The 288358-nt window shown below is 33.9% G+C and overlaps 1 protein-coding gene and 1 non-coding gene across 2 annotated transcripts; one reads left to right on the forward strand and one right to left on the reverse strand.

Moving 5' to 3' along the window:
* Positions 1-18550: 18550 nt before the first annotated feature.
* Positions 18551-181394, reverse strand: CDH9 (cadherin 9). Its single transcript, XM_024247337.3, has 12 exons — positions 181111-181394; positions 130329-130605; positions 53113-53407; positions 44658-44777; positions 43906-44073; positions 41526-41713; positions 40370-40623; positions 28354-28490; positions 27758-27879; positions 23901-24018; positions 23549-23800; positions 18551-19577 (listed from the first exon to the last, which is right to left on the reverse strand). Exons 2-12 carry the CDS (start codon positions 130554-130556, stop codon positions 19090-19092), a joined length of 2370 nt encoding a protein of 789 aa, XP_024103105.2. The 5' UTR covers positions 130557-130605; positions 181111-181394; the 3' UTR covers positions 18551-19089.
* Positions 181395-252988: 71594 nt separating this feature from the next.
* LOC112133526 (U6 spliceosomal RNA) lies at positions 252989-253092 on the forward strand. The gene has a single exon (XR_002915174.1). It is a non-coding gene; the product is annotated as a U6 spliceosomal RNA (small nuclear RNA).
* Positions 253093-288358: the final 35266 nt, after the last annotated feature.

Raw genomic sequence — 288358 nt, forward strand, 5'->3', positions numbered from 1 at the left:
TTACAAGAGAAAATAAGAATGTCCTATGAAGAATTCAATAGAGAAACTGGTCTATATTCTGATATTGGAATAAATAAACAGGATGGGAGATAGCAGATTGAGTAGGAGATTAGGTGTCTTGGCTAGATTTCTGTATAGAATTTGCTAAGTATGAGGCATTTCACTTAATGACATGAGGATCCTAAGGACTAAATTTGGTAGATGTTCCCAAATCTAAAATTGCTTCTATTCTATATTTGGAGGATGGCTAATGGATAACCTAGATTCAATATTTTTCTTCCAAAACAGTATTTTGAGTATTTGGAGGATTGCTAATGGATAAGCTAAATTCCATTTTTTTTCTTCCAAAACAGTATCTTTGATACTGTTAGTTATATCTTTTTCTAATTAGAAGACTTGATCTCAATTATTTCATAATAATTTTGGGAGGGTTTATGATAAAATTAGTCTCTAACAGAAAGATCCAAAAATAACTTAGTTACTTAAAAATGATATAAATTTCTTTTTCTTTTATGTATTAACTAAATGTCCATCTCAGTTTTTTCCAATGACTGACAGCTGAAAACTCTGTTCTGTATGGTTTTCAGCTTCACTATTCTCCTTGATATTTGAGGCCTGTTTATTTTCCCATTATATACTGATATATTTAACTCCCTCAGGCACTATTTTCGTCTTTAGACTCCATGATTTAATGAATCCTTAAGCAAGCAAATTTTGGGATTGAATAAAATCTGCAGTTTGGAAGTTAGACTGGTCTTCTGATAAAATATTCCTGAATTATAATATGGTGATTATATCTGCAGAACTTGGAGGCAGATTGTCTAGGGAAAATAACCAGCTTTGTTATTTATTAACTGTGAGAAGTTATTTAGTCGCTCTGTGCCTGTTTGCTCATCTCAAAAACTGTCTCTAATAATAACACCAACCTCACTGGTAGATTAAATCAATTAATAAATTTAAGGAACATAGAATAGTGGCAAAGCCATTGTAAATGCTCAGTAAGTAGTATTGAACATTATCCACTATAATAATAAGTACCTTTAGGGAAGGTAAAGAATGAGGTCGATTGTTATTGTCTTTCTGCCTCTTTTTATTGTTTTATTTGCACTCCCCAAAGTACCTGGCATATATTAGACACTGAAATATTTGTTGAGTTAATCAATTTCAAGTATTCCAAAATATTCTTTCATTATGTAACTATTCACTAATACAAAGAATTCAGAACTCAAAGCTCATTTAATGTAATTGATATAGCTTAACATTTGTGGGCTAAAATATCGGTATCATGATGAGATTTTCTGAATTTGAATCCTTGACCTGCCCCTCTCTAAGTTTTATTTAACCTCTGAGCCTCATTTATCTTATCAATAATGTAGGTTTAAAAATAGTACACCCCTCAAATGTATGACCAAGTAAGATTACATACCTAAAGTGCTTAGCTTCATGCTTGGAAAAATAATAAATGCGTTATAGGTACTTTTATTAGTATATTATTTTTATTTAGCACTTAAATACTCATTAAAAGTGTATCGGTACTCTATGCTGTCATTACATTAATATTCAATAGGCCTACTTTATTCCCTTGTTGTTTTGTCTTTCACTAACTTTTAAAATGCTTGTTTCCTCAGTAGATATGTTTCATACCATTTTATATTCCATCTGTTCTCACTGGTATATGACTGCAATGAATGCCAACTGGTGATTCATTCTAGTGATTTAGAGAAACAGTGTTCTTTAGATATAAAATCAAGTAAACCATTTTCTCCATGATCAATTACTCATGTCTTTTTTCCTAAAAAGAGATATTATTTAACAGGGCAGCCATTCAGGAACCTATCAGAGACATGATCTTCTCCCAATATCTTCTTCATTTAAATGAAATATTTTTGCCATTGTGTCCCAGAATAGCAAACCTTCTCTCAGGCATTGGTTCACTGACGCTATAAGCATAGTTGCTAAGAGAGGTCTTCATAGATTTTTTTTTTCCATTTATTGCCCTTTTGTTAATTCTCTCACTGATAAAGGACAAGAAGGTGAGCTTTGACTTTATCATTATTATTATTATTATTCATGATTCTTTGTACTGGAGACAATTCCTTTGGAAAGACTGCTATCCCTCATTTAATTTTCTCTCTTCAGCATCACTTGGAACAATCTCTAACTTTTATTTGGTAAAATATTTCTAATATCCTCCACTCTTAAAACAACGGTTATTTACCCTAAATATCTATTATTCAGATTATATATATATATATCTCAGTTTATATATATATCTCAGTTTCTGTATTTGCATATACAGGTGTATATATATGATATATATATCATATATATGATATTATATATGATAATATATATATGATATATATATCATATATATGATATTATATATGATAATATATATATGATATTAACTGACTCTGGAGCGTAGGCATGTGCTATGACCTAAAGATAAATAAACAAGTAGGATTTGATTTCTACTCTCCCAGACCTAACACACCAGTGAGAGAGATGCTGAATTTAAATAAAATGAAGTTACACAGCTGGTGCATTTAAAGCAAATATTGAATGGATCTAATGCATTAAATTCTGAAAAATGAAAGGAAATGTACACATCTTAGGATGTTAATTGAGCTGACTTTTGAAATTCTTGAATTTTCCTTACGTTATTGTCGGTCACTATATTTTAAAAGACAACCTATTACCAAGAAGTAGGAATCATTTATTTTAGACATATAGGCTTTTTCTTTCTCATATTTTCTACAGGAAGAGTGCCAGGATGAATAAAGTACAAAACTCAACTAAACCATTAAAAAATCACATTTCATGAGGATTTATTAAGTCAAATTTTAGGAAGCCAATTACCTTCACTTTTTTTATGCTTATTAATAGGAAAAAGTGATTGCCATATGTGCTAAGATATAATACTTCCAAAATGACCCTTTTTGTCTTAAGTACAGCACTTTTTGAACTATGGAATAATTGCATAATTATAAAAGTTTGACCTACAAAATGTTTCATAACAATAGATGTCTGTACATGTAGAAAAATTGTTTTTCTACATATGTTTGACTAATCAGAATGGTGTTACTATTAATAGAGAAATTTGTGATTCTATCCCAGACATTTAAAATTGAGAATAAATTAAATAAGAATTGAGAATAAATTAAATTTCCAAATTTCTTATGAAAATTGAAATCATATGGATTTATACAAACTGAGTATTTTGGTAATATTATCCTGCAAAAATAATTTGAAGTTGTTTTCACTTTAGATTATCCTTTGATTTATAACTTACATGACAACTTTATTTAAAATCTTTAGAGCAAATCACAGTCCTATAATATCATATCCATGTTGTTTTATTGTCTACCTTGCATTAGAAGAATGGTTTCCAGAATTCAATCCTTTGGAAAGAGTTGACAAAAAATTTTTCAGCTTGTTCAGAATCCACTTAGGAGACTGAACTCATGTATTTAGGTCAATTGAATGATCAGCTAGCTGAACAGCTATTAGGTATGCATTAAACAAGTTTTAGGACAAAGCACTACGTTAGAGTTTGCTTCTGGGTTTTAGGGAAGAACTGTTACAGAATCTTCAGGGCACAAAGAGCATGGGGGTCTCTTCCTCTCTGAAAAAGCATGTGCCCATGGGGCACTGCTGGCTGAGCCTGCTCAGTGTTTGTGGATAATAATAGGGAAATAGTGCACATATCTCTCTCGGGTTCTTTTTGACAATCTACTTTAATATAAGCCCTTGAACTTCAGTGGTGCTTCTTAGTGCTATGTATTTTAGGTTCGTTAGACTTATTTCAACAGCAATGATTCCACACAATCCTTTGAACACAGTGCAAAGGATCAACCAAATCATACATTCTGGCGCCACAGTGTCTTTCTTTTAAATCCTCAATCTTCTTGCTTTTAGCTTTGTGGCCAAATATGTCTCTGTGTTTCTGTTTCCTCAACTGTGAAATAGAGATAGAAATGACAGCAACCTCAAAGTATTTTCAAACGAATAAATGTATATATAAACAAAAATACCCAACACAATGTCCAGTACCTAAGATCACACAGTAAACATTTTTATATGTATAGAGTGTGATGAAGTTGGATAGGACTTTCACCATGGTCTCCTAAGAGAGCCCTACTGGCTCTTTTTTTTTTTTTTTTTTTTTGTCCTTTCTAGATCTATTTTCCATGTTTCTTTAATCTGCCCTGTTGATAAGCTACATGCTGCTGTCTCCTAAAATCTATAGACTGCATCGCTAGACTTTCTTGTCTTTAAGTTTCCCATAGGGTTTCACCAATGGGAAACGCCAGTAGGTAAGAGAGCAAATGGGGAGAAAGGGCAATATATTGTTGTCTCTGCTTCTGCGAGTAAAGTATTAGGCTGATTCCTCTGCCACAGATCTGATTAAGGACCGTACTGCAGTGTTGTTCTTGAAACACTGCTTCTCGCCTTATTTTTCGGGAATCTGGGGAAAGTCTTTTGTCACTGGTCCCTGGGTGCTTCACTGTTCTTTGTTGGTTCTCTTAATTCTGTAAACTCTTTCATATAGAATCTCTTTCTTCAGTTAAACACATTGAACATGTTGAATATGACATCTTTTTGTTTTGATGAATTAAATATGAGGGCAAAAATGTGTCATTAAAAACTTTTTTGAGACTCACTAAAATATCCCTAAAATGACTCTGCTTTCCAATCCCGAGGCATCTTCCTTCATCTATTTATACGTGCTTAATATTATAAAGAAGCAAGGGGTTAACCATGAAATGTCAGAGGTTACAAAAATATCTTGTTCATGGAAAATGGGTATTTTGATCCTCTTCATCAATGTGCAGGATAGGAAATCATTCTTCTGCTATCTGTTGCTATATAAAAAGTCCCTCCAAAATGTAGTGGCGCAAAACCAAGCATTTCATTTGGATCACATTCCATGGTTCGGCAATTTGTCCCAGGCTTTCATGGGTGGCCCTTCTGATATTGACTTAGATATTATTTTCTGGGCTTAATGATAGTTCTAGAGCATTAACTGGAATAGCTAAGAGTCTCTCTTTATGTAAGTATGAATTCTTATCCTCCAGGAGGCTAGTCAGGCTTGTTCCCATGGTGGAGGAATGTTTCTTGGGCCAAGGGCAGAAGCTAAATTTCCTCTTGAGGTTCAGAACTGGCACAGATTACTTCTTTCCTAGTCTATAGGGTTAATGCAAATTAGCTCAGATTCCCTCAAGGGATGAGGGAATAGACAACAATTTTGGGTGGGAGAGGTTGTAGAGAATCTGTGTCCATTTTTTCAATCTACCCCAATCGTAAATCCCAATATCAGGTGAAGGATTGCTCCAAAAAAAGCAAACATTATTCATAAAACTAATGTGGGATATCTTTTAGAAAATGCAATTCAGCTTATTTTCTCCCCTTAACTAGATGTTGCTAAGCTCTTTAATAAGCGATTTGCACTATCGTTATAATCAGAGCAGAACAGAGTGTAGTGAGAATATTTTGGGGGGAAATCTGACATGTTTCCTATGGACATGATTCTGGAGGCAGTTTTCACTAATGTTTAGGTATTGAAAGCTTTGATACTTATTGAAACCGCTCATGATGGTAAGAACAATGTGGAGTAACACTGCCCTTTTTTGTATTATTAGTATACTTTAAGTTTTAGGGTATATGTGCACAACGTGCAGGTTTGTTACACATGTATATATTGCCATGTTGGTGTGCTGCACCCATTAATTTGTCATTTACATTAGGTATATCTCCTAATGCTATCCCTCCCCACTCCCCACACCCCACAGCAGGCCCCGTGTGTGATGTTCCCCTTCCTGTGTCCAAGTGTTCTCATTGTTCAATTCCCACCTGTGAGTGAGAACATGCAGTGTTTGGTTTTTTGTCCTTGCGATAGTTTGCTGCACTTTTAAAGACAGAGGCTCTCTCCTGACTCCTTAATGCTACCCCTCGCCACATTCTCCATGACTCTTAGAGGCCAAAGAAGAGTATCTTGGAACTTCTGTAGTTTCAGTAGTCCCCTGAGAAGGCTCTCAGAAACAGAGAGTTTACCTGAAGTAAAGGCACAAATGATCTCTAGAAAATGGGAGAACATTGATTTGTGAATATGAAGAAAATTGGTCAAGTTAGTAAATGGTACTATACAAAACTGATTAAGTGCTTACTGAAGGAGATGATGTTTTCATAGACATTACTAGAATTTGATAGTATTTTTTAAAATGTTATCTTTGTAAGTGTTGTCTTGAGTCTTTAAGTTTCTTCAGGAGTCCTATCAAAAATTTAATATTTAAAATAATGCTATTAACCCAAACATTTGACCGTCCTATGGGAATGGGTATATACATTTTGTCAGCATTGAACTTTAAAGGAGGCTGATTGCCACTTTTGTTTACCTAGTCTCCAACATACTGCTTGGCTCACACTGGAGTCTCAAACACCTTTAGAAGACAAACCCATTAAAATATTGTATTCACATGAAAGGTCACAGTTTATTATAGAACAGATTTTAGCACAATGGTTTTCACAATAATTTTTGTAATGCTTACAATGGTAAATAAGTGTTTATTTTTCCCTGAAACTACCTGTTAGAAACTAATCAGAAAGCAATCAAGTTATATGATCTTGACATATTAACCTTAACTTAAAAACATAATTATATACAGACACTCCTTAATTACAAAGAGGTTAACCTATGTGAGCTGACGCTATTGCAAGAAACAACACATTGAACATCATAGCTTAGCTTAGCCTACCTTACATGTGCTCAGAACACTTATATTAGCCTAGACTTGGGCAAAGTTACCTGGCAACAGCGGTATGCTGTAGTATATCCGTTGTTTACCCTCATGATCATGTGGCTGAGTGATAGCTACGGCTCACTGCTGCTGCCCAGAACAGTGAGAGGATCCCACTGCTTGCTACTAAATGCGTATGGCTTCTGCAACCATGGGAAAGTCAAAAAATTGTAAGTTGAACCACTGTAAGAGGACTCTCTGTATATGTATGTGGAAATTATATATATATATAATATATATATATATTTCATTTCCAACAGAAATGTTATACCTGTTCCAGGGAAGTAAGTGTCGATGAAGCTTCATCAGGATTTTGAGTACAGAATTCTTTTGGCCCCATGCAGTTGACAATCGCATTACGCATATTTATATGTGCCTATTCATCTTATTGTAAAAACAGTTTCAGAAGGAAAGATTCCTCTATTGGATAAGTATAGTACTAAGGAAACTAATCACTTAGAAGATCGGCACTTCAACAGCTCCAAAAGTGCAAATGGAAGAAAAAAAAACAAAAACATAGTTTAAATAAGATAAGCAAGACAAACAAGGGAAGGTAAAGCATTTTGTTCTTACTACTTAATGTCCCCCAGTTACCTATTTTTAACTCCTGTCAATATGGATTGTTAGCCTTTGTATTCATAAAGTACATTTGGCTAGAAAGATGATAAATGCTGTAAGAGCACATGAGAACTTTCATAAGAGAAAATTATTTTTTACATCATTGTCATCTTGGTTCTCAGTGGGTTAGAATTCAACTCATTTCTATGGTTGTTTTTTCTCTATCTGGGATTTAATTTTAAATTAAATTTTAGTGAAGTACTTTCCTTCTCCTCATAAATTGAAGAAAAATGAGAATGAACGTTCTTCTTTCCTCAGAATAGACTTCTGCTTCTACAGTACTTGAAAATACAACTACCCTAGAGATTTGTCGCATATATTTTAGCTTGGGGCTTTCCTTTATGATCACTTACATTTACTACTTTTCCTCTTGGACTCTTCAGAGAAATCTGTAAAACTAGCTTTTTCATCAAAGATGAGCAGAATTTCCACTTAATCTTAAATTAATATTTTAATCCCAATTCACAAATGTTGTTTTTGCTGCATATGCAGAAATTTATCAAAAATAGATGCCTAAAATTTTTAGGTACACATTTGTTTTTCTTCTGAAATATTATTTTGTTTGTAGGCTTCTGTTGTCTGGTGGCATTCATATTTATCCTTAAATAGAAGAAGAATATAGTATTTTGAGGATAATAGAACACATTTTTAACCTACTGAAAAAAAAGCATATCATGCTAATTAATTAATTTGTTATACGTAAGCCAATAGCAAGCAGTTCAGTTCTATTAGTTTCAATTGAATTAGAGCAGATTTTAACATAAAAATTTTTAGAAATTCCAATCCCTCTTATAGTTACCGTAGATTTGTATTTAAATGTCTTTTAGCATTTGTCCTAAATTACTTGTTATTCAGTGAGCAAAGCTAATGGTTATTGCATTGGAGATTTAATAAATAAAAGTTGAGAATATTTAATAAAATTTCATGATAATAAGTATGAGAGTACATTAATAATGAAAAAATGCAGAATGAGATTTTTCATCATAGCTGGAAGGTTAAGGAATTAATTTTACAGACCATGAAATGGAAATAGCTTCCCCACCATATTATTAACCAATGCTTAGATCAGTATAATCAACTCCTTTATTCAGAGCATGTCTATTCTCATATTTAATGGCACTAAATAGGCATTTCCATCAGTTCAATAGGTTAATATAATTCAATAAATAATATCCAAGTAAGAAGGAGATCACATCATGTGATGAGTCCTTGATAAGATGCCTTATTTTATTAAGCAAATACATCAACAATTCTGAAGCTAATGTAGGTATAATTTTGTTAGCTACATTTTTACAAGTTACACAGTATATTAGCATGCTGCCACCAATACAGAATGTGACCACTGTAACGAATGGAAAATAAGTGGGATATTTAGAAAACAATATTTCTCAGATAGATCTTTCCCAACAAATGATGAATTATGATTCAAAGTGTGGATTATGTTTCTATAAAAATTAAAATATCAGTTTTTAAACATATTCAGAAAACATATAAGAACAATCCTCCACACTGTCAAAATATATTGTTATATAGACGTCAGCATATGACAGGGAACCAATACGTTAACTTCTGTTTAACAAAATGTTATACTAGTTTTTGCCCTTGGCAGTGTATGGAGCTTTCTGTCATTACAAAGTTGTCTCAGTGCTGTAGAAAATATTTGCACTTTGACACATTTAAAGTCATGCTGGAGAAATGGGTGGATATGTGTGGAGCAGAGCAAAGGACTGCTAAAATACCTCCTTGGTTCACCTCTGAGATTTTATTTAATTGAATACCATTGACAAAAAACAAAACAAATAAACAAAACAGAACAAAAACACAGCATCTTATTCAGAGGCCAGAGAAAAATAAATACTGAAATTAGTGTCACCTTTGTTCATTTATCTAGTTTCTCATTCCCCCAGAAAGATGTTCTTAAATTCCAGGCTGTTCTCTTTATGATGGATGTAGCTAATAACAGGTGTGATGTTCAATATTATTTCTCGGAATTAGACTTAACTGCTGCTAGTCCCCATCTTCAGTTGCTCCACAGATTAATTCAAAAACGATCTTTCACAGTTTTAAAGCATCGTAGGGAAATGTCAGACATATGATCTCACTCCTTATCTCAAATCTCTGTCACGGCACTTCCTATCTGTCTTCAAGGTGTGAATACAAATTTATCTATTAGTGTTTGTTTTTGCAGAAGTCTCAGACATTTCAGCTTTCAATGAAAAGTGGACTTATATCTAACCCTACAAACACACCACATGATTTATCCACAGTAAAATAATATTATACAAAATTCTGTGAGAATTTCTCCAATCAAAGATTATTTTTTCCCTTTGAGTGGGATAACTGACAGAAACTTTCCAGCGTGCTGCATTTTAGCTTTATTGTTATGATTTTTTGGACATTGATTTTATAGTTACTAAAATTATTTGTTAACAATTTGGATGTTTTCTATAAGCCAGATATTATTATATTGTTCTTTAATACTATGCATTTCAATGACATTTCTCGTTTTTCCACCTAGCCTATCCTTACTTTCAGCCATTCAAGAATGGTAATGGAGTACTCAATTCCTAGCCTAATATAAGTACACAGTAAATCTTCATTGTAGGTACTATACTAAACTGCTTGCTTTATACTACAGCAGGGGACATTGCTTTAATATACTGCAGTTTTAAGTTAGCTTTGGCTATTTATTATTAGACTTTTAATGGCATCAGTTTCAGATATTATCCTTATCAAGAACTTGTTTGTATAATTTCAGATTCTTTCTTTACAAGAAAAATGTCATATTTTTTGTTTTTTCAGAACTCCAAACTCTTATTAGACCATTCATTATTTTTTCTTCTCTCTCAGCAAATTGAATATAATATTATATTATCTGAGAAAAATCACTTGATTAGACAGTTCCCAGCTCAATGCCACCATCTTCCGAGTTTTATACAATGATGCTGATCTGGAATAATATACTGATTAAAAGGAAAGTCTACTGAGTCAGATTGTCTGAATTTAAAACTTTCCTCTACACTTTACCAACTTGTGATATTATGTAGGTTTCAGTTTCCTATTATATAGAGTGGAGATAAGAATTATAACCAAGTGAAAGACTTTTAAGAATTCAGTGAGTAATCCCTGTCAAATGATTAGTACAATGCCTGGCATTTATCAAGTATTCAATTCATGTTCATTGGGCTTCACGTATATTAATGCATGTTGTTATTCTATGCCTCTATTTACGAAACTCTTTAGTCTTTCAATAATCAAACATAAATCACCCTATAGTTAAAATCACAAATACATTCTATACTAATATATTGTATTTAAGAAATAAATACAATAAAAATTTGAGCCATTTCTTTATAAGAAAATCTTTAGGAGATATTATCTTTAAAGTATTATGAAGATGGGGATACAAAGGCAATGCAAAATATTTAGCTTTAAATGTTTATCAGAGTTCCGTGCATATTAAGTTGCAGTTAGCCTAATCAAATGACCATTTTAGACATCAGTAACTTTGCAAAGGCTGATGGACCTTCACTTACAGTTTGGTATGGACATTGACACTAATGATGCCCCCCACACATCAAGAGGTTATGGAAAGGTTGATCATTTATGTAATTGAGGTCTATGGGGAGAGCAGGAAGGCCTCTCAGGAAGATCCTAAATGGCTAGAGAGAGGAAGGAAAGAGACTTGCCTAGGTTTTTACTGTACAGGCTAGTGAGAGTTTGCTCATGTAGGGAGGATATATGAGATTTGAATTTCTTGCCTGCACCAAAGGAGGGAACACCAGCGCTTTCTTGCCGGCTTGTCCAGAAGCGGGGATCAAGGGGAAAGGGGAAAAATGATGCTTAAAAGCTATCAGCAGTCAAATATCAAAAAGTTGAGTCAGACTCCTTGTTAACAAACTACGACATTAAATTTTAGTAGAAAAATTGACTGAGTTTAATCAACCAGACAGTGTCTTACATATGTTATTCAAAAGTACCTTTGACTGATTTTTACTGGATATAGTAATCTTCATTCAACAATTTTTAAACAATATAATGTGACTTGAAAACTCCTAGAAATGTGAAGCCAAAAACACATTTTGTTAATTTCTGTTATTTCTAAGCCCTTATCACATACCACTTTATATTTTAGTTAATTGTGTTTATTGAATTGAATTCCAAAATCTTAAGAAAATAAGGCGTGCTCATTGTACTATTTTAAATTTCTGGCATGGCTTTGCATAATGCTAGTATTTAAAAATAATTTATAAAATTAATAAATCAATTAATTATTCACTTACATAAGGCTCTGTCCATGGAGTTTTTTTGACATAGCATCCTGAAGAAAACAAATTAAAATTTGAAACATCAAGAATACTTTTGATTAAAATCATTACTTTTATAAGTATAATAATCCTATAATTAATAAAAAAGGCTCTAATGTATTTTCTATGAAAAAAAATTTTTGAAACTACCATGTCATAAAACTGAAGCATTCTTAAGAAGTTAAATTATAAAGTGGTTATAGATGTGACATGCTCTGATAATTAGAACTCTTAATTCAAGTAAATATATAGGAATTGTATACTTGACTTGGTTTCATTTGCTGCCATATAAATGCTGTTCTGGATCATGTTATAATTGGCTATTAAATGAATGTGTGCATAATAAATTTTTGATATATGAAAGGCATTAAATGAATCTAGAATACAATGCACTGAAAAGTAGTATTGAATGAATGTGAAGACAAATAAAAAAATCTGAATACTTACATTCATCTCAAGAACATACTCACCTGAAAAGATATTTTTCTTGTAATTTTCTACATATGAATTTCTTATTTGCTAATATGAATAAAGATTACGTACTAGACTTAAAATCATCAAAAATCAAAAATAAGGTATTTATTAACAGCATTTATAACATTTAAAAAATTGTAGCTAATGTTACATAATAGGAGTTACCAACTTAAATGCTCTATACCTGCAAGGAGCAGCAGATAATATAATTTAATGAAACAGTGTGTAAATATCCATAAGAGAGATTTCTGATGACCAAGGAGTTAAAATACATCCTTCCTTCTAGCACAACTCCAAAGTACCCAATACAGCCAGAGCGAAAAGCACAATTGATTACCAAGGAATATTTTTAAAGTGTAACGAAGCTATAATATTAGACAAAACTAAACAATAACATCATTTGGGAGATGTGTAGTCCAAATTATCTTATATTTGGGAGGAGGCAGAGCAAGGAAAACAAACAGAATGTGGTTGCTATGGGATATGGGGCTCGGGACTCTAGCTCTTCAGGGGAGATCAAGGCCATCCCCAGTTGCTGGTAGAAAGAAACATCAGAATGAGGGCTCAGCACAGGTAGAGTGAGGAACTGGTCTGTCCAGACTGGAGCAGTTCAGCAAACTGCAGCAGAGATTTCCTCAAGAATCTAAAATCGATTCCCTACTTGTTTGTGTCTGAAGCTGAAATTTAGACAACTGCCATAGAGTTTGGGGCCGAATTAGTAATAAGGAAACATAGAAAACCAAGCCAAAAATGTCATGGAATAGCATACACCATAACATATATATTTTTGATTACACTAAAATTACATATAATAAAGAGATAAGCCTCTTATTTGTGAAATATAGTTATAATATATATCGTTGAAAAATCATTACTCTCAAGAGTTTTGTGCTTATCTATTCATAAATAATAAGAGTGTTAAAACATCTAAAAGAAAACTGTCATAGACATGAAGTGGCAAGTTATAAAATTACCTTAGTGGAACATAAATATAATGAATAAATGCTTAAATTAACTGTTATATTATTTAAGAAAATCTAGAGAGAATAATTTATAGGTAAAATATCTTGATTTTTAAATGCAGTCAATAGTGTGGTAACTTGTTACAGTTTTAAACACAATATGAGCTAGCAATATATTTTCCAAAACAAACAAAACAAAACAAAACAAAAAACTGACTACAGGTCAGATGAAGTTCAATGTCTCTGGGTTGTTATTTTCAGTGTTTTTTTTTTTTTTTTTTTTTTGAGATGGAGTTTTGCCCTTAGTGCCCAAGCTGGAGTGCAATGACACGATCTTGGCTCACTGCAACCCCCGCCTCTGGGGTTCAAGCGATTCTCCTGCCTTAACCTCCCAAGGAGCTGGGATTACAGGTGCATGACACCAAGCCCGGCTCTTTTTTTTGTATTTTTAGTAGAAATGGGGTTTTACCATGTTAGCCAGGCTGATCTTGAACTCCTGGCCTCAGGTGATCTGCCTGCCTCTGCCTCCCAAAGTTCTGGAATTACAGGCATGAGCCACTGCGCCTGCCTGCTATTTTCACCATAAAGATTGAAGTAGCTGATATTTCTACTGCATTATAAACAATTATATAAGTGCATTTATTCTAAAAAAAAAGATTGCCAATATTTTTATTGAAATTTGGAAAAGAATTAAGCATATTTAAGACAACATTTTCTTAGAGCTTAACTGTTCAGTTTGCCAGAAACTATATTCCATGACCCGAGTACAAGATAATAGTGGGCTAAAAGCTGCCCAGTAACTAGGCCGTCATAAAGTTAATTACAATTGCAGAAGAGAAGTGTACATATTTTTATTCCTTCTCTGTGTGAGCTTGTGTTTTGATTCTGACATTTAGAATTGCTGGTCTGAAATGTAGTAAAGTTCCTTTACCGTTATCTGTTAGAAACCAAGATTATTAAATACAATTTTAGTTGTGTCAGGTTTTTATTTTTTAACTTGAAAAATTATTCAAGCTTTTCAGAAATTTTGAAAAGATTCTTTCAAATAGTGATTTAATTGTGACCAACCAGAATTTAGCAAACTACCTTTCAATTTAACAGTCTAGAGTATATTCAATATTGTGTTGAAGGCAGGTACATTGTTGCAAATTTGAGTATAATTTTCCCTTTTTTTCACGTTTATTTATTTATTTATGTTTGAGACAGGGTCTTGCTCTGTTGCCTAGGCTGGAGTGCAGTGGTGTGATTATAGCTTGCTGCAGCCTTGAACTACTGGGCTCAAGCCATCCTCCTGACTCAGCCTTCCAATTAACTAGGACTACAGGCACACACAACTCCACCTAGCTAATTTAAAAAAAAAAAACAACTCTGTAAAATGAGTTTTCCCCTGTGATGCCCAGGCTGGTCTCGATCTCCTGACCTCAGCAATCCTGCCACCTCAGTCTCCCAAAGTGCTGGGATTACAGGCATGAGCCACCATGACAAGCCACATTTTATTTTTCATTTCCCATGTATTTATAATATTCTATAAAATTTTAAAAATGCTCTCAGATATAAATATTGACCATTTTATTCAACATTGGGCAAGTATTTGCAGCATGCCAACAAGGTATGAGACGACGATCTGGGCACGTGTGATACTTTAATGAATAAAATATATAAAAATTGTTGTCCAGAGAGATCAAGCATTCTAGTAGAAGCAGACAGACAAAAAGTTAAAGGATAAACAAATTCTACATCAGGTTGACTGGTGATATGTGCTGTGGCAAACATTTATTTTTAAAAATAGAGAAAGGAGAAATGGGTGTGGAGGATGGGTGATTTTAAATAGACTGTTCAATGTAGTTCTCACTAAGAAAGTCACATTTAAAAGTGGTCTTGAAGGTAGTTATGAAGTTAACTTTGTGGCTATCTGGGGAAAGATTATTCCAAAGAAAGTAATCAGCCAGTCAAATGGAAAAAAAATGCTTGCCAGTTTTGCGGAAAAACAAGGAGCCCAGAATAATCTAATTGAAATGGGTGAAAGAAATGAGAATAATTTATTAGAGAAATACTGGGAATCTGATCTGACATGTCCGTAGAGGCCACTGTGAGGACTGCGTCTCAACGCAAATGAACAATTGGTAAATTCTGAAAAGAGAACTGAGATGTCCAAACTTAGCTAGTTAAAAAAAAAAAGCATACCTCTTCTGTATTTGGTTGAAAATAGATGGCAGGAGCAGAAGCTAGTGAGAAGACACACTTAGAAGAACACTGCAATAATCCAAGTATGGGTATTAGACCAGCATTTTAGCAGGAGATATGATGAAAAGACATTGTATACCAGTTACATTTTGAAGGTATCATTAGTAGGATTTTGTATAGTATTAGATGTGGAAGATAACAGAATGAGATAAATGAAGATTGACTGCTTGGTTCATGGCCTGGACAATTAGAAGGATAGATCTGACATTAACTGAGATGGGGCAAGTTGTGAAAAGATAGGAGTGAAAATTAGTAGTTAAAATTTGGACATGTTACTTTTGACATGTTTATTCAAGTAGAAATTTAGAATAGTTGGATATATGTTTGGATTATTAGAGGTGAAAATGGGAGGCATAAAATCAGAAAATTTCAATCTATATCTTAGATACAGATATAAATATAGACATGTATAGTAACATGGAAAATTGTTAAGAATACCAAGGACCTGAATTTAACTAGAAAAGAAAAAAGCCTGGACAACTCTAAAATAGAGAGCTAGAAAAGAAGAGAAAGAACTAGTAAAGAAGACTGGGTAAAGTGAAAGAAAAAACAACCAACAGAATAAAGAATCCTGGAGGCTAATTATGATACTTGTGCCAAACTGAAAGGGATGATCAGTATCCACCACTGACTAAGGTGAGATATTGTTACTTTTTTTCTTGTTTGTTTGCTTGCTTTTATTGTTAATTCTATTTTGTTTTCTTTACTAAGTTTGGTATTTAAGTCATTGAAATCGATTCAATGTGCCTGAGAGCAAAATTGAATGGAATAATATCTCTGCTGTGTATTAAAATGCAAATAGTGTAGACAGGTTATTCATACTGAAAGAAATTCAGATATAAATATAGACATATTCTAAAAATTATTGAACTTTCTAAATAAAACAATGAAATTAAGTTTAATTATATTTGGGATAATGGTTACTCAGTTGATTTTAATTTAATTCTATTTTAGTTTGAAATAATCAGAGCTAATTTATTTAGTTTGGTAAGTACATATTAAGAATAAATTATCTTCAAATTTTAACAACCCCATAGTTCATGAGAATAAAGTAATAGAAACAAATCTTACTGAGAATATTGTGTGCATCTAGTAAAATAAATTCCAAATTTAATAGGATGAATATTATGATGTCTGTTTTTCTGAAGAATTTCAATGACACATTTAGTTTGCTAGTAAAGAAATAATAAAATCTGGTCCATCCGGCTCCTGAATGCATTTTTCCTATTATGGACATTTCATAGATTATTGGAAAATATAGAAAGTATTAGTGTTACACAGATCTGTTAATTTCCTTCATTCAATCAGATCCTCTGATTCATAGCATTTAAGTCAGGTATATAAAAACAATCACATACCAGTTAACATTAATTCTTCTAGCTCTGTCCTTCTTACAAAGACTGCCATAGGTCAGTCATTTCACAGATCAAGGAAAGTGAGAACTCTGAAACTAACTTCATTATTTCTCAAAAAAAGACAGCCAAATAATATTTCTCAAGTTAAAATATTTAATGTTTCATTCTATCTAATGACAATATGACTCTCTCATATCAATCACAGATCTACAGCTTGTAGGTAGCTTGGTTTGTTGCAGTGTTCTTAGTATTTCAAGCATGGTAAGCCCAGGCAAGCTATGTAACTACCAATTTCCTCATCTCTCCTGCCACATATGTCTTCTTTTTTTAAACAGCCATTACATGTACAGTCAGTATAGGTCTTCTTAGAGCTGATTTACTTATTGTTATTTAACCTTGTAGTGACTGTAGAATAAAGTGATCATAAGAGGCCTTGTTCGATGCCTAACTTTTTTTAATTACCTCAAGCCACTCTACATATCCTATGCGAGTATTTGTCTGATCTATGATGGATGAGCTTTGGCAATGGGGGAACTAATTCCTTTCTAAGATAAAACTAAAATTATCTAAATTAAAACTAAAACTAAAAATCTTTCTGTTTCCTGGGTGATTGTGTCCTGAGAAACATTTCAAATAATTCTTAATAGTCCAGTATGTTTTTTTCTTAGCATTAAATTCAATCTTTAATGTGTGTTAGCTACTGAAGATAAAGTTCTTGAGTTAGTTTTGGTCTACAAAAACTTTGCAACATAGTGATATAACAACAAATAAGTACATGTTTATAATTTTGTATTTGCTCAGTAAAATCTCTTGGTAACAGACTAGACAAAATTAAATTTCTCCTATATGAATTCCACCTAGGAATCACCACAAGCGTGGCATTTTCTGCCTAAAGGATGAATAATTAAAGAGGAATAAAAGGTTAATTCTTGTCACAGAAAACAGATAACATGCAATCTGTCTGTGAAGTTCCCGTATCTTGGTTTAAATTTTATACTGTAGGCCATATCAGGGCCAGATTATACATGGCAGTCTTTCAAATATTTGCAGATGATGATTGTTTACGATTCCCATCTCTTCTTCTCTCCCATGCTTTGAGGTGCCTATATTCTATTTTCTGGACAATCGAAATCATTAATTAACCATTACATTCTTTTGGGTTTCTTTTCTCTATTTTTCCTTAGCTCTTTCAAAATTTTCTCAAATATAATGACTTGGAATTTCCTCAATAAAATAATAAATTTAAAAACAAGCTCTCTAGTCTTCAATACACATTTTAAACATGTAACCCACACCTGAGCATATATTCCATTAATTGTCTCATCATGAAGAAAAAGAAAATTAGAACTATGATTTCTCATTTTAGAGAAGATTGGTTTAGATTTTTTCTGTATCTACATAACATTACTGATACACACTTCATTTACTCTCAAATATAATCCACTGGTTGATCCCATAGTAAAGATTTGCAATAAAAACTTAAAGTTTATTATCCACAACTATATATATGTATATATATAATATTTTATATTCCAAATGTGTCTCATACTCTATTGATGGTTAGACATCAGTGGTTCTATAAACATTAGTCAATATTTAAGTGATGAAACGGAAAAATAACAATTTGTACCAAAGCTCTTTTATAGTTTCACTACATTGTAGGTCCAAATCCATGCAGTGGTTTCCGAACTGCTTATTCCCTGAGTGAATCATGTTTTACATTTAAAGGTGTAAAACATTTTTGTTATAAATGAGAGCAGATCTGCCTCTAGGAATTAAATAAAATGAAATGTATTTTATAAATACTAGTTTATTTCATAAAAATACAAAAATATAAATATACATTTATAAAAATATGAATGAATTAACACAAAGACATTCTTCAACTAAATAAATATGGCAGTAATAGTCATTCCTATTTCATTAGGGATATATCTGTTTCATATTAATTTACAAAGCAGTTGCACAATATTTAGTTTAATTGTAAAGGTGACTGAAAGTCAGTTAAGAAAACATTTATAAATTATTATACCTAAGAAAAGGCACAAAAAGCCTTTTACGTATTTTTATTGATTATTGATGTGATATATTTTCCTTCCGAGATTGTTAGGCAAAGAGGGTGAACTGGTTATTACTTTTTTAAAAATCTGTATCATTCGTATTCATTCACAAAGACTTACTGATTAAGCAAATCCCTACTTGACAACACCTACGTATTGTTTGTAATTTCAATTTTTGAAAGATTTCCTCCCAGGAAGAGAATGCAGGCCACTCAATCTAATAACATAGACAGTACTTCCACTAATATTGATCAAGTCAAACAATCCTCTTAGTCTCGGTCACTATCATCACCCCCATACATATCGGCAAGTTTTTTGAAACGAGGCCCCCAGTCACTGAGGTAATCATAATCTTGGTTACAATCAGCTGTGAGAGATTCTAAAGAACTGAGCGAATCTGCTATGGAATCATTCCCTTCATAGGCATACGTTGCCAATGAATCATATGGAGGTGCACTTGGGTCTGCGTCGTTTTCTTTTAATCTTCGATGGATAAAATCTTGTACATCAATATTTTCCCACAGAGGCACAGTCCTCCTTATCTGAAAAATAGTTTCAGGCATTACATCTCGTCTAAGTTTACTGTCTTCTCTTGCCTCTGGATTCCTTAATGTGCCAATGTCAAAAGCTTGGGTATCTTCTTCCCCGCCGCCTTCATCGTTGTAGGTCACGATGTTGTCCCGGACATCGTCTTTTGAAATTATCAGAGGTTCCTTTTTTCTTTGCCTCTTCAATGCAGCAAACAACACGACTAAAACTATTAATAAGAAATGGGAAAATAGTGAGATTTCATGAGTCAGGATAAAACAGAGTACACTTGTGAGTGTGAAATTTGTTTGGTGCAGGAGATATTAAGATTGATCGAATAAAAAGAATTAACTACCCTGTACAAATACAGAGTTCCTCTAGGCAATGACTGGATGCACTGTATTGATAAAGGAGCAGATACTAGCATGCCATAAATTTACTGTCAAGACATACTCTCCTATGAACGTCTGGCTTTATTCAAGTACAACTATTGTATTTATCCAACTGCAGTTGCCTGACACCTCAGCAGTCTTTCCAAATGTGCACTTGTTTCAAATACAAAAACGCTAAAGCTCTACTCATGATGATATTGATCATTCCTTTAACTTTGGCACAAGTATCATTTCTTAATGATTCAAGGGAATATATGCAAAACATTACTTATATATAGATACATATATACTTGTATATGCATTATATTTATATATTATGCATGTACATACACACATACCTGAATATGTATGAGTCACTGATTTTACCATTTCCCATATCTCATAGGTTTAACTAAATTCCTTTACTGGTCTAATTTTATAGGAGGCTTAGAAAGCTGAAATATAACTCTTAAAGTTACAATATAAAACTCACACTCAAACTCATCTTTAACTGATTTTACAAAACACCTCAGACTGTATCTTGTTAATGAGGACGTCCTTGACATACAAGGTCTGATTTAAGCTTTTGGAGTGAAACGTTAATTGTATTCCCTCTACTTGCTGTATTATTTTTATTGTTTACGTGCCTATGTTACAAAGCTAACTGTGAACTTCCCCTCATATAATATATTTTGTTATTTCTCATTATAACACTGGGATTCAAATTATGTGTACTGGAAGATGAACCTTTTTCTAATAAATGCATATTGCAATTAATAAGATTCATTTAAAAAGAAGCAAGCGCGATTTTAAAAATATAAATTTTCCATTAAAGATTGGACAAGCCTATAACTTTACATATAAGAAAGGTGAGAATAAAATCAAGAAAATATCTTCAAAACACACTTCGGCATTACCAGGGAAAAGTACAAACTAGATTTCCTTTACTTTAGGGTTCTTAACTGTTTGTCAGTATTATTTATGCTTCACAGAAAATAAGAAAATGTTGGCTGAAGAAGCTATTATTCTTTTTCTCAATTTTTACATTGAGATTAAACAAAGCATACTCATTGTCATTGAGACTGCACTTCAACATGGCCCGTGAGGCCCCTATAACTACACTAAAGCCCTGTCCAATGTCATTTTCACATTGGCCAGCACACTTTTCTCAGCTCTTCCTAACTGAAAGTAAGATTTTACGAAAGATAATTAGAAGTATCTGTAGTTAGCCTTCACAGAATGGGCTTTGGGAGCTGAGCTATATTCAGGATCATCTTAGTGATACCTAAAAAAAAAAAAATTGCAGTAAAAATGAGACCTCTATACTCTTCTTTTGAAAGATGGACATAAGATTAATTAAGTCCAACATGGATCTGACATCTATCAAATTTGAGCCATGCACTAGAAAAAGATATTTCTTTCTAAATTTAATATTAAATAAATTTGTAAGCTCTCTACTTTTTAATCAGTAAAATAACAATTGTGTAGTCAAATTGTATTAAGGGTTTCTCAGCTAATAAAAACTTACTAATTCCCACAAATGGTCCTTAGAATCTGTTCTGAGCTTTTCCTTTTCTACCATATTAAAATTATCCAGTCATTTCTTAGATTGAGGTTATTAATCTGGGGCATGTGAGCAGAATTCAGAAAGAATAGGATAAGAAATGAAAAAAAGTACATCATTATTTCCATCCATCTGTAACTCAAATTTAGCATTTCATTTCAATAGGATTATTGGCATAAACTATGATGATAGTGGCAGTGTGTGTGACAGATATTTTATATTGCATTACAGTTTGACAGATAAATCAAACCATAGTTAGACTTGCTCCAGAACACGGCATGCATGATTTGATGAGCAAGCATGGTTTTCTTTGTGTTTTTTGTTTCATTTGTGTAAGCATATTTCCTTTTTGTCTTACATGTTTTACTCTATTAAATTTAAATCGTCATTCTGGCTAGGTCCATTCGCTTCATCAGGCTGCCAAAAGTGTCCCTACAACCAAAAAGTTTAAAAAGCCCTGCCCTAGATTTTAATCTTCCATCTTGCCTTATAAAATAGATATAAACTAAGAGTTACATTTCTTCAAAATGTATGAAAGTACGAAAGTACATTTAAAATATTATTGTCAGTGCTATGTCACTGTCTTATGAAAAGCGATACCTCTTAACTATAAGAAATGCATTAACTATGTCCAGCCATTACCATAAAGACTCAAAATAACAATAAAGTGCTTTAATAACTTTGAAAATATAAATTTCTAAATTAGAAGCAATTTTAACTACAATAATAAAAAATTACTCCACATTTAGGCAATGAGCTGGGAAAGTGAAAAATAAGAAATTAGTGCTTTCCACATTGCTCAAGGAACAAAGGTGGCTGACTGCAGAATAGAAGAAGAAACCTTCTAGGATTTCTGCATAGAAAAAAATAGTATCAAATTAATTTGACAATGTTAAAATATCTAAACTTATTTGGGGGGATGCTTTCGGTTCCCTATGTGTGCATGACTGTCTTTGTGTGTGTGTATGTGCATTACGTTAATATAGAAATTTTTAAAATGATCTAACAATAAACATATTTTCATGTTGTTCTAAATTAGGAAAGTGGAACTTCCTAAGCGAATAAAACAACGTGAAATCAGTAGCACTTAGCTAAAAGGCTAAGCCAAATTTTTATCTCCATAGGGATACAAAAATATTTTACAGAGGAGTTGAACTCTCTAGCAGTAGGTGGGGATTGAAACTGCTGATGGTGATGGTAGCAGTGTGTTTTTTCTAAACCACACTGAGAAAATGTTTTTCTAAATAGTTGGATGATCTTAACTGAGACAAATGTTTTTCCCTCACTTTCATCAATCCCCTACTGAAGTCCTGCAAGGATATCTGGCCAAAGGGATTTCATCCAGATAGTTTGAAAGGATTTGCAGAGAAAAGGAGCCAGCACATATGAGCATTAGAACATAAATTTGGCTAGCTCTCCTGCCCTAAGCATAAGCATTTGGGCTGAATATTTGATAGAAACAATTTTTTTGGAATGTTTTCCAGTGGAACAACTGTTTAATTGAATTAAATCGTTGTCCTGTTAGTGCATGCTCAAATAAAACATTCCCTGTTGGAACATGACTTTATTTAGAAAATACTGCAGGGCTAGGTATGACCACAGCGACATAGTGATATTTTTTAAAACAGAATTTTAACTTTTTAATTTGGTATGTCACTCCAACGTACAACAAGTTATATAGGGGAAAATGTCTAACTTACTGTGACAACTTTAATGCATTTGCATGTTAGACATCTGATATAGATAATTCAGAATATGTTAGTAACTGTTAACAGTTAGTAACGGTAAGGGCAAAGTAGTCTGGTTTGGGAATAATAGAAAGGAGAACTCTATGGTACAGTAATCTGTGTTTGAATGCTAGCTAAAGCTTTTTCTAAATGAGTGACTGAGTAAATTATGTAGCCTTTCTCTAGAAGAAAAGTATTTACCTTATACAGTTGATGCAAAGATGAAATCAATGAAATCAAATGTCCTTAGAACAGTAAACATAATCAAAAATATAATAGTTAATGCTATAAAATATACTTTTTTAAATACTCATGTGTATAGCATTTGTTAGATGTTTCTTTTTGGGCTCTGGAAAGCTGGGCCTATCCCCACACACAAAAACTCTTATTTTTTTCCTAATTGAAAGAAGAATTTTAATAAAAAGTGAAAATGTTCTATCTTTGTCTATAGAGAAAAGTGTTATTCAGTGCACCATGCTGGGACAGTGAGGGAGAGATTTTTGTGAGTTACAAGATCATTCAGAGGGGCAGAGCTTACTAAGCAGTATGAGGACACAGAGTAGAATCGCAACGAGAGCTCCCGTGCTCAGGCCGGCTGAAAGGATCAGGGCTTCTGCGGTGCAGGATTGCATGTTTCCTTGATTATCGCAGGCACACACACGAATAGTGAGTGTACCAGTGCTGCTTTGAATTGGATAATCGTTGTCAAAGATTAAAATCGGCAATAAGTAGGTGCTCATTTTGTTGCGACTGTAGCCATCTTTCCGAGTCATGATTCCTGCTGTATTATCTGGGGGAGAAAACACGTAAAAAAACAAAAACTTTCATATGTGTTTTTAACTATGCATCTTAAAGTTGCATAATTTTTAGTTTTAGAAATTTTCTTATACCTTTATTATCTACAATGGTGAAATTCGGATTGAGAGTAAATTCTGGCACTGGTTCAAAAAAGAATTTGTGGCCTCGGGGAGGGTCATCCTTATCCATGACACTGACAGTCTGAATCAACTGAAACCAAAATTAATTAATTAATTAAGCCTAAGGCAATTTTCTTGTTATTACAAGATGTCTTAAATCCATGTATTTGTGCTTTAAATACATCATAAAAACAAAGGAAGAAAACAAAATAAATGCCATTTTCAGAAAATTATGCCAATGTCTTATTTTTTATAGTTTTGTCTTAGATAACTTATTTAGTTAAGAGTGGAAGACATCCATTAAGCAACGGTTTGCAAGGTATCTTAATGCATTATTGTCTTATACCTGGCCAGCTTAAAGAAAAATTCAATCCCTCCAATACCTATCTTCTTTTGATATTGTTGAAAGGCACAGTCCATTGTATTATTAATTGATGAGCAATCTGTTACTTCCACTAGAAAATAATTCTTCAAAGGATGAGAACACAGAAGATGCATTTTTAAAAACACCAGTGCTTCTTAGCACAATCACTCCTATATATTAACAATATTATTAATATATTTTTAAAATAAATAAATTTGTCATGTACTTTCAGAAAGAAAATGATTTTGAAGCTATGGGCACCATTACTATAATTAAACTATTTTATTTAAATTGCTTGCTTTTCCTTTAATAGTATTTGCAAAGACAGATATACAAAGACATGCTTTTAAGATTTTGTAAAATCAATGTTGAAGTTTCAAAATTAGAGCAGCTCTTGGCTGCGCTAGTGTAAGTAAATAAGAAGTGTGTCCTAATGGAATATGGAACATCCAACTATGGTTTGGGCAGAAAAATTTCACTGAGCATTTTATAGAGGAAAAAGCACTGAGCTACACATTGGGATGCCTCCCATCTGTGTGATTTGAAATCACAGCCATTTAATTATTCTGACTTTTAACGTTCTCTTCTACAAAAATAAACAGGTCTCATAGTCTAACATTATGTGGTGAAAAGTTATTGAAATTCACAATAGTTTAAGCTTTCCATTGTTGTACTCTATACCTTTTATAACTATACTAACCTACATACTCACTAGTCAGTGCTATTTTTACTTTAATTTTATATTAATGATAATTACATCATTTGGACAGCGTGATATGTAACTGTATTTTTAATAAAGTGCTTTCGAAAGTGCACAATTTTTAATAAACTTTTCTCCCTAGAAAATTGGAACATAAGAAAATCATTATATAAGATCTAATATTTTTGCTCAACCTTCTGTTCCTATATAGCAATAACAAATCTAACTTTTAGTAATAATTTAAATCATAAAAAGTTGGCCTTTTAGTTATATATGACATTTGAAGTCTTGAAATTATTACATGGGCTTTGTATAAGTATATTTTATGAGGATATACATATACTTGAAATCTATTTTATTTTTAACTTTGTTAAATTCAATTAGAGTAATATATATTAAATAATTATAATTAGTTAATATCAATTATACTTAATTTTTATAAAATATTAGCATATAATATATCAATAATATACATGAATCAGTAAAGGACAAGCATACTAATAGATAAGTGAGTAAAGAATATTTATATGTGATTGTAGGTTGACTTGTGTTCCCCCAAAATATCTGTTCAAGTCCTAAATCCCAGTACCTGTGAATGTGGCTTATTTGGAAATAGGCTCTTTGCAGATAAAATCAAGTTAAAATAAGATCATTCTAAATTAGGGAGTACTCTAATTCGACGACTGGAGTCCTCATAAGAAGAAGCAAATTTGGACACAGAAACAGATTCAGGAAGAATGCCATGAAATGATGGAGACAGAGATTGGAGTAATTGGCGTCCACAAGCCAAAGGATGTCAAGGATGGCTGGCAAGCACATGAGGCTAGAAAGTGCCAAGGGAGGATAGTCTCCTAGAACCTTTAGAGAGAGCATAGCCCTGTTGCATGTTAATTTTATACTTCCAGCCTCCAAAACTATGAGAAATAAAATTCTGTGTTTTAAGTCACTCTGTTTGTGGTAATTTGTCATGGCAGCCCTCGGAAACTAATACAGCTGTAAATTATTTTTAAGTCCATGTTTTTATGAAAAAAAAAAATTCGGCCTTAATGAGTTTAAAAGAATTCACACTAAAAGTGTTATGAGAAATTTACATATTGGCAGACATTTAAAATCTAGAGTTGCCAAGTGTATAGGCAATCATACGTATTTGGTGGGAATATCACCTAGTTTATGATAGATTTGGAGAAGTATTTGGGAACATTTATTAATATTTATAGATACAATTTAATTTTTCCTACTTTGAGAATTATATCAAAAGAAAGTAGTACCAGGTGGTAAACAAACAAAATGTACTACAATGCTCATTATAGCACGACTGGGGTACTGCTAGGGTAACATTTTGTGGATAAACCAAATTTCCATTAAGAAGGTAATAATTGAATAAGTAATATGTAACTATGCTATGAAAATTAAGCATCAGATTCAAAAAAATCATTTACTAAACTGAGATGCCCATTATATGTTGCAAAATGAAAAAGAAAAGCAAATTTTTATCCAAATAGCTACGTGAAAATTCCATGTTATTACAAATAAAAATCTCACTTGTATTTTTGTATATTTAGGTGGAATGTGCTGTGTATCTCTGTCTTAGTCAGCTGGGATGCCATAACAATCCCACAAACTTAATGGCTTAAACAACAGAAATGCATTTTCTCATAGTTCTGGAGAATGTGAGGTTGAGATCTAGAGGCTAGCATGGTTGGCTTCTGGTGAGGGCTTGCAAATATTAATAGCTACCTTCTCCCTGAGTGCTCTCATATGGCTTTTCCTTGTTCTATGAATTCAGGGACAGGGAGAAAGAGAGAGCATTAGCTCTCTGTTATCTTTTCTTTGTATGCTAATTCCATCAGATCAGGCTCTATCCCCTTATAACCTCACTTCATCTTAATTACTTCTTTGAGACATCATCTCCAAATACAATGACACTAGGGTTACGTTTTCAAGATTTGAATTTGGAGGAGGGCTACAAACATTCAGTTCATAATATTCTCTATTGGAATAGAAGAAAAACTGTATTTTAGTTTATTTTCTACCTTAAAGAGACATGATGGAATTATAGATGATTCTTAACATCTACCTATTTTATCTTTAAAGTAGTTAATTACATGGTTAAATTACTTTTGGTAAAATTTATGCAGTTACTGTTATTGAAAAATACTACATTTTTGGTCAAAAATGAGCATATTCTGCATTTATTTGGAATTACTTTATATACATTTGAAAGAATTACTTTGTAAGAAGACTTCATAATTCTTTTACAAACAAATCTACTTCATTTCAATGATGTGAAACTTTAAAACTTACAAAATATCACTCATATCAAAATCTAAAACTATTAAAAGTGGCAAAATGTAATCAAGAAAACAATGATTATGATTACCTTTATAGTAACATGAAACAATTTGATTTTCATACTTCAGGTTTTATTTAATGATATATTTTCATTCTATTAGTGAAGATAACTCAGCATAAGCATAATTATGAATGCAAGTAACAGCTTCTACATATGTGATATTCACTGTAAACCTAGTTCATAAATTAAAACATGTTATAATATCTCCTACTATATTATTGATTCCATTATAAAAACATTTTTAAATCACCTTTTTTAAAAATCACTGTGAGTTCTTTGTTAAGGATAAATGGTGGACAAGAAGTATTGACAATAGCTTGCACAAAAGAAATCCTGCAAATAAAGTGATGTAATGTCATTTGACTTTGTAAGCAGAAAATATATTCTTTTAAGTTTTTAATGATTTTATTTACCTGCCCAGGTTTTGCATTTTCACAAACAAATGTTTCATAATACATGGCAAATTCCGGAGCATGGTCATTTATATCTAGAATTCTGATGAAGACAGGGATGTGGCTACTTTGTTTTGGGTTATCTGCAACGAGAACACGTGTAAGATTTCAGTCTCATTTACACAGAAGCAGTGAAACCACTCACCCATTTGTAGCTTAGCAACAGATCCTTTTTGTGGTGTTCACTTTCTCAATTGGGCTGCTGATGAATATCTCAGCTCTCTTACATGGTCCAAAAGAAAAGCACAATAAAATTGAGGAAAACATAATTGAGAATGAAGTATTATTTGTAATAGATAATTTTCTTAGATTATTTTTATGAGGTTAAATTATATTTCTCTCCTATATAAGGTGTAAAAGGAAATCAAATTTGAAATGAATGAATTATTTGATAATCCTTAAAAATAATTTAAAAATGTGTTGACATTCTAAGCCATTTCTCTAAGATCTTGCTAAGGATACAATCATACCACTCAAGAAAATGAGTCTAGCTGGTGCTATTATTTTACCACTTTGATGAAAGACAGTGTGTTCAGGTAGATGTAGCTCCGACTTACTTATTTCTGCGGCTGTAACAGTGATGTTATGCCAAGGAGATGATTCCCGGTCAAGGGCTTTCAAAGTGAAAATAGAGCCATTTTCTGAGTGGATGCCGAAAATACGGTCCATATCAGTATGCCGATCAACAGAGTACCTGGCAGAAGACAGACTCATAAATCCAGGCATTCTTCTAAGGTTATTAATAATACTCTTTCTTAAAGTTATAGGTAATTTCCACAATGATCTGACAAAGACATGAAATGCAAAATGCTAACAACTTTCTTGAATTTTTATTTTATAGAATTGTTATTTGAGCAATTTCATATATTTGACTCTTTCCACTTACTATATTATGTTATATGTACTTTAGAACTGTTATTTATACACATGAATCTGGACGGCAGCTGTTAAAGTGAGTTCTTAAGTATCACTTGGTTCACTTATCCTATCATAGGCCTACTGCAGTGCTTGAGACACTTTAAACAGTAATGTTAAACTTGACTGAGTCAATAGTAATGAATAAATCGAAAGTATGTTAAAAAATACATAACAGTGTCCAGAGTCCTCTATAAGCGAATATTGAGAAGGCTATTATAAAATACATCGCTCTTGAATGGTTTTTTATTCAAGGAATATCCAGCTGAATCAAGGTCTTTCTCTACTCTATCCCTCCAACTTATTTCAAATCAAAATGAAATGTTATATCACCACAGAGTTCTGTGACTTTCTCATCAGGGCTGTATGTGGAAGACGTCATTGTAAGCTTTGTATCACTCTGCAGTTGGCAAAATAATACCTCCTCTCCCTAAGATGTATATACCCTAATCCCCAGAACCTGTGAAGATGTTGTTTTACACAGCAAAAGTAATTTTGCAGATGTGATTAAGGTTAAAAACACTGAAACAGGGAATTATCCCTGATTATTAAGGTGTGCCTAGTTTAATCCCTGAGCCCTTAAAAGTGGAATGCGAAGACCAGGTGCGGTGGCTCACACCTGTAATCCCAAAACTTTGGGAGGCCGAGGTGAGTGGATAATCTGAAGTCAGGAGTTCGAGACCAGCCTGAAAAACATGGTGAAACCCCGTCTCTACTAAAAATACAAAAATTAACCAGGCACGGTGACGGACACCTGTAATCCTAGCTACTCGGGAGGCTGAGGCAGGAGAATCACTTGAACCCGGGAGGCAGAGGTTGCAGTGAACCGAGATGGCACCACTGCACTCCAGACTGGGTGATAGAGAGAGACTCCGTCTCAAAAACAAACAAACAAACAAAGTGAAATGGGAAGGCAGAAAACTGGTTTAAAGAGATGAAACAGAAGAAAAAAAGAGAAGAGATTTGAAGACTAAGAAGTACTTGACCCATTGTTGCTGGCTTTAAAGCTGAAGGAATGGAGCCACAAACCAATAAAAAATGAACATAGGCAGCCTCTAAAAACTAGGAATGGTCCTTAAGCTGACATCCAGCAAGGAAACAGGGGCCTTCCCCACACAACTGCAAGGACTTGAAATCTGTTCACAACCTGAATGATCAAGGAAGCAATTCCCTGCCTAGAATACACAGAAAGAAATATGGCCCTGTTCACACCGCCCACCTTTACTCTAGCCCAGTGAGACACATACTGAACTTCTGACCTACAGAAGTTCAGACCTATCTATAAGATAATAATACATTTATAGTATTTTTGTGGCAGCAATAGAAATCTAATATATTCTTAAAAGATAAATTTTTGAAAAGATTAATTTATATGAAAGTCCTTCAGTTACATCAGACCATGTTATGCCGTACTAGTTAATTTTTTACATCTTTTTGAGATTTCTGTTGCAGTCTTTAATTGAGCCATATCAGAAAGTGAGTGCTTCTCAAACATTAACATTTGGGTGAATCACACACGAATCCTGTTAAAAACAGAGTTTGATTCAGTAGGTCTGGGGTGGGAGCTGAGATTGTGCACTTTTAACAAACTCTTAGATGAATCCTATGCTGTAGCTCCACAGGCTAGGTTTTATATAGCAGTTTTAGGCTATGGGATGAAGTGATTAGAATAAGAACAGAAACAGGAAAAGCAATGAAAGACAATTAACAGGCTAATTAGCCTCTGGTGTAGTCCTCATTTTTCTAGGTATCTTATTAAAGGCATCTTATCTTATTATGAACCCTCTTTTGATCAAGTGAATTGGGAAATTACAGCTCCCACTGTAAATCTTAAATATATTCACAGTTTGGCACTGGCTTTGGCAAACATAAGTAATAGATATTTAGGTTTTGAAACATTATGAAGTACTGGCATTTTGTTGTTGTTGTTGTTGTTGTTGTTGTTTTTCTTTTCTTTATTTGAGACTGAGTCTCACTCTGTCGCCCAGGCTGCAGTGCAGTGGCGCGATCTCGGCTCACTGCAAGCTCCGCCTTCCAGGTTTCCGCCATTCTCCTGCCTCAGCCTCCCGAGTTCCTGGAACCACAGGTGCTCGCCACCACGCCCCGCTAATTTTTTTTTTGTATTTTTAGTAGAGACAGGGTTTCACCGTGTTAGCCAGGATGGTCTCGATCTCATGACCTTGTGATCCGCCCACCTCGGCCTCCCAAAGTGCTAGGACTACAGGCGTGAGCCACCACACCCTTCCAGTATTGGCAATTTTTAAATTATTGGGTGAACATACATTAACCTAAATTGTATGATTCTTTTGTTTGAATTGTTTATTAAAGGACCTACTATTTAATCTGTTGTTTAAGAATTATGCTGAACTTAAGGGATCTATTAAGTAAATGGGTCTGATCATAATTTTAACAACTTAATATAGTACATGAAGATGCTTGCTTAATTTATTTTCTGCTAAATTTTATAAAACAATTATTGCTGAGTCATAGATACTGCTTCAAAGAGAGTATTTGGGCCTTTGGAAAAAAGTTATTGGGTGTCATCTCAGTGGTGGAATGGCTAAAAACTTATATACTTGGTCTCAGGTTTTACCTCACTCCCAGTACATGGAACCAGTTCAGTCGTCTGTGTTTGGTCATTCAATAGGATTTTACAATGCACAACAGAAGTACATGCAAATGATAGTATTCCCTCAGTTTTTCAATAACCATTATTGTAATCTTTTCACATGAAAAGAATTTAGGCACTTAAAATACACTCGTTTGACATATATATGATTGCTGCCCAAGAGTAGCCTATATTTCTTGGGTGGGAAGTCCTAAGGCGATAAAGGAGAAATAGAAACCTAGATATAAAAATGCATAACAGCATATATATATTTTTTATTTTATTTTATTTTATTTTTTTCTGGAAGCAAATGTCATGCTGGCTTTTAGCCAACAATTATTTGTCAGAGTATTATCAGAGATAGATGCGATTTGTAAAATAACAATGTAGTAAAATTGAGCATGCAAGTCATACTGAAATTTTTCTTTTAAACCTCTATTTCCAGTTGTGCTAACATGAAACAAAATATTATGTTTCCTATCTATAGGTTTCAACCCTCTCACAATTCCTGATGTGGGCTTTATTGATGTTGGGACCAAATCACTATTATAAGGTTTTTGAAAGAAAAGCAAATAAAGTCATTGAAACAACAAAAATATTTTATTTTCCTTAGCTACACAAATACTGCTTATGAATAAAAACAAACCTAAAATGTACACAAAGAAAGTGGAAGCAAAAGAACATAACTACATCTGTGCATTGAATGGAGCTCAATTCATAATATTCACCTGTAAATATTTCTCTCTATTGTTGAAAAGGTCAATAGTTAACCATTACCTGCTTATGTCTGAATAGATCTTGGATTTCTTCCTACTGTTTGCATTGAAGGTCGAGGAAAATAAAATTTCCTTTTGTGCTCATTGCTAGTTGCCCTAGAGTTTAGCCTAGAGATTTTGATGATATTTCTATGACTAAGGAATAGCTAACAATTGCAACATGATAACAATCAAGCTTTGATACACTTGTATCTTTTTTCAGGATCAAAATAGATTTGGGTTTCTGGCCACCTTACTCTTAGGTACAACCTTGAAAGACACTGTTTTTCACGTTAAGAATTCATGAAGGAACTCACAGACCATACACAAATAGCTCACTTTTAACTTTGACAGCGCCAACTTCCAGGTCTATATTCAAATTTTTGTTTCCAGTGCAAATGAAGTCTCACAATTTGTCAAAGTTCAGAGATAATTTTCTTTTATTTAGCAGCCAAACTTCTATTTTCACCCAGAATAGGACATTCGGATTTACTTATAAATAATAAATACATTGGATTACCACAAATGACCAGAAACAGCCTGATAAACCCTTAACACAGAACAAAGCTATCTCTGTGTTCCAGCAGATGGCCTACTATAACAACAATATTTTATTGATCCCTCTGCATTGAATTTTGAACAATCAGTTTAAAAAGGCCATTGTCATAATTTTTTGTATGAATACTTTCTGCAGAGATGGGATCCAATTATATAAGCATCAAATAACATGTGAAAGAGAGCACAAGGGCTCTCTTCCCACAGAAGCTGAACTCTGCTTTTCATTTTTCTTATTTGCTTTATATTTTTATGTTCTACCATTAAAAGTCAAGCATATATCAGATATCTATATTTTTACCTAGCACAAATAATCTAAACTCAATTATAGACACCAGAACAAATGAGTAATATGCAGAAATATGTCAAGAATGCATTCCTTTTTCTCTGCTAGATTCCATGTATTTCTTCCACTGACTAAGTCAATTTACCTAGGACATCATTTGCTTTTTACTTTTCAGCTACTGCTTTCCAGAAACATGTTTTTCATAGCTGTGACCTAGCCAATCCTCATTATCCCTCAAAAATGAATATAGAGTATTAGCTATACAATGACATTATTTATAATTTCATTTGAAAAAATAGTTCAAATCTTTTTCGCAGAGATTAGTGATATTATTGTTAGATTATTATTATTTTACCTTTTGCAATAAAATCAAGCAAATATGAGAGAAGCACCACTGTACAGGAATGCACTTACACATTTATTCCAGTTTATTTTGAAGTCATGGACATTTTATTGAGGCATAATTAAATCCCTCACCAGAAAGTTTGTTTTGTTACTTTTCAATTCCACAGCAGTAGAAAGGATCTTTTAAAAATCATTTAACTTTAAATACGTTAAGCATAAAATAGGTGTAAAATGAGGCAACATGTTATTTCAGATCTTGTAAAGCTATAATCAACCCTATAACTTTGGAGATCCATGATTACTAATGAGGTGAAGCAGAGCTGACAACAGCTGCTAATTGTAACCATAATCTCATGTTGCAAGTGGCAGATGTATTTCAGAAAATATATTTGATGAACAGATTTAATCGTGGATGAGAATTAGTTCCCAATCTTTCCCTGGAAAAATGTTTCTCTGTGATGCTTATCATAGCCTATTTCTGCTCTGAGATCAGTCATCCTTCTAAATTTGATCGTAGCAAACAAAACAGTCCCATGTTACAATGTTGCATTCTTGTTGAATTATTGCTGATTTTTCTTCACACTATAATTGGATATCTAAAGCTTTTTTGCATACATTTTAAATGCTAACAGGAACCATCTTCTGTGCTATGCTTTCCGGTATGGCCTTATAAATTGGCAGAATTGGTAGTACCATCTGAAGAATGCAATTTGAGATTAATTTCTCTCAATATTTTTCCTCTCCTTATAATAATTCTTGAGATGCTACAGGTGAAATTATAATTTATTATTTCTAGGACTTGAGTACTCTAAACAAAACAAAGATTTCTGGATGACCTTTAAACTGAAATTTTTTAAAGCCATTTTTTAAACACTGGGAAGCAAGTTTCCAAATTTTACTATCAGTTTTTGAATGAGAAATTTTACTTTTGAAATTATATCCTCGGGAAATTACCAGATATAGGAGAGGTTTTATATATACACATGGAAATTATCAGATATGGGGAGATTTTATATGCACATACACACCAAGTATATGTGTGAATGTAAAGATTGTATATATCTCTAATCTAAACATTTATTTATGATGTATAATATACATGATAGTATATCATTTATACAATAGAATGAAATGAAATGAATTTCATTTCATTATACAATAGAATGAAATGAATTTCATTTCATTATACAATAGAATGAAATGAATTTCATTTCATTATACAATAGAATGAAATGAATTTCATTTCATTATACAATAGAATGAAATGAAAGCAGAAATAAATAAGTTATTTGAAACCTATAAGAACAAAGACACATATAACAGAATTTCTGGGACACAGCTAAAGCAGTGTTTAGAGGGAAATTTATAGCACTAAATGACCACAGGAGAAAGTGGGAAAGAGCTAAACTTGACACCCAAACATCACGATTAAAAGAACTAGAGAAGCAAGAGCAAGTAAATTCAAAAGCTAGCAGAAGACAAGAAATAACTAAGATCAGAGCAGAGCTGAAGGAGATAGAGACACAAAAAAACCCTCAAAAAATCAATGAATTGAGGAGTAGTTTTTTCCGAAAAGATTGAAAAATAGGTGGACCACTTGCCAGACTAATAAAGAAAAGAGAGAAGAATCAAATAGACACAATAAAAAATGATAAAGGGAATATCACCAGTGATCCCACAGAAATACAAACTACCATTAGAGAATACTATAAAAACCTCTATGCATATAAACTAAAAAAATCTAGAAGAAATTCATAAATTACTGGACACATACACCCTCCAAAGGCTAAACCGGGAAGAAGTTGAATCCCTGAATAGACCAATAACAAATTCTGAAATTCAGGCAGTAATTAATAACCTACCAACAAAAAAAAAGCCCAAGAACAGACGGATTCACAGCCAAATTTTACCAGAGATACATAGAGGAGCTGGTACCTTTTCTTCTGAAACTACTCCAAACAATAGAAAAAGAGGGACTCTCCCCAGCTCATTTTATGAGGCCAGCATCTTTCTGATAACAAAACATGGCAGAGACACAACAAAAAAAGAAAATTTCAGGCCAATAACCCTGATAAACATTGATGTGAAAATCCTCAATAATATACTGGCAAACTCAATCCAGCAGCACATCAAAAAGTTTATCAACCACAATCAAGTTGGCTTCATCCCTAGGATGCAAGACTGGTTCAATATGCATAAATCAATAAAGTAAGCCATCACATAAACAGAGCCAATGACAAAAACCACATGATTATCTCAATAGATGCAGGAAAGGCCTTCAATAAAATTCAACACCCCTTCGTGCTATAAACTTTCAATAAACTAGGTATGGATGGAATGTATCTCAAAATAATAAGAGTTATTTATGACAAACCCACAGCCAATATCATACTGAATGGGCACAGGCTGGAAACATCCCCTTTGAAAATTGGCACAAGACAAGGATGTCCTCTTTCACCACTCCTATTCATTCAACATAGTATTGGAAGTTCAAGCCAGGGCAATTAGGCAAGAGAAAGAAATAAAGGGTATTCAAATAGGAAGAGAGGAAGTCAAATTGTGTCTGTTTGCAGATGACATGATTGTATATTTAGAAAACCCCATCATCTCAGCCCCAAATCTCCTTAACCTGATAAGCAATTTCAGCAAAGTCTCAGGATATAAAATCAATGTGTAAAAATCACAAGCATTCCTATACACCAATAACATAAAAACAGAGAGCCAAATCATGAGCGAACTCCCATTCACAATTGCTACAAAGAGAATAAAATACCTAGGAATACAGCTTATAAGGGATGTGAAGTACCTCTTCAAGGAGAACTACAAATCACTGCTCAAAGAAATAAGGGAGGACACAAACAAAGGAAAAAACGTTCCATGCTCATGGATAGGAAGAATCAGTATCGTGAAAATGGCCATACTGCTCAAAGTAATTTGTAGATTCAATGCTATCCCCATCAAGCTACCATTGACTTTCTTCACAGAATTAGAAAAACTAGTTTAAATTTCATATGGAACCAAAAAAGAGCCCTTATGGCAAAGACAATCCTAAGCAAAAAGAACAAAGCTGGAGGCATCACGCTACCTGACTTCAAACTATATTACAAGTCTTCAGTAACCAAAACAGCATGTTACTGGCCCCAAAACAGATATACAGACCAATGGAACAGAACAGAGCCAGCAATAATGCCACATATCTACAGCCATCTGATCTTTGACAAACCTGACGAAAGCAATAAATGGGGAAAGGATTCCCTATTTAATAAATGGTGTTGGGAAAACTCGCTAGCCATGTGCAGAAAACTGAATCTAGATCCTTTCCTTATACATTATACAAAAATTCACTCAAGATGGATTGAAGACATAAACGTAAGACCTAAAACGATAAAAACCCTAGAAGAAAACCTAGGCAATACCATTCAGGACATAGGCATAGGCAAAGACTTCATGACTAAAACACCAAAAGCAATGACAACAAAAGCCAAAATTGATAAATGAGATCTAATTAAACTAAAGGGCTTCTGCATGGCAAAAGAAACTAGCATCAGAGTGATCAGGCAAACTATAGAATGGGAGAAAATTTTTTGCAAGCTATCCATCTGACAAAGGGCTGATATCCAGAATCTACAAAGAACTTAAACAAATTTACAAGAAAAAATGAACAATCCTATCAAAAGGTGAGCGAAGGATATGAACAGACACTTCTCAAAAGAAGACATTTATGCGGCCAACAAACATATGAAAAAAAGCTCATCATCACTGGTGATTAGAGAAATGCAAATCAAAACCACAATGAGATACCATCTCACATCACTTAGAATGGCAATCATTAAAAAGTGAGGAAGCAACAGATGCTGGAGAGTATGTGGAGAAATAGGAACACTTTTACACTGTTGCTGGGAATGTAAATTAGTTCAACCATTGTAGAAGACAGTGTGCTGATTCCTCAACGATCTAGAACCAGAAATACCATTTGACCCAGCCATCCCACTACTGGGTATATACCCAAAGAATTATAAATCATTCTACTATAAAGACACTGCATGTGTTTATATAAACAAAAGACACTTATGTTTATTGCACCACTATTCACAATAGCAAAGACTTGGAACCAACCCAAATGTCCATCAAAGATAGACTGTATATACACCATGGAATACTATGCAGCCATAAAAACAATGAGTTCGTGTCCTTTGCAGGGACGTGGATGAAGCTGGAAATCATCATTCTCAACAAATTAACACAGGAACAGAAAACCAAACACCACATGTTCTCACTCATAAATGGAAGTTGAACAAGGAGAATACATGGACACAGGGAGGAGAACATCACACACTGGGGCCTGTAGAGGGTAAATGGAGTTGAACAATGAGAACCCATGGACACAGGGAGGGCAACATCACACACCGGGGCCTGTCGGGGGTTGGGGGAGCTAGCGGAGGGATAGCATTAGGAAAAATACCTAATGTAGATGACGGTTTGATGGGTGCAGCAAACCACCGTAGCACGTGTATATCTATGTAACAAACCTGCCGGTTAAACACATGTATCACAGAACTTAAAGTATAATTAAAAAAAAAAAAAAGAAAAAAAGAAGCCAAAAATATATAAAACCAGAAGTTAGATTTTTTTTGAGAAAATAAATAAATTTCATAAAAGTTTTGTCACACTGATCAGGATAAATTAGATAAAAGTTAACAATATTAAAGATAGTTTTCACCACTACAGATATCAAAAGGATAATGTGAAAGTATTTTGAACAACTTTATGTTAATACATTTGACAACTTAGATGAGATTTACAAATTCCCTGAGAGATAAAAAATTAAAAACAAAACTTAGCTCATTAAATAATTAGATAACCAGAATAATTCTGTAATTACTAGATAAATAAAATATGTAGATACAACTCATATAAAAAACAAAATTAAAGCCCCAAATATTGTCATTTTTAAATCCTACCAAACATTAAGAAAACATTCTAATTCTATGCAAACTCTTTCAGAAAATTAAAGAGCATATTTTATATCCTACTGTATTCTATGAAGCAGTACTTCTATTTTACCAAGTTTAGACAAAAATATTACAGAAAAACAAAACTATAGAAGGTATCTCTTATAAGCATCATGCAAAAGTGACTAAGTGGCGAATTTATTTTATAAAATAAATAGCCTTGGTGACCTAGAAGGGGCATCATGCCTCTTGCAAGGTGCCCAGCATTTACTGAATTCCTAATAAGCAAATATGCTAGATGAATGAAGAAAAGATAACATGGATTATTAAAAAGATTTGGTCTCATTCAGACTCAAAAATGTTCAATTGTCCAGCAATAACATGGTTCATCATCTAAGTTGATATAATGTCATTGTTTATGATTTTCCGATAATGTGTGATTGCACTGAAAAAAGTTACAATCAATTACTTCTAAAATGAATGTGGGATTTCTAGCATAAAAATATGTGCAGCAGACACTAAGGAGAAATAAAGACACAACCAATATTGATGATTTTTTTGAAACATGACAAAAGCTATAAAAAACAGACATTTGTTGAGCATTTGTAGCTACTGGTATGACCAACCCCTTGTCTTTTAAAAAATAGATGAATACTTATTTCCATTTCAGTACTGCAGAAAACATAAAAATAATTTACACTCTTTTCTAATAAACCCTCATACAAAAGACACCAAGCACTCATATACCATTTCAATAAAACACAAATCTACATTGCTTTGGATATGAACACGCTAGTGCATATACATTGATCATTGGACAGCTAGATTAATTTTTCATTTTATTTCAAGAGTTTTACTTTAAGCAATATGAACATTTTAATTAAGCATTTTATGTATTATGGTAAAAATCCTGCCAGAGTAAAATAATCTCCAATAATAACAAGAAGGTGTGTTTCAAAATGATGTTAAACAATATAATAAGTACATAATTTGATACTGATAATTTATTTTTTTAAAACAGATGTTTAGTGAATTATACTGTAATAAACCTAAAACTAACCCTAATTTTCAATCTAATATAAGCTCTAGGCATTAACTACACATTGGATTTTATGGACTGTTTCTTAATTACAGAGGTTAACATGTTCTTAATCTCACCAACAAATTAAATCATCATTAAAATATATTTAGTGCAACAAATTGCCTTGTGAATTAACATATTTGGATAGTCCTAAAATGAAAATTAAATTGTTATATATTTAGTACTGTGATTATTAATTTGCTATGTGTAAAAGACAAGATGAAAAGAATTTAACCATTTTCCCCAACAAATTAAATTTTAAGCAAAGTAGAATTTTAGATAATTTATTAGCCATATATTTAACAGATTAACGTATTGTCTATCTCTTCAGCTGTCTATATGTTCCTCCACACATCCACCTATCATTATTCATCCCATGCATTAATCTATATATGCCCCAACTACATTTAAATTCCCCTTTGAACAATATATGAGATTCATTCATATTTCTGACATATTTAAAACTTTAAAATGGTGAAAACTATTCAAAATTTGGACAGATATGCTATACAAATTAATACTTTTACCTTTCTTATTCACTTAAATGTCATTATCTCTTTAGTAACACTCTGTTATGAGAATATAATTGACATAATATTCTTCAAAAATTTTGATATGTGTTAGGTCTTAGTAAGAATTTTCAAAAGAAAATATTTCATAATTTCTAGGAAAACATTTTTTTTGAATTTATTTATTTAGTTCATTATTAATTTGAACTTTCATTTAACCAAGAGGGACAATGAGACAAGGACTACAGCAACAATAAAGGTATTAAAATCATTGACTCTGGCATTAAACTGCCTGGTTTTTAAAATCAGCTTTGCTAATAAACAATGGGCAAATTACTTAAGTACTCTGTGCCTCAGTTTTATGGTCTCCAAAAACAGATTATAATACTCTTTACCTTGTACTCAGAGCATTTCAAAGACAGCCAAGCTAAGAATTAGTGCTCTGGAAGTGTTCGGTATTATTACTGTGCTTGATTATACATTGTGCAACCATTTTTTCCACATAGTTTGTAAACAGTGAGATTATTATATTTCTAAAAACGTAATAAATGTTTTCAAAGTACTTACTTTATTAAATTGTTCCTGGCATCTGGGTCGTATGCTGTAACCTGTCCAATGATACTTCCCTCCTTTACGTCTTCATCTACTTCTATCAAGTAAGAGACTTTAGTGAACACAGGAGGCTCATCTATATCTTCCACAGATATTTTGACCACAGCTGTATCTTTGAAAGGTCCCAGGTGTAAGAATCGTGGATCAGGGTGAGTGTTACTTGCATCCACTCTTAAAGTGTAGAGCATTTGATTTTCAAAATCTAAATTCTGAAGTTAAATAACATAAAAGAAATTAGCATAATTCAGAAGATATGACAATGGAAGACAATTTCAAAGTTTAATAGCCAGCAATCATGATTATACCAACAATTCTATTTAAATGAAAATGATTGCTTTGTAGGTATATGAAATAAATTTATAAATACATGTTTTGCCATACACTTATTCACAGAGGGTTAACTTAATATAATGGCATACACATTGAGATTGATTCTCACTTAGTAATATGCTTCATTTTTTTGGTGACAAGTAAATGAAGTATTATCTAATGGATTTATACATTATTATCATTATTAAAGTTATGCAGTTATAATCAGAAGAAAAATATAAAATAGAAGTTTAGAATAAAAATTATTTCTACTTCAATTATTTGAGCACTTGTGGAAAGTAAGATATGAATAAAAAGTGAAATAAGGACAATATGAAATGATAATATTGAGCTGTACTATTAGATGTAAAGATTAAGAATGTTCTCCCACATTGCATTGAAAATCGAGGCAACCAATGGAAAACACAAAGCATCTTCAGGTTTCATTTATTTAAATAGATCATCACACTTACAATGAAAATATTTTGAAAAATGCATGAAATAATGATGGCTGCATGTTTATTTTTTCCCCTATGGAGAAATACAAAACAAGTACCTTGAAGTTTATCTAATTTTAATTTGACTGTTTCTAGTTTTAGCATGAGCAACTGAGGTTTTAAGTGTCAATTATGAAAACATTTAACTTGTTTGAAGCGATATCACAACTATTCCCATTTATCTGAAGGATAGACAGCATGTAAAAGATGGGAGAAAATAAATCCCAGGCTTTTTTTCCCTTTACTGAAAAGCAAAAGTAAATTATAAAGCACTCAATGAAAAAATGAAGACAGTGAAAAGAAACCTGTTTGACAGTTATAATCCCTTCCTGTGTATCCTTGTCAGTGATGACATCGAACATGTCTGCACCATCTCCTTCAGCAATGCTATACTCCATTTCTGCATTTTCCCCCACGTCAGGGTCATTGGCTTTTATCCTTCCAAGATGAGTTCCAAGAGGTACAGACTCAGGAGAATTAAATTGATACGTACCTATAAATTAAGTAAGAGCTGTTTTGACATTTCATCTTTAGATAACAACATTTTTTATTTCCTCTGCATTTTTAACTTAAATACATTAATTTTAAATAGGGAGAGTATTTGTCATATTGAATTGTAAGCTGTCAAAATTGTATATTTATTAATTTAGAATAATAATTTATAAAACAGAACACTCTCATTTAGTAAATGAGAAGTGTAAGTCCCAGAAAAAAAAAAAAAACTAGAGAATATCCCAAGGTTATTTAGACTATAGATGGTAGGCCTGATATAAGAATCCAGAACTTTTGACTTAAAAGAACGTGAAAAACAATTATTTACTGCTCATCTGGGGCTTTAAAAATGGTCATCACAAGTTTTTTTTTTTTTACATGTATTCAGTTATTTTTTAAAAATGCATTTATTATTTTATTCTAAATCAGGAATAAAAAATAATGCCATACAGACCAATGTTTCTTTTTTTTTTGCCTGTTTGTTTTAGTTTTAATATCTTTTAGTGGGGCATGGATGTTTGTATTTTTTGTAGGTTCAGGCAAGTGTTATATTGTATTCTGGTATCCCTAAAAGCATTTTAGTTTGTGGCTACCTATTCAAGAGACAATAGAAAAAAGAAAACTTTAATGTTAATGAAGGTCAGAAATATTTTTAAACATTTACAATGTGCTGAAGTCTATACAAGGTCAAAAGGCTTGTATGCTAATTTATTTAATCCTCACACTAGTCCTCAAAGGATCAATTTAGCTATATTATCTTCAGGGGCAGGCCTTAAGGAAATTATCCTGCAGACTTGGGAAAGGGAGAATGCAAAAACTAATTCTTTCTGACTTCAAAGTCTATATTCTTTCCAATTTATTTGGTGGTGAAGAATATGAGTAAATAAGTCCAACTGCCTGGGTTTGAATTCTGACCACCTGGCCAGTTAGTTAAATTCTCTAAACTTGGATGTCCGCATCTAAGAAATAAGGATGATAATGATAGTAATTCACTCATGGGTTTGTTTTATGGATTACAAAAATTTAGTTCTGGGTCTAGTCCTTAATATTTTATTATTACTATTATAGTTCCAAAGTTTTGTTAACATTATTATAGATAACAGAATTACAGAATGTCAAGGGATTAAAAATGCATCAAGTAATACTCTTTATAAAGGAATATGAATGCAAAGATTAGGTTTATGTTATTTAGGCTTATTATTTATGTTCTCGGCAAACTTTATTGTTTTACATATAGCATATGAATATGTCCACCAATCAAAGCTCAATACAACATTTTAAATATAATTGGCCTGGAAAAATGTTTTACTGTATTGAGTTTAGTGATATGAATTTAAGTTTCAGCTTTTAATTGAATATTTTGAAACAGGGGTCCTTAGATATTTGTTCACTGCAAAATAACAAATTTCAGCAGAGAATGGAAATCTTTTTCTGCAGGACATCATGAAATGCAAAGCATCCATGGTTTAATGTCCATCCTAAAATGGTGACAACTGCAAGAGTGTTAACTGATGTAATCTTCATAACTTAGTAACAGAGATACTACCAAACTTGAATACGTCTAAAATGCCCTCACAAACATAGTAAACCATAACTCTATGGTTTACTAGGAAATATAAAATGTTTATAAATATACTAGGCCACTAGGAAAATATAAAAATGATGCTAAATAAGCCGATCTGCATTGATATTTTTAAAATATCAAGAAGTCTGTGTTTCAGAATCAATTAGATAAGAGATTATAAGTTTGCATGTAAAACAATGTAGCTGAGGTAAGACAAGTGAGAGACACAGGATTTGAATCCAGATAGCCAGACATGAGAGCCCACCCTCCTAACCAAGAAGTGGATCCAAAGGAAAATGTTAAGACAATCTTAGTGAATGTTGAGAAAGGAAGTCTGGAGAACTTTATAATCCTTCAAAATTAGAAAAGTTAATTTAAAAGTTGCCAGAGAAGCTTAATACTTTTGTTTTCTTCCACTACATACTCCAAAAAATGATGAAAATAATCACCATCACTCTCTATTTGTGGGAAATCGTGATTTTTTTTTTTTTTTGTAGAGGAATGGATTGTGGTTTTGCCTTTATGCATAAACCAATAGCAAAACTACTAGTATGAAATGTGAATATTAAACTCGGCTACTAGTGTATTTGAGAAGTCTTTGGACATGAGATCACTGAAACATTCCTTACTCTGGGGAAATCGAGGAGGGTTGTTGTTGACATCTGTCAGCGTGATGTTCACTGTGGTGGTTCCAGAAAGGCCTCCCATCTGGCCACCCATGTCTTTGGCCTGTATAACAACCTGGTACTGCTCTCTATTTTCTCTGCTCATGTCTGGTAATGCAGTTTTTATTATGCCTTTTGGAAAAAGCAGACAAAAGTTTTGCAATTAAATCGCTGAGTTTTAAAATTAAGCTAGACAAGACTCATTTTACAGAATAACAAACATAAAATGTCAGTGTATTTAAATATGTCTTTCAATCCATAACCACTTTAACATAATTCACAGAACAGGAAGGATTTTGCCATGGGCTATTATTCATGAAATGGGTTTTGCTAAATCAATGTATTTAAGTTTTTTGATTACAAAAATTAACTTCAGTCAAATATCTTTAGACAAATACAGTTGTTTAATTATGATAATTGTCACATTCAAGTTTTGAGTATTCTCTATGCCACATAATGTGCTGAATCTCTGTGAAATTTTGTATTTAGTGTTTCAAATTTAAACCCAATGAATAATAGTTTAAAGAGCTAAGCGTTCAAAAAAGTTATTAAAATAATAGAAAGTTTGCACTTGTTTACATTCAATAATGACAGGAAACAAATAGAAACATGAAGCTGAATGAATAATGGTTTTAAAATATTTTAAAAATCTCTAAATTAATTATGCATCTTAATGTATTATACAATAAAAAGTCAGCCAAGTTTAAATGTTGTACCTGATTCTGGGTCCACTGAAAAATATGGCTGTCCTTGCAATATACTATAGACCACTTTGGCACTATTTCCATAGTTGGCGTCATCTGCATCTGTTGCAGTTACTTGTATAACAGATGTACCTACATGAAATCCCCATCCCCAAACAGAGACATTTATATACTTCCAAATTTGAAACAATCTTTCTTAAAAATATGTTGCTGTCAGTGTTTTGTATTAGACAATGTTGTATGTTTGAAGAAATTTATTTAAATACTTCCTCAAAAAAGTTAATTTTCTTTCTCATTTTCTATAAACTGAAGTATTTCTTAATTTTTTTGTTTAGCTAAGAAAAAGTATCAAAATATATTTATCAGTAAGGTGAATATAATGAGACTAATTAATGCATCGTATTTTTAATTGATTGGAAATATTTTAGGGCAAACATTCTTAAAATGAATATAACACACATGAAATTTGTAATTAATACATTTACCACTAATGGGCAACATGTATTTAAAAGATAAATCTAACATTTTTTAACCTGCTGCTGCTTTTTACTCTGGTATATTTGACTGTGAATGGTAAATAAAATAAAAAAATGAAGAGACAATTTCTATGAAGAAATAAACCAAAATGCTGTAAAATTGACCTGCAAGATATTTTTTGTTCCCAAGATATATCTAATTATGAAGGGCCTATGCGTCTCTTTTAAATATAGATAATATGGTTCTTATGATTACCCCTATTGATATTCGGCATAATACTGGTTATTTGCTGCACATTTGTAAATCATTATTCTTCAAAAGAAGATGTAAAGTGTGTAATTCTGTGTCACACGCAATACTGCAATTGAACCTTACTATGTAATTTTATATCATTAAATTTAAATTATGCTAAATTTTGTTTCAAATCTTTCAAAACATAAAAGTGCTTTAAAAGCAGGGATCAGCATAATAAAATATATTGATGAATTTTTAAAATTATTTTTTCCTGAATTTCTATAAAGATTCAAAGCATGGTTCTAACATCACCCTTAACTGAAGCCTACTAGGCATGCCCTTGGACAAAGCTAGATTGTAGGACATTTTTCAGTGTATTTTACATAATTTCTAAAAGTTTGAGTCTGACTCTTACATACATTTTAAAGATTTTGAAAACAGGAAGAATTCCATATTGGCCCTACCTTCTAATTTAATAGCCCACATACATTACACACTCAATAACTTGTCTAATTGAATTATGGTGGATGTTTCTCAAATGTTGTTGTATATGTGTATGCCAATTCCAAAAATTAATATATAGTAAATAAGATCAATATTAACAGCTCATTTCCTGTCAATATATTTGAATGTTAACACATGAATTGAGCAAGGCTTTTTAATGTTTTCTCAAAATTAATTAGCATAACAATGACAACTTGAGCTCATTCTCTTGAGGCCTCTGTTTTCTCAACTGTAATGGAATTGATGTGTCCTGTGAGTGAATGGAAACATTGCATATTTACTTAATCCATCCCAGCTGTAAGCTTTTATCATTAAAAAATTATCCACTGTGTGTTCATTAGATGAAAGCAAAAATGATAAAGTGATTTACATTCCCCCCACACAAATCACTTTATGATGTGCAGAAGTTCAACAAAGTGTTTTTTTAATTTACATGTAATGTCCTTTTTATATAACCCTATGTGATATATATTAGAATAAGTGTGGTTTTCACAATTGGAGGTTATTGAAATATGAATTATTAAGCATTACCAATATGCTGAAAATAGAACTAGTTCGTTCATCAATTTTAGGACATTTCTTGAGTTACCCATTTTATTTTTCTTTTAACATGAGCATTATTGTAAGCTTTCATAATGGGTACAGGTAAAAACAATCTTCTATATTTATTTGACTCTTTGAAATAATATTTTTGTGGAATTTAATTTCGATTATTAGCTCTATTAGTGGGTAGATGATCTTTGAAGTTATGCAAAGATGCTTAACAAAGAGAAAGAAGTTAATATAAACAACAGAAATAAACCCTATGATGTGGCCAAAAAGCTAAAAGCACACATAAAATACTTGTTCTACCTCTCAGAGCTCTGGTAATAATTCAGAATGCTTTTAAACACTGGTAGTCACTGACAAAATATCATTGATATGCTATTTTTTAGCAAACTGAGAGACAGTGTGTTGTATTACAGGGAATAAAGAGTTGTAGTTTTTTTCAGAGGTGTAATGACTTCTTACACAGTTAAAAGTATTTAGTAATAAAATTAAATAGAAAATGGTTTATATTTTTATACCAACTTTATAAATGTTTCTTTATAAAGACAAAACAAAAGAGAATACACATGGATATTTACATCCCACTAAATTTTCCAAAATATGTATAATTTTAATTTGTTCTTTAGTTATTTAAAATAAATATTTTATTTTCATATTAATGATAAAAATATAGTAAGTAAAATGTAGTGAAAGTTGAATGACAAATTTATACATTGCATCTCATATCAAAGAGGTGAACATGATTTTGAGACCATTATTTTTACAATTCACATTTTTATAAGAGTTTTGCATATAATATCTTACTTTAAATAGAAAATATGTTGAGGAATTAAAGAAGTTTACTGTAATTCTTAGCTCATTATTTACTCAGCTATATAACTAATAATCTTTAGGAAAAATTTCAAAGACTCAAAGGCTAATTCTATAATAGTAAATCATGAAGAAATGTTAAAAGCTGATAAATAAATAACTCGGTGGCTAAAGATTTCAGGGAACCAAAAGCATTCCTCTGGATATGGGAGAAAAATTCATCAATATAATTATTATTATAATTTAAAGATAAGAAAAGTTTAGATTACACAATGTAACCAAGCTATGCCGGTTGGTGTTACATATATATTTACACATAATATTAGAGGAAGTTAAATCAATTCATTTTATTACACTATACAAAATAAACTTCATATATAAAAGAAAAAACATCCCTCTATATATTTGTTTCTTATATGCAAATATGAAAATGTTTTGAATCTAGTGTTTGAAATATTTAAAATCACAAATGTAAATGACCCCAAAACCTAGGCCTCGTATCTATCATCTATCTATTCATCTATCTATCTATCTATCTATCTATCTATCTATCTATCTGTTTGGCATTCATTATCTCTCTATATAAACTTACAATAAAATATTTGTATACAAAGATTACTTAGTCCGTATAAATGTTACTAATTTAAACGGTTTTCTAGACACAGATAGTATTGAGAAGGGGAAATACTGCCTTTATTCTTCTTTAACAAACAGCAACTTTGTGGCATGGTAATGTCAGAAAATATGTATCACAGCCTATTATGTTGTATAACACGTAAAAGCTTTCTCTCTCCCACACACATTCTCTTTATCTGTATCTATGTATATCTATCTATCATCTGTCTTTCTGTATGTCTGGAGTGGTTGATAGAATGGTAAAACCAACTAAAGCTTAAAGAAACAGAATCACTCTATGAACTAGAGGAAACAAAGAAAAGAGGTGAATAGTATGGGCTTTTTCCTGCCCTGTAGCCTAAGGCCTGTCTTTTGAGCACTGTAGAAAAGAGACTGGAATATTTTGACTTGGTTCAATGTGAGAATAAGATAATGAAAGTTACAGAAAGTGAAAAAGGAGTTTATTCTTCACACCTCTATATGAATCTGGTTTTGACAGAGTCAACTGTTTTCTTCTGCCATAGGGCGATGACAGCCACTAACTTGAGGAGCAGGGGTGAACAGTGCCCTTGACATAAATGTTTGTGCTGTGGGGGCCACTAATAAGAGAAGTAGGGGTAATGTTTTCAGACAGTGTCGTGGAATTATAAGGGGTCCATTAATTCGATGTCCAGGAATTTAAATCACGCTTTGTTAGATATAAGTTTATTTTACTGTGAAATGCAAACTCTTTAAGGGCAGAGTCCATATCTAGTTTGTTCAACACTTTATACTTAAAACCCAGCAGAGAATCTAGTGCAAAATCCTAAGAACTAACTTTCACAGAATGCTTAACGTAGACTAGACGTAGTTCTCAGTAGCTGATTGGTTTTTATTACTTTATCCTCATGATACATGTGGGGTGTGGGCCTTGGGGTACATAGAAGTTGCTGATGACCACAAACCTGGTATTTGATAGAGCTGGACTAGGTCTAAATCCATTCTAAATATATTTGGTCAAGAGTTTTCTTTATAAATACTTTACTGAATGGCCTCTTTCTCTGGTGTTAGAAATACAATTGGATACATTATTGAATCCACACGTAGTGAACCTCTGGGACATGAATAATTCATTGACTGAGTTATTTTTGTTGTCTGTAAAAAATTACAAAGGGATTCCTTGTTGGGGGTCAAACTGTTAGGAGGAGGACTGGATAGGTTTTTGGGAGTGGAGGTAGGGGAAATTTCCAGTCACTGAGAAAGGAGGCATCCCCAGTCACCAAATTTAAAAACAAAAATTTGCCTACATGAAGACAAAAGCGTGCACATGAAGCAAGTTGATAGAAAATATTTAATCAATAGTGTAATGATCACAAGAAATAAAAAAATAAAAAGTAGAAATAGAAATGGAAAATACAAAACGTTGTAATAGAAGTGTATCCCATTATCTTTAAATATGTATCTTTATATATCTTCCAGATTATATGTTCTGATTAGAACATGCTAATGTATTTCAGATTTCATGAGTTTATTGGAGTCACTTTATTTTAACCAAAAATGGGTTGGGCATTTGGCACTAAAAATCCAGTGTGAAATATGGCATATGATTGTGACAGACAGAAACTGAAATAGAGGGAAACAACAAGGGAAGGAGTCGGTGAGAGAGAAGAGGAAGAAACAAATACTTTAAGAAATGAAAATGAATGGAAATAAGGGGCAGATACATGTAAATCATCAGAAAATAACATCGTAAAGAAGGGTAGGGCAATAATAAAGAAATCTTATCTTATTCCATAAGACCCTATTTCTTCACAAAGCTAATACTTGTAGTTTTTAACTCTTTGATTTAAATGAAAATATCTTGTACTATCTGAAAATAATTTTAGAATTAAATCATTGTGTATTATTTTATTTATAGATGTATTCTTAATTCTTGATTATGCATCAGATTTAACTGTTAATATATGGGATACACAAGGCATGACAGAGTTCCTAAATATTACTTGTTAGTTTTCCTATATAAATTGGTTTATTTGGATACATAGGAGTAAAGAAAATCACACTTGCAATAATTATAATGAGTTAATCTTTTATTTTCCTTTAAATAAGGTAGGAGAGTTACAATAAAAGATCAATACAAGTTTAGGAGGTAAAATATATCTACTTTTTATTTAGACATATTTATATGGTTATATATAGTGATATACATGGTTATATATATTTTTATATATATACAGATATATATAGATATGTATGTATTAAAATGCAGGGGCTTTATACCCTTATATTCTTATTTAGATTTAATTTGAATGAGAAGGGCATTTGATTTAAAGTAACAAATAAGAAAGATACTAATTTAGAGGAGTTACTCATGATTCAATAAATTAAAAGATTTCCAGACTAGATTTTGAATAATAAACATAACTATTTAACAGAGAAAAATAGTAAGGCATTAAAATTGTCCGGCTATCTCTGTGATACGGTTTGGCTATGTTCCCACCCAAATCTTATCTTGAATTGTAACTCCCACAATCCCCATGTGTCATGGGAGGAACCTGATGGGGAGGCGATTGAATTATGGAGGCGGGTCCTTTCTGCATCTTTCTCCTGATAGTGAATGTGTCTCAAGACATCTGATGGTTTTAAAAACAGGAGTTTCCCTGCACAAGCTCTCTTTCTTTGCCTGCTGCCATCCATGTAAGACATGACTTGCTCTTCCTTGCCTTCTGTCATGATTGTGAGGCCTCCCCAGCCATGTGGAACTGTAATTCCATTAAATCTCCTTTTCTTCCCAGTCTCGGATATGACTTTATCAGCAGCACGAAAACGGACTAATACATTCTGCATCTATTAACTTTTGTTTTTCTTTTTAAAATTAGGCTAGTAGTAACTTGGCCAAGTCAGTTTAATTCTTCTGGGCTTATGTTTTTGTATTTATTAAAATAGGCAATTAAACCAAGTATAGTATCTTCTGCATATGCATACTGTATATAATATATTATACATTTATGTTTAAGTAATGGAAGCACATACAAAGTTATAGGTGAACCAAAGTGGAAGCAAGTAATATAATGTTAGTATTAGTAATGAAGAATAACAATTGTCCTCTACAAATAGGATTAAAATTTATCTGTATTCTTAAATCTTTATTTTTTAGTTCCTAAAGCTGCAGCCAGAGCCATACATCTGCCTGCTACCATTGTGGGAATTCTAGCCAGTTAGTGAATGCAACTGACAATGGCTCAAATCCTTGTATTTGCAACCTACACTGATCAGAAGTTGTACTGCTTATGCCTTAAAAGCTTATGTAAATGAAATATAGATTGCCTTACAGAGATTTTGTACAATATAAACTACAAAACATCTTTCATGCATAAGCTTATATATTGTATATTTTATTATGAGTGATGGAACCAGTGAAGGATTCTAAAATATATACGTGTGTGTGTGTGTGTGTGTGTGTGTGTGTGTATTTCAGTTCTGATATTGTTACTCAACAAATATTAATAGAACCTACTTGTATTAGTATTTCATATGAGACAAAATACATTTGAATTATGTATACAGGTGACAAATAGTAATACACAGAGTAAAATATAATAGTCCATTAAGTATCAGAAAACAATGTAGGAGAAAATACAGGTTATGTGCGATTAAATATCAACAGTCTGTGATAGGGAAATATTTGTTTTTTCAAAAAAGTGGGGTACTTCTTTGAAATATTTTGTGTATTCACATTTAAAATAATTATTCTTAAAGTTTCTCATATTCAAATATTTCCATTATCTTAATTATACTTTTTACTTTTCTAGGTATATCAAATCTTTCTGGGGAAGGATAAGTGAAAGTTTTATATTGTAAGGTTTCAACATATCTGGTAAAATAATGTGTACACAAGAGAAACAATAATATTTTACAAAAGGTACTAACAAAAACAGAATTACTTTAAAATAATCATCAATAGGAAGTTGATGAGTGTAATTTTATATGTACCTCAATCTCACATATAAACCCATTAAAAAAAAAAACATGGTATGTGTCTAAACTAGCCCACTGGTTGACCTATACAAACCAATCTAGTACTTTCCATGCAACTAAGATACTAAAAATTATAACAGGAAACATATCCACTCATTTTTTGTATTAGAGCTTTATGATTTCACAGGACTCCTGTCTAATTTGATAAATTCCTTTTGTTTTATTAGAGTGAATACCTGAAAGGGCTATTTCAATTCTATTTAACTGCATTTTCCTCAGTTAGGAGAGATTTCATTTGAGGTGAGAATAAATAAGTTTTTAAAAATTCTTGGTTCTTTCTGCTAAATATCACACATAGTTAACATTTTACATTAAACATTCAGTAAAGGTGGATAAGTTTGTTTCTCTTTCTATAGAAATTATTTTAGACTGAAACATATATCAGTTATAAGAATGTCAAAATCATAGACTGAGAACTGGTTTTGAAATAGTATTCAACTAAATTTTATCAAATTTGGGAAACTGGTTGCAGATCTTATAAATTAAGTTTATGTCACTTATTTTAGAAATATTTTTATGATGTGGATCAGTTCTCATTGTCTCATTGACAGACCTAAACCTTTTATATTAATAGAGTTAGATGTAGTCATACACAGATAAAACTCCGCACAAGTGGTATCTAAAATGGTGGGCAGCCTTAAGAAGTGAAACAATTATTTTCAGTTTGCATAAGGCAATGTTCAGTGGTAGAATGTGCACAAAAATAACATAAAGAGACTTGCAATCTTGTCATGATGCTACCAGGTTATTTGATCTTAATTCAGTTGCTTAATCTTTCTGAATCTTGAGTTTCTAATTAACAGAATAGGGATTTAAAGTTCTATTTCTCATGCCTACCACATAAGTTGGCTTTAATGATCAAATGAGAAAACACTTCAATAGAAACGCAAGCATTGTTATTCAAAATAATGCAAGCACAATTGTCCAAAACTGCTGATACTATCTATTATTCTTTTGATTTCTGGCAAAAAATACATTCCACTTGACTGCCATTTGAATGCCAGTTAGTAGAGTTGAGGGTATTGATTGAAATAAAATGAATTAACTGCTATTGATAATCATATTTTATATAAATTACAACGTAACAGGAGAATTAAGATATATAGAAATAAAAATAGAAGAGTTAGTTTAAGCTAAATAGTAGTTTACAGTTATAACTCTTATTTAGAAAGAGGCCACATATCATAATCACACGTCAATAATAATTACCTGAGCAAACAAACAAATAAAAAGTAGTTTACATGGATTAGAATATACCTACCAACTCCAGACATTTCAGGAACACTGGCAGTGTATAAGTCTTTTGTAAATTTTGGCTCATTGTCATTGATATCATGAATTTTAATGATAAATTCCGATTCCGGTTCCACCTGCCGCCCAGTTTTTCTGTCTATAGCCTTGGCACGAAGAATGTACAGAGATTTTTCTTCTCTGTCTAGTTTCTTTGCAGCATGAATGTCTCCTGTATTTTCATCTATAACAAATAGACTGCCAGCCCCATCTCCTGTTAGTATGTATTTTAAATTTCCATCTCCTTTGTCTTGATCAGTGTGAAGCTTTAGAGAGGTAGAAAAGAAGAGTTCTGTAAATACATACATTATCATTACGTAAAACATCATTTTGGCGCTATCAATTCGTCTCCATATAAGAGCTCTGCAATAATTATCTTAATGGTTATCTTGACTTTTGCTGTGAGAGGGAGTTAAATATTTCAGTTCTTATTATACTCAAAATTTTTAACAGTCATATTTAGACATCATAACGGACTAGATTTAAAATAATGTGAAAATTAATATGTATCTGTCATAACAAAGATATTTATGAATAAAATGTTACCAAGATTTAAACCTCTAGTGCATTACAAAAAATCCATTAACTTACATCTTGAGTGTAAAAGATTAATTAATTTTGATTACATTTAAAATGACTAAACTCTAAGATATGATTTGAGAGATTTCTGAATGTATTATAATGACAAGTTTAGAATAGCTACCTTAATTTTTAACTGATTTTCTTCTCCTTCAGTACAGAGTATCCCCTTATCTGTGGGGGATACATTTTACAAGTGGATCCCTGAAACAGTGGAGAGTACTGAACCCTGTATATATTATGTTTTTCCCTATATGTACCTCCCTATGATGAAGTTTAATTAATAAATTAGGCACAATACGTGATAAGCAACAATAACTAATGATAAAATTGAACAATTATAACCATATACCGTAACAAAAGTTATTTGAATGGTCTCTCTTTCCCTCTCTTTCAAAATATCTTGTTGTTATTTACTGTGGGTAATTAAAACCTCAGAAAGTGAAGCCATAATTAAGGGGGAACTACTGTAGAACATTGATTGTAGATTCACAGGCTCTGTATTCAGAGAGACTAATCAGAGAGAGAAAGAGATTTGTAATTACTTATTTTCTATATGACTCTGAGACAATACTTTTTTAACCACGATGTTCTCATTTTTAGAAAATGTTTTATTTTTTATACCTTTTAGATTTCAAGTAATATAAAACTCACAGCTTGTCCTCTGGCCATATGAACTATGTCTTAGGAAAAAATAGGATTATGTTTTCATAAATTATCTTCTTTTCATTGATAAATGCCCATCTGTAAAAATAACTTCTTAATGTAGGAGGCTGATCATTGAATGGTTACAACAAACAGACCATGTAATCCTGGAAATTACGAATTGAAAAACAACCTTAAAGATTTTACAATCCTAACACAATTCTAAAAATAATTTTTTTAATTAATTTAAAACAATAATTGTTTTTATCATAAAATTATGACTACAGTATATTTTGATATATGCTTACATTATAAAATTACTAAATCAAACTAATTAACAAATTCATCACCTCACATACTTACCTTTTTGTTTTTGTGGTGAGAACATTTACAAGGATGTGGATGGAGATGGGAGATATTGATCAAGGAATGCAAAATTTTATTTATTCAGGAGTAATAACCTTCAGTGGTCTTTTGCCCTGCATGGTGACTATAATAAATAATAAACTATATATTCAAAATTACCAATAAAGTAAATTTTAAATAAAACTGGAGTGTTAACTAGCTTATCCCTGCTACGTTGACTTACATTATATACTCTACAATTCCCATTTACATCCTGCCCTCACCTATTTCTTGAGCATTCCATTTTATCTTTGAATTATTTGACTATTTAAATTATGTTTTTAAATCATAGCCAAAATTAGAAATGTTTCATATTTTACACCTCCTTTGCAAGCTCAGCATCAAAATAATTATCACACGTAGCCTTCCCATCTCTGAAATATCTTCTCAAGACATCTGTCTTCATCTCTATGGCTACATCATATCTTTTCCTTCATCTTATCTTCTCTGGACCACCAGAGCAATCTTCTAATCATGCTACCTCCACTCTTGCTCTACTCCAAGGAATTTTTCATACTAAAGAGAGTGATTTTTCCACACCACAAATGTAGTCATATTACAATCTAGGTTAAAAATCTTCAAGTCACAGCATTTAAGAACTATAAACCTGAAGTCATAAAAACCAGGGTTAGCATCATGCATATTTCGGTGTTATATTGGCCTGTAGTTTGCTTGTTTGCTTTTAAATCTAAGTTTGTTTTATTAAACGAGTATAATTTTTTAAATCTTTACTTTTACTGTTATTGTAATTGCTTGAATTCTGTAACCTTGTTTATATATCCTGGATAATCTGGCCCTGAATTCCAGAGGCATCTCTGTCTCTTTTCCCTCTTGCTATACATTCTATACATAGCAATTGTTTTGTTTTGTCTTTACGTCCAGAAGGCCTGTTCTAGCTTTCAAGCCAGATGTTTGCATCTGTTTGCCTCACCTTTTTACACCTTTCCCTTCTTTTTGTATTTTCCTCTAACTAAATATTTGTCATATCTCGTTTTACAATTTCCTCCTTAGGGAGGCCTTTCCTGACTCACTAGATTAGGATGGATGAGGCTGCTCTTGACTTACATAGCACGCTTCATTTCCTATCATGATACTCATCACATTTGATGTAATTGTCTACCATGCCGATTAAACTGTAAAATACATAAGGGAAAGACTGATATTCTTCTATTAAGTCACTCAACATATATTTCTTGAAGATCATAAATACTTCCTCTTTTTAACACTAACTTTTCACCTAAATACAATTAGAAAAATCAGATAATAAATAAAACTTGCGTTTTTAACATAAGTTACATCTTATAAATCTCTGTGTCAATGATATTTTTAATGACTGTCTTTTTGAAATGCCTTTTTCAAACCATTTATAATTAATATTTTTGTACCTTTATCTTTGCATTACTAGTCATTTTATTCTAAGAAGATAGAAAGAAAAAATATATAATTTGATGAAAGGAAACAAATAGCAAGAGATGAAAAAGGTGGATAAGTAGAGAATGCTATGTATTAGCCCAATTACATTACTTTTTAAACATGCTATTATTTTTTAACAGTATTATTTTAGTTTTGCCTTGATGTAGGTTTTTTTTTGTTTTTAGAAATTTGAGAAATTAAACATGTACATACAGAAAAAACTAAAAATTTAAAATAAATCTGTGATGGTTAATTTTATGTGTCAGCTTGATTGGGCCGTGGGATGCAGAGATATTCAGTTAAACAATATTCTGGGTGTATTTGTGAGGACGTTTTCGGGTGAAATTAGTATTTGAATCAGTAGTCTAAATACAACAGATTGGCCTTCTCAATATGTGTGTGTCTCATCCAATCCTTTGAAGATAGCACCATCTCATAGAGTTCTGAAAAAACAAAACAAAACGAACAAAGAAACAAAAACAAAAACAAAAAACCTTGCTATTGTCTGCAGGTAACTGCCCTCTCTTGAGAGGCAGTTTTGATCTACTACTGAGTCTTAAATCTGAACATTTAACTATTGTCTACCAATTTACTATGTGATCTGAGTGAGTGTGCTATTACCTGACTCACCAAGTCCTAAAGTTGGACTTGCATAACAGAATTCCATCATCAAATAGATGTATATAGGTGATATGGCCTCAGTAGGCCCTGAAGGCACAAATAAGTTACTTGAAGAAGTAGCACAAATTTCCACAGTCCCTACTCCTGCTACACTGCCTTCTCTCTCTCAGACTTCTTCTGTGGCCTCACAGATAATTCCCTGGGATTGGTTTTACTAAAGAAAAGAAGGTTCGGGCCTGTTTTACAGATGGTTCTGCACAATATGCAGGTACCAACTGAAAGTGGACAGCTATAGCATGTAGCCCCTTTCTATAACATTTGTGAATAGAAATGATGAAGGGAAATATTGCTAGTGGCAGAATTTGAGCAATACTCCCGGTTGTTCACTTTGCTTGGAAGGAGTAATGGCCACATGTGCATTGTGTACCAATTCACAGCCTGTGACTAATGGTATGTTTCTATGACTAGGACGTTGGGAGGAGCATGATTGAAAAATTGATGACAAGGAAATTTGGGGAAGAGGTATGTGAACAGATCAATCTGAATGGGCAAAAATGTGAACATCCATGTTCATATTCACCAAATAATAACCTCAACATACCAGCAGTTTAATAATGAAGTGGACAGGAGAGCCTGTTCTATGAATACCAGCCAGCCTCTTTCCCCAGCTGCCTCTGTCATCAGCCAGTGAGCTTATGAACAAAGTGGCTATGATGGCAGGGATGGAGGTTATGCTTGGGATCAGCAATATGGACTTCCATTCACCAAGGCCAACCTCACTACAGCCACTACTGTACGCTGAAGCTCTCAGCCACAGAAACCAACACTGAGCCTTCGATATGACACCATCCCCCAAATGATCAGTCAGCTACATAATGGCAGGATAATTACATTGGTTGGCTCCCATTTTGGAAGAGATAATGTTTTGTCCTTAGTAAATACTAAATAGGCACTTATAGTGGATATAGATTTGCCTTCCCTGCAGGCAATACTTCTGCCAAGACTACCATACTTGTGCTTGCAGAATTTGCAGAATGCTTTGTGATATTCCAAATGGCATTGCTTCTGACAAAGGAGCTCATTACACAGAAAAAAATAAAAAAGCATAAATGGGCTCATGTTCATAGAGTTTCTGACCCCACCATGATCCTCATCACTCTGTGGCAGTTGGTTTAATAGAATGATGGAATGGCCTATTAAAAATTTAGTTTCTTTGCCAACTGGTTGACAATACCTTGCAAGGTTGGGCCAAGGTTCCCTAGAAGGTTGTATATGCTTTGAATTAATACCTAATATATGGTGCTGTTTTTCCTGTAGCTGGGATTCACAGGTTTAGGAATCAAGACCTAGAAATAAGAATAACATCACTTGTTATTATCTGTAGTGACCCACTAGAAAATTTTGCTTACTGTTTGCACATTCTTGTGCTCTGCCAGCCTAGAGGTCTTACCTCCAAAGGGAGGAAAACTTACACCGAGAGATACATCAATAATTTTATTGAGCTGGAAGTAAATAATGCTGCCTAGACACTTTGGGCTCCTCATGCATCTAAATCAAGAGGCAAAGAAGAGAGTTACTGTGCTGGCTGCAGAGATTAAACTTGATGACTGAGGGGAAATGCAGCTGCTAATCCACAATGGAGGTAAGGAAGAGTATGTCTGGCATACAGGGGTTCCCTCAGATTATATCTTAGTGTTCCCATATGCTGTATTTAAAGTCAATGAAAATTATAACAACCCAACCCCTGTAGGACTACTAATGATACAGATACTTCAGGAATGAAGGGTTCATTAACTCCACCAGATGAAAAACCATGTTCTGCTGAGGTGTTTGCTGAATGCAAACAAAATATAAAATGGATCATATAAAAAGTAGTTATAAATACCAGCTACAACCATATAACCAGTAGAGAAACAAAGACATAATTGTGATGAATATTTCCTCCTTATTTTGTCGTGAATATGTGTGTATATTTCAAATTTTTGTTCTCTTCATTTTCATATCCCCTTATTATGTAACAAGATATATTAACTTTACCTTAAATTATTTCATTATTAATTTGTCATTAAGGCATGTAAGCAATGAGATACGAAGGAGGAAAGTATGAATTACTCAAGGTCTTTACCTTCTCTTCTGGGAAAGGGATCAGTGTGTTTTTGGTTGCATGCAAAATAGTTGTGGCATATTAGGTGGATTTATGACCTTCTTACTGGCCTTCCTTCCTTTCTTTCTTATTTTTTTTTTTATTTGGGGACTATGTATGGTTGAAGAAGATGCATATGCATACCAAATTGACGAGGGTTAGATTTGTGGTAGTTAACTTTGTGTGTCCAGATAGGGCCACAGAGTGTCCAGATATCTGGTTAAACATTATTCTGGATGGGTCTGTGAGGAAGAGAGGAAAGAAGAATTTGAATGGATAGACTTAGTAAAGTGGATTGCACACCTCAGTATGGGTGATTAGTCTTTAAACAATCCCTTAAAGTCCTGAATACGAAATAAAAAGCTAAGAGACAATTTACTCTCTTTGCCTATCTGCAAGTCAATGTATCAATCTTCTCCTGCCTTTGGACTCAGACTCAGTCTGGAACTCAATACCATATACTCTCTAGCATCTCAGTACTTTGGTCTCAGACTGAAACTATACCGTAGTTCTCCTGGGTCTTCAGCTTGCCAACTGCAGCTCTTGGAACTTTCTGGCCTCAATAATCTTAAGAACCAATTCCTTATAATCAAAATTACATATGTTTTATTGTCTCTGGAGAATCCAGGATAATAAAACATCTGAGTTTAACATTTTTAAAAAAATTGATTTGTGGAAGAGGAGGTGGAGTAAGGCGGCCAAGTGCAAGCCTACAGCGATCATTCCTCCAACAGGAACATCAGATTGAACAACTATCCACAAAAAAAACACCTTCATAAGAATGAAAAATCAGGTGAGTGACCACAGGACCTGATTTTACCATCATATTCATAAAAGAGGCACCGAAAAAGGTAGAAAAGAACCTTGAATTGGCTGGACCACTCTTCTCTCATCCCCTTGCAGCAGCCACATGGTGAGGAGAGAACCTATGTGCCGGAAAGGGTGAATGTAGTGATTGTGAAACTTTGCATTGGAACTCAATGCTGCCCTGTCACAGTGGAAAGCAACTTACGGTAGAACTCAGCTGGCACCCATGGAGAAAGCATTTAGGCTAACCCTGGCCAGAGGGGAATTGCCCATCCCAGTGGTCAGAAGCCAAATGCCAGCAAGTCCTGCCACCATGGGCTAAAGGGTTCTGGGGTCTAAAATAAACTTGAAAGGCAGTCTAGGCCACAAAAACTGTAATTCTTGGACAAGTCCTGGTGCCTTGCTGGGCTCAGAGCCAGTGGACTCAGGGGGGATATGACCTAGTGAGACACCAACTAGGGCAGCCAAACGCATACTTGTGCCACCTCTCTCCCAACCACCAACAGCACAACTAGCACCTGTGGGAGAGATCCTTCCCTCTGCTTGAAAATAGGAGATAGGAGGGTAAAGAGGATTTTGTCTTGCCACTTGGATACCAGCTCAGTCACAGTAGGATAGGGCAGAGTCCTGAGGCCCCCATTTCAGGCCCTAGCTACTGAGTGACATTTCCAGACACACCCTGGGCCAGAAGGGAACCCACTATCCTTAAGGGAAGAATCCAATTCTGGCAGGACTCATCATCTGATGACTAAAGGAGCCCCTGGACCCTGAATTATCAGCAGTGGTAGGCAAGCAGTACTTGCTGTGGGCCTTGGGTAAGACTCAGAGCTGCACTGGCTTCAGGTGTGATCAAGCACATTCCCAGCTGCGGTGGTTGTGGGGAGAGAATCCTGCTTGAGGAAAGCAGAGGGACTTTATCTTGCAGCTGGTGGACCAGCTTGGCCACAGTGGGGTAGAGCACCAAAAGTAACCCTGAGGTACCAATTATGGGCCTTGGCTCTTGAATAGCATTTCTGAACCTGCCTGGGGACAGAGGGAAGCTCACTTCCCTGAAGGGAGAGACCCAGGCCTGGCAGCAGACAAAAGAACCCTTGGGCCTTGAGTGAACATTGGCAGTAGTTAGGCAGTTCTTGTCAAGGGCCTGAGGTGGTATGGTTACAGGGAAAGACTCTTCTGCTTGAGGAAAGGGGAGGGAAGACAGGGATTTTTTCATGTGGTTTGGATGCCAGCTTAGCTTTAGTACAGTAGAGAACCCACATAGATTTCTAAGGTTCCTGACTTCAGGTCTTGGATATTGGGTGCAATCTCTGGACCCACCTAGGACCAGGCGAAACTCACTGCCCTGAAAGGAAGAATATAAGCCTGGCTAGATTCACTGTGTGTTGATTTTAGAGCCCTCCAAACTTGAGTGAACACAGACAGTAGCCAAGCAGTGGTTACTGTGGGCCTTGGGAGACACCCAGTGCAGTCCCAGTGGCAGGGGCCACAGGGGTGCTTGTGTCAACCCTACCACAGCTGCAGGCAGCTCAGCACAGAGAGACAGACTCTGTTTGCTTGAAGAAAAGTGGGAAAAGAAAGAAAGCAACAGTCTTTGCCTGGTAATGCAGGTAATTCTCCCAGATCTCACTCAAGACCACCAAAGCAGTACCTCTATGAGTCTGCAAGAGCCACAGCATTAATTACTGAGCCTGGGATTCTCTTATGCAGATATGGCTTCAGTGACCAAAGGCACCAAAGATTACAACACCCATGTTCCTTCAAATACTTGAGAAGCCTTCCCAAGAAGGATAAGTCAAACAAGCACAGACTGAAAAGACTACAATAAATACCAAACTCTTTAATGCCCAGACACTGATGAACATCTTCAAGTATTAAGACTAGTGAGGAAAACATGACTTCGTCAAATGAACTAAATAGGGCACCAGGTACTAATTCTGGAAAGACAGAGCTATCTGAACTTTCAAACAGAGGATTCATAAATACTGTTTTTGTTGGAGTAGGCAGATAGCTAGACAGGAGCAGGAGGGACAGCCCCTGAGAAAAGAGAGGTCTGGAAAATCTCACATCCCGGAGACCACCTAAAATATGCATACCAGATATGAGCAGAGAAGATGGGAAGTACCTATGCTGAAAGGAACACCCTTAAGATGCCCAGTAATTACTCACTCTGTAGTTAACCTGTAAGAATATAGCTTATAAGGAAGAGAAGAGGGCAAAGGGGAAATTTCCTAAGAGATATAAAGGCACAATAAGTATAGATTTGACCACTATTCAATCTTCCTGGGGTGACAGGAATGAGCAATGCAGTCATTGGGTAGAATTTGTATCCAACACCGGACCCACACATGCACACCAAGTGATAGTCACTGAGAATCCCACCACCCTGGGATGGGAACTAGGTAAGGACTAAAGCACAAGTGGGAAAACTAGACAAACAAAAAGGTGGAGACTTAAGACAGAAACAGAAACTTCAAGAAAGTATCTGGCATCAATAAAAACCAATGCAGAACTCTCTGGGCTGCTGCTGGTTCGTTCGCTTTTGACAGCCTGCTCTGCCTCATCTTTGAGTGTACTGTCTCTCTAAATAAACTCTCTGCTCTCTACTTTTCTTCAGTAAATTCTCTATTTTTGCCTAAATGGTCTCTTTGCCGAATTCCTTCTCCCAAGTAAGTCTAAGAACCGAGGACTCCACACTTCCCGGTAACATATTGAGGAAACTCAAGAAAACACAGAGAAGGAATTCAGAATTCTGTCAGATAAATTTAACAAAGAGATTAAAATAACTAAAAGGAATCAAGCAGAAATTCTGGAGCTGAAAAAATGCACACTGAAGAATGCATCAGAGTATCTTAAAAGCAGGATTGATCAAATAGAAGAAACAATTAGCTTGAAGACAGGCAATTTGAAAAAACACAGAATAGACCAAAAAAAAAAAAAAAAAAAAACAGAGAGAGAAAGAGAGAATAAAAATGAATGAAAGATGTCTACAAGATCTAGAAAACTGCCTCAAAAGGGAAAATTAACATATTGGCCTTAAAGAGGAGAGAGAGAGATGAGAGTAGAAAGTTTATTCAAAGAGATAATAACAGAGAACTTCCAAAATTTAGAGAAAAATATTAATATTTAAGGACAACAAGTTTATAGAACACAAAGCAGATTTAACCCAAATAAGACCAACAAGACATTTACTAGTCAAACTTCCAAAGGTCAAGGACACATAAACAAAGCATCCTAAAAGCAGCAAGAGAAAATAAAAAAACAACATACAAAGGAGCTTAAATGTACCTGGCAAGAGATTTCTCAGTGGAAAACTTACAGGACAAGAGAGAGTGGCACAACATATTTAAAGTGCTAAAGGAAAAAAAAATCACTTTTATTCTAAATAGTATATCCAGTAGAAATATCCTTAAGAATTGAAGGTGAAATAAAGATTTACATAGACAAACAAAAGTCAGGGGACTTCATCAACACCAGACCTGACCTACAAGAAATGCTAAAGGGAGTTCCTTAATGTAAAGGAAAAAGATACTAATGAGCAATAAGAAATCATCTAAAGGTAGAAAACTCACTAGCAATAGTAAGTACCCAGAAAGACACAGAATATTATAACATAAGACTGTAATTACTGTGTATAAACTACTCATATCTTGACTAGAAAGATAAAAACAACCAATTAAAAATAACTACAACTTTTTAAAACATAGTATAATAAGATATAAACAGAAAAACAAAAATTTAAAATCAAGCAGATGAAGTTAAAATGTAGAGTTTTTATTAGTTTTCTCTTTGCTTGCTTGTTTGTTTATGCAATTAATGTGGAGTGGATAATGAGGTAAAAAAAAAAAAAAAAAAAGAAAGAAAGGAATGAAGGAAGACAAACAACCAGAAAAAAAATGGAGGATTAAATCCCTACTTCTCAATAATAACAATAGATGTAAATGGTTTAAACCCTCCTATCTAAGACATAGTGTATTTACATGAATTAAAAAAAAAAAAAAACACAAGACCCAACAATCTGGTTGAATGGATGAAAAATAGAAAGACAAAGCAATCTATTGTATTCAGGAAACACTACATCTATGAAGACACATATTGACAGAAAATAAAGGGATGGAAAAACGTATTCTATGCCAGTAAAAACAACAACAACAACAAAAAGCAGGAGTAGCTATATTTAGACAAAATAGATACCAAGACAGAAATATAAGAAGAGACTAAGAAAATTATTACTATATTATAATAAAGGAGTCAATTCAGCAAGAAGTTATAACAATTGTAAATTGAGCAACCTATATATACAACCTTAGAGCACCTATATATACAACTTTAGAGCACCTATATATACAAAGCAAACATTATTAGAGCTAAAGAGAAAAACAGATCTTAATACAATAATAGCTAGAGACTTCAGCACAACACTTTCAGCATTGGAAAGATCATCTAGACAAAAACATCAACAAAAAAACATTGGAACTTAATCTATACTGTAAACCAAATGGATACAGTCAATATTTACAGAATATTTTGTCTAATGGCTGTGGAATATACATTCTTATTGATAATTTTCAAGGATAGATCATATGTTAGGCCACAAAACATATTTTGAAAATCTGAACAATTGAAATAATATCAAGCATGTTCTCTGACCACAATGGAATAAAACTAGAACTCCAACACATGAGGAATTTTAGAAACTATACAAACACATAGAAATTAATCAATATGCTCCACAATGATAAGTGGGTCAATGGATAAATTAAGAAGAAAATTAGAAAAGTTCTTGAAACTAGTGAAACCTACTAGAACCTACAGAATACAGAAAAAGCAATAGGAAGAGGAAAGTTCGTACCAATAAGCATTTATATCAAAAAAGTAGAAACACTTCAAATAAACAACCTAATAATACATCATAAGACACTGAAAAAGCAAGAGAAAACTAGGCCCAAAGTTAGTAAAACAAAAGAAATAATAAAGATCAGAACAGAAATAAATGAAATTGAAAAAAGAAAAATAATACAGAAGATCAGTGAAACAGAAACATGGTTTGTTGAAAAGATTAACAAAATCAACAATCATTTATCCAGGCTAAATAAAAAAGAAGAGAAGTAAATAAGTAAAATAAGTAAAATCGAAGATAAAAAATGACATATTACGACTGAGACCAGAGAAATTCAAAGGATCATTACAGGTTCTAAGAGCAATTATATGTCAATAAATTGGAAAACCTAGAAGAAATGAATAAATTTCCAGACACATTCAACCCACCAAGATTGGACCATGAAGAAATCCAAAACCTGAACAGGTGAATAATAATGAATGAGACTGCAGTTGTAATAAAAACGTGTTCCAACAAAGAAAAGACCAAGATCAATGACTTCACTGCTGAATTTTACCAATCTAAAAATAATTCAAACCAATTATAGTCAAACTATTTCAAAAAATAGAGGAGGAAATATACATATATATTATATATATTAAATATATATTATTTTGTATATAGTACATATTTTATATATACATAATACTTTAAGTTCTAGAGTACATGTGCACAGCATGCAGGTTTGTTACATAGGTATACATGTGCCATGTTGGTTTGCTGCACCCATTAACTCGTGATTTACATTAGGTGTTTCTCTTAATGCTATCTATTCCTACCCCAGCCCCCTATCCCAAGACAGGCCCCGGTGTGTGATGTTCCCCACCCTGTGTCCAAATGTTCTCATTGTTCAGTTCCCACCTATAAGTGAGAACATGCAGTGCTTGGTTTTCTGTCCTTGTGATAGTTTGCCGAGAATGATGGTTTTCAGTTTCATTCATGCCCCTGCAAAGGACACGAACTCATCATTTTTTATGGCTGCATAATATTCCATGGTATATATGTGTCACCTTTTCTTAATCCAGTCTATCACTGATGGACATGTGGGTTGGTGCCAAGTCTTTGCTATTGTGAATAGTGCCGCAATAAACATACGTGTGCATGTGTCTTTGTAGTAGCATGATTTATAATCCTTTGGGCATATATCCAGTAATAGCATCAGTGGGTCAAATGATATTTCCAGTTCTAGATCCTTGAGGAATTGCCACACTGTCTTCCACAATGGTTAAACTAATTTACCCTCCCACCAGCAGTGTAAAAGTGTTCCTATTTCTCCATATCCTCTCCAGCATCTGTTGTTTCCTGACTTTTTAACGATTGCCATTCCAAGTGGTGTGAGATGGTATCTCGTGGTTTTGATTTGCATTTCTCTGATGACCGGTGATGATGAGCATTTTTTCATGTGTCTGTTGGCTGCATAAATGTCTTCTTTTAAGAAGTGTCTGTTCATATCCTTTGCCCACTTTTTGATGGGGTTGTTTGTTTTATTCTTGTAAATTTGTTTAAGTTCTTTGTAGATTCTGGATATTAGCCCTTTGTCAGATGGGTAGATTGCAAATATTTTCTCCCATTCTGTAGGTTGCTTGTTCACTCTCATGGTAGTTTCTTTGGCTATACAGAAGCTTTTTAGTTTAATTAGATCCCATTTGTCTATTTTGGCTTTTGTTGCCATTGCTTTTGATGTTTCAGTCCTGAAGTCCTTGTCCATGCATATGACCTGAATGATATTGCCTAGGTTTTCTTCCAGGATTTTTATGGTTTTGGGTCTAAAATTTAAGTCTTTAATCCATCTTGAATTAATTTTTGTATAAGGTGTAAGGAAGGGATCCAGTTTCAGCTTTCTACGTATGGCTAGCTAGTTTTCCCAGCACCATTTATTAAATAGGGAATCCTTTCCCCATTTCTTGTTTTTGTCAGGTTTGTCACATGATTATCTCAATAGATGCAGAAAAGGCCTTTGACAAAATTCAACAGCCTTCATGCTAAAACCTCTCCATAAACTAGACACTGATGGAAAGTATCTCAAAATAATAAGAGCTATTTATGACACACCCACAGCCGGTATCATACTGATTGGGCAAAAACTGGAAGAATTCCCTTTGAAAACTGGCACAAGACAGGGATGCCCTCTCTCACCATTCCTATTCAACAAAGAGTTGGAAGTTCTGGCCAGGGCAATCAGGCAAGAGAAAGAAATAAATCGTATTCAATTAGGAAAAGAGGAAGTTAAATTGTCCCTGTTTGCAGATGACATGATTGTATATTTAGAAAACCCCATCGTCTCAGCCCCAAATCTCCTTAAGCTGATAAGCAACTTCAGCAAAGTCTCAGGATACAAAATCAACATGCAAAAATCACAAGCATTCCTAGACACCAATAACAGACAAACAGAGAGCCAAATCATGAGTGAACTCCCATTCAGAATTGCTACAAAAAGAATAAAATACCTAGGAATCCAGCCTACAAGGGATGTGAAGGATTTTTTCAAGGAGAACTACAAACCACCGCTCAATGAAATAAAAGAGCACACAAACAAATGGAAGAACATTTCATGCTCATGGATAGGAAGAATCAATATCATGAAAATGGCCATACTGCCCAAGGTAACGTATAGATTCAACGCCATCCCCATCAAGCTACCAATGACTTTCTTCACAGAATTGGAAAATAAAAACTACTTTAAAGTTCATATGGAACCAAAAAATAGCCCACATAGCCAAGACAATCCTAAGCAAATAGGAGAAAGCTGGAGGCATCATGCTACTTGACTTCAAATTATACTACAAGGCTACAGTAACCAAAACAGCATGGTACTGGTACCAAAACAGATATATAGATCAATGGAACAGAACAGAGACCTCAGAAACACCACCATACATCTACAACCATCTGATCTTTGGCAAACCTGACAAAAACAAGAAATGGGGAAAGGAGGAAGTACTTCTAAACTCATTCTGTGAAGCCAGTGTTACCCTGATACCACAGTCAGGCAAAAATACAGCCCCCCCGCCCCCAAAAAAAAGAAAGAAAGAAAGAAAGAAAGAAAAGAAAACTGCAGGTCAAAATCCTTGATAAATATTGACATGAAAATCCTCAACAAATTCTAGCAAACTGAATTCAATAACAGATTAAAAAGAATATTTATCATGTCCAAGTGGGGTTTATTCCTGGGATGCAAGGATGGTTCAGCACATGCAACCCCAAGCAATGTGATATAGTATATCAACAGAATAAAGGAAAAACCATGTGGTTATTCATAATGATGTTGAAAAAGCATTTAATGGAATTCAACATCCCTTCATGATAAAAACCCTAAAAATGTAGGGATAGAAAAAAACATACTTTAACACAACATGAGCCATATATGAAAGATCCCCAGCTAGTATACTGGGGAAAAAGTGAAATCCTTTCCTCTAAGATTTGGAGATGACAAGGATGCCCAAGTTCGCCACTGTTATTCAACATAGCAGTGTAAGTCACAAAGCAGTTAAACAAGAGAAAGACATAAATGGTATCCAATGTGGATGCCATTATAATTAGGATAGCTTTGGCTACACTAGGTCTTCTATATTTAGAAGGAAATATATTTGGAATGGACTTAGACCTAGTCCAGCTCTATCACATACTGGGTTTGTGGTCATTAGCAACTTCTACGTACCCCAAGGCCCACATCCCACATGTATCATGAGGATAAAGTAATAGAAACCAATCAGCTACTGAGAACTATGTCTAGTCTACATTAAGCATTCTGTGAAAGTTAGTTCTTAGGATTTTGCACTAGATTCTCTGCTGGGTTTTAAGTATAAAGTGTTGAACAAACTAGATATGGACTCTGCCCTTAAAGAGTTTGCATTTCACAGTAAAATAAACTTATATCTAACAAAGAATGATTTAAATTCCTGGACATCGAATTAATGGACACCTTATAATTCCACGACACTGTCTGAAAACATCACCCCTACTTCTCTTATTAGTGGCCCCCACAGCACAAACATTTATGTCAAGGGCACTGTTCACCCCTGCTCCTCAAGTTAGTGGCTGTCATCGCCCTATGGCAGAAGAAAACAGTTGACTCTGTCAAAACCAGATTCATATAGAGGTGTGAAGAATAAACTCCTTTTTCACTTTCTGTAACTTAAGTTAAATTATACATGTTTTTAGATGATATAATCTTATATTTTGAAAAACCTAAAGACCCCACCAGAAAACTGTTAGAACTAATAAAACCAATTCAGTAAAATTGCAGGATACAAAAACAACATACAAAAAACAATAACATTTTTATATTCCAACAGTAAGCAATCTGAAAAAGAAATGAAGAAACTTATCCCATTTACAATAGCTACAAGTATAATAAAATACATACAAGTTTACTTCACAAAAGAAGTGAGAGATCTCTACAATAAAATCTATAAAACATTAATGCAAGAAAGGAGAGGATGCAATAAAATAGAAAGATTTTTATGTTCATAGTTTGGAAGGATCAATATTGTTAAAATATTCACACTACTCAAAGCAATACACAGAGTCATTGTAATCCTAATGTAAATACTAGTGACATTCTTCTTAAGAATAGAAAAAGAATCTTAAAATTTTTATGGAATCACAGAAGACCTAGAGTAGCCAAAGGTATCCTAAGCACAGAGAAACAAACTGTAGGAATCACATTACCTGAATTCAAATTATACCACAGAGTTATAGCAACTAGAATAGCTTCGTACTGCTGTAAAAACAGACATAGACCAATCGAACAGAATAGAGAACCCAGAAATAAATCCATACATCTGCAGAGAACTCATTTTCAACAAAAGTGTCAAGAATATATGCTGAGGAAAGGACAGCCTTTTCAATAAATAACGTTGGGAAAACTGGATAGCCATATAAAGAAGAATGAAACTAGACTCCTATCTCTCACCATATATAAAAGTTAAATCAAAATGAACTAAAAACTTAAATCTAAGATTTCAAGTTAGGAAACTACTAAAAGAAAACATTTGATAACCTCTCCAGGACATTGGTTTGGGCGAATATTAGTTAAGCAATACCCCATAAGCACAGGCAACAAAAGCAAAAATGGACAAGTGGGACTATATCAAGTTAAAAAGCAACTGTGCAGCAAAAGAAACAATCAACAAAGCAAAGCGACAACCCAAATAATGAGAAAAAAAAATGCAAACTATTCATCTGACAAGGGATTAATAACTAGAATATATAATGAGCTCAAACCACTCTGTAAAAAGGAAAATCTAAGTATCTGATTTAAAAATGGAAAAAAGATCTCAATCGACATTTTCAAAAGAAGAAATGCAAATGGCAAACATGTATATGAAAATATGTTCAACATCAATGATCATCAGAGAAATGCAAATCAAACTTACAATGAGATACCATTTAATTACAATTTAAATGGCTTTTATCCAAAAGACAAACAATAACAGATGCTGATGAGGATATCAGGAAAAGACAAGCCTTGTATATTGTTGGCGGGAATGTAAATTAGTACCAACACTATGGAAAGCAGTTTAGAGGTTCTTCGAAAAACTAGAAATAGAACTAGCATATGATTCGGCAATCCCACAGATACATACATAGCCAAGATAAAGGAAAACAGTATGTTGAAGAGACATCTGCACACTCATGTTTAATTGAGGCACTATTCACCATAGCTAAGATTTAGAAGCAATCTAAGTGTTCATCAAGAGACAAATGGATAAAGAAAATGAGGTACATGTACACAATGGAGTACTACTCAGCCATAAAACATAGTGAGATTCTGTCACTTCACAAACACAGATGGAACGGGAGGTCATTATGTTAAGTGGAATGAGCCAGGCGCAGAAAGACCAACTTTACTTATTCTCATTCATTTGTGGGATCTCTAAATTAAAACAATTGTGTTCATGGAGACAGAGAGTAGAATGATGGTTACCAGAGGCTGGGAAGTTTAGTATCGAATGGGGAGGAAGGGGAGTGGTTAATGAGTACAAAAATATAGTTAGGGGGAATGAATAAGATCTAGTATTTGATAGCACAACAAGGATTGTCAAAAATAATTTATTGCACATTTAAAAATAACTAAAAGAGTATAATTGGATTGTTTATAACACAGAGAAAGCACAAAAGCTTGAGGTAGTGGACATGCCATTTACCCTGATGTGATTATTATGCCTTGTATGCCTGTATCAAAATATCTCATGTGCCCCGTAAATATATCCACCCATTATGTACTCACATAAATATAAAAAATTCAAAATAATTATATAAAATATTTTTAAAATTAGGACAAATTACTTCCCAATCAAGTTTTTTTAAAAAAACTAAGAGTAAGGTTTGCTTTGGATGTTGGTTTCATCTTTTTGTTTGTTATAAGTTTATGGAGATATAATTGATAGCCAATAAAAACTGCACATGTTTAATGTATATAAAATAGTCCCTTGGTATAGATGGAGGATTTGTTCCAGGGTTCTAAATATGCCAAAATTCGAGCATACTCTAGTCATGCAGTTGGCCCTGTGGAAATCACATATGTGAAAAGTTGGCCCTTCATATATTTGGGTTTCATATCCGGCAAACATTATATTTTTCATCCATGTTTGGTTGAAAAAAATCTGCATATAAGTGGACCTGCACAATTCAAACCCATGTTGTTCAAGGGGGAAATGTAATTTGATCAGTTGGACATATGCATAGAGCTGTGATGGATATGTTTACTAACATCATGGCGGTAGGGATGTAACAGTCATTTTACTTCATTTAAACTGTTATTAATTGCAAAGGTATGACAAACTGCCCAACTCTTATCATCAGCTATTCTTAACTTTTCTTAAACATATTTTAAATATTCTAACTTCTTGTCCAATTTTAATTGGGAAAACCATAGAGTAATTTTAATCATTATAATACAATAATGATAAAATACATTTCCAAGACATGTTTTAGAATACTGTGTTTCACTTCAGCCATAAATGTATTTCTTTGTTTATTTTGTATAAATTAGCTTGTATCTTTAAGCCAGCTCATATTAGATATTAGCTTCATAATTAGCATATTATTTTGTGGTTTTAAGATAAAAGAAAACCAATTATAATACTACTTCTATGCAATGTATTTCCACTCTAAAGATTTTCAGTTTAGACTAATATGCATTACCTATACTTGAGCTCTCCTAGTAAACTACCACAAACCTGGACAAAATATGTAAATTCACTGTTTTTAGAAATTGAACAGCAGGAAAGAAGCAACATGACAAGGTATACATTCCCTCTAGCATTCTGTCTGGACAAGAATTTTACTTCAGGGAAGTAGAGTAGGTGCAGAGATTGGAAATCCTGCTTCGAGGAGAAAACAGATCAGAGTTCAGGTCTGCTATTGTGGAACCAGTTGTCTGGGCAGAGTACAAAGGGAAAAAAGCCACAGAGAAGAGCCCAATCAAGATATCTTTGTAAGAGTTTTGTTAACATTTGTATCGGCATCATAAACTGTGCATGAACAGTATGCCTGAAATTTTAACAAGTAATTTCAGAGGGTATAAAATACAGAAAGAGGTGAAAGTTTTGACACACCAGAATGGTCTAGTCTGAAATAAACATTGTGAACATTAAGATAAGATTTGACAAAAATCATGCATGAGAACACATGGACACAGGAAGGGGAACATCACACTCTGGGGACTGTTGTGGGGTGCGGGGAGTGGGGAGGGATAGCACTGGGAGATATACCTAAAGTATAATAATAATAAATAAAAAATAAAAATAAAAATAAAAAAAGGAAGTAAAACCTGCATTGCGTGAGTAAAGAGTACATCATAAGAAAAAAATTCAAGCTAAAATAGACCCACTTAAACAAAGCTTAAAATCAAGACTTGGAAGGGCATTGTATCATGAAAATGTCCAGAATATAGTAATATAAAAATTATTACACTTAGGAAGTACCAGAAGAATGTGTGATATGAAATATATGTATACGAAGTGTGTGTGTGTGTGGTATGCCAATGGAAGCAGCAGTGCAGTCAACCCAGACATGGGAATTAACAGACATGCATGTCATTAGACTTCAAAGAATATACGAAAATTTTCAATCAGAAAATGGAGAAAAGAATATGGCGCAGAAGAATTTTTTAAAAAGAGATAATGGTTACCTGTTTCAAGTTAGAAGGTCAATCCTTACATCTATGTTCAGTGAATTTCAACCAAGATAATTACAAATAAATGTAAGCATAGGCACAACATAGTCAAATTGATAAAAGCTAAAGTTTTAGATAAAATATTTGTATTTTCTAAATTCTTCATGATAACATCAGTGATTATTTAGAAGTGTTATTACTTTTCAAATATGCGAATATCATTATATTTTTTATTATTGGTTTCTAGTTTGATTCTATTGTCAAAAAAATCTTAAAAGCATCCAAGGAATAAACATATGCTCAGAAAACAGAACAAGAGAGACACTTGACTTCATATCAGAAATACTAGAAGGCAGATTTGTTCAGTAAAAATATCTTTCAAAAATAATTATTTTTTTACAAATTTAATAGACAAAAAGAGTAATCTGAGAAAAAAGACCTGAATTTAATGATATGAAAAGCAGCAAATATTTTTCATACAAGCCCCAGTATGCATTAACAATAAAAGAAAAAAAACCAAAATGTTTGGAATGTCATCAAAATTAAGATCTACTCATCAAAAGAAAATCCATTTTGATAGTATTCTGATAAGTGCATGCATGTTAACAACTGTTGTTTTCCCAAAGGACCAATCTTCTTATCATTATGTAATGTTCCAACTTATCTACGATAATTTTCCTTGTTCTATTTTCTTTGATTAGAGTTAGCTTGGGAATGTCTTTCTCTATCTCTTTAATCTAGATTTGACTTTATATTTAAAGTGTGTTTATTGAAGACAGCATATTGTTGAGTCTTGAATTTTAAATACACTCTATTTCTGTCATTTGTATATTTAGACTATTCACATTTAAATAAATTATTGTCTTATTGGATTCATATCCACCATATTTGTAAGTATTTTCTATTAATGTCCCTGATTGTTTGTCTTGTTCAGTCTTTATGTTAGTTTCCAATTTTTTCCTGCCTTGTCCAAGTAAAATTGAGCTTTGTCTATGATTCCATTTCCTTTCCACTCTAAGCAAATTAATTATAATTTAAAATATTTGGTGTTTGCTTTAGAGTATTATATGTATTACGTATATAATTATATAGATAAAAATTTAGATATATTATTTGTAAATATATTATATTAACATATTATTTATATTTTACTTAAATATAAATATAATATTTATATTATACAAATATAATTATATTTATATTATACAAATATAATTATATTATACAAATATAATTATATTTATATTGTACAAATATAATTATATTATACAAATATAATTATATTTATATTGTACAAATATAATTATATTATACAAATATAATTATATTTATATTATACAAATATAATTTTAAAAATATAAATATAGTTATATTTAACTTAAATATATATAATTAATTAATATATATTATTTTATATAATTGCATAAATGTATTACAAAATAAAATAATATAAAATTCATGGTAAAATTTCACCTTGGGAGACTACAAAAGATGAGTAAATTAAACCTGAGGTAAATTCAGCATTGCTGACACTTTGATCTTGGACTTCCACCCTCTAGAACCATGAAAAATATTTGTTTTTGTTAAGTCCAAAAAAATAAATAGGAAAAAGGGAAAGAAGTCAATGAAGCCGACAATAAGAGATCATAAAAGGAATCAATGAAACTAAAAGCTGGACATACAAATAAAATGGATAAAACTCTAGCCAGGCTAACTGAAAAAAAAAAAAGAAGGCAGAGCGTGCTGGCTCACGCCTGTAATTCCAGCACTTTGGGAGGCCGAGGCGGGTGGATCACAAGTCAAGAGATCGAGACCATTCAGGCCAATATGGTGAAACCCCGTCTCTACTAAAAATACAAAAATTAGCTGGGCCTGGTGGCGCACGTCTGTAGTCCCAGCTGCTTGGGAGGCTGAGGCAGGAGAATCGCTTGAACCCAGACCTGGGAAGCGGAGATTGCAGTGAGCTGAGATCAAGCCACTGCACTCCAGCCAGGTGACAGAGCAAGACTCCATCAAAATAAAATAAAATAAAATAAAATAAAATAAAACAATAAGAAAAAAGAGAGAAGACACATTACTACTATTAGATATCATGAACTAATCCCATGAACACAGGATAGTAAACAAATATTATAAACAATTCTGCTTTAGTCCATTTGTGTTGCTATAAAGGAATTCCTGATCCCCAGTAATTTATAAAGAAAAGTGGTTTCTTTGGCTCAAAGTTCTTCAGGTTGTATAAGAAGCATGGTGCCAGCATCTGCATCTGATGAGGGCCTCAGATGGCTACCACTAATGACAGAAGGCAAAAGAGAACAGGCATTGTATAGGAAGAAAGAGAGAAGGGAGAAAGGTGCCAGGTTCTTTTCAACAACCAGTTCTTGATGGAACTAAGAGTTAGAACTCAAGGCCAGGTGTGGTGACTCCAACCAGTAATCCCAACATTTTAGGAGGCTGAGGCAGGCAGATGTCTTGACCCCATGAGTTTGTGACCAGCCTGAACAACATCATGAGACTCCATCTCTACAATAATTACAAAAATTAACCAGGCATTGTGGTGTGCACCTGTAGTCCCAGATACTAGGGAGGATGAGGTGGGAGGATTGCTTGAGCCTGGGAAATTGAGGCTATAGTGAACTGTGATTGTGCCACTGCACTCTAGCCTGGGCTACAGAACAAGACCCATCTCAAAAAACAAAAAAATAGTAAGAAGTCATTCACTCCTGGGAGAACAGCACTAAGTCATTAGTGAGGGGCCCACCTCCTTGATCTAATCACCTCACACCAGGCCCCACCTCCAACCACGGGGATCAAATTTCAACATGAGACTTGGTGTAGTCAAACAAGCTATATCCAAACCACTCTGTGCCACAAATTTCAGAACTTAGATGAAATGAACCAATTCATTAAATGCCATCATCTACCACTGTTACATCAAGAGAACTAGTCTATATAGGCTTACAGAGAACATGAATTAACAATTAATATCCTTAAAAAAGTGAAAGCACCAGCCCAGATGGCTGCACTGGTGAATTCTATCCAACATTTAAGAAAGAATTGCTACAAATTCTCTAAAATCTGTTTCAGAAAGTAGAAGCAGAGCAGCACATCTTAACTATAGGAGGCCATAATTACCCTAATACAAAAATAAAACGAAGATACTAAAAAAAAAAACACAGACCAGTGTCTCTCATGAACATGGATGTAAAAATTCTCAAAATAAATTATCAAATATAGTCCAACAGTGTATACAAATAATTATAACATGACCGAGAGGGAGTTATTCCAGGTATACAAGACTGATTGAACACTCAGAAGTGAATTAGGTAATCTGTCACATCAAGAGGCTAAAAAAAGTCATATGATCATACAAATAGATTTAGAAAAAGTACTTAACAGTTTCCAAAACATATTCATGATAAAAAGCTAGTAAGAGCAAGCTAAAAATAAAGGAGAATATTTTCTAAATGATAACAAAGGACATCTACAAAAATTTGTACAGCCAATATACTTAATGGTGAAAATCTAGATGCTTTACCCCTAACATGAGAAACAAGGCAAGAATGCACCCTCTTAATCACTCCTATTCAACATATTACTAGACAACCTACCTAATGCCATAACACAAGAAAGGAAAATAGTAAGTACACAGATTGTGAAGGAAGAAATAAAACTCTCTTTGTATACATATAATATGATTGTTCCTGTACAAAATCTCAAAGTATCCAAAACAACAAACTTCTGGATCTCATCAGCGAAATACAAATTAAAACCACAATGAGATACTAGTTTACTTCTGCAAGAATGGCCACAACTAAAAAGTCAAAAAATAATAGATGTTGGTGGAGATGTGGTGAACAGGGAATACTTTTAAACTGCTGGAGGGAATGTAAACCAGTACAACCACTATGGAAAACAATATGAAGATCCCTTAAAGACCTGAAAGGAGAACTACCATTGGATCCAGCAATCCCACTACTGGGTATCTAACCAATGAAAAAGAAGTCATTATGTGAAATAGACACAGGCACATGCATGTTTATAGCAGCACCATTTGCAATTGCAAAACTATGGAACCAACCTGAGCGCTTATCAAGCAACAAGTGAATAAAGAAAATATGGCATATATGTACCATGGAATACTACTCAGCTATGACAAGGAATGAAATAATGTCTTTCACAGCAACTTGGGTACAGCTGGAGACCATTATGGAAAGGTCAAATAATGGGATGGAAAACCAAATATCATATATTTTCATTCATAAGTAGGGGCTAAGCTATAAGGATGCGAAGGCATGAGATTGATATAACGGACTTTGAGGATTTGGTGGGGAAGGGTGGGGGGGTGAGAAAAAAGTGTACATATTGGGTACAGTGTTCCCTACTAGAGTGATGGCTACCCCAAAATCTCAGAAATCACCACCAAAGAACTTATGCATGTAGCCAAAATCACCTGTATCCACAAGCTATTGAAATAAAAATTTTAAAAATATACAAAATTCAGTATATTTCTATGGCAATTACCAGTTGGGATTGTAATTAAAAAGACAAAATTATCTACATTAATGCCAAAAAAGTAAAATACTTAGGTATAAATTTAACAGTATATGTACAAGTATAAAACTTCTGATGGAGGAAATCAAGAAACTAAATAAATGGAAACTGAATAAATATTCCATGTTGCTGAATAGGACCACTCAGTATTTTAAAGAGTCTTTCCAACTTGATCTATGGATTCAGTGCAATTCCAGTCAAAGTTAAAGCAAAGGTAACTACCTCTAATGTTTCCATGAAAAGGCAAAAAATTCGAAATAGCCAACATAATATGGAGAAAATGAAAGTTGTATAACTGACATTACTCAAAGTAAAGACTTACTATAAAAATACAGTAATCAAGACAGTGTAGTATTGGTGAATAAGTAAGCAAATAGATCATTGAAACAGAATAGAGATCCCAGAAATATACTCAAACAAATATAGTCAACTGATCTCTCACAAACAAGAAAATACAGTCTTTTCAACAAATTATTCTGGACAACTGGGCATCTGCATTGAAAAATTAATATAGACCTTATAGCCTTCACACACACACACACACACACACACACACCACTCAAAATGTGTTTTTAGATCATAGACCTAAAAGTAAAATGTAATGTATAAACTTTTAGGCAATAACGTAGGAGAGAGTATGTCACTCGGGTTTGAAATAGTTTTTAGATACAATACCAAAAGAATGATCCATGAAAGAAAAATTGATAAATTGAACTTCATTAAAGTTAAAACCAACTACTTGGTGAAAGATAGTGGTAGGGTAATATAAAGAAAAGCCACATACTGAAAAATAAAATGTTAGCCAAACACATATGTGGCAAAAGACTTGTATACAAAATATACAAAGAACCCTTAAGAAAATAAATAGCCCAATTAGAAAATGGCTAAAGATCTGAACAGACACCTCACCAAAGAAGACACACATGGCAAATAAGCATATTAAAAATGTGCAACATCATATTTCATTAGTGAATGGCAAACTAAAACAATGAGACAGCACTACACTCCTATCAGAATGCATGAAGTCCAAAGCACTGACAACATTAAATGCCGGTAAGGATTTGGAGCAATGAGAACTCAGTCATTACTGGTAAAATGCTTTAATAAAATACTAGAGTTACTTTGGTGGACAGTTTGTGAGTTTCCTACAAAGCTAAACAGTCACAGCATATGATCAGCAATTGTGTTACCTGGTTGAAAAATCTGTTGCATGAATATGTATAGCAACTTTATGCATAACCAGAATCAAACAAGATGTCCCTCAATAGTTGAAGTAATAAACAAATCATGGTACATCCCTATAATGGAATATTATTCAGTAATGAAAAATGAGCTGTCAATCTACAAAAAGACATAGAAGGACATTAAATTCACGTTGCTAAGAGAAAGAAGCTAGTCTGAAAAAACTATATACCACAGGATTCTAATTATATGACATCTGGGAAAGGCAAAACTATGAAGCAAGTACAATGTTCAGTGATTTCCAGGACCTCAGGAGGAGTTAGGGAGAGAGGAATAGATGGGGCACAGGGGAATTTTTAGGCGGTGAAATTAGTCTGTATAATACCAAAATGGTGGATGCAAGACAATATCCATTTGGGAAAACCCATTAAACTGCCCAACACACACAAAAATGAACCCTGATGTAAACTATGCACTTTAGTTAATAATAACATAGTAATATTGGTATATCATTGTAAAAAATGTACCATGATAATGCAAGATATTTATAATATGAAAAATTCTACTGGGGGCAAGGTGTAGAGGGAGGATATAGAAACTCTTTGTATTTCCTGCTTAATTTTTCTGTAATCCTAAAACTTCTCTAAAAATAAAAATCTATTAATTCAAAACAAACAAAAATGCATAGTTACCAAAAAAATCAATGTAAAAAAGTGAAAAATAAAGCCATAGGCTGGAATATAATATTTAGAGAGTATATATTTAAAAAGAACTCATTATCTATTATATATATTTACTTATATATTGTAAATCAATGAGCAGAAGACAAATGATTCAACCAATACAAAGTAGGTAAAAGAAAAACAGGCATTTCACAAAATTAGATGCTTATATATTCAAAAAACTTAAAATCTTGCTCATCACATTACACTTTAGTAAAATGTAGGTGGAAATCTCAGGCTAGGATACTATATATATATTATAGAAAAGCTATAGTAACTAAATTGTTACAAATAGGGTGTGCAAAATACTGTAATTTGAAGTATAAATTATTTTACTTTTCTAATAAACTCTTTGGCAATTTTGAATAAAATTAATTATACACCTAACCTAAGACAGAGTAAGTGCATTCTTTGGCATTTGCACATATATGTCAATGCTATCTTCAAATACATGTATAAAATTATTCATTTAAGTTTTATTTATGGTAGCCCAATAACCAACAGGGGATCTGATGAACAAATTGCGTTATATTCATGCAACCAAATACTGCTCAGCAATTAAAAAATAAAATACTGGTGTATTCAGAAACTTGTATGTTCTGAAATATATCAACTACAAAAGTCAAATGTATAAATGTGCGTCTTGTATGATTCCAATTATATAAAGTTCAAGAACAGAAAAAAATTATAAGAGTAACTCAGATGACACTAGTTTTCCTTGATTATGGTAGTTACTACAGAAAATAAAATGAAGAGAAATAGTAATAACAACAATTTAAAATATTGTGTGAAATTTCAACAAATTTGTAGGATTTATATCAATAAAATATCTTCAGGATGTGACATAAATAATTTAAATAGAGGAATAATTTCACCAAGTTATTGGAAGGAAATGCTTAATATTGTAAATATGTCGATTCTCCCAATATCACTTTCTTAAATAAAGTCTAATGATTATTTTTAAACTTAATCTATTATAAATTTCAGCTGGAATCTGAAAAATGTCAAAAATTAATGCAAAAAATATGAACTGGTAAAATTGTTTTAATATATGTATCAACAAGTATTGTTAATATGAAATGAGCTCTTAGACTTAAATACAAAAACAAACACTAGTTGAAAACTGGATTCAGAAGGTAATCTCATTTCACAAAAGAAATTATAAATAACAAATAAGCAAAAATATTTATTTTAGCTGGTTACCAAAAGTTTAGGAAAGTATATATACATACATATTTTTATATATATGTATATATTATTTATAAAATATATACATATAATTATATATATAAATTATATATATAAAATTATATATTATTTATTAAAAATACATATATTTTTATATATGTATATATACTGTCTCTGTTGTTAATAAATATATATATTCTCAAATTTACAGTGACAAAATAATGATTATAGATGATGTTGGGAAGCAATAATAGAAATATTAACTCCTAATCGACGTGTGAATTTGTTCAAAAAATGCCGCAAGCAAATGATGATTTCCTTTAAATTAAATATGCATACTTTTTGGCACAATTATCCCAATGCAGTTTTTTTCTACTTAGAAAATATAAAAAACACATACCTCTAAGTATATTTATGAAGATGTTTGTCCTAATTATGTTTTATTAAAATAAGAACAATAATATACCTTAGAGAATTGTTTAGGCATGCATGCATGGCTTTTTCCCTATCATTAAGTAGAAGACATAAAAGTAAAACTAATTTGTAAAAAACATACATGGCCAAGCATGGTGGCTCACCCTGTAACCCCAGCACTTTGAGGGGCTGAGGCGACTGGATCACTTGAGACCAGGAGTTTGAGACCAGCCTGGCCAAATGGCAAAACCCTGTCTCTACTGCTAATAAAAATGCAAAAAAAATTATCCAGGCATGGTGGTGCATGCCTGTAATCCCAGCTAGTCAGGAGACTGAGGCAGGAGAACAGTTTGAACCCAGGAGGCAGAGGTTGCAGTGAGCCAAGATTGCGCCACTGCATGCTAGCCTGGGCGACAGAGCGAGACTCAGTCGCAAAAAAAAAAAAAAAAAAAAAAAGGAGTTTTTTTTTTGACAACTTACCTAGTAAAAAATGAGAGTATATATAGGATGGATGGCATAATTCCTAGAACATGATATAATGTATTTTTTCTAAAAGTTAAAGAAAGACACTGGCAAAAGACTTTAACATTTTCAGAGGCTTTTAACTTGCTTCACTTTCCCTGAAAAGATTCCCAGGATCCTATAGCAGTAGTTAAAAAGGAGCTATCTATTTAAAATAATGCAAAATTGATTAAAGTACACATTATAAAAAACTAGATATTTGAAGAATATGCAGGGCCAGGAGATCACAATTGTTAAAGCTGCCCTTAGAATATCCTACCAAAAGGTTACAAAAGGTTATAAAAGTGATGACATTTGATATGTGGTTTTCAGGACCCGGCCCAAGCCCAAATGCCTCTTTTATTAAGGAAATATCCAATAACATCCTAGTAGATATCCAGGAATTGTTGCTTTTTTCAGTGACAAAAACATTTCTTCTGTTCAGACACTAACAGGGAGCAAAGCCATTGTCTACATATATGTTAAATCATGAGAGATCTGAAATAAGACAAACAACATAGAACAGTGGAATTGATTTTGAAAAACGAGGTACAATTAAACTGGTAAGAACAATTAACCTGAAAATATTACTGTAGGAAATTAATTTGTATTTAAAAAACCAAGGGCACCTTGCTTGCTTAGTAAAACTAATTCAGAAACATTTGAGAGAGGCAGTATTTTCTACCTCCCATAGCATGTTACTGAAAATAAACTTATCCAGGCTGAAGCTGATGTAATAGATAGGATTTTCATAGAACACAAATTGTGCTTAGCACAGAGAGTATGGGTTTAATAAATAATCATTGAATGAGAAAATGAATGAATATCTTCCACCAACTCACATAAACATACCATCTTACACTAGTCACTTTCAGATGGCTTCAAACAACTTAGGATTGCTCAGTTTTAAATCAGAATTAATGCCACATCTTTGGATTGTCAGGGAGTGACTCTTGCTAGATATAAACAATGATGAATAATCAGTCCATCTGATTCTGGGAACATATTACTGTTCCATGAGATGAATGCAGATTGGTTTTGATGCTTTCTATATAGGCATACATTTGCTATGTCATCAAGGGTCATTTACTCAGCTGGAGGTAATTTTTCCATAGGAGAGAACTTCCAGGCTCTTTGAAACCATGAAGAAACATCTGCTTGTTTTCTATGCCCCTTCGGGATGACAGCGTTGTGCTGGTCACACCTCAGGGAGTCGGTGTCTCTGTCATCCCATACAGATTTTTCCACTCAGCTGCTCCCTGTCATTGTGACACAGAAAATATGAACCAGACTATTGCCTATCACAGTTAGGGATGGAGAGTAGGATATGCTCCTCTTGTCCTTTCTAAACTCTAAAATTTTCTGGGAGTTCAGTATGATGAGGACAAGTCCCAAAACCAAAGTCGATGGAAAAGCCCCTGCAACAGAAACTGTCACAATATCTCCAGATCTTTCACAGAGCAGGTAATCTTGTGTGCTTGGGTAGTGATCAGCAGATGTGGGGAAAGGAAAAACAGCTTTGAATGACAGTCTTTGAATGATAGTCTATGAATAATTTTACTGTCCCACACTTGCTGTTTTCTCTTGCTTGTAACAGTCAAGGAAACTGGGAAATTTACAAAGAATCGGAATTTATTCCTTACAGTTATGGAGGCTGGGAAGCCCAAGGTGCAGAGGGCACATCTGATGAGAGCCTTCTTGCCATGGGAACTCTCTGCAGAGTGGCACAGGGCATCACATGGCATACTAAGGTGCTAGCTAGGATCTCTCTTCTTATAAAGCCACCAGTTCCCCTCCTGTGATAACCTCTTCACATTGCTTATAAAGACATACTCAAGATTGGGCAATTTATTAAGGAAAGAGGTTTAATTGACTCACAGTTCAGCATGGCTGGGGAGGCCTCAGGAAACACAATCATGGTGGAAGGGGAAGCAAACACATCCGTATTCACGTGGTGGCAGCAAGAAGTGTTGAGCAAAAGGGAAAAAAGCCCCTTATAAAACCATCAGATCTCCTGAGAACTCACTCAGTATCACAAGAACAGCAGCATGGCAGTAACCACCCTTGCAATTCAATTACCTCCCACTGGGTCCCTCCCACAACACATGGGGATTGTGGGAACTACAATTCAAGATGAGATTTGGGTGGGGACACAGCCAAACCGTATCAATCTCTTAATCCATAAATGGGTTAATCCATGTATGAGGTCACAGCCCTCATGATTTAATCCCCTCTTAAAGCCGCACATTTCAGTAATGCCACAGTGAGGTTAAGTTTCTACATCAGTTCTGAAGAGGACATTCAAACTCTAGTACTTGCTTACAACAGTTGCCTTAAACTGGACTGTGATAATTCTATGCTTATTCCCAGGATGCACGAAAGTTTGATACTGACTTTTGGCCAAGACAGGATGAGATAAGCAAGCAACTGATTCATAATATGCTGTTTAAAGTTCTAAACTCCCCGGGTGGCATCCTGAGTCATTTTGTTTATACTGTTTAGGATCCTGTAGATACATGCCTTATGTCTGGTTTAACCAGTTACATAGACTAACTTGGCTACATAACCTCATATAAACGATCTCTTTGGAAACTTTTGCAAAGTTATTCTAAAACCAAATATTTTGCACATATCTTGATGTTTCGAAATCTGACCAAGATTTTGACTTTTTGTTTCTGTTTTGTTTTCAGTAATTGCAATGCAAAGGATGTGTCCCTTATATCTAGAAGTCCCTGCTGCCAGTGAAAATTGTGGATAGTAATGAAAAAATACAATTTTAAAGGTCACATTAATTAATTATCCTGTTATATGGGACAAGACCAAATAAGCAGAGTTCTATGGGATGGGAAGTAGTTACCTTCCTGCCAATACTAGCATAAAATTTTGCCCATATACTTTAAGAAAACAAAGTGAAACAAACAAAAACCAAAAATGCAAACACAAAAGCTTGATCTTTCAACTCTCCTCATAGACACCTCATACCCCAACCACACATCACTGGGGAAAATAGCTAACTCAGGGGCGGGGCACGGTGGCTTATGCCTATAATCCCAGCACTTTGGGAGGCCTAGGCGGGCAGATCACATGAGGTCAGGAGTTCGAGACCAGCCTGACCAACATGGAAAAACCCCGCCTCTACTAAAAAAATACAAAATTAGCCTGACATGGTGGCTTATGCCTGTAATTCCAGCTACTCAGGAGGCTGAGGCAGGAGAATTGCTTGAACTTGGGAGGCGGGGGTTTTGGTGAGCTGAGATCACGCCACTGCACTCCAGTCTGGGCGACAGAGTGAGACTCCAACTCAAAGAAAAAAAAAAAAAGCTAACTCAGGAATCTCATGAGGCTCCAGAGGGCAAGGTGGCCTGGTGAAAAGAGAATATATCAGGATTATACTAGACAAATATTTCAAAGGGCTAAGACTGTTTGAAGGCAGATACTTCAATTGAGGCTGTGAACCTGAATAAATGGATGCAAAATCTATAGCACATGTTGTTGGAAATTGACTGAGACATGGAATGGGAAGGTGATGGCAGGAAGATAACAGATGATGCATGATACACAAGCATACTTTCTAAAACGCATGCCTCCAAGAGACAATTAAATCCCATTCAAGTGACAATTAAGTAATGCTAATTCCATCAGTGTTATTTAAAGTTTACATGAGATAATGTTTGCAAAGTCTTAGCTCAGTTTATATTATATAACATACATTCAATAAATTAGAGTGTGATTAAAACTGCTCTTTGGTTATGTTTACATTAAATTCAGCCTATGAAATTTGATTATTATATTTCTAATTATTCTAATTCACAACAATTGCATTCTCTCATTCTTATTGATCATATCTACCATGTTTCCTGTTATTTTTGCTTTGCTTTTGATTATTTTTAGTCCATATTGTAGTACATTTTTTCTTCTCATTCACTAAAATTCATGTTTTTGGATTTGATTTTTCCTCTGTGAATGCAGCTCTTTACTTCCTCCAATGTAATCACATTTTTTATTTCTTTGGATTCCTGCTATATCTCACTCATTTTCCATTTCCTATCTTTATTTTTTTTTACTTTATATCTATCTTTTATTTTATTTTTATTCTTGACTCTTTTCTATAGAGACAGTTCTATTTTGAGGAAAATCAAATGGCTTTCCAAAATATCTTGTCTCTAAAAAGATAACTTGGCTGGGCAGAATCTCATGCCTGTAATCCCAGCACTTTGGGAGGCTGGGGCAAGAGGATCGCTTGAGTCCAGGAGTTTGAGACCAGCTTGGAAAACATAGAAGACCCTATTTCCCCCCAAACTTTTTAAAACATTAGCTGGGCATAGTGGCACATGCCTGTAGTTCCAGCTACTCAGGAGCCTGAGACAGGAGGATTGCTTGAGCTTAGGAAGTCAAGACTGCAGTCAGCCATGATCCTGCCACTATACTCCAGCCTGACAGAGTGAGACACTGTCTCACAAAACAAATAGATAAATAAATAAAACAAAATAAAAAGAAAATTTATTATTACCTGTTCCTTTGAAATTATTGCATAATTTCACGTTCAAATATATCAGTATTTTTAAATACTGATTTCTGTTTTTTATTTTACTTATTTTCCAAAAATATGCATTTCAGCTCCATTTCCAACACTGACAGGAAGCTAATCTCATGTAATCTTACTTTCTCTTCTTAACTTACGCTATGTAACAGTGAAACAAAATTATCTGACAATAAAGCTAAAATTATAATAACAATAAAACCTAAAACTTTGATATACACTATTAGTAGAACTCTGAGTGAAACTCTATCACCCAGGAGGGTTGGAAGTTGGATGTACCCTTAAAACACTTCTCCTAGTTGTATTCTAGTGTGTTTTAGGGTTGCCATCTAATGTTTTATACAGAAAATTTGAGAAATAAAAGTCTGTTGGTTTTAAATTTTTACTTTTTTTTTTAGCTAATATGGGGAGGAATTATATAATTCTACTCCAATTGTCCTCTTAAATCAGAATTGCCATTCTGTTATTTATGTTTTCTTGCTTTTTTTTTTCCATCACCTGAACCAATTGCATGGCTAATATCCAATGGCTACTGAGAAATGAACAGTCAAATGTGGTTTGCAATATGTTCTTACAAGTTTTAACTCAAGAATCATTTTATTTTTTCATTAAAATAATGCATATCAATTATTGCATGCATATCAAAAAGGAAACATTTTTTCAAAAAGGCTAATCTTCATTTAAATAAATAATTCATTAGAAAATATAAAAGTTTCATTGATATGCATCCGACTATTACCTTTTACTTCTTAATTGCTTTATGTTTATAAATCTGTGGTAATGTTGCTGATGAATTGCAAAATTATTGTATTTAGTTCCAATTTTTTATGTCACTATTTTAAAATTAGCATTTAGACTTGCCCCTCAAATAGCTTAAGAATCAGTTACCTAATCAAGCAAATTTTCAAGTTCACGATAAGAAAATACATGTGGTCATATCGCATTTTCTTATATTATTGATTATTCTAATTTTTTAAAGGAAATACTCTGCTGGGGAAGAGTTTAGATCAAAAACTCTGAATTAAAAAGTGTCAATGATAATAGTGGAAACCTGGAAAGAGAAAGGGCTAAGTCAAATAAAGAATATGAAAGATTTTTGGCTTATGGTAATGAGAAAGCAGATCATCAGCAGGCTTGCTATCCATTCTTTTCCGTCACTGGGGGAACATGCTTTAGAAAGCAAGAAGGTAGGTGACTTTGGTATAATCTCCTTGCAAGTGGATTATTTAACAAACAAACTAAGAGAAAACGAAGAAAATGTTGAGCCATGTAATTCTTTAACAGGAGATTCATGGCTTAGGGTTGCTATTTTAAATTTCCTAGACACTATGAGTAATGGGATATGGCTTTCTGTATAATGTTACATAAGCTACATAATTATCTGAGTAAAAAATTGAGATGTTTGATAACTTGAAAGTTTCTAGCTGTGTGAAAGAGATAATCACACCTCTCTCTTAGAAGCCTTATATTTTGAGCTGGGCTAGAGGGAATTCTCAATGCAGGAAGGAAGATGTGGTGACTTACATTGAACATCCCAGATTTCTTCCTGATTCCTCTGCATTCTTGATTGTTTGTATGCTTGAGTTTAATAGCAAAGTTTGATATTGAGCCATATTTCTGATTAATTTAAGTCTTATTTATAAACACTTTTTTGCTCAGACTGATGCTATTGGGCAGGATTGTATTGAAACCCACTAATTATCATAACTAACGTACCCTTTTAGAAGAAAAAAAAAGGAGAGGATAAGTATGATAAAGATTTAATGCCAAGAAGTGAGGCTAAGTCTATTTGCTAGTAAGTGGCAAGTTTTGAAGCAGATGATGAAATGTCTCACCAACTGAATTTAAAGGTAATAGCTTTAAAGCTTTATAAACAGGTTAAGGGAATTAAACAGTGAAGAAAGTAATTTTTAAAAGGCAGCAAAAATCTTATTCTCTGGCAGTTATTATCATTGCTGGTACAAGCCTCACTTTTCAAAGAGAAGGAATTGGTAGCAGGCCTTCTCATGATTCTGTGACTACTTGGGAAGATTTCCTATTTACTCACAAAGTAACAAAAGAATGTGAATTGCCTGAAAAACTGAATAGGTAGCTGTAGGTCAAAAATAAATGACTACTGAATCCTAAGCTTATTCTGTTAAGCAGTGAGAAAACTGTAGATAAATATCATCAGGAGTCAGGCAAACCCTCACTGTGATACTTTCTTAAAATTAACAGTGGTGAGATGGTGTCGGGGATGAATGCTTGAATGCGAAGTGTGCTAAAGAGATTTTTCAGTGATTGTATAACTTTTACCTGATACATAATTGTGATGGATATTATTATGTATGGAGATGACCTGCTGACTTTACTTTTTTCACAGGAGTGTTTGACTATATCTGCCATTCAACCAGATTTAATGGCAGTCTTTGAATTGTCCTAGTCCTCTTTGGTGGAAAACATTAAGCAATGTGGAATTTAGGAAATTAAGCAATATATCACTCCTAAGCTTAAGGAAATGATCATGCTGAGAAATTTGTTTTCACGAATTCCCTTTTAAACAATTTTTCATGGCTAGTAAGCTAAATTTCTATTCATAGAAAAAATATAAATGTGAATTAAGTCCTGAAAAAAGTAACCATTAAAACTGTTACAGAGGGTGGTGGCACAAGCAGTCCCACAAGGCTCTTATGATCCAACTGTTCAATGACGTTAGAATATGTGCATCCAAAACATACAGACTGCAGTTTTGACAGAACTCCACTGTGGCTACTTAGCAGAGATCTCTTGAGTTTTTGACACCAAAGGTTGCCTAAAGAAGCTTTATGTATAGCTTATTTGAAAGTAAATTGCTAAGAGTAGTCAAAAACACTTTCATCATGAAAGGACATGAGATATTTATGAACCCAGAAAATAGACTCTGCTGTGGGTAATGAAAGATAAGCATTGAAATAAGGAAAGAGCAGCACCGTGAAGCTCTATTACAAAGAAATGTTGTTTTGGAGAGCATGGCATGAGGGAGAAGTTCAGATGTGCACACCACATATGCACATCTATGAGCAAGTTGTTTTTTTGGCCAAAAGCTGAAGGAAGAATCTTCCAAGAATCTTTAGCCTCCATTACTGTGTGGCATAAACTTTTTGATCTCCTCCTGGCCAAGACACAGCAGGCTGCCTGGTTCACTCATGGTATCTCCAAGATGTAGGGTTGCCTTGCTCTTTGGCAATTAGAATAAATACTATTTACAGATGATAAAACTGTAATTGAAAAAAGTAAAGGAAATTTTGAATACCAAGAGTCAAAAGCTCGCCATCTATTGGTGGAAGAGAAATTGGTCCCCACTATCAGGGAAGTGCGTGGGATATTCATAGACTTTTGTGCTATAGCCTTGCTCTGTGGTCAGGCAAATCAAAGGGAGACTTAATTTATTCTTAAAGTCCAAACAGTCTACATGTATCCTTAATGTAGGTTGTTTATGAATGCCAAACAATGAAACAGCAAGAACAACAACACAGAGATAACAGTTCGTAAAGGAAATGAAATGCTAAGGCAGTGCCTTCAGCAGACTAGAGCTGTTTGGGTTCCTAAAAGAAAACAATATTAGGGGCTTAGCCAATTACTGATGGGCTGAGAGATGAAATATTTTTCTAGAATTCAACAAAATATTCAACGTGCCCAGAAACTCACCCAATATCAACAGAAGAAATATTTCTTGAAAATATGTGGTTACAAGTCCCCAAAGACTGGGATGGCACATAGCACATATCACACAGCCTCTACTGCTAACTCTGTGGGTTACGAATATGCATTATGTGGCACTACCAATAGTTCTTATGTCACCTTTCCTGATCATGTAACAGATGTAACATGAGAGAATGAATTGACAACTTTAGAACAGCAAATTCCCTGTCAATGTGACCTACATGTATATATGTTTTCTACTCAAGATACAGGTTCCTGTTATTAATATATAGAAAGAATCAAGGAAACATACATTTGATGAACATACCACAGTACTCATTGTCAGAGAAGTGTGCTAATCAATAGGCAATTGAAACACTTGCTATTGACAATGGGTGACGGAAAAGGCTCTATGGATTGGCTTAATTGTTTAAGTGAACACGACGTAAGTTTGAGAATGAGAGGACAGATGGTGCAATCTTCACTGGAATGATTTCTTAGACTCTAGAGGCAGGAATGATGAGGAGGGAGGACGCTATTAACCAATGCTCCATTTTTCCATCTAATGATATTTTTTCATTCTTTCTTATCCACTGGTGCCAAACTCGCCTTAAATCTATTCTTTTGAAATTGTGCATACTTAAAGAATGTCTTATACCTGGTACTGATGTCATTGAATTTACCAGTTCGTATTTCTAGGCTTAGGGTTAGGAGTAGCAATTTACCAGTGCATATTTATGACTCATATTTGAAATGAGGCATACATTTGACCCTTTTGGCTTAACAAGGGCTACCAGTAAATGCAGCTCCATTACCAAACAACAAGGTTTGTCTTTTATTCTCTGCATGTCTAATTTCTCATCAGCTTGGAGTGGAGGTGAGAAGGGTACTGATAGGTGTTAGTAAGGTGGCCCTTATTACCAGATTTGTGGGCAAATGATATAGCTGCTGAGTTTTAAAGCCAACTTTAGGTGGAAGAAAATGTAATAAGTTGAAATTGGAGATACAACAAATGGAAAAGATACTCATAAAAGGATTAATATTCCAAGGAAGGCTGCATCTACAAATTGAACAATGAACATGTCAGCACAAGACAACAAAACTCTTAGTTATTTCTCTCAGATCTGACAATGACCAAAGGCAAGTTGTAGGAGAAACTTCAGGGCTTGTTATTCTCACAGAAGAAACATTGAACTCATGTTCATCATGCCACAGCAACAACGTATATGATGACTTGATCACCACTTGCCCCATTTTTCTAAATATTCTTTGGGTATGTTTTGGGAACTCATCTTGGATACTGAGTAGGATTAAAATAACATTCCTAGAAGGTTGTCAGCATGATGAAAAAGTCTTGCTTGTTAACACAAATAAGGACATAAGGAAGTATCTCTTTTGTAGGAGACTTCCCATGGCTGGAAATCGGTCATAAGAGAAAACAAAACTCTATTTGTATAAATTAATTTATAAGAACTTTAGCAGAGGTCTCAAAAACGGTGGAAAACAGCTTATTCACTAAAAAGAAAGGTTATGAGATATCATAATCACTGATATCTTTATGGTTAGTGACTGTGTGGCTTAGAGAGCCAAAGGAATTTCAATTGTTTTAATAACATGTTAAACTTAAGTGTAATGGGACATCAGAGTGAATTGGGGCTTTAATCATTTTTTTCTAATGGTTTGGATATCCCACATAAAAAGGGGTTTTCTTCCTCATCATGCAACTGGGTTGGAACAATACAGAGGCAAAACTGTTATTGCTACTGGGTATAGAAGGATTAGGTAAGACACTCACACTGGAAGCTAGTATTCTACAGTGTTTCCTGTGATAAGTGGAATATTGTTATGTCCACAAACAAAATGAATTCCATAATTCACAGAATGATGCCCTTTGGTCACTATCTCAGTCCGTGGAAATGCATGGGACATGGAAAAATACTACATTTATCCCTCTGACAAAGGTATATGATGAACAAAGCATTTGATAATTCATTTATAGAATTTAAATTAAAACCAGATTATGTAAATGATAATTCCTCAAGATGAAAAAATATTTTATGTTCTGAATAGAAGTCACCACTTGCTAAAATGCCTCTAGAAACTTTCCAGAGAAGGAAGTAAAGTTGGTCTCATAAAAATTAATGCTAACATTCTTCTGACTTTTAGATATCTTTTACAATCACATCAGTTCCTGCTGCATTAGTGATGATTTTTAATGAAAATAAAAGTGAAATTTTTTATAAAAATTGCACATTCCATAAACACTGACATCAACATACATAGAAAAAAAGATCAAATAACTATGGTAGGTAGGGGAATAAAGATAATTACATTGATGAAATAATATTAAAACAAATCTGGAGTATCATTATGTTTAACAAATTTTGTGAAGAAAACTCTTGTTAAAATTACATGAGTAAAATCCAATTTATTGTTAGGATGTCAGATTACTTTTTATAGAAAATATAGCACAGAGCATAAGGCAGAATATAGAGATGTAATTTCAAAATATATAGTAGAGATACTAACTAAGCAAGAGGGTAGACTGAGAAGTTAAACAGTTGTTATGTTGTGCTTTTTTTTGCATTGCTGGGGAGACACCCCTTGGAATAATAAAAGGCATGTGCTGGCTCACTTCTCTAATCCAAGCACTTTGGGAAGTCAAGGAGGGCAGATTATGAAGTCAGGAGTTCGAGGCCAGCCTGACCAACATGGTGAAACCCTGTCTCTACTAAAAATACAAAAAATTAGCCAGGCATGGTGGCACGTGCCTGTAATCCCAGCTACTCAGGAGGCTGAGGCAGGAGAATCACTTGAACCCGGGAGGCAGAGGTTGCAGTGAGCAGAGATCCCACCATTGCACTTAGCCTGGGTGACAGAGCAAGACTCTGTCTCAAAAAAAAAAAAAAAAAAAAAGGCATGTGCATATGATCTAATCTCCTCGTAACCATGCTCAGAACAGATGTCCTAAAAACAAACTAATGGTATTTAGTAGGAGGAAAATACTTACCTTTAGGTGCTTTAGTGGAATGTCCCCACTTTAGGGTTGCTTTTGGTAATTAAATCAAGAATCTGTGATTAATTTGGCATACTCCCTGGAAAATGTCGCATAATCTATATAAGTATAAAATGGAGATGTTTCATAACCTAAATATATTTTCTAAAGCAAGTAACTGCCCATCTTACTTGGGGACCTGTTCTTTACATGTGAGTGGAGAGTACATTCTACAGAGATCTGGGGAGCCACACAGAATATTCTGTTTTTTCTTACATATTTTTCTCTGGATTGTATATCCTTGAAATCATTAAATAAGTTTTATGTTGGGTAGTATCTCTGATCCAAGTGAGTCTGATTTAACAATAGTTACTCACTTGTCTTAGCGTAGAAGGAAAGGACAGTTATTTATAATTTAATCAGAGATATCCTCAGGTTGTTTTCACAGATTTCTCTTTTCTTGGCACAAATGTGCCCATAAAACTTTCTTCTTCAACACGTATGCTATGGCTAACGTATTTGTCTCCTTTCAATACTCATGTTGAAATATATTTTATTTTATTTTATTTTATGACAGAATATTGCTCTGTTGCCCAGGCTGGAGAGCAGTGGCGCGATGTTGGCTCACTGCAACCTCCGCCTCCCGGGTTCAAGCCTCCCTAGTGGCTGAGATTACCGGTGCCTGTCACCACACCTGGCTAATTTTTGTATTTTTAGTAGAGACGGGGTTTCACCTTGCTGGCCAGGCTGCTCTGGAATTACTAACCTCAAGTGATCTGCCATCTGCCTGCCTTGGCCTCCTAAAATGCTGGAATCACAGGCGTGAGCCACGGCGCCCAGCCTCATGTGGCAGTATTGAGAGGGAGGTCCTTCAAAAGGTGATTGGGTCGGCCGGGCTTCGTGGCTCACGCCTGTAATCCCAGCACTTTGGGAGGCCGAGGTGGGCGGATCACAAGTTCAGGAGATCGAGACCATCCTGGCTAACACGGTGAAACCCCGTCTCTACTAAAAATACAAAAAAAAAAAAAAAAAAAAAAAAAAGCCGGGCATGGTGGCAGGCGCTTGTGGTCCCAGCTACTCGAGAGGCTGAGGCAGGAGAATGGCATGAACCCGGGAGGCGAAGCTTGCAGTGAGCTTAGATCGAGCCAATGCACTGCAGCCTGGGCTACAGAGAGAGACTCCGTCTCAAAAAAAAAAAAAAAAAAAAAAAAAGAAAAGAAAAAAAAGAGGTGATTAGGTCATGAGGGCTTGGTCCTCATGAAAAGATGAAAAGTAGTCCTCATGAATAGATGAATCCACTCATGGATTAATGGATTAATGGGTTAATGGACAAATGGTGTATCATGGGAGTGATACTGGAGGCTTTATAAGAAAAGGAAGTGAGACCTGAGCTTGGGCTGGGAATCTTGCTGGTTATAAGAATAATTTTCACTGAGTTAAACCAAAAATGTTTCTATTCCAAAAAATAAAAAATAAAAAAAGCAGTTTAAAGAGAATCCAGTCAAAGTTGAAAGGTGAGCCAATTTTTAAAACAGTAAAGAAAATTAAAGAATTTCATAATTAGGGAGGATGTTATATAACTGATATTCTACGCAGTAGCAGCATAAAGCACACTGCCTGCTATAGTTTCTTCACATTAACTTCAGCATATCCTAGTGAGGGTTTTATCATTCTGGAACATTTTTCTCTATCTTTTATTGTAAAACATTAAAGTTCATATTTAGCAATATATCAAACACTCTTCTTTAGAAAACTTAATGAGCCAACCATTTGACACATACAGATTATACTCTAATTTTGATTTAATTATTATTTAGTGGATTGAAAATGTAACTATTATTCTATTAAATATTTCTCTATTGTGCTACAAAAATATTTTCTAAAACAAACTAAAACTTAAGCACTTGTACACTACAATTGTAATCATAATGCATTTTCTCCTAGACATTACCATGGATATTGCTTTAATGAATTTGTTATTCTACCAAAATAAAAATCCATATTCCCGTTTTCTATTTATACTTTCCCCCTGTCGTTTAACCAGTAGAATGACAAGACAACCATGTGGAATGACTCTCACAACCACAACTCTATCCTACTGTTCAATTGATTTTTTTTGAACCCAATATTTAAATGCCTGCCTTGCATTCCCACCAATGTCAAATGAGCCATTTAAAATTTTATATGGAAAATTATCTATTTCTCTCCAAGTCATCCACTACACATGCCTTTTGTTTCCTCTCTCTCATCCCTTCATTCCATCCATCAGAAAGTTCTGTATCTTAATCTCTTCTGCTAACATTTAAGTGGAAGCCACCTCTGTTGACCACCTGAATTATTTCAATGGCTTCCCAAAAACCAGGCTGCCTAAGCCTCTTTCTCCTATAGAATCCATGTTCCACACAACAACCAGAATGATCCTTTTCAAAATATGAATCAGTTTTTAGAATTACTTGCTTAAAATGCACCCATAGCTTTTCTGTGTACTAAATGAAACACAAAACACACAACACACACACACACACACATCAAAAAAATAAATAAGTGAATAAATAAAAAACAAAAGATTACCATGGATTCCAAAAACTTACATGAGTTTGGCTATTATCTACCTTTCCAAACTTACCTAGTCATTATTTCTCTCCTCAATCATTAAACGATATCCATAATGGCTTTTGTTCTTTACCATGTTTCTCAATGTAACTTGGTACAAGCTCTTTAATTCAGAGTGACAGCTGGATTACCAGGTCTCTGTTGGAATTTTATCATGAAATGTATTTAAATAAAGATTTTTCTGACTGTTAATTGTTCTTCATTTCTTTCTGTAAGTGTATAAATGTCAACTAGCAACAATGCTTCCCATGCTTCCTTCATTTGTGATTGTCAATTTTAATATAAATCCTAACTGCAGTTTTGCACATTTTTAAAGCTTTTCGCTATTATAACAGTCTTTTTTTTCTTTCTGAGACAGAGTCTCGCTCTGTCGCCAGGCTGGAGTGCAGTGGCGCCGTCTCAGCTCACTGCAAGCTCCGCCTCCCGGGTTCACGCCATTCGCCTCGCCTGCCTCAGCCTCCCGAGTAGCTGGCACTACAGGCGCCCGCCGCCACGCCTGGCTAATTGTTTCGTATTTTTAGTAGAGACGGGGTTTCACCATGTTATCCAGGATGGTCTCGATCTCCTGACCTCGTGATCCGCCCGTCTCGGCCTCCCAAAGTGCTGGGATTACAGGCGTGAGCCACCACGCCCAGCCCTATAACAGCCTTTTTTTCATTCTTGAAAAAATAAAAAATCACCACTCTTTGGTTTTAAGAACTCCCCTATTGCGGTGAAGATAATGGTAAAAATTAAAGTGTAAAAATCTAAACTAAAATCTAACAAAATTTCAAAATATTAAATGCAGACTGTGTCATGGATGTCATCATAAAATTCAACATAAATAATTTATAATGGGGCAGGTGTGGTGGCTTATACCTGTAATCCCCACACTTTAGGAGGCTGAGGTGGGAGGTTTTCCTGAGCCAAGGACTTCTGGACCAGCCTGGGCAACATAGTGAGACCTCATCTCTACAAAAAAACTTAAAAATTAGCCAAGCATAATTGTGGATGCCTGTATAGTCCCAGCTACTTGAGATCTGAGGTGGGAGGACTGCTTCAGCCTGGGATGTTGAGGCTGTATTGACCTGTGGTTGCACCACTACACACCAGCCTGGCAACAGAGTGAGAATATTTCTCAAAAAAATTAAAATTAAAGAAAATATTAATAGATTGTTTGGATATCATCCTAATAAGCTATTACTCACTGTAACTTAAAACCAAGAATCTCTATATAACATCCCTCAAATCTTATTTTCCAGTTTTCTTTTCAAATATCAGACCCCACTATCTGAAATGTTTTATCTCCTCTTCTTTCACACATTTCTGGTATTTCTTCAAGGAGAGGTTAAGTGTTACAATCATGAGAAGACCTTATTTATGTCCTGGATAAGTTTCAGATTGCCACTGTAACAGGCGACCACAACCTTAGTGTCCTCAGGCAACGTAAGTGTGTTATCTTGCAGTTCTCCAGGTCTGACAAATGTAACTAAGCTAAAATCAAGTTATCAGCAGGGCCACATTCCATTCCTCAAGGCACAAGGGGAGAATTCATTTCCTTGCCTTTTTAACTTTTTGGGGGGCTGCCTGAATTCCTTGGCTTATAGCCCCACTCTAAACCCAGCAAGAACAGGTCCAGTAATTTTTACCTGGTATCTCTCAGATGCTTCTTTTGTGGCAATATCTGTGTGTGTGTGTGTGTGTGTGTTTCTCATTATTTCAATTTCAGCTGACTACCAATATCAATTCCCTTTTGTCATAAATGGCACTAGAGTCACAGATTCTGGGATTTAGGACATGGGCATACTTAGGAGCCGTCATTCATCTTATCACATATCTTCACAGTTTCTCACTGTAGTCTTTCTACACTTAGCAGATGTACTACTCATATACTGTGCACTAGGCTAAACTGAACATCAATATAGGATAGTGGTTAAATGCATGTTTATCAGAGGCAGACAGAATGGAGTCAAATCCTAGGTCTGCAAATTCAAACCAATGTGATTCGAGAAAATAATTTAACCTTTTTGTATCTCCATGCTAGTGTTTGAATGTGGGCTTCTTCCAAAACTTATGTTAAAATTGAATTGCCTTTTTAACAGTATTAAGACATGAGAACTGTAAGAGATACTTAGGCCATGACGGTTCTACCCTTGTTGATGAGACTGGTACTTGATATGATTTGGCTGTGTCCCCACCAAAATCTCATTTGGAATTATAGCTCCCATAATTCCTACGTACTGTAGCAGGGACCTGGTGGAAGATAATTGAATCATGGGGACAGGTATTTATTGTGCTGTTCTAAAGATAGTGAATAAGTCTCACAAGATCTGAGTTTCCCTGCAGAAATTCTCTTCTCTTGTCTGCTGCTTTTTACCTTCTGCCGTGATTGTGAGGTTTCTAAGCCACGTGGAACTTTGAGTCCATTAAACCTCTTTTTTTTTTTGGAAATTGCCTAGTCTCTGGTATGTCTTTATCAGCAGTGTGAAAATGGACTAACACAGCACTGTTATAAAAGATGAAGTTTGTATCAGTCTAGAAGGAAAAGAAAGTGCTTATCATTCTTTAATCAGAGACATCCTAAGGCTGTTTTCACATATATCACGTTTCTTGGGTCAAATATACTCCCAAAACTTTCATCTTCAACATATAGTCTATGGTTTGAATATTTGTTCCCTCAAAAGTCATGTTGAAATGTAATCTCCAGTGTGTCTGTATTAGCCCCCTGCCACCCTCCACGACCCCACAGGCTTTCTGCTTTCCACCATGGCATGACACAGAGAGAAGATCCTTACAGGATGGTAGCACCTTGATACTGGATTTCCTGGCCTCCAATATCCAATTTATTAAGCTAATACATTTCTATTGATTAGAAATTACGAAGTTTCAGTCATGCTGTTATCAGATCACAAATTAGACTGATACTCCCTTTTCTCCATAAAATCATCATCACAATAGCAATCACTATTAGTACTGGGGATTATATTTGTGAAAATATATAAACATTTAAAATAGTGTCTGGGTCATGGATGTACTCAATAGTATTAGAGATAGTCATTAGCATATTGCAATGCAGTTGTCTTTCCATGTGTTTTTTTTTTTTTCATTTCACTTTGGCCATTTAATTACTTTGATATCCGGAGTATTTATTTTTTAATTTTTTTCTACAATATTGTAACAGAATTAATAGAATATTATGATAGAATATACCCCTGATTTTAATGTATTTTCCTGCACCATCAATAATTTCTTTTGGGGGTAAATTTTAATACCTCATTTTTAATTTTTTTTCTAAAATACTAAAGGAAATAAATGACTATGAAATTTTTAATCACATTTGTTGTAGGAGTGCTGTGAAGGCATTTTGTATGTTATTATTGAGAAGCATTTATATATTATCCAGATGAGAAATGTTTTAAAAAATCATAGGCTGTAAATAATAAAATCTAGTTATTGAAAATTATCTTTGGCAGGGCGTGGTGGCTCACATCTGTAATCCCAGCACTTTGGGAGGCCGAGGCAGGAAGATCACCTGAGGTCAGGAGTTCCAGACAAGCCTGGTCAACATGGTGAAACCATGTCACTACTAAAAATACAAAAATTAGCCGGGCATGGAGGTACGTGCCTGTAATCCCAGTTACTCGGGAGGCTGAGGAAGGAGAATTGCTTGAACTTGGGAGGCGGAGGTTGCAGTGAGCTGAGATCATGCCACTGCACTCCAGCCTGGGTAACAGATGAGACTGTCTCAAAAAAGAAAATCTTTATTTCTTGTTGAATTAATATTTCTTTGAATATTTTGAATTACATACTTTTTTCTTTGGTGGCAAATTTGATGCACAATAATAGGTATAATGCAGATTCCATGGTATAAAAATGTATGCTTTCTTTACCACAAATTAATATGTTCTGTCACTGCTTATATTTCAAACAAATTACCATTATTTTACGTATGGATTCTATTTAAATATTATCTCAACATTATTGTGAGACTTCTGATTTAAAATGACAGATAAAGCAAACAAAGTTAGTCTCCCATTCAGTTTCACATTTATTGGAATATAAAAAAATTACAGTAAATTCCTTCATAATAATTTTGAGAAGAAATTCTAGCAAGTTCCTGGAGAGGAGCAAATGGGTGAGACTTACTAATACATGATTCAGAGGAAAGAGACAAAAGATTCAGAAAACAACAACAGCAACAAAGAATACTTGAGTGAGGAATGGAAAAGTCTTTATTTTGCTGTTAAGTACATGTGAATCTCTGAGGTTAGCAGCAGAGGAGAGTGAAAATGAGAAGAAAATGAACATTAGTGGACATTAACCAAAGAACAGTCTGTACACGGCACCTTTGTTTGGTTGGATTCTATTACTCATCTTCCCCAAACCAACATTGTGAAAGAGACGGTTTGTATCCAAATTGAAATAAGGCATATGCTTTCTGAGAAAATCAGAAATATATCCTACACAAGTCTTTCTTGTTTATTTAACTAAATGATGACCTCCCCGTTTGCCTGCCTGATCTCTCCGCATGCCTCCTGAGATAAAGTCTGTCATTCCTCAGGCATCTTTAAGCCACACAAAGCTGAAGTTCAGCTGTAACTCAGAAAAAGTGGCAGTAATATCAGTTATAGATATAAACGGACAAAAAAATTATCATATTTGAGGAAAACTGGTGACCTATAAATAATTTTATATCAAAAAATAAACCAACAAGACACTGCCTCAGTACAAGAAAAAGTTGTTTTAAGCAAATTCTAGATTGTGTGCTTAGTATAGGCAGAAATAACTTACATTCATTTATGTAAAAGAGTTCACTGTAAAAGAATAAAAAGAAATGGAGATCTAGAAATAATTTATCTAATAAAAAGCATGCAGAAATATTAATATGAATGACTGGACAAAAATAAGGATATAAATAAAATGACGCCAATAATTAACTCAAAATAGATCAATGGCCTATGTTTAAGAACTACAAATTCAAAACTCTTAGGAGAAAACATAAAGGTAAATCTTCATGACCTGAATTTGGCAATATATTCTTAGTATGATGTCAAAAACACAAACAACAAAAGACAACATATGTAAATTGGACTTCATAAAAACAAACTATTGTACATCAAAAGACACTACCAAAAAGATAAATAGATAACTTTCATAATAAGAAGAATTATTTGCAAAACATATATCTTATAAGTGTTTAGGATTTGTAATATATAAAGAACTCTTAGAACTCAACAACAAAAAGACAACACCATTTTTATACAAATGAATAAATGACTTGAAAATAAATTTCCTCAAAGAAAATATACAAATGGCCAACAAACATATAAAAAATGCTCTATGAGATTAGTCATCAGGCAAATACTAAAAACCAAATTGAGATACTACTCCACACTGAATAGAGTAGGCATATTTTAAAAATGGGAACTAGTAAGTCTAGGCAAGGTTATAGAGAAATTGGAATGCTCATATATTGCTGGTGGGCATATAAGTGGGTGTAGCCACTGGTGAAAAACAGGTTGATGGTACCTCAAAAAGTTAAACAGAATTATTATATGACCCAGCAATTCTATTTCTTCTTATTTACCCCAAATAATTGAAAATATGTTTTCACGCAAATACTTGTATGTAAATGTTCAAAGCTGCCTTATTTATAATAGCCAGAGGAAGAAACCAAAGATCTATCAATGGATGAATGGCTGAAAAAAATATGATGTATCAATTTATACAATGGAATATTACTCAACCTTAAAAATAAAGTACTGATACAACCCACAGTGTTGATAAACCTCAAAAACATTTTGCTAAGTGAAAGAAGCCAGTAGCAAAAGGTCACCTAATGTATGATTTTTTTATATAACGTATAAAATAAATACAGAATATCCAGAATAGGTAAATACATTGTGGCAGAAAACAGATTAGTGATTGTCAGTGTTTGGCAGCTAGGGGTACTAGGGAGTGATTATTTAATGTGTATAGGGTTTCTTTTTGGGGTGATGAAAATGTTTTGGAAATAGTGGTGTAAGTTGATCTCCATTGAAAATGTACTAAATTCCACTGAATAGTGCACTTCAGTGCACTATTAACTTTAACTTAAGTTAACTTAAAATGGTTAATTTTATGTTAATAACACCTCAAAAAGTAAATTTATGGAACATAGGAATTTGGATCATCTTTAATTCTTTTTCTCTTCTATTATGAAATTGCAAAATACTATATAAACAGAAGACATCCTAAATGTTTTCAGAGAGAAAAAAACAAGAAAATCACCTGTCCAGGGATGTGTATTATCTGAACAGTAGACTTTCTAGCAATGACCTTGGACACTGAAATATAAAGAAATTATCAATGCTGGTCGTGTTCTAAGGATTCATTATTTTTAAACTTCAATTCCATACTTTAAAAATTATGAATTAAATACGTAGATAAAATCAAGAGTTTACCTCCCATATGCTGCTTCTAAAATAACTGAAAGGTTTAGACAACATAAAACTTTCCAATCACTAGTATGCTTACAATACTAAAGGTTTTCTGTTGAGGATAGTATTTTCACATTTCTACATATAAAGACAATCAGTTACTTTGAAAATAAAAATCTCTGGATAGTATTCAGAGTTCAATTAGAAAACAAACGAAAAAGCAACATGATTTTAGATTAGAGAAGAAAATTCCTATGATCTTGAAGCTTTGACTGCTTTCATTTAAGTCATTTAGGCAACACTATTTTACTGAAAATGTATGCTAATAAAATGATAACACCTTATATGCACTAGTATATACTAAATAAATTTAGATAATTATAATTGTAAATCTTATTTAATGTGTTGTTCTTTTTCAGAATCTTTCACTAGCATATGAAATAATTATAAAAATAAATTAGGTAAAAGTTTTCCTTGTAAAAGTAATTCTATCCACACTTTGAAAATCTGGGCATCCTTGGAATTTTATTTCCATATGCATGTGTATTTTACTACTAACAATAATACTTTAAAACACATAAATTACTTTGTAAAACTACTAAATCTTTTATAAAGCAAAAACTAAACACCAAATCAAAAGTGCGTGCACATTTGACTCCCAATTTATGCTTTGGTAAGATAACTTGATTTCAATGGCTGGAAAGTAGAGTCCTTCCTCTCTTCTTGCTCCTTGTCCTCCTTCTCTTAAAGTTGATTGCCCATTTCTCAGGCCATCATGGATTAACGTTGATTGATAGACATTAATTTTATTTCCTATGTATTTTAAGTTGACAAATACAATCTGTATATATTTATGGTAAGCAACAAGGTGTTTTGATACGTGCATACACTGTGGAATGACTAAATCAAGCTAAGGAACATATGCACATACTTACCATTTTTTGTGAAGAAAACACTCAAAATCTACTCTTTTAGCAATTTTTAAGTATGCAACATGTTATTATGAGCTATAGTTACCACATTGTGCACTAGATCTTTTGAATTTATTCTTCCTAAATAAAATTTTGTATTCTTGGGCCAACATCTCCCCAATCACCCCTCAATGGTTATAATTTTTAAAATATGTACTATAGCTTCAATTGTAAACTGAGTATGAGTTGGTATAATCTGACCTCTTAAAATTATGGATAGAACTGCATAAACTCTTTCTATGTCTCATTGAATTACAAAGCCCTCTTCATTAGCTGAACAAGCACCTAGGATACCTATATTCTATCACTTTTCCTCATCTTGGTTGTTTTCCATGTAATTCCAAATATTTTAATTTAAAAATAAATAAATAAAAGAAAAAAACTAATCCATTTAATTTCCACTCAAACCAACCAATTAACCAACCAACCTGTATGCAATTTTTATTGTGTTGTAGGAGATCATATTTATTATATGAAAGACTTAGCAGGCAGTTTCATCACCACCCATAAACCTAGCACCATGAGTGCATTATCTAGAAGCCCTTTTTTAAAAAAATTGCCATACTTTAAGTTCTGGGATACATGTGCACAATGTGCAGGTTTGTTATATAGGTACACACGTGCCATGTTAGTTTGCCACACCCATCAACTCATCATTTACATTAGGTATTTCTCCTAATGCTATCCCTCCCCCAGCCCCCAACTCCCCAACAGGCCCTGATGTGTGATGTCCCCCTCCCTATGTCCATGTGTTCTCATTGTTCAAATCCCACTTTTGAGTGAGAACATGCGGTGTTTGTTTTTCCGTTCTTGTGTTAGTTTGCTGATAATGATGGTTTCCAGCATCACCTATGTCCCTGCAAACGACATAAACTCATCCTTTTTATGGCTGCATAGTATTCCATGGTGTATATGTGCCACATTTTCTTTATCCAGTCTATCATTGATGGGCATTTGTGTTGGTTCCAAGTCTTTGCTATTGTGAACAGTGCCACAATAAACATACGTGTGCATGTGTCTTTATAGTAGAATGATTTATAATCCTTTGGGTATATACCCAGTAATGGAATTGCTGGGTCAAATGATATTTCTAGTTCTAGATCCTTGAGGAATCGCCACACCGTCTTCCACAGTGGTTGAATTAATTTACACTCGTGCCAACAGTGTTAAAGCGTTCCTATTTCTCCACATCATCTCCAGCGTCTGATGTTTCCTGACTTTTTAATGACCGTCATTCTAACTGGTGTGAGATGGTAGCTCACTGTGGTTTTGATTTGCATTTCTCTAATGACCAGTGATGATGAGCATTTTTTTGTAAGTTTGTTGGTTGCATAAATGTCTTCTTTTGAGAAGCGTCTGTTGAAGCCCTTTTTACTAACAACCTGAAGTTTTCTTACTGACTCCCACTCTCATGCCTCTCCACAGAAAGAGGTGACAGTCTTCTGTCACTGTATTCTTCTTTTTATTTTATTTTATTATACTTTAAGTTCTAGAGTACATGTGTTCTGTCCTCTTCTGTTGTGCTGCCTTCCCGTCAGATAAAAATAACGTTTCTCATTTTAACTATGTTTTGTTGGTTTAGATCCTGCTCACCTCCTCAAGATGTCATTCTCTAGTTAGTTTATCAATTTTTTAAACCAAAATTTTCTTAATAAAAGGAACCCTCCTGACAACCAACTCAATATATTTTCTTACAGAAAAATTTATTCTCTTGAACACATTTACCTTCACAGTGGTTTTATAAAACTATAAAAGAATGTTAAAAAATAACCCATGTTAGTATTAAACAATTTCAAAAACAATTATTACGATTCAGATAAATACTGATCTATTATTAATCAGAACTTATTAAATCACATTAGAATTAATCACATAGAAATAACGGTAATAAAACATGCATTTAGACCTTTGCCCTTTTAGAGAAGCAGTGCTAGTTTTGACTTGAGGAACATGTAAAAGAAGTGCAGTAAAAACAGTAAAATAATGTACCTCCTAGAAGGATAGCAGTGGATCTAGCTTCTGGCTCTAGTCCCCTTTGAGGTGCTAAATTGGACTAGTTTTTAGTCGATTTTGTGTAAGTCAATTATGTCTTAGACTCTCAAAATATATATAGAAAATAGAGTTAAGTATAAAGGTATCGAATGCCAATTCTACCTGTTTTGGTTTATGATGATAGCAATCGTTCATTGTGGATATTTGAGCCCATCGAGAACATTCTTTATAACTTATGGAAAAGTTGTAAAATTAGCACCAAATGAATGCATAAGTGAGTAAATAAAATAATAGCCACCATTGACCTTCTTTCAAAAGGTTCTGAGATAGAGAAACTTGGGAGATTTTACTTCATTATTTTGTATATTTTTCCTAGAAAAATGAGCACAAATTCAAATGGACCCTTACCATATATCCGGCGAACATTAGTGCACATTGGTGATTATGCCTTTGGCCTTCTTTAAAAAAAAGATACATCATTTCAATGGATATTATGATGTAATTCCCAGAGTTTAGGAAACTGGATGAATGTTAATTGAATCACAAAATAAGGGGGAAAATGTATCTCTAATTGGAATGTAAAGGTTAATAGAAAGAAATAACACTGATATGGAGTTTGAAAAGCTTTCACAAGACTACTATGATCTTAGAAAAAACAATTAATCTATGTTCCTAACTTAAAAAGCTTTTACCAAATTATATGCGAGGCCCAAGGCAGATTTAACATTAAAATTTTCCATAAAATAAAAAAGAAAATATGAGTGCTCATGTTAAATATAATAAGAAATTGTGAAGAGTATTTTCACAAGTTCTGCAATAAAGCTCTCATACTGTTTTATACTTTATTGTTTTGTTCAAGAAAAGACTCTTATCTTCACAAAACTTACATTCAGTAGAAAGCAAGACTCTATGATAATTAATACACACAAACACACACACACACACACACACACACGCACACACGCTTTCATGGTAGAACGTGGGGAAATATTTTTCAATTCTATATTTCACTAAAGCCAGGTTTCTAAGACCACCAAAAAGAAACAGTTGTGTCTACTCTCTAAGAATTTGCTTCACTGAGTTATGGTGTGTCCTTTCTCAATGAATGAATAGAATATAAAATCATAAAATATGTACAACTATAAATCATGTGTTGTTATATCTCTTTTCTCAGAAAAATCAAGTGTGTTGATTGAATGGTAATAGTAGTACTACTAAATTTCCACTCAACCAACCAATGAACCAACCTATATGCAATTTTTATTGTGTTGTAGGAGATCATATTTATTATATGAAAGACTTATGCAGTTTTATCATCACCCATAAACCTAGCACTATGAGTGCATTATCTTGAAGCCCTTTTTTTATTGTTATACTTTAAGTTCTGGGGTACATTTGCACAGTGCGCAGGTTTGTTACATAGGTATACACTTGCCATGTTGGTTTTCTGCACTCATCAACTCTTCATTTACATTAGATATTTCTCCTAATGCTATCCCACCCTCCCTGCCCCCCACCACCCCCCAACAGGCCCCAGTGTGTGATGTTCCCCTCCCTGTGCCCATGTGTTCTCATTGTTCATCTCCCACTTATGAATGAGAACATGTGGTGTTTGATTTTGCTTTCATGAATCTAACACCTTTTCTAAACACCTTTTCTATATACTGTTATACTTAAGCATCTGGAAATATTTTTCCCTTAAAAATAATTAAAACAGCTCTTAATTTAGCAAAATTCCAAATGCTTAAGTCTGTGGTAAAAACTTCCAACTACTAACTTTTATTCTTATTGGTCTCTTAGTGATTTTACAAGGGACAGACACTGAGTAGTTTCATCAATTACTACAAGACATTCAGAATATAATTTTCCTGTAATATCCCCTCTTAATAGAACAATTAAATTCTCCTATCAAAAAATGAAATCTTTTAAAATTAAAACATTCACATACCATTAATAGTGATATTTACACAGGCCAAATCTATTAAATAACTTCTTGTATTTCATCCTTAAAATAAAATATTTCTGGCTGGGCACAGTAGCTCGCACCTGTAATCCCAGCACTTTGGGAGGCTAAGGTGAGCGGATTACCTGAGGTCAGGAGTTCGCAACCAGCCTGGCCAACATAGTGAAACCCCATCTCTAGTAATAATACAAAAATTAGTCAGGCGTGATGGAAGGTGCCTGTAATCCCAGCTATTCGGCAGGCTGAGGCAGGAGAATCTCTTGAACCCGGGAGGCAGAGGTTACAGTGAGCCAAGATCACGCCACTGGAATCCGGTCTGGATGACAGAGTGAGACTCTGTCTTAATAATAATAATAATAATAATAATAATAAAATATTTTTCTTTAACAGCTGTTGATACATTTATGAGCTTTACGAACAGGAAACAAAAATTGGACAACTAGAAACTACATTAATTATTTTAGCCTAATTATTCGATCTTTTCTGGGCTTTAGCCAAGAAATGAAGAACACAGAGTGTCAGTAAGAGCCAGAGTACTAGATTACTTTGGTTTGTTTTTGCCCCAAGATGTATATAGAACAGATTCACAAGCATTGCAACAGTGATAGCAAAAAACATCAAACTCATAGACATTAAATTAGTCTATGACAGTATAGAATAGAAAGGAAAACACTTTCTACCTTCACAAGCATTGAAAATGTTGAATAATCACATACAACTTTTTGATGAGCTTATGCTATATCATATCATATAGTATTTTTCTGAATTAGGTACTTATTTCCCCAGCTTCACTGATGTGCTTCTCTTCAGTCATTGCTGCTGAGGGAAAGGGAGCCATTTCACCCAAGACCTACCCTGGAGTTCCTCATATCCAGTGGCTGATTGATTCAGGATGCAAAGGGCCGGTCTCTGTGTCTAAATTTGGGGCAGCTCTGTAAAGCAATTCCAGCCCTGAAGTTCCTCATGAGATTGGCTCTGCCAAGTGTAGCACATTTCAACTTCTCCTTCTGTCCAGTCCTGACCCCTGCAATGCCTCACAGGTCTTGTTCCAAGAAGGCTCTAATAAAACTCCCTCATGCAAATCTCGGTCTCAACATCTGCCTCCCAGGGAACAATCTAAGTTGCAACCATTATTCAAACTATTCTTCTGAACAAGGTCACCCAATCTCTTGTAATTATATTTGCAAATAATAAAAATACTTTATTTGCATGGTTGTAACCTAAAGCATCATTTTTTTTCCTTTTTACTTTTCCTACAATAAATTAGGTGTCTCTATTAGCTTTCTTCAAGTTTTCTTCTAATACTCCTTAGAGATTTCTTCACAATTTGCCTTCTACTCACAACAGTAAAATGTTCTTTCAGAGTTAACAAACTCAATATTTATCTTCGTCTAGTTAAATGAATAACACACATTTATAGCAAATTATTCTTGCTTAAGCTTTGTGATATTATATTCTTCTGATTCCCTTGTACCCTCTTCTCATCTTCACTTCTTACGCTCTTTTAGGGATTACTAGTTCTTTTTCTGCTCCCCGAACATAAATCCTCAGTGATCAGTCTATCTTCTATTGACTTGTCATTTCTTCCATTGTCTACTTTTGTCTTATCTTTTCTCTGTTTTTTTAAAATTTTTTAAGTGTATTCATTTATTTATTTTGTGACAGGATCTCACTCTGTTGCCCAGGCTGGAGTGCAGTGGTGAGATCACAGCTCATTGCAGCCTGGATTTCCCAAGCTTAAGCGATCCTCTCACCTCAGCCTTCCATGTATGAGGTATGGGACCTCATACATGCCACACCATGCCTGGCTAATTTTTTAATTTTTTTTTTTTTTTTTTGGTGGATACAAGTTCTCACTACCTTTCCCAGGTTGGTCTTGAACTGCTAGGCTCAAGTGATCCTCCTGCCTATACCTCCCGAAATGCTGGGAATGCAGGCATGAGCCACTATACCTGGCTTGTCTTTTCTTCTATCCTTTTCTCTTTTCCTCCCAAACTTGTTGCTCTGGTAATTTAATTCCCACCAGTGTCATCAAACACTATATTTATCTAAGTTTTTATAAAACAGTAGCCTTGCTCATGAGTTTCAGGACCAGGAGTCTATTGGACTTCTGCCTGGATTACTCCTCTGGAAACTGAAATTATATCAATCCAAATTTAAAGTAATTTTAAGTTAATATTGTTAGAAAAGTTATTTAATTACTGTAATTACCAGTCTCCTCAGAAAGAGTATTTATGAATGTATTCACTTATTAACTATCAAAATACATTCTAGGTACTTTTTTAGATACTAGAAATACAGCAATAAGCCACACAAATAAAAATGCCTGATGAATGGAGCTTACATTCTAGATGTACTCACAACATCCTATTTTAAGTTACAAGCATTCCTGTGAACATCAATTTTTTACACCGTTTTTTTTTTTCAATGCTAGGTCTTCCTCTGTCACCCAGGCTGGAGTATGGTGGCACAACCATAGCTCACTGTAACAGCAAATTCCTGGGCTCAAGCAAGCCTCCCACCTCAGCCTCCCAAATAGCTGGGACTACAGATGTCAGGTGCCACCATGTCTGGCTAACTTTTTCTTTTTTAAAATTTTTTGCAGAGGTGGAGTCTTCCTATGTTGCCCAGGCTGGTCTTGAACTCTTGGCCTCAAGCGATTCTCTCACCTCTGCCTCCCAAAATGCTGTGATTATAGACATAAGCCACTGTATGTACCTATTTTTCAAATATCATAATCTTTTTTGCATCATCATTTATTAAAAGTTTTAGAACCTATTGTATTTCAGTAACTATGCTCTACATTATATTTGCAGAGATAACACAAAAATTAATTTAATGGAATTCACATTTTAGTTGGATGTCAAACATCCAAACAAAAGAACTACAGAATGCTGTTACTAAAGTATATACAGAAATAAATTCAGGAAAGAGAAGAAATCCAGAGACGATTACAGGGAAACGTTTCTGGAATTGATGGTGTCTGAGGTATTTTTATTTTTATTTTTTTTGAGACAGAGTCTCGCTCTGTTGCCCAGGTTGGAGTGCAGTGGCGCAATCTCGGCTCACTGCAACCTCCACATCTCAGGTTCGAGCGATTCTCCAGCCTCTGCCTCCTGAGTAGCTGGGACTACAAGAGCACATCACCACACCCAGCTGATTTTTGTATTTTTAGTAGAGATGGTGTTTCATCATGTTGGCCAGGCTGGTCTTGAACTCTTGACCTCAGAAGATCCACCCACCTTGGCCTCTCAAAGTGCTGAAAGTACATTTTTAAAAATGAATAGTTATTATCTCAAGTAAATGGCAAGCCAAATGGGTGGAGACGGTCCATGGCATTTAAAAATCAACAAATTAGAAAATCCCTGGAAGTATGAGAAGCATGGTATGATATTAATATAATAAGCATTTCAGTATGGTTGGGGGGCAAATCTTTGGCAAGGGAAGCTTCTAGAATTCAAAGAGGGAGATGGGGCCATATTTAAACCGTTTTCATGCCTTCAAAATGGATAGAAGTATTAGTACTGTTCCTTAATATAAAAGCAATATGCGAATATGGTAAATAATTAAGATACTAAACATGTGTATAATGCAAAGTTAATGTAATTGATCCCATCTGTCCTCACCTCACTGATCTGAAACTCACAGTCTGATATATCAGAGGTTATAAATATGTAGCTATTAACTGACGTTTGCCCTCCTCAAACCTAAAATCCCTTGCACTTTGCTTTTTACTAACAATTTATCTCAGAAAGATCCTCATATCATTTATGTAGTTCTATATATTCATTTTCCACAGTGAAGAAATTTCTCATTCTTTTTAAACAATCTTCAATGAATTGATAGGAGGTTCCTTTGTTATTATCATTAGCTATTTTATTGAGTACAATAATGGTTATTCTTGTACATGTATTTTCACATATATCTAAGAATATATCCGCTGAATAAATCTGTAGTTGGAGAATTGTCCAAAATATAAACTATTATTTTATGTTTTGTTATTTTTGGATACTCTAGCTAAAATGTACTTCATAATCCCGTGCCAAGTATTAAATGTCTTTATTTTACAAGGCTGATTGGAGAAGAACTACATTTCGCTATTGTTTTAATAGTCACAATTGTCATTGTGAGTGAAGCCAAAAATCTGTTCATATGTTAATTGATCAGAAAAGGATGGTGATCATTTCAAATGTTTGAAAAATCAGTGTGATAAATTGAAACATGGAAATAAGGCAAAATTAAGGAGCCTATTTTTGTAGGTTTTGAAATAAAATTATGTTTTCCTTTGTTAATATGTTCCTGCTCTCAATGCCACTGGACTCTAAGATTCTTGTAAACATTCGTTTAAAACTGAAATGTCACAGAGAAGGGCTTAAAACTAACATGTTTAATCCATACCTGTACAGTTTGATTGCACTGGTATTGATACTTTAATAACTCACAAGCTTTTTTCCCTGATATCTATGTTCATTAATTCTGTTGATTCTCTTTTCCTTGTTTTATTGATAATTGTCATCAAAGATCTTAGATGTTAATTCTCCTTGTCCTTTGCTGATTTTACTGGCTGGTTAAAAAAAATGCGTGTAACGTGTGTGTGTGTCTGTGAGTGCATATGTACAAATATATATATATATATTATATATACACACATGTATGCAACCATGCAACTGACCCTGAGTCATCTTATTCTCAATATTTCTTTATACCAAAACCAATTTAAGTCTAGAAGGTTTATCTTTATATTTTTAAGTTATAGCAAAGTTAATAATATAGTTATGAGATTAATAAATCCAATTAAGTTGAATATACTGGTGTAATTAAGTTAAATATAGTTATTAAATTAATAAAGTTAATGAATATAATTAAAATACCTTAAAAATACCAAATTATAATATTTAACATGAATCTATTTTGTGTCACTTTTATGAAAGTGTCACCAAACTAAATATTTATTCATTTTCCTCTTTATATATACAGTGTAAATTATAGTTATTGATCTTATTGTTCTTTCTGATCAATTCTTTTTTCAAGTAGCTATATAAAGAAATGACCATGAGTCACGTTATTTTACAGTAAAGAATAATCCTATTAGGTTTATCTACAGTTTTCTAACAATTTACCTAACTTGAGAAATGTGAAGAAAAACAACTTCACTGCATCTATATATACACATACACATGATTGACATGATTTCATGTATTGTATAAATGTTTCTCCCAATATATTGTTGCTTCATGATCAAGCTTTATTGTTCAAGTTACATCCTATTTAGCTGACTTGTTAACCTAAAATAAGCATAGAAAATAGCTAAATGATTGCAACAACTCCAAAGAAGTTTGATAGAATAATTAACTATCCCTTGAAATTTATGCAATTGTAATCAGAACCTTCATTGCTCTGCCTTCACTGCATGTTTTTCCATATATTTACATAGGCTAGACCTCATTTATTTTCTTAAAAAAATCTCATTTTGCAAAACTGACCTTGACCTGTATGCCTGCATAAATATAAATAAGATGATTTTTCTTCTAAAACTTGCAGGTCCTACAGTGATTCAAATGTCTAGTGTAAATATAGGAAGAATGGTCCTGGGATGTTCACATATAATTCAAGTTGAATACCAACATAAACTCTCATTTCCTCTAAATTTTCTGATCCATAGAGGGGAAAAGAATGTTAGCGGTAAAAACATTAGAAATGCTTCTGACATACAAGGGGCCATTCTTATCACAATTCCCACATTTCAGCTACCTTTTGTCCTATGAAGTTCTTTTGACATAAATGCAAACTCTGCTTCTTTTCAGCTTTATGCAAAGCTAAAATGGGAGCCTCTATTTCTAGCCTTGACTGGAAAGTCAGAAAAGAGAATGTGTACTTTATGATTCCGGCATTATTCACCATGAAAATGGTCAAGATGAAGCACGCATTACCAGGAGTGAAATGGCATGAGAGAAAATTAGGATTCACTCATCAGTCATATTATATCTCATAGAATACAAACGAAGGTTATAGCCTTGAACACATCATTTTCAAGAGGCAATTTTTATACTCTGGGGAGTGCTAACTACAGAAATGTATTTTCACTCTCACTATTTCATTCCAACTTTAGAGAAATACCTGCTTACTAGGATCAGCATTAGGTAATCCATTGTGCTCTCCATGTATAAAATTCATTAAATATAAGAACTACAGTAGAAAAAGAGTTTAGAGTGATCATTATCTTGCAACATATCATTTGTATATGTTGCTAAAATCAACTACATGGCTGAAATGTAGGATTTGCTTTAGGATATTTGCTTCTGAAGATTAATCTCTTTACAATGAAATCTGTTTGTACTGATCTAACAAATGTGTTTCTGTGCATGTGTGTGTATATATGCCTGCACTGTGCTAAGGGGATAGGAAACGTAAGGGGGTTAGGTAATTTTTCTTTTCACAGCCTGCACATAAGTGCATTAAAATACACACACACACACACACACAAACACACACCTATGTGATAAGAAAATATAAAAACACTACAAAATATATAATAACAGAACACAGAGACAGCAACCACTGAGTGGCAGGTGAGAAAATGGCTCATAAAAAGTGACATCAGATGAACACTTTTTAAATCTCAACAGGATTTACTATTCATAGAATAAAATGGAAGGTATGAATAAACTGGGAAAATGAAGTGATTAAATGGTAAATTAAATATTTGTGTGATTAGGGGTTAATAATAGTGAATGTCCCATTTTAAAGGTTTTAAAAGAATGACAATCTAGATGTATTTGAGCATATTCCCTATGCAAGAGTCATAAAAATCTTTGAGGAGGATAACATTGTGATATGTAATTTAGGGAAAACGTACTGTAGTAACAGGATAAAAAACTTATTTCAAAGGGGAAAAGGAAACCAGATGTAATAAGACCAGTTAGGGGTCTAATATAAGAAAGTCAACTGGAAACATTGAAAGATTGATGGCTGTCAACAGCAACTAATATGCAACCATATTTTGGAGTTTGGAAGAGAAATCAAAAGAACCAATTAATCACAGGAGTCACAAAAAAGGCAGAGACATCAATAATAAGCTCAATGCATTTGTTTTTCTGGAATCTATTTTTCTTATACAGTTGTCCCTCAGTATATGTGGGGGCTGAGTTCCAGGAAACCCACGTATATCAAAATCCGAGAATACTCAAGTTCTGCCATTGGCCCTGTGGAACCCCCGCCAAAAGAAAACTCAGCCGAAAAAGTCAGCCCTCCCTATATAAGGATTTCTCTTCCCACTTTTCAATCTGAGTTTGGGTGGAAAGTCTGCCTACAAGTGGACATACACAGTTAAATCAGTGTCGTTAAAGGATCAACTGTACTTTCTCTACTGGATGCTTTTCAGCGGTCCTGTGACATGAAATATTAAAACAATTTCTACCAGGCTTTAACAACATATGGTCAAACACTGAAAAAAGTCCTCTGCTCCTGTGCTTTAGTTGCAGATTGTGGGTGGGAGGAAGAAACTAAGATGTGAGAATGATGACACTTAATCTTGATGCTAACTGTAGCAAAGTAATAGTAAACTCAGATTTTTTTTTTTTTTTTTTTTTTTTTTGAGATGAAGTCTTGCTCTGTCACCTAGGCTAGAGTGCAGTGGCACGATCTCAGCTCACTGTAACCTCCGCCTCCCAGGCTCAAGCGATTCTCCTGCCTCAGCCTTCCAAGTAGCTGCGGCTACAAGCGTGCGCTACCACGCTCGGCTAATTTTTGTATTTTTAGTAGAGATGGGGTTTCACTATGTTGACCAGGCTGGTCTCGAACTCCTGACCTCGTGATCTGCCCTCCTCAGCCTCCCAAAGTCCTGGTAATACAGGGGTGAGCCACCGCACCTAGTCTTAAACTTAGATTTTTATCTGACTTGAAAGCAATATCTGATCACTGGGTATCAGTGGGGCTTTAAATTGATTACTGGAGCTCTAAAATTGACTACTGAATGTGCTCTCTATACCAGATCTATATTATGACTTCAGTTAATGACCTAAGAAATTGGAAAACTTGAGCCACAATGGTCTGTTTAGCCTCTGGAAGGTCCCACTAGGTATCTGATTGCATCAACGTATCATTTTCTTTTGTACATTAGCTTACAATTCCCTTTTTAGTATCTATTTTATTTCGTATTTTTTTTTTTTTACAAAAGATGTTCCTTGAAGATTAGCAGCAAAAGACATATTAACAACTGATGTTGTTACTTGAAATTCAAGACTGAATTTAAATTTATTGCAAACATGTAATTATATAATACTATTCATCAATTTCAACCTCTTCCATGGCCAAAGCTTTTCGAGTAATTCCAACTAGAAGAAATTTCACCAATTCCAGTGTCTCTCTCTCTTCCCTGATACATCTTAGGGAACATCTGTTAATAAATATTTATTTGAATGGATTTTCTTTCTTTTTGTGTTATTATCTCATTTTCTTTTTTAATATGATGAACACATTTAAGGTTCAAAACAGTGTTTACAATGCATTTTTATATTTTAAAATTCAGTGAAACATCAACAAAACAATATGTAATGTCTAGGCTATTTAATATGCCTCCAACTTAATTATCTTGCATAGTATATTTTAAAACGTATTTCTTTCCTACTCTGCTCTATTTGTTAAGATCATTTATTCATGTTAAGAAAAGGCTGTCTATGGCCAGGTGTGGTGGCTCACGCCTGTAATCCTAACACTTTGGGAGGCCAAGGCAGGCAGATCACCTGAGATCTGGAGCTCAAGACCAGCCTGGCTAACATGGTGAAATCTTGTCTCTACTAAAACACAAAAATTAGCTGGGCATGATAGTGGGTGCCTGTATTCCCAGCTACTCGGGAGGCTGAGACTGGAGAATCACTTGAACCCGGGAGACAGTGGTTGCAGTGAGGTGAGATTGCGCCACTGCAATTCAGCCAGGGCAGCTGAGTGAGACTCCATCTAAAAAAAAATAGAAAAGAAAAGAAGATAAAAAAGGCCATCTATAGCAAGCAAAATAATGAGCTTGTACTTATGAAGACAAATAACTGAAAGAAACATGATAGGTGCTTTTTTTTTTTCTCTTTGTAGGTTCCAACAAAGCAGTTCTATAGGTTTGAAAGATATTTGCCTGTTCATTTGAGATCTCCTATCTTGTGTTTAATCAGTGTTGTGATTACAACAGTGATAAAGAATGTTATAGTCCTGTGTTCAAAGAATCTAGATTAAAATCAACAATGAATTAAGTGTAAATGTGTGCCAGTCACTGAACTGGCTGGTGAGGCTTCTATAGTTTCAGGAATAAATTTGTCTGAATGGATATTGATGGGAGTATTTTTATAAAATACAAAAGACAAAACAGTGATGTGAGTGTTAATTTATTTTGATTTTTCCAAGAGTTATTGAGGTATACAAATGACAAATACAAATTGTATCTACTTAAGGTGTACAGTGTGATGTTTTGATATACATATAAATTATGAAGTGAGCACACTATCTAATTAACATATCCATCACCTCATATAGTTACCCTTTTGTGTGTGTGTGTGTGTATGTGTGCATGTCTTGAGAAAACAATATCTACTTTCTTTGCAAATTCCAAGTATACAACAGAGTATTATAACTGTAGTCACCATGCTGTATATTTGATCTCTAGAATGTATCCATCCTATCGCTAACAGTTTTGACCCTTTGACCAACAGCTCTCCATTTTCCCCACCCTCAGCCCCATATCTGTTATATACATATAGTAGAATAAAAGAACAGAAAGTTTACAAGATAAAGGCTGACTATGACATTTGACATCTGCCCTCAGTTTCTCATTGAAATGTGAGTGGAAGTGCTCACAGAATTGCCCTGGAAAGAAGGGAAGCTACTTCCTGATTTCACAGCCACTTGAGACATTGTTACCAGAAGAGTAGGGATGTGACTCTCAAATAGTCTTGCCAGATCTAGGCAAGAAGTGACTAGAAAATATTTACATACCGCCAAAGCAGATTCCAATTTGAAGGTCTGAATTATTCCTCAATAAGGAAGCACTGAACTCTCATGTTTCTCAACATGCTGGAGCACTTCAAAATATACAAAGTCTTATTTTTAAGAGTGACATATCGAAATAAGAGAATGAGTCATACTATCACCTATGATATAAAACTCTCTGCCTAATGTATTGAAACATGAACCTGAAATAGTAAGTATAGCTTTGGGGTAAACAACAAGAGAGTTTATTTTGACTTAGCACATTTGAAAAATTTTTAAATATTACAATATTATAAGCCTTAATGTGACACATGCATATTCACATTGTGCTGTGTTTCTCAAAAGCAATCCTGGTGTTCAGGTTTTTGTCTTCACAAAGTGGTTGTGTTGGACAGATATACCCATTGAGGATTATTAAGAAAGTCTGACCCAAACAAACAAATATACAGATAGACAAAAATTTATTGACACTGGACATCAACCAAAGAGGAAGAACTGCAAAATTTATGGCCTTAATTTAAGATTCTTATAGCCTATATCATAACCAGGCTTTCCCTCTGAGGGTAATTCCCAGTTATGGGTAGTAGAGACTGTATAGATAGAGCTCAAACAGAGAGAAGCAATATTATTGTGCTGAGGAGACCGAGGTTAGCGTTTGAGCCTGAGACAGTGGTAAGGAATTGGAAGGCACAATCTTAAAGAGGAGTCACAGAGAGTGGAACCTCCAGGTCTCTTTTTAAAATGCCCAACTGTTTTGTTGTTGTCTAAACTTCACATGCACAAGACAGAAATCCAAGTCACTTAGTAGAAAAGGTTGGCAAGAAGTCTAAGGAAATGAACAGAAATGTAATGAGGAGGAAACAGAAATTGGAGTTCAATCCTCCACCAAGTTAGTGTGAATTTGAGAGTGCTTCAAAAGTTCTGTAGATCTCAAGCAGGGACAAGTTCTAGACGTAATGACAAACCTGAACTATTTCTACCTTAACATAAACTCTATATGAACAGAAATAGTGATGAAATAAATTGGATGAAATATTGATAATGGGTGAATCTGGCTAAAGAGTGTACAGAAGTTGGCAGAATTTGAGTGACCCTCCTATAAGATTGAAAAAGGTAAGTTACCAAAAATACACAGGCATATTGATTGCGATAACATTTAATCTTTAGGTTATTTTACAGTCCTCTAATTTTTGTTTGTTTGTTTGTTTTGTTATTTGAGACAGGGTCTCACCCAGGTTGGTGTGCAGTAGTGCCATCTTGGCTGATGGCAAATTCTGCTTCCCAGGCTCAAGCAATCCTCCCACCTCAGCCTCTCGAATAGCTGAGACCACAGGCGCAGGACACCAAACCAGGCTAATTTTGTGTATTTTTGGGTAAAGATGAGGTTTCGCCGTGTTGCACAGGCTGGTCTTGAACTCCTGAGCTCAAGTAGCCTTCTAATTCTTAGGCATATTTTATTTCCCCATATATTGCTTCCTTTTATGTTTCCAGCATTTTGTAATTGTTGAACATCTTTTTATGCATACTGGCCACTTGGATATCATCTTTTGTGAATTATCTATTAAGTCTTTTTGCTCTAATTTATATTTTCTCTTATGTTTTTCTTATCAATTTATAAATATTTGTAAGCATAAAATATTTTGTTATCTGCATTATTGTGTGTATTATATTTACTAAAATTACTTTCTCTTATTTGCAGATATATTATTTGTTTATACCACTAACTGAAGATTTCAGAATCTATAATCTAAGAACAAGGAAGTAGTCTAATATAATCATAGTATTATTATAAATTTAAATTAAAGAATTTTAACAATAGAATTATATTCCACATTAGAAGAAACAGTCCATCTTCAAATATGCCCATTGTTCTAGTAACGCCATTATGACAATTTCTAACTTAAATTCAAAATTCAATGCAAGATTATACATTTTCTTAAATAGGCATTTCATGTTAGTTTCTTTACTCTCAAACAGTTTCTCAGACTAATGGAAACTGACAAGATAATTTTATGAAAATCTAAAGGACTTTGAAAGTCACAGTGATCTTCTAAAGGAGGACTACAATTGGGGAGCTTACATGACCAGACTGACAAGTAAAACCATAATGCTTCAATAATTAAGGCAGTTTGGTATTGACATCAAATATAATTGACCCTTTTGTTTTTAATAACAATAAGTAACATTCTACAAAGTATATTAAAATTTTATATAGAGATATATGTGTATATGTGTGTGTGTATGTATGTGTGTGTGTATATATATATATATATATATGGCACTAAGTAATAACCAGGAGCGAACAAAGACTGGAAAGATTACAAGCAAATAGGGGGTAAAATGAATTCTACATTAATTTCTTTGAGGGAATACTTCATTTCATGTGTCATGTGAAATATGAAATTTAAGAATTAAGGATCAGGATTCAAGGCTGCTGTATTGGTTAACAATTGAAAGGAGAAAGATCCAGGAATGGAGGAAGCCACAGAGGAGGTAGCCCTAAAACTGGCATATGCATGCATGACACCTAAACTGAACATGTATACAGTAAGACACATGTAAGAACTCAGGGACATTTGAAGCACTTCAGATACTGAGAAGAAGAGTCTAAAATTCAAGTTCCTTTTAGGTAGAAGTGCTTGGTAAACACTTTGGGGTTTCCAGTGAAACATTAGTAGAGTAATGACTTAAGAGTAAGGAAGATGTACTAAGAAGGGTTACACTACATGACTCAGGGAATAAACAAAATAATAGTCTGCCTAGAAATTTCTAAAACCAAACCTACATAGGATCAAAGTAGCATCCAGTGCAATTTTACTGCCTGCTGGGACGAAACTCAACACTCTTTAAAGCAAGATAATAGAATTTCTGTAATGTGTTAATCACAATATCTAGTATATAATCTAAGCTTTCCAGAGATTAAAAAAGCAGAAACATTCTAACACATAATAAAAAAAGATAGTAAATAGAAATAGACTTAAAGAAGACCCTGATATTGAATTTAATGGGACAAAGACATAAATGACTGACATCAATATATTGAAGAATTTATAGAGCAAACTAAAATAATGGGAAGTACATGAGAAATGCCATAAAATATGTAAAAACTCTAACAGATAATAAAGGAAACCCAGAACTGAAATTATAATAACTGAATTTAAAATGTATAATGGTAGATTAGACACAGAAACATAAGAAACAATAAATCTGAAAATAAATTTTCCAAATTTAAGCACAGAGACAATCTTATATTAACCAAAAATAGTTTCCAACTATGGGACGATATGAAATGCCATAAAATACTTGTATTTGAAGTTTCTAAAAGGAAGAGATAGTGTCCACAAAAATAACTTATTTTTTAAATTCTCATTTAATTTTAAAATCTCATGAAAATAACTCACTGATCTAAGGAGGCCAGTGAATTCCAAACGGGATTAAAAAAAAAAAAACATAGATAGGTATCAAATTAAGAATACTGAAAGCAAAGATATAAATAGAACTTTAAAAGCAGCCAGAAAAATATACATATTACATATAGGGCAACAACAATAAGAATAACGGCTAACTTTTGATTAAAAGTAATATAATTCACAATACAATGTAACAACAATTTTAAGTGCTAAAAGGAAAGTAAACTGTCAGATTAATCCATGGTTCTATATCCAGTTAAAATATTTTTCAAAAATGAAAATGAAATAAAGATATTTCTAATAACGAAAAGCTAAGAAAACGTGTTTCCAGCAGACCCACACTACAAGTAATGCTAAAAGAATCCTTCAAGTTGAAGGGAAATGATGTCACTCAGAAATTCTGAACTATAGATAAGAATAAAAAGCACTGACTAGACATATTTATATAAATTAATAGAAAAGATTATCTTTATTTCTAAACATTTTAAAATAAGTAATGAATTGTTTAATAATAAGCATTTACAATGCATTGTGCATTTACAATATATGTAAGAAAAATATATGACAAAAATAGAACAAAGTCTTGCAAGATAAATTATACTATTGTAAGATGAGTGTATTATATGCTAAAATATACACTATTAATTCAATTTATACTGTAACAATTTAATAAAGAATCCTGAGATGCCTTAAATACAGACTAAAAACATAAAAACACAAATAAGTATAGCTAAGAATAGCCAATAAAGAGCATGAACATAGGTGTTTAAAAAATGATTAATTGTTCCAAAAGATGATAGAAAAAAAAAAACAGAAACAAAGTTATAAAGAACAACTGGGGGGGAACAGAAAACAAGGAAACGGCAGACTTAAATCCAAATATATCAATAATGGCATTATATGTGAATGTGTTTAAGCCAATTAAATGCCAAATATTGTCAGATTGCATAAAAAGAATAAACCAACTCTGAGCCCTTTATATGACAATAAATCTTTACAGCTGGATTTTTAATAGACTTATACAGAAAGGCTGAGAGCAAGAGAATGATAAAAGATAAACCACACAAGAACATTCACGAGAAAAATTGTGTGGGTAAATTCTTAGGAGGCAAAGTTAACCTCAAGTAAGTAGTATTATCACAGATAAAGGGTGGTATTCATAATGATGAAATATTTAATCAGAAATATAAAAAAGATCATTAGATATGTACCTAATAACTGCATTAAAATAAATGAGAAAAAAATGACAGTGGTAAAGAGAAACATTTTTAAATGGAGCATTTAAAACTCTTACTCCCAGGAAGAATTTAAATATGGAGACACAAAATATGGAATGATAGAGAATTGAACAACACCACTGTTAAATTTTTTCTAAAATTCTTTTCCTAAGAATACTGTACCCAGCAAGCATGTAATAAACATTCAAGTATATAAGAAACATTTACCAAAGTAGTTTTGGAATGTAGTTTTTTCTAGAAAATCTGTAGGAGAATATTATTATAGTTTTTCAAGAGAAACATTTGTTATTGGAAAATATTGAGGAAGTCAGAAGTTTCACAAAATAGTCATGTACAAATATTTTCTCTTTTTGTAGAAAAAAAGGACCTCTTCTTAGATTTGCCTAGTTACTCACTTATTCATTATTATTGAACACTTTTTTATGTTTCTGTTTTTAACATAAATTTCTGATATGATGAGTTAATAATCACCTTCCTTGGAAATTCTGGCTATGAATTAGAATATTTACTGAGTAAATTTTACTAAGTATATACTCAATTGTCTATCTAAAGTGACCCCAATTACCTGAAAAAAATGTTTAAAGAAAGTTAGATATTTTCACAATATTTCCCTGGCATTTTTTCCATAAACACCACCACTGCAGCTATAAGACTCTTAATATCAGTTATTAGGATTTATAATGCAGAAATTATAAAAGATTTGCTTGAGTACAGTTGCAATATTTGTGAATATCTGGTACAAATATCTGGTCATCAGAAAAAGGAAACATGGTAGTTTCTAAACGAACAAACATGCATACATTATTAATTTGGAGATGATTCTAGTGCAAAATTAAGCTAAATAGAGTTTATGTATTAGGAATTCAGTCTATTGAGTCAGAAGAAAAAATGCCTACTTTTTCTGAACTGAGGCTATTAGCAGGTCTTTCTCACAACAATGAGCAATAATAGCATTGCGTTTATAATAGAGAAATTCTTTAAGATAAGGACTAATTAATCTTATTTACTATGATTTCTAGGACTTAAGATAGTGTTCCACATTGTAGGTGCTCAGTTTTTTCAAAATTAATTGAACCATAATATTATACAGGACTAAATTTCACATTAAAATACAGTCCCAACCAGACAAAGAAATATCTAGCATAACTAATGCCCCATGTCGGTACACTGGTTTTTTGTTGGTGGAAGAGAAGTGGTATAAATTTTTGAAATGCCATTGGCTAATATGTATCCAGAACTTTAAAATTATTCATATATTTCAATTTTGAGAATTCTCCCTCCAGTAATCTAGCCTTAAAAATGATAATTTTTATACATAATCATCCCTTGATATCTGTGGCTGATTGGTTCCAGGAATCCCTGCAGATACCAAAATATGCAAATGCTCAAGTCCCTGTATAAAATGGTGTAAAATTTACATTTAACCGATGCATATCATTGTTTACTTTAAATCATTTCTAGATTATTTATAATACTAATAACCTCTAAATGCAATGTAAACAATTTTATACTATATTGTTTAGGGACTAATGACAAGAAAAAGAAGTCTGTACATTTTCACTAAAGGTGCAACAATCCTTTATTTTTCTCTGAATATTTTCAGTCTACTGTTGGTTGAATAAACATATGTGGAATCCACATATATGGAGAGCCAACTGTACTAAAAATATCAGGTACAAAATTTGGGAGGCGGAGGCAGGTGGATCATGTTTTTATACATGTTTGCATGTATAAAACCAGAGAGTCTAAACAAAATATGTTGAAAAATTTTAAATTTTTATGATTTTATATATGACATAATATGACATGGCTAATACTAACATTTTAACAGTATGCCAAAATGTAGCATTGACAGAGAAAAGCAAGATAGAACAGGTATAAAAACAATAGAAAATCAACAGTGTTAAAAATAAAACCAATAAATACGTACAAAAATATTTAGACAACTTACCCTTGTCTTAGTGAAATCATTATAAATATCTTAGATTTTTTAAAATTATTTTTAAATTTTATGTTCCTGGTTTTTAACAGGGAGCATATACTGCTTTTATAATGACATCATCATCATCGTAATTTATGGCCTTGTACATAAAGAGTCTTCCCCTCCCTCTCTCCATACCCTTCTGAATATAATGTCACTTCTGCCACTTGTTGTTTCCCTCCCTCCGTCTTGTCCTTCCCGATGAGGATATAAAGGTGGATTCGATCATCCGCAAGTATTTCCCTCCCTCCCACCCTTCCTCCCTTCCTTCCTTCCTTATTGATGAGTATGTAAAGGTGGATTTGATCATGTGCAAGTTTGGAAGATGAGGAAGAATATGTTGGAATATTAGAAGTAGTTCAAAAACACTGAAATCAGTGGTGGAAGTGTCAAACAAAATTAAACATACAACTTGGTAGCCATATTAAGAACCATTTTCTACCACACTTAATATTTTTCAAATGGCTTCAAAGTTATGAGAACCCTCCAATATAATGGAAATATAGGACAGGAATCGGAAGAACAGCAAAGAGGAAGTTTGACTTTGATGTACCATTTGTCAGAAAAAGGGAATATATTTCTATAAAATTTACTCTGCTTTTTCTATTTTTCATAATGTCAATTTCTCAGGATTCAGATTAATTAAGAATAAAGATTTTTAAATAGTAGCTGAATATTAATTTTGAGTAAACCTATTATGTCAAAAATTTGGGGAAAGAAAATAAATCCAACACAGACTCAAAGCCCAAATGTCACAGAAACTAGGAGACAACACAGAAGACATATCCAAATAATCCAACTTGTGCTATGAATAAGTTTGTTTGTTTTTTTTTTTGAGATGGAGTCTTGCTCCATCGCCCAGGCTCTAGCCTCGGCTCACTGGCTCACTGCAACCTCCGCCTCCTGGGTTCAACTGATTCTCCTGCCTCAGCCTCTCGAGTAGCTAGATTGCAGGCACCCGCCATGACACCTGGCTAATATTTTTTTTTTTTTTTTAGTAGAGATGGGGTTTCACCATCTTGGCAAGGCTGGTCTTAAACTCCTGACCTCGTGATTTACCCGCCTCCGCCTCCCAAAGTGTTAGGATTGCAGGCGTGAGCCACCGCTCCTGGCCTATGAATAAGATTTAAGAGATGATCTCATAGTTTTGGGGGATATTTCTAGCCAGGGAAAATGAAATGGGTTTTATGTAAGATTGTGCACAGAAGTTGTGGTACAACATAGAGTGAACAACAACAACAACAACAATAACAAACAGATATGAGATGGAAAAGTGGGTAAGATACTCTCTGGGAAGGGGTCTGCGGATGTGATGATAAAAACGTCAGGTGTATGGAAGAAGAAATATCATGTTGACTAGAACTCAGGTTACAAAGTTATGGGGAGATAGAACATAGGCTAGAATTTCCAAGAATACTAACGGACACTTTGAATTCAACTTAAGTGAATTTCAGTTAATTTTCTAGAGGTATTTTTGTGCTAGAGATTGGGATTATTCAAGAGATATTGTATAAACTGCTTCTGATCATTACAAAAATAAGTATAAATAAAGTCAAGGAAAAGATAAGTTTAGTGTGCTAAAGCAGTTGTCCAGCAAAGTCATTACACAGTATTGGCAGTGAAAAATAAAACATGGAGCTATATGTTAACAGTGAGTTTTTATAGAATTTAGTGCTAAACTTGCCTCAGTATGCTGTCCTTAAAGCCTAGTCATAATGTTTAATTTTTTTGTGTGTTCTGAGTTATAAAAAATTAATGCATAAAGAGAATTTTGGAATACAATGTATTTACAAATCAAAAGCAGCTGCTCCATGTACTGCACCATAAGTAATGATACTTACAAAACTTCATAAACATATTTTACTTAGATTCTGGAAAACACTGATATACTATAACAACTCATCAAAACTCTTTAAATAAATTTGAGATTTTATTTCTATTTCTAATTTATATTCCATCAGTTACCTTTACATATCAAACTGCCATATCTGAAAAGCTTAAGAAAAAATTACGTATTCAAGTCCATTATTTTATATATACTTCAGCTATATATTAATATTTAGTGTACAAACTAGTATATGTAAACATGAAAGTGTCACTCCACCTTTTGATACACAATCAAATATAAAACAGATTCCTACCAATTTTTCTTTTGTTAACTGTGTTTCCTGTTGTTTTAGGTAACATATAAACCAATTGTAACCATGAAGGCAGAACTCAATCAATGTTAAAATCCCTTTCCACTCTAGAATCTATGATTACACTCATGATTTCAGAATGAGATAACAAAAGTTTCTAAATTAAAATTATAGAGACTTGAGAGGTAACTTTGCAACAAAAATACCTTATTTAATAGTGGCTACCTATAGATAGCTCATTAGCTCCACATTCCTTGCTCTGCACAAAGCAAGTGCTAAATACATATTTTTAAATTAAAATGTAATGGTCAATTAAGTTGATATTCCAAATTATTAAATGAATCCTCACAATTGTGAAAAATAAACACTATTTTATTCCTTGTGAAAAATAAATACTATGTCTGCTGCGTCTGGGTATTGGGTTTCTCTTCATAAAATAAATGTGATATTATTTTATCACATTTAACCAGATATTAAAGTCAAACAGGAAAATTCTATTCAATTCTCAGTACTAATTGGGATACAGTTAATTGATTATTGATCCATGACAAGCAGGGATTATTCTGGACTTTGAACTTATGTATAACAAAATAAAGTGCTATAAATATTCTCTAACAGAATAGTAGGGACATTTGCTATGCTTCTTGTCATTTTAATTTCTCTCTTGAACGGTATTACGATTCTACCTAAATAATTCAGTAACACCTGTCTATTCAAGTTATAGAGAAGCTAGATGACAATTATTATGAATTTGTTTTCTTCTTGGGGAACAATACAACATTTCCCTTATTACATAAAACAATATTAGTAAATCTCTGATAGTTTCAGTCAAGAATGACCAACCAAATTTCAAATTGGATTATTGCGAAAAACAAAAACTTGCCATTTATTCCAACATTTCTGACTTCTCTCCTATATTGCAAATGTCTGAAATGCCATAAAAAATTCTACAGTATTGCCTTATTAAAATTATCTTAATTCATTTTCTTACTCTTCTAATCCATCCTGACAATGAAAGAAAACTGATTATTTCAGTTCTGTGATCCCAACATAACTGATTTGTACAAAGGCTTTTAACAGATTGTTTACATTTCATGCTGTATGTAAAAACAACCCATCCTAGAATTCTGGACCTTGCACAGTGAAGGTCTAACTTTATCCTATTAGACTAACCTCTTTTTTTCTTTTATTGTGCTATATACATGCAATTCTACCTTCTTAGATTTGTCCACATGCCCATATTTATGAAAATATTTCTGGCTCTTCTTGTTCCTAATGGCAGGCCTTTCCAAAATCTTGGAAAAGACCAGAAATTTGGAGTTAAAGAAATCTTAATGACAATGTAAATCAACCCAACAAGAATCTGAGGGTTGGCAAGTTTAAACAACCTCTAAATTATAATAGTTACTGCGTGTCACAATTAAGACTAAATCTTGTAAGTTGCATGTTTGTGTGTATACATGTATACAATTTATTAAATTTTGCTGCACTGTTTTATTTTTCTAAAACTGCTCCCTCTCAATTCAGGATCAAATCCTAGTTTTTAACATTTAAAAATATGTCCTCCCAATTTCATGCAATTTTACAGCACCTGTAAATTAATACAGTGCCTATCATTTTCTGTGATACCCAGCTTCTATAAAACTATAAAGAAACCATGTAAATTTCTTCACATTAGAAGCTACTTAGCCTTTCCCAGTCCTGATCCATTGTGAATATGACAGGCCTTTTCTTTACAGGGGATACTACCAATGGATCCTGGAAGACTAGGTTGAGGTCTACCCAGGGAGACCAGAAACATTGTGGTCAAAAAGACAATCTGTGAGGTGCTCAGGAAGTTAAATCCTTATCAGAACTCATATGTTTGACTAAGTTTAGAGTTAAGGGTCCAGTCAGCCACTATATATGCAAATAAATAGTGATGTCAAAAGTCAGAAAAGCAGGATAAAGAGAGAGTAAATGCCCTTAAAAAGTTAGTAAAAGCTAAGATGTGGTTGAAAGTCAGTCCACTTTTATAATGAACTAGCTATGTGGTAATGGTATATCTTAGATAAGTCCCTATTAAAAAAAAGAAAGAGTTTTATTTTTTCTTTAAAAAGTAGTATAAGTATTTTATTTTGCTGAGGTGTCTATTTCATATACATATTATTTCCCACTGGAAACATAGAAATAGTTGACAGGTGGTTTTGGTTTCATTGTATTTATTTCCCCCAAACATCTGATATTATAATGAGTGTTCCATTTGTGGTTCATAACCCCATTGTCAAGAATAAATTGGCAAAAAATTGCACATCTTAACTTGTCCATGCATAAATCCAAAATGCCATTTTTTCCAACAAAAATGAAAAAAAATGAAAGGTAATTAAAACTATGCATGCATATTTAGTAATTGTTTATGACAGATTATGGAATTAATTAAAAAGGAAGCATGATTGCACACAAAATTTTAAACTATAATGTATATTTAAAATGTGAGAGCAGGGATGGTGGTCAGTTTAGAAATTAATTAATGTACACTCAATTTTTAGAGGAAGTATATTTGTTTTCAGCTTCAAATAAATGCTTGCTGTAGTGCCTTAACTGCCTTAAGATTATGAGCATGTCTTTTATCTGTGGCTATTCTTCTGTATCTGCGAAACTCCAAGGATAAAACTGATTCTGTAAGGTCTTGTGACCTCAATGTGTCCTTTATACACTCCCTTGGAGAATTGTAAGGCAATTTCACATCCTTAGACAAAAAACATTTGCTAGCTGAACTTGAATTTCCTGATGTTAGTTATTCACCATAGTGTGAAAAGTGATGTTAAATGAGGGATGCCCGAGGATGCCATATGACTAACCTGAGAAGAAATAACAGGCAAAAAGAAACCACAAGGGAACTGAATGGGGCAGAATGAGCACGACCTATGGAACCAGAAAAGAGAAATTTCAAAAGAAGAGAAAATAACAGGCTTCTGATAAAGAAGGCTGCTTTTGATTGGCCCACACACAGAAAGAAGAATTAGATCAAAATTTTGGCAATTTCACAGAGCAAATGTATTCCTGTTTTAAAAGCTACAAGCATGACATTTGTGATATTAGGCACTTGTATTCTTTTTTTTTTTTTTTCCATTTTTGGCCTGATCTAATTTATGTGCCTGGTGCTGTCAGTGAGTCAAACAATATGCAAACCATTACAGTCCCTCCAAGTACATCTATGCCATGACTCAAAAAATAAATAAATGTATGATCTGTTGACTGCTAGTATTTAAAATTGTTTGTTTTGTTGTAAAAATTTTAACATACCTCAGCATTGGGTGTAAATTGGGAACAATTATAGTTAACAAATGAATTGTCCTGAGTTTAGAATAGTATGAATGTGATTGGTAAGGAAAAGGATGATAGATACATAGAAAATTATGGATGTTGGAAAGGTCACGCCACTAAAGAAAGAAAATTAGAGAGATAATGAGCTAAAGAAAAAGAAGTCTCTAAACACCAGTGAAAGAGAGGCAATGAACCTGCTTCCTCAAAATTGAACATAAAAAGGGAGCTACATATTCTCTATTATTGTCTGCTTCTGGTTGCTAATTAGCAACTTTGCTCCTGCTAACACAGAAGCATATCTTCTTAAAGATAATGTCTTCTTTCTCCTTTTTTTTAATCTTGTCTTTATCCTTCTGCCTTAAACACTTTTGTCTAGATTACAAGCAGGAAGCAGGAAGCTCACTCTAGCTGATATTAAGAAATAGAAATATCATTGTTGGACATTTGGGTTGGTTCCAAGTCTTTGCTATTGTGAATAATGCCGCAATAAACATACGTGTGCATGTGTCTTTATAGCAGCATGATTTATAGTCCTTTGGGTATATATCCAGTAATGGGATGGCTGGGTCAAATGGAATTTCTAGTTCTAGATCCCTGAGGAATCGCCACACTGACTTCCACAAGGGTTGAACTAGTTTACAGTCCCATCAACAGTGTAAAAGTGTTCCTATTTCTCCACGTCCTCTCCAGCACCTGTTGTTTCCTGACTTTTGAATGATTGTCATTCTAACTGGTGTGAGATGGTATCTCATTGTGGTTTTGATTTGCATTTCTCTGATGGCCAGTGATGGTGAGCATTTTTTCATGTGTTTTTTGGCTGCATAAATGTCTTCTTTTGAGAAGTGTCTGTTCATGTCCTTCGCCCACTTTTTGATGGGGTTGTTTGTTTTTTTCTTGTAAATTTGTTGGAGTTCATTGTAGATTCTGGATATTAGCCCTTTGTCAGATGAGTAGGTTGCGAAAATTTTCTCCCATTTTGTAGGTTGCCTGTTCACTCTGATGGATTAAAAAAATGTGGCACATATACACCATGGAATACTATGCAGCCGTAAAAAAGGATGAGTTCACGTCCTTTGTAGGGACATGGATGAAATTGGAAATCATCATTCTCAGTAAACTATCGCAAGAACAAAAAACCAAACACCACATATTCTCACTCATAGGTGGGAATTGAACAATGAGAACACATGGACACAGGAAGGGGAACATCACACTTCGGGGACTGTTGTGGGGTGGGGGGAGGGGGAGGGATAGCATTGGGAGATATACCTAATGCTAGATGACGAGTTGGTGGGTGCAGCGCACCAGCATGGCACATGTATACACATGTAACTTACCTGCACGTTGTGCACATGTACCATAGAGCCTAAAGTATAATAATAATAATAATAATAATAATAATAATAAAAAAAGAAAAAAAAATAAATAAAATAAAATATTTCGATGGAGAAAAAAAAAGAAATAGAAATATCTAGAAGTACTTTATTTCTCATACAGAGTATACTATTCCTAATTATGAAAAACTATTTATCAATAGATCTCAAGGAGAGTTTTATTTAGATAATACACGTATGATTAAATAATATCTAGATGATTAATAATGAATCACATCCATCCACATATGACTTAGTAGTTTATGCTTATTATTGATATTGATTTACATTTAGAACCCAAAATGGTTCCTTGTTCTTCCCCACTAAAATAGTTTGCAATATCACACCTTCTGAACATAATTAGTTAAATACTTTTTAATAATCACTAGTGATGTGAAAAGTTGCTGTAAAAAAATAAATAGCTGTCACTTTCAGCTTTTAGATTTCTCATACAAAAATTCTTACCTTGCCTACATATTGTGTGTCAGTACCTGTGTACTCTTCCAATAAGAAGAACTGATTCCACATCCAGCCACGCTTGGTGCGACGTAGCATTTTACCATCATCTTTTGTCAGACCCACTATCTTTTTGCTTGATAAATAACTGTTAGGTTTTTCTTGTAATAGGATGGTGTCAACTGTATGGAACATATAGGTCCAGATGAATAATGGTATACAATGGTAAGTCCTCATTATCTGCAACTCCAGCGGATTGTCAAATTCAATGTATTGTTTGTTTTTCCTAAAGAGTAAGGAGACAAAAATGGCCGTATTAGCTTGAGTTTCACTTTCCCATAACGTGTAAACTGAAAAACTTATTCCAGACATTATGTAAATTTTATTATGTACTATACATACATTATATTTCTACATCAGTGAACGGTCATGAAAAACTCATTTATCACATAGATAAGTAGAAAGACATATACAGCTCAAGTAGACTAAACAGGAATTTAGCAGCTAATTTAAAATTACTATAAAACAATCAGATACATATTAATATTTTTGTAATTTAAAACACTAAATATTTTGAAAAATAAGTTCTACAGCATACAAATTATCACAGCAAATGTTCCATAGTCCTTAAGACTAATAAAAGTAGAATATTTATTACCATATACATACGTGTATGAAATTACATATTTTAAAGAGTACTTCTCATAATCCATCATTTTTAGTAAACTGTTTTTCTCCTCTGCCCCCTATCTTCCTTTTTATAATCCTCCTCATCCATCAGGTTGAAATGTTGCCTCAATGCAAATTATATGGTACCAAATATACTTAGGATTGTGTCTTGCAATACTTAGCACCATATCTATCTTTTCCAATCAATAGCTATTTTTTTCCAACAATTAGTCTAGTAGGACACTCAAATTTATTTGAGATTGAGAAGTACATGCTCTAAATAAAAACATTTTACATGGTAATTAAGAACAAATTTATTTCCTAAAATAATAAGAAAAAAATAGCATACAAAGTTGATATTGCAAAATTAGATAACGCATGTTACATACAGGATAATCTGATCCAGAATTTTGAAACAAAGTCTCCCTGTTAATATAATAAGTTGATTATTCTTGTATGAAAATCATTGTTCACTTGGTATTTCAGAATTAGTTTTATTTGTTATCAAATTGGTTTTAATTTGTATGATACTTAATTTAGAAGATGTGAGATGATAATGGCTATGATCTATTAAGCAATGGAAATCAATCTCAAACTAGTAGGCGAAAAAGTCATTGGGTTATACAATCAAATTAAGTGTGGAAAAGAAAATAACAAAAGGAGCAAAGAAGCAGTTGGGCATTTCCTTATCATGAAAACCAGAATTAGGGTCTTCAGTATAATATTCTCTCCCTCTTCTCTGTCTCTCTCTCTCTCTTTCTCTCTCTCTCATTTTCTCTTTCACCCTGACTAAACCTCCTCAACCTGAATAAATTGTGTGGGTGATAATATCTCCTGAATTCAGATATAAAATATTCAATTTCAGAAAGCAACTGATAGTCTTTTCTAATTGGAGTTTTAAAAATCCTGGGAATGGACTCTGATTTACCTGGTTTAAGCCAGAAGCCCAATGTTAGACCAAGCATCTATGAATTCAGTAATGGGAATAACAAGGTATAAAGGTCAAATATAAGGATCTAGCTTGGCTTTGTGCCCTACTATCTGTGATATTTTCAAATACTGACCTATATCACTTGGTCTTCATTAATACCTGACCCACAAGGTATTGTTGTTAATTTTATTTTACACTTTTATCAATACAAAGTAATAGTTGTGTACATTGCAGTGACTTTTTTATTTTGAAGATAGCAAATCTGAGGTGTGATGAATTTAAGTAACATGACAAAAGTCATGCAGGTAATAAGTATTAGAACCAGGTTTCAGACGCACAGACTTGAACACCATTTTTAATATAAGACAATGCATGTAGAAGAGTTATCACAGTGCTAGCACAAAACAACATATTAGCATTATCATCATGATCATCACAGGCATCATCATCATCATTGTCATCATCAAGCATGGTTGCTCCTATTATAGGCATAGAGATATGGGTCCAACTCAGCAGAAAGAAGAATGGTAATTGGCAGGTGGTATTACAGATTCTTGCTATGGTCCAGAGCTACAGGTGCTGTCCAACACATCTATGTACCTTGATTTCCATGCCTATTATTTTAAAAATTGGTCACTCTTAGCTCTTAATGCAAACATATGGTTACAAATATATGCTGCTCTTAATACATACATATGGTTAAGCTCCAGAATTACAGTAATCCAAAATTACACCATTTTTCAATGCTGAAATCTCAGGTCATGGTTATTATCATCAGGACTTTATGTGGCTATTTGTAATCCTGTAAACTATGGAATAATTGATAAATTTGACCACAGCCAATATAAAACTCTGAATTAGATATCAGAAATTTATATTGTTAAATAATGCTTAGAAAAATGTGTAATGGAAGAGTAACACTTAGTGGTCACTGGCCCAGAACATGCCCCATGTTTTGTAGCTGAGTGATGCTGTAGTGGAAAAAGAATAGCCAGATAATCTCAAGGACAGCTGTTATCTTACTGTGATAAAATACAACAAACTCCTTAGTTGACCACACTGGTTACCCTGGTTTCTTCCCACTGGTAGAATTTGTTTTGATCATTGACCCTGCTTATAACCCTTGCCAGAGAACTCAAAGGGTACTCTTTATTTCCTGGGGTCAGTTCTAACTATGATGCCCATTTTGTGTGGAACATAAGCCTTTGAGCGGAACAATCTAGTTTTATTAGATGGGGCAATAGACTTAGGCAGGGGCTAGGATCCCATAGGAGTTTATAAACTACAGTAAGAAATTCTCAATCATTTTCAGTGCGATTGAAAGCAGTTGGAAGATTTTAACATGATATGTTTAGAAAAGATCAATCTGGTGCAGACTAGAAAATAGGTTAGAGGGCAGGAAAGGGATTTGGTTAAGAGAGAGATCAGTTAGCGTCTATTACTCTAGTCCAGTAAGAGATGATAAAGGCATATAGAGAAGTGGTTTGAAGTAGACACTGAAACGCTGCTCAGATTCCCTTTGATCCTTTAATGTGGCCACACACCCACACTACATACACTACAATTTTTCTATGCTTTTGCTTCTAATAGTCTGCCCCTGCAACTGTCTTTGAACAACTTCCTTTAGCTACTGGAACCACTTTGCCCACATGCACAGGATGCCTAATATGTCTGCAAGTTTACAAACATCTGTAATATCCCATTGCCAGTATGTAACAGTTGCCAAAGTATGAAACTCAACATATTATGTACATTCTAGAGCTTTCCTATAGAATCGTAATGAAGCTGGGACTTTGATACATTTGTTTGGCTTCTTTTCCATCCCTGTCCTATTACTCCACTTAATCCTGCAATTCCTTACCTGGAACAAAATTTTTAGCTGATCAATCGCCCAAAAATCCTTGTCTCAGGATTTGTTTCTGGGAAATCAGACCTAATATGTGGATCTAATTCACATATGTAGATGTTCACAAGAGTAGATAATATCATCTTATATATTGGTTATGGAGGGTGAAGAAAAAATAAAAATAAGGTATAACTTCTAGATTATTTATGAACTAGGTGGATGACTGAGTGATTTCTTGAGTGTCATATCAGGAGAAAAGCGGATCTATTGGAAAAACAAAGAATCCATTCTTTTCTTATTCTTGGTCAAAATAAAGAAGTAATTTTTATACTTCTACCACTAACACCATTTGGGCATAATTAAAAATAGGGAGCAAAGTGGTTCTAATGATTTTATACTATGACTTGAATACATACGCACACATATATATTACATATAGATATGGATACATATACAGATGAATATATAAATGCATATGTACAAATGTATATATATATCATCAGGCATTGGATTCTCATAAGCAGCGTGCAACCTAGATCCCTCACATGCCCAGCTCACAATAGGATTTGCATTCCAATGGGAATTGAATGCTGCTGCTAATTTCACAAGAGGCAGAGCTCAGGCGGTAATGCTCTCCTGCCTGCTTCTCACCTCCTGCTGTGCAGCCTGGTCCCTAACAGGCCATGGACCAGTACTGGTCTACAGACTGGGGGTTGGGAGGCCCTGCTCAAGGTGATAATATTAGGAATGGGGCCGTTGGGAGTTGATTATGTCATAGAGGTTGAGCTCTTGTGAATGAGATGGTGCCCTTATAAGAGAGGCATGAGAGGGTTGTCTTGCCTTTTGACCATGTGAAGACACAGCAGAACAATGGCCATCTATGAACCGGGAAACTGGCCTTCACCAGACACCAAATCTGCCATGCTTTGCTTGATGTTAGACTTCCCAGGCTTCAGTACAGTGAGAAATTAATTTCTGCTGTATATAAGCCACCTAGTAAAATAATTGGTTATGGCAGCACAAACTAAGATTAGTACCAGAAGTGGGTTGCTAGTATAACAAATATCTAAAAATGTGGAAGTGGCTTTGGAACTGGGTAATAATAGGTAAAGGCTGAGAGAGTTTTAAGGTGCATGCTGGGAAAGGGTCTGCGTTGCTGTGAACAGATCATTGAGGATGATTCTGGTGAGGTCGTAGAAAGAAAAGAGAACAATAGAGAAATGCTTAATCTTCTTGAAGAATATCTAAATAATGGTTGGGTGTGGTGGCTCAGGCCTGTAATCCTAGCACATTAGAAGGCCGAGGAGGGCAGATCACCTGAGGTCAGGAGTTCGAGACCAGCCTGACCAACATGGAGAAACCCTGTCTCTACTAAAAATACAAAACTAGTCTGGTGTCGTGGTGCATGCCTGTAATCCCAGCTACTTGGAAGGCTGAGGCAGGAGAATCGCTTGAACCCGGGAGGCGGAAGTTGCAGTGAGCCCAGATTGCTCCATTCCACTCTAACCTGGGCAACAAGGGTGAAACTCCATCTCCAAAAAAAAAAAAAAAAAAAAAAGGAACAGAACGTTGATAAAAATATGGCCAGTAAATGCCATTCTAGTGAACTTCCAGATGGAAATGGGGAACACGTTATTGAAAATTTGAGAAAAGGGTATCCTTGTTATAAGGTAGAAAAGAATTTAGCTAAATTGTGTTTATGTTCTAGTGTTTTACAGAATGTAGAATTTGGGAGCAGTGAAATAGAATACATAGCTAAAGAGATTTCTAAGAAAATTGTTGAAGGAGCATATTGGCTTCTCATGAATGCTTATAGTAAAATGTGAGACACAAAAATTACTTAAAATGAAATTGTTTAGCAAGAATGAAGCAAAGTTTAAAGATCTGAAAAATTTTCTGGCTATTCATATTGCAAAAATGAGAAAGTGTTTGAGAGTGAATACTAAAGGTGTAGCTAAATGTCTTTTGATAAAGGGATTAGTAGGGGTGTGAACCATAGACTTAATATGACACCCCAGGAGGAAAGCTGCCAGTTTGAAGTGAAGAAGAAGGATATGGGAAGGAATGAAAGAAGGCTGGTGGATTTCTTGGATTTTATAAGCCAGCTCCATACAGCTATTCAGCTGCAAAAAAAAAAAAAAAAAAAAAAATGAACTATTACTTAAGACAAGAGAAGAATGACTCCAAAGATAATTCAGGTATGTGTTGTTGGTTTCAAAGGAGGGACTATTGCCTCACTTTCAACATGCCGGATGATTTCTTCATAGGGCTTCAGGGTGGGGGTGGTCACCCAGAACCGTGGGGATGGGACTGCCACCCCAGGAGGTTCAGAAAGTGAGACCACCGCCCCAGGGTACTCGGACTGCAGAGCACTAATCCAAAGAGAATTATTCTCAAGGCTTAGGATCTCATGGAGTTTGCCTTGTTGGGTTTTAAACCTGCTTTGGACCTGTCATCCTTTCCTTCTTTCCTATTCCTCCCTTTTAGAATAAGTATGTTTATCTTATCATTGCTTATCCCGTTATTGTTTTTTGAGAGCACATTACTTGCTTGCTATCACAGGTTCATATGTAGAGAAAAATTTTACTCAGGATAAATAATACCTTGTGTCTCATCCATATCTTATTTACATGATATTAGATAAGATTTTGGATTTTATAGAGTTGATGCTGGAATAAGTGTAGACTTTGGATGAAATGAATGTGTTTTACATGTGAAAAGGACATGAATTTGGGAGAACTAGGGTAGAATATTATAGACTAAATATTTGTGGCCCACCAAAATTCATATGCTAAAATCTTAACCCCCAAACTGATAGTATTAGGAGGTGGGGCCTTTAGGAGATACTAGGGTTAGATTAGATCATGAGAGTGGAGTCTCTAATAATGAGATTTGTCCCCTTAGAAGGACATGAAGGTACCTGAGCTTTTTTATCCTGTGTTTTTTGTTTGTTTGTTTGTTTTTTGCTCTTGGCTATGTGAAGATACAGTGAGAAAATGGTTGTCTGTAAACCAGAAAGGGTGCTCTCATCAGACAGCAGACCTGCTGGTGCCTTCATCTTGGATTTCCCAATTTCCAGAATTGTCAGAAATAAAAATTTGTTGTTTAAGCCACATAGTCCATGGTATCTTGATATAGCAGCACGGACTGACTAGAACGAAGTGATATTGCTCCATATGTGCCTCCTTGAAGACCTCCTATGTGCTTTAAGCACTTGCCCAATTCACGGACTTCTTGCCTTGCTCATGCTCTGACCTGCATCTGTCTTATCTCGCTCATCCATAGCCATCTCCTCATTCTTTCAGTTTTTATATTATATTCTGTTTTGGGGGAAGTCTCTGAACAACCTTTTGAAAAATAGCTTACCCCGTTTTAGTCTCTACTGCTTTCTGTTATATCATCCATTCATTTCCTTCACATGATTTACCACAACTTTTATTATCTCTTTCATTTAATGGATTATACGCTTGTTGACTTTTTCCACTAGTTTAAATGTAACACATATAGTGGTTAAATAGTTTGCAAAGTATTGTGTCCTGCATAAAAGTTATTGACATGCAGTCAGCACTTAATACGTATTTGCAAAAATTAATTGGTTAATTCGTTAATGCCTAATATAAATAATTACTAATTTCAGCCTGGGATCATGTATGACATTGACTTAACATTCCAGTGCATAAACAAACTGATAGAGAAATAGGAAGAGTTGAACTGGGAGAAAATAGGCCTCTTGAAAACATTCAGGGTTTTTTCCCCCTAACAAATAGGATAAAATCTGCAGTGATGTAGAGTAATTCTCATAAAAATTTGCATAATATGAGATTCTGTATAAACTTCACAACACGATTGGTGTAAATTACAGAATGTTTGTGTCAACCATATAGTCCTTTGATGGTATATCTTCTTTATTTTTCTCATAATTCTTTATAAATTTATTTCTCATTTAGGGAACATCAGTACAACTCTCTTGGGGCCAATTTAACACCTGCACATTCCTCTGCTTTTGGACAAAAGTGCACACCCAAAAGGATTTTCTGTTGCATTTTTATTTTAAAGATAGCAAGCTTTTTATCCCGTTGGATTTATTAAAAATTCTTCATATTACTTATTCAATAGGGAAAAGCTGATTACTAAGATTTCTATGCCTAATTATTTGTCAGCATTAAATGCTTTGCATTTTAATCACATTTTTGTTGATAAATAAATACTATCAGATGTACCATAAAGTACAATGTTTTAAATGTGGTTCAACTTTGATTTTGTAATCAAAGTTGTTAACTTTAAAAAGTGAAAATTGTTTCATTATTATTCCTTTGCTCTCTTAATTATATTCCAATTATATTTGAGAAAAATGTCTGCTATTAAATATTTGTATGTCAAAAAAAGGTGAATTACTATAATTAAATAGGATTTTCAGCATATAAAATGCACATCTAAAATTAAGTTAAATTATGTGCTTTCTCCTCTCTATACCTACACATATACATTTACAGAAGTTTTAACTCAGATAAGGTATTTTAATTATTCTGATCTTTTTCTTCAGACAAAGTTTCTCAGATGAAATGTACAAATAACACAAGTGTTTGTGATTAATTTTAATGTTATTATACTATTTTGATCAATAATGAACTTCAACATACATTAATCTATTGATCTTCAAAATGCAAAAACAAAACAAAACTGTATGATACGGTCATACAATTTAAATATTTTTTCAAATAATATTTCTGAGGTTTGGATAGATGAAACAAATGATTTCTCATTACCCAATAATTTTGTGGTTTTGGAAAATGTCATACATACGTTGTTTGATTCCTAGATTCCTGTGATTTTTCCAATATTCTGTTTTGTCTCTCATACCAGTTGGGGAGACTAGTCTTGACAGCTTAGGTAAGCAAATAACATGTATATAAAGAACACATTCTATAAATATAAGTAACGCCAAGACGATGTATCTTCTAAAATCAAATAACTTTCGAGGGATATATGCTTAAATTTATTTTTTCTTATTAATAGTGGCTACATTTATTATATAACCATATATGTATACATGTATAAATATATACATATTTAATCATTAGTTTGTTAAGCTTAATATATATATCTATATCTCTATATATCTATATATCTATATATAAATCTATATATAGATATAGATATAGATATGCTTTTTAAAACCATTTACTGATATTTTAAGAACTCTGTGCCCAAGTGCTGGCATGTAATTTGGTACACTATCTTTATCCAAATTAATGGTGTAAAATTAGTTTAAGAAAAACAGAATTAGCAGAAATATGAGCTGCCGTCTTCGTATAAGCAATCCTCAATGACTATCACCATGAAATGTCCAGCTTAAAAAATTTAGTTTCATGCCTTCCCTAATGCAAAAAATCTAGTATCAGAAGAGAAGCTCTTGAATCAACTTTTGCTAATAGTCTATCAAAATAAAAATAATAACATCATATATTATAAAATATGTATAGAATATATGAAATGATAGAATATAAAGATTTAAAAACAACCCATTGCCAGAATATGAGAAAATTAACAGTTGTCTATAATGATGGTGGAGCTAATTTAATAAATAAACAAGGGTCGATTATTTTCTGAGATGCATATGTGTGTGTGTAAACATGTGTGTGTGTGTGTATATATATATATATATATATATATATATCCACTTTCAATTTAAAGGACAGATGTAAGCAATTTTTCTGACAATATTGGATTGACCCCTTGAATGGGAATCCAGGGAATCAAAAAATTGTATATGGTCTTCCATTGCAAAGATGTTCGTCTTGGAGATGGCCAAGATACTATTATATCTATTGAATTAATGCAGCTTTAGAATAAAACAACACAAAGAAAAAAACAGAAAATGGAGGGTGACATAGTATTGTATATATTTTAACTTGAACATATACCTTATGAGCAAATCATTTTAATCAGTTCCAGAGATGGAAAAGCAACAGTTAGGAGAAAGCTGTCTATGGTCCTGACATGCTGACATGTTTAAGATTGTTGGCTAACAAAGTATTAGTGATGGAGCAAGTAGAATTTGTTATTATCACAAACAAATGGTCTTTCTTTTTTTTTTTGAGATGGAATCCACTCTGTCTCCAGGTTGGAGTGCAGTGGTGTGATCTCTGCTCACCACAACCTCTGCCTCCTGGGTTCAAGCACTCCTCCTGCCTCAGACTTCCAAGTAGCTGGGACTACAGGCACACGCCATCATACTCAGCTAATTTTTGTATTTTTACTAGAGATGGTGTTTCACCATGTTATCCTGGATGGTCTCGATCTCTTGACCTCATGATCTGCCCTCCTCGGCCTCCCAAAGTGCTGGGATTACAGGAGTGAGCCACCATGCCCAGTTGGTTAACGTTTTTAAACACTAGAAACTATAGAAAAGGTTTTAAAGTTGGTATGCCAAAATATATAATATGGAGCATGAAATTGGACTATAATAAAGCCAAGGGCATTCCACACCCAGCATATAAGCATAAGTCCATGCGTTAATACTTGCCTTTGAGCAATAAGAAACACCCAATGCCTAACAGGGCTTCTATGCACAACAGATTGGGGTCTGTGAACCTATAGAAAATCAGAGGAAAAGATTGTAAAAATTTTCTCCCATTCTGTAGGTTGCCTGTTCACTCTGATGTTTATTGCAGCACTATTCACAATAGCAAAGACTTGGAACCAACCCAGATGTCCAACAATGATAGACTGGATTAAGAAAATGTGGCACATATACACCATGGAATACTATGCAGCCATAAAAAATGATGAGTTCATGTCCTTTGTAGGGACATGGATGAAGCTGGAAACCATCATTCTCAGCAAACTATTGCAAGGACAAAAAACCAAACACCACATGTTCTCACTCATAGGTGGGAATTGAACAATGAGAACACATGGACACAGGAAGGGGAACATCACACACCAGGGCCTGTTGTGGGGTGGGGGGAGGGGGGAGGGATAGCATTTGGAGACATACCTAATGTTAAATGACGAGTTACTGGGTGCAGCATACCAACATGGCACATGTATACATATGTAACAAACCTGCACATTGTGCACATGTACCCTAAAACTTAAAGTATAACTAAAAAAAAGAAAATCAGAGGAAAAGAAAGCTTTATAAGGGAAGGAGTAATTAAGCTGATGTAAAAGACAGAAGTATTCTGTTTCACCACATCCTACCATCTGAGTGGCCTTCCCTTAAGATTACACAAGATTTTATGATGAATGAGTCAATATCATTAATATATTAAAAAGTTATTAAAAACGAGAACAAAATAAGATATGTATCTATGTCTTTTTAAAATGCACACGAGGCTGGGTGTGGTGGCTCATGCCTGTAATCCCAGCACTTTGAGAGGCTGAGGTGGGCAGATCAAGAGGCCAGGAGATCGAGACCATCCTGGCCAACATGGTGAAATCCTGTCTTTACTAAAAATACAAAACTTAGCTGGGTGTAGTGGTGTGCACCTGTGGTCCCAGCTACTTGGGAGGCTGAGGCAGGGGAATCACTTGAACCCAGGAGGCAGAGGTTGCAGTGAGCCAAGATCATGCCCTCCAGCCTGGTGACAGAGCGAGACTCCGTCTAAAAAAAAAAGGAAAAATAAATATACATGAGCTATAATGTTCATTCTCCAAAGTTGATACAAATCATGCCATATGCAATGACTTCTTTTCATATAAGGATAGCAGTGAGTTAAGCAGATACTGTTATTCAATAGAGATGGTGGCAGAAGAAAAACAAATGATAAATTTAATGGCAAATGTTACCAAGTGTTATGAATAAAAACAAAGCAAAATAATTTCCAAACTTGCTATGTAGTTACAGTAATCTTGATAGCATGGTATTGCAGAAAGAACACATGATAGGGTCATTGAATTGAATAGAGTCCAGAATTAGACCCACACAAATATTGTCAACTCTCATTTGACAAAGGGACAAAGGCAATTCAATGCAGAAAGAATAATCTTCTTAACAAATGGTGCTGAAAAAACTAGGCATCCATATGCAAAAAAATTGAAAATAAGTATATGCAGAGAGCTTTTACTTTTCACTTGAAGTAACACAAAGTGGACCCTAGATATAAATGTAAAATTACAAATTTTATTTTTTTCTAACTGTATGGGAGGCTTTTTCAGAGGACAAAAGGACTTTGTCTTCCCAGAAAACAAGTCCTATCCTTTGCTTTATGATGCAGATAAAAATATTGCAAAATTTCTTGAAGAAAATGCTGAAGAATATCTCAATGACCTTGGGTTTGGCGATGAGTTTTAGAAAAAACTCAAAATGCCAAAAGTATCTTGGGTCTGACGATGAATTTTAGATACAACACCAAAAGTATGATTCATTAAAAAAGATAATATGGATTCTGTTAAAATCGAAAACTTATTTTTTGTGTAAAACAGTGTTAAGAGAATGGGAAGATAAGGCAGACTGGAAGAAAATATTTGTAACACGTATCTGATAAGGACTTTTATCTAAAATATACAAAGAACACTGAAAACTCTACAATAAGAATACAAAAATATCATCAAAAGTTCTGCAAAGATATCTTATCAAAGAAGATATACATATGAGAAATAAGCATAAAAATGGCCAAAATTATTTGCAGTTAGTGAATTGCAAATTAAAACAAGATGCTATGACATACCTATTATATTTGAATGGTGAAAATCCAAAAATAGAGAATTTCAAATGCTATCATGGATATGTAGCAACAGTAACTCTTTCACTGCTGATGAGAATGCAAAATGATACTGCCACTTTGGAAAACTATTTGGAAGATTCTACACACCCATACACTCAACAAAACAAAGATACTAAATTGATGGGGGTGTTTTAAAGGGACATAGGATGACACAATCACAGTGACCAAAGTTGGAACAACTTAAGCCACAGTTAAGCTTTCTTGTAAACCATAAAACATGGGGATCACACTTACATATATACTTGATTGAAAAACAATGTCCACAAGAAAACCTACATATTAATGTTTATAGAAACTTTATTCTTAATCTCCAAAAATTGGTGGAAAAAAACTAGATTTTTTAATAGATGAATAGATAAACAGATTGTGATAGATTTCTATAATTGAACATTACTCAGTAATTAAAAGAAATGAGCTACCAAGTCACACAAATACAAAAGGAAATTTAAATTCAAAATGCTAAGTAAGAGCATCTTGTCTGAAAAGGCTACATACTGAATGATGTAAATTATATGACATTCTGCAATAGGCAAAACTTTGGATATAGTAAAAGATGAGTGGTTTCCAGTGGTTTGAAAAGACAAGAAGGATGAACAGGTGAAGCAAAGGAGACGTTTTGGGCAGTGACACTATTTTGTATAATACTGCAATGATAGATACGTGACATTATGCATTTACCAAAACCCATAAAACTTTATATAAAGGTTTATTATGAATGAACCTTAATGTATACAAATTAAAAGAAAAAAACATTTAGTAGGTAGGAGCTGGAAAGATGGCTTCAGGAAAGAATTCAGGCTGTAACAAGATAGTCTAACTGTATTATAAATGTATGAAACAACCTCAGTGAAGAGAGTAGGAGGAAAACAAGCTGGCCTAAGTAACTTTCCAAAGTTGAGTGGAGTTTCTAAGACTAAACGGAAAAGAAATTGCACAGAGGCACTGGACTCTAGTTAATAAAGTTGTTTTCCTCAAGAGTATGCGTTGACAGTTCTCTTGCTGCTATATTTGTACACTGGAACTGAACAATTAAGTAAGTAGTTGGCAGATGTTGGGATTCAGGTTTCTTATTTTTGGTGTGGGAATTTACAGATAACCAAGAGGAGGTTACCATGATCCATGTGGTAATAGATAAGAGCTGAAGATATCAATGTAAAATCATTTATTTTAATACAGATATAGATGGCTGCATTTTGAAATATTTATAGATAGTATATTTACACAAGTTAGTATATACACATATATATTCTTTCCTCTGTCAGCTGAGATGGCCTAAAAGCAATGTCATCCAGTACTAATGAACTCATCTATAACCTAGCTCTTAGTGTATAATACCATTTTCCATCAAAATGAATCAGGATCCTTCAAAAAATGGCTAAGATTAGAGAAGGAAATACATGATGAACTTGGAGCATCTCATAGTGTCAGAAATTAAAGCAGTGCTTAACATACACACACACACACACACACACACTTTCTCTCTCTCTCTCTCTCAACAAAACGCTGCTACGTTGATGAGGTTTTCTAAAGGGAAAGGTTGGAACAATTCAGTGACCAAAGTTGGAAAAACTTGAGCAACAGAATAAATAAACAAGCATTCCTACAGATTGGGAGAAAATTTTTGCAATCTACTCATCTGACAAAGGGCTAATATTCAGAATCTACAAAGAACTCAAACAAACTTACGAGAAAAAAACAAACAACCCCATCAAAAAGTGGACGAGGATATGAGCAGATACTTCTCAAAAGAAGACATTTATGCAGCCAACAGACACACGAAAAAATGCTCATAATCACTGGCCATCAGAGAAATGCAAATCAAAACCACAATGAGATACCATCTCACACCAGTTAGAATAGTGATCATTAAATGTCAGGAAACAACAGGTGCTGGAGAGGATGTGGAGAAATAGGAACACTTTTACACCATTGATAGTATTGTAAACTAGTTCAACCATTGTGGAAGACAGTGTGGCAATTCCTCAAGGATCTAGAACTAGAAATACCATTTGACCCAGCCATCCCATTACTGGGTATATACCCAAAGGAATATAAATCACGCTGCTGTAAAGACACATGCACACGTGTGTTTATTGTGGCACTATTCACAATAGCAAAGACTTGGAACCAACCCAAATGCCCAACAATGATAGACTGGATTAAGAAAATGTGGCACATATACACCATGGAATACTATGCAGCCATAAAAAAGGATGAGTTCATGTCCTTTGTAGGGACATGGATGATGCTGGAAACCATCATTCTCAGCAAACTATCACAAGGACAAAAAACCAAACACTGCATGTTCTCACTAATAGGTGGGAATTGAACAATGAGAACACTTGGACATAGGAAGGTGAGCATCACATACCAGGGCCTGTCGTGGGGTCGGGGGAGATGGGAGGGATAGCATTAGGAGATACACCTAATATAAATGATGAGTTAATGGGTGCAGCACACCAACATGGCACATGTATAACAAACCTGCACATTGTGCACATGTACCCTAGAACTTAAAGTATAATAAAAAAAAGATAAAAATAAAAAATAAATAAGTAAAATAAAAAGACAAAAAAAAAGAAGCATTGTGTTACAATCCAATAGGTGAAATAAATTCAGGTTGAATATTCTTTAAATAAAATGCTTCAGACCAGAAATGTTTCGGTTTGGGATCTTTTTGGATTTTGAAATATTTCCATTATTCTTATGGGTTGAGCATTTCAAAGCTGAAAAACCCAAATTCAAATGTGCCAATGGGCATTTCATTTGAGCATCAGGTTGGCACCCAAAGAGTTTTGAATTTTGGAGCATTTCAGATTTCAGAGTTTTGAATTTTGGATGTTCTATCTGTATCTGTAAGTTTATACTGATATAAATAAACAATTGAACCAATAGATAATTGGGCAAGGAGATAATTTCTCTTAAAAACGAATTCTAAATAATGTATGTGAATACTCTGCCCTCAAGGAGGAAGAGTGTAAATCCTCACTTCCTATGTGTAAGATGCACAGAGTAATTTCCTTCCAAAAAGGACAGTGTAGAAATTGCAAGAAACAAATAACTTTCCAGTGGAGAAATCTGACAACCTACCTCAAGTCCAATATCACAATATTAAAACAAGGGTAGTAAGTACCCTCCTTACAATATGTTGAAAATGGCACATGATCTCCATGGTCCTTCACCCCAGACCCATGAGCTCAGTGAAAACAACAAAACAAAACAAAACAAACAAAAAACGAGGAAATTCCAACAAAGTGGCATTCTACAAAATACCTGATGCGTACTTCTTAACACTGGCAAAGTCATCAAAAATAATAAATTTTCTCAGAAATCCGAGAAAATGTCTTTGCCAAGAGAAGCATAAGAAAACATCACTACTAAATGAAGTGTGGCATCCCGGATGGAATCTTAGAAGAAAAACTATAGGAGGTATAAATTAAGGAAATCTGAATAAACTATAAAGATTAAATATAAAATATATCAATATTTCTTCATCAATTGTAAAATATGTACTATACCAATGTAACATGTTAATAATAGGCAAAACTGGTTGAAAGGTATACTGAAATATTATGTACTAGCTTCTCAGTTTTTATGTAAATCTAAAATTGTTCTAAAAAATTAAGAATAAGAAGAATGAAGCAAGTTGAGTGGAGAGTGGATAAATTGGGGAGGTAGTTACTTTTGATATCGTGGTCAAAGAATGCCTCTCTGAAAAAAAAAATAAAAGAGGGCCTCTCTCTTATGGTGACATTTGAGCAGAAAGCTGAAGGGAGATAGGACATGAGACATGATGATATCAATGGGAACAGCATTCCAGAGAAAAGGCCCAGCAAAATGTATGTGTGAGAGAAGGTGGGTGGAGAAAGGATGTTTAGGGCAGAAGCTTACAAGTCACAGAAGGAACAAAAGTGCCCCTACAGCTGAATGAATAAGGATAGCTTTATAGACAATAAAATTGAAGCGACAGCAGGATTTCAGAGTCTTGCAACCCATAAATTGTTTTAATCTTCGTGATATCTAAATCACATAAGGATTTGTGGCAGAAGAGGATCACGACATAACTTAAATGTTAAATGATAGCTATGGCTGCTACATAAAACATAGACATTACAAGATAAGAAAGGAGGAAGAGAAAATAATGAGGAGATTGAAATATTCTGGTCAAAAAAAGGCAAAGAGAGACAACTGGAAATAATTTAATAGAAGTGGAGGAGTGAGGGATGAATTTAAGGCTTTGCCTTGAACAACAGATCAGTGCTGTCATTTACTAATGAGAGACACATGAGATGTTCAGGTTGTGTGTGGGAGTAGAAAGTCAAGGTTTTGATTTTGAATGTTAAGATCGATCAATATGCCCTATTTAACATCCAAGTGGAAATAATAACTCAAATATGCACTTAACGTCCAAGTGGAAATATCAAACATGCATTTGGATAACGGAGTCTAGAATTTACAGCAGATTTTTAATAGTGAGATTTATCAGTATATTACATAGTTATTAAAAATATGGAAGTGGTTGAAATTTTACATTAAATAAAAAACAATAATGCAATTTCAGTATCAATGGGAAGCAACAAAATGCAAATGTTAAAATTGAAGTTTGAGCTTATAAGATTTGATATTTGGCAGAATATTTTGGCTAATATGCTGGGAAAAAAGGCACTAACATGGACAGCATTCAGTGCTATTAAGTGGGTAATAGGATGGACAATTCTTAGTATAAAAAGAGAAACTATAATAATTCTTTAAATATTATTAATGGTGAGAGCAAAATACATTCAATTATTTTTCAAATTAATTTAGAAAATACATCAAGGTTTTTAAAATTATGTACAGTATTTGATTAACTCAAATTCTAGAAAGTTTCTTAAGAAATTAGTCATATGCAACCTAGGCAATACCATCCTGGACATAGGAAGGGCAAAGATTTCATGATAAAGGCACCAAAAGCAACTGCAATGAAAGCAAAGAACATGAACGGACACTTCTCAAAAGAAGACATACATGCGACCAACAGCATATGAAAAAAAGCTCAGTATCACTGATCATTAGAAAAATACAAATCAAAACCACAATAAGACCCCATCTCACACCAGTCAGAATGGCCATTATTAAAAAGTCAAAAAATAACAGATGCTGATGAGGTTGTGGAGAAAAGCAAACACATGCACTGATGGTGTGGGTGTAAACTAGTTCAACTACTGTGGAAAGCAGGATGGCAATGCCTCAAAGAGCTAAAAGCAGAATTACCATTCAACCCAGCAATCCCATTACTGGGTATATATCCAGAGGAATATAAATCATTCTACCACAAAGACACATGTATGTGTATGTTCATTGCAGCACTATTCAGAAAAGCAAAGACATAGAACCAACTTAAATGTCCATCAATGACAGACTGGATTAAAAAAATTGTGGTACATAGATACCACGGAATGCTATGCAGCCATAAGAAGGAATGCAGTCATGTCTTTTGCTTGAACATGGATGGAGCTGGAGGCTATTATCCTACGCAAGCTGATGCAGGAATAGAAAACCAAATATCACATGTTGTCACTTATAGGTAGGAGCTAAATGATGAGAGCTCAACAAAGATCAAGAAGGAAACAACAGACAATAGGAGCTACTTGGAGGTGGAGGCTGGAAGGAGGGAGTGGAGTAGAAAAGATAACTATTGGGTACTGGGCTTAATACCTGGGTGACTACATAATCTGTACAGCAAACCTCTGTGATACAAATGCACCTTTGTAACAAACCTTCACAAGTACCCTCAAACCTATAATAAAAGTTTTTTAAAAAATAAAAAAATAAAATAAAATTAGTCATATGAAAGAGAGGTTTAGATAAACACGTTTATCAAATCATCATTTATTATTAGATTTACCAGAAACTATGTTTACTCTTCGATTCATTCTCAAGTCTTCTTCATTTTGCTCAGTGCTACAAAAGGTAAACTCAGAACTGTATACCTGGGCTCACTAGTTCATTAGTCCTGGGTTGGGTTTAGCCAGTGTGAAGCACAGGCAGGAGATCAAGGGTAGGAGGAGAGGAGGTCTATTCTCCTGTATGCAGCACCGCTAAGAGTTGGCTGCTTTACAGCGAGCCACAGCTTCTTTCAGATGGTGCTCTGCTAAGATAACAGGATGCTCTCTCTGGAGTAATATGTGCTCCCAACCAGTGTTTCTTCAGAGCTAGGATGGGTAAGAGGCTCATTCTGTTGAGAATTCCTGCTTTAGTAGCATCCCTAATCAGATCCTTTAACAGTACCCACATCCTCTGTTAAGTCCTTCCCAGTGATTGCATTTGAGTACGTCATCTGCTTCCTGAAAATACCTTGACAGAATTAGGGAAGGGTGAATAATCATGCTGCTCCCATGGAATAGAGTATCATATCATGAAGTCATCAAAAAATCTATGTATTATTGTTACCCTTTCAGCAAATAAATATGAAATGTCTACTGATTTTCTAGGCATTTTTCTTGGTGGACAGAACAGCAGACTCCTTGAGGAGTTTTCACTCTAGAGACATAGTCTACATACATAACCAGAGAGTTTATGACACATCCCTGAATAGAAGACTGCCCCAGAAGTCATTTATTGAATAATATTTAATCTACTGAGAAAATGAAAGAAAAGCTTTGATTTATATAGCAAGTTTTTAATCAGCAGAGAAAGCTATAAATGAATTTTCAGCCTATGGTTTCATGTCAGCTTCCAGCTTCAGAAATGAACATCAGAGTTTGTCAGATGCAAGCTAATGAGTGTCTTACATGAGCCAGCCTACACAAAGTACTTTTCATTTGCAAAAAAGCACACAGTGTTAAAAATTGTCTATATTTAAAACTGTATTTGATTTGACTGAGCTTCTGTCTTAAGTTAGCTGGAGAAAGCAATAGTTCAGCCCAAACTGTTAGCCAGCTTATGTCTGTGGGTAGGGAGGGGAGGATGGCAATGGGTAGGTAGATAGAGAGGGTGTGCATGGCAATATTGAGATGAGAAATGGGAATTAAACAGCTATATAAGGGCAAATTATAAAATGTATGCAAATTTATAATAACTTATTATAAAAGTAGAGATACACATGATACATAATATAGTAATTAAATATTCAAAATTTATCATGAATTTTAAAGAAAAATCTCAACTTTTCTCCTTCAATGAAACTTTTTGTCAGCCTGGTGACAGAATTATATTTTTAAAGCACAAATAAATATATAAAACATGGACTATTACATAGGAAACCAATTTTATTGAAGTAGACCTATGAAATACTTTTTAAAACAAACATGGTAAAATAATATTTGTGTATCTTAATTAATTCAATAAATAACAAAATCAAGCAGCAGTTCTAATCATTGCCAAAATTTCATACATACATACATACATACAAGGTATTTAGTATAATATTTGTTTTCTACTGATGATAAAGTCATGGATATTTCTCATATTGCTGTGAACTGATACCCATAGTCATAATTGAGGAGGACACTAAATTTCAATTAGATATTGGATGAATATTAATTTTTTCAGTTTAAATTTATGGGCTCCATGTTAATCAGACTTAGAGCAACTTTCCAAAAAAAAAAAAAGACACATTTGGATAACTATGTAATTTTACATAGATGTTATACATGTGGAACAGAAAACTGAATGAAGAGTAAACCTGGAATGAGGAGATTTGGGTTAATATTCTGAGTTTGTCACAATTTTAATGAGTTTACTTGAATTTATTAACTAGGTTTTATTTTTATTATATCTAGCATGGGAATCATGAGCTGACCTTACAAGGAGATAAGTTGACTAAATAAAACTATGTGTATAAACCGGGCGCGGTGGCTCACGCCTGTAATCCCAGAATTTTGGGAGGTTGAGGTGGGTGGATCACTTGAGGCCTGAAGTTTGAGACCAGCCTGGCCAACATGGTGAAACCCCATCTCCATTAAAAATACAAAAATTAGCTGAGCGTGGGGGCGGGTGCCTGTAATACCACCTACTTGAGAGGCTAAGTCATGATAATCACTTGAACAGGGGAGGCATTGATTACAGTGAGCTGACATTGCACTACTGCACTCCAGCCTGGGCAACGGAGTGAGACCCTCTTTCAAAAAAAAAAAAAAAAAAAAAAATATGTATAGCAAGAACCTAAGAAATAAGTACATCTATAATATAAAATTACAGTCTTTTTCTTTCAAAAATAAATTATTGATTAGGTCACAGTACAATTATATTCTATTAAAGGGCAATAAAAACAATGCGCATTTACCCAGAAAACTATAAATTATATTTGAGAGATTCCTTGTAAACTATTACATTTGCCATTTTAAAGACATAAGCACATTCAATTTATAGTAAGTGTTCATGTGATTGCATGGTAGATGCTGCAGTGCTCCCTGCAGATCTCATTGACCAAGCCAGTCCACAAATATTATGAACTGGACTGTGACAGCTCATTGTTTGTAATACCACTATAATTATTTGTTCCACCTCTGCCAAGGCAAGGAAAAATAACTTTGCAATTGAAGTTCAATCTTATAACATCTCCACCCAGAATTGACACTCATGGATTCCAGTAAATTTTCATGAACCAAATAAGGTTACTTTGTCTAACTTCAGAGGCATTAGTGAAGAACCATCTTACCATGCACTTAGAAGTTAGAAATATTTGGTAAATGACATGATAATCATGGTGACTCACCCCAAGGTTACCAAATATGAGAACGATTCTTTCTCCCACAGAAAAACACTCAAGAAAGGCAGCTCACAAGCCATATCCAGGATTGTTACCAAGTTCAAATTGAAGGATTTGATAATTTATACATTGATCCAGTTTGTGTTTGGGGTGGAGGATTGGGAATAGTGAGAGAATGAGGAGGAAAAATAACAAGCTGTAGTTTCTACATCAGGGTTAGAGGAAGCATCACAAGACAAAGAAACCTATGCATTAACAGATATTGTATCTGCTCTCCCACATGCGATGAACAGTGGTGACACAGAGATGGTGTAAACACAATAAATACTTTACTTCTAAAAGGAGAAGAAAGAGAAACACATGGCAGCCAGTGGAATTTTGTCCTATTGCCAGCCCCCTAATCTGGGAGTTGAGAATTAGGCAGAAAAAGTATGCAATTTTTCTGCTAAGAGGGGCTCCCTTATCTACTATTCTGTGGGCCTGTTCACCTTCTGGAATACTTTCATTTTCATTAACCTCATTGGCCGGCACCGAAGAAGGCGATAGATATTATAGATACACTCCTTGAGAGTCGTGCAGATTTCTCAGCCAGCTTACTGGCTATGGAAATTGATGGCCCTGAGATTATTTCAGCTTCAACAAGACTCAGACTTCCTTTGTCTGGCCTGGTGGTTTCTCTGGCAGGATAACTCTCTTAAAAACGAAATGCCTTATCTATTTGACTCCAGTCAGTTTCATGTGTCAAGAGACATGCCACAGAAATAGTACCTTTTTAAACATACTTCTTAGAATTTCTATATTTATTTTTTTACTCTGGCTCCACAGACTTTGCTGTATCTATTAAATTATGGGTCCCTTGGGCTTATTGAGCTTTGTTAGGTGAGACACAGCTTTAACGTGAGGCATTTTGTCCAATTAAAAGGATTTACTGGGAACTGAACCCTTGGCAGAGTCCTTAATCTTCCTTATATAATCATTCAGAAGTTTAAAAATAGATGTAACAGCCATTCACTTGATATGAGATCTATGCTGTTAACAAATTGTTAAATGTACAGTATATTATTGTTAACTATAAGGACAATATTATACTGCAGCTCTCTAGAATTTTGTTTTTCATTTGAAATAACTGAAACATTACACTCTTTGAACAGCACTTATACCAATGTTTCCCTCCCCTCAGTCACTGGTAACCCCCATTCTACTTTGTGCTGTTATTAGTTTAACTACTTTAGATCCTCATGTAACTGGAATGATGATGTATTTGTCTTTATGACAAATGATATTAGCCAGTTACACACAAAGGTGTATCCTTATTTCTATCTTTCATCAAGGAGTGTCAGAGATATTTGTATCTTTCCTGTACCCCAGCAGTCCCTCATGTGTGCCTCATCTCCATTACCTTACATTCTTGCCAATAATTTGTCAAAAGATTTTCTAAACTTATCCCTTTCTTACAGTACCTTGAAAATACAGCCATAGTGACAAGCACACCCTAGGAATATTCTGTTTTCCCACATTTTGCCCTAAAATCCTACATTGAGTGCAGGATCTGCCTTCCAAGGTATCACAAGTGATAGTTTTACCAAATGTTACACCTTCAAGAAAAATTCATCTTCATCTTTTTAGACTCTAATGAGGCTTTCTTCACTGCTGGATGGCCAGGCCTTAAGCCAATGCTGCAAATTTCATACATACTTTTAAGACAGCATTTCATTTCTGGTAGATATATGTGCACCAGTTGCAGTGGCATGAGTTATTTTGTGGAAATAGATAAATCTCAAAATCACAATGTCTTTAAAAGAAAATATTTATTCTTGTTTATGCTATATGACCACTGTGGTTTTCCTGGGAGGCTGATAACACTTTATCAACAGGAATCTAAGGAATGGAAAGTTCCATCACCATGCTCCCATAATTGTCAAGAAAAGAGAGGGAACCTGGAAAATCTTATGGTCCTTAAGCCTTCCACAGGTGAGACACATTCACTTGCATTCACATTTCAATGGGCATAAAGAATTCCATGATTATTTCTGAAGTTAGAGGTGGGGGAGAAGTGCAATCAAGACTATTATCTCTCTAAGTGAGGGAAAGCCAGAAATATTTGGTCAACAGTTCTGATGATTATTTTGCTGGCATACGAACATGCTTTTTATAGGTTGAACTCTGTCTCACCAAAAGATATATTTAAGTCCCAATCCCTGGCACCTAGGAATCTGACCTTACGTGGAAACAGAATTGTGGACAATGTAATCAGGTTAAGATGAAGTCTTCCTGAATTAGAATGGACCATAACTCAATATTACTGGGGTTCTTAAAAGAAGAGCAGAAGAGACAGAGACAGCAGGCACAGACGGAAGATGACCATGTGAATAAGGAGACAGAGATTGCACAAGAAACCACAACACCAGAAGCTAGAAAAGACAAAGAAAGATGCTACAATCTTTGGAGGGACTATGGCCCTATCAACACCTTGATTTCAGATTTAGGCCTCCAGAACTGAAAGAGAACACATTTCTGCTGTTTTAAGCCACCTAGTTTGTCATGCATTGTTATGGCAGCCTTAGGAAACATATAGTGTTAAAGTCAATTTTTATTATTCATGTATAATATTTCCTTAATTATCACAGGTAAAGGTAAGGGATTTTTCAGCTATGCTTTAGCAGCATTGAGTCCATATGACAAAGAACAGAGAGTTAATATGAATAGTTTTTAAGTTCTACTTGTAAATACTTGCAAATGTTCCAGAAAGCTCTACTACTTACTAGTTGTGTAACTTTTGGCAAGGCACCAATCTCTCTCTCTGGCTCTGTTTCTCATTTTTTTTTCCTAATTTGTAAAATAAGATTTGTTGTAATAATAATAAAACTCATGACACTGATGCAAATTCTCTTAAAAAGTTTAGAAAAAATGCTCTATTAAATGACATATCACTCTCTCTTTTCTACACTATGATTCCAAAACAGAATAGGAACTTTTCAAATCTATATACAATCTTGCCTCAATATCCACAGGGACTAGGATCCAGTATAACCTTAGATAACCAAACTTGCAGATGTTCAGTTTCCTTATATAAAATGGTACGTTATCATCATACAACCTATGCACTTCTCCCATATACTTAAAATTACCTCTAGATTACTTAAAATATGTAATTCTACTTAAATGCTGTATAAAAAGCTGTTGTACTCCATTGTTTTTATTTGTGTTATTATTGTTATTGTATTATTATTATTTTTTAGTATTTTCAGTCTACCATTGGCTGAATCTGTAGACAGCAATTATGAATATTTCATTAGGATTTTATCTAAATAATCTATTATTATGCTTGAAACAAATTTTAAAAATCTATTTTCTTCAGTCTATATGTATGAAAACACCAGCAGAATTCCGTTAATGCTCTGGGGCTGTACTGTAAAATAAATGTTATCAGCTCAATAATAAAAATTGCTTGGCACCAATGCCAATTTAAATGTTACTGTAGCAATCACCATGGTAATGCTTTCAATTAGTCTCCAGCATAACATGAGTCTAATGTACCATTTGGCAACATCATAATGGATCTACAGATTACTTATTTGTACCAGCCAAAAAAATCTACAAGACCCAAAAAACCAAACAAGAAACAATTAAGAAAGTATCCCTTGGTTTCAAAGTATAAAAACATACTCTAACTTAACTTCAAAAATATTTTAGTGTAAAAACACATTAGCATGTTTTCCTTTGCCAATCACCTATTAGAACTCAGTAAAATTACAAAGAATATTTCCTTAATATCTTGATGCCAAACCCTGATATTAAAATTCTAGTGTTTATTTCAGCTGGAAAGCCCATCTGAAAATGAGCAAACTCGCATGTTGTTTGAACCATTATTATTAAAATCTGTGGGAGGGTGAGTGAAACAAGGAGAGGATAATCATAGTCATTTATTAGTGTTATAACTAGCATTTATTAAGCACAGGCCAGGCCTTGTCCTAAGTGCCTCACAGTTTGCGGTGGCCATTTGTTTGTTAAAATAATCAATTTGGAGGTCATTAGATTAAGGCAGCTCCAGCACCCTGGGTCTCTACATGAGTAAACCTAAACCCAACTCAATGTAAATGGTCATATCCTAGGAATACAAAACTTGAGCATACCCAGTCAAAAACTGGTACCTAAAGTTTAACTAGGAAATTTAAGGCACTTTTCCAGTTTAATCAGTCAAATATTTTCTTTTTCTGACTTCTGCAAACATTTGTAAAAGTTTTCTCCTTGCACCCCATCAGTGAAATCCACCTGCTTGAGGTCTGTTGCTGCCTGATCCATGAATTGCTGTCTGCTAAAATAAACTCTTTAGAATTTTAATATGCCTACATTTATCTTTTAACATACTCTATTCACAAACAACCCTAGGTCTCCCTCTTTCAGAACGTAGGATGAGGCTTCACCAGCATCTCGCTATTCTATGTGGCTATTTGGCCATTGAAGTTTGAGTGAATGTGATAAGTTATTTCTGGAAAAAGGGTTTATGAGCTTCTCCATGATCGTGCCGTGGGCTTTTTCCTTTGCCATGCCAAGTAGCAACACTTCCAGCCTAGATTCTAAAATGAAGACAAGAATCCACCTCTACAGTGCTACCAACCAACCTGTGATGAATATATATTGCAAGAAAAAAAAAACTGTTTACATTTGTTTTAAGCTCACTGAGATTTCAAGGCTCTTTCTTACCATTTTAACTGAGTTTTTAATTTATTACTGACACCTATTTTAAATTATATAACAGTGTCTAAATTCACTTGAGGAAGGTCCTGTTATTCCCATTCTATATCCCATACAAAATGAAAATTCAGAGCAATTAAATATATTTCCTGAGATAACACATCTATAAGGTGATAAAGAAGAAAGCGAAAATAAGCTTTGAGAACTGATATCTGGCACATGCCCTGGCAACTAGGAACTAGGTTCTGGTTTTCTTTGCTGAATGCTAACAACTTAACAGAATATCATCACCAGCTGAGCTCATTCAACAGCTGTGATTGAACAGACAAAAGCAAGGCCACTGTACATCTCAAACATGACCAGATATCTTCCTTTCCTGGTTACTGCTTCGTTAACAATCACATCAAACTGTGTTTTTCCAGCCTGCTAAATGGAAATTAATATACAAGTACAGAATTACCCCTACTTCCTGACAGTACCCAATCAAGGATAGATCAAGCTTTCTAAAGCACTCCTTAGGTGCCCCCAGCATTTCTGAAGCTCTAATATTTCTATGTTAACCTCCTCCAACCAAATATCTGAAATGTTCCCATGATGGCAGTAAGCCTTGCTGCAGAAAGTTAATGCACCAACCTGTGGTTGACTATAGCTGTGTTCCTGGGGATCCTGTGAAAGCTGGCTTTGTCAGTGGTAGTTGAGACTTATGCTCAGGAAATCTGCCTTTAGCACCCACAATGTAACCACTATGTTGTAATCCAAATAAAGCAGCATGAGTTTGGAAAATTAATAAGATAATTATCGTAGGTGGTTTCCTTTCTAAAAACTATCTATGATAGACAGTTTTTATTGAACATATATATATACCAAATATGTACTTCATACTTATATACCAGATAAACATATAGACATATATAAATATAGATGTAGATTTATAAGGAAACATTGTTAAGGAATACATTTTGCAGAGGGTTGAACTATGTATATTACCAGTTCATGGATTATAATTATCACTGGTTCATACAAGAACCTTCTCTTGTTTCACTGTTTTATTTTTATCCCGATCTGCCCACTCTGAACCCCTCAATTCATTTAAGAGTTTTTCAATAAATAAGAATCTGTGAATCAAAAGTGTTTTAAATAAAAATTAATTATCCTTATCATATCCACAGAGTTTAAGGTAGAAATATGATCTGGTTTTGTAGGAAAAATAATGGACCAAAAGTTAAAGTGACTCAAGGTGCTCAGTCTGTGCTTTAGAAGACTGGGATGCATGGATCACATAACCGTAAAACACTTTCAACAATTTGAATGTTATCTTTCACTTTACACATATTTCACATAATTGGATTCCATTTCTAAAACTCTGTAAAGTTAAAAATGATTAAATTTTAATTAGAATTACTGCACAATTGAAGAAATTAATAGAGCCCTGACTGCAATATTTCTGTTACAAAATCACGGAATTCTACCCAAGGAGGTAGAATTATAACATAAATAATACCCAAGGAGGGTATTATTTTATATCTAAATAATCGTGTTCTCGCTATTGATATTTATTGACATTTTTTTCTATAAGAGGAAACCTAAAATGTAAAAATGCATCAATGCTAATTTCTTAAAATCTGGCTTTATTGAAATTACTTTTATTTCTTGTGCATACTTCTCTGAAGAAACCTCATTTAACTCTGCCACAAAATACGGTCAGTTTACTTTTTAATTTTTTCCCTATGTATTTAGCAAAGCAACATTTGTTTGTTGTTTAAGTAGCATCATTAGGCATTAGATATATGAGATACCAAAATATATTTATCAAAGCCAATAAAAAGTACCTTCAAATGTTTTCCTTTTAGGAAGTTTCCTGTTACTAAATATAAATATAAATTATAAAATATATGATATTCTTTCTTAAATATTAATGATTCCCAGAATTATTTGAAGCATGTTTCTGCTGCATAATATTATAACCATGTACTCTGCCAAACACTTGACACAAAAGCTTTTGCAAATGAGAGTCACCACTTTTCAGAGCTGTCTTTTATAATAGAATTCTGCTTATTAAGTATATGAGGGTCACCTGTGTCAACAGCACTAGTCAGAACATTTACCATGTCATTATCTCCTGATAATGACAATGAAAAATTATTTTTAGTTGATGATTTTGTCATCCTAATCTAATGAGACATCATCAGTCATCATCAGAACAGACTTAGGTAAATAGAAAGAGGATTGTACAGACAAAGACAAATTCAAACATGTACTGACATCTTACATAATTTTTATTAGTGAGATAATCTATCCTTTAACATTTCCACATAATTTAATATGAATAATCACTACTTTTGAACAGCTGTTTTCTCCTTAACTGTAACCATCCTCAGAGATGAATAGTATAACATCTCAATAAATCTCCAACTTGACAATACCAGCATGTGAATATCTACTATTAATCAACTTTATCTTGGATTTTCGAGAACACTGATATAATGTCAAGTATAGTTTTAGCCATACATTTAAAAGTCATTTTTATCATTCAGTGAGAGAATAAATTGTACTGGGTTGAGGAGAGATCATCGTTTGATGAAAAAGTACATTACTCATCAGAAAATGCCACCATTTGAGCACAAACAATTACAGGATTTATAAAAAGTTTAATTATTGTACATATTAGAGTATGTCATAAATTCAGAAAGAGAACCCATTTTTCCAATATGCTTGAAATGCATATGCTATACATTTCATAAGAATGCATTTTTAAGGTTTATGTATTTGTGAGCTTTGAGTTTTCCAAATATTGCATTTTGGAATCTGAGAATTTAGTTCTGTCCGTTTTGAGAGGAATTTTAGTATAATTGGCAGCATAATTTTCTCCAAAGGTAGTAGCTTTAAATCTAAAAGTAATTTAAAACCAATATGCAAATTATCCATAAAATAAAATTTCTGTTATTTTTAGCCATTAAAAAGGCATTTAAGCGTCAAAACGTGGGTTATAAGCTTTTTATTTGTGAGATTTTTGTGAGATTGAGAGAAAAAATAAAGAAGCACAGAGAAAGTTTAAAAGAGCACATTGTTTCTTGATCCACTGAAATAAAGGGAGCATTTTTATTCATTCAATATTAAATCTTTATAGTTTTCTAAAGGGTTGTGTCCGTATGTATCACTTGGAGCTCTGAAATCCGGAGTGTTAACAAATTTTTTCATTTTTAAATTATTTCTTTGCTTACTTTTCTCCAATATCACAAGCTTCAAGTTTAATAATTGGAGAAACTCTTCAGCCCAAAACTGTTCTTTCTATTCTTCTTTCTATTCTTTCTATGTGTTCTTTCTATTCTTCTTCATTGTTTGTTTTGTTGTTGTTGCTGTTTGTCATACATATGTCAAAGTATTTTTCAAAAAATACTATTTCATTCTTGTATTACCTTAATCATAAGAGACACACATACTCTTCAGGTACATTGAGAATGAAGGAACAAAATAGTAGAGGAAGAGATTTGAGGTGACGGAAAGACTCATTCTTATTTTTGGTATTGTCCTTTGTTTTCCTAACATCAAAAATATTATTGTTTTTCCTTAATTATTTTAATTAGTGGTCCTCAACTGAAGAAATGCTTTCCACTCAAGGGAATTTTTAAAAAAATGTTCAGAGGGATTGCTTTTCTGTTTCACAATGCTTCAGTCCACTGAAAATGTTTTTTTGGGGGCAAGCCAAATGCTCTGCAAAGGTCAAAGCAGTCCCAAATGTCAAAGCATTTTCTCCTGTCCCACATTTAAGTAGGTGAAAAGCATGTTCACAACATATCTATGCCTAAGACCTAACTTAGTTCTTTAGTGTTTTTGTTTGTCTGTTTGTCTGTTTTAGTTTTAGTTTTTATTTATTCAACATTTTAACTCTCGGTTATATCTATTTCATCATCAAGTTTCACATAAAGTACGCTAAATTTTCCAACTACCTCATAAATCAACGGAAGACACAAAGTGTATTTTGTTTAGAAAGTTGTCATTAAAAAGCATTTAGAAAGCCACATTGCTGAAGGCAAAGGCACTGGGGAGGTAGAAGCTGGCAGGAATCCAGCATTCTTTGATCTATCCCCATTTCTATCTAATTCACATATAGGTTCTTTAATGTATATTATATTGTAGTAGTGATGTAGTACATATTTTAGTATACGTTGTTTCTTTATTTTTTTCATTTATACTATGCTTTGAAAATTATGCTGACAATTTTTGAGAAAGGCTTTATATGTGATGGTAATATTAACTTTGATTTTTTTCTATTCAGAATAGTAAAAACAAGTATTGGTTCTAATAAGGCTGAGAGACACAAATCATAATTTTTATTTACTTTTACAAAAAAAAGGTTAAGATCTATTTTCTTTCTCAGAAGATTATTTGGATTGACTTCTATATTACAAATGGGTTATTTCATAAACTTTGGTAACCCCAAAATTGAAAAGCCATTTAAACTGATTTAAACTCCTATTTACATATGGGAAGAGAATTTTAAAAAATTATTTTCACATATTGTATATAGAATTTTCCTCAGGTATATATCATCTTGATTTAAATACATACACACATACATGTAAAATTAAATATATATGTAAAATTAAATATATATATAAAATTCAGAGAGAAAAATATCAAATATTTCTGACCCATATGTAGTCGTAATTAAAGACAAAATATTATTAACAAAAAGTACAGCATTTATTTCTAAGATTCCACTATTAGTAAGTTCAACTTGTCTTTATGGAAATCTCTTTCTGTTCCCAGGGAGCCCTCTAAATCATGTAATCACGTAGACATATTCTAAGTGATTGTCCTATGCTTTTTAATGGAGTCATCCAAATCCCCATGTGTCATACTGACATATTAGGCATTCTCTTTAATAACGTATTTTTTTAATGTTGGTACCTCTGGGATAATATTATCAGAATAAATTATATTATTTTTGAAAATCTTGTCTTACAATCTGAGAAGGATTGAGGATTTTGGAGTCCCAAATTAAAATTCATGTCAGGGTAGTACCTCTTGGTTAGGAAGATGTGAACCAGCTACACAGCAGCAAGCAGAGAGCAAAGGACTCCTAGATGTCCAGGATTCCAGTCTGGACTAGGGCACTACCAGGACAACAGAATTTTGAGTTAGCAGTGATTTATTGGATTTTAGTTTTTCTTTCCTCAGGCTTTGTGTTCCCTACATCATCTTTATTCCTTTGTCCCATTGTAAAGTATGTTTTTATTATTATTACTATATTATTATGTCCTATTATTAGTAGTGCTGGGATAAACAAGAGGAATCTAATTTAGGCTAAGCACTGAAATCCGGCTAGAAATTGTGGGAGGAACCCCAAAAAAAGTAGTAACAGGTGAAATCCAGAATTGAAATAATTGGTGAGGTGGACTCAATTTCATGGAAGGTTGAACTAGAATGAAGTATTTGGGTATGACGAGAAAGGAAAGCTATGGAAGAATGGAAAACCTAGATGTACATCTCCTACTACAGATGAGACTATAGCAATGGAGATGCAGATATTAATAAAGTTGATGTCATAGGTTAGCCAGACTATCTCCAAATAATTACATTTTTGGATGTTTTTTAGAATTTGATCTTTTGTTTTTTTCTAAAATGCTAGTCCCATCTTAGTAATTTGTATGTAAAATTTGAAAAATAACATTATTTAACACATTTTATAACCTAGAATTAATCCCAGTCTACTTTGTAATTATTTCACTCTATTCTGTTACTACCATTAGAAAATATTAGTAAATTATCCAGAGTTATTTTTTATGATCTTGGTGTCACTTTGTGAGCAGGTTGAGGTAATGTAATTATTATATGTAGCATTTACATATGCTGAAATCAAGTTCATGGTAAAACTTTTGCATATTTCTTAACACACAGAGCAGAAAAATTAGTACAAAGATAGTATTCAGCTCCTATTTAGGTGGGAAAATATTGGCCATTCAATTATGAAATATGTAAATAATAAATAAATCAATGCAAATGAGAGTTTTAAATTCACTTGTCAGAAACAATAATTTTATATATCTTTTGAAATAAAATAAGTTTTAAATATAATAGAAAATTTAAGACAGAGTCATTTCTCTGCATGTGAAATTCTTAATATTCATCTACCACACATGGACTTTGAAGTATTTTCATATTATGGAATTCTCCAAACAATGATTGCAATTTAAACTATCTGTTAAATTAAATACATTACAAGAAGTGTCAGCCTGTTGGAAGGTTGGGTTTAGAAAGTGGACACCACTGGAATAGGTGATATTAACTTACATTCTTTTTTCTGACTGCTCTGTGATAATATATTCATTATAATTTATTTTCTATAATTTGTGACGGCATTAGCATTTCATAATATAGGCTTATAGTACTTAAATATGAAAACTTAATTATCTGAATTGCCTACTACGTTATTTTGAGTACAAATAATGCCATGTCAATTAATATTTAATTTTAAAAAACAATTATTTAAAACGGTTGTTTGTTTCCAAAGTAAGGGTTAAGCAAATACACTTAAATAGCTTAAAAATAAAAATGAATATATAACTCTGCGTTTATACTTTTAGATACGTAAAATAATTACTTAACTTCTTTTTTTCTGGAAACCAACAATTCCATGAATTTTATATTTACACAATTGGCATTTACTGCTATTAAATATTAAAATACTATACTTAATTACTGCAGAATAATAAACAAAAAAAATTAACCAAATGTGATGATAATTTGCTTTTCAGCAGCTTGAATTATTTTAGTGTTAGTATTGAAGTATTTTAAGTGATGTTATTTTAAGGTAAGATATATGTCTATCTTAAGTGTTTATTTTGTGCCTATTATTGTTAATTACATATTTTTTAAGAAAGTTGCACAGACTTTTGTTTTATACATCTTGATCTCGATGTATTATTTTCTATGCCATTATGAAAATAACTGAGAAAAAATTTTAAGAACATTTAAGATAAGAATTCACACACACCCACACACACATACACACACAAAATATATATATATATATGCCTAGTGTTCAATACATTTTAAAGTTCTTCTTGGTTATTAAATGCTTTAAGTGTAGCTAGTACATAGTTCATGGGATAATTGAACTCAGATATTTTATTTGGATAAATAGTATTTTAAAACCCTCATACAATTGACTGTTAATTCTTTTAGAATAATGTGTATTTAAACACTGTTATCAAAATATATCCTTAATTTTGGGAAGTGTTCAATGGCTGAGAAATCAACTAGTAAAACTATTTCTAAGTGTAGATTTGGCTTACTTTCTTTTGAAAACTGATGAAAATGATTATTTTATAGAGTTTAATCATGGAATAAATATTGACTCAAATATTATAAAATGCCAGTAGAAATGAGGACATATTAGGGGAGTCTCTCCTATTTTCATATTATAATCTGGGCCATCCAAAAGAGGGAGCTAAAGCATTGTGTTAAGCAGTTTGGTTTTATGAATGTGAGGTTTGGAGCAGTTTTACACATGAATTGCCCACTGTGTCTATATGTACATTTAACTGAGTTTGACGTTGACTTATTAATGACATATTAATAGTCAGCACTTATGATCTACAATTGTATATTCCCCCAGAAGAAAATTATTTTTCAACAATCAGAAAATAGTAAAAATATATTACAAAAGTTGGAAGAAATATTAACTAAAATTTCTTCTTAAATTTTGAGTCTTATAAAAGGAAGGAGAAAAATCATATAAGCCTTATATAACTTCCATCACATGATTTATTTCTCTACACTTATACAAGTAAGACTAATAACATTGAAGTTGTTTCCATACACATGAATACTCTTTTAAAATAGTATAAAATATGATGCAGTTATAAAGTTCCAAACAGGAGTGTATAAGATTTTATATAACGTCAACAATATCATTGGCAAAGAGATCCTGTATGCCAATTATGTGTGGTTTATCCAACACAGCTGCTCTTCATGTTCCCCATAGACTGAGGCAAGATACCATTATCAATAAAGGTTCATTGCTAGAGTAAAAGAGAATCTGTAGAACTTTATCGTAAAACTGCATTTTACAACAGGATTAATTTAATTAGTGAATAGATTAATTTCCTTCTTCACAACATCAGAAAGAAATCTCTAACTCCAGAAGGAAATCACAAGAAGAGGAGATAATTTACCTATAAATAATTAATTTTCATGTAAATAGACTGTGAAAACAAAATGTTTAATTCACTATCGGATACTCTCGTGTTGACATTACATTGAAACAGAGGGTGGTGTTGTTTTGTGAATTGGGGATGCTTATCTTACACCTTCATGCTTTTCTTATTACTCCCATAACACTATAGATAAAACGTGGTTAAGAATAGTAATTTCTGATGCGTCTAGTATCTGAAGTGCCTTACAGAGAATTTTTTAAATATATAAACCAATGAAATAACAATCAAGCACAGACTTTTGGAAACATGCCAATATATAATCTCTCAATGAAATAATTGTACACTTTTTTTAATCTAGTTTTTCACAAATTAAGTTTTTTAAAGGATTCATTGGACATTAGGATTATGTATTCTTTGAATGATTCCAACATTTACGTTTAAAATTGTCAGACTAACATCTATACTTTGTCTTCTTCAAAGGATTGAACAGTTGTATTGACAAATTTCTCCATACCTTACAATTCCTTGATATAAAAATAATTTGTATATGCAAATAGTATCAAACATAGCTGATGTTATAGTTTCAGAAACATATATAACAAGTTCAATCAAATGAGTTGATTACTAATTGAATGAGTCATACCACACAAATAATTTAAAATAGATAACTGATGACTGAAACATATGTTTCTTTTAGGTGGTTGATAACTGAATTTGTTACCAGGTAATGATAGATGTGACTGTCTTGACTGCACAGTTTAAGCAGAGTGTTCTGTAGACAGGGTAAGTGAATACATTTCTGAATATGTGGGACAATAATGAAATTCTAAATCACATTATTTTTATACACAGAAATACTGATATCAGTGTGGGGAAATTTAGGCAATATGGAAGTCAATGGAACAAACTCAGTTCCGGTGCTCAACGAGTCACCAACACAGAGGACTCCACATCTTAGAAAAGGTCTTGAGAGAGACCAGATCTGAGGCCATGATATTTAGACTTTTGGATACTTCCAAGTAGTTCAGTTATTTAAATTGTTGTTTTTTTTTTCCTTATAAGATGGAAGCTTATTACAAAACTGGTTGAAAGTTTAATACAACTATTTTGAAGCAAAGTTGTAAATGACTTTGGAACTGAAAGAGCCCTTAGGTGTCTTCTAGCCTCCTTCCATCATTTTAAAAATGAAGACGTAAAGCCCCAGTGTGGAAAATGAATACAAGATCCCACTTTCTGATCTTTTGACTCCCATCCATTGCTCTCTTTACAGTACTAATGGTGTAATGTACATGGTGGAGTGTAATTCCACCACATACAATTTGGGAAATGTTTAGTTAACTCTACTTTAGTACTGGAAGATAGAATAGACACTTTGCATAAATCCTTTCTTCTTCACTCGGGAGGCCCAGTTGATTCATCATATTTTTGTTTTAGGAAGATTTTCATAGAAAGCCAGGCCCAAACACAGTGATGAATTCAATGGTACTCATTTTTCTCTGTTTGTTACTTATGCTTAATACAATGTCATATTTTACATGGAAGGATTATGAAACAAAAATAATTCTGCAAAAATATATAGATTCTCATTGACAATGAATTCTTATTTATATAGCTACTCCAGTAGGCCTGGATTCTACCCTTTTTTGTTTGTTTGCTTGCTGCAGGGTCACTTTTTAAACAATTTCTCAGGGTCTTGGTATTCTTACCTGTAAAGTCAGTCAATTAATTATACTGTAAATTTGCTTTCTTCTTGCTGTAATAATCCGTGACTATATTGAATCATTCTTTTCTTAAAGATCTTTTATCCAACAGAGATAAAATCTTGTAGGATTAACATTTTTATTTAAAAATAGCATGTAAGGGCCAGGCATGGTGGCTCACGCCTGTAATCACAGCACTTTGGGAGGCTGAGGCCAGCGGATCACCTGAAGTCAGGAGTTCGAGACCAGTCTGGCCAACATGGTGAAACCCTGTCTCTACTAAAAATACAACACTTAGCTGGGTGTGGTGGTGGGCACCTGCAATTGCGTCTACTCCGGAGGCTGAGGCAGGAGATTTGCTTGAACCCGGGAGGCTGAGGTTGCAGTGAGCCGAGATTATGCCACTACATTCCAGCCTGGGTGACAAAGCTAGACTCTGTCTCAAAAATAAATAAATAAATAAATAAATAAATAAATAAATAAATAATAACAATAAACATAGCATCTAATTTCATTAGAAACCATTTTAACTTGACCCTATTTTTATTAATGATGAAAACTGGACAAATATTTTCTAAGAACCATATTTTTCATACTCTCATAAATGGAAGAGTTTTTTATTCTCTGTGCCCTTGGAAAGTATGACCAGTTACATAATTTTAAGCTATTTTTCCATTTTTTCAATATGTTCTTATTGTTACTCCCACTCTGCATTCATGATTAATTATATGGTATTTTTAAAAGCCAGTGTAAATTTCTTTTGAAAAAATGTAGTATCACATCAAGTAAAATCCCAGTCAGGACAAAACTTTTCAGTCATTTATTTGGAGGTATAATTATGTTTTGTTTCCCACCTTCTTAAGAGTCTAGGCAAGAAAAACTAAAATATGTAAGGAAAAGTATTACTACTCTTCTCAAACACAGTAGTGAAATTATCTTGAGCCACTATTAGAAACTGACAGTTTGAGTATATATTTGAGTGAATATAATAATAATAAACAAGAATAACAATAAGCTCTTTGATACTTGCATTACCACAGTCATTAACAACAATTCCAAGAATTCTAATTATCTACATTTTTGCATAAGAAAACTGATATTTGGAGAAATGAAATAAATTAATTGATATGACATTGAAACTTATGTTTTGACTAAGAGCCTGAATTCTTAACCATTACGTTTAATATTTAGGTAAACTACAGTTGATTTCTACTCTGTAGCTGAAAACATAGGGCTAGTAGTTTGAGTTGGGAATGAAGGTGCAGGAAAGTAGTAGACATAGAGTTAACACCGGATCAAAAGTCATAAATACCATACCATTTACAATGCAGCATATGATTTAGTATGATAGTTAAGCAATGCAGAAAAAAATAATAATCTAGCAAAACATGATTCACCCAAAATACAGTGTTGCATTTCCTTATAGAAAATATCTATTAATTTTTTTGTGATATAATCTTAAAAATCCAAATTGGGTATTATTTATTTCTTACAACATTTCAGCCAAAATGTGTAATCTATTGTGTAGAATGAGAAGCATATTATCTGTGTGTTATTTGGGGAAAGAATATTGTCATTACAACTGTTTAATTCACACAAGTGGTATAGACCTATCAATATATTTTGAGTAACACGCTGACAGATATTTTTAAGGAAAGTTATCCAAACATTCTGCTGAGAGCTTAAAGTTCAGTAAATACATTGCATATCAGGAGATTCAAGAAAAGATGACTGGGCTCATCACCTAATACAGATATGGTAGGGAAAATAACTGGAGACCAATCAGAAGACTGACCAGAGTCCTGATACAAAGAAACACAGGTTACTTTAGTACAATTAACTCAGAAAGCTTAACTGGAGATCATCAAAAGAATAAGTCAATAAAGAGGGAAGAGAAGCCATAAAAGTACCAAAGAAATAAAGGTTGGCATGACGCAATAGACAAATTGCTAACAGTGGAACCTGCAAGACAACATTTTCTGGGAAGTAGAGAAGAACTGCCATCGTGTAATTAGGTTCCTTCTTTTGGAAACTGTAATTAAAGGATGGAAAATGTTCTAGATAAAAAATCACACAGATAGGGAAGGACTTGACCTTTGGCGACATTTGAGAGAAGTCTAGAACAACAGGTTCTTATTCTCTCGTGCCTCCATGAAGAATAGAACCTCCCTCAACATTCAGACTAAAGGAGCATCAATCCTGTTAACAGAATTATATTTTTTGGAGAATTGTAAGATTGTGTCCTGTATTATTATAAATAAAGATGCAGTAATTGACAGTGACATATGCCGATATATATTCTTACACTAAGGTCCCACGTCCTGCCTTAGCTTCAGTGAGTCTTTCACTGAAAACCAGGAGGCACTGGAGAACTAAGTTTTTTGGACACTCACAGTTAAAATTTTAATACTTTATAGTAGCTGCTTGAAATTTCTGTTTGAAATTTATTAAATAGCAATATTTAATGAAACTCTAACTTTGTATAAATAAAAAGATGAATATTGTATCATATTGGAATATCTTATTTAATCAAGCAAGAAAAAAATAGAAGAATGTGGGTTTTAATTAATAAAACACTGAAACGGGAAATGGAAAGTGTCCAGTTCACATTCTTATTATATGTTTATAATTACTGAGATAAGCATAATATAACAATGTGGGTTTATGAATTAAATTAACTAGAGTTAGAATTCTATTCTAACATGAGTAAATTTTGTTAACATACCAGGGCTGTTTCACCTGTCATTTTTTCTACCCAAAATAGTATGTGTCATAATATTTCCTTCTCCTCATTTGGATTCAGTTCAAATGTCACCTTCTCCAAGAAACCTCCCTCACCACTTTCACAAAGCTCTACTTACCTCTCCAGTCACTCTCCATGATACCACCTGTTTACAGAGAATTTAAAAATATTTTAATTATTCTTTTTGTTATTTGTATCACTCCTCTAGAAAATACCTTGTTGTGATTAAAAACTTTGTATCATACTCACTGCTATAATATTAGCACCCAGAAAAATGCTTGATGCATAGTAAGGTTTGAATAAACATTTGGTGCTAATGCTTGACTATAGAAAAAAAATAGTAAATAATATAAATTTAAATACTTTGTATATTTTATAAACATTAACTCCAGTTGACAATGCATTAGGAAAACTAGCAAATCATTAACATTCTCCAAAAATATACTGTTCAAATTAATTTTGGTGAATGCTACTTGCAAGTATGCAATCATTATTATCATTTTTGTTAGAATCATATTTTTCAAACCACGATAAAATCCTTATATAAATGAATCATCTTTTATAAGTTGTATTCATTTTAAGGTCAAGAATGGCATTCACTTTATAGTTGTTAATGCAATTCAAGGACTAAAAGGGGGAAGTCGTAAAAAGATTAAAAAAACCAAACTCAAATACTTGGCATTAAAATAGATTATGATATGAGAGCCTATGAAATTTTATTATTATTGATTTAAAAGACTTTCATCATTCACTCACATCTCCAAGATCCGTAAGTAATATACTCATTTTAACTTCAAGCTATAAAGCGTAGAGTGTTCTATCTATGTTATTAAGTATTCTATATTAATTTCAAGTAATACAAACTTGTAACACAAAACTGTTCAAAATATAAAGTATTTCCATTGTGTGCTATGTCAACTTAAGTAAACTTATGATATGAATATTTACATTCAGACTTAGCTTATCTAATTTCAAGAACAATGAAATTAATCATTAAATAGTCTAGGGCTCTCTCCTACTTTTGTATATGGTGGGTCTCAATACCCTTTACCGAGATATAAAGAACCTGAACCATAACCTTCTTAAGAATAATGGTAGTCATTAAAGAAGCCATCAATTGTGTTTCCTCATAAAACCCTACAAGGTAGTTACTGCTAATATCTTACTTTTGCACAGGAAGCTCCTGGAGCCCCAAGGCATTAAAAGACTCTCAAACTCACACATGAAGTATAGAGTAAAGCTAGTTTCTGTAAGTAGAATGTCTGGCTCCAGGACTCTACCTGCCCTTACCCTGACTATCATAAAATATTGCCTACTAAACTTCTTGTTTACTACATTTTACACGTGAGACAATTTGCACCCAGAAGTAAAGATAACCTACTAGCAAAACAGAGGAAGTAAATGTGGGAGCTGGGAAGAGATCATGGGTCTCCACATTCATAGGGCTGACATCATCAGCCTAGTGCACTTTTGTTTTTATTCTGATAAAATTGTGTTGTTGATCATAAGTGTTTTAATTTATGAACTGTTAAGCAGTCCATACATTTTTGGGGGGATATGGAAACTTTCCATGGATAACATGAAAGCTGTAGTCTTTCTTCCAGTAAACTCAAATTAAAACATAAATACAATATTTTTGGACAGATTTCAGAATAGTTTTGACTATTTAAAATGTATACTTTGACATTATAGGGCAGTAGCCCTCAGGTTTTTGTGATCAAGAATTTCTAGGCCAGGCATGGTGGCTCACTCCTATAATCCTAGCACTTTGGGAAGCTGAAGTGGACAGATGACTTGTGCTCAGGAATTCAAGACCAGCCTGGCCAACGTGGTAAAACCCATCTCTACCAAAAAATACAAAAATTAGCTGGGAATGGTGGCGCACACCTGTAGTCCCAGCTACTTGGGAGGTTGAACCACAATAGTCACTTGAACCCAAGAGGCAGAGGTTGCAGTGAGCTGAGATCCTGCCACTGCACTCCAGCCTGGGCAACAGAGTGAGACCTGTCTCAAAAAAAAAAAAAAAAAAAAAAAGTTCATTGGTAACAACAAATACCCTAGACTCCTCCTTCTGAATTTACTATATACTGCATAGGGCTTGATATAGTCTTTAATAATTGATAGGTACTGTTGTAATGGACTGGTAGTTGAGAATCATATTTGAATAACAGGAAATCATATGAAAAAGGGCATGAAGTCAGGCAAGGACAAGTCTTTTCCATAAAGTGTGGTATCTGTTTTGATGAGAGTGATTTTCACTAGAGTGATTTTGAAAGTACACTTGGAGATAATTCAATTCCTCAAGTATTTCCTGACAAAATTCTGTTTCAAGTACATTTTTAGGTGCTGGTTTATAGATGTAAATGAAAAACCATATTTTAAGACTCAGAATATAGCAGAAAAAAATTAAAATACAGGAAAAAACCAATTGCCAAAAACCAAAAACTTAGATTCAAGTCTGAGGAATACTGCCTTACATTTCTGGATGTGATGTAGCATTGGTAGGGATAAGGAGAGAGAAGATTACTTGAATAGATCCTTACTTTATAAAATTATATTTTGTAGAATGTATCAGTAGTTAAAGGAATTGTTGGCCAGGTGAACAACTAAAAGATTATTTAAATAATATGGCAAAAGAGGTATTAATTTTCTCAAGAAGAATGATCCAAGGACTAAATAGGAAAGGCCAATGTAAGATATAGTAAAGGTTATATCTCACTCAATTTGACATCTTATTTTAAAAGAGATAATTACAAATCATGGAAACTTTTTTTTTTCTATATGAAGCTTTTGGAAACATTGAGGAATAATGAAAACATGACCTTAAACTAATTTGAAATGTTATAGTGTAATTATTGTGTTAATTCATATTAAGATTATTGGTTTCAATTTTAGAGGAAATAGCAAAGAGAATTCACCTCACACAGGGTTAGTTCCTGGTAGGATATGATGTATAAAATATTTCTCACATAATTGGAGCAATGTGAGATGTTTATACTGAAGAGAAAATATAGTAGGCTAAACAAAATTTTCTTTGAATGAATTTAATGCTATTAAATAGAGATGGAATAAAGATCAGTTCCAAGCTATCTAGACGAAACGAAGTCAGAGAGAGAAAGAGAGAGAGAGAAAGTTAGAAGCAGATATTTTATCACAATGACAAGAAAAGAATCCCTATCTGAAGTTGTTTGAAACAGTGGTCTACAAGTGAAGGTGCTCTTCCCAGCGCAACAGGTGCAGCCTCATCACAGCACAGTACCTAAGATGTAGTAAGTGTTCAATAAGGAGAAAATGTAAATGTAAGGTGATGACATAATCAGCTAATGGATGGATGAATAAATTATTACAAAAAAAATCTAAAGATCTTTTTCCTGATTGCGAGTCTAAATGAGAGGAAAGTGAAGGGCTCATACAGGATCCCAAATAGACTTCTCAAGGAATCTGCACACATTCGGGAGATCACACTACAGTGGTGGTGTTTTGAGAAGCATTGCTTCCTACACCTACAAATTATAAGATGGGCTGACATCGCTATGACGTGGAAGTGAGACACAAGATCAGCTTCTTAATGTGAAAAGTTAGATACGTCAATTATGGGGCTCCCGAGGCCAAGCAGAAAGTATAAAAACACTTTGGCAATTTGTCTTTCCACTCCACCTACCTCCATTAAAGGTAGTAATAAGTATACAAGGATATCCTTTGCTTTTCAAGCCTCAGTTTTTCTTAACAATTCTCCAAAATTCTCATGCAACTGTGTACATGCAGGACTGCATTGTTGGAAGTGTAGACAGGTCCTCTTGTTAGTAAAAGTACTTCTCCTCGTTCTACTTATCTCTTCTTCGTGAATTGTGACCTTGACAATACTCAACTCCCTGTAAGGTTCATTTCCCGTAGTAGGGAGAGATGGGAGAGAGGAGAGGAGGTTCTAAAGCTGATCATAAAATACATTGATCCATTTTTATTAGTTTCCACATCTAAGGAGTTTCTCATGTTGAAAAAGCCACTTTTTGTAGCAATTAACTGAATAATCTCCCAAAATGAATGCCAGGTTAAAAAGGAGAAGCACTTTAGTTAAATTTTTTCCGTCTTTGAAGTAAAGGAGGGAGGTAGGGAATAATGAACCAGGGAAAGTAGAAAAGCAGGGGGGATGGAAACAGAAGTAGCAGAGAAGTGGGGATTAAAAAAAAAAAGCTGTACTGAAGTCGAGAAACACAGGTGGTCAAAAGCAAAAATATAAATAAATCATCACAGTTTATTGCAAGGAGAAGACTTATCTGCTTTCTAGGTATCAGCATAGATTTATGCTCAATTTGTTAGAAAGCAGTAGACAACATACAACCTAATTCAACTTTATTTTAGCCATCAAATGATTTAGAATTAAAGCATAACAAAAAAATACAGAAGGAGATGAGTGTGGATATCTTTCCTCAAAGATTATAATTATATTTAAAGGAGCAAATACATATAACACTCAGCACATGAATCTAGTATATTAAATATAGTGAGAGTAATTCTTCACATCTGGATATAATTATATACTTAGTATATATTTGAATTTTTTTAGTGTATATGTTATCTAGAACATTTTAAATCTCATGCTAACTACTAAAAATATCTTCTGTACTCAACTTATATGCTTTCTTTTCTGTAGGCTAACATTGGTTACAAATCTACTTTTTTTCAAGTTGGTTATTTAATACATTTAAATTTTTCTCACCATGAAGGTAATTAAAGATCACTTTCATACAAGGCTGCTTAACATAAGCCAAAAACTGAAAAAGAAATATAACTAAAACATTACATAATTAGAATTGGATAAATGATTACAACTGCTATTTTAATAAAAAATTCATATCACTGAAGGTTTATAAAACATCTCTTATTCATAGAAAACCGCTATATTGTATGACTATACATAGAATTCTAAAATGATAAAATACTTATTTTTCAAGATATCTTTTCAAATTCATACTTTATAAAACAAAATATTATTTTTAAGTGGTTAGGATACATTTCTTCAAATAGATAACCGAAGTAGAATTTTCAATCTGGGTTAGAATGTCCTCACACTCTTTCTATACAGGCCTTTTACTCACATTTTCTTGTAATTTAGGAAGATTACAATTTGTGATCATTGCAATATAAATATAAGACATACATAAGTCGCATATTTACTCTGCAATAACATTGTATTATTTCCTGAATGTGTGTTTAAAAATTTATTCAATGTAAGACTTCAACAGACCTAGTTTAGTCTTAGGCGTATGGAAGAATTTTCTTGCCCATGTTTAGTAAAGGGTTGCAGTGATCCCAAAGCCAATGCTTTATCTGTCAACTAGCCAACTTGCATGCCTAATAGGTCTGGAAGGAGCAAAAGGTCTACAATGGCAACATTTTTCAATGTAAACGGTTGTGTGACTGTGCTACTGAGTCTGCTATGGACTCCCACGACTCTCGTGTCTTCATTCTGTCATTTGGTCTTTGTAGGTTTCAACATTAATCTTTGGGTATAAATGCTTATGAAATCCCAGTAGCTGGTGACAAATAACTTATTTCAAGAAATTTTATCAGAACAATTCTCTTCTTAATTTTCTAAAATCACAAATGATTCCAAAGTTGAAACTTACTTTCCTATTTAGATAAAATCATCTGACATATTTAGCTATTGAAAAACCAAGTTTAACAAAGGTCACAGGTCCAAAGTTGTGAGGGTGAGACACATAACACATATTTATATATTTAGCTGTCTATATATATAGAGAGATATATATAAATATGAACAGACTATTGATAAAAACTTTCCATTTTAATATGCTGAAATAGCCCTATAATATATTTTTTTGAGCTTCCCAATTATACTTTATTTATTTATTTATTTATTTTATTATCATTATTATTATTATTATTATACTTTAGGTTTTATGGTACATGTGCGCAATGTGCAGGTAAGTTACATATGTATACATTAAGAGCACTTTATTATTGATATTCACCATTTGTATTTTAATAAAACTTCATATTTTAAACTGACTAAAATTAATTATAATTATAAAGATAAATATATTTATTGCAAGTGTAATAATATTCTTTATTGTCAGTGATTGTATTAGGAATCTGAATTCTAAACTAAACAAAAAAGACAGATAAATATCATCTGAATAAATAAGTGTACATATTATAATAGTCATTTAATTTTTGGAAAATTATGTGTTGTCAGAATCTGACATCTTATTTAATGCTAGTGTATGAAAAAGCTGAATTCAAACCATATCAAATGTGTCACATCATCTACATAAACTGGCAAAACTTAGGGGAGGCAGAAAACTATTTTCTCTCTTCCAACAGTTGAACCTATTCCACTCCCTGCTTAATACATGTGTAAATGCTTTATTAAGTTGTAACATTAATAAGTTGTGACATTAATCTAGAAGGAGTGGTTGTAATAAAATATTTCTCTTTGATTGTTTTATGAATTACTGTAGATCACACATAAGAAAAAAGCAATACTATTTAAACTTAGTATCATTTTTAATATAAAGTAAATATACAATCAAGCACATTGTTAATTTACCTAGTAATACAACAAATATTTAAGAGCATATTGACTCTCAGGGAAAATAGCCAAAGAAATAATTAAAAATTTCACCATATAATGTATTTGCTTTGTATTATTCATGACTAATGTAAAATTATAAGAATTTTATTTCCTGATAATAATTATCTACTTTTTATCTAAACATAGTTTGAGATACCATTAACTTCTATGGTATATATTTCTCATCTACTGTAAATGTGGGTAAAAAGATAATAAATTTTGTGAGGTGTTCAAGAATTGTGAACATTCAATAAAGAATAATTATTTCTAAATACAGTTTAAAAAATAAAATTCTAATTTTTCCTATTCAAAAAATTATCCAAATCAACCATTGTAGATGGACTATAATTGAGTTTAAGATTTTCCAAAAATAAAAAATGTTCAAATGGTATTTTATCATTTGTTTATAATATCTAATATTGACTAATAAAGGAGTTATTTTACTTCCTCCTGTTACACCATTGTAATAATTAAATATTATAATTAATTTCTGTGAACATTGAATGTTCACAATTTTTGAATTAATTGATTATGCTTTCCTTCTGTTTTCCACATGCATTCTGGATGCATACACACACAAACGCACAGACGTAGCTATAGATACAGATATACGAATGAAGAAACATATTATATGCAGATATAGAGATAAAGATATAAAGATATAGACAGATATATAGATAGATAGATAGATAGATAGATAGATAGATAGATAGATGTTACTTTGTAATTTCAACTAAGTTTACTCTTTTTTTTTTTTTTTTTTTTTTTTTTAGGTAATATTATCACAAGACCAAGATATTGTATTTATTCTTCTAAAAGGACATGGAACTAATTTATAAATCAAGTTTGGTCAGTCAGTCCTGGATTATTATCAAATAAAATATTTGATAACTTATGTACTCATCTGGGCGCTGCTTCATGAAAAAATTCTGACTTATTTACCACATCCCAATTCTAAGAATATGGAAGGATGAACTCCTCGATGCCTGACCTTTGCACTCATTTAAGACATTACTAAGTTTACTCTTAACTTTCTGTTAAGTTTTCTTAACTGTTAAGTTTTCCTTAACAGGAAACTGTTACATTTCCTCTGCGGTTTACTTACCATTAAAATTTAAAAAACAAAACAAAACAAAACAAAACAAAAAAGACAATTTTTCATATGTTCTTTATATTGTGAAGCATTTATAACATATATATAGGAATATTTTAAAACATATTTCTAGAAATTATGTAATAATACTACAGTAACCTCCTTTGGTAGAAAAAAAACAAATACATTTTAGAGTTGGCAGATTGTCTGGGGAAAACTCCCTTAGACAACTTTTAAGACTGAATTCCCAGTTTTATAAAAGCAGTATACTTTATAAGACAACTTTTAAGACTGAATTCCCAGTTTTATAAAAGCAGTATATTTTATATCATGTCTTTTGACCCAGGAAGTGAATTACTGTTGCTCTTTTACCTGGATTACACTTTGTTACATGCATTATTTGTTGTCTCCCCTGTTATACAGCTTCCGGTGTATATTGTTTCTTTTTTTATATGACTTTCCAAAGATGTTCTTTTACTAAATATGAGGAAAAAGCATATTATGCTTTGGAAACTGTGTTAATAATATATAAAGTATGTCAACTGCAGCATATTCTAATATAAATTCTGTTAGATATATGTTTCTTTCAACATCCAATACATTAATGAACATGTTAAATCTTTCATATTCAAATTTAAATAATAGCTATTAGTTACTACTATTTCCACTGTAAATTGAATTAGTGTTTGGAGTAGAAATTAAAATGAAGTCATCCACGGTCTTCAGAATTGTAGAGTCAATTTCAAAATCTGATATGAGGGGTTGGCTTTTTAATCCATATTTATGAAACAATCATATGCTCCAGTGTTTCACTGATCAGTTAGAGAGACCAAAAATTATCTTGCTCATCAAGAGAAATAGAAGATATACAAGAATGCTTATTTCTCCTGCAATTGGTTTATAATTTGCTAAATTAATAGGATAGAAAAACAACTCAGAAAAACTTCGAATGTCATTTTAAGAAAATATTCAGCTCTTTACATTTTTACTTTTATTCCTAAAATATAAATAAATAAATAATACATCTCTCTCTTACACACACACACACGCACACACACTCACACAGAGCATCTGACCACAACACCCCATGATGTTTCCACTTTCCTCTCACAGCCAATGAGATCCATTATAATGACTTTTATGTTCGGAGAGGTGTTTCTTGGAACTGTTAATATGAAATCTCTTGGTCAGGCTCCAGAGACCCTGCTTTTGTTCGGGCACTTTGCATTTGTAATGTGGCTAGAAGATCATGTCTTACTAGTGCTAAATTTAGAGATAAGAGCATTAACATGTTAGGGCTGTTATGGAAATGTAGAAGAGTGCTATAAAGGCATTTTCCTCACTGTACACTCCTTACCATATTTTAATAATAAGGATAATGGTGCTTCCAGGCAGAGAAATTGAAATGACTCATAAGAGAAAAAAAACTTTTTTAGATTATTTATAACAATCCAGAATTCATTGTTTTCAATAATCTATACAACTGTATCTGTCTATCTATCTAGCTAGCTAGCTATTTAATCTATCATCTGTCTGTGTATTTATCTATCTATCATTTATCTATCTGTCTATCATCTCCTTATGTATTTTTCTATATTTTTAATTTGAGTTTCATGGCTTAATAGGATAAGTTTCCATATAATATTGCACATATATATATATTATATATATATATACACATATATTTAACTTGACAGTCTTGGATATGGAACCTGATCTTTCTAAGCCTCTGCTTTAGCATGTGTCAAATTAGAGATGGAGAGAGTTAAAACCCCTCTTCTAAAGTTCCAAAATTTTATGTAAACACCTAAATAAGATAATGTCACAGGTATTGAGAGTTATTCGGGATATCTTTGAAAAGACAACTTGTTTCTGAAAACAAATATGCAAGATACAGAGAAAGAAATTGCTTTATCTTAGGAAACATGTTTTATGTTCTGCAATAAAAATGACCATATTTATAAATTTAGCATCAGGTAAAAACAAACAAGACTCATTTGAAATCAATGTCCTTTGGATTCTATTTAGCATGCTTTCTTCTTCTTTAAGAAAATTTAACTTTAAGCAGATGATTTACAAGGTAAAATACCCAAGAAACTAACTAGAGTTTTTATTACAAAAAATCTCACCATGAATCAAAATTACTCTATGTTAATATTGCTATTGATTTGTGTGTGTGTGTGTGTGTGTGTGTGTGTGTGTATGAGTGTCCTTGAAGTCAAAAGTATTACATTGGACATTTTTTAAGATACCATTTTTTTCTAATGTAAGATTATTTCTACATCATATTTAAATGTGCCTTTGAGTGAGCAAAATTAGTCTTAAAGAATATAGCAAATTAATGATAAATTATATTGAAGCATCTGCATTAATATTAAATAATTATTTAGCTAGACTGTTTGCTTTCATGGAGAACAAGTTACAGCCAATGTTTATTCATGAGACATTCACACATATTTTTAAAATTAACTTTCACCTTAATTTATACTTTCTTCCATATTACATGTTGCCACATTAATTGCATATTTTATATTATATAATTTGTAAGCACTCTCTAAAGCATTCTTATTAACTACACCCATATACTGTAGAAATATTGTGGGGAAGGAGCATCTGCCTCATATCACTATTGATGCCTAAATAGAGCTAAGCCAGTAGAATAAAAACAATCTAATTAACTTTGCTTTAAAAATCTTACTTGGTGAATGTACCATGGACGGGACACTGCATTGGCTAAGCTTGGCATGTATAGGGGTTACAGGAAAACACCAGAACAAATCCCTCCATGTAAGGCGACATTCAGATGAGCTTCTGATTCAACACACAATTTATCAAGTTGAGCAACACAACATTTAAAAGAATAATTTCAAGATCAACTTTGATATTGTACTCTTCTTACACACGGGCAGTGGTATGAGACATTTTTATTTCCTTTATGCAATGAATGCAATAACAGTAGCATAGTTATGTAAACCATTTCAAATTTTTAAAACTATCAAATACTGTAATAAAAGAAAAATAATATTTTTTACCCTAGAAAAATTATTATCTCATAGGACTATTGTTTTTATTAGTACTACCAAATCTGTCTGACTTTAGTGAATTATACTTAAATTCATAGCACTCTCTGCTTTCTCTAAATCATTTTTTCTATTTATTTCCAGAATTGGATTTGCTCATAATATGTACTTATCTTACTTTTTTTTTCATTTTCTTCAAAACACATATAGAGATGTTGGTATTTCAACATGTCGGCATATATCTATTAAGTGCATATAATTATTTATCTACTCCTCATTTGGAAAAACTTTAGTCAAACCTATAACATATTTGGTGACAAGACTACAAACACATGCTATTTATGTTATGTTCAAGTTCTTTGGTGCTATGTGCTGTAATAGCATGTTATTTCATTTTCCTTATCTTTCAAAAGATCTATGTTTCAAACCTGGATTAGCCAGTTTTATAGTTGCAAAAATGTATTTCACAATTGACATAGCATTGCCTAGGCAATGATGTAGTGTCTGAACGTGAAAAATAGGATTTTTCTTCTGCAGAATGTAGGAGGAGGTTTTTTACAAAACTGAGAATCTTGAATAATCAAATTCATTCTTAACGGCTGTGCCTGAAGATGGGTAACTCTTCTAAACTCATAGATAAAACAAAGGGAGTCGAAGGAAGATTCCCTTCTGTCATGCAAAAGTTATCACTTTTTTGGATGTCACAAAGTCATTCATTCTTTATGCTACAAAGATTTAGAAACCTTGTGAAAAAAATCACTATTAGGAATCTCATCTATCTATAATACAAAATATAAAATGACAACACATCTCCAGAGAAGACCACCAATTTCTCCTCAAATCTGTAGTCCATTATATCTTCATCAAAAGTTGATGACACAAATAAATGTAAACTTATCTACTACAGTTAATAACTTTCTTTTTATTACACCTTTGTTATTTAAAACAGGTTATGAGAATTTCACCCTGGTAACAGTCTCTAACTGTCAATACTAAAGAATTTTGATGACCTTATAGCTAAAATCCAAGCCTTTATTGAGACGAGCATACCTGCAATTTATTTGATGTGAATGGTGATCTTGAGCATGCGATGGAAAACACAATAAAACAATGCTCCACCAAATCAATGCATTTGCCACATCACTTCAAATTTTTTAAATGCCAATTTTGGCTTGCTTAGAAACACTCTCCCTTTCTTGTGGCTTTCATCTAGTCATCATTACACTACGACATATTTGCCTACAATAATAGAAAGCAATTACAGCTAACAGATGTATACATTCAGAGTGTTGACCTGAGTGGGAAGCACAAATATGTGAAGAAACCTCTTTTACCAGGTACAGTGATCACCTTAATCCTGACCTCCAATATGCATCTGTGGCATTTTTACTATTCATATATAGTTTCGTTTATAATATTGAAAATAAAGAAAGCATTTCTTATTCAATTATTAATAAAGATGCCCTTATTTTTGACAGTTTTGACTCAAGTGATTTAAACAAAAGTTATGAGAAGACCAGGAGTCCATTTCAAATTAATATAATAATCATATACATGAACACATGAATATGTGAGTAATTGAAAGCTACCACAATAAACTGATACAATTTTAAGTTTAGTTTTATTTTTACAACAATATTTCATATGCAAATATGAGGACTATAAAAAGAGCTTGAGTAGGTATCAGCTTTGTAAAAGTAAAATAAGAAGCAAATGTTGCAAGTTTTGTCACTGAGCATGTAAACATTTTATTCAAATACTACTAAAATGTATTCTTATGTGCTTCCAAGTGTTGAGAGAGAGAGAGCGAGCAAAATATAGCAACTAGGAGAAAAGCAATATTTGTACTACTTCGTTATAAGAAAGCAAAAACTGAATAGCTTACATTGTCAAGCAAAGTAAATAACACTTACCTTGCTTAACAATGGAACTGAGTTTAGCCCTACTCCGCACTGACAATTCCGTTGTCGCTTCTGTCTCGGTCCTTCTCTTCTCTTTTTATAGTATCTTCACAGCTGAATCTTCATGCATCTCAGTGTGGCTTTCTCTTCGAGCATCACTTTTAACTCAGACAGGCAGGAAGCTGAAGCCAAAGGAACTCTCTATCTGATTGGTTTCCATTCAGCGTTTCTGATTAATAAGAGACGTCCCTCAAATAGGAAGATATTGCCGCTGATGGCGCTGCAGGGCGCCAGGTTTGGGCTTGGGGGAGTGAGGACTTCTTTGGGCACAATGATTTGCAAGTGAATGAAGTGGGAGGACTCAGAAAGGAGGGCTTTGTCAAAGACCCCCATAAGAGAAAACGACCCAGTGTTTTTAGTCTCGGTTAATCAGCTCTCCTTAATCTGTTTGCAATTGGGAGAGAAAGGTCACAGCATGTCTGTAACCTGTAAATCATCTGTAGAAAATATATATCACAGGGAGAGCGCTGTTGCTCAAAAGAAATTGTGTGTATGGTTCCTGCAGAATTTACTACTACCTATTTCAATTCAGTGTCAAAATGTCAAGTTTAAGAAAAAGAGGATAAAAAAAATACAGACAATATATATCATTGATAACGATGAATTTTTTACCTGTGCCTCTATGAGTTTATAATCTAAAATAGTCTTTTAGAGACATTGTTAAACATCTAAAAATTAATGATTGACGTATCTGTTTCCAGTAAAGATAATGGTTTTAAGAATAATTTTAAATTTCTAGAAAGACTTTGCTTTTTACCAGATAATGCGATTGAATGAGTTTCATCTTCCCTGGAAGTAACCAAAAATAATGGTGACCATAGCCACATCACAAAAACTACATGATCCACCTGTTAGAGTCCCTGTTGTACATTGTACAACTCATAGAGAGGGTGAACCAAAGCTAAAGTCAAACCCTGCTTCAGAAAGAAGTCTGTTTAGTACTTCTGGAAATGGCACAATAAGAAAGGTATTGATTAGTAGATAAATCCTTCCGAAAAGAAGTTCTAGTAATAGTTGTATGAAATGCACGGTGGGGATATGGCTCACTTTATAACGGCTCGTTAAGTCACAGTAAGTAAATAGCTTAAGTGCAAAAAAATATCAATATCCTATTTGATGCTTCAAAGGAAAACTGACAATACAAAAAAGAAAAAAATTCAACTTCTTTTTTTCCCCCAATGGTAAAGCTTATCCATGAAATGTAGATAATAGAGGTGCCCATCGGAGGCTTGTGCATTATGGAAATTCGTTTCTTTAAAAGGAAAACAAATGTTTTTAAAAAACCACAATTTTACATATCCCCAAATAAAATGTGACACTACTAAAACGTGGTGATTGAACATGGAGTGAATGGCTTTTAAATACTTGTGTGTTTGAAGTGTAGGAGGTGGACAAAAAAAGGGAACTTCATTTTGTTCATCTATAAATAAAGAAAAAGAAGGAAGAAATAAAGCCTTATGCGTATTCCCAGAGCTAGATAGATTCAAGTGGTTAAGACAGCTTGGTGAATTCTTCATGGAGGCTAAGACTGTTTTCTTGAGGCAAAGACAATTTAAAATTCACAGGCTCCTTTAGACTTATGTCTTCTGGGTCTACTTGCTCCTTTAAATAAAGCTACATATTATAGGCGCCTCTTTATTAATACTGAGATAAAGTAAAGTATGTAAAGTGGAAAAAAGAAACCAAAGAAAATATTTTATCATAGTTTAATATCATAGTTTAAGGTAGACATTCACAAATAAAAGCTTTAAATCCCTAATGTTGCATACATTTTATTTCCCGCTGAAATCCAACTGTGGGAAAAGGCTGTTTTGTGTGAAATCCACAATTCAACAGAGCAGTCTAAATCCTGATTTGAAGTTATTTTTACTACTCTGAGAAAAAAAAGGAAAAAAAAAAGGGGGGGTTGCCAAATGAAAGGTCTTCTACCTTTCTCTTGTTTGGTATGGAACCAGGATTTTGAAAACAAAGGACTTAAACCTTGGAATTGTCAAAAATTATTTTATATTATGTGTATAGCTACTTGTAAGTTTTCAAATGTGAGTAGCATTCTGTATCACATGAAAACAGCTTTTCATACTTGCAGTAATGTGTATGAATATTTAGCAAACATTTTGTACAAAAGTATTAGTCATTATTTACATTAGCAGAGTATATGCCCTCCTTTTATGTCTTTAGACATAAAAAATTATTAACAGTAAATGTAAAATATTATTTGAAGTACTGTTTCCAAGATTAGTTTGAATTTATTTTTTCTTAATTATTTGGTATATTTAACATATTACCTTATTGTGGAAAGAAATTATATGGATATTTTTCTTTTCTTCTTCTTTGAACATAATGCGTTGTCATACTTAAGGACTCCATCTATTTAATGCTGTTCAAAAAAATGGATAGATCTCTGCCACATACAAAATTTCATTTTTTTGCATTTTATTATGATAAATATATTCCTTTGCATAATGGTAATTTTGCAAATTGTTGAGAAAGAAAAATTGAAAAAAATAGACACAATGCCAGTTTATCTTGTACTGAAATAGAAAATAAACTTTATAGTCAAGCGAGTTTTTAAGCTTACAGCTGTAAGTCCTTTAGTCTTCAGACAGGCCCATAAAGACATATTTATGGTATTGTACCAGGAAAATCTTGAGACAGAATCTCCCTGTGCTATGAGACCACTCATAGGAACACCCTGAAATTTAAGACCACTCTTTGCTCTTGGTAATAGACATTCACACCTTCCTAACTAAAACTGAAATACTTTGCACAATAGCTCTTGCATGTCACTACTATATATATCCCTTTCCAGACCTCAGCACCAAGGGCTTGCTCCTATGACCTGAAGATTAAGCTATACTAAGAATCAAGCAAAAATTGTAAATTCCCTTCTTTTCTCTCTAGCAAGCCATTGATATCAGTCCCATCATTGTTCACATTTGATTGTTTATCAGGCCTTCTCAGAAGTTTAAGCTTCTCTGGTCATCTACCATGACCATGATTCTAATTACTCTCTGGCTTGAAATACCCTCAGGTCTTAGTGGAATCCCTTCAGTCCAATTATGCCCATTGATGGATCTCAGTGTGACACCACAAAATCCTTTGAGTCCTTCAACTTTTCTTTGAACATTCTCTGCAGCTACCTGCTGTAACTGAAAGCTGGCTATTGTCTGAAGATTCTTTTTTTATTTTTGATTTCTCACAAGAAAAATGATATTACTCTTACAGGCATGTACAACAGTGCCTGGAGTTGAGATAGATGATCTTCTGCCTTGTCATTACTGGGCCACTTTTCTTCACCCTTTTCTCCATGCTTGCCATCAGCTTATTTCTTGTTTAACTCTACTTGTCAAAATCACTTGAAGACCAAATCATTACTCCTCATTCATTGAAACTGAATAGCTGTGTTAGTATCTTATTATTATTTTTATTATGTTTTATTATTTTGGTTTATAATAATGATGATCCTCATTCTTAAGAAATTTAGTAGCCACTTACATGATCCCAATAATACACCCACTCCTTCCTTGCCTTGACTTTCGCATTCCCAATAATCATTTCCTCCTCTCCATTCCAGTTTGCAATCCTATGGCCACACTTTATTGAGAAAAGAAAATTATTCTTTTTCTTCTGAATAACCATAATGACTTTTCTCTATTCCGTGCCTCAAGGTGGACTAGCAATGAATTGACTCAGAACTAAACTGGATTAGCCTTAGAGGCTATTCGATTTCTACTTGCCTTTTATGACTGGCAAATAGATTCTTCCAGAGGACAAAATCAGAGGGAAGAATGTTCATTTTATCCTTATGGCCTTATCTCAACAAGACAGATCAAAGGATCTGGTACCTACTGCTTTCTTCTAGTGTGGAGATTCTCTTCAAGAGCGTTCCCTGTGTACCTAGCCCAAGCACTCCTTTCTGTGAGATGGAGAAAACTAAGGAACTAAAAGCATTATATTGATTTTCTCTGTTACATTTTTTTTCCAGATAAACTTTGCTTTGCACTTATGCTGTGTGTCATGCTTATGCTTGTTCCTGACCTTAATACCCAGACTTTCAATTAGCAAAACCAGTATGACTTCCAAAGTATGTTTTTCCAAAAATTCTAATTTTGCTATTATGACCTCTACAATTAAGTCTTTCTTTCTGTGATCTGATGCCAGCTATTCCTCCTTCCTTTAGGCCCTGCCATTGACACTTCTTTTTCTTCTTCTTTTTTTTTTTTAATGTTTTTCATCTCTCTGAGATCTCCTTTCTCTGCTTACTTAGGTTTTTCCTGAAACCCATTATCAAAATCACACTCTTACATACTCTCTGGTTTTGCTATCACTCTGTGATTGCATGAGTATGTAATAATTTTTTAACGAAAAGATAAAGAAAAGGGGGCTATATATCGTATTTGTAGCCATAAAACATGGAGCAGGGACAGAATCTGGGATGTTGGAATCGTGATTGATGGGGTGATCTGTATCCCAATAATGCAGCAACAGCAGCACTTTGGCATCGGAGTTTCTGTTCTCACCTTCCCTTTTTTTTTTTTTCATTGTTCAGGGAGCTTCAATGAATTCCAGGCCTTATCTTGAAGATGAAAGTTCAGTAAGCTCAAAACATCCTTGAAGTCTATACTTGGATGTGCATAAACTATGCGGGACATGGATGGCTTATAACAGTGACCCCCTAGTTTTTAAAATTCTGCTTATAGTTATGCTTATCTCCTGTATACAACTCTCATCATTACTATTATTATCCTACCATGACTACGACTAATGCCGCTGCCACCACTAATAATAATAATAGCACTAATAATAATAATAGCAATGGTTTTAATTTATTGTATACTTACATTAATAACTGTTAGCCTTCTATACATGTCATTTCTTAAAACAGCTCTACAAGGTAGATTTTGTTTCTTCTTGATGGGGTATAACAACACCGATGTTCAGTAAGATTATTTGTCAAAATCCACTTAGCTAGGCAGTTGATACAATCAGGAATAGAAACCAGTCCTATTTAAGTTCACTGCCAATCCTGTTAACCACTACCCTATAAAGCTGACTTCAATTGTCCAATTGGCAGCAAAGTGTATCACAACTAAGACACTGATGGCCAAAAGTAAATGGAATATTGTATATACCCTAGAAAAAAAGTCTCATCCTCAAAGTTTCTATATTATATAGATATATATATCTAAAATGTTTGTCCTTGCTAAAAAGATTTTTTAATATAAAACACTGGAAATTTTAGTAAGAAATTAGATTACAAAAACAAGCAAATTTATAAATAATTTGCCAAAAATTGTTTATAAAAGATATGACAAATTATAAAAGATCTATATGTATAAAGCACATTTTAAAAAATGTTTAGGTTCATAGGTAAGATTTTTGGAAATAATTTAAAGTGCTTTTCCAGAGCATGTTAGATAAGTATTCTAAAAAATATGTAATAACAAACGTTTCTACATTAAGGAAAAATATGTTTTAAAATCTAAATTAGTTTTATTCAACTTTGTATCCTCTAAGCACATGGCAAAGCACAAAGGGGTCAACTATTAAATGGTACATTTTGTGATTAGTATGTTATGAAAACGTAAAAACACATAGTCACCTGTTTTTTTTTTAATTAAAATAACTTCATTATATTCTTATTCAGGAATGCCGTGTGCTTATCTGAAAAGTCAAAAAACACAGAATACAATCAGAAAAACAAAGTGAAATCATTTGAAAACACACAATTTCTATTACCATAATTTTAGCATGCAGTTAAACCATTCACATAATTAATTTTCAATAAATGGGATCATATTGCAGATTGCTTTTATCATGAATGCTTTTTTTAACACTATATATATTTTTTTACTTTCCTCATTTTTATTCCTCTTTTATTTACCACTCCATTCTTGCAATGCAGGGACAGAAATTAGCAGCCTCTCTTGTAATTTTCTGTACCCTAGATTGTCATATTAAAAATGTATCTATCTATTGATCTACCTGCTGCTTATATTTATCTTTAGTTTTTTAATTAAAAAAAGCATATTTCATTATTTTCTGTGCATATTGCTTTCTACTTAACAATATAATGTATAAATCTCCTCGAGTTAACTGATATATTGTTTTAAGGGCTGCTAAATATCCGATTCTGTTTAGTATCCATGGACATTTTATTTCTTCAAGGTTGACATGTATCCATTATTAACATATGTAAAGTACACAATTATTATTCTCTAATATTTTCAATGTTTCTGTTTTAAATTTTTATGAAGAATATATTCAGAATATGATACCTGCATTGCATTGGGAATATTTTAAATAGATATTTAATATTATATTACCTACAGGCTATAATTCATATTTCCCTAAGGATTTTACTCTTTAATTATTTTTTTTTGGTCGTTACTTTCATTAAATTTCACTCCCTAGTAACTTTCTATTGGCCTCTTCAGTTATCTTTTCAAATAAGTGTCCATTCTTAATTTTTAATTAAAATAAAACCTTTTTATATGTCAAATTCTCATACTTGCTGGATTATATTGTATTCTCCTTGAGAAAAATGAAAAACTGAATTTTAAAATTAGACTGACACTAATCAGTGATCTTACCCATTCTCAAGCATTATGGATTATTTCAATAAGACAGGTAGCCACAGGCACAGTCAAATCTAGGAGAAGTCTAGGGCCAGGTCACTTGTTACCACATCAGAGTTGCCTGGACCAGATTTAAACATATGAAGCCCCCACCTAATATGTCAGAGTATATTATTCACAAGAACAGACCATTTAGTTCACAAAACATTTTTGTTCTACATTGTTAGATGACACAGTTTTCAGTTATATTTACCACAAACAATCTTTAACAACTGGGTATATCTTGGTAAATGTGTTCTGTAAATAAGCAAATTACACTGATATATTAACCAGGATATATATTATCAGCATATTTATAAGGAACTAGACTGGACCACCTTCTCTCTTTCTTGAGACACATGCTTCAATAATGGAAAAAAAAATGTTCCACCAGTATTTTTTGGTAACAATACCTTGCTGATTTAAAAGTAGTGGCTTTGCATTACATTTACTAGTTGGTATGTCAAATCCACCTCCTGATTCTTTGCATAATTTTTTTTAATTTTTTTACAGCTTTACCTTCCTTCCCTAAGAAATGCTCAAGACAGGAAGTACACAAACAACTATGAGTTCTACTCTTTCTGTTATATAGGGAGTAAGTTTATACCACTTCATATTAGAGTGGTCTGGGACATAATGTCTTAGCACCTACTATTGTGTTACATAAAGTCTATGGTCATCTTTGCTATTCATACAGATGCAGGTGTTCTTACCCATATAACAGTCTAACATTCAAGAAGACTCATTGTTATCAAAAGACATAATTCTTTATCACTGTGCCTTATTTTATTTAATCTAATCTAGTTAATAGGAACTGGCTTCTTAACATTGTATTTACATTTTTATCTAGTTTGAGCTTTTGTGATGAAACTAGTAGAGCCCTCTTGCTCACCTACTTGGGCCTTCCAAGTCAATTGCCTCATTCTTGTGCATTCTCATCCCAATGGATTACCTCACCATCTGTAAACACTCTGCTCTCACAAAATTTCCCAAATGTTTACTAACTCCCTCCTTGAATTCACCTGTGTCATCACATACAGTCTTTACATCATCTGTTAGGAAAAATGACTGAAAGAATAATGATCGAATAAAGGATAATTAGAAAAATGAACAGTTCTTTTAAAATTGAGGAAATACATAGAATGAAAAGCACAAATTGTACTTCATACTTCATGTTTATTTCTATTTATTGTTTGTTTTAAAATGTTTCAGACATAGGGTATAAAATACATACAGTTTAAAGAATAATAACGTAATGAATGTGCATGTATTCAAATTCAGATGAATACACTACTATTTTTTATTAACACACTACTAGCATCCTATTGAATACTCCATTTATATCACACACCATCTTCCATTTTTCAAAAGTCATAGAACACTGGGATAGTGGCCAGGTTATCAAGCTTTTTTAACTAAAAATTTAAGATCTGATATTCTTGGTAAAATCCTTTTTTTTTTTTTTTTTTAATGTGCTTTCAAGCTTCCAAAATGTAGCTATCTTTTCCTTCCCTGGTAGTTCCTTCTTTTTTGGATTGTTTTTATTTGCTTATCAGAAAGGAGTGAAATTACATGTCTGTTCAATTTTCAGACTGATCCAGGTTTATGTTTAGATTATTAGTTCATTAATAAATGAGAAGAGCAACAACAGCAACAGTAATTTTAAAAATTACATTTCCTCCACCAAATTTAAAAAGAAAAGTATAAATTGAGAGACTTCAATATTGAAATATATCAAAATTGAATATTTGAATTAACAATTCAAATTCTAAAACATTGCTTCTTAAAGGTCTTTATGAGTTAACAGCATTTCAAAGCTTCAAAAGAGGATCCTGATTATGCAAATAGCAGAAATTATAAAGCAGTGAGAGAAGAAAAATGAATTTCACAATAAATAAGTTCATACTTATCTCTGTGTGTGCGATGTTTTGATTAGTTAACAGCAATTGCTAATAAGACTTCATAAGGAGCCATCCATACCTTTCAGATAAATACCTTGCAAAACTTTCTGCTAATGCTGCTCCTTTTTTTTTTTTGCCAAACTCTTTTAATAATAAAATCCAATTTCTATTTTCAGTCCTTCATTTTTTTCTTTTTGAATTCAAAAACAAATTATAATATCGTTGAATTTGTATTTATTTAACCATTGCCAACTTTTCACTCTGTTTTCACAACATATGTACTATATCAAGATACTACATCATTTTAGTATTTTATAAATTGTACACATTGTACTAAATATATTTAGCTTTTTATACATATATAAACTTCAAATATATTTATATATAAATATAATTATATAAGATATGTTATATATCATATATATATATTCTTTGGTATACAGCCAGGAAACGATTGAAAAATGGAAAGCTCTGAGTTAAACATGACTGTAACATCATCTCCATAAATAAGTAAAGCTATAAAGAATAACTCCATGAACACAGTACTTTGCTGGAAGCACTGAAACACCAGACAAGAAAGACTGAGTTTCTTCTCTAAAGACACCAAAGGTACATTTTATGTCCCGCAGAGAGAAAGTGACCTTGAGAAGTTTTCTTTTTAAACCAACTAAAAGGACAGGCTTTTGACTCTTACCTATTGTCTGTCTACTTAGCATATTAGCATACATCTCAGGCTGAAGTAAGGAGGTCAGAGGTTATCTGGCCTGGTCACACAATATCATCTGAACCTAGGCTGCTATCTAGAGATTCTGATTGAATTGTTCTGGGGTAAAGCCCAGACTTTGGGATTTCAATAGCTCCCGTAATTGACACATGTGAGACCCAAATATGTAACACCCAAATCTCAACATACATATAGATCAGAAACATACATATAGATCAGAAAACAACCACAGGCCAGTGAGTTAACCTAATAGATTTACAGTTCCAGCCCCTGGTTATGCTCAGGAGACAGTAAGTACGTGATATCTGGAGGTCCCAGAAGGTTTCAGATTCCAGTAATTTCAATCTCAATATGCGGTGTTCATGGGAAATGGAATTGCTCACGCTTCCCTAAATATCCTGGTTTTCTTGTTTTTGTTTTTTTTCCCCCAACACCTTCATGCACTCACATAAAATTTCTACCAGAAGAGTCCTGTTATCTGTATTTTTTTTTAATCCCTGAAGGCAATGTAAATGCCACCTTCTCCCTGGAGGCATGGAGGTGTCTCTTATTTTTCCACTACTCTTTAGATATTTCTACTGGGCTTATATTTCATTCTGCCTCTTTTGTGTTTGTTGTTGATGACAAGTCCATCTTCCTCCATCAGACTGTAAATTCCTTGGAGACTGTAATATTTTCTCATTTACACATTGTGACATTACCAGCACATATATTACCTGCTTGGCATATAGTGGGACTCATAAAGGGGGCTTTCTAATTTGTAAATTAGTCAATTGGTTATTGTATGTATCTAATTTTTTTTTCTAAAAGATGGGCTGTCTGCAATTATCTCATTATTTGTAAAATATAACTTATCTATACAGCGGAATAACTTAACAGGCAAAGCTAAAGTAACAACTATTACAAACACATCTTAAAAAGAAATATAATATTAGTCAACACTTGGTTTTATAGTTTCAGCTATTTTGTATGAAATTTAATACCTTAGTACCTTCGTATTAATTTCAGGTCTTAAAATATCAAAACACAATGAGAAAAATTAGACTATACTAGTGTTTTTTTTTTGTTTTGTTTAAAGTATAATTGGTGTTATTTTTTAACAATAAAAGCTATCATTTTATGAAACCTAACTACAATGGTTACTACAGTAGGTACCCTCTAAAGTTAACTACTTGGATACCCACAATAACATACAAAGCATGCATAAATTTTCTCACCCTACAGATAAGGAAACTTAGTCTCAGAAATGGTCAAATGTAACACCCAAATCTCACAGCTTGCAGGGCACAGGTGTGACTCAACACTGGTCTTCTTTACTCTGCCACCTTTGTTATTTCTAGCATGCTGTATATAAGAACGTCAGATTGCATCTTCTGGGCACAAATGTCTGATCTTCCTTTTGTAATTTACCCTTCAGGGGAGTGATACCTCACGCTGTCTATATGAATCTAGTCAAATTATTCCATATCTCACAGATCTCAGTTTTCACTCAACAAAGGAAGAAATAATGTTTTTATCACAGAGTCTCTGTGAAGATCAAATGAGGCAATGACGTGGTTACAAAGAACTAGGTCTCAAATGATGGATATCAAATCTGGAATTTTTGCTTTTAAAACAGAAGTGCACTTACACGAACAAGGCTCCAGTCTACCTCAAGAGTTCTTCCAGTCTCATTGGCCTAACTTCATTATTCTGTATTTTACATCATCCTATATTTTACTGACTATACCTCTAGTTTGGCTACTGGACCAGATTAGTGTTTGGTTTTTCTTCATTCATTCATAGTTGAAGTCTTCAACTGGATGTTTTATATTTTGGAATTCCAGACTAATCCTGATAGATAACACTGACTTAAAGGCAATATAAATACCACCTTCTCTCAGTAGCATTATAGCCTGCGTATAGAATATGAACTCCGTTATGCAAAATAATGCAAGGGCACGATTAGAAAATCACTATTTTGCATGTAGAGAACAGTCTGCCAAAGAAGAAAATTTAAATTGTATCTAATAAACTTCTGCAATGTGCACCATTAGAGCACATCTTCTATCTTACAGGGGAGAAAAGCACCGTAATAAAACATTATGGTGGTAATGTCATCAATTTTAGATTTGAGCTTTATATAGTACCTACTCCTACACTATCGTCCTGAGTCTACCCATATTTCTACATATTTTAGATGGGGCGTTACTCTGGATGTGTTAGGCTTGATATATAATTTATTATATTTAATGTGTGTGTGTTTCTAAAAGGTACCTTTTTAACCTATGAAACTTTATGTTTTAATCGGAATGCTTAGATCATTTATGTTTAATGTAATTGCTGATATAGTTGGCTTCAAATCTACCATATTGTTCTTTGTGCTCTATGTCTCATATGCTCCTTTATTCTTCCTTTCTTGGCATCTTGTACATCGTATATTTTTGTCATCTTATTTTTCCTCTTAGACTATATTTTTTTGTTTTATCTTTTATTACTATACATCTACTGGTTATCTTAGAAGTTTAAAATGTAGCCTTAATATGCTAGAAACAACAATACACATTTTTATTATTAGAGACAAGTCAGTATTTTTACAGCATCAAAAACAATGTAAAAATCATTGTAATTAATTTACTAAATTTTCTCTATCTGCTTTTTCATGATCTTAGTTATGCATTTTGTTTACATATGTCCAAAAACGCAAGACAGTATATTTCATATTGCTTTAAATAATAAAAATCATTTTATATTTATAGTATTATAAAATATAAAAACCATTCCAGTAATGTTTATTTCTTCTTAGCCTTTTTTGGCTTTAATTTCATATATGCATTTTCCATTTTGAAGGTCTACTTGGAAACAATCTGTCTTAGCTTTCATTTTTCTGAAAATATTATTATTTCATCTTTACTTTGAAGGACATTTTCACTGGATATAGAATTTTTGTTAATAATTCTATTGTCTTTCAGCACTTTAAAGTCTTCTGCTGAGACAAACTTTCTGTGGAAAAGTCAGGTTTTTTTTCATATTGATAAAAATATGCTTTTTAAAATTTTCATTGGCTGATTTTAAGATTTACAATTTGTATTTCATTCTCTGCAGTTGGTGGTGATATTCCTAGGTAAGTTTCTTCTGCATTTCTTCTTGTGGTTTATTCACTCATGTTCTTGAATAGGTAGTTTGGTGGCTTTTTAAAAGATTTTGAAAATTATTTTCCATTATTTATTTTATAAAATTGCTCTGTTTATTTTTTCTCTCTCCTCTTTTACTCTATGTTTGTTAGTTTGCCATGCACTACATCTCTATTATAATCTTTCTTTCTTTTCATTTTTTTCTCTTCCTCTGTTCCATGTTGGATGTCTCCTCTTGGATCGTACTCAAGTTTTTGAATCCCATTTTCTGTTCACTAATACTACAATAGCCTGCTGCTAACTCATGCTTTTTTATACCTTTTGTCAACTGTTTTCTCTATTTAACTAATCAATCCCCAGTGTTAATTCTTGTGCTTACCCCAATATCTGGATCATTTTCAGGTTCTACTTCCATTGACAACTTTACCTCCTGAATATCACCTGATAGATTTATCTCTTAACATCTCTCATGCTTTTTACCATCTACTGAACATTGTGGATACTTCTTACTGAGATTTTGGTTATGGTGTCTTCTTTGATAATTGTTCTGGTATGCAGACTAATTCTCTTGAATCCCCTTAACCCTGTTGAAGCTTGGTTTTTAACCCTGTTGAAACTTGGTTTGGGGTCAATTAGGGCAGATTTATTTCTGTTAGTTCTTTTCCTTAGTGTTCTTCAGGGTCTCAATTAAATTCAGAATCTTCTCTAAGTTATATTTGTCCAAAATGAGCTCATACATTAAAGAACTGTCAGCATCGTGTAACCTCTGATATGTTATTTGATTCCCAGTCTCCCAGTATCCGTTCTCTCCTAACTATGTAAACTTTTGACTTGAATAAGTATAGTTGAGGGCAACTAAAAGATTTTTACACAGATATTGGAAACTGGTATATGTAGTTTCTACTTTTCTCGTATCCTGTCTCCAAAACTTAGCTGTTATAGCTGCCTTGGTTTCCAATCTGTCTTTCATTCATGCAACATTATAGCCATTTTTTTTAACTCACGTTATATTTTCCTGTGCACCTTTGAAAAACATACCCAGGGAAAAAGCTGAAATAAATGTGAAAACTCACCTTTTATTCTTCCGTTACCCTATCTGTTATCAATCTATGTTGTCTAGATTTAATAGGTGTTTAAGATAGAAGGCAAACTTACTAATAGCTACTCTACCATAAGTAGAATGGAAACACTCTTATTTAATTTTTTTTTCTTCTCTACAACCATAATGGCTTTTCTCTATTCCATGCCTCAAGGTAGACTAGCAATGAATTGACTCAGAACTAAACTGGATTAGCCTGAAAGGATATTTGATTTCTACTTGCCTTTTATGACTGGCAAATGGATTCCTCCAGAGGACAAAATCAGAGGGAAAAATGTTCATTTTATCCTTATGGCCTTATCTCAACCAGACAGATCAAAGGATCTGGTACCCGCTGCTCTCTCCTAGGGTGGAGGTTCTCTTCAAGAGTGTTCCCTGTGCACCTAGCCCAAGCACTCCTTTCTGTGAGATGGAGAAAACTAAAGAACTAAAAGCATTATATTGATTTTCTCTGTTACTTTTTTTTTTCCAGATAAAATCTGCTTTGCACTTATGCTGTGTGTCATGGTTATGCTTGATCCTGACCCTAATACCCAAACATAAACACTAAAAAAAAAAAAAAGTTTTACTGACTAGTTTAGTCATTATTTATATATTTGTGTCTGTTTAGGCAAAAAGTTCTGACACAATTAACACCATTTAGTTTGAAAAGGTGAAGTATTTCTACTCCATAAAACCGTTAGAGGAGGTTACAGGATTCAATAAATTTTTCCATAATAATAATAGGTGCATGGAAATTTATTTAATGAAACTTTTTTGAGGGCTCAATAGAATGACCTATGTAAATTAATGGATTTCAATTCTTGCTGCAAATTAGAACACCCTGGAGAGAAGTTTTTTAAAATGCCAGTGCATAGCATACTTAATTAAGATCATATGGAATCCAGGAGTATTAAATACCAATAAACAATAAAACTTTTCGAATGGGTCTTGCATGTAAACTGATGTAAACATACATTTTATCCTGTTGCTTTCTTATGTGCAATTTTCAATCCTCCAGGTAGTTTATAGGCAAAAGTTAAGTCCACATTGTAAGACGATATATAACCACACATATTGAATTATCAAAGCATATTCACACAAGTCAACAACCTTACCTAAAACGAAACTTCAATAATGATTCAAGGGACACATCAACTCTGCATTTCTTTTTTTTTTTTTTTTTTTTTTTTTTTTGAGATGGAGTCTTGCTCTGTTGCCCAGGCTGGAGTGCAGTGGCGCAATCTCTGCTCACTACAAGCTCCGCCTCCTGGGTTCACGCCATTCTCCTGCCTCAGCACCCCAGGTAGCTGGGATTACAAGCACCCACCACCATGCCCGGGTAATTTTTTATATTTTTAGTAGAAACGGGGTTTCACCGTGTTAGCCAGGATGGTCTCGATCTCCTGACCTCATGATACGCCTGCGTCAGCATCCCAAAATGCTGGGATTACACGGATGAGTCACCGTGCCCTGCCTTTGCATTTATTTCCTTTTTTGAAAGGGAGTCTGGCTCTGTCTCCCAGGCTGGAGTGCAGTGGTGCAGTCTCAGCTCACTGCAACCTCTGCCTCCTGGGTTGAAGTGATTCTCCTGCCTCAGCCTCCCAAGTAGCCTGGATTACAGGTACATGCCACCAAGCCCGGCTAATTTTTTGTATTTTTGGTAGAGACGGGGTTTCACCATGTTGGTCAGGCTGGTCTCGAACTCCTGACCTCAGGAGATCCACCCACTTGAGCCTCCCAAACTGCTGGGATTACAGGCATGAGCCACTGCACCCTACCAACTCTGCATTTCTTTATGGAGTGGGCTGAATCAGTCAGATGTGGCTTCTTCTTCTTCTTTTTTTTTTTCCTTTCAAACTAAGAGTGTGTTTTTGTAGTAGCATAAGAAATTTTATAATATGTGTGGAAAATTGTTCTCACCACAAGTCCTTTTGGTTTGGATTTTTTAGAGTATGTACTTCACCAGACACACAAATAGGAAAAGTCTGAAGGAGTATTTTCCATATTTCAATCTGCTAAAATTCGTAGAGCTATAAATTACAAATTTATTTATAATAAGTGAACTAAAAATTTGGGTGTACACTGCTAAAGAGCATTTTAATATAACTTCTCAGGAATCTTAATATATACTACGTCTATAAGGTGCTGAGGTAGAGAAACATTGGTGCCTCAATTAGATTAACTCCAAGCAGGGAGAGGGTGACCCATAGGTGTGCTACTGTTTTTTCTTTCCGGAGGGCTTCTACTATGGTTTGGATATTTGTCCCTTCCAAATCTCATGTTGAAATTTGATCCCAGTGTTGGAAGTGGAGACTAATGGTAGGTTGGTTATGTCAAGGTGAACCCTCATGAATAGATTAATGCCCTCCCTCGGGGGCGAATGAGTTCTTGCTTCAGTAGTTCTTGCAAGAGCTTGTTGCTAAAAAGAGCCTGGCACCCCCTCCTCTCTTGCTTCCTCTCTTCTCAGGTGATTTCTGCACACACCGGCTCCCCTTCACCTTCCTTCTTGAGTGGAAGCAACCTAACACCCTCACCAGATGCAGGCACTGGTGCCATCTATGAGACTTGTACAGCTTGCAGAATGGTGAGCCAAATAAACTTCTTTTCTCTATAAATTACCAGCCTCAGGTGTTCCATTATAGCAACACAAAACAGACTAAGACAGCTTATGTGACTCCTTATGGCATAAAATCTTTTTGTTGCACACATTCCGGAATCAGGTAGCTAAATATGTCAGTCTTATTTTTGCTCCATATGCTGTTTCCTCTGCTAGAAAATTTTCTATTCATTTTAATCTTCTCCTCCCTGCCCATTCCACCTTCTAACTCAACGTACCTGAAGAACACAAATTCCACCCTCAAGACTTGGCTCAAATATTAACTTATCTTTAACTCTTTCTCCTACCAGCTCAAGCAGGATTAAGAACTTCCTCCTTTATGTTTCCATAAACCGCTGGGCATAATTTTATATTGGCATTTGTATGTTTAATACATTGTGTACTGGACACTATACACTTCAAGCAGAACACCATTTTTCTACTATTATTTGTGTTCCTATCACTCACTAGTACATGGATGAGGGAAGTAAATAATACTAGGTAAAAAAAAATTACTATATGAATAAAATGCAATAATACATTTTATATATTGAGTAATATTTGTGGGATATATTCAGTGCCTTAGATTAAATATCCATGATTATCCTAACCATTATTCTATGTAATATTAAACAAACAAACAAACAACAGCAATAATTGGGGCTGAGAAAGTTTTCATAATAGCCAGTCCTGTTTTCTACTCTTCTACTCTGGAATCCATATTACAAGATTCTAGAATCCAAACCTGGTTTTCTATGACTCTTGAGTACATATTCTTTCAATTAATCAAAACTGACAATGTGATTATCCTTTTGATCAGAAATTTTAACAAATTTGTTATTATATTTTAAATTGTGGAAATGACATTTTAAGGCAATAGGAAATAAAATATAATACTTTAATTAAAATGAATGGAATAGAATGATCAAAATGAGTTAACTAGAATGCAATCTCTTATAAACATATGTACACATTTAATATTTTAAAAAATATACACTTCTGATGTCATTAAGTAGATCTCATGACATCAAGGAACTGCATGACACTCTTAAAAGTAAATAAAATATTCAGAGTATCTTAGCTTTAGTATATGCATATATAAAATATGTTTGTATAACATATTAGCCAGTGACTAATTTAAATGTTGCCACTAAAAACTTATAAACTGGTAAATTTCACAATCAAACAAATATCTTATAAATCTTTATAAACACATACACATGATTTACTTCAAGTTGTTACAAAAAGTCAAGCGTGGATTATTTATATATACAGATTGAAAGGAATTATTCAGTTTGAATGGCAATTTATGCCATCTAGTTGAAATCCTTATTTTATTATTTACTAATTTCAAGAAGAAAAGGAACTTGTGACAGTGTATTTCATTATAAACTGTTTAGTGACATAAATTTAAGCAGAATTGCATATCTCCCATTGTTCTACTGTGAAAGTGCTATAGGGCTTCTCGGTGATATTGCCTTTGACCATAGAATTAAGTTTTCTGTCTCAAACAGGTTTTATCAATCATATAATTATTAAGTTAAAACTGTTTCTGATTTCAGCACCCTAAGGCTTTTCTCCAGCCATTACATAATACTACTAGTTAAATGAAAGAAATATAACTGCATAGTATAAATGGTTATTTAAACTTAAATTACCAAACACACCAAGACCAGACTTACTATTAAATTGATTGTTCAAGTAATTGACATAGTTTCAAATTTATTTGTGCAGATGTGTCATTCTCTCTATCTCTCTCTTTTTCTATTTATTTCTTTTTTTCTTCTCCACTTGAAATGATTTCTAGTTTGGGACACATTATTGGCAGGTAGTAACTAACCATGAAACTATTGCACCGATATTGGAAGCTTAATTTCAGTGTGCAAATAAAAGAGTCTTTTACAGTTCCTTAGATATGCCAGTGTTTATACTAAGTTACAAAATATTACAAGATTAGATTATGCAATCAAGTACTGGTAAAACTCGAAAAATAAATTTTAATTTCTTAAATTTTCTATACCTTTCTTAAAGGCCTGGACCTAAATAGAATTTTGCAGAATCAGTTAATAGAATGATATAGAGAAAGAAATAGTGAAAATCCAATGAAAATTAGTAGACATAAAAACATGAGTTTGTATTAACTCTGCTTAGTCTCTGAAATATCAAAAGTGCCAAAGGGACATATCTGTATATCTGCCCATTTATGGACTATCCAGCCCACAAGCAAACAGGCAAGGCCATTCTATATTACTTTTAATTAATCATTTCTAACATTATGTGTGACCATGAAACCAGATCAATTTATATATGAGATTAATTGTTGTTGACATTGATTAATTTATTAAGGTATTCCTGGGAAAACATAGTGTCTTGATTTGCCTTTCTCAGAACCAGGTCTTGAGACTACATCTTGATTCTACATAGTTCACTTTGAAGGTCAGCTCAGGTAGAAAGATCAGGTCATAGTACCCAAAAAAGGAAGGTAGCCTACAAAGGGTTGTTATCAGTCAAGTTATCACTGAGCATTTGGAGCCTAATCCCACTGAGAAAGTCCAGAAGCCAGAATAAAACATGTATTTACTACTTCTCCTGCTCAAAGGGCAAGTGGGCTGAAGTATGTGTATTCTATTTTTCTTTAGGCTTTGGTTGAGGTCTGCTTCTGAGGGAAGGATGTCAATTCTACAATATTTTCTGTGTGCGGAAAGTGTAGCAAAGTGTGTTCAGAGAAAGCGCGCAGGCTATCAGCAGAAAGTTGGATAGGTGTGCAATAAAAATGTGACAACGATGATTATAACTGGTCCCCAAGTAATACTGAATACCTTACACGCCTGGTTTAGAAGCAATTATGAAAGGGAGTGTGAACTGTGACCCAGGAGATCAGAAGCCCACTAGCTCAGTAATGTTTCTAGGCTTCCAGTGGACTGAAGTATGTTGACATATTCCCTACAATGTTAAGGCCATGCTATAAATGGCATTTCCCACCACCAAGAAAGACTTATCATGCTTAGGAGAGTCTGTGTATGTTACAGGTGACTTATACATCATTCAGCATGCTATTGGCCCCCATTAACCAAATAATCCATAAAGCTACTAGATTTACTGGAGACAAAGAAATCTCTGTGACAGTTTCAAGCTTCACAAAGACAGATCCTGCTGTGGCCAATGCTTAGTTCTAACCTGTTAACAGCAGAGAACAAAACTGAGCTACCATATTCCAGTATTATCCAGTATGTTGGCATGTTGAGTACACTGGACCCCTCCATCAGATAGAGGGCATTGATGTGTCCTCACTAGAAGAGGTAATTTTTCTGGAAATAGATTCAACTTTCTGGATATAGATTTGACCTTCTAGCTGAAAATACCTATCTCAAATCACCAACATATGGATTTACATAATATTTTGTTCATCTCCATTTTATTCCTCAAAATATCAATTTTGTCCAGGGAACTCACAATAGAGAAAATAAAGTGAGGTAGTAAGACTAAGGTCAGATAATTTTAAAATATTCTACACAACTCTTTCCCCAAAACAGCTTGCCTGATAGACTGGTCTACTGTAAACTCAGTTATGGCACTGGCTGAGTGGTGACCACTATCACTGTTGAAGTGCTGTCCTGTGATGTAGTTTATGCTTTTTACCAGCATGTAGTTTATGATGTAGTTCATGCTTTTTACCAGCAACCAATAGAATGTGCCTTTTTCCCCACAGCCAGGATATGGAAATATATGAAAACAAAGACGTGGAAATGGGAGTGACCTCTCCCTCTATTACTTCTAATTATAGGCATACACTAGCAGATAACAAAGAAAAAAAAGTCTTTTTATCTCCAATCGGTAAGATTTACCTGATGAGAGGACCCTATAAGGTTTCCATTAAACTGAAAGCTGAGATCATCACCTGACCATTTTGAGCAACCCTTGCCACCGAAACTACAAACAATTAAGAGAGTTACTGTACTAACTAGGCTGATTGTTATTTTCGGGAAGAAGCAGAATAGCTACTACACAATAAAAGCAAGAAGAGATATATTTGCAACCCAGAAGATTATCTGGGCCTTCGCTTTTTATCCCATGCTTACAGATAAAAATTAATGAAAATTTAGTTATTGAAAGCAGTCAGGATTGTTAATAGTCAAATCCCTTCAGGTAGGAAATTTTGGATTATCTCTTCGAGTAAGAACCAACTGAGCTTTCCAACAAGGAGAAAAGAAACAAGTAGTGCACAATGAAGAAAGAAAATTATAATACAAATTATGACCACATGGCCAGTTGCAGAATTGAGGATGGTGGTAGCTAGGCTACCTGTTTTCTTTTTTATTATGTTATTCATAGATTTTATACAAACAATGATCCTTTTACGCATTTGTCTTGAATTAACAAGGTGATTATTTATTCTGAAACATACAATTCAATATTTAAGTAACAGTATTTCTAAGAATGATTGTGACTGAGCTACCAAAAATATAATTATCACTTATAGATTGATAAAATTAAATGTTGTGCTTTGTGTCTCCATTTTTAGGGAAAGTTTGAGTACATCTTCAGTTACACGAGAAATAATTGCGTCCAGTTTGGAAGAATAATAATGTGTTTGTATGTTTTACTTTATTCTGAAATTATGTGTGGTTAAAAGGGCTGGATATAAACGCTGAGTTGGCAAAGGGTTGGTTTGTGCCATGTCTGAGTTTGATATAGCATCATTCTGACCTTCTTCTTTGATCTGTAATCTCTACATCTCATAAGCGATGCCAGGAGTGACATCTTCCCAAATTCCTTTCCATATGTGATTCCAGTTCAGAGTTTTCAATGCGAGGTATTCTAATGAGATTCGGAGGGCAAAAGGGAAGAAAAAGATTACGCTCTAAAAAATATTTACAACCAGAAGCAAGGGTAAATACAATTTATAGGGACTTCTTAGTGAGCTCCTGAGAAGCATCCATTTTAGAACTTCAGGTTAAGATATTTTGTGGTGACTTCCTTGCTCTGTAATAACAGCTTTAATAACAGCTTTTCGGAACTTTATGATGGTTTCTCTGACCTTTGTTTCCCTAGTGTTTCCAACAGTGGTGTAAGTCCTCGTCCTTATATTACATCTTTCAAACCTGCGAGGCATTTAGTGGCCTCTGTTTTCTTGGTCACATGTTGACTATTACGCTTGGACTTTAAAAATACCCATCATTTTCCTCTGTCCATTTTCTGAGACATTTCTTTAAGTTACCTTGAAGTGCATTTCCCGGTCACGTCCTGCTATCAACGAACAATGGCTTTGTTAACTTTTCCTTGTCCCTCCCTGTCAACTGATACCTATATCTGCATCCTCACCTGATTTATTTTCTCATAGTCTATCAAGAATCGCAAGCAAACAAGTAATAAAGTTCCATATTAGATCTCACCATACATATATGAATCTAATTTTCAAATACTGAATGATAACTGTTATTTAAATAGCATACATCACTAACCAAACAAATATGCACAGAAAGTATTACCAGATTGTTTTCAAACCTATTAAATCAGTATTTCATTTTTTACTTAAAAAACATTTAATGAAGATGTATTTTATGTTGGGAAATGAGCTAAAACATAAAGACATAACTGTAAATAAGACCTCTTTTCTTTTAAAGAGGATCACATTCTACTGGTAAAGAAACACCAAGGAAATCAGTTGGAAAAAACGTAACACTGTGAGTTTTAGACACCAGTGATAAGCACAGAGATAATTATGATTTGATACAAAGGAGTTAGCTGTATAAATCTAACATTTATGCATAATAGGCCAGTAGGCATATGCTACTTTAATAGGCTAGTCTAGATATTCACTAAGCCGTCATTTTCTTAATACCGTTTCCATTAACATGAAGGGTAAAGTGTTGTCAGCGATCTTTTCTTTAGGCTAATTTAGATGCCCTCATGATTTTCTGTATATATATGACTTGGAGATTAGAAAACAACGATTCAGTGCATATTCAGATTAGCAACTCAAATAGATTTGCATACATTAGCTGAACACCTACATCTGTGAATAGTTTCATCCATCTCTCTTCAGCAATACTATAGTATCTTCAGGATGGATATTTGTATTTTAGCTTCCATTGTTGCCTCTGAATTTATCAACGAAACAACAAGTTATTTAATAAAGAGAGTCAATCAGATAATTTACCAGGCCAAAATAATTTGTAGATAGTTCATGGCATATAAAGTAAAGTAAATTCTCCACCTGAGCTTATAGAGACTTCATAATCTGCCTACCTCCTCTGTTCTCATTCTTACGTAGTATTTTCGATTCATACTAGTTTTTTTTTTCTCAGTTCCTGGAGCACACCATACTCTTTCTATTTCATGCTTCACATTTTTTTTTTTTTTTTCACTTAGCTAAAATGCTTTTTCCCTTGATCTAGCAATGGCCAGTTTATACACATTCTTTAGTTTTCAAATTAAATGCCACCATAGAAATAATTTTCTAACCAACCAGCCAAACAGCCTCACTCTTCCTTCCTTGGTGCATTTGCTCTTTACACAGTATTCATGTATTTTCTTTCTAGTCCTTCTCATAATCTAGAATTACTCTATCATAGAAAGAACGTTCTTGCTCACCACTCAACCCCTATTGTCTGGCACAAAGTAAGTACTCAGACACATGTTGGATGAATGAATAAATAAATGAATAACTACAAGGTAAAGATGTGTGACAATATAAACAACATAGACCTTTCTACATATACACAACATGTGACAGACATGGAAGTACCCTCGCAGGATTTTCTTTCAAAAAGGAGCTTCATAAGAGAAATGCAGTTAAATGGTAATCTCCGTTTGCACTTCTCTTAGCAGCAATTCTAGCATTTGAACCAAGGCTATGCTGTCTCCAAACAGCTCTAAAAAAAACTGAAAATGGTAGGCTACTGGCAGCACACATTTTCAGCCCAATGCCATCCTCCTCTAATGGGCAACATTTGCACTTGAACTCCACATTAGAATGGCTGGGACTTTCTCAGAGCTGTTCTAGATTCTGGGCTTCTCTTAAATATTCTTTTCTTCTCTCCTTTTGTAGGTAGCAGACCTGCACCACAGCCTGAAGCTTTTCCTGTCTATACATTCTCTTTCAACTTTGTCTGGCACAGGCTTGACTCACAATAAATCACTTGCAATTCTAACTTTATCTTGAACTGTGGTTTTTAAAAAAAACTGACACAGTAGTCGTGTCAGAAGTGGTCTCAGAAATCGACAATATGATGAGGCTTAGAGATTGGATCACTTGCCAATTGGCTGATGGAGTATGTGGGATCTGAATAGTTCCTAGCACAAAGTAGTAGTCCAAAGATTCAAAATTCTTTAGGCTGTGATTTGGAAAAAAATATCGCAATGAAGTAACCTGCCTTTGCCACTAAATCCAGATTCAGGCTTTTTTTTTTTTTTTTTAGCTATAGAGGGAAATAACTGTAAATATATTAAAGATGTCTCACTTTAACTAAACTGTGTTGATTCTTTTCAGAGGGACAATAAGAAATTGAGGGTGATTATCAAAAGTAAAAGTGATTTTTGAGTGACAAAGAGTCCCTTTGTAGCACATAAAGAGGCCTTTATCTTTTCTAGCAGAGGCGTGGACACCAGTGATGGGCTTACTAAGAATTTGATAGTTATGGCTGAAAACCATCAAAGATGATTGAATTATCAGCCAAGGCAAGTCTGTTATGCCAAGGTCAGGGCCCTGGTAGAGATACACATAAGATCTTCTTCTTCTTACACATAAGATGAATACATTTGGGTAGATTCCAATAAGAGTATGGCTCTGCCGATTTCTTTAATTCTCAGAGCCCAAAAAGCAAGTGCACCCCTTGCTAATAAGAATTAGCATTTCCTGGTCGAGCACGGTGGCTCACGCCTGTAATCCCAGCACTTTGGGAGGCTGAGGCGGGCAGATCACGAGGTCAGGAGATCGAGACCTTCCTGGCTAACACGGTGAAACCCCGTCTCTACTAAAAAATACAAAAAATTAGCCGGGCGTCGTGGCGGGCGCCTGTAGTCCCAGCTACTCGGGAGGCTGAGGCAGGAGAATGGCGTGAACCCGGGAGGCAGAGCTTGCAGTGAGCCGAGATGGCGCCACTGCACTCCAGCCTGGGCGACAGAGCGAGACTCCGTCTCAAAAGAAAAAAGAAAAAAAGAAAAGAAAAGAATTAGCATTTCCCCTGTGTGAAAATACACTTCAGGGGAGGCGTCTCTTGCTCAAGGCGTGGTTTCTCTCACCTCTACTCCTAGATTGCAGACTTCTGACTTCCAGGTCCACTAATATTAAATCAAAGCATATGCAAGCTGGAGATGTGCTGGGCATAATGAGGAAAAAAAAAAGGAGTTATATCCCAGTGCTTCTAGCAAGTGCAAGTAGGAACCTGTGTAGTACCAGTGGGATTGGATTTGGGGATATCAGTCGGCTTGATCATTGGGGTAAGAACACGAAACCAAATGAGCAAGAGTTCATTAGTCTGAGAATACTAATTTGGCCACATTGTTGCAAGTTAACTACATTAGGTTACTTCCTTCTATTCTAAATAGGCTAGAGGTTCATCCTGAGAAGAATAGATGTGTATTCCTGATGTGGATTTGCCTTTCCTGCTTATCAGATCCTCACCCAGCAGCACTATTCAGGTTCTTACGGAATGTTTTATCTGTAGATATAGAATACCACACCGTAATATAGCATTTAAATAGCAGACACGCTTCATAGCAAAGGAGTTATCACACCATCCAGAAGTAGTTGACCAGATATGGGATAGGAGTGATCTACTGAAGGAGCCGATAAAGTACCAGCCTTGCAGCAATACTGTACTCCGTGAGTGTCATTCTCTAGGACGCAGTCTACCCGCAGAATCAGAATCGACTGCATGGTACAGCACTGCCAATTGTAAGACTACACAGGGGTGACAACAAAGGGATGTAAACGCACCCACACAAATGCACGCACACACAAAGCAGAGTCCTAAGTGGAATAAAATAATGTTTAAATGGTTAAGGTAGCAGATACCAGGTGAGAAGCTACTGGTGTCATTTTTCAGAAGATAATTCAGACAGTTTATACTTAAATTGATTAAAAATTAAGTTCTTCAGTCTAACTAGGCAGATTTCAACTGTTCAGTAATGACAGGTGGCTACCGACTTCCATATTAGACAGAGAAGAAAGTGGTGCTGGATAGTGCTGATAGAGAAGAGTAGAAATGAACAATAATGATAAACGAACACAGAGAAAATATTTTTGCAAACATTCTCAAAATCCTAAAGATTATGAAGATTATTAATAGTAGATACAAATTATATTAGCTAAATCAAAGAAAATCATAGTGATTTCAAAGTGACAATTTTTAAAATTTAAAAATGAAAATAAAATGCTCCATGTTCTGTAGTGTTTAATATTTATCTTTTACAGCGTCAATATTTGGTAGTGTTATTCAGTTGGCATATGCAATACCTCATCACTTTACTTCTCTTCTACTCTCTCAGTTGTGTAGCCTGTCTCTCTCCAAGACGTTCCTTATTCCTTTTTCTCCCTAATTGTCTGTTTCTTTTTCTCTTTATAGCCTCTCTCGCAGTCTCATCAGCAGTGCAGTTTTGAGCAAAGTGTCAAAGCTGTCTGAGCCTCAGTTCCTACATCAATAAAATGGAGCTGACAGTAACCTTCCTGATATTTTGATTAAACTTAAAGTATTGGCATTTTTTGCTCGGTATCTTATTAATAAAGAGTTAGGATCTTGACCCGCACAAAAGACACCAATGAAGATCATAGAGAAATTAACATTTTTTGAGGCATTAATGATTGTTGGTGGGACTCTTCCTAAAAGAAAATTTAACTTTTCTGGCCTTATTTATTCAGAGATAAAAATACTCAGGGAGAAAAAAAATTATATCAATTTTTAAATCATACACTTTCAGGCGAGTACGGCACATCCAAGTGAAAATGCCTGATACATTTCTTAGGAGATGTAAAGCTAGGATGCATAGGTAAGATCTGGGCCAGAGTACTGGATTGTATGGCCACAATAGAGAATAGAGTGGCAGTCATAACTTGTGGTTGTGCATTGTGGGGAACATTTTGTTAAAACATAAAGAGAGTGTGGTTCAATAGACTATACTAAATCTTTAATGTTTTTCCTCTTTAGTGTTTTTATGTCTTGTTTCTTACTAATACATAGTTGCAAATAGAGCTTTTATTTTTTCATCTAAATTTGCTAGCATAAAAAATTTAAAAACTGAAGCAGATGATGTTGGATATGACAATTATTTCACTGTACTTGAGGAATTTACTTAAAATAGTCAATCTCGGTTGACATTCATGAAAACCACTAAGGTATTTGCTTGGGTATTGAATGACTATTGAAGTGAATGTGGCCTGGGAATTTTGATCATCATTCATTTGTATTGCTTTCTCATGGTAAAAAATGATACCAATAAATATGATAATTTTTGCAATCTACAAAGAAGTTATTGTATTAACTTTCAGGTAACACTTGAGGCTCCTTCAAGCTCGATGATTATGCAATAATATAAACATTACAGATTTTATGGTATGCATTTTAATCATAAAGTGAAACTTGGTGTGCTAGGAAAAATTTCCAGTTTCTAAATGAGATAATTCATGAAAATTAATGTTATTAAAAGGTAATCTCTAACACAGTTTTCTTATAGACCAGTATTTCTCATATATATCTATGTTAATACATAATATTACATAAATATAAATTTTCCTGTGGAAAAAATGCTATTATAGATAACTTTCTGTTTATGATTATTACACCAGTATGCTTATGGGATCTCACAAAAACAACACCTTATTTCAGATTGCACTCTCAATGTGCTAAAGAATGTTTTATTCCCATGTGCTTTGTTAAAAGAATGTTAACAGTGAATAATAACAAAGACATACATATTCTGATTACAATAAGGAATATTAATAGGTTTGAATCATATATTAATATTAATACTATAATTAACTATTAAAATAGGTTGTAACTTACTCAAATAAATTTGCTCCTAAGTAACTTTTATGTAGAAAATTTGAAATGCTGAATAAAACATAAAATAAACTGAGTTTTCAGAAGAAATCTCTCTCATACAATTAAATTTAGTACAAAATAGCATTGTATTTTGTTGTGTTTAAGTGAGAATATTTGCTTAAAAATTCTGAGAAACTTGCGTATACAACATATATATTAGCTAATGATATATTCCCATGACAAATATTTACATACAGCCATCATTATTAAATATAGAAATTAAGGATACCTAATGGCAGTATTTTTTGTTTCTTCTTATTTTATAGACTTCTTATTAAATTGTACAAGCTATTAGTAGTATATGTGGATGACTGAATACATTATTCATAGAGTGATATGCAGTCATACTTTTCTCACTGAGGAAATAGGTTATCCTCTTATAACCGGGAACATTTTAATAGAGTTTAAGCTTTGCTGAAAGTAGGATATATACTATTGCATTGTAGTTTAAATATAATTTGTATAAACTAAAATATTTAGTAATGCTTCCAGTAAGAAGATATTATTTTATTTATTCCCTTCCCATACGATTATTAAATTCATACTATATCCAGGAATTTTGTTGTTTACCAGCTATAAGGTAGTAAACAAAACAGATACCATGGTTCATTTTATGTTTCAACTTGACTGTGATGTCCTGTAATGGTTAATTTTAGGTGTTAACTTGACTGGATTAAAGGTTGCCCAGATAGCATCCCTTAAAACATTACTTCTGGGTGTGTCTGCAAGGGTGTTTCTAGAGAAAATTAACATTTGAATAAGTAGAATAAATAAAGATCTCTTCCTACCAACACAGTTAGACATTATTCAATTGACTAAAGTCCTGGATACAACAAATAGACAGAAGAAGGGCACATTTTCTGTCTCTTTTGTAGCTGGACATCCTTCTTCTCCTGGGAGAAGTTCTCACACCTGGGAACTTCAAGTGCTTAAGTATTTGAATTCTGAGACTTACGCCATGTCTCCTCTTGTTCTCAGGGCTTCAGATTTGGGCTGAATTACAGCACTGACTTTCTTGGTTCTCCAGCTTCCAGATGGCAGATTGTGGGACTCCTTGACCTCTGTAATTGCATGAGCCAATTCCCATAATACATCTTCTCATGTCTATATGTATATATCTTGTTGGTTCTGTTTCTCTGGAGACTCCTGACTAATCCAGATTACTTTTCCATAGACATCTCTATGGGTGGGGAAATAATACTCCAGAACAGGCATTCAGCAAACTATGGCCCGTGAGCCAAATCTAGTCCAGCAACTTGTTTTTGTAAATTTAGTTTTATTTTAGCTCAGTTACTCAAATTCATTCACGTTTTATCTAAGGCTGTTTCACCTTCAACAACAGAGTTGAATCAGAGCCAAATGCCGTATGTTTCCCAAACCTATACGATATATGATCTGTATTTTATTTTATTTTATTTTATTTTATTTATTTATTTATTTTTGAGACAGAGTCTCACTCTGTCACCAGGCTGGAGGGCAGTGTCACATTCTAGGCTCACTGCAACCTCCATCTCCCGAGTTCAAAAGATTCTCCCCCCTCAGCCTCCCAAGTAGCTGGGACTATAGGCGCAAGCCACCACACCCAGCTAATTTTTGTATTTTTAGTAGAGACGGGGCTTCACCATGTTGGCCAGGATGGTCTCGATCTCTTGACTTCGTGATCTGCCTGCCTCGGCTCCCAATGTGCTGGGATTACAGGCATGAGCCACTGCACCCGGCCTATCTAGCTTTTTAATGAAAAAGTCTGCCAAACTTTATTCCAGAATGTAAAGCAAATTTCAAAATAATTATCTGTCAATATTTTATTAAACTTAACAAAAATCCTAAAATGTAGAAAAGATAGTAAAATGTGTAGGAAACCCCATATAACAATTATTGCAATATAGAGAAAAAATTTAATGCAGTCAAATTATTAATAATTCACAACTAATATATTTATAAATAATAAAAATAAATGATTTTTATTTGATGCAGTCAATTAATAAATGGCAGCTATAATCTTAAGCAAGACACACCTATCAATGCATATTAGACTAGTTTAAAAACTATATTAAATATATAATATATATTTTATAAATATTACATATTTTTAACATATAAGATGTTATTTTATATATATTAAATATATAAAAATATATTCCCACATAAGAACAAGACAAAATAATAAACAAAAACAAACATAAGTTATGGTGTCAAAATACACATCTTCAATGGAAATCATTAAGATGCTCATAATCTATGCACATTTTTTGTAAATTACATATATATTTTCTCTATATATTTATCTTTTTGTAGGGTGGATAATTAGCTGTTTTGTAATAGTTCTTACTTACTGGCAGCTTATACTTGGCATCTGTTTTGGTTTGACCTGATCTATATCCTACCAGCCACAAAATTTTTAGTACCACCCCTGGTTTTATGGTTATTCAGTAAGTGTTACATAGTGATTATTTTAAAAACTCAATATTGGAAATAGGAATGTCTGTCCTATTTCAGGAAAAAAAATATTTGTGGGTGAAAAGCAAATACCTTTATGGTAAATTTTTGTGATTTCAAATTAAAAAGTGATGTATCTAAACTCATCTATTATAATCTCATAGAATCCAGATAACTGCCTCATGTAATTTTCATAACAATCTCATGACATCATTATAATGTCATTATTCTAATTTTAATGATCAAAAAACAAAATAGAGTGGTTAAATTACTTGGAAAAACCAGTTGCAAGATACAACTAACACAGTTGTCCAGGTCTACTTAGCTCATAGATGTATGATTGTACCCACAATATTAATAATATTACACCATTTGAAAGCTACTCTAACTCTTCTATCATCTCTTTTTTTCCTATTTTAAGAATATATTTTGTAATTTACATGATAAATTTCCAAGAACATATTATCTTGTCCTCATTTGGTTATTATCTGAGAATGATAATATCCATTAGAGATCTCAAATAATTACAATTTTCAAATGGAGACAATAATGCACTGTGATGTGAACATTCCAGAAGGACCAGGATTAACTGCACATTTCCTCAAACTTGTTTGAATTTTTGTATTCTATCTTGGGATAAGAGAAATAAGAGGTAATGTTACAAGACTATATCTAAAAGATTAAGAATTCCACAAAGTAGTTATTCATATGAAATGCATTAATTTAAAAAGTCTTAGTTTAAATGTTACTGGTTTCTTTTCTTGGAGTTTTTTGAAGAATCATGTAAAGTTCCTAAATCTTTACCAACTTCTGCCTAAGAACCGCAGAATTACAATGATATAAATGCAAACTCAAGAAGGTTATTACCATAATATGCTACTCTTTGCACTACTCACTGAACTATAGAATAAATTCAATCTCTCATTATTCAGAATGACCAACCAGCTATACTTTCTTTGAAAAAGATGATCAGGTAATACAATGAAAAGCTATTTTACTACTTTTGTAAAGAAACTCTTTGGAGACCCTTGCATCATATTTCTATACGGAAAGTGACTACTGGCACTGTTTGTATATCACCAATTTCAGCTTCACATTCCCAGACTGACGACATTAACAGTTACCTTTCCACTTCAGAAACCTGGGGATTGGGTTTACCATGTTCATTCAGCTGAGAAAATCTGGAAACCAATGTGTAATTTTCACTAAAGAGGAGAATCCAAACAAATAAAATGAATAAAAATGACTAGCAGCAAGATTCCCACCCTGGAAAATTACTTTGACACAAGCCCAGATAGAATCTATATTCATAATTTCTAAAGAAAGTGGAGTTTGAAAGAATACTGCTTTATTAAACGTCATCTCTTCATAGTCCGTATTTCCATTGTACAGCATTAGTAAAATCTATATCCTGGCCTCCATCTTTGGACAACTTAATATTACTATTTTCTGAAATATTAAAATTGTATTTCTCTATTTATCTGCCTATCATCTATCAATCAATCTTCCAATTTACATTTTATTTCTATTACTTGTTCTGAAATATGATAAGAAGTAATCTCATCTGACTGACACAGGAAAGCTATATAGGAGACAACTTCTAATAAAAGAAAAGCATAAAGAGTAAGTGACTAATTTCAAAATATTTTAGAAATGTAAACCTTAAGCCATTTACTTTTTAAAATTGTTTTTGAGAGATAAACTGCTGATTAATTTATTAAACACTAACGACCTTAGTGCCATATATATTTGGATTTACTTATCAAGTGTTAATGATATTAGACTATTGAGATAAGTGGGCACACAATTTAACTATACATTTCATTAACTGAGCTAAGCACTGTCCATTCAGCTCTTACATTGCCTCAGGCACTGATAGAAACACATTAGATTATCACATCAACCTTACTAAACATGCACTATTATAATCTCTTATTTTTTAGTTGATAAATTATTACACAGAGGTTCACATTTTGCCCAGCATCACAAAATTTATAAGTAGCAGAGCAGGTATTTGAACCCAGGTAGTCTAATTCCATAATAAGCTCATTTTGCCACTATAGAACAACTGCCTCTTTCTATAAATAGCAATGACATTAGATGAGGTGTGCTATTTATTTCTCAACCAAAAGCTTAAAATATATACATCCCAAAGCTCTCAGGATAAATCATATTATTATTATTTCATTTATCAAAAAATTATTGAATATCTACTCTGCAATAGGAATTATAAGTGCCAAGGACATAGCAGTGTATAAGACAATGCTTCACTCCTCATAGATCCTGAGTTTGTGGCTCATGTTCTCTAACTTTATGTTTAGCCAAACCACCATCCCAATTAACTTTTCCAATTCCAATTTTATCTGCTGCCATCCAGGCACTATAGAAAATTCTAATACAATAGTGTTTGTAAAAATCGCCATCTACAAAGATTACAGAGACAAGGTCATGGACATGAGAAAATTTACAACATCATCCATGGGCATGCCTTGAATATAAAAGAGAAAAAACAATTTAAGATTTAAAAAAAATTCAAATGTATTTTGGCAACCTTTGCATAGAAGGACATAATTTTTCATTTTGTTCAATTACATCTGATTTTATCAGAATCCTTTGCTGCAGTGGAAAGAATAACAAAGAGAAACAACATTGGAGATCAAATAAGTCTGCTTAAACTTTAGAGTTTCCCCCCCACTTCTGGGATTTGGGGCAGTTACAACTAATGTCTTTTATTTATGATTTTTTGGTTTAATTTTTAAGTTCTATTTTAAGACATGCTTCTTCCTTTAGAAATTTAAAGGAAGCAATATGATAGGTATTAAAATACTCTGGATAAAACACATATGAATAAAGGAAATCTAAGTAATTGGTTAAATTTTACTTTACCAAAATAGGTCAGTTATAAGTATGATTGGTACAAAGTAATTATTCTCACTTATTTTATGTTTTAATATGTTCATTGAAGAAATTTAGACCATTATGTGATTTAAATAAGATTATTTATTTTTCAGTTAGCTTAACTTACTTTTCAAATGTTTTAAGTTTTAGTCAATTATTTCAGTTTTGTTCTTTCTGTTCACATTTGGAAAGCTACAGAAGCACAACACTGAGGCAGATAGATCACGTTTCTCATCTCCCTTGCCCCTAGACACAGTCACATGACTAAATCTGGCCACTGGAATGGGGCAGATTAGAGCATAGTACTCCTAGTCCTAGTCATTAAATCATCTCACAGTAGCCACAAACAAAACTTCACAGCTTTAAATAAGTGGACTTATTAAATAGACTTTGGTAAGTTCAAGGGCAGCATGTACAATATAAGTCTATTTAATAATAATATTGATCACAGCATGCAAATATAGTTATGTAAGTAGATAGGAACCAAATCAGAAGGGGCAAGCAAATAGACCTTCAAATGAAACATCCAGATACTCACATTAGAATTCATCAAGAAAACAACCTGACCCACACACAATGAAGAAAAGCAAGATAGGACAACCACCCACTTGGGAGCAACATCCCTGACCAGGGAAGTGGTGAGTGAATGCATGACCCTGGGAAACCATGCTTCTCCCAAAGATCTTTGTAACCCTCAAGTCAGGAGATCTCCTATTGAACCCACTCCACCAGGGACTTTAGTCTTCAGTCTGACAGACAGAGCTACATGGAATCTCTGTGGAGCAGCTACTCAGGCATGTGTGGAGACCCTGGATCCTTAGATACTCTGGCTTTCTGACAGAAGTAGCTGCAGCTCCATCAAAGTGGAAGGTTAGACTCCTATACATATCCCTAGGAAAGATACTGAATCCAGGGGATGAGCAGCAACAGGCCACAGGCCCCGCTTCCACAGTACCTCACAAGGTAAGACCCACTGGCTTGGAATTCCAGCTAACTACCAGTATTGGCATTGCACTACTCTAAGAAGCAGCTCCTTTGGGAGTGGGGGGTAGTTGAGCTGCCATCTTTGCTGTTTGGGTGTCTTAGCTGTTCCAGCCTTCAGGCTTTGGAGATTCTAAGCCGACCCAGGGCAAAAGGCATCCCCTAGTACAGCACAGCTGCTCTACCAAAATGTAGGCTGACTGCTGCTTTAAGTGAGTGTTCAATTCCATTCCTCCTCATTGGGCAAGAACTCCCAACCGGGGCCTCCAGCTATCCCCACCCAAGGTCTCCAGCTAACAGAGATCTGAATTCCCCATAGGACAGCACTTCAAGAGGGAGAGGCAGGCTGCCATCTTTGCTCTTTGGGTGACTTAGTATTTCCAGCCTTTGGGCTTCAGAATGTCTGAAACAATGGGTGGGGGGAGCTGAAGTGGACCCCCAGCACAGCACAGCTGCTCTACCAAGACGTGGCTGGACTGCGCTTTTAAAGTGAGTCTCAATCCCATTCTTTCTCCCTGGGCAGGACCTCCCAACTGGGGTCTCCAGCCACTTCCTACAGGTGCCTTTGGGCTGGCAACAGGTTTGTGCCTCCCTGGGACAAAGCTCCAGAGGGAGGGATAGGCTGCCATTTTGTTGTTTCACAGCTTTCACTGGTGACATCTCCAGGTTCTGAAAAATCTGAGTTGACTAGGGACTGGAGCAGACCCAAGCATACTGCAGCAGTGATATGGAAAAGTGGCCAGACTGTTGTGTGGGTGCCCATTCCCGTGTTTTCTCACTGGGCAGGTCCTCCAGGCCTGAGCCTCCAGCCACCCCCTGCCTGAGGTATCAAACCTGGACAGAGCCTTCAGGGACAACTGAAAACCTCTCTGCAACAGTCTCTGCAAGGGAACTGGCCATGCCACCCTTGGACTAATCAACGATCAAAGACCCTAAGTGCCTTATCCACACCTCCAACAAGCTGCAATCAACCCAAGGAGATTGCAACAGCTGCAATCAACCCAGTCCGTCTCCCATAAGTCCCACACATCGCCAACTGCTCATCACCAGACAAGAAGCCCCTGGCTTGTACACACAGCACAAACCCATCATCTGGGGCTGAATGTACTGAGTGGGTGCTGACCTGCATCTCTCTAGGATGTAGCTCCCAAGAGTTAAGCAAATAAGCCTTGGCCACAACCACTGCTAAGATATCTTCCTCTGCTGTCTCTTAGTTAGGGAAGGAACATAAACACTGAGATTGCCCCAGAAGTGCAGTGAGCAGGCCAAGAATGCCAAGTCATAAACTACAGCCAGCAATTAAGGGTTAGAGAAACATGGCTGGAAATGTGAAGAAACACAGGGGAGCCATGCAACCAAGCAATAGCCTACCTAAGAGGTCACCTGCTGAATCAAACCCCAAAGCTTCAATACCAAAAATACCTCACCAATATATCCACCTCTGAAACCAGAGTCAAAAAGTCAGCTTCAAATATCCTACACAATGTCTTGGCCAGGTGAAAATATCCAGAAAATAAGTCTATTGATTGTACTCAATCTACACTGCAGTTAAAGGAACACCTACGTGGAGCAATGAGAAAGAACCAATGCAAGAACTCTAGTAACTCAAATGGCGAAAGTGCCACAGGTCCTCCAAATGACTGCACCTTAACCAGGCCAAACTGGCTGTAATGACAGAAGTAGAATTCTAAATATGGATAGGACCAAAGATCATTGAGATTCAGGAGGATGGCAAAACCCAATCCAAGGAAAATAAGAATCATAATATAGTGATACAGGAGCTGAAGGACAATATAGCCAGTATAAAAAAGAACCTAACGGGTCTGACAGGGCTGAATAATATAATATAAGAATTTCACAATGCAATCACAAGTAACAGCAGGATGAAACAAGCTGAAAAAAGAATCTCAGAACTTGAAGACTGATTATCTGAAGTAAGACACCAGACAAAAATGAAGAAAAAAGAATAAAAATGAATGAACAAAACCTCCAACAAGTATGGGATTATGCAAAGAGGCCAAATCTATAAATCACTGGCATCCCTGAAAATGAGGAGGAGAAAGCAAACAGCTTGAAAAATATGTTTCAGGATATCACCCATAAAAACTTCCCCAACCTTGCTAGAGAGGCCAACAGTCAAATTCAGGAAATAGAGGACTCCCAAATCTTCTATATGAAAAGATCATCCCCTAGACATATAATCATCAGATTTTCCAAGGTTGAAATGAATGAAAGAATGTTAAAGGCAGCTGTAGAGAAAGAACAAGCCACTACAAAGGGAACCCTATCAAGCTAACAGCAGTCCTCTTAGCTGGAACTCTACAAGCCAGAAGAGATTGGGGGCCTATATTCAACATTCTTAAAGAAAAAAAATCTTCATCCTAGAATTTCATATCCAGCTAAACTAAGCTTCCCAAGTGAAGGAGAAATAAAATCCTTTTCAGATAAGCAAATATTGACAGAATTTATTCCCACCAACCTGCCTTACAAGAGATCTTGAATGAAGCACTAAATATAGAAAGGAAAGACCACTACTAGCTAATACAAAAACACACTTAAACACACAGACAAGTGTCACTGTAAAGCAATCACACAAACAAGCCAACATAATAACCAGCTAATAGCACAATGACAGGATCAAATCTGCGCATATCAATACTAACCTAGAGGGTAAACTGGCTAAATTCCCCACTTAAAAGGCACAGAATGGCAAGCTGGATTAAAAAAGCAAGGCCCGTTGGTAAGATATCTTCAAGAAACCCATCTCACCCATAATGACAAACAAGATCAAAATAAGCAAGTGGAAAAAAAAATCTACCAAGCAAATGAAAAATAGAAAAAAGCAGGGGTTGCAATCCTAATTTCAGACACAACACATTTGAAACCAACAAAAAAAGACAAGGAAGGACATTACATAATGGTAAAGGATTCAATTCAACAAGAAGGCCTAACTATTCTAAATATATATGCACCCTACACAGGAGCACCCAGATTCATAAAGCAAGTTCTTGGAGACCTACAAAGAGACTTACACTCCCACACAATAATAGTGGGAGACTTCAATACTTTACTGACAATATTAGAAAGATTTTTGAGGCCGAAAATTAACAGATATTCAAGACCTAAACTCAATATTACACCAAATAGAGTTGATAGGCGTTCACCGAAAACCAACAGAATATACATTTTTCTCACGTCTACATGACACATACTCTAAAAGCAAGCACATGATTGGACATAAAACAATCCTTGACAAAAGTAAAAGTACCAACATCATACCAAACACACTTTTGGACCACAGCGCAATAAAAATCAAAGTCAACACAAAGAAAATTGTTCAAAACCATAAAATTACATGGAAATTAAACAACATGGTCTTGCATAACTTTTGGATAAATAATAAAATTAAGGCAGAAATCAAGAAGTTCTTTGAAAATAATGAGAGCAAAGATACAACTTATCAGAATATCTGGGACACAGCTAATGCAGTGTGAAAGGGAAATTCATAGCACTAAATGCCCATATCAAAAGGTAAGAAAGTTTTCACATTAACAACCTAACTTTGCAACTGAAAGAATTAGAAAAACAAGAAAAAATCAACCCCAAAGCTAGCAAAAGATGAGAAATAACAAAAATTAGAGCTGAACTGAAGGAAATCGAGACATGAAAAACCATTAAAAAAAATCACGGAATTCAGGAGTTGGTTTTCTGAATAAAGAAATAAAATAGGTTACTAGCTAGACTAATTAAGAAGAAAAAAAGAGAAGATCCAATAAACACAATTATAAATGACAGAGGGAATGTTACTACTGACCCCACAAAAATAAAAACAACCATTAGAAGCTATTATGAACACCTCGAGGCACACAAATTAGAAAACCTAGAAGAGATCGATAAATTCCAGGAAAAATACACCCTCATAAGACTGAGTCAGGAATAAATTGATTCCCTGGACAGACAAATAATAAGCTCCGAAATTGTATCAGTAATAAATAGCCTACCAACCAGAAAAAGCACAGGACCTGATGGATTCACAGCTGAATTCTACCAGGTGTACAAAGAAAAGATGGTTCAATTCCTACAGAAATTATTTCACAAAAGTGAGCAGTTGGGACTTCTTTCCAACTCACTTTATGAGGCCAGCATCATCTTGATAACAAAACCTGGCAGAGACACAACAAAAAAAGAATACTTCAGGCCAATATTCTTGGTGAACATTGATGCAAAAATCCTTGACAAAATACTTGCAAACTGAATCTTGCAACACATCAAAAAGCCAATCCACCATGAGCAAGTCAGCTTCATCCCCAGGAGGTAAGGTTTGGTTCAACATATGAAAATCAATAAATGTGATTTATCAAATAAACAGAACTAAAGACAATAACCACTTGATTACCTCAATAGATGCATAAAAAGCTTTTGAAAAATTCAACATTCCTACATGTTAATAACTCTCAGTAAACTAGGTATAGAAGGAACATACCTAAAAATGATAAGAGCCATCTATGCCAAAACCACAGACAACATTACACTGAATGGGCAAAAGCTAGAAGCATTCCCCTTGAAAACAGGCAGAAGACAAGGATGTCCTCTCTCACGGTTTCTATTCAGCATATTATTGGAAATTCTAGCTAGAGCAATCAGGCAAGATAAAAAAAAATAAAGGGCATCCAAATAGGGAGAGAGGAAGTCAAACTGTCTTTTGTTTGCAGAAGACAAATTCTTTATCTAGAAAACCTCATATTTTTGGCCCAAAAGATCTTTCAGCTGATAAACAACTTCAGGAAAGTTTTAGGACACAAAATCAATGTACAAAAATCACTAGCATTCCTATATACCAACAACAACCAAACTGAGAGCCAAATTAGAATGGCAAATCCAAATGACAATTGCCACACAAACAAAATGAAATACAGCTAACCAGGGAAGTGAAAGATCTCTACAATGAGAATTACAAAACAACACTCAAATAAATCAGAGAACAAAAAACAAATTTAAAAACATCCCATCCTCATGGATAGGAAGAATTAGCATCATTAAAATAGCTATGCTACTGAAAGCAATTTACACATTCAGTGATATTAGTATCAAACCAACAACATTCTTTACAGAACTAGAAAAAAATATTTTAAAATATACATGGAACCAAAAAAACAGCCCAAATAGCCAAGTCAATCCTAAGCAAAAAGAACAAAGCTGGAGGAATCATGTTACCTGACTTAAAACTATACTAAAAGGATACAGTGACCAAAACAGCATGGTACTTGTACAAAAACAGGCACATAGACCAATGAAACAGAATAGACAGCCTAGAAATAAGTCAGCATATCTATGATCATCTCATCAACAAAGCTGACAAAAACAATGGGGAAATGACACCCTATTCAATAAATAGTACTGGGATAACTGGCTAGCCATATGCAGAAGATTAAAGCTGGACACTTTCCTTACACTATATACAAATGTCAACTCAAGATGGATTATGGACTTAAATGTAAAAAACAAATTATAAAAACCCTGGAAGACAACTTATGCAATACCATTCTGAACATAGGAACAGGAAAAGATTTCATGACAAAGACACCAAAAGTAATCGCCACAAAAGCAAAAATTGACAAATGGAATCTAAGTAATTTAAGAGCTTCTGCACAGCAAAAGAAACTATTAACAGAGTAAACACATAACCTACAGAATAGGAGAAAATATTTGCAAAGTATGCATCTGACAAAGGTCTAATATCAGCATCTATAAGGAACTTAAGTAAATTCCTTAAGGGTCTGGAGGATGGTGGCCCTCTTCTCACAGCTCCACTAAGCAGTGTCTCAGTAGGGACTCTGTGTAGGGGCTCCAACCCCACATTTTCCTTCCACAATTCCCTAGCAGAGGTTCTCCATGAGGGCCCCGCCCCTGCAGCAAACTTTTGCCTGGGCATCCAGGAATTTCCATCCATCTTCTGAAATCTAGGTGGAGGTTCCCAAACCTCAATTCTTGATTTCTGTGCAGCTGCAGTTTAAACACCACATGGAAGCTGCCAAGGCTTGGGACTTCCACCCTCAGAAACTCTATGTTGTCCCTTTTCAGCCATTGCTGGAGCAGGTGGGATAAAGGGCACCAAGTCCCTATGCTGCACACAGCACGGGGAAACCCTGGGCCCTACCCACAAAACCACTTTTTCCTCTAGAGTCTTGGGACCTGTGATGGGAGGGGCTACCATGAAGACCTCTGACATGCCCTGGAGACATTTTCCCCATGGTGTTGAGGATTAACAATATGCTCTTTGCTGCTTATGCAAATTTCTGCAGCCAGATTGAATTTCTCCTTAGAAAACAGATTTTTCTTTCCTATAGCATAGTCAGGCTGCAAATTTTCTGAACTTTTATGCTCTGTTTCCCTTTTAAAACTGAATGCCTTTAACAGCATCCAAGTCACTTCTTGAATGCTTTGCTGCTTAGAAATGTTTTTCACTGGATACCCTAAATCATCTCTCTCAAGCTTAAAGTTCCACAAATCTCTAGGGCAGGGGCAAAATGCTACCAATGTCTTTGCTAAAACATAGGAAGAGTCACATTTTTTCCAGTTCCCAACAAGTTCCTCATCTCCACCTGAGAGCACCTCAGCCTGGATCTTATTATCTATATCACTATCAGCATTTTGGAAAAAGCCATTTAACAAGTCTCTAGGAAGTTCCAAACTTTCCCACGTTTTCCTGTCTTCTGAACCCTCCAAACTGTTCCAACCTCTGCCTGTTACCTAGTCCCAAAGTCGCTTCCACATTTTGGGGTATCTTTTCAGCAATGTCTCACTCTACTGGTACCAATTTACTGTATTAGCCTGTATTTACACTGCTGATAATAACATACCTAAGACTGAGAAGAAAAAGAGGTTTAATTGGACTTACATTTCCACATGGGTGGGAAGGCCTCAGAATCATGCAAGGAGGTAAAAGGCACTTCTTAAGTTGCAGCAGCAAGAGAAAATTAGAAAGAAGCAAAAGTAGAAACCCCTGATAAACCCACCAGATCTAGTGAAATTTATTCACTGTCATGAGACTAGCATGGGAAAGACTTGCCCCCATGATTCAGTTACCTCCCCCTGGGTCCTTCGTGGGAATTCTGGGAGATACAATTCAAGTTGAGATTTTATTGGGGACACAGGCAAACCATATCACATACCTTCTCACACCAATCAGAATGACTATTATTAAAGGGTCAGAAAATTACAGATGCTAGTGAGGTTGTGGAGAAAAGGGTACTCTTACACACTGTTGGTGGGAGTGTAAGTTAGTACAACCATTGTGGAAAGCAGCATGGCGATTCCTCAATGAGCTAAAATCAGTACTACCATTTGACCCAGCAATGCCATTGGTAGGTACATACCTAGAGGAATATAAAGCATTCTACCATAAAGATGCATGAACATGAATGTTCACTGCAGCGCTGTTCACAATAGCAAAGACAAGGAATCAATCTAAATGCTCATTAATGACAGACTAGATAAAGAGAATATGGCACACATATACCATGGAATATTATGTAGCCATAGAAAAGAATGAGATCATGTCTTTTGCAGGAACATGGATGAAGCTGGAGGCTATCATCCTTAGCAAACTAATGCAGAAACAGAAAACCAAATACCACATGTTCTCACTTATAAGTGGGAGCTAAATGAGAATAACTTATGAACCCAAAGAAGTAAACAACAGACACTGGGGTCTACTTGAGGAGGGAGTGTGAGAGGAGGGAGAAGAACAGAAAAGAAAATTATTGAGTACTGGGCTTAATACCTGGGTGATGTAATAATATGTACAAGAAACCCCTATGTCACATGTTTATATATGTAACAAACCTTCACGTGTACCCACAAATCTAAAATAAAATTTTTAAATTAAATAAACAAATAAGTTATGATAGAAAAAAGAACTATCTAGAGTATTATCCGGTATTGAAGAATATCTTTCTCTTTTAGACCTATCCTGGCATCTAAGTAACTATACCTAAAAATCCATTACATAAGTTTTGCTCCCAATCTTCTTAAATAACTCATTGACATAAGCATTAAGAGAAAAAATTAGTGATGATTAAATTCAGTCTGAGTTTGTGGTTCAAGCCTTGGTAAGTTCTACCACTTGGGTGTACTGAGAAAACAAAGCTGTAATTTACCAAGAGCATTGCAGAATTAACGTGGGTTATTCCTAAGGCCACTGCTGATTAGAAGTCAAGGAAAAATACACAATTTAATGATTACACTCTTACTGTTTGCAGGAATTGCTGGCCTCATGGCAGGTCACAAATTGGACTATGGTCTCTGGGCTGTAGAGCTATCACAAGATTTTTTTAATTTGCAAGAGGTTAATTCTAATGAATGATATGAGCCAAATTCAGGATGAGGACTATTTTTTAAATTGCATTACCATCTTATTTAAAAAAAAAAAGGTTGTTTCTTATACATTTCTGTGACAAGTGCAAAAACATGATTCTCCACTATGCAGGGCTAAATTAACGATAAAGTTTCAGGAAATTTGAAACCAACTACCAAGTTCCTTCATTGTTAAAACTGTATTAGGATTACTGGCCTAAGTTTCTCATATTTCTTATATTCATACCCAATGCCAAGTATGAATTATAATATAGAACAAAAAGAAGGACAAGTTAAATAAAATACCATTCTTTTCCTCAATATGCAGTATTTTATAGACAGAATTATCAATGCCTATTTTCAACGAGAAGCCTATTCACAAATACCTAGAAGTCCAATGAAAGGTTTAGAGAGGATTGAAGAAAAAAAAGTAAGCATTTGTTACCTAAAGTTAGAATTTTTTATAGCCCAAGAAGTATTTTACTAAGCATCAGGAAACCTAATCCTAGTTTCATGACTAACAGAATACATGCATTTGCATCTAACCTTAAAATGTTTCTTTGTTGTATAGAAAGTTTCAATAATAAAACCTTATTTTGCTTTAAAATATGTAAATTAATGCAAACTTGCAGATCCAGAGCCTGAAAAATATTTCTGAATCTGACTCCAAAAATATTAGATAGTCAGCAAGTAATTATTTAAATTAAAAATGGAAACGCCAACTCATCTTCCTTGAATTGCATTCTTCCAAATACTGCTTTGTGAGTGCGCAAAAGGCTTCTATGAATACATTTTTTATTTCAACTTTAGCTTGTGTATGTAAAACTTAATCATAAGGTTGATATGTACTAAGGGATATTAGAATAATTAAAATAAAGGCTTTAAACTGCACTTTCTTATGAAGAATTACACAGCTTTCTACATGAAGAGCTGCAACAAGTTACCCACAAAGCAATCAAATAGAGGTAGGATTGATTGTGAGGAGCAAAAACTTTCAAGGCTCAACATTGATGGACAGACACACCTAGCTTGTATTGTGGCTTTCCTTAATACTCATGGGTCTTCACCAAATTACATAATGCTTCTAAATTTCAACTTGCTTTTTTCATAAAATCGTTATTAGAAATTTTTCAGATAAGTCAATGTGATTATTTTCATATATTGCTTAGCACAGGTATCTTGTACATAATAGCTATGCAACAATTGCATTTCTTTTTCATATTATTTTCTGTTTTGTATATAGTCATTTCAAAAAAGAGTGCTTTTACTTTAAGAGCCATTATGCGAATGCATACTTCTTTTATCAAATTTTCGGGAAATGTATTTAGAGAATAATATCAGGCTTGTGTGGTAGAGCCACAGCAGACTCCGCACAATTAATTAACTCAAAGTTCATTCTTCAGACCCTGGCCTGATCCCAGGTCATCCTTGTTTTTATCTTTCTGAACTGGCTTGGTTTCCTTAACAGCTTCTTCCCTTTCTATGAATGAGTCCAAAATATTCTGCTACAAAAAAAACAGAGAAGAAACAAAAAAATCCTTTTCTGCAGCTAATATCCACTAGATTTCATTTTAAGGAACCATTCCAGGTTCAGCTTTCTGCTTTCTATACTATGTTACTTTGATTTAGCCACAGTCATGCCTGGATTCTTCCTTTCTGACGTGTGGCCTCTTCAAATGCATATTACTGCCTCTTGTATCAAGCCTCAGTTCCAAGATTTGCACTTAAAAAGAGTCAGTTCTCCCCCCCACCCTGCCTTTTAGGCAAACTAGCTACATGGAAAAAATAAACATCTCATTTCCAGAGAAGGTTGTTCAAAAATCCTTCATAATTTTCCAAAACGTAGTCTTTTCTCTTTTCCTTCAGCCTTATTATTGGCTATTCATTCTATTCTAGCTCTCCTGCCTTCATATCTAAAAAGACTGAATAGAATTCGCAATGACAGCTAAAGCAAAGGAGTAATCACTTTAATTCCTCATGTTAAACATAATTCTCAGTGGAGATACCACAAGATTAGATTCTTAAAATGTCAAGAAAAGATAGCCATTTGACAAAAACAGTAGGGAATTCTAATCAAAAAGATCATCAATTGAAAAAAAAAAACATGAATGCATGAAACAAAAGCATATTTGGGAAATTCCTAGTATGGATAGCTCAGTTTGCTGACCACATGGCTAAGGAAATAAACAATAATGAAATAAAAGACTGGAAATATAGGTAGGGCCTAGATCATGGAAGATCTTTTATGCTATGCATAATGATTAGAAGTCTATCTTATTGACAAGAATACTGAGCACCAAAACACTATTTTCAAACTTGTGTTTTAGGAAAGAAATTCTGGTTGGAATAGATTTTTATCTTAGAAAAAACATTCAACCTTGAACCTAGGAGGCAGAGTTTGCAGTCAGCCAAGATAGCGCCATTGCACTCCAGCCTGGGTGACAAGAGTGAGACTCTGTCCCCCAAAAAAGAAAAAAAACATTCAACCTCATTTCCTTTTTCACTCCTGACAGTAAAATCGTATTACTTTCCTTTCCTTTTCCATCACTTCTACCATCATACTTCTAAATCTAACAAGTTTCATTTAGATGTGAAGATATAGAAATAAAATGGCTTGGCCTGAAATAGTAGTTGTGAAAGCAATGCTTTATTTTCCAAAACAGGCTATAAATTCATAATTATCACTGAAACTCAAAAAATCCTTATGGGGTTGGCAAGCTAAGTGGTATTATTTACATTTGCAGATGAAAATGAGAGGCCTAGAAAGGTCAATTTGTTATTGAAAGTTATACTATAAAATGTGGAGCCTGGGCTGTCTCTTACACGTAACTAAAAATGGCAGAGCAGGAACTTCTGTCTCTGCAAACCATGGGCTTTCTCTTTAAACATGATGAAAAATGCTAGAGAAGATAAAAAGATAAAAACTAAAGGACAGCAAATATAAATGTTTATGAGTAGGGGCATGGGTGGTGTAGGGTTGATTGATACACGAAGGCCTTTGTGAGGACTCATCTTCATGGAAGTTTAATTATTGCAAGTACTTTTTTAAGAAAGCATAACAGGAACAATAAACGTTAAACTCAACAATGATTGCTACCTAGAAAAATATGCTTGAAATATTGTCTTTTTACTGTATTAGAAAAGTTGATTCAACACAAAATAAGCTCTTTATGTAGAAGTGAGCATTAAAAAGTTAAAAAGTGAAGTTGGCCGGGCATGGTGGCTCACGCTGTAATCCCAGCACTTTGGAAGGCTGAGGCGGGCGGATCACGAGGTCAGGAGATCGAGACCATCCTGGCTAACACGATGAAACCCCATTTCTACTAAAAAAAAAAAAAAAACACACACACACACACAAGAAATTAGCCGGGCGTGGTGGCGGGCACCTGTAGTCCCAGCTACTCAGGAGGCTGAAGCAGGAGAATGGCATGAACCCAGGAGGTGGGGCTTTCAGTGAGCCAAGATCATGCCACTGCACTCCAGCCTGGGCGACGAGCGAGATTCCGTCTCAAAAAAAAAAAGAAAAAAGAAAAAAAAAGTGAAGTTAACGGCCTTCTTTATGATAATGAATACAAGGGAAGAAAAGCAAAAGCAAAACATAGTATCAAGGACTGTGATAGTCAAGGACTATTTACATTTTTTTCTCCTGAAAATTTCTTAACAACCAGCTTGGTTCCATTATAATTTCCCTAGTTTAAGAACCATTTCTGGAATCTAGCAATTGTCATAAACACAAAGAATCACAAGTAGCCATTCCATTTTCCAGGACAGCCATCTGGTACCAGAGTTTGCTGCCTGTAATCAAGAATAGTTTAACCCAGGCAACTGGTTGATTCTGTTACAAATATTTCCCACTTCCTTTACAGAAACACTAACAAATCTTACTCTGCCTAATTACCTGTCTACTGATAACATCATCGGTTACATGATATCCTGTTCCTGGACTGAGGTTAGAACCAAACTTCACAGATGACACAGGGACAAAGTATCCCCAATACTCTTTAAGAAACCCTGTGTCCTGAGTGGTGCAAGCTCACTGGTCTGCAAGCCATAGGAAGTTAATACAAAGTAGGAAACAAGACAATATGAAAGTCAAATGGAATCATAACAAGCTGGAAAACATACTCCAAAAGTTTATTTCTGCAAAATAAACTTTTTGATGATAAAGCAGAAGATGAAACAAATTCTGATTGCTATACAAATTCTTCCAAATTTACATTTTAATGCCTTTTCAATACTGGCCTAACAAAATATTTCTTGAAAGTGTAGAATTTCTCTTCTTCCTTTTGAACCTCAGTTATTTTTTAGGTACTCTGAGCCTGAAATCAGCTAGCTAAACCGTCTAGAACAATGTGTCAAGTTGACTCAATTAAGGACAAAATAAAAATAAATTTCCATGGAAATAGAGAGTTGTATTCACATGAATGCTAAAATAATGCCTGATGAATAACAGTATTACAGTGAATACAAATGAAATCATAATTTGCCATTTACTTAATTTGTGCTATTAAATGCTTGATAAGAATGTCAGAAGTGTTTCTAAAATGCTTATTAAAATGGTTTATTATAATGATGAGGTAGAATTACTATTAAAGGATTAATATGAATCAAGCATGTATTGGGAAAGGAATGAAAGGAAAAATGCAGAGAAAAAAGAAAACATAACCCCAAATACAGATCATGAATACATATGTTCTGAGAATGTCATAGGAGAATTATGCAGCATTTAAAAGCACAAAGTTTTTGAAAAAATAAAATGTATACCTTAAGCACTCTTCAATATAAATGCATACCTAAATGTAAGAAATAAATGCTAATAAATACTTTCATATTTTCAAGATTTCATGGTTAAGGTATATAAATTATACATTATATTTCAATGACATATGAGTTGATATAATCATAATTCTTAAAATATACTTTACCATGTAAGAAATTCATATGCATTTCTGAAACTTTATTATTGGCTTTTATGGACATTTTATGCTTAACAATGTAAAGACAGTTATCCTTGCAATATTTTTAAAACATAGTTTATAATATAGACATAGTGAACATCCTTTATTTATATAAATACTGTTTATTTGTAATACTCAATTTCCACTGCATTTGAATTCTATCAGGAAAGTTTTTAGTGTAAAATAATATAGTCTCTAGAATTGAACAGTTTTAGTTTCAGAAGGAATATGCACAAGCAACATCAGAGGAGAAATGAAAAATTATCTGCTGAATTTGGCTCATGTATTTTGAAAAGCAGCTTATATAAGCCAACCCAAAATTCTATCATCTGATGGAATAACAAGCATGTTTTCACACATTGAATGTTTTAATCCTATTTGTCAGTTTGTTAGCTTGCTTTTTCAAATCTCTTATTTAAATTGGCCCACGGAATCTCTGGTTAACTTAAGTCTAGCAAAAAGAAATGAGTCTCTGACACTAGGCTGTTAAAAGGTCAACAAGAGTGACAGCTTCAGCATCTCAATTGCAGATTTTCAGCTAAAAGCCAACTGATGTCAAGATTAAATCAAAGCTGAGACCTCATCATAACAAACAGATTGTCAAAACAGGAAAGCAGTGCACGGTTTATAATAGGAAGCATAAGAAGCTGGCTTTGTGTAAATTTGAGGGCATGACAGAAATCTGAGGGGCCCTCAAAAACCCAACCTACCACTTTGCCATTGAAACATTGAATCTTGGAGGTTTGTTGATCTTCCATATATAATGAAAAAGAGACAGATGTTTTTGTGTCTGTGGTGGTGGTTTGGGAAGGGGAAATGTTTAACATACATCAGCTTTCAATTACTTTATGAATTTTGACTTTTGTAATAAATATAGAAGTAGTAAAATCAATTAGAAGTAGTAGAAACAAACGAGTAATTTAGCAATAGATTAGTGTTGAATCAACAAATACGAAATGGCACTGATGGTAGGAATGCAAACCAAAGATGAAATTGGCATATGTACATTTTTTTCTCATTTAAAACTATATTTTGGCAGTTATTCAGGACAGAGATAACTTTAGAAAGAAACTGAAATAAAAGTTGTAAAATTAATAGCAGATGTTATTGGAAAGGAGTTTTGGATCAATTTACAGAGCTGTATGGGTATCTTAAAATGATATGATTGCATATTTAAATTTGAAGATATATCCCAAAAACTTGACATAATTTACAATGAGGTATCATCTGCCATCACATATGCACACAATAAAATACAACTAATATATATTGACCGTATATTATGCACCATACTCTCTTCTAGATTTTTGAAATAAATTAGAGAATAAAAAACAAATTCCGTCCTTTATGTTGTGTACATTTTCATAAGCTGGAAGGTGTTAAGGGCTATGTAAAAATATACATGTCACAATGGGAATTTGGATGCTCTGTGTGTGTGTGTGTGCACATGCACGCGTGCGCTAGCATGGGTGCATGAGCATGTATGTGTGTGTTTTTGTGTGTGCTTAGAGACTTGCAATTTTATTTCATTTTGTTTTATTTGTTTTATTTATTTATTTATTTATTTTTACATTTTGAGATGGAGTCTTGCTCTGTCTCCCAGGCTGGAATGCAGTGGTCTGATCTCGACTCATTGCAACCTCTGCCTCCCAGTTTCAAGCAATTCTTCTGCTTCAGCCTCCTGTGTAGCTGGGATTACAGGCACACACCACCATGCCCAGCTAATTTATGTATGTATATATTTTTAGTAGGAAGAGGGTTTCACCATGTTGGTTAGGCTGGTCTCAAACTCCTGACCCTAAGAGATCTGCCCACCTTGGCCACTCAAAGTGCTGAGAGTATAGGCATGAGGTACCTTGCCCTGCCAAGAGTTGCAATTTTAAATATAATACTGTGTTCAAGGCAGGATGAATTGATAAAACATTTTTGCAAAGATCTGAAGAAGACTATCTATCATAAGAATCTTGAATAATAATTTAAAATCATAACATGATTAAATTTAAAATATATAAATAAGAAATATTGATGAAAAAGGGATAGATAAATGGGCAGATATAAGTTAAAGCAAATACAATAAAATATTAAATGAGAGGTAGTGGGTAGTCACCATAAATTTCTTTCACCTTTACAGAGTGTTTAAACATTTTAAATAAAATTTTGGAACAAAAAGTGTAGAAGGATTTTCTCTGTACACACATATTCTAATTTTTACATATCTTCCTTTTCTTTCTTTTTCTTTCCCAGTCCTTATGCCTCTATTTCTAAAAATTACATATGAAAATTTATTTTAAATTATATTCTGTTTTCTACTATCTTGGCAACCATTAATTTCCATAAACAATGTTTACTTTTCTCACATGACTTTACATTCAGAACTTCACTTCTAAACATTAAAATTTTCTTTAACTTTCCTTGCTAAATTTCAGAGCATGGAGAAACCAGAGGGTAAGCCTCAGATAAAGTCATACAATGAAGTTTAAATATCAAAACAAAACAAAACAAAACTAATCTCTAGAAAGGCATCTTTTTTTTCAAAAGATGGACAGCAATACTTGCCTAACTACTCCCAAACTTTGACCTGATTCCAAGAAATGGAATGACTTAAATATGACAAGGACTAATTGTCAACTATGTATTCAATTACAAGTAGATTTTAAAATTGTAAACTCATAATTGAATTTTATAGAATATTGAATAAAATCCCTAAAATTAGAGTACATATAGCTCATGCTATCAATTATTATGTGAGTTAAAACAAAAAACCAAGCTTCCTTTTTTAAAAACCTTATTTCTATATGAATGTACTTCTTAAAGATAAAGAGATTCTAATTAAAGAAAAGAGAGGAATCCTTAATTTCCAAATACTGGCTCCTGTGAGGTCAAAATACCTTTTATCCTGTACCAAAAACACAATAGATACTCACTTGTGTTGAAATACTTAACTAAAAAATGCTCACCATCACTGGCCATCAGAGAAATGCAAATCAAAACCACAATGAGATACTATCTCACACCAGTTAGAATGGCAATCATTCAAAAGTCAGGAAACAACAGGTGCTGGAGAGGATGTGGAGAAATAGGAATACTTTTACACTGTTGGTGGGACTGTAAACTAGTTCAACCCTTGTGGAAGTCAGTGTGGCGATTCCTCAGGGATCTAGAACTAGAAATTCCATTTGACCCAGCCATCCCATTACTGGGTATATACCCAAAGGACTATAAATCATGCTGCTATAAAGACACATGCACACGTATGTTTATTGCAGCATTATTCACAATAGCAAAGACTTGGAACCAACCCAAATGTCTAACAATGATAGATTGGATTAAGAAAATGTGGCACATATACACCATGGAATACTATGCAGCCATAAAAAATGATGAGTTCATGTCCTTTGTAGGGACATGGATGAAATTGGAAATCATCATTCTCAGTAAACTATCGCAAGAACAAAAAACCAACACCGCATATTCTCACTCATAGGTGGGAATTGAACAATGAGAACACATGGACACAGGAAGGGGAACATCACACTTCGGGGACTGTTGTGGGGTGGGGGGAGGGGGGAGGGATAGCATTGGGAGATATACCTAATGCTAGATGACGAGTTGGTGGGTGCAGCGCACCAGTATGGCACATGTATACATATGTAACTTACCTGCACGTTGTGCACATGTACCATAGAGCCTAAAGTATAATAATAATAATAATAATAAAAAGAAAAAAAAACTAAAAAATAAATAAATAAATAAATAAATAATAGATTAAATATTTAAATAGATATAAAAAAAAAAAGAGAGATTGCAGCTCAAAATACAGGTCATAGCACCGCATCAAATCAATGCATATTCATGTGTTTTTCTTTCGTTACCATATATGTTATGTTATTCTAGTGTGGGGAGGCAGTGTCTCCTTCCTAGTTTTCTTATTCTTGTGATTTATTTTTTCTCGCCACCCTCTCTTCCTTCATGTTAGCACAATGAATTTCAGGGATTTTAAGTGGTAGTTTTTTAAGAGAATATGGATACATGATTACATCTTTCATGTCTTAGCTAAACGGCCTTATTCCTTCATTCCCATTGAACTTCAATTTTCTTATCTGTAAGAGTGGATAATAGCAATGACCCTATGAAATGTTGGGAAGAAGAATACACTAATAGATTCCAGGGATTCTGAAGAGTGGATGATTTTACTGAATTCTATTTATTATCACCTTGCTAGGCACCAATGTGGCATTTTGACAGTTGATTGGGAGATTTACATTTTTTAGCTTTTTTTCTTTTATAAATTTATTTAGCATAATATTTATAATATAATACATTCAGACATTTCAAGTGCTATATTTTCTCAAAGACATTTGTTTTTCCATTATAATTTCTATGTTGCTGTTTACCTCTGGCTAATCATGAGTTCAAACTTTAACAAAACATTTTACATACCTTATAACCAAAAACTGATTTTTACGATGTTTTATAAAAATACCCCCAAATTTAACAACACACAAATTTATAAACCATCAGTATCATCGGCAGCATAAAAATTAATAAATGGCATTAATAATGTCATTTTTATTAAAATGGTTGAACGTTTTTTGATCACTTCCAATATTTAAGGTAATATTACACATTGTTAATTATAAAAACAAAGATAAACTTTAAATAATAGACTGACATTTTGAACTTGTTTAACTTCATGTAAAATGGTGTTCATAGACATAAATTTATAGGATAACCAAATCCCTTCTTTGAAATTGCTCTTAGATGAGAAAGCAACTTGGGTAAGGCTTTGTCTCCTCCTCAGGGTGGCCCATATTTAGTTACTAATCTTGATGGAGTTTAAATGCCTGGCCATCATGCTTCAAAATCCATTCATCCTAGCTCCAAAACTTATCTTTGGACAAGCTAAGTCCTTTATTCCAAGGACATCCAAGTCTTACTCCCCACTCTGTCTAATCTTGCTTCCTTCCCTGAAACAGGCTTGCTTTCCGAGAATGAAGCTGCCTTGGCAAAAATCATAACAGTGGGAAAATTCTGACAGTGAAAAGGATCTGATGTAACCAACTCCATTTTGCCTTCGTCTTGCAAACCGCCCTTGGTCATTCCTGGGCTTGGGCTACATTTTCTTTGGGAAAAATTTAATGTATAGTTTAAATGATGATAGTCCTTCCCCTCCATTAAACCAACTTTATAAAACTAATGAAAGAAGACAGAAGCGAGAATTATGCTAAGATATAGGCATCAAATGATTACCAGCCATTATTCCACAGGTCACATAATTTGCACCTTCCCCAATCACTTCTGCAGATAAAATCACCATTGTAGAACCAAAGACTGGTCTTTTGAGATATCTTTTCAGGCTTTTGCATCTCTGATGACTAGATGGCCCCACCCAGAGTGCTGTGGGCCCGCTCAGAAGTGGACTAAATGCATGAGAACTATTTTCCATATCCTTATGATTGCATCTCCAACTAGTCAGTAACACCCATTCCCTAGCCAGCCCTCTCCCTGGGGAACTATCTTTGCAAAGCCCTAACCTCCAAATTCTGGGGAAGGCTGATTTGAGTAATAATAAATTCCAGTCACCCTTTTAGACAGCTGTCTGTGTATTAAAATCTTTCTCTATTGCAATTTCTTTGTCTTGATACAGCAGCTCTATGTGGGAAGCAGGCAAAATAACTCATTAGGCAGTTATAAGAAAACATCTCAACCAGTTGCTTTTCCATTGATCTCAGATCATCAAATTCTATTTTCTGGGGGAACCAAATGTGAATGATTCTTAGAAAAAACAAAAATATGATATTTCTAGGTACTTGAAAAATTATCATTATGCTTTATATGAAAATAGGTAACTACAGTGAATTTCTATTTTATCTACAATATCCAGGCAAGTGCGTTGGCTGTAATTCTAACTCAGCTAGTGCCAGCAGTGTGGTCTTCTATGTTACTATAATTTCTCTAATTTTCTTATATGCATAATGTATTATTCATAGAGCAAACTCATGATATAATGAACTAAATAGTGTAAGAAAGCACACTTAATCACTGCACTAACTTAGGTTAAACATTCTGAGTTAGGGCATGTTTTAGTAGATAAACATAGGATACATGCTCATCTTTCAACGAGAGCAGTATTCATAGATAAAATTCTATAAATTCTTTGCATTTGAAACACAATCTCAACTTCAATTCCAAAATAAGAACAGAGACATAAATGAGCTTCATATTTATACTTGAATCAACTGAACAACCTCAGCAACCAGTAGGTGGCTTAAGAAAAAACAGTGCTGCTCACTTTGAGATGCAAGAACTTAAAAGTACACTTATGAGATTTATTTTTAATGCTTGTAAGAGGAATGTAGTAAGAAATTCTCATCGTTATGCTGTCAACACTCAATCGTAAGCTGTAATGTCAAAGACCACACAGTTTCTTACAGTTCTATGAAATACAACACAAACCTAATAAATGATAGGAACATCAAAAACAGGTAATACACACTAAATTCTGGTTGTATGCAAAACTCAAGTTTTCTCAGAAGACGAAACAAAAATTACAGGTGAGCACTCACGGTATTAACTCCTTAACAAAAACCTTACTAAATAATAGCTTCTGGAAAACTTTTGATTTTACATTTTTCCTTTCACACTGTGTGATTCTGTACTCTATTTCACAGAACAATGCTCCACTGAACGCTGTCACTCCCACAAATGGTATAGTAGCTGTCAGTGATTTTCAAAGAAAGCTGAATAATATGTACATATCATATCTTAATGTGTTCAAAACACATGGACCTTTTTGGTGTGAATAGTGAATACAGAATGTGACCATAAGGTGACACATGGCTCATGCTGTGGGGCCAAACAGCATGAAACCACAAGCTTCATTAGTGATTCTTCTCATAAGAGCTGGCCAATGGATCATGAAAATGAATCAGAAATATTAGGCATTTTTTTTCTTTTTTTCACTTTCTGCATTCACAAGCAGTTATGAACAGTTGGATTCCACATGTCAATGGGTTGTATTTCAACTTTCTTCTTTTTACTTTATACATTTCCATTCTAAAATCATACACCCTAACTCATGCATTTGTTACAGATAACAAACCCATTTGAAGCTCTTAGTTGACTGTCTTCCAGTAAAAATGCCTGTTAGGAAATAATGCCTTTCCTTTAAGTTGAAAAAGTCCCTCGATTGTTTCGAAGTAAGCCAAACTTTTCTTATTAAATACAAAATGAGGCCGGGCGCGGTGGCACATGCCTGTAATCCCAGCACTTTGGGAGGCCGAGGAGGGCGGATCATGAGGTCAGAAGATCGAGACCATCCTGGCTAACATGGTGAAACCCCGTCTCTACTAAAAATACAAAAAAAAAAAAATTAGCCGGGCGCGGTGGCGGGCTCCTGTAGTCCCAGCTACTCGGGAGGCTGAGGCAGGCGAATGGCGCGAACCCGGGAGGTGGAGCTTGCAGTGAGCCGAGATCACGCCACCGCACTCCAGCCTGGGCGACAGAGCAAGGCTCCGTCTCAAAAATAAATAAATAAATAAATATTAGAAAAAAAAAAATAGCCGGGCGTGTTGGCAGGCGCCTGTAGTCCCAGCTACTCGGGAGGCTGAGGCAGAGGCAGGAGAATGGCGTGAACCCGGGAGTCGCAGCTTGCAGTGAGCCGAGATCGCGCCACTGCACTCCAGCCTGGGCAACAGAATAAGACTCCGTCTCAGGAAAAAAAAAAAAAAAAAAAAAAAAAAGGAAATACAACATGAGTTCATGAATTGTATTCTCAAAATAATAAAGTAAGACTACAAATCTGAATTTATACCTAACCTCACTTATTACAGCTGTACTGCAATTCTCTTCCCAGACTCCAAAAGAGCAAAGAAAGCAGGAATTCAAATTAATTAATTTTCTATCCATAAGAAACTGTTTGTATCACACTATTCAATGCTGGGGATACTGGAGTTTGGATGCATGGTGTTTCTGAATGACCATCCCTTCAACATAATATTCTCCTGATGTGAAAAGAAGAGTATCTATCAAAGAAAGGAAAGAAAAAAAAAAGCCTTCTTCATCCTGAATATTAATTATTCTCACTAAAAGTATCAGCTAAAATTAGTTGAAGATCCATTTTAAAGTAAGTTGAGTCATCAGTGATATCCGCTTTATTTTTATACGGAGTAGTCCAGTATTACCTAACCCAGCCAACAGTGTTAACTAAATAAATTATTGCAAAATAAAGTCCGATTTATTCTTCGAGGGCACTTTTAGCTACCTAAATTTAACCAATTTGTATTCTCAAATCAGCATGATGATTTTAACAAATGACATTAAACTACCTTAGAAAAAGAACTACCCAATCAATTATACAACTGACTAGTTTTGCTTCCAGTATAAGCCAGGGAAAGTAACTTATTTAAAGAGTATCTAGAATTGTTAAAAATTAGTAAGTAACTTGTAGTCTATTTTACGTATAGCATAACTTGAGCTTTGGAAATGCCTGTCTAAACATCTAGTAATATATTTCAGAAATAAAAATAAATTGAAAGGCATTCTATTTAAAAGTCTTTATCACAAGATTGAAAAATAAAATAGAAATAACGCAGGATTGGTACCTATTATTCCAAAGTACTCTGTAATTATACACATCATGTAATCTACCGTGTTATGTTCCATCTCTAACCAGGAGACTCACATCATACATTATTTCCTGAGATAATTATCTTACACAATGAAGTTTAATTATTTATGTTGCTTGAATAGTCATGATTTAACTTCATTTCTGACAGAGTTAACCTTTTTGCCTAGAGGAATTTCTCAGGCTAATTTTATAGGGCCAGATTTTGCTCATTAAAAATGCCATTGAAATTTCTTAAATTATGAAAGTACAAGCCAGATTAAATATATTAATCCTTCTCAAATTTCTTTTATTCAGATTATTTTAGTTCTTTCCCATTTTGTACTGGCATCATATACAATTTTATATAATATTCCTATATCTTTTATCGTAAAATGCCTCTTGTCAAGGTGCATGGTAACTTGCTGTATGCCAAATCTGAAGAACATAAAACTTATTTATTTATTTTTTTTTTTTTTTTGAGACTGAGTCTCGCTCTGTCGCCCAGGCTGGTGGGCGAAGGCGCGATCTCGGCTCACTGCAACCTCCGCCTCCTGGGTTCAAGCGATTTTCCTGCCTCAGCTTCCTTTCTCGCTGGGATTACAGGCATGCGCCACCACGCCTGGCTAAATTTTTGTATTTTTAGTAGAGACAGGGTTTCGCCATGTTGGCCAGGCTGGTCTCAAACTTCTGACCTCAGGTGATCCACCCACCTCGGCCTCCCAAAGTGCTGGGATTACAGGCGTGAGCAGCCACGCCCAGCCAAAACTTCTGTCATCTCGTGTGAGTATAACTGCCCAAGGGCTTCACCTTGCCCGCTGCCTAGACAGAGCTGATTCATCAAGACAGGGCAGCTACAATAGAGAAAGAGTAATTCAGGCAGAGCAAGCTGTGCGGGACACGGGAGTTTTATTATTGCTCAAATTAGTCCCCTCGGACACTCTGGGATCAGAGTTTTTAAGGATAATTTGGTGGGTAGGGAGCCAGTGAATCGGGAGTGCTGATTGGTTGGCTGGGGTATCAAATCTCAGGCAGTCAGGCTGTTCTCTTCTGCTGAGTTAGTTCTTGGTGGGGGCCGCAGAACTGACTGGCAGGTCAAAGTGGAGCCATCTGGCTGTTGGAAATGCAAAAAACTGAAAAGGCACCTCAAAAGGCCGATCTTCGGTTCACACTAGTGATGTTAGCTTCAAGAGAAATGAGGAAGTTGCAAATCTTACGACCTCCAGAATAATGGCTGGTAATATTTAGAATTCCAGCCCCTCTCATTTTGACTTGGTGGCTAGTGACCTTTCATTTGTTTTTCAAGAACAGCTTAGCCTTTTGGGAAGGGCTATTATATATAAACTATACACTAAATTCCTTCCCAAATCTAGTTCGACCTGTGCCCAGGAATTAACAAGGACAGTTTAGAGATTACAAGCAAGATGGGGTCAATTAGGTCTAATATATTTCACTGTCATAATTTTCTCAGTTATGATTTTTGCAAAGGTGACTTCAAGAGCTCTGCATGGCATTTAATAGAGATGACATTTTACTTCTTGAAACACACCAACTTCTTGTCTTCCGTTGTAACTGACCAGTGGGTTCACCTTGTCTGCTGCCTAGACAGAGACAATTTATAAAGAGAATTGCAATAGAGAAAGTGTAATTCACCCAGAGCTGGCTGTGAGAGAGACCATAGTTTTATATTATTACTCAAATCAGTCTTCCCGAATGAGCACTCAGGGAGCAGAGTTTTTAAGGACAACTTGGTGGGTGGGGGGAAGCTGGTGAGCCAGGAATGCTGATTGGTGAGAGATGAAATCATAAGGAGTCAAAGTTGTCTTCTTGTACTGAGTCAGTTCTTGGGTGGGGGCCACAAGATCAGATGAACCAGTTTATTGATCTGGGTGGTGCCAGCTGATCCATCAAGTGCAGGGTCTGCAAAATATCTGAAGCACTGATCTTAGGAGCAGTTAAGGAAGGGTCAGCATCTCACAGCTTCCAGTGGCATGACTCCTAAACCATAATTTCTAATCCTGTGGCGAATGTTAGTCCTACAAAGGCAGTCTAGTCCCCAGGCAAGAAGGAGGTCTGCCCTGGGAAAGGGCCACTATTGTCTTTGCCTTAAACCACAAACTATAACCTAAGTTTCTCTCAAAGTTATTTCAGCCTATGCCCAGGAATGAACAAAGACAGTCTGGAGCTTAGAAGCAAGATGGAGTCAGTTAAGTTAGATCTCTCTCACTTTGCAAGACTCAGTCACAGTCTTGCAAAGGTGGTTTCACCATGACACCATAATTTTATCATTTTCTTCCCACCTCATAGTACATTTCCTCTCAGCTACATATGCTGCCTCTAGTTCACTGAGCTAGAGATCCCTAGAGTTTGATGTTATACTGTCCCCATCTATATGTAGATGACTTTGCATTTATATCTTTAACCAGATGGGTGCCTTGAAATCCAGATTCATAAATCCCGTGGTCTCCTTGATACCTCCATGTTGTTGTCTCATACTTTTCTTAAAGTAACAAATCCAAATTTGATTCCTGACTTTACTCCACAACAGCCCTGTTTTTTCTCATCTTAAGGATACCACAGCTCACCCACTTGCTCAAACCAAGGGGAATACACTTAATTCTTCTTCTCAACTAATTTCTCATGTTGTGTTTATTTTGAAGAATTATCAGACTTATCATGAAAATATAAAGTATAGGTAATCAATGATTCCTGTTTTTTATTACTGGCGCTTTAATCAAAGTATTGTTTATTATTGTCTGAACTAAATCAATAACCTTCTAATTGATTTCTCTGATTCTGCTATTGCCTCTTTATAAATCAATTCGTTCATAGCATGTTAATCTAAAAGCTTCTGTGATTAAAATATGCCAATGGCTTTTTCTGTCATTAAAATAAAATCCAGGCTTATTTATATGCTTTCAATGTCTTACTTCATCTGACCCCTGAATAGTTCCACACCATTTTGATTAACACCTGCCTGCATGGTTACTATTCTCCAAACACATCTTTCCTTCTGATGCTTAAGCATCTCAAACTCATTCTGCCTTTTCAGATTTGGGAATCTCAAGACCCTCTGCCAGATATTCTCTTAACATATTCCCTCTAGTGACAGACCCTTGTCCTTCAGAATACAGCTCAAATATCACCTTCTCAGGTGATATCACATTCGCACGTTTTATTCTATTTATTATGCAACAATAATGATCATTTTGCATCTTTTTTTTTCCTTCTTTCACTTTTTTATTGCCTGTCTCCCCTATTAGAATCTAAACAGTATCCCAACAAAAAATGTCTTGTTCTCAGCTCTATCCTGAGACCTGGGAGAATATCAGATTACTAAGATGTGTCTAATAAATATTTATTTTTCAACTATATAAATGAATTGTTTTATTATTTCTCTCTTTATACAAACAAAAAAAATCACCAAATAAGGTTTAGCAGTCTTACATGTTAATCCCTGTTCCAATAATGGCTGTCTTTTCTCTCATAAATGTGTGTAAATCTCTTCACTTCTCTGTGCCCCAATTTTCCTGGGGGATTGGGCTTAATCACATCTAAGCTCCTTTCCTATGATTCTATTTCAATGAGCAAAGGAGTCTATAAACTATAGTATTAAATTTATTTTATATTTCATTTTATATCTTTCCCTTAGATTAAGATATAGCAAGGAATCTCGTCACCTTGGAAAGTTTGAAGAAATTCACACCTAGATAAGATAGAAATGCAGTGCTTGTATCTTTCATTCTCTGTTTTTCCTTTTAGATCAGCTCTTTCCACTTCTGCAGTTTCCTAGATATGTTGATGTTTAAAATCATCCCTGCCATTATAATTCTGAAGTTATTTTTATCTTTTTATTCTATAAAAACTTCTTTATAGTCTCATCCTCCATGGGTCTCCAACTCAACAATTTCAAGGAGCATTTCAATGATTTTGCTTACAAATGTAAACAGGAACTTTAATTGTCTCCACAAGAAGACGCTGAAATTGATAAGGTTGTGAAAACACCTGTCAGAGTGAAAGCGTTTCTATGCAGGGACCTTCTAGCCCTCCAGCAAGGACTCCATTCAGTTGCAAAGCTAAACGCTTCCTTTTCCTTATATCATTTATTTTTTAATCTATGTCTGTGTTAAAAGACTTACAAAAAGAAGGATGGTATTCTGTTTTTTCAAGTTTGCACAACAAGAATGTCCTTTGCCCTTTTTGCACCAGGTTCATTCTTAGTGAATGCACTGCCGGATGGGCTAAGCCTGGGGAAAAGCAATCAAGAATGTTATAATGTTGCTTTAATACAAATTTCTGATTTGGCAGAGCCCTTTTACAACCATTTCTTATTAAAAGTTTGAGAATCAAGAAGCCTTTTCACAGCAAAATCTTTGGGCCAACTATGATTCACTAGCAATAAGCACTTCACATCATGTCTGCAATCATTATCAAGAGACTTGATTTGTACACATGAATGGAAGCTTCTTTTGGTTTTCCAGTTGCCAATTCAGTCATCTCCACTCCCAGATGTTAATCACCATCCTATAGCATCAGATTAAGAAATGGAAGAAAAAATATCCTCATTTACTGTCTGAAGAGGAGTATATGTATATCCTACAGAGATAAAAATTGCATACTAACAAAGTAGAAGACATTTTATTTTATATTTATATCCTGCTTCTAAATTATATGAATTTCCTTAGGAGGACTTGACTTACGTTCTCTTAAAAAGTGTATTACAATCACAATTCATTTTTTACTTCGTAGGCTATTTGACCTTTAAAAATATTCTCACACAAATAATAAATACGCTTGGTAACAAAAGAAATGATAAGTTGCAGACACACTTATGTATTGATTTATTCTTCCAGTGCAAGATCTTGGATTTTTTGTCGCAGTTTTTTGTGAACCTTTTCATTCTTCTCTGTAATTATACATACGTACTTACATGCAGTTATCTTGCTTTATTTTCAGTGATATCTTGAGATATATAATGTATAAGCAAATATACATGGTATATAAAAAACTTAGATACATTTTATTTTTTCTACTTAATATTTTTTACTTATATTCTTGCCGATCATTTACAATCCAAATATTTTTTAAATAGGCAGATTTCTTATGATGAATGTGCCATAATCATTTATTGTCAGTCCCCTATTTATAAACATTTAAGTGGTTATATACATTTTGCAGTTGCAAATTTTTCCCTAGATAGTAATGCCCTTGTGTTTTTTCCTTTAGGCTTTTAAAAAGTTTTGTTTTCCATAGGCACAGGGCCGAACTTCTAGTTTTAAAAATAATATACATATTTTAATATTAATACTTTCTCCCACATTTTTTCTGAATGAATTTTAACAGTAATTGTCAGTAGCCTGCGCTTACTCATTGCACCTAAGATTACCATTCTTGGTTGAAGGCAAATAACTCATTGATATTTTAATTTACAATTAATAATGTCAAATTAACTTATTTTTATCAAAACAGTTGATAGCTGTATAGTTCTGTATACTTCTAGCTGAAGAGGACACACCTTTATTTTTGATAATTTTTAATGATAAATGTTCTTAACATCATATTCCTACTTACAGAATGTGAACTAGTTGAATGTGTGTTAAAAAAAAGGCCATGCAATTTTCTTACTAGCAATAATACTTACTAGTAAGTACTGTTTTATTAACAATACTAATCAGTATATATGTAAATAAAATAATTTTAATTTTTTAATGATCCCTTGAAAATTAAATTTTGTTTACAATATATAAGAAAACAATGTATCTTAAGAGATGTTTTCTTTAGAAATTTATTATAAACTATTTAAGGTGTATAGAGTCATGTAAAACTATTTCCAGGAATATCTGCATATGCACCGTCTAATATACAAATAAATAAATAAATAAAACCTTACCAAGTCAGTTGAAGTCATGTGTGTACTCTGCATCAATTGTGTAAACTCCTTTTGATAGAGACAACCAGTATCTTTAAATTGTTGTTTCTTATTCGCATGCATTTCTGAATATTTTGTAATATACATTATTAATCAAATAATATATAGTGTTGCATTCTTTACATGTTTTTTAAATTTACAGATAAAATATTAATACTCTATGTCAGGGGTCCCCAACCCCCAGGCTGCAGAGCGGTACTCGTGCATGGACTGTTAAGAACCAGGCCGCACAGCAGGAGGTGAGGGGCAGGCAAATGAGCATTACAGCCTGAGCTCCGCCTCCTGTCAGATCAGCTGTGGCATCGGATTCTCATAGGAACTCAAACCCTATTGTGAACTGCAAGTTGAGGGATCTAGGTTGCTCGCTCCTTATGAGAAGCTAATGCCTAATGATCTGAGGTGGAACAGTTTCACCCCAAAACCATCTTCACAACATCTGTGGAAAAGTTGTCTTTCATGAAACTGGTCTCTGGTGCCAAAAAGATTGGGGACTGCTGTTTTATGTGTTCTTTTGGAATTTGTTTCTATTTCTCAACACCAGGTTTAAGATATTCACCAATGTAATCTAGTTTATATATACAGCATTTGTCTATGTGTAGTAATTTATTCTATGGATATACCCATAATTTATTTACCCATTTTGTTTTTGACTTGACATAGAGTTTGTTTCCAATATATTGCTTTAGTAAACTATGTTGTTACTCACGTCTTAAACATTCTTTATTAGTTTGTTTTTGCAAATGTATGATAATTCCTTTGCATTATAACTAGAGGTAGGGTGGCTGGACTGTAGACTATAAACATCCACTCTACTATATATTGCAAAATATTTTCATAAGTGCAATTGTTATTTTCAAAATAATATATTAATGTCTTGGAAATGTATTCTATCATAAAAAATTAAAACTATTTTTATTTTAAAATTTTGAATTTCATTATGCATTGTGTTTATAAGTTACCTTTTTGCAGTTACTAACATTTGGATATTTAAATCTCTATGAATAATAATTATTTATCTCTGTTCTGAATTTCATTGTATTTTAATGGTATTTTCACAGTTTTATTAATACACTTCATCCCTTTTATGAATGGTGTTTCTAAGTAATTTTATGGATTTCTGTTATAATTGTGAATAGGATTTTTAAACTAATTAAATTTCTAGCTAACTATGGACTGTATATCTTGCTCTTTTTTCAGTAAGTTAATCAAATCCTCTAATGTTAGTAGTTTTTATGTGAGTCATGTTGATTTTCATAGTACCTTATTTTATTATTTCCAGTGGTGTTGGTCTTGCTTAGTATTTAAAATAATTTCATTAGAAATATAGGCAGTGTGATTTAAATTTTTCAGCACAACAAACATATGAATAAATAATGAAGAAACACATTTCATTTGCTGTAATAAATATTTACTTTAGAAAGCATAATTTTTTCTCAATTCAATTATGGGAAACCTTTATTTTATAAAATAAGATTTATTTTCTCTTAAATATAGCAAATTCACATTTCAAAAAAGTAAAGAATAAATATTGCCACTCAATTAGAGTGACCTGTGCTACTGTTCTAGATGCCGTTAAAGAAAGATTAATTTAAGGTAAAATGTGTTTATAGGATCCCCATAGATGGGTTGAGAAATCACATCTGAGTAACCTGCAGAGACGCTTTTGGAACAAGTGAGCATTGAAGCTGAGGTGGAAAATGAAGTGTTGAATTCCAATTTGAATTCTGATTTTGAAATTTGGTGGCTATGTGAAATTGGAGAGTCAATTATTCTCTGTGATTCAAAGATCAGTTGTCTGTAAAATGAGGACTTTCAGTTATATAAAGCTAAACTAGCTTAATTTTTGCTACTTCTGTATATGAGACAGAGCATAAGTGTAAAGCATGCAGAGTGAGATATATGAAATTGTTTCTTCTGGATGCAATAACATTCAATGAGCAGAGTAGTGTGAATGATTATTAGAGCAAATGCTGGGAGGAATCATTAAAATCTGAGTTCTGTGCTGTTGATTCTATCTAATGGTGAGGTGGTTAGTATAACGGTCTATCTCTTCAATCCATACTAACAAAAATTATGAAGTGAGCCATGAACTTCAACAACACATTCTTTTTCTGTTTTAGAACATAACAAGTGAACAAACAAACCATTTCAAAACAATGAACTTTTAAAAATTATTGTTGAATTTCATGAACTTATATTTTTTGTCTTAATTTCTGGCTTTCTTACACGTGGTTAAATATAATTTTAACACACTTAGCTCTCCCCGTTCTTGGCACATTATAAAAGAGCAATTGACCCACAGCAGAAAGAATTCGTAGAATAAGGGACAATGAAGTACTCATGAAGTATTATGTGCTGACTATTTAACTCAGAAGAAACAGATAGAAAGACATACTTTATAATATAGTACTTATGTGTACATTTATATATGTGTGTGCTTATTCATATGCAAAAGCAGTGTGTGTATATATAGACAGTATATGCATATATAAAAACAGCATATACATATATACACGTACATATGTATGTATATAAAAGTGTGCTTGCATGAGAGCACACACACACACACACACACATGTCTCTGTTTAGGACCAGCTGGTATAACAGCCATATGTAACTTAATGTGTATAGAATATTGCTCTATAAAACAGATCTAACATATGACCTAACCTGCAATATAAACTACTCTTTGTTTGGCTAGTAAACAAAAAATGAGTATTTCCTAGGGAAATAAAAACAACATATTTGATTTTTCTGTTTTCGTTCTTGTCAAGCACTACATTTGCTTTCACATTTCATAGTTAGGTAAAGCAGAGTAATTAACATCACATATTTATTCTTACTTCATTAGTGACATTTACACCTGCGCTATTACAAAAATGTGCTAATGTTTTATTTATGATTTCTTTATAGCCTTCCTTATTGCCATTCACATCATTCACATTTAACAAAGACAGAAACTAATAAAAGCCCGGTATTGGGTATTATTTATTTTGTCCCTGGCATGATAACACCTTTAATGAAAAAAGAAATAAAAACTTAGGTGGCAGTAATTACCCCAGTCACATTTACCTCACTACGCAGAAGGAGTATAATGCGCTAAGTTTCTAGGCTGTGTCCTTCATGTATTCACATCACAGTGAAAAATACACAGAGCTGTCACTAAGCATAAGTCAAGCTGAACAAATGGTTTTTTAATTTGAACTAGAAAATACAGTCAACCTACCGTACTTGATCTTATGTGGAAGGACATTACAAAGACTTATAAGAGGTTAAAACATTTAAAATAGTGAAATTGAGAAGTGTAGGGTGGGGGGGGGAGTTATTTAAAGTGAAGCAATATAACAATACATCAACACATCAATTAATAAAAATACTTTGCTATGAACATACATTATAGAAGAGGAATATTACAAAAGACATAAAAGTTGAATGCAGATCAATATGTGTAAAAAAGAGGCTATAATGAGTCCTAAAGAGATGAATGATTTAGATTAAGAGACAAAGCTGAAATAGTGGGATAGTTATTAAAACCTTATAGTCAAAAATCAGGATGGCAGAGTACTACAATCATTAATCTGCTAAATCTGATTGAGGGCAGTCACAAAAAAATGGCAAGTGCTTTTAACATATGGGCCTATCCTGTTTGTGACAACTGTCCATAAATCAATGATGCATGAACAAAAGCTTTATGGAGGGCTAAATAAAACTGGAGTGTTTAAATTGGAGCGGTTTAAAAATGCTATAATAATTTTAGGACACATTTAACATATAATGCTCAAATATGTTCTTCACAAAAAATGTGTTGCTTGCAAAGGCAAAGTGAAGATATTTAATTTAAATTTTTCATTTTCTATCAAATTATTTCCTTAAACTTAGAATGTGAAAAAAAATACATTGATTATGATATAATATGCACATTCACTAAATGTATTACCAATACAGAGAAGGTAGTTTGGTAGATATTCTGTATATATATATATATATATATAAAAATATGTCATCTTATAATAATTACCTTAAGATAGATATTATTATTTCCATATAATAGATTAGGAACCACGGGCCAGTTGAGTTGCATAATACATGCAATGAAGCTATTTTATCCAGACATTCTGACTTCAAGCTCAATGCTTTCTGAATTACCCCAGAAATTCTTATATTTCAGGTTTATCTCCAGGTACCTCATAGTATGACTGTGTTTAGTGAGAAGGCCTTTCATGGGGCGATTAAGTTAAAATGAGGCCATTTAGGGATGCTCATCCAATCTGACTGGTGCCCTTTATAAGAGGAAATTTGGGCACACAAAGAGTCATCAAGGATGCACACACACAGAGGAAAGACCATGTGTGAACATATCAAAAAGACAGCCATCTGGAAGCCCAGAAGAGAGGCATCAGAATAAAACTGCCTTGATCTTGGACTTCTAGCCTCCAGTAATTAAGTATATATACATAATATATACTTAAATATATATTGCTTAAGCCAATCATACTGTTGTATTTTGTCACAGCAGCCCTAGAGAACTAATACACCTTCTGATCTAGGAAGTAGAAAAGATATTGTTAAACAGTAAAGTAGGTAATTATACTCAAATAATTACCATTATATAAATATATACACACACATAATGGAATATATATATATATAATGAAGTATATGTGAAATATAACTATGTGTGTGTATATATGTGTGTGTGTGTGTATACACAGTTTAAGCTTCCAGAATTTAAAAATATTTTGTCATTTCCTACTTATTTGTCTCATTATATGGAGTGATACTGGTTCAGATGAGCTGGTTATGTGGCCCCTGGACCAACAACCTCAGGTTAGTGAATGGAGCTGGCATGTTTCTTTCTCCAGAAATTACTCATACCCTACCCAGAGCCTCAACCTAGTGTTGGAGATGCCCTTGATCTATTGCAGTGCTTAATTCAAAAACTGTTGAAACTGAGCTCTTCTGTTAATAGTATTACAAATATGAAATAACATTCTTGAGATCCTGTTAATACCAATTTAACTGTAGTGACCAATTTGCTTCTCTCTCTTTATATTAGGTAAGACTTTCAAGATATAAAACAGGCTGGGCGCAGTGGCTCATGCCTGTAATCCCAGCACTTTGGGAGGCCCAGGTGGGCCGATCACGAGGTCAGGAGATGGAGACCATCCTGGCTAACATGGTGAAACCCCATTTCTACTAAAAAAATACAAAAAAAAAAAAAAATTAGCCGGGCATGGTGGTGGGCGCCTGTAGTCCCAGCTACTTGGGAGGCTGACGCAGGAGAATGGTGTGAGCCCAGGAGGCGGAGGTTGCAGTGAGCTGAGATCACGCCATTGCACTCCAGCCCGGGCAACAAAGCGAGACTCCGTCAAAAAAAAAAAAGAAAAAAAAAAAGATATAGAACGAATTGGGCTTGTAATCCCAGCACTTTGGGAGGCTGTAGCTGGTGAATCACCTGAGGTCAGGAGTTTGAGACCAGGCTGGCCAATGTGGTGAAACCCCGTCTGCACTAAAAATACAAAAATTAGCCCAGAATGGTGGAGGGCACCTGTAATCACAGCTACTCAGGAGGCTGAGGCAGAAGAATTGCTTGAACCTGGGAGGCAGAGGTTGCAGTGAGCCGAGATCACGCCATTGCACTCCAGCCTGGGCGACAAGAGCAAAACTCTGCCTCAATAAATAAATAAATAAAATAAATAAATAAATAAATAAATAAATAAATAAATAAATAAATAAGGAATTTACTGGTTATACTGTTTTCCAAAGAAAATTGTAGGGGTTGGAGTCAGGAGAAGATGGAAAGGGACCACCCCAACCACCATAAAAACTTTGTTTAAAAACAAAAATCTCTCAGTAGGAAAATAGGATGAGACAGATAAAAGAGAATATTCTTAATAATGAGGACAGAAAAGTTCCAAAACAAAAAGTACACAAATGACTTATGAACTCTAAAATCACTTTAAAAGGTATTGAAAAATCAGAATACAGTTTTAAACACAAGCTGTTCAGGACAAGGATATTAGCTTTCAAACTAATTTTGAGATTTTAAATTTTACCATATTCCTTTGGAAACTTTAAATTCACAATGTATTTAACATCTTTAAAACTCAGAGAAGACATAGAAGCAGCTACCTGTTGGTTATCTAATTAATCAAATTTGTACAAATATTTTAGTGGAAATTCAGTCAGCATATCTAACTCAGATTTATTCAGTCAATGCATATTATTTAAAAAAATGATCAACAGCTAAAATCAAACAATAAAAAATAGGAGTTATTCTTATAGTACTCCTGGAAAGGTCTAGGCCTATAAGTCCCTATACACATGTCACACAGAGAAACTACCAATTTATGTGGTATATTACTGAAGGTTCCTTGAATAAGGGTAAAATGTATGGGAATTTTTTGTTCTTTATATTCTAAGTATTCTAAATATGGAAACATCGTAAGCACTGGTTTGCAAAGCATCTTATTAAAATATATTTTTAAAACTCTTATTTACTTATAAGAAGAAACAAATACTCAAGTTAAAAAAAAGTTAGACATATCAATTTAACAGGATTTACTTGAGCGAAGAACAATTTATGGATCAGGCAGCACTCAGGACCAGAAGAGGTTAAGAGAGCTCCACTTTAGCAGCATGGACAGTGACATTTTATAAGCTGAATGTAGACATGAGTTAAAGAAATTACTTGATTGGCTACAGCCAGGCATTTGTTTATTTTAGGTATAATCCTGTAAAATGTCCTTAGTTAGAGGACAATTGTCAGTTTCTGACAGGTAAATCTTACATTTCATTTCAATCTTCACATTGGGCTTCAGCTTGTTTATGTAAGAATTCAAGACATGGGAGCTGTCTCAGCCTAATGGCCTCTCAGTTGAAATTATTTTTAATGTTAAGAAAACTAAAATCTCTGAAATCTCTTCTAAGGCAGTTAAAACCAGATAACTAACTAATTGAAGACAATGAAAAGATTTTTGAGTATCATTTGACAACATTTTGTTAGCAGCAGAATTTATCCGACTCACACAGCACCGAAGTATGTTACTGGTGGCAAAACCATATGGGTCTGAAGGAACCTCAGTTCTTCTCTCCTCAGAAGAAAGAATTTGACTGAGGGCATAAGGCAGAGGAGAGACCAAGGCCAGTTTTAGAACAAAAGTGAAAGTTTATTAAAAAGCTTTAGAGCAGGAACAAAAGGAAGCAAAGTATACTTGGAAGAAGGCTAAGCAGGTGAGTTGAAAGACAAGTGCACGATTTGCCCTTTGACTTAGGATTTTATATGTTGGTGTATAATTCAAGGTCTTGCATCCCTTGTCCACTGATTCTTCCCTTAGGGTGGGCTGCACCCATGCACAGTGTCCTATGAGCACTTGGGAAGGGAGCACCCACAGTGTGTTTACTGGAGTTGTACGTATGCTTACTTGAGGCATTCTTCCTCACCAGTCAAATATCCCTAGGAGGTCAAATACAAGTAGAAATCTGTCGTTTTGCATTTTAATGTGCATGCTTGAGCCCGCTTGCCCAAATCCTGAGATCTTATCAGGAAGCTGCTAATCACCAGTTTCAGGTGCTTTCCATCACTGGGAGACTGCATTTCCCTGGTACTGGCTGTGGTCAATTATTATTGTAGAGAGACAGTTAACAACTGCCTGGTGGCCTGACATGCCTGCTTATCAGGAAGCTGCTAATCACCAGTTTCAGGTGCTTTCCATCACTGGGAGACTGCCTTTCCCTGGTACTGGCTGTGGTCAATTATTATTGTAGAGAGACAGTTAACAACTGCCTGGTGGCCTAACATGCCTGGTGCATGTGGAGTTGGGGAGCCCTTTCTTGCCCTGCTCATTCTGACCAGCTACCTACTATAACAATTTGATTTACTGAAATAAAAAAAAATTAAAGCTGTGGTTTTTATGTAAACTTTTTTACTCTTTTAGATTAAGATTTGATAAACTTTTCTAATTAAAATGTTATGTTAATAATAAAATTAAGACGAAGACTGCACTCTTATAAAACAAACAATATCATCATAGTATTTCTAATGAGAAAAACTGGAAAAAAGTATTGTTTTAAACTTTACTAATTCTGTAAATCAAAGCAAAGATACTAAACTAATACCAACTAAATGATAGTTGGCATTACGGTACTTTAAAACATAAGAGAGCTCAATGATGTAGTGAAAGAAAAATAGAGTAAGAGTTAAGTCTGAGGATCTAGTTCTGGTTCCGGCATCAGTTAAACAAGTGGCCTGGGTATGTTATTTAGACAAATAGTCCAAATATTCTCATCACTAACAGTAGCAGTTAGCTAAGGGATATTGCAACCCATGTCTGTATAGGCGAAAACATTTTTTTTTTTTCTGTACCCTTCATAGTTTTTTACTGGGTTTTCTGTGAAAAAACACATTAACAGGAAAAGAACAAATAGCATTTATTAACATTTGTAGTTATATATATACATGGGAGACACCAGAAGATGAGTAATTTTATAAAGTATATCTCAAAGAATACTTTTAAACTTTAGACTTAAATATCATCATTACCTAAAAGAAAAAAAGTGTGCGGGGAAAGACCTGGTTAAGATGAAATGATGAAGAAAATCACCTTTAACAAAGGCATGTTTTGTTATGCAGGTTTAAGTCCATGCCTTCTTCATTCAGTCATTTCTCAATTCCTGGTGCACAGAGGAAGACACCCCTACAAACAGAAATTATCTTTTTTGATGTAAATTTCTCTTACAGTAAGACAAATTTTCAGAGTGACTTCTGTGTCTGTTTCTCAGAGTAACCAGCTCAAAATAATCAATATGCCTAAGAAGCACTTTTTAGGGTGGCATATTCTGGTCTCCAACAGTCATATTTTGAGTGATGTGTTTGGAACCCCACTGTCTGTACAGTCCATTCTCACTTATAAATAATAGAATATATTATTTATAAAATTATCTCCACTTTTATTGGACATAGGTCTAATTTAATTCTTTTAACATTTGAATACACTCAAAATGTAAAATTATTGAAACTTCTATAATAAAAATATAATACTCATATTTTACAGTTGAAATATAAACAATATATCACCAACTGAAGTTAGACTAGAAGAACATATCCTTAAAAGAAATACTAAGACTTCATATGTGTTTGAACTACAGCGATACTTCACCTTCTAAGAGCTTTAAAATATCTGATCATTGGACAATTTGTCTCTCAGGTATATTCAATTGAGAATTTGTCCCTGGATATTTGTACTCAAATACACTACAACCAAAAGTTGAAACTTCGGTAACAGGAAATTGTTCTGATATATGTGTTATAGGAAAGGGGTCCTGATCCAGACCCCAAGAGAGCGTTCTTGGATGTCACACAAGAAAGAATCCTGGGCAAGTCCATAGAGTAAAGTGAAAGCAAGTTTATTAAGAAAGTAAAAAAATAAAAGAATGGCTACTCCATAGAACGTCACCAAGGGCTGCTGGTTGCTTATTTTTATGGTTAATTGTTGACTATATGCTAAAGAAGGGATGTATTATTCACGCCTCCCCTTTTTAGACCATATAGGGTAACTTCTTGATGCTGTCATGGCATTTGTAAACTGTCATGGTGATGGTGGAAGCAGTGAGAATGACCAGAGGTCACTCTTGTGGCCATCTTGGTTTTGGGGGGTTTTAGCCACCTTCTTTACTGCATCCTGTTTTATCAGCAAGGTCTTTATGACCTGAATCTTGTGCCAATCTCCAATCTCATCTGGTGACTTAGAATGTCTAACCATCTGAGAATGAAGCCCAGTAGATTTCAGGCATATTTTACCCAGCTCCTACTCAAGATGGAGTTCCTCTGGTTCAAACGCCTCTGACAAATGAAGTAAAAGGGAGTCGAAAGTATTATTTTCAGATTGATCATACCACATACATTCAGCAAAATATGAGTCTGACGTACCAGAAATGATAATAGAAACAAAAATAAATTTCAGTGGGGTTAATGAGTAAAATTATTGTTTGTAAACTCAAAATATGAATCTAGACCTATAATTTTTCCTTTTTGGGAATGTGTTATGTTAAAGAGAATCTTTGGACAGATTAAACTTAACAGAGTTTAACTGAGCAAAGAGCAATTCATGAATTGAGCACCATCACCACACTCCCCTTACAGATAATGGAAGTGAGGAATAGAAACAGTTAGATTGGTTACAGCCTGGCATTTGTCTTATGCTAACACTGTTTTAACAGTTCATCACTTTTGGCTGAAACTTGGTGATTTGTACAAGAATAGGTTACAGTCTGTTTAAACATCCACTTCAAGTTACAGTTCACTGTGTATGAAGGAACTTTTAAGCTGAAATTACAAGGAAGTTGCTTTAGGCTAAACTTAATTTAACAGTTATATGAATTGATACATGGAAACATATCTACTATTGTCTGAACATAAGTGACCTTGCACTTATGGTATAACAAATTCTGCCACTTGAAGAAGGCAATGGCTAGTAAGGTTGAAGTGTTGATAATAATGGACTGCAGTGTATCTTGAAATGAACACCTATTCATTGGGAGAAGTAAAATAAATTTTTTATCAAAAATAAAACCACTAAAAAAACAAAATTTGAATGCTCGCTTCAGCAGGAAATATATAAAATTGGAACGATACAGAGAAGATTAGCATGGCCTCTGTGTAAGGATGACACGCAAATTCATGAAGTGTTCCATATTTTTGGCCAGGATCATCCTGATACCAAAACCTGGCAGAGACACAACAAAAAAAGGAAACTTCAGGCCAATATCCCTGATGAACATCGATGTGAAAATCCTCAATAAAATATTGGCAAACCAAATCCAGCAGTACATCAAACAACTTATTCACCACTACCAATTTGGCTTCATTCCCAAGATGCAAGACTGGTTCAGCATATGCAAATCAATAAATGTAATCTGTCACATAAACGGGACCTATGACAAAAACCACTTCATTATCTCAATAGATACTGAAAATGCCTTTGATAAATTCAACATCCCTTCATGATAAAAACTCACAATAAACTAGGTATTGATGGAACATATCTAAAAATAAGGAGATCTATTTATGACAAAGCCACAGCCAATATAATCCTGAATGAGCAAAAGCTGGAAGCATTCCCTTTGAAAACTGGCACAAGATGAGGATCCCCCTCTTACCACTCCTATTCAACATAGTACTGGAAGTTCTGGCCAGGGCAATCAGACAAGTGAAAGAAATAATGGGTATTGAAAAAGGAAAAGAGGAAATCAAATTATCTTTGTTTGTAGAAGACATGATTCTATATTTAGAAAACCCTATAATCTCAGCCCAAAGACTCCTTAAGCAGATAAGCAACTTCAGCAGTCTCAGGATACAAAATTAATGTGCAAAAATCACAAACATTCCTATACACCAACAATAGACAAGCAGAGAGCCAAATCACGAGTAAACACCCATTCACAATTGTTACAAAGAGAATAAAATATTTAGGCATACAGCTAACAAGGGACATGTAGAACCTTTTCAAGGAGAACTAAAATCTACTGCTCAAGGGTATAAGACAGGATACAAACAAATGGAAAAACATTCCACCCTCATGGATATAAAGAATCAATATCATGAAAATGGCCATACTGCCCAAAGTAATTTATAGATTCAATGCTATTCCCATCAAACTACCATTGATATTCTTCATGAAATTAGAAAAAACTATTTTAAAATTCATATGGAACCAAAAAAGACCTTGTATAGCCAAGACAATCCTAAGCAAAAGGAAGAAGATGGATGCATCATGCTACAAGACTTCAAACTATACCACAAGGCTACAGTAACAAAAACAGCATGGTACTGGTATGAAAACAGACACATAGACTAATGGAACAGAACAGAGAACTCAGAAATAAGACCATACATCTGCAACTATCTCATCTTCAACAAACATGACAAAAACAGGCAATGGGGAAAGGATTCAATATTTAATAAATGGTGCTGGAAAAACTGGCTAGCTATATGTAGAAAGCTGAAACTGGATCCCTTCCTTACACCATATACAAAAATTACTCAAGATGGATTAGAGACTTAAATGTAAGACCTAAAACCATAAAAACCCTAGAAGAAAACCTAGGCAATACCATTTAGGATACAGGCATGGGCAAAGACTTCATGACTGAAACACCAAAAGCAATTGCAACAAAAGCTAAAATTGACAAATGGGATTTAATTAAACTCGAGAGCTTCTGCACAGCAAAAGAAACTATCATCAAAATGAAAATGCAACCTAGAGAATGAGAGAAAATTTTTGGAATCAACCCATCTGACAAAGGCCTAATATCCAGAATTTACAAGGAACTTAAACAAATTTACAAGAAAAAAAAAACCCATCAAAAAGTGGGCAATGGATATGAACAGACACTTCTCAAAAGAAGATATATATGCAGCCAACAAACATTTAAAAAAGCTCAACATCACTGATCATTAGAGAAATGCAAATAAAAACCACAATGAGATACCACCTCATGCCAATCAGAATGGTGATTATTAAAAAGTTATGAAACAAGAGATGCTAGCAAGGCTGAGGAGAAATAGGAATGCTTTTACACTGTTGGTTGGGATGTAAATTAGTTCAACCATTGCAGAAGACCATGTGGAGATTCTTAAAGGATCTAAAACCAGAAATACCATTTGACCCAGCAATCCCATTACTGGATATATACCCAAATGAATATATATCATTCCATTATAAAGATACATGCACACATATGTTTATTGCAGCACTATTCACTTTATCAAAGAGATGGAACCAACCCAAATGGCCATAAATGATGGACTAGATAAAGAAAAGGTGGTACATATACACCATGGAATACTATGCAGCCATACAAAGGAATGAGATCATGTCCATTGCAGGGATATGGATGAAGCTGGAAACCATCATCCTCAGCAAACTAACACAGGAACAGAAAACCAAACACCGCATGTTCTCACTCATAACTGGGGGCTGAACAATGAGAACATATGAACACAGGGAGGGAAACAACACACACACTGGGGCCTGTCAGTGGCAGGGTTGGGGGGCAAGGGGTGGGAGATCATCAAGATAAATAGCTAATGCATGAGGAGCTTAAAACTGGATGGGTGTGGTGGTTCACACCTGTAATCCTAGCACTTTGGAAGGCTGAGGCAGGAGGATCACAAGGTCAGGAGTTTGAGACCAACCTGGCCAACACAGTGAAACCCCGTCTCTACTAAAAATAAAAAAATTAAAAAAAAGCTGGGTGTGGGAGCACATGCCTATAATCCCAGCTACTCAGGAGGCTGAGGCATAAAAATTGTTTGAACCTGGGAGGAAGAGGTTGCAGTGAGCCCAGATTGCAGCATTGTACTACAGCCTGGATGACAGAGTGAGACAGACAGAGAGAAAGAGAGAAAGAAAGAAAGAAAGAAAGAAAGAAAGAAAGAAAGAAAGAAAGAAAGAAAGAAAGAAAGAAAGAAAGAAGGAAGGAAGGAAGGAAAGAAAGAAAGAAAGAAAGAAAGAGAGAGAGAGAGAAAGAAAGAGAGAGAGAGAGAGAGAAAGAAAGAAAGAAAGAAAGAAAGAAAGGAAAGAAAGAAAGAAAGAAAGGAAAGAAGGAAAGAAAGGAAGGAAGGAAAGAAAGAAAGAAAAGAAAGAAAAAGAAAGAAAGAAAGAAAGAAAGGAAAGAAGGAAAGAAAGAAGGAAGGAAGGAAAGAAAGAAAGAAAAAGAAAGGAAGGAAGGAAGAAAGAAAGAAAGAGAGAAAGAACCTCAGGTGGTGGGCTGATGGGTGCAGCAAACCACCATGGCACATTTATACCTATGAAACAAACCTGCACATTCTGCACATATATCTCATAACTTAAAGTAAAAAAACAACAAACAAACAAAAGATTTCCAAATGCAGGTAAAGCCCAAAGCTGCAGCAGCCATTTTGGTGTCATGAGGGTAACAAGCCTAAAAGGGAATGCCAGCATGCCAAATATGATGAGCACAATGTTACATAGAAACTCTGTCTTGCATTATGTTGGTGAGGTGCTGAAATAACCAAACTAGGGGTGAAAAATGTATTTTATTGTTAACTTTCATGCAATTTTGCTGCTGAAATATCTGTTATGCATTTGTATAATACAAAATTTTTTAAAAAATTAGAACATTTTCTTTGTAATAAATAATAAAATGATTAAATTTCTTGTTAATAACTATTTTAAAATAAATAAATAAATACAGTTTGAATTTGACCTGCAGGGCTTGATCTCAATTGACGAATTTGACCTACAAGGACAAATTGTTCAATTGTTATAAAATTTTCAGTATTTCTAAAGTTATGATTTATAAACATTAGAAACTAAAATTTTTACTTCATTTGTTAGTAAATATAGTTTTTAAACAGACATATTTTACAGAAATTGTTTCTAAAGATTTTCTCATTGACAAAGTGAAGAATATCTAAACTTTTTAATAATGGCTGTATGTATAATATTAAATTTCTGTCCAGTACCTGAAAAAATATTGTGCTGTTACATTGATTTATCTAAAAAAATTACAGTATTTTATTTTGAATTGTATGACCAGAATTTACGTATTAGAATCCAGTTCATATTTTTGTATGCATCCTTACGTTGTGTTTGGTGAGACACAGAGCCTTACACCTCTTTCACGTCTCATTCAAATTATTACAGAAATGTAAGTGGCCACCTAGTCTTTTCTCTCAATCTTCCATTTGTGAACTGTTTTACAGTTTCTGTCATAGCTATTTCCCTAAAACAAATATCCAATACGCTGTGTCATCCTTCTGTTAAAAAATCTCCAGCGACTTCCTGATGCTTACATTGTTAAAAAAAATAAAAATGGCCAGGTCTGGTGTCTCATGCCTGTAATCCCAGCACTTTCGGAGGGTGAGGCAGAAGGACTACTTGAGCCCAGGAATTCTAGAACAGCCTGTGAAACACAATGAGACCCCATTTCTACAAAAAATTAAAAAGCTGACTGAGCATAGTTGTGTGCATCTGTGGTCCCAGTTATGTAAGAGGTTGAGGTAGGAGGATCACTTGAGCCCAGGCAATTGAGGCTGCAGTGAGCCATGTTTAGGCCACTGTACTCCAGCCTGGGTGACAAAGTGATACCCTATCTCAAAAAAAAAAAAAAAAAAAAAAAAAAAAGAAAAAAAAATCAAAAGGAAAAAAGAAAATAGGTATTCACTGTGATAACAATGATTCTTGTGAAAGCCCAGTAAGAAAGACTATTCAGTTCAGAGTGGTAATTATAGAGACCACTGCAATGGGATTTTGCAGTGGGGAAGAGAGACTGGGTTTCACTAAGTATGGGCAATGAGGATACAGCATGACTAAGTGGTCATTTATAGCCAAGGACAGGGTGAGGTTCAGTGGATGGAAAATTACTAAGAGGAAATATCAGAGATCAGGGGTATTCTGGCTAAACTGACCTAGCATGATTCCAGCTGAAGACAGGCTAGAGTGATCAGATATTACCTGGGGGATGGTGGAGAATGAAAAACCACATCCAATACCAAGGATGATCGGATATCAAAGGTAGAAATTCTTGCTCAAGTGATCTAGCAAGGTTCTTAATAAAACTGAATTTTACAAGGAAATGCACAGAGGATTTTCAAAGGTCTGATTCAAGTTTGGTCAAGCAAAAAAAAAAAAAAAAATCTTGATAAACATCGGAGTCCAAACTCCTTGCTATGCTATGCTTCTAATCTGGTCCTGGCACATCACTAGTAGTCTCTTGTTTTGTTCTTCTTCTACCTGCATGAGTCCCTATTCCCTCCAAAATAACATTGAAATTCAATAGAAATACTTAAATTCTGGCTCCTCAAGCACAAATACAAATTCACATACACACACAAACACACGCCCCACTGACTTGACCATAGTCAACTATACCTTCTTGCTTATCAGGACACTTCTCCTTTCATCCTTTATTTGAACCACAGTGGACTCCCTGCCTATTTCCAAACATGCATATGTTTCTTCTGTCTCTATTTATTTGACATTCTTACCCTCGGTGCCATCTGTATGACTCAAAATCTTATACCTACTTCAGAACAAAGCCTACACGAAACCCTTTCAGAAGCACTTATCTCAATTATTTCTTCCAAAATTATACTCCCATGAGACTTGTTTTTAATAAACCCTTACAATATCCTCTACTCATTACTTTTGATATTATAGTGATAAATTTGACTGCCTTGCTGATAGATTATAAACATTGCAAAAGCAGAAATTATTCCATTCATTTTCTCTCTTCCACAGTATAGTAATAATTTAAATATTTAATGAATGATGAATCCAAATATTATTTATAGAAAACAATTCTTATGTAAATTATCTAGAATTTATATAATTTAATTCACTACGTTTCAGATATCTTTTGGAAATAAATCAAATGGAATATAATTATGGAAAGTATATGCATTTCAAAGAAACATCTTATATTTTATCTGAAGATACTGCAATCACTTTGACATGAATAAGAAATTAAATTCACAAGAAGACTAAAGACTATGCCAAAAATCTACATTGGGTCCTCATTATTTTATAGTAAGAAGATCACAACAGGCTTTTGACTGATTTCTCCAGATATGTAGAAACCTATAAGGTAAATCCTTAAGTAACTCACAGCCCAACTAACTGTTGTAACACAATGCTGTGTACCTCCTTCCACCTCCTGAATGAAGTCTCATGACTCTGCTACCTAAATCATACAGCTCCACTGAACTACTGGCTTTCAAACCCCACATAAGCCAGTCTGTATATCTCCAAATTTACCACTCACTACTTCTGTAAGTGAATTCTTTACTTTCAAAAATTGATCTAGTATTTTCCCCATAAAATATGCCACAGATTCCTGGCTCTGCTCCATGACTTACTTCATTCCTACCACCTGGAAAGCCCTTGACTTTTCTCTCCTCTCATTAAAGTTAAACCCACCATGGAAATTTCACTTAAATGGAGTAACTAACCCACACTGATGCTTCTCTACCCTGAACTCTTATGGAATTTATTATCTGAACTCTCAATTAGTCAAATGCACAATGAGTACTATGTTGCAATTTAATTTTTTCATGGAAATCCCTTTTCTGCTAAAATAAATTTTAAGAATGATTTTTTTAGATTTTTATCTTCAATATTTTTTAAATGGCTTTAATAGATAGCTTTCTAAAATATGTTTAGAGAAATGTAAGTATATGATTTAAAATATCTGAGAGAATTTTTTTTTTAATTGTTTATTATGTGCTATTTTTGGCAGGTAGCTAAAGAAATGATGTGATATGGGCTCATTACTCCAAGAGTTCATTATCTAATAATAAGAAGAAAAAATAAATTGAAATTAAGTAGTGAATATCATAATAAATATGTATACAAGCTGCACCAAAACTAATCTGAATAACTTTTCTTAAGTTTGGGAGGAAGAAAATGTATGCAACATTCCTCAGTGAGTCTTCAAATATAGGCTTTCAGACAGATAACGTGGCAAAAACATTTGCATCAGATGTGTCAAAAGTAGAAAGACAATCAAAGGAAATATAGAAATATGCAGACCTCCCATTTTTAGTGCAGTCTGACACATAGTAGGTACTCATGAATTCATAATTAAATGAGTAAAAGAGTAGCTGATAAGAGGCCGTTGGAGGGCCCAGATAAAAATCAACTTAATGGCAGCATGATTTACAGTCCTTTGAGTATATACCCAGTAATGGGATGGCTGGGCCAAATGGAATTTCTAGTTCCAGATCCCTGAGGAATCGCCACACTGACTTCCACAAGGGTTGAACTAGTTTACAGTCCCACCAACAGTGTAAAAGTGTTCCTATTTCTCCACATCCTCTCCAGCACCTGTTGTTTCCTGACTTTTGAATGATTGCCATTCTAACTGGTGTGAGATGGTATCTCATTGTGGTTTTGATTTGCATTTCTCTGATGGCCAGTGATGGTGAGCATTTTTTCATGTGTTTTTTGGCCGCATAAATGTCTTCTTTTGAGAAGTGTCTGTTCATGTCCTTCGCCCACTTTTTGATGCGTTTGTTTGTTTTTTTCTTGTAAATTTGTTGGAGTTCATTGTAGATTCTGGATATTAGCCCTTTGTCAGATGAGTAGGTTGTGAAAATTTTCTCTCATTCTGTAGTTTGCCTGTTCACTCTGATGGTAGTTTCCTTTGCTGTGCAGAAGCTCTTTAGTTTAATTGGATCCCATTTGTCAATTTTGGCTTTTGTTGCCATTGCTTTTGGTGTTTTAGACAAGACACATGCACACGTATGTTTATTGCAGCATTATTCACAATAGCAAAGACTTGGAACCAACCCAAATGTCCAACAATGATAGACTGGATTAAGAAAATGTGGCACATATACAACCATGGAATACTATGCAGCCATAAAAAATGATGAGTTCATGTCCTTTGTAGGGACATGGATGAAATGGGAAATCATCATTCTCAGTAAACTATCGCAAGAACAAAAAACCAAACACCGCATATTCTCACTCATAGGTGGGAATTGAACAATGAGAACACATGGACACAGGAAGGGGAACATCACACTTCGGGGACTGTTGTGGGGTGGGGGGAGGGGGGAGGGATAGCATTGGGAGATATACCTAATGCTAGATGACGAGTTGGTGGGTGCAGCGCACCAGCATGGCACATGTATACATATGTAACTTACCTGCACGTTGTGCACATGTACCATAGAGTCTAAAGTATAATAATAATAATAATAAAGGAAAAAAAAATCAACTTAATGAACAGTGTGTACCAAACTCTTTGTTTATAACACATCAGAACCTCATTTGATACGTATGCCCATTTTACAAATTAGGAAACTGAAGCACAGAGAAATAACCTTGCCCCGATTAAAGATAACATGGAGAGCCAGGATTCACCCTCGAATTCATCTAACTCCAGTCATGTATCTTTATTATCCATCACCCTACTTCTCGACTTGCAACTGAATTGTAAAAACGATGGCATATGTAGGGAAATACAAACAGCTGAGTCACTGTTTGTGAGGGAAGCGATTGGAGAGAGCAAAAGAGTTAGGAACGTATTAAAATGCAATAGTTTTTGGTGAAAAAAATAGGGTCTAACTAAAACATTGGGAGTTTTAAAAAACAGGGTGATGTCATTACTATTTAGCGGGTAGAATGTATAGAACTGGGAGACAGGCTGGCGGAGATGAGCAAATGAAGATGTGAATTTTAGGACAATGCCCAGGTTTTAACCTATCCCTGGGGCTGCAATGTCTTTAATTTAGAAAAGAAGTTTAGGTGGAAAAGCAGATTTAACCTGAAGAATGTGTTAACTAAGGGGGAATAGTGGATAGTAGCGGATACGTCTATATACACTGCCAAAATTTAGGTCTGTACCTCAGCAAGGTGGAATACAGAGAATGAGGAGTATATGACTCGCCTTTGGAGAAATGGGTTTGGATGAGTTCACATAGAGGTGTGGATACAGATTTTAAACAGCTTCATGATCATCTAGAGTTTAGAGGTTCTTAAACAAATTGCTAAGGAACAGTCTAAGTAACTGGTAAAAATAGAGAGATAATGGTTTCATGGAACAAAAGAGGTAGAGAGTTTCAAAGCAGAAATCCTCAACATCGTAAGTGCTGGGATTCACTCAGGATGTTGGCAGAAATATTAAAGGGAAATATTAAGAAAAGTTATAGGGAATAGTCCCAAACCTTTTTGGAAGGCCGAAAGGTTACATACCTTGTAGTAATTGAACAGGCTGAAGGCAACCGGTTCTTACCTTAGAACATTAGGTCATAGGGTAAATACTAGGGACAATAGAAGCTTCCCCAGTTAAGTCTGTTTTCCCTACCTCCATTAACTAACCTTTGAGCCAGATGGCCCCCTCAGGGGGAGGTCGACCAGGAAAATTGCCCCCTAATGGTATTTACTTTAGACCTCAGTACCTGAATTTTAATCATTCATAGAACCACTCTCTTAACCCTGTTAATTATCCACAAGTGTGTTTACTCAAAGCTTCTGTTGTTAATTCTATACTAAATAAATGGCTGGCATGTGAGCTGCTCAGGGCTGCAGCTGCCATTTTTTACAGGACTCTCCTTGGAGTCTGTGAGTGGCCTCGGACCCTTAGCTGGACTGGCCAAGCAGAATATCTGTGTGTCAGTGTACTTTATTCATCCATCGCCGGGTCAGGGATCTGAAAGGGACAGACTCCCTGCAGCTATTGCCCCCACGAAAGGAGCGCTGCCTCAGTAAGTAGTTGCAGTTTTGTTAGAAGCTGAAATAAAATTTAAGATAGAAAAATTTGGGAGGCTGAGGCGGGCGGATCACGAGGTCAGGAGATCGAGACCATCCTGGCTAACAAGGTGAAATCCTGTCTCTACTAAACCTACAAAAAATTAGCCAGGCGTGGTGGCAGGCGCCTATAGTCCCAGCTACTTGGGAGGCTGAGGCAGGAGAATGTTATAAACCCTGGAGGCAGAGCTTGCAGTGAGCGGAAATCGCACCACTGCACTCCAGCGTGGGCCACAGAGCTAGACACCATAAAAAAAAAAAAAAAAAAAAAAAAATGGAGAAGGCATTAGTGACATAAGAGCGATTGCGGTAAACCTAAATGCAAGCTGTAGATGGATGTAGTCTAGCACTGATGGAATATTCTTTGAAGTAGCTTGCTTGTGAAAATAGAGGGTAAAACAGGAAATTGTCCAGATCAGTATTAGTAAAATAGTAATCTCCTAAGCATCAATCAGGCCTTAAGGTGTCATCTAAAAAATAAATTTGTATCAAATCCTGACTTGGGTCTGAGTTTTCCAAAGCATGACAATTTTTTGCTTGCTCAACAATTACTATTTTTTACATTGGGTAAAGTGGTTTTTCCAATATCTTAATAATATTATCTCTTCTATTAATACATTATCTTATTGCAATTTTTTTTTTGGTTTTTCAGAATCTGAACCCCCTTTTGCATGGACAATTCTTGTCTTAAACATCTTTTGTTGGAGGCAAAGTCTCCTTTAAAGGCAAGGGTACAGGCACCCAACCATGTCACAGTTGATTGTCTTAGCAGGCCATAAACTTTCAGCTGGGATTAGAGGCGTGCACCACCCCACCCTGCTAATTTTTTTTTAATTTTTTTAATTTTTTTTTTTTTATTTTTTAGTAGAGACAGAGTTTTGCCATGCTAGCCAGGCTGGTCTCAAACTCCTGACCTCAGGTGATCCGCCCACCTGAACTTCCCAAAGTGCTGCAATTACAGGTATGAGCCAACGTGCCTGACCCTCTTTTATTTCTTTTTTCAGACAGGGTCTCACTCTGTTGCCCAGGCTCCAGTGCAGTGGTGCGATATCAGCTCACTGCAACCTCCACCTCCCAGGTTCAAGGGATCCTCTCCCCTCAGCCTTCCAAGTGGCTGGAACTACAGGCATGAGCCACCAAACCTGGCCATATCATTTAATTTCCATAGATGATAAAATTATGACTCAACTAACTTCCTAAAAGCTCACACCTATAATCCTAGCACTTTGGAAGGCTGAACAGGAGGATCACTTGAGGCCAGCAGTTTGAGGTCAGCTTGGGCAACACAGTGAGACCCAATCTCTACAAAAAAAATTAAAAATTAGCCAGATGTAGTGGCCTGTGCCTGTAGGCCTAGCTACTCAGGAGTCTGACGCAGAAGGATGGCTTGAACATGGGAGTTTGAGGCTGCAGTGAGCTATGATACTGTCTCTGCACTCCAGCCTTGGCAGCAGAGCACAATCATTTTTCTAAAAAGTAATAAAAATAAAAAAGATCACCTTCCTGAAAGCCACATTGTTGTACTGCATCTCTAGTACAACATAATATTGTTGTATTTGGGATCTTCAGAGTATACCAAATTGGGATTCTAAGTTGCCCCATCGAGGTTATGGTTGTCAAAGATATTTTTGGTAATCTAGTAGGACATTGAGAGATCAGACCTTCCCAAATAGTTCATTTTTGAGACAAGGACTCAAAAACTGACAATGACTCATCCGGTTTTAAGTATATCTGAATATGCATTCAGAATCTGAACTATGTCTTCTGAATTTCAAAAACTACAGAATCTTAGAATCAACAAAAGAGCATCATAGAGTTAAATAGATGTGGACATCAAAAATTTCTAAGAAATTATACCACACTTGCCATTATTTATTTATACCGTTAAAATATATAAAATTTATAAAATAAGGTTATTTCTAAACAATATAGTCATATTTTAGCCTATTATGTTTAAGATATGTAAATGCATTTTAGAAGAATTTGATGGAGGACTAAATTTAAAACTCTCACTTTTTTCCTCGTCTAATATTTAAAGATGCTATGATTATTAGAGAAATGACAATCTCTTTCGATGCGTTAGCACTTAAAATATGATTTCTTCTTTCATAGTTTGCTTCAGATCTTGTGCTTCCAGAGAGATTAATCCTAAAAAGGGTAGAGATATTCTAAACTTTTGACAGCACTGCTTAACTTGTTGTTTCTCCCCGTAGAATTTTATAATAATACACTCAATTAGCTTCTTTGTCCCAGATTTCATGGAATAATTGCTAGAATTTTATCTGGTGCTTAGAAGTAACAAGTGTTTATTCTTTTAGAGAATGTTTTCTGGATATTTTAATACGTTCTATGGAAAGTAAAATATGAAATTTAAATGGGAACACAACCAGTAAAAATTGTAGTTCCGATTTTAGAATTACTGCTTTACATTTAAATTAAGCATATAAAATGCACAAGATTTTCTTATAATGTTCCTTTTCACATCCTCTAGGCACAATTTTACTACCAAGTTTCTCCATTATCTATGACCAACAGATGTTACTAATATATTTGTGATTTTTAAGCTGATTTTATTATTTTTGGAGACACAGTTTTATTAATATATATTTGTCACATTTATTTGCAATGCCGTGTACTTTATGATTTTAATTTCAATGAAAAAGAGGTTTAGATGAAGTACCTCAATGGATATATACATGCATTAACATCAAATTGTATTTGCACTCATCATTCTTGGAAAACATCAGCTAGTTGATGTTTAGTAATCCTCTATAAGTAAAGATTGGTTTTCAAAGCTTCAATAAACACCCCACTCTTTTTGTACGCAGGATGCCAATTTTATAAGCCATAAAGTTTAATAGGAGGTATATTTATTAACAACTAAAACGGCTTTAGGGTCCAAAATATGCCTAAATGAGAATGAAAAATATGTCCCTGGATAAAGGACCATTTATTTATCATTTATAAACAGTTATACTGAAACATTTTTTTTAACTTCAGAGAGCTGGACAAAAGAGCTACAGAAATAGAAAAATGTATCTATTTCTTTGGTAGAAAAGATTACATTAACTTCTAAAGAGAATATTTTAAACTTTTGTAATTAACATCCATTTTTAATTGGTATTATTGTTGCTGTTAGGAGAAATGAAAACCTAGAGAGAGTTCAAAAAGAGATGAACTATCCCAGTGTAATTACCACGACTCCCAGCAGGGGCTTCTCTCCTCTGATTAACACCACAGCAGGGTAGTCGGTCTAGCACACAGCTAACTGCTGTAATCATGAAGAAAATAACTGGGGTGAGAAGACACAATGAAGAATTTTTCTGACATCTAAAATAAAGAATCTAAACTTCTTTATATATGTTATAAAAAAACTCGTAATTCTGAACATTTCTAGGAAATACAAACTAATGACCTCAAACAACTTTAAATTAATTTAAGAGATCTGAAGGTGACTATTTCAATAAAATCAAACAGACGGTGCAACATTTTTTTATTCCTCTCACATTGAGAAAATATTTTGACTACCAGTTGGCTATTCTGTCGTGGTTTACTTGCATTTTTAATCAAGATGTAGCTGGAACTAATTTATTCAGTAATTCATAATTGTGTATGTTACAAACTTCTTTATAGCAAATTTTAGGGTTTTTTTTTTTTTGCTGATACACATTTATAACATTTCACAGATATTTAAACATATACTAATATAAATACAAGTGACATTTTCAGTATAGCCACATTGCAGTTAAAATCATGATCCAGGTTAGTCTGTTATTACTTGAAACTCCATGCAAGAGGATTGTTTTTCATGTTATTGTTTGGTGTGGGTTTTTGTAAAGTCCACATTTTCTTGAATATTTCATGGTCAATTAACTATCTAACATTGTTCTTTAGTTTTTAACTATGACAGATTTAATGATACTTTCCATGAATGTCGTTCAAAATATGTAATGACAGGTGAAATGAGCATTGGCCAATAGGAAAAAAGGTTCAAGAAAACATAATGGGCATTGCCTCAACAACTACATTGATAACCATTGGCTGAGTTTTCAAAACTGCAGTTTCATTTTTCAATATTGATGGTTATGGAGGTAAAGTCAGGTATTATATATTACCAACAAATTCTAATGATATTCCTGAAACAAAAGTAGAAAACAAAATAAGGCAAACTGTAATGTATAGGGGTTTATTGATATTTTAAGGGTCTGCATCCCCATAAACTCCAAGGAAGATGTGACTCAAACAAGCTGCAATATTATTGTTGGCTATTGTATTAGTTTCTAGGGCTCCTATAACAAACTGTTACACAATGTGTGGCTGAAACAACAGAAATTTATTTTCTCATAGTTCTGAAAGCAAAAGTTCAAAATGAAGGTGTCAGCATGGCAGTGCCCTCTCTGAAGGCTCTTCAGGAGAATGTGTTTCTGATTTCTTCTTACTGTCTGTAGTGAAAACCCTTGGCATTCCTTGGTTTGCAGCGGGATAACTCTAATCTCAGCCTGCGTCATCACATGGTATACTCCCTGTGTCTCACCATCTTGGTATTTCTCCTCCTGTCCTTATAAGGACACCAATCATATCAGATTAAAAGCTCACCCTAATTCAGAATAACTTTATTTTAATCTAACTGATTACATCTACAATGGCTCTAGTTCCAAATTAGATCACATTACGAAGGACTGAGGGTTGAGACTTTATTGTATCATGTGGGGACATAAGTAATCAATAAAATTTTTCGAGGTTTTATTGACCTACCAATAAAACCTTGAAGAATGGCTAGTTTTTAACTGTCACAGGCATCTTCAGAACATTAAAAACTTAACAGGCGAAATTTCTAATTTGATATATTGTTAAGACAATGCATTGACAAAATTTTAATAATGACCTGGATTTGTATGCTGGATGACATCAGATGTGAATTGCTCTTGGGAATAATTTCTTCTTTACCACACTTAAGTAGTCTGTCCAGGTCGTCAACATTCCCATACCCACTCAGCCATTTATAAATACTCTCTCTATAGAGCAACATAGCTAACTTTTTAAATTGCTTGTCAAAATACAAAACCCATTGGAGATAATGCTTTTCTGTTTATAAATGAATTAACAAGAGGTATTTTCTAAAGGAATAACTAGATCTTATGTGGAATGGGATGATGGCTGAAAAATAACATTATTCATAGTATTACACAGGGAAATTATATACAGAAAAGTGATAACATTATCACTCAGATAAATTATATCTGTGTATCTGTACCTATATCTATCTATTATCTATCTATCATATGATGTGAGAGAGAAAGTGTTAAGGAGTGATAAGGGCATATTTCAGATCATAAGCCAAAAATCAAAAGTATTGTTCTGGGGGAAAATGTTAAAAAATAAGTAAGAAAAAATACCAAAGTTATTGAGGGTGCTGAGTCAAAATAAATAAAAATGAAAAAACATAGAATAAAGAATCATGATAAGGATAAAAAAAGCTGAAATGTGATACAAAATAAAATTGAGGACAGGTGGAGCAAACTTTTTTATTTTTTTAAGAGAAAGTGATGCTGGTCATAAGATGTTAGATTTTACCTAATTACTTTCTAAGAAAGACTAGATGCCATACTTGTTCCAAGCTATGTGACTAAGCTTTATGATTATACAGTGCACATCAGCTGCAATCAGCCCTCAAAACTTTAATGAGAACTCTAGTTCAGAAAACAAGTAGTTTTTTAGAGGATGATGAAAATTAAAATAGAAGAAGTGCAAACTACACAAAGCAATCATCTTAGAAATGAAGAATTTTGCAAAACATCAACAGGTGCAAATCATGCATGATGATATGGAATCACATTGAAATAATAAATTATCTTCTAGAGAGGAAAAATAATGATTTTTATAATGATAAATTTTCTGCATATTTTGTTTCTGAAACACATTTTCACGGAAACATTTTCATAATTATGTACAGACTCCATTTCAATCAAGTAGAGGTCTTTAGCCATGGCTGTATACTTGGAGAACATTTTATAAATAGCAATTCCTGGGCTTTAGCCAAAGGCATTCTGATATAAAAGAAGAGAGTTAAGCAGTTTTAGAGTTTTATATTATTTTATAATTTATTATTTACATATAATACTGCAAAAATAATATTTTGGTTTCATAATTTTACTGTGAGTAATTGCATCAGGCATAATAGGTTAGTTTGTGCTACCATAACAAGAACCACAAATATTTCAGTGTTATATCAAAATAGGGTTTATTTCTCTCTCTCAAAGTTCAAAGTAAGTCCAAGCAAATCTTCAGTTAACTGTCCTCCGTGTAATGATTTGGTATTCCAAACAGCATTGATCTGTCGACGTGTCTATCTATACAGATTTCCAGGCTTATTGGTGAAGAAGTCATGGAAATTTACAAATATTTTAAGTAATTGATTCCCAAATTTTGATAAAGTGTCTCCGTGCACGGTCCATTGGTTAGAAGTAGTATGACTCTACTTAAGTATTAAAGACAGTGTGGACTTATCTGGTCTAATTTTATGTCTGGAAAGTTTTCTAGTGTATAATTTGAAATATTAGTTTCAGTACAATAATTTAATTTTCTTCTTCAGGGAAAATAATAATGCAAAAGTTCAACCTCATTTGTCTTTCTTCCATTTCGATCACTTTTGTTCTGGTCCTTTATAATATTTTAAACATCTCAGATTTATTCTCTTGATTGTTTTCCTGCCTTGATTCAATAAGTTTTAATAAGGGCTCATTCAAATCTATTATCCCAAGGGCATTTTCTGATGGTATCTTTATATATAATATTGTTTTATCTTTTACATATATTTATTTCATGGTTTTAGTGAACTTTTATTTTCTTTAATCATTTTTTATTTCTCTTATATTTTGTATTTTGATTCAAGGTAATATTTCATATTTTTATTTTGTTTTGATGTAAATTTCCGTTTGCAACGTTGATTTTTTTCAGTTGTATAGTTTGTGTATTATTGAAACTTTCTACTAGCAGAAAATTTGTGTTTTGCCATATCTAACTTTATACAGAAATTTTGTGATGTCTAACCTTTTCTACTCTTTCTTAGCGGCCAGGGCTCCTATTTTGTGAATTCCTTCTTCTGTTATTTCCGCTCTCTTCTGCCTATTTTCTTTCATGGTTGAGAGAAGGAGAAGAGAGAAAATAAGTTGGTGGTGTTATTCTCTTTCATCAACTGTAGGATACTTACTTCAGTAGGATACATACATTTCCCCTCTATTTTCTTTATTTCTTTCATGACATCATCTCCGAAGTATACTGCCTCTTCTGAATCTGGTTCTTTCCAAGAAGGATCACTTTTCCAAACTGCCACTTATAATTCCACACATTTTTAGTCTTTTACTTCATAATGAAGTCTAAGAATTTCTAAGGCCCAACCCATGTTCAATAAGTTTATTCTTATTATTTCACTTTCTCTTTCTGAGGATGATGTAGTGTGCCTCCTCTAAGTCCTCTGCTGCTGGCTGTTCTTGGTCATTGAGTCTCTTCAGGTCTCCCCTTTCAAGCTCTCTGTACCCACAATCTTAGAGCAGACATGAGATTATGGTGGGTCTTCAGTTGATATTGCTTTTCCCATTTCTCTTATTTAAACATTATCTAGAGTTATAGTGGTCTCTATCTCCTAGTGATATTGAAAGTGTGGGCCCTATGGGGTATTATTTGTTGCCCTTGATTTTTTTTAATCATTTCAGGAAATAAGGGAAATATTGTCATTGCTATCTAAGCCCAGATGTCTACAAACAGGAAAATATCATTTTAATGGATGATTAAAACTGGAGGAAAATTATAAAATTAATACATAAGCACTAAGGTTCTACATGGTTATTAATGTTTAGTACCAACTTTGGTCTTGAGTTTCTCACAATATAAAATTCAGTCAGTTAAAAGATTTTTACTGTTTGTCAGGAAAAATAGTACATTTTATACCTCAGAAGAGAAAAGCAGCCTTACAGCACCTAAATCTGAAAGAAATGTCTCACATAAATCTTATACAGGTTATATTGAGTAACACAGTTACCATAATCTCTAGAGAAATTCTTTTTACTCATATCATCTATGTCATAGGATTTATTTATAGGATTGAATTGAGGAGATATTTTTAGTGTCCAGCACTAAGCTGATAGTGAAACACTTATAAGGTTTTAGCTACAGTTAATTATTATTAACTTTAAGAGTAATAATAGAAACTTATAGAATTTGGTACTGTACTACTTCCCTGCCTCATGGGCTTGTGATGTGCCATTTTTAGAGCTTTAGCAATGAGTCTGCTTAGGATAGCCAATCAGCATATTCCCAGCTACATCACCCAAAGACAGATTCAATGTGATGTAGGTAAACAAGTCAGCAAGTAATGACCACTAGGTCACCTACTTTCTGATTGGAGCTCATTTTTTCTTCTAAACTTAGATGATTTACCTTATAGCCCTGAACTTGTATATTATTATCTTGCACCCACAAAGATGCAGTTCAAAGCTGAAGACAAAGAAGAAAGATGCAAAGATGTCAAGGCTTTGACATTAATACCACCTCAAAACAGCTGAGAATTCCATCCCAAAATGCTGACATGAGTCAGTAAATTCCAACACTGATTGAGCCATTTTTAGCTAAGTTTTATGTCCACTTGTACGTAAAATAATCCTAAGTAAAACAATAAGAATGTAATGGTTTTATTCTCAAAATAATTTATGGGCTTAAAACCAAAGCATAGCTCATATAAAATAATTGCTTTAAAGGATGAATCAATAACTTTCAAATATTTGGATTTTTGGTATGACAATCAAAACTCAAAATTATATACCCAAAGATATTAGTGAGAATAATGTTTTTCATAAGTGTTGTCATTTTAAAATGCATGGACACGTGCACACGAATACATATGATTATTAAAATATATAAACGTAACAGAGAAGAAAGTAAATAATTTCTAAAAAATTCACAAACCAGACAAATTTTACAGGATATAATGTGGCACACAAGTTTTAAAGATTTAGTTTATTTTTTAAAAAGTGTATACGAATAGAGATTTGCATATATAATTTTATTTGTAATGTTATGTCATAAATGAAATTTCAAACAACTTGTTTCCTATCAAATGGATTAGTTTTTATCTATTCAAAATAAGAGTACATCCAGCTGGAATAGGTTAAGAGTCATGGATAAATAGTTGTGTCAAGTGGAGGGCTATTAATTCTGTTACTCATAATACTAAGATTAGATGTGACATCAGCCTGGAACTGAGAACAATAGTTCAACTGCTAAGAAAGCAAGAGCTTCAAGGATAAAATTACTGTGAAAAATAGAAATAGTGACCAAACACTTAAGTAAACTCATGCTAAGAAGACAGAAGAATGAGAATGACACAAAACTATACCCAGCATTAAGCAGCTAGCAAGGGATAAAATGAAGCAAATACAGTTTTCATTCTTTTTATTTTAGAGTAAAATATGACATATATAATACTTGAATACATGTTAAACTCTTAAAAATACATAGATTTACTGTTATATACGAATATTGGAGAAATGATTTCAATCAAAAATGAGTTTCAGAGTAGCTTTTATTTTACATTAATATACTGATGTCTGAGAAATTATAGTGGTTTTAAATTAAGATTTGGTTATTTCATGTCATACTTACTGTATAATTTCAATACATGACTGAAAATACACATTATATGTGTATACTTTTTCTTTTTCTTTTTTTTTTTTTTTTTTTGAGACGGAGTCTCACTCTGTCGCCCAGGCTGAAGTGCAGTGGCGCGATCTCGGCTCACTGCAAGCTCCGCCTTCTGGGTTCACACCATTCTCCTGCCTCAGCCTCCTGAGTAGCTGGGACTACAGGCGCCCGCCACCAGGCCCGGCTAATTTTTTTGTATTTTTAGTAGAGACAGGGTTTCACCATGTTAGCCAGGATGGTCTCGATCTCCTGACCTCATGATCCGCCTGCCTCAGCCTCCCAAAGTGCTGGGATTACAGGAGTGAGCCACCGTGCCCGGCCTGTATAGACTTTTTCTACACACATTATTTCACTCACTGCAATTTCATTTTAAAAATTAGCCATTGAATAATTTTAGCGGTTTGAATTTTAGAACACTTTTCAATTAAAAATTAATAATCAGAAAATACAGTTGGAGGATGCTAAAAATTCATCACATCATGAGGCATTTACTATGCATGTAAATATCTATGTATGTGTCTAAATCCTTGAAAGTATTTACAGAATACCAAGTTAACTAGATCTTATTCACAAAACACACTTTTGCATTTAAGTCACTATGTTTATATGAACAAAAAAATTGAAAAAAACGTTCTAGTCTGTTCTCTAACAACTATAGAAAAGGACTCAGGGGTACTTGTGCTTTTATTTTAGAGTTTCAATCCCACTGGATTAATGAGAACTATATAGAAACGTTGGGAATTTTTTCTGTGGTTGTTTATATATTTTTTATTTGTTGTCTAAATTTGTTCAAATAGAGACAATGAGAATCAAGTAATTTCACATCCCAAGTATACACAAAGGAGTGTTCAGTGCTCAGAACAATTAATAAGGACTGCTATCTTCCTCTGTACTGCCATTCCACATGTTGACAAGCCTTTGGAATAAAAGAATAAAACTCTTCACATATAATTAGTCAGTACAAATTGATGAAAAAATTAAATAAAATGGGTTCTGCTTAAACACATGATCATCAATCTATAATTCACTCCCTCATCACTGATTTATAAATGTACTGAATTAATCAAATCAACTCATGCTCCCACACAACCCTTAAGGGATAAAGGTGGCCTCGAACTTGTATGAACCTTTTTAATGTGGTTGCTTTGTTCAGTCATACTAAAACATGTAGAGAATGAAAGGGTTTTTAAAGCCTTAGTAGAATGATCCTGAAAATATTGTTGAAACATTTAAACCAAATTTTCTGTGCAATGAATTTGTAGATCAAAGGTTTAATAAATTATTTTTATTAAATTGTTGATGGGGTTGAATATAAAGGAGATACTTTTTAATAATAGAGTTGTTATGACTATTGATAAATTGGAGATAATGTCTATCTATCGCAAAGATTTGCAATGCAAACCGGGAAAAAACGTTTAATTAGAAAAGTTTACAAAGAATAGAAAAACAAAAAAGCTCTTTAATAAGAGAGCCCACCAAAGTTGTAAACTGTGGGGTACACTGCTCTTTTGATGTTACTTTACATAGTAGAATAAGAAACTAGTTAGCCATGGTGATATATAATATATATAATGGTGCACATTATATATTATTGTATATTAATATATATTACTATATTATGTAAATATAAAATAATATATGCCATACAAATATTAATATATAGTATTATATAAAATATATTATATATATCAGTATGGCTAGTTTCATCTATTATATGTATATATTATCTCTATTTCTCTTTATATGTAAATATAAACGTCCTTACATTACACATATTACTACATATTTATTTTAGAAATATGTGTGTATTTATTTATTCATACAATAATTATGTGTGTACATATATATATATATACACACATACACATACATACAAATATCTTAAAAAGATAAAGCTTTAGCCCATGCTATTTGTTTTAAAAACTGACTCACAACAAGGCATCTCAAAACTAGTTGCTTGAAGTAAGTATAATCTATTGTCATAGATCTATGGATAGGCTGAATATTAACTACGGTAGATGGATATTAGCTGGAAGGTGTGTTGATGTTAACCATGCTTGTTTACTCTACAGCAATTGGATGTTATTTGTTGAATGTGTTTTTCCTCCCCTTTCTGTGTCACGTGAACTTGATCTGACTTGTTTTTCTCAAAGAAGCAGCAGAGGCATAAAAGAGAAAAGGTAAGGTGAAAATTCAGAAATGGCCTGCCATTATTTCCGTCTTATTTTAATGTCCAAGGTAGGTCGTATGGTTGAATCAAAGTCAAATGGAAAGAAAAGCAATTTTATCACTTACTCAAAGGGCATAGGAAACAGATCCAAGTGGGTGAAGAATTGAGGTATTTAATGCAGTATGACTGACTTGAAATAACTGGTCTCCAATTCTCTGATAAGTAGATATAAAAATTCAAGTGTTTTATTCTTTCAGCTTCCTCAGCTTTCTTACTTTATCAGCCTGTGTTAATTCAGTTGTAATTATCATAAAATTTGCCCATTCCTATAACTGAGATTAAAAATTAATTTTGATTTTTAACAAAAACAGAGTGAAATGTACGTGTTTTGAAGAGACTCTGACATCTTACTGTTCACAATAGTAATAGTTAATAGTGAGCACTATATGTGGCAAGAAAGCCTACAAGTGCATAATTTTATTTAATTCATTCATTGTAGATACTATTATTACTCCAATTCCAATTATTCACTAACCCAATTCTCCTGTTGAAAAATAAGGTACAGAGAACAAGTTTAAAAAGTTGACTAGGTTACCGTGGTTAAGAGCCATCAGACTCCTGTCAAATCCCAGGACTGTTTCACATCAAACTCTATGCTTTAATGATCAGGAAACACCTGCTCCCATGAACAAAGGAACAGGAATCAGCGGATGCACATCTTCAGTGAGGTTTAATGTATAACACAGGAGTTTGGAATCGGCCAGTCTACCTTTGAACTCCAGAGGTACCTTTGAAACATTCCTTAAGCTGTCTGGATTTCCTCCATGTGATAATGAGAATAAAAATAGTATCTCTACTTTAGAAATTCTTTAAGATCACATGAGATGCTTGTAAAATATTTAGCAGGGCTTATGACATGGGTAAATTAAGCTATTATTCTCATTATTACTCAGGAGCACATTTGAAATCAATGTAAACAATTTATTGATGAAAAAGATAAAATTTAATATTGTTTACTGTTGTACAACTGTTATTAAACCTTTTCTCGACTGCTTTGTTGTTTCAAACTTTCCAAAAATGAAACCCTGACTTTATGAAACTTTTCTTTACTCTTTTAGTCATGTTTTCCAAGTGACCCATTGTCTGCCAAAGTTCAAGATAAGACTCTCTGAGTCCTTGTAAGACTATCTGAGGCATTTGTACACAGATCTTAGGAGAAGAAATTATGTATATCTTGCACAGAGGTCCAAAACAAAAAGTAATCTTAGAGTTTGGGATAAAATGTAGTGACAGAGTAAGCCAGCCTACAGAGACCAGAGATAGAGAGAGGACAGAAAGAGTGACGGCAACGTTGGATACCATAATCCAGTCCTTCATGAGACCCAGCTGTACCTCTATACTTTCCATGTCTAAAAATGTGAGACAATAAATTTCTCTTTGCCAAAGACAGAGTTGTATTTCAATTTTTTGAAGACAAAGAGCTTTAACAGAAACATAGATCATTGCCTGAATCTAGAGTCCTAGGAAATTCATAGATTAAACATGTGGGGAGCAAATGGGAATCCAGGAAAAGAGATGAGTAATATCAGCCAGCGAGTTAGGAGAAAAAGCAAAGAAGTGATGAATCCAAGAAGCCAAAAAAACGAGGAGAAAGTAGTGATAAACACAAAGACATAAATATATGGGGGCAGGAATCATGAAGTTTCACCTATTTTCTGTCTACAAAAATGAGAGTAGTTTTGGTAGAGCAATAGGTAAAAAGGGCTAATTTGAACAAATTGTAATAAAGTCAGAAAGAAATTAGAAATGATGATAATTATCAATAATTTCAAGGAGTTGTTCTGCAAATATGAGCAAATAAATGGCATTATATTTAAAAAGTAAGCAAAACATAGTTTCTTTATGAGAAACTACGTAGTAATGGAAATATTATAATAGAGAGAGAACATTTGATTACATGGAAGGAAGACAGAAGAATTGCAGAAATGACACCCTTGAATAGATTAGGAGAAGGAAGTGGAGTGACTGATGTTTGATAGAAGCAAATGTATTTCATCTATTGTTTCAGGAATTAATGCAGAAGAATCTTTTCATCTTTGTGTGCTAATAAATCTGAAAGACTTAAAACACTGCAAGCGCATATTAATTACTTGGTGGATATCTCTTTTGTTAATTAATGGCCATGGAATTAAAACTGATGAATGAGAAATATGAGACATCAAGTAGAAGAGGGACAAATAAAAGTTAGTAAGATCAATGAAATGGAAGTTTTAAGAGATTTGAGGTTTTGTTAGGTTTAGGGTGATGAAGTAAATTAGAAGAATTGGTGGTACAGAATTCAAGAAACTGAGTCATGGAGGTGATGTAGTAATTAGTACCGGAAGATCTAGATGATGAAAAAAGCCTAAATAGATTATGGCTGAGATAAAGACCAGAACTTTAGGGAAATGGAATTCAAGGATCTGCAGTGCCAGAAGTTGGAAGGATCCTCTAGGTATTTATTGCAATTACAGAGAACTGAGTTGAGAATACTATGTTCTAAAATCATTGAGCTGTGGAGGAGAATAAATCAGTGGGTTGTGGATGACAGCAACAATGAAGGCTAGTGGGTGAAGAAAAATAATAATACACATGAGATTCAAACTGTATTAGTCCATTTCACACTGCTATAAAGAACTGCCTTAGACTGGGTAATTTATAAACAAAAGAGGTTTAGTTGACTCACAGTTCCACGTCACTGGGGAGGCCTCAGGAAACTTACAGTCATGGCAAAAGGAAAAGCAGGAAAAATTGCCTTCTTCACAAGGCAGCAGGATAGAGAGAGAGAGCAAGCAGGGCAAACTGCCACTTTTAAACCATTGGATCTTGTAAGAACTCCCTCAATATCATGAGAACTGCATGGGGGAAACCACCCCCCATGATCCAATCACCTCCTACCAGGTCCATCCCTCAATAAGTGGGCAATACAATGCAAGATGAGATCTGGGTGGTGTATTAGTCTGTTTTCACACTGCTGATAAAGACATACCTGAGACTGGAAAGAAAAAGAGGCTTAATGGACTTACAATTCCACATGGCTGGGGAGGCCTCACAATCGAGGAAGGCAAGGAGGAGCCAGTCATGTCTTACATGGATAGTATCAGGGAAAGAAAGAGCTTCTGCAGGGAAATTGCCATTTTTAAAAACTTCAGATCTTGTAAGACTTATTCACTATCATGAGAAAAGTGCAGGAAAGACCCTCCCCCATAATTCAATCACCTCCCACTGGGTTCCTCCCACAACACATGGGAATTGCGGGAGTTACAGTTCAAGATGAGATTTGAGTGGAGACAAATCATATCGGGTGGGAACACAGAACCAAACCATATCAAAAACCCAAGGATCTTCAGGAAGGAGAGAGGAGGAATGCCGTGAAATTGGGAATAATATCTAAGAAAAGGCCAGGCACAGTGGCTCACACCTGTAATCCCAGCTCTTTGGGAGGCTGAGGCAAGCAGATCACGAGGTCAGGAGATCAAGAGCATCCTGGCTAACATGGTGAAACCCTGTCTCTACTAAAAAATACAAAAAATTAGATGGACGTGGTGGCACATGCCTATAGTGTCAGCTACTCAGGAGGCTGAGGCAGAAGAATCGCTTGAACCCCGGAGGTAGAGGTTGCAGTGAGCCCAGATCACACCACTGCACTCCAGCCTGGGTGACAGAGCAAGAATCCTAAATAAATAAATAAATAAATAAATAAATAAATAAATAAATAAAACCCAGATTTGTTTTGTGAAGCTGTGAGAACAAAAAACAAATATTACTGACAGGCCAGCAGTGGAAGCCATGTCCTGAGGAGAGATCCATGTTTTCATCAGAAAAATAGTTTGAAAGGAAAGATCAAAGAATTTGATCTCAGTATGTAAAACAATTCCTCTGGAACAGTGTAAGGATGTCAGGAAATAGGATGGTAAGACAAGAGGAAAAATAGGGATTACAGAGCTTTAAAAGAGATTGGATTTTGGACCATGAAGTGTGACTGAGTCTGGGGGGGTTCTTGGGGATACCACAAATAAGGATGAAATATATAATGGGACTAATCCCAGCAAATTTACCACACATTGTGTTGGAGGGAGCCTGGATTTAGGGAGGAATTGTCTGGGTCCTCTCTTAATAACTCACAAAGGTGGGAGTTTTGTAGTACAGTTGACTTGACCTTTATTCCTAGACCCTTCTTTCATGGCAGAACTCTGTTAGTATGGACTCATGTTACACTGAGTCACTCTCCACACTGATGATAAGAGTAGACTGAATTGAAATTGAAGGATGAAGGCTCTCTATTTCCATATACAATACTTTTTTCATGTCTATTTTTTTCCTCTGCCAGAAAAATAAATTTGGTCGAAAACAAGGTTTGGTGTTTTGTTTATTTTTTTATTCATATGTCAAGAAAAGACCTATTCTAAAGCCTGGCTCAGAGGTATGTGTAAGTGTATGAGGCTGGTGGTATATGATGTGTTCCCTCATTACTTGTAACCACAGGGATTAGAAAATCTAGCTGAAAATATTTTCTCTCTCTCTTCCATCCATTTGGCTTCACAAGCTGTCATATTGTTTGTGTCTTCACTACCTATAATTAAACACATAGGAGCAATAAAGTGCCTCTATCCCTAAGCAACACAATTGTTCATCCTGTGGGTTAGACTTTTTCTGTGTGTAAGAATGGTAGAGCATGAAAGAAAACTGCTATAAAATAAGGTATTTGACCATTAGATATTGATAAATTGTCACAAAGAAAGTAATATTTCCCTTTTTGTAACAAACTTGTAGGCTAACATAAAAAAGAATTTTTTGAAAAAATATTTGCCAGAGTTCAAATACTGTGTGTATAATGTGTCTGTTTGTGTGTGTGTCTGTGTGTATATTTGTGCTATATCTTGGTTATTGGATCTTAACAGAGGTGAGTTTGTATAAAAGCAGGATACAGAACACACAACAAAAGTCTATTTCTTAAATGCTGTAGGAGCCAGACAAAAAAACCTTAGCTACTTTGTACTATCATTTATACATTAATAATTAAGAATATAGTAAATATTGAGTCTGTAATATTCTCAGTTTAATATACATTTAAACCTCTATTGTAATGTACACACAGCGAAGAACACTTATGTGTACACACACACACAGAACATAATTACAGTATTTCCTCATAAATAGCAATGATTTGATCAATCACTAACTGTGCGTACTTATTAATCGGTCAAGCGTTTTCAGTTGCAGTGCACAACAAAAGAAAAAAATAGACATAGACCACTTAAATTCTTGCCTCTGAATTTCTCATCTGTGAATAAATGTTACTTTTCTCAACTTGAATACATATCCCTATTATGTGACCAATTCTCTCCTTAAATAATTTTTAAATTTTTATTTCATTTATTGTTGTTGCTGTTGTTGTAGTTGTTGAGACAGAGTCTAGCGCTGTTACCCAGACTGGAGTGCAGTGGGGTGATCTTGGCTCACTGCAACCTCCCCATCCCAGGTTCAAGTGATTCTCCTGCCTCAACCTCCTGAGTAGCTGGGACTATAGGCACAACCATGCCCAGCTAATTTTTGTATTTTTAGTAGAGACAGGGTTTCACCATATTGACCAGGCTGGCCTCAAACTCCCGACCTCAGGTTACCTGCCCGCCTCAGCCACCCATATTTCGTTTATTTTTAACTAATATACTTTAATTTTTAAGAACAGTTTTAGACTTGCAGAAAATTATTACTAGAGAGTTCCCATACCACCTGTGTCCCAAAAATTTTCCCTACTATTAACATCATTTTAAGTGTGATTGTTACATTATTATTATTAATTAAAGTCCAAAGTTGATAAGCTTTGAACCTCTGTCTCCTCCAAGTCTCATGTTGAAATTTAATTGCCATTGTAAAAGTATCAAGAGGTGGAAGAGTTAAGAGTTATTTAAGCCATGAGGACTAATAAGGGTGGAATTGATGCTCTTATAAAGAAAGGTGAGTTTACTTCCCTCTTGCTCTCTCTTGTCCCCTCATATTCTGCCATGTGATGGCCCAACAACAAGGCCCTCACAGGATTCTGGCATCTTGATATTGTACTTCAATTTTCCAGAAGTGTGAGCCAATAAATTTTGTTTATTGTAAGTTACTAAGTCTGTGGTGTTCTATCATAGCAGCAAAATATTGACTAAGATCATACTTTACAATAAGGCTCACTGTTTATTTTGTATATTTTAATGGATTTTAACAAATGCACAATATCATGGATCCTACAATTAAAATATCATAGAGAATAGTTTCACTGTCCAGTAAACCTATTATGCTCACGCATTTCTCTCTCCTCCTCATCTCAAACCCTTGACAATTGCTGATAATTTTGTAGCCTCTACAGTTTTGCATTTCCAAAATGTCATGTAGTTAAAATTATGTAGTATGTAGCCTTTTCAGACTGGTATATCTCACTTAGCAATATGTACTCAAATTTTTTTAATGCCTTTTTGTAGCTTAATAGTTTAATTTTTTTAATCAGTGAATAATATTCCATTGTACAGATGTAGCAACATTTGTATACCATTGAGCTATCGAACATTTGAGTTATCTCCAGTTTTTGATTATTAAAAACAAAGCTGATATAATTATTCATATGCAGGTTTCTTGTTTTGCTTTAAAGAGAATTTGAGGATTTAAGAACTTTACACTTACTCTAATTTCTCCAGATCTTGCTATCTTGCTTCTATTATCCATAATTTTCTCATAATAATGTCCCCTAACTAAAGAATCCTATATAGACATAAGACTATGTTGTAGGCCCCTCTATTTAAGAAATTATATTTATGATATTGCTAATACATTCACTTGGTTTTCAAAATATTGATTGCTTTCAGAAAGAACATGTTCTGCAAGATTTGTTGAGCTTCCCAAATTGATGACATTTGTTTGATCCCTAAATGTTAGTACTCATTCAATTACAGTAAGGGTAAGTAGTTTGAGTAATTAGTTTTCCTTCATATATACCCTGAAAAGAATAGCTTAACGTAAGTATCAATGTGGGCCAATATGCAGATTCAGTAACCTGTATCATTTTATTTTAGTTAATAATAGAAATAGGCACAATTATTAATATTATGTCCTATATTCGTCCATTCTCACACTGTTACAAAGACATACCTAAGCCTGGGTAAGTTATAAAGAGAAAAGATTTAATTGACTCACAGTTCTGCATGGCCAGGGAGGCCTCAGGAAACTTACAATCATGGCAGAAAGTGAAGAGTAAGCAAGGCACATCTCACATGGTGACAGGAGAGAGAGCAACGGGAAGTGTCATACTTTTAAACCATCAGATCTCATGAGAACTCACTCACTTTCATGAGAACAGCATGGGGAAAACCACCCCCATCATCCAATCACCTCCCACTAGGTCCCTCCCCCAACATATGGGGATTACAACTGGAGATGAGATTTGGGTGGGGACACAGAGCCAAATAATATCAGGTCCTAAGCTATTATCGAAAAAAAAAAAAAAAGAAGAAAAAAAACTCCTGTAGATTCAATTTTTATCCTCAGTTACTTTTTTTGGCCATGTCCAAAATGTTTTTTTTCTGAATGAATGGTGTTGAAAGAACTGAAAGAATATTGATTAAGGAGTCATGGGCAGAAGTGAATTCGTTTAAAAATAACACAGGAAACTCAACATTCATTCAATACCACATTCCAGAAAGTTTTAATGGAAATACTCAAGTCAGAGAACCCTAGAATAATGGCACTGCACTCAATAAAGAATCTGAAAACAATTTGTTAATTATTCATTTATGGTACCACAATAGCCTACTAATTGGCTTCCCCAACATATGTTCCCCCCTTTTTAACCTATTGTCTTAAGTATAGACAGTGATCTTTACATAAATGTATATTTTATTATGTTAAATTAACTTCCATATGAAACCCAATATTTTTTCCATTACACAAAAAAAACCTACTTAAGATAGCCTATACATTTAAGTATTTGTTTACATCTGGTATTACTCATTTTCCAGAATAAAAATGGCTCTGAGTTAATTCAATAAAAACATTTTAACTAAGTCGTTGAATTTGGTTTTCTTTCAAATTTTTATATCAGGAAAGACCAATTCCTAATTCTCCCTACTCATTTTCTCTTCTTTCTTTTTACGTCTTTGTTTTCTCTACCTTCTTTTTTTTTTTCAAAATTGTTTTGGACATTTGTATGGAATTTTCTTTTTGATTTATAAATTTTCTTGAGATGAATTAATATCTTTAAATGATTGACTGTTTCTATACATATACACATTTTCAGGTTTATTCATTGATATTATGTTCTTACTAAACGTTTAGCACAGAAAAATCTATTAAACAAATACTAATTGTTTACTATGTTTTAAAAGTACTCTAGGTCTTAAGTATTTTCTTTTTAATACTTGAAACAATTCTGCTATATGTGAAATGTAAATATTTAAATTTTTATAGCTAGACAAAATTATGATCCCATTTAAGAAATATTGTTTATATTTTTAAAAATACTTTGTGAATACCAATGATGTTAATTTTCATTTTTACCTTCTAATTGTTAGTATAAAAATGCAACTATGAATTCAAAAAATGCACCTAAAAATTCAGAAGGTTGTTCAAATAGCTCTTCTTTTAATCTAGAATTATTCTACCAACTTAAAAATATTCTTATGAAGACATAGAAAATAATTCATTGGAGTTTTGTTTCCAAAACTTTAAAATGACGTTGGGGAGTCATTGAGTGCAGGAGATGCTACCCCAAAATACGACACCATAGAATTTGAGAAAACAGTAGAATCAGGAAAGCCACTCTCATCTTCTCCCCACCATTCTCCCCTGAAGCAGGCCATACAATTCAGAAAGCACACTCTCTGGCCTTCTCCCTCCCTTAATTTCTAATTAACCTCATCTTACAGGTTTTTTACACCTGTCCAGGTGTCTTCCCCATACCTGGACAGAAAGAATGTCACACAGATGCCAAGAAGTATCTGAACAAACAGACCTCGCTAAGTTCCTCCCACTTTGTTACCATTACATCATACTCTTTTCCCCTCCAATCATGATTCTGCTGATTGCTTACAAAAATACAGATTTTTTCTGGGTCCTAGGGACTTCATTTCCTAATGAAGGATTCTGTGTCACATAAAATTAATTAAATAAATTTGCATGCTTTTCTCTAGTTACTTTTTTTATAGGTATCTCAGACAAGACACCAGCAATGGGTGAGAAAAGGATATATTTTTTTCTATTGTACAGGAGTCTGTTAAAAATAAGATGATTATTTAAGGTAAAATTATAATAAAATGAGAAAAATACAAAATGACCCAAGGGAAGCACATAAAGATAAAGAATAATATATCTATAAAGTAAAATACAGAAAATAGCCAACCAATTTTATTGAAAATTTGCTAGTTGTAATGGTTTTCAGGAGTTCTTATCAACATTTATGACTTCACATGTCTTTAGTTAAAACTCTCGGTGTATTTCTATTTGAAATGCAATGTAAATTTCTTACTCATTTTGCTTATTAAGACATAAATTTAAAAATTCTGTTGTTAAGAAACTTAGTATGGGTCAGAAATAATTCTTTTTTAAAATTTTCCAATAGAATTAATGCTTAAACTTTATTATAATTATTATTAATCTATGATTATAATATGTTCTTTTGCTGATATAAACTTTCTGGAAAATAAATCTGAATTATATTATCTAGTATATAAGTTAAATTACTTATAGAAAACATAAATTTGTTAAGGTAATCATTCTGGTAGTTCTATTTATTAATTAATGAGGTAGTGACGTAAGCAATCTCCTACAGATGTGCATGTCCTAAGCCCTGGAATCTGTGAGTATGTTACATTACATGGCAAAAAATGGAAAACAAAGACATTGAAGATGGAATTAAGGTTATACATTATAAAGCAGGAAGATTATCCTTGATTATTTGTTGGGTCAATCTAATTACATGTGTCCTAAAAATTGAAAAAAAAAAAAGAGAGGAATAGGAGAGTTCAAAATAATAAAAGAGGAATCCAGACATGGGTAAAAGAGGTAATAAGGAGTAATAACAGGTAATAATGACTTGTATCAGTGTTTACAGGTTTGAAGGGCAACAAGGACTTCAGTCCTACAACCAACCACAGCAAGGAAATTCTTCCAACAACCTGAAGAACCAAAGAAACAGTGTATTTCCTGGAGTCTCCATGGAGAAACACAGTTGTGTTGATGCCTTGATTTTAGCCAGTAAGATCCATGTTGGATTTCTGACATGCAGAAGAGTAATATAGTAAATTTGGGTTGTTTGAAGCCATCAATGTTGTGTCAATTTTTACAGTGGCAATAAAGAATATACTGCATTTAACCAACATTAATAAGTTTTGCCTTACAATATTGAAAGAAACAATGTGAAGTGTTTTTCTTATTCTTGCAAAGGAGAAAGTAATGTTTACATCTTTTCTCTTACCTTCACTTTCCATGTCTGCTGCTGTGAATATGAAATACATATGCCTAATGCACCCAGTGAAATAATGGGTCCATGATTGACTTTCATAAAGGATACTTATTGCTAATATTAAATGCTTATTGATAATTTTCCAAATGCCTGACATTACACTAGGTGCTATCAATATAAGGTAAATGCCTCTACTTCAAGAAGCCAGTCAGTTAATACATTTTTAGCAAAGTCTAGAAAAAAATGTTTCAACTAGTAAATACATGAAACAATAAGTAGTAATTGGCATTCATATATCCCAATCCAGCATTTTCTCTGATATGTTGCTAATAAAATCAGAAACTAAGACCATGAGAATTTGCTTTTAGCATTGTTAGAATTTTGGTAAACTGATAGCTGAAAGCACATGTACTATACTGTACTATACTTTATTATTTGATTCTTATTGTTACCTGATAATTGTATCTTTCTCCGGTGATGTTCACAGATAAGACTGATCTTCAGAATTTATTGTTGTTTATTACTCTGTACACTTTGTTAGTCTAATACAATAAATTGGCATACTTTTTGAAATATCTGACTTTCCTCAGTGGGTAAAATTTGTTTTTAAGGTTTTCAATAATTTGGAAGAACTCTCCAAAATTATTCTGTGTCTGAGATATTTTTCAAAATATTTTTTGGTAATTTATTTTATTTATTTAAAATACTGGTTCTAGAATACTAAACATTTTATTTACCCTCTCAAAAATAAATAAAACACATTACATAATTTTAAGATGACTGATTTTACTTCACTTACGAGTTAATGAGTCAGCCTGTTACAGTTCCATAGATGCTGTCAGAAGACATGAGATTTCTGGGTCAGAGACAAATAACGTAATTAACCACCACGCAGCCAATACTAGCAATGTCATCAAACTTGTTCAAGTTTCCTTTGCTCTGAAGTTCTCTAAGGTGACATGGAGGGTCAGTTGAAGCCTGCATAGGCGGTGTGTAATACTGAGCTTAAAAAATCTACTACTCTTTATAGCAAATAAACAACACTGCACTTGCACAGAGAGACATTATCTCAGCTCTCAAGATTTCTAACTGTGTAAGGATCAACAGGGAGAAACGGTGTGAGTGAAAGAGTAAAACATTCTACCTCCCAACGATAATTATCTCTTAATACAAATATACATATTTTAAAATCTGTTCTTGTGCCCTATTTTATTTTTTGTTTTTCATATTACTGTATCTTATGTATAAATATATTTTACTTCATCCAATTTTCTAAATAGTGTCCTGGTTTGATAATTTTTGTAATAGGATAATTTTGACTTTTGATAATCAAAAATACTATTTTGCTTACTGTGATTATTATATTCCAATTTTTATTTCTTTTTTTATCTTACTACTTCTGCCATTCCCCTGCTTAAAACTCTTCCTATGCCTTTGGTGCAAAGTCGACTTAATTTGTTTAACTTAAATTGCTGCCTCTGAACTGTTCACTTACTAAATTTTATTCCTTCTCATCTCTCTTTCCAACTTCTCTGTAAATTTTAGCAACTCTGAATTAATTTTAGTCTCTGAAAGTGTCATGCTATCAATTGTTCTTTCCTATCTGCATTCTACTTCTTTAAACTGACTGTCTTGAAATTGCTCTCCCATTTCTTTTAACTTAGTTAAACCTCAGGCTTTCCCTTAGTTCAAGGCTACCTTAAGTCAGCCTCCTGAGGACTCCTGCAGTGCCTGTATGCTGTTACTTTTGTAACTGATGTTGCCTGGCCTGGATTTTATGTTCTATAACAAAGTAACTCAAACCTTTTGACCATCATCCTATCTATGGTACATACCTTGATAGTTGAGAAACAAAGTATCACAAATACTGATCTATAGAATTAAACACAATTACGTTCATTATGAAAATGTTAAAATATACGCAGTTGACCAAAAATAGAGTGCCAGCATGAATTTGAGATAAGTTTAGAGTTCAGGTGTTCTTACCGCTGCTACATTTGCATTTACCTTTCCGACTTTTAACATTTTATACATATTGTTATCACAGACAAATATTGAAATATTTTCTAACTGGCTGAATTCTAAGATATAATTCAGAATGGGAAAAAATAAAAATGAAACTAAAAATAAAATATTTTTATAGAGAGAATATATATATTTTTACTTTGGCTACGGCTCCATCACCTCTGTGGCCTCTAATTTCTGAGTTTTACTTTTATCTTATGTTGACAATTAGGACAGTATTTGTATCTCATAATATGCAGGTTCAATATGTATTTCTATTTTTGTCTGTATCAATTTTTAATTGTATGTATTTTACTGTTTATCAGTAAGAAGAGTAAAACAAATCCAGTGCAATGCTGCCAAATCTCTATTCAGAGAGATAATTAATATCTTAAACGTATTAATTAGAGAAAGAAATGAAGAAAGAAGAAACAAATATTCCACAAAAGTAAAAACAAACAAACAAAAAAATTAGGATTTTAAAATGGAAGAAAGAAAGCATCATATAATAAAAGTGGATGAAATAAATTTGAACTTAAGCATTAAAAAATCCTCACATCTTTAAAATTAATTAATTTACACAAAAATAAATTCTTATTTGAGTATTCAAATAAAAAGGCCCACAACAGCAAAATCATGGTGATATAAGATGTGAAAGAAATTCTAAAATGCTTTCAGAAATGAAATAGTGGCAAAACATTTACACAAAAAAGGAAGTAAACATGTAAACCCAAGAGTTACAGCAGTGGAATAAGAATTACATCAAATTAATCTTCTCAACAGAAACAATTTATGCTGACAGATACAGAAACAATCACTTCAGTAATTTGAAAAAAATATAACAAATAAAAAAACTTATTTTGCATTTTGAAGTTTTTGCCAAGTGTCACTTTATATGACAGTCTAAGATTTTAACATATATAACCATTTACCACAAATTATCTCTAAGTAAATTAAGAGAAATGGTTTAGGCCGTGCGCGGTGGCTCACGCCTGTAATCCCAACACTTTGGGAGGCCGAGACCAGCGGATCGCGAGGTCAGGAGATCAAGACCATCCTGGCTAACACGGTGAAACCCAGTCACTACTGAAAATACAAAAAATTAGCCAGGCGTGGTGACAGGCGCCTGTAGTCCCAGCTACTGGGGAGACTGAGGCAGGAGAATGGCGTGAACCCGGGAGGTGGAGCTGGCAGTGAGCCAAGATCGCGCCACTGCACTCCTGCCTGGGCGACAGAGAGAGAATCCGTCTCAAAAAAAAAAAGAAAAAAAAAAAAGTTTTAAAAAGGAGAGCAATATCAAAGGAAAGATATAGACAGTGATGAACAGAAAAACTGGAAATA

The sequence above is a fragment of the Pongo abelii genome, chromosome 4 (genome assembly GCF_028885655.2).
Source record: "Pongo abelii isolate AG06213 chromosome 4, NHGRI_mPonAbe1-v2.0_pri, whole genome shotgun sequence".
In the NCBI taxonomy this organism is placed as follows: Eukaryota; Metazoa; Chordata; class Mammalia; order Primates; family Hominidae; genus Pongo; species Pongo abelii.

What these genes read in the sequence shown, in the direction of transcription:
- CDH9 (XM_024247337.3), bottom strand. Translation starts at nt 130,556, where the DNA reads ATGAGGACTTACCATTGTATACCATTATTCATCTGGACCTATATGTTC. An exon ending in TTCAGTGGACCCAGAATCAG is followed by an intron (nt 44,074 to 44,657) that starts GTACAACATTTA and finishes TTTTTCCAAAAG; the next exon opens with GCATAATAAAAACTGCATTA. An exon ending in TGTTACAGCCGCAGAAATAA is followed by an intron (nt 27,880 to 28,353) that starts GTAAGTCGGAGC and finishes TTCTCGTTGCAG; the next exon opens with ATAACCCAAAACAAAGTAGC.